We start from the raw sequence: 283,534 nt of genomic DNA, 5'->3' as shown, positions 1-283,534 counted from the left end.
ATTATTATTATTATTATTATTTAATTTTATATATATATTTTATTATTATTGTATTATTATTATTATTTATTATTATTATTATTATTATTTTTATTTTTTTGTAAAAATTACATTGTTGAGGGTAAAAATTACATTGTTGACAGTAATCATTTCAAGAGATGGAAGGGTAAAGTACTTTTCTACTTAAGTCTTCTCAATGTTTCATATGTGTTAACTCAAAAAAATCCTAATAAAGTTGACATCCTCTCCATGGATAACGATGAACTAATTTCTCATCAAGAGAAAGTGGAAAAGTACAATAATGATTCCTACAAGTGTCGGTATTATATTCTTAATTGTCTATCTGATAATTTTTATGATTATTATGATAGAACTTACTCTAGTGCAAACAAAATATGGAAAGCATTGTAGAGTAAATATGATACCGAAGAAGCTGGAGCGAAAAAATATGCTGCTAGTCGATTTTTCCGTTTCCAAATGGTGAATGACAAATCAGTGATAGACCAAGCTCAAGATTTTATAATGATCGTTGGAGAGCTCAGGTCTGAGGAAGTCAAAATTGGAGACAACCTTATTGTTTGTGGCATAATAGACAAACTTCCACCTTCATGGAAGGAGTTTCAAAAAACTATGCGCCACAAACAAAAGGAGACCTCTCTTGAGACTTTGATCATGAAAATCCGCATGGAAGAGGAGGCAAGGGGCCAAGATGCACTTTTACAAAATAAAGAGAGCAACATCACAACGAAGGTAAATTTAGTTACTTCAAAATATGCTACTCCTGAATCTAACAAAAATACCTCTTTGAAGCCTAAGAAGAAAAAGTTCAAGAAAAATAATGGTAGACTTCCCAAGAAAAATAATGGTGAAAATAGCCAAGCACAAAATCAACAAGTTTATGATAAAGGACCGTGCTTTGTCTGTGGCAAGAGTGGGCATATTGCTCGATTTTGCAGATACCGAAAACGTGGTCCTATACCTCAGGCAAACGTTACCGAAGAGCCTTTTGTGGCAATGATTACAGACATAAACATGGTTGAGAATGTTGATGGATGGTGGGCTGATTCTGGTGCAAACCGTCATGTTTGTTATGACAAAGATTGGTTTAAAAAATATACTCCTTTTGGAGAGCCCAAAACCATCATGCTCGGTGATTCTCATACTACTCAAGTGCTTGGAACGGGAGATGTCGAATTGTGTTTTACCTCTGGAAGGATATTAACTTTGAAAGATGTACTTTATACTCCTTCCATGAGAAAAAAAACTTGATGTCTAGTTTTCTTCTTAATAAAGCAGGCTTTAAACAGATTATTGAATCTGATCAATATATAATTGTGAAAAAAGGTATTTTTGTGGGAAAGGGGTATGCTTGTGATGGGATGTTTAAACTGAATGTTGAAATGAATAAAATCTCTACTTCTGTTTACATGCTTTCTTCTACTAATTTTTGGCATGCTCGTTTGTGTCATATTAATGATCGTTATATTGGAATCATGAGTAATTTAGGATTAATCCCAGTGATTAAAAAGAATTTTGAAAAGTGTGAAGCTTGTAGTAAAGCAAAAATCACTAAAAGGCCTCATTTTAAAGTTGAAAGAAAAACTGATTTATTAGAATTAGTTCACACTGATATTTGTGAACTTAGAGGAATTTTAACTCGTGGAGGAAATAGATATTTTATCACTTTCATTGATGATTTTTCTAAGTTTACATATGTTTACTTAAAGAAAAATAAAAGTGATGCTTTTGAAAATTTTAAATTTTTTCTCCATGAGGTTGAAAATCAGTTTGGAAAGAAAATAAAAAGAATTAGAAGTGATAGAGGCCGTGAATATGAGTCAAATGAGTTTAATTCTTTTGTTAGATCATTGGGAATAATTCATGAAACTACTCCTCCTTATTCTCCTTAAAATTGTTGGTGAAATTATAAGATTACAAATTACAATTGAAAAATAAAATGAAGAAATTAACTTCACTTCTTGGCTGAGGCGCGGATATCTCGCTCTCTTTAAGGAGATTCAAGCCCACTGCAGTAAATTGTTTCACTGGTCCAGCAGTAGTCCTCTTGACTTGTCCCCTCCAGGATACAACAACCTTATCACAAAAATGTAACTCAACAAACTCTGGACAAGAGTTGAGTTTAAAGCTCTACACAAAGAACACCTCCCTTCAACTAATAAGAACTCTCTTTTTTATATAAACTTAACTCTCTCAATTTTTTCTTCTCTTATCTTACTTTTCAAAACAAAGAAGACCTCTCTATTTATAGGAGAGAAAATCATACAAAGATGAAAAAATAATAGAATGCCATCATTATCATCATTTAGTGTACCATTATGATTTAGTGCACCATTATGATTTAGTGCACCACTTATTAGTGATAATTAGATTAAAAATACATAATAATATGATTTAGTGCACCACTTATTAGTGATAATTAGATTTAAAATACATAATGGAATGATTTAGTCTTGCACTAAATAAAGATGATAATGAAAGACATTTTTATACACTAAAGAAAGAATAATAAAGATGACATTAAATGTCATCAATGGACAATTGCTAAAATTGCAATTTACTAAAATGTTAAAATGATCACACTAACAAACTGTATCTTTTTCACATAGATACACGGATACACGAATGTATCTGCTAACTCTTGTATTAAAGTTAGTAAATAAAAAACAATTAAGATAAAAGAAAAAAAACAGTATCTGAGTCCACAAAATTTAGTGTGTGTCCTTAAGGAATTTAATCTTCTCACACTACCTAATGTTATGGATTATTTTCTCCCAGAATAAAATAGATAGAACATTAAAGAAGTAGCGGTACATTAAACTTCTTCAATTTCAGCGAACTTAGAAAGTAGCAACGTAATCACACAAAGAAGCAAATTTATTTGTAAGAAAATATATGCAGAAGAGGGAGAGACTTCGATGTAGAAAACTGAGAGAAGACCTCTCTATTTATAGCCAACAATGGTGCGGAGTTTCTTTTCATAAGGAAAGTATCTGTTCGGAAGGAACATGTCCTTTCCGAATCTGCAAAGGGAAACATCTGTTCGGAAGGAACAGGTCCCTTCCAAATCCGTGAATTTAAAATTTTGTTTATTAGTTAATTCGGTAATAAAAATTAATTAGTGAGATTAATAAATACATTTTATCTAAAAAATTATCAATCAAATCATTTACCGAAGCCGAACCGAGAGAGGGACTACAATGGGTTGAATGGGTACCCTCTACTTAACCCTTTATGAGTTAAATAAAGTGTTTTTTTATATAAGGACAAAACATTTCCTTTCTTCTACCAATGAGAGAGACATGACTTTTCATTTTTCCTTCATTTGGTCTACCCCCACATTTTCTTATTTTCCAATTCTTCTTTCACATTCTTTCCCATTCTTTTCCATCCACACTTCACTAAAACCCAACAATATCAATCATCAATCAAAACACAGACGTACATATGTTTCAATAATCAATTCTGATATATGTATACATGTATGCTAAGACAAAGATACACTTTAGTTTGAACAGAATATAAAATACAGACACACAAATATACCTATGTATCAAATACATATATAGTACTTAAAATTAAAATTGTGAAACGTAGATACATAGGAGGGGAGAGACGAGAGATGAGAGAAGAGAGAGAGAAAGAGACGAGTGAGTAGGGAAGATTTAAGCATTTTGAGTGAGGTTGTATCTCATATACATCCTCTATGCGAGTCAAATACATTGTATCTTGCTTTTAGCTCTGTAAAAATATGTAATAATTGAAAGTGTCGATGCATAAGGTAGTTAAGTGGTATACTACTGTGTTTGTGAAAATTTCTCTAAAATAATTAATTTCATCTCAATTTTATAAAACGACATGTAACTATAATTGTTTGGGAGCTATGAAAAAGGAGAATGAAAAGAAGGTATGATGTGATATCTACTTGAAAATGCTAATTTATCAGGTATTTGCGATTCTGCATAATTTAACGGTGAACAACTTTCCACACCCGCTCCGTAGAGGAAAATTCACTAGTGAATGCAGTGCGGATTAAGGTTATAGAAAGAAAGTCTACTAGAGTCAAAAAGTTGACTTCTAGTGAGGGTTGACGTCCTAATCTAAACCTATTATTCTTGCTAGCTTAGGTCTTGGGAGTGAAGTCCTTTCCCGGCGGGGAGAACGTACGATATTGATTGACATAAGATTCCCAATCTAATTCTGAAGCATGTCTATTCGAACAAAGATAAAAATAAGTGATGTGATTCTCAGATTGATAATCACAAATGAAGAAAAGAATAACTGATATGTTGATTATCTTCGATAGAAGAAAAAACCCCAAACAATCTAACCTAACTCCCCGGTCGGACCCCATTCAAAAGGTGCTAGAGGAGCCTTTGAGTCAGTGCCTTCCAACCCGCCTTTCCATTCTTCACTCTATTTCAATCATTTCTTCTTGTAAATAGAGTACCCATGCATTCTCATATAGATACATGATTTAAATTTACATATGATGTTGTTTTTGTGAGTTTAGTGATCATGGTTGGTTCACTGAGTAGTAAACCTCCTTGAAACAACATTGAAATAGTAACCAAAACTTGTCCCTGACCAGCTCGTAAGTAGCATCCCGTTGCTGACCGACACAACAAAGCATTAAAAATAAGTCTTTTTATCGCCACACTGAACTTTTGAGATAAATAATTTTAATAACCTTGACGATTAATATGGTACGAAGGAAATAATAAGTTCTCATGCTAAACATACAAATACAAATGTTCTTAGAGTATAAGTGTAAAGAGGAGATGAATCTTAGTAACTAGGTTGATTGACTAGCTGAACTTTCCCGACTTTGTAATCCCCTCACCCATTCCTCCCTTTATTTTATAAAAAAAGGGATAAAAGTGGGGGAAAAGAATAGAAATTAAATTTGTGCTCTTTTTGTAAGTAGTAAAATGACCAAACACCCCAAGCTTGTTTGTATAGCCAAAATGATGATCACACCATATCCATCTTGTACTTGTACATTACTCTTCTTGAAGCTATAAAATTCAGCATGGCTTCACTGCCCATAAACCCAACCTTCAACCCTCACATCCCTGGCCCTGGGACCTGTAAACCCAAATCATTTCAGAAATTCCCACAGACCCATTTCATAACATACCAAGAAGATGGCACAAACGAAAAAATTCTCCATAAATCTTACTACTTCAAACTCCTTGGGTCTCTATGCAAAGAAGGTAAACTTCAAGAAGCTGTGGACTTTCTCAAAGAAATGGAGTACGGGAAGTTGTATGTTGGACCTGAGTTCTATGGTGAACTCCTCCAAGTCTGTGTCTATGAGAGAAACCTGAAGTTGGGCCAGCAAATTCATGCCAAGATTCTAAAAAGGGGTGATTTCTTTGCCAAGAATGAGTACATTGAGACAAAGCTTGTGATTTTTTATGCAAAATGTGATGTTTTTGATGTTTCCAATCATTTGTTTTGTAGACTGAGAAAACAGAATGTGTTTTCTTGGGCTGCAATTATTGGACTACATTGCAGGATGAATTTGTCTAAAGAAGCTTTGTTGAAATACATTGAAATGCTAGAAAATGGGATTCTTGGTGACAATTTTGTTCTCCCAAATGTATTGAAAGCTTGTGGTGCTTTAAATTTAGTTGAATTGGGGAAATGTGTACATGGGCATGTCTTGAAACTAAGTTATGAAGATTGTGTATTTGTAGCTAGTAGTCTTATTGACATGTATGGGAAATGTGGGGTTTTGGATGATGCACGAAAGATGTTTGATTATATGTCTGAAAGAAATGTAGTTGCGTGGAACTCGCTAATCGTGAGTTATATGCAAAATGGATTCAATGAGGAAGCTATTGGAGTCTTCTATGATATGAGAACTGAAGAAATTGAGCCAACTCGTGTAACTCTGTCAAGTTTTCTTTCAGCTTCAGCCAATTTATGTGCTCTACAAGAAGGTAAACAAGGTCATGCTATATCTATTTTGAGTGGATTAGATTTGGATAACATATTGGGGAGCTCACTTATAAACTTTTATGCTAAAGTTGGTTTGGTTAATGATGCTGACCTAATATTTGATAGGCTGATTGAGAAAGATGTAGTAACATGGAACTTGTTAATTTCTTGTTATGTACAATCTGGTAAGATTGACAAGGCTCTCGGCTTGTCTCGTTTGATGAGATTAAAAGGTTTTAGGTTTGATTCCGTGACACTATCAACAATATTATCTGCCTCAGCAGAATTAAGGGATTTGAAACTTGGCAGAGAAGGGCATTGTTTTTGTATCAGAAACAATTTTGAGAATGACATAGTTGTAGCAAGTGGTATTATAAATATGTACTCCAAATGTGAGAAAATCCCAGATGCAAGACGGGTTTTTGACTACACAATGGAGAAAGATCTAGTCTTGTGGAATACATTATTGGCTGCTTATGCAGAAGTGGGTTTGAGTGGTGAGTCATTAAGATTATTTTACCAGATGCAGCTTTATGGTTTACAGCAAAATACCATATCTTGGAATTCTGTAATTCTTGGATTCTTAAGAAACGGACAGATAAATGAGGCCATTGACATGTTTACACAAATGAAAACTCTTGGTTTAGACCCTAACACGGTTTCTTATACTACTCTTATCAGTGGTCTATCTCAAAATGGTCACAACAGTGAGGCACTTACATATTTTAAACAACTGCTTCAAGCAGGATATCGACCAAATAGTGCAAGTATTGTTGCCGCCCTCTCAGCTTCTACAAATATGGCATCACTGCACGACGGAAGAGCCATTCATGGGTACATTTTAAGACAAAAGATTCCATTATCTCTTCCAGTGGCAACTTCATTAGTTGATATGTATACTAAATGTGGAAGTCTAAATTGTGCAAAATGCATTTTTGATTTGATTCCAGAAAAGGAGTTGGCCTTGTATAATGCTATGATATCTGGTTATGCTTTACATGGCTGTGCTATAAAAGCACTTGCATTGTTCAAACGTCTTTGCAAGGAAGGTGTGGAACCAGACAGCATAACCTTCACCAGTGTGCTATCCTCTTGTTGTCATGCTGGACTGGTAAAAGAAGGCTTAGACGTTTTTTATGACATGCTCTCTGTGTATCATATGAAGCCAAGGGTGGAACATTATGGTTGTATGATCACTCTTCTCTCTAGGTGTGGTGATCTCGATGAAGCTATGCAGCTCATTCAGAGTATGCCTTTCAAACCTGATGCAAATGTTTTTGAATCACTGCTTGTGGCTTGTAGAGAACTCAGAGAGACAGAACTCGAGGAACATATAGGTAATTGTTTAATTAAGATGGAACCGGATAATTCAGGACACTATGTGTCACTTTCAAATGCATATGCAACAACTGGAAGATGGGATGAAGTCTCAAGACTGAGGGATTTGATGAAGAAAAGGGGTCTTAGGAAGAGACCTGGATGCAGTTGGATTCAGGTTGGAACAGAATTTCATATGTTTGTTTCAGGAGACAAATGGCATCCACACACAGAGGAAATAAGTACAATATTGGCTTTGCTGGATAGGGAAATGCAGCTAACTAGATTCAGTTTCAACAACTGAGAATATCAAGTTATGATTCCTTGGGAACATTTGTCATTTTTCCAAACTGTGCTATGTTAATCAGATACTATCAAGATGGCAATTTTGAGAGGTTAAAAATGACTTGAAGACCAGAAAATCCCCAACACAAGTGAATGCCAATCATGTCATCACTTGTGAAAATATATATCTGTATTCGTCTTTGATGCTGCACCAGTTCATATAAATTTCCTGATGGATCAGAGCCTTAGATGAGACAACATTATGCTTTGTGAGAAAAATGATTTCTTGTGTGTTAACCACACCTTGGATATGGCCAAGTGAAGTCTATCCTCTTGATACAAGCAGTGGGCATTTCCAACAAGCCAATGTAATACTTGCATCATTTTATTCACAACAAAGACTGATGTATGGATTGGATAGATTACAGAGATGGTTCTTACATGAGTTGTCTAACGGAAGTATTTCTGTTCTTCTAGGTTGTGGTACTAAAAACCAAATTGAAAATTTTAAAACTATTGGAGCTTCCGTAAATGAACAAATTTTGGCATCCTTTTCTAGTAATTTATCTAAACTGATTAGAATTCATCACATTTTCTTATGACTAGCAATTCACCTTTAATAGTGCTCAATGTGTTGATCCACGAATGCCTTCTGTGTACAGATCAATATCTTGAGTTTTCATTTTTCTATTGATGCAGAGACTTCCTTGGAGGGAAAGGCATTAGCATCTATCCATTGTTTGCAAGAAAATGGAGAAACACGCTGAGATAAACTTTTCTAGGATGCAAGAAGAAGTAGGTGTTATCATAGATAAAGTTGGTGACAGCTCCTTTATGCATCAATCCATAAGGTAATTGATCCTTTCCATGTGTTAAATTTGCAAGTTTTGCTATTTTGTCATTTCGAGGGAAACTAAATGCAATAATAGCTGTTCAATCTTTATTCTTACTGATCTGGAGCAAGTTGTTTATCCATCTTGGAAGTAAAAGGGTTTATATAAAACTGGTTGTTGAATGTGTGAACAAATTCCTATATTGGTAGTTGAAAAGATTGGGAAGCTACATATAAGGTGTAGATATACTCTTACTAGTGTGAAACTTTCCGAGAAAACCCTGTGGGCTTGGCCTGAAGCAGACAATACCACACCACGTTAAGAATATCTTTGAGCTAGTTTAGTCCAATAACTAGTATCAGAACCAATGATTTGACGATATGATTATGGAGATGGAGTGACGCCGTGGGGCTCGATTTATTAACTTTACGACGCCAACGGTAGCTTTGAGACACACACACACACAAGTAGAAGCTAGTTCTGGGCTTTGGTGACCATAAATGGTTAGTCATGTGGGTAGCAGATAGTTAATCTTAAAAATTGACCCATCAATCATGGTAATGGCCCATGTGAACTTAGTTCAAGGAGAACTGTGGATTGTTGTAATGGGCCACATGGAACTTGGTTCAATGGGAGATTGTTGGGTGTGCTAATGAAGTCCTACACTGGTAGTTGAAAAGATCGGGAAGGTCTTGTAAAGTATAGGTATACTCTTAATAGTATGAGGCATTTTGGATAAAACCATGATAACACAGAAAATAGGATAAATGATCTGTAAATACAACCAGTTACATTACATTTATGGAGTAATGGTCATAACTCATAAATTTTATTGCTGATCATTTGTTGTTACAAATTGCCACCAGCTCTTCCACCACACCATCTATCTCTTCATCCCCTTTTGCATTCATATTCTCACTCAGTTCCTTAGCTTTCTTCCTCACCGCTTCCCCACCTTTCTCCAGTACCACCTTCCTTATCACCATTGCAATCTCTTCACTTTGTAGTTTCCCGTTCTCGTCTCTCACTGCCTCTATTCCCATCCCAATATATTCCACAAGCTTAGCATTCATTGGTTGGTCAGCCTGCATAGGCATGGCAATTATGGGCATGCCATATTTCATACTTTCCATGAAAGAACTCCATCCACAGTGGCTTACGAACCCTCCAATGCTTGTGTGTTGAAGAATAGTTGCTTGAGGAGCCCATCCTTCCATAATTATTCCTCTTTCTCCTATCCGTTCAAGAAACCCTTCTGGTAATGCATCTCGAATGTTAATTCTTTCACCTTGTGGAAACCTGATGACCCAAATGAAGTTCACTTTGCTAAGCTCTAGTCCTTGAGCTACTTCATGGATTTCTTCCTTTGATAGAAAATACTCACTCCCAAATGACACAAACACAGTTGAACCTTTATGTTTCTTGTCAAGCCATTGCATAATCTCCTCATGGTCATCTTTGTTGGTGGATTCTTGAACTAGTGTACCAACTGGGACTATTTTCTTGGAGACTAAACTTGAAAGATAATCCATATATTTCCCTTCAAAATCTCTGCAAGTTTTCATCAGAAGAATGTCCTGTGATCGCCTAAGACCCTCATCGAATGGGAACTTCCCATCAGGCAGAGTATTCTTCAGTGAAAGTATTTCGTATTCGCGCAGGTAAATTTCAGGAAATGGGAACATTTCTCCTGGCTTATCATACATGTGGATGCCCAAAGCAATCACGGCTGCGCTAAAAGTGAGGAACTGCACAGCAGGAATGTTCACAGAGGAGGCGCAGTCCGCAGCCCATGGCAGATTGAAGTCATAAAGAACCAAGTCTGGATGTAGAGTTTGTAATATCTTAGAAAAGTTTGGAGTGCTCATTTCAAAAGTTTTTTGGAGAGTTTTCATGAGATGGGGTGGAAGGCCATTGGTAGTGTGGTAATGAGGAAGAAGATTTGGCAATGACGGAAGATGAAACTCAACTAAATCTATTGACTGAGAATACTCCTCTGTAACTCTTTTCTTGATTGAGCTTAGACTTGCAGGAGTGGAACACATGTAAATGTGGAAGTTTGTATTTGCAAGCTTTTTGGCTAGCTCTAGAAATGGATTTATGTGACCATGGGCTAGCCATGGTAACATGAGTACACTAATGGTGTTTTTCTTGGCCTCCATTAACAACTCTTGTCTCTTATGGCTGTAGCAGATATATATATATATATGATGATAAAACTGTTGTTAGTATTCATTGATCTTGGTTGTGGGTTGCTAAATGTCATGGTGAATATATATAGTAGTAGTACCAAACAAGATACTAATAATACATAAAGCTAATGACGCCTATTACGCAATTGATTACGTAGGGAATATGCAGAACTCACCAAGCGTTGTCAAGGCAAGTCAAGGGAGCACAAGTCTGTTACAAGTCCTAGTTTGTGGTTGCCAAGTGAAATACTCTTTCTTCAAATTATGATAGATTTCAATGCTCCAATCTCATCTAAAAGCTTCTTTTCTTTTTTATTTTATTTTATAGAGAGCACATTTTTATTTACGTATTATGGTTTCAACACTCCTCATAGATAACGTGCAACTTGATTCCTCATCAAACATATGAAAATTCTTTATAATAATCGTTGGCCGTGAGACTCTAACCCAAGACTTTTATCTGCTCTTAGATAACTTCTATTAAAGAATGCACTTGTCCTTCACTGTGATTGTATTAAGATTTTGGATTGAAATTAGTGTTACCATTTGCAAAATCGTTTTCTTTATTCATGTTTTATCGCTTTAGCCTAGGAGCTTTGCCTCAGAATTCAACTCATATATCGAGCTGGTTTGGACTTTTTTTTCTAGCGCGATGAGCTTTGCCTCTCAACTCAACTCATATATGAAGCTGGTTTGAACTTTTTTCTAGCGAGATGAGCTTTGATTCTCAACTCAACTCATATATGGAGCTACTTTGGACTTTTTTCTGTCTCGCTAGAATAAGCCCATCGAACCACTAACATTGCTCTAGATCCACTTATGTTGAATCTTGTTTCTCTACTTATAACATAAATATGGTATCAGAGCAACATTCATCTTAGGTTTGAGTTTCATTTTCTTCCTATATTGAAAATAGATTTTTCAACCATTAGCTTGTAAAAAGGCTCAACCATGCACATGAGAGGCATGCTATAGACATAATTATGATACTAAATTAAACATTGCGTATTAGATCCACACATATGCAAATGTAGCATCACTATTTATATCCATTGAATGACAGATGACATGCTTACAATTAATGGGACAAACACTAATTTGTGGTTATTTATGGTTTGAGCAATCAACCTAAATAATTAGAGACGAATTTAAAATTTTTAGAATAGAGTAAATACATCAAAATCTTGTTGAACTTGACATGAAAACTTACTTTAACATTTTAATTACACGGACATTTAAATACCCCTCTTAATAATTTTGAAGTGATTTAAATATCCCCTAAGGAGTGACGTGGCAAAATGAGTGTACTCACTTTTCTAAAAACACGTGAAAATAAAAAAAATAAAAAAAAATGAATTTAAAATGATTCACATGGCTTTTTAATTGGCTAATATATAACTATCACTTTAAATATTTTTTTCTTGATATATTAATTCTTTAAACAATATTTCAATTTTCTTAATTAGAGGTAACTGAAATTTGTGGGTCTTTTTTTTTAAAAAAAAAAAACTTTTTATTTTGTTGTCTTCCCCAATACACCTCCTTCTTCATTGAAACACTTTTTTCTTCATTTTTATCCCACCTCTATCAACTATTTTGCATTCCACTAGCCCTTTAATAATATATAAAATTCAATACCAACATCATGTTATTGGCGTTGGTTTTGCTCTATATTATGTAAAAAGTAAAAGTGATTTTCTAGGATTTTGAATTTGGGAATACTTGCAAAGTTTAAAGGTTTTAAAGAATGGAGGGAAAGGGAAACGGAAAGGGAAAGAAGAGGGAAAAGTTTTAGTTATTTTTTTAAAAAAAAATTATTGAATGGTGGATGAAGAAGAAAAAAATCTATTAAAAATTAAAATGGTGAAGAACAAGGAAGAAGAAAGAGAAGGGTGGGAGGGGGGGGGGGTAAGAAAAAAATTAAGAAGATAGGGCCACTAATTAAATTTTTATTCTTGAAATGTATTTTTAATTAATTAATTGAGTAGTGTAATTAATTTTAAAAAGTGTGTAAGAAAAAATAGTAAATAAATAAAAATTCATGACATGGTGCTTATGTGGCAATGATATGGTGCTTACATGGCAGTGATGTGGCGTTTAGTGGGTGAGAGTGGTGTTATACTCTTATGGTGGTATTTAATTAACTTCAAACTTGTTAAGAGGGTATTTAAATGTCCGTGTAGTTAAAGTTCTAAAGTAAATTTTGCTGTCAAGTTCAGAAGGGTTTTGACGTATTTACTCTTTAGAATATGGGTTCACCACTAAAAAAAGGAAGCAAAATATATTAAGTGAGAGTTGATCCAAATCTAGATAAATAACTCAACAATTAATTAAGTGCACCATCCAGCCTTCATAGAGCATGGGTATCAGTAAATAATATTATATTAATTCTAAAAAATAAATATATAAAATATCTAGTTTTGCAAAGAGATCATAAATTCACGTGCATCATAATTAACCCAACAAATCCATCCCTGTAAATAACAATCAAGTTACTAAGCTAGTTAGTTCACCTCTTTCTCTTACCATCTTTATTACTTCCTTCATTTCAAAATATTTGCTATGTTTTATTTTTTGGGACTCAAACTATATAAATTTTGATTATTATTTTAATATGTATGTTTTCACTATATTTATATGAGAAGAATTACAACTTATAATAGTATTTTTCATCTAGTTTTTGAATATTTAAATGATAATTTTAAAATATTGCTTTATCGTAATTCAATTTAGCTCCAAAAATAGTCAAGTTGGTTCTCGTGAAATGAAATATGACAATTAATAAGAAACCAAGAGAGTACTTTGGCTGAGAACTTTTCCTTCTCTTCTTTCTTTGACTTTTTTCCAAATAAAAAGTCTTAATAGATTTGTGTTTTCTTGTAATAGCGGGACAAACACTAATTTGATGTTTTTTGTTTTTGACTTATTTTGAGTAATTGAGCTAAATATTATTTATTTATTTTCAATTTATATATGATAGGTTTTTTAGTAATTGAGCTAAATATAATTTATTTGTTTCAATTTATAGATGATATTTTTTTCTTTTTAATTAGTTAAAAAAAGAATGATTTTTTAAAAAAATAATCAATCTTTAAATGTTTTATTTAGCTACTCAGCATACATACAGAAATCCTGTGATTTGATCTGTACTAGAGACGGGAAGACCCAGAGGAAGACTCCATAGCTGATAAAACCAAGAATTATCCTTAATAATATGATTTTTATAACCATAAATTTATGATTTATTTTATACCATAAATTTTAAAAGTTTTTCCCTTATTCATAAATTTCATAGCCAATCAAATACAATCACATAAAAGTAATGTTATGTTTAGTTAATATATAATTACATCAAAGAGGGATTTGCTAATCAGGTTGTCCATTGACTAAAAGTGGACATTAAGCTAACATTTGGTCATAGATTTTCAAATATTTTTTGTGAGTTGGATTGAAGTTTTAACATGTGTTTGACCATAGTTTTCAGAAACATATTTCCTTTAAAAAAAAAACATGAACGTGATTTATATCTATAAATTCTAAAAACTATAAAAAATATTCATAAGTTTGACACAAAATTGTCATTTTAATTATAAACTAGATAATACATTATCCAAATATCATAATATGATATTTTAATAAATACTACTAGTAACATAATTACTAGCTACTACAATTCCTCAAATTGCAATTAGTTACAAAGATTCATCAACTGTAAAAAATAATTAATAACAAAAGTAGTAACTAACTATTATTTAATAGAATCTTTCCACATTCTACGAACAATCTCTCCACATCAAAAATACATTTCTAGATAGGGAGGGTGACAATATCCAGAGTTATGATGGAAAATGAATAAAAAAAATTTACTTTTAATTAAACTTTCCAGGCCAGAAAAAAGATTTTAAAAAAAGAAGATTATATATTATTCAAAATAAATGCTTATTTGATTTCTTTAGTCTTGTTTACATGTGTTTCATTGTTTATGCATTCATACAAATTTCAAAGTTTTTCTTCATGAATAGACATTCAAATTTGACTTGAATTGACAAGTTAAACACTTCAAGTCTTCAACTTTGATAATGCTCATTTGGACATCTCAATTTAGTCTCAATTGACACCTGAATACTCTAACTTGTTCCCACTGTGTCTCGTGAATACCCGACCCGATCCATAAAATTTGAAGGTGTTAAAATGATCATTTTGTAGGTTGGAATGTTCAATTACACAATTGAGACGAATTAAGGTGTCTAAATGTGTATAGTCAAAGTTGGATTGTTTACTTATCAGTTGAGGCCATGTTTGAGTATATATTTATGTATTATGCCCAATAATTTTGCTATAAAGATGCTCAGCTAGAATAAGAAAAAAGCTCCATTCTTTTCATTTTCTTCAACGACATTTCATTGTGCATAGAGTTTAAGAAAGAAAGACTTTTGACACATACAAAAAGTATCATTAAAGAGTTTCCCAAGTATAGAAATGTGCCGATCTGTTTGGAACAAATTAAAAAAAGAAAGAGTATCACATAAAAATGGATGGATCATAGTGGACATCCAACAAACCACTTTGAATTTTGTTTAGATGTTCAATCAAATAAGTTAAAAGGAAAAGAATAACCTTTATGTTGATATAACAAAACCACTTCAGCTGTCAAGATTGGGCTGGTGTTCCGATAGGCGAGAGGTGTGAAGCCAGATCATACAAAAGATAATAATAGATTTCTACATCACCAGCTTCTGGCTCATGTTTTGATTTTTCCTGTTTCCAACTCTTCTAGAGCTGTCCATAACTTCGAGTCCTTGAAATCCTTAATAACAAATGTTGCCCCGGCCTCTGATAGTAATTTTTCGGGGTTCCTTAGACCTAAACCTATAACCGGCATTCCAGCTGCAACTCCAGCTTTTATTCCAGAAATAGAATCCTGGAATAAAAGAAACAACAAAAATTTAAAACATATTGTTGTTTTCCAACAGTTATCATTAATGCAGTGTATCGTTAGATTTTATGTGTATTTCAAACCTCAAAAACAAATGCGTGCTTAGGAGATACTCCAAGTTCATGAAGAGCCTTCAAGTAAGGATCTGGAAAAGGTTTGGCTCGTTCACATTCACTTCCGATGACAAGTAGTTCAAAGAAATCTGATAGACCTAGCATTGAGATTATCAGCTCAGCGTTTGGTCTTGGAGCATTAGTAACAGCTGCTCGTTTCAGACCGTGGTCCTCAATCCATTTGCATACCTCCTCAAGGCCATTCAATGGTTTTAGCTGTTCTGATGCAATTCTGTGGATTTTCACGGAAATGTTGTTATGATTGGTTTCAACACATTATAGCAAGCGAGTCTAGTAATTTAGATGGTTCTGTAATAGAACTCATAGATATTGGCCTAGCATGCCAAGTTATGCAATTGAAACAGATTCTGATCTGAATCATGCTATTTATCGGTCATATACTGGGAAATCTGATGCTAATTGTTATGACATATATATACTTCTGTTTGAAGGGGAGAGCTGGAACAATGGTAAGGGTGTCTATCTCCGTGTGATCTATCGATCACGGGTTTGAGACCTGGAAGCAGCCACTAATGCTAGCATTAGGTTAGGCTATCTACATCGCACCCTTCCGCAGACCCTGCTAACGATGCTTTGTGCACCGGACTACCCTTTATATATATGATTACCTTCGAAACATGTCTTCCTTATCATCCATAAATTTGATAGCTCTCTTGAAATCCCAATCTGGGAAGAGGACACCACAGAGCTCGTCATTATGCATACCGCTAATATTCTTTATGAAGAATTCCTCACTTATAGGTGCTCCACTATTGAAACCTATCTGTTTGAAATGAAACCTTTTAGTCAAATGAAAAGGCATAATATATAAACAAACACTCAAACTTAGCCTCAACTAGCAAGTAAGCTCTACAACTTTAGAGTGCACATCTAGACATCTTAACTAACAACTAAACACTCCAACTTGCCCTCACTGTGTCTTGTGGACACCCATAAATTTTGGAGGTATTTAGATGATCATTTTATAAGTTGGAGTGTTCAACTGTCACAGTGAAGACGAGTTGAGCTGTTTTAGATGTGCATACTCAAAGTTGGAGTGTTTATTTGTCAGTTGAGGTCAAGTTTTGAATGTCTATTTATGTATTAAGCCAATGAAAAACTATCGACTGGATTTCATTGTACAGAGTTGGAGAAGGCAATACAACCTCTTGAAGCATTTCTCGAAAGGCATAATAGTGGATAGGATCCGAATCACATAACGTTCCATCAATATCGAATAATATTGCTTTCAATGGAGCATCAACTGGCAATGGACATTTACTGCTTCAAGGAAAATGGACATTTAGCAAGTGAAGCTATGCCATACAGAAAATCCACTTCTTCATATAGATGCTACATACTATACTACACACTCAATTTAGTAAGACACAACATATTGCAACAAATAGAACTAGACACAAGTTGCAGAAATCTTCGAAAAATATGTAGTATGATACTGCATATTGGTTTCAAAATTCTTAGATTTCTTGTTTCAAAATACATGTACTCTCTCTAACAGTCTAGCCTTTTGGATAAAGTGGCAACATAATTCAATATAATAGCAGAACAATTAGAGCTAGTAGGCTTAAGTTTCATCAGTACCCCATACTGTGTTCACTAATTACGATGATTTACCAGAGCCTCTTTCCTCCTTCCTTTTCCGCTCACTCGTAAGGGTCGGGAAATCCACAAAGGGGGAGGGAGTCGACTGAACATCTCAGACATTGGTTGGAATATAATTTAGCCCAAATCCAATCTCCAAACTTATTCACCCCGAATGATCGTGTTGTGTGACTTGTGACCTCACTCAGGGGCGTAGGGAGAGTGTCTTCAGCCAAACCAATAGTTCGGCTCAAATCCTTTATTTGTCTAAAAAATTTATTTAATATGTACAAACTATTAGTCTCTCGGTCTCAATTTATGTGACACTTTTTCATTTTTAGTCTATTCAAACAGGATGTCACCTTTCTATAAATAGAAATAATTTAACTTTAAAATTTCCTTTTTACTCTTTTATAGTATAGCCCACACAAATTCCTAAAAATTATTTTAGACCATAAGTTTCAAAATTCTTTTTTTTCTTAAATTGTGTCAAGTCAAATAATGTCACATAAATTAATACAGAAAGAATAATTAAGAACCCACTAACTTAAAAAGATTAAAATTCAGAACTATAAGCTACGAATCATGACTCCGCCTCTGACCTCAAATACCCATTATAGAAAAGAATTTTAACAAGCTTGATCCCATAATTAAGCATATAAAAATGTGCATTTCTAACAAATTAAGCTTTTAGATAGAGTGATAATGCAATTCAATAAAGCCCCAAAAAAAACAAAAAAAAAAACTCAAATATGTCATCAAACTTTGAAAAAAAACCTCATATATATCATTCTTTAAAAGTTTGACACATTTATGCTTATCAAATAATGACATCAATGAGTCTTTTCTCAAATGAAAATGACATAAATGAGCCAAACTTTTAACAAATAACATAAACGAACCTTTTCTCAGAGCTCGATACCATATTTGGGCATTTTCCCAAAAAGAAATACAAGTGTTACCTTTTATGTTGATTACAAGTGGATGAAGAAAAGGACATCTGGGGAACTACTGTAGCAATCTTGGAAATATTTTTTCTTGAGTAGAACTGTTTGTTCTTGGTTGGTAATACATAGGAAGGAACACTGCAAACAGAAAACAGAGCGGTCATATAGCTTCTTCTTCTTCTTTTTTCAGATATGATGAAATTCAAATTGGAAATGGCTCAAAAATCTGAACTTTTTTTTTGCCACTTTCTAACAAAAGATTTTCTTGATTTACAGGATTTTGTTTATTAAGGTGAGATTTGTGTGGTTCTGTTGTTTGTGTCCTGGGATCCAACTCACTTTTGGCTGAGAAACGAATATTCTCTTTTGCCCTATTTGTTTTTAGTGGGCATTTGATCATGTTTTACTGTGAATTTTTTTTTAAAAAAAGAGAGAATAAGATTAGGGTGGTTCATGATTATAGTTAAAAAATCAAATCGAAACGCAATTCAAATCAAACCGATTTTTGGTTTGATTTGGTTAAGTTTGGTTTTAAATTTTGAAAAACTTATATTATTTGGTTTGGTTTTGATTTTACTAAAAGTGAACCGCAAAAATAACCAAACCAAATCGAAAAATTATATATATAAATTTCATAATTATTTATATATTGTTCATAAATAAAATATAAATATTTTGTTAAATTTGAATTAACTTAAGTCTTTAACTTTACCATTTTCTCAAGCCCAACACTTAAATTTTGGTATATAATTTTCTTGTACACCTCCCCCGGTTAGTTCCTCAATTGTTGAGCTTGGGGTTAATTTCTTGCTATAATGACTTTAGTATTGCTTAACTAAATTATTTTTTTGTGTAATAATAACTCTAGTATTGCTTAATTGAATCCATAGTAGCTTTCATGTAGATTGTTCATATACTAGGTGTTTGTATCTATCGAGATGCATATGCCTTCAACAAACTTATTATTTTCAAACCGAAAAAATCAAAAAAATCGAACCAAGCCAAACCAAACCGACAATAACTAAACAGGTAGTTATTTTTTTGGTTTAGTTTTAGAAATTTGAAAATCGATTAAATTGATAAGACTAAGCTGAGCGAAAAGAGTTTTTTATGAGATGGGAAATGAAAATTATGCCCCCCCCCCCCCACACACACTCACGAAGTTTGTGAATAAGTAATTGTTTGATAATGAGCAAGGAATATCCGTTTTTATGCTAAATAAGATGGATTGAACTTTTCATTTTTCCCTCATAATTCACTAGATACTTTTTATGAATGTCAACTAAGTATAAATAAATTGCTCTCGGAAGTAATTTCTATTTTCAAAGTGAAAAATGATATTTGAAAATTTCAAGTTGTGTTTATCCATGAAAACAAATTAGAGTTGTTTTTGACTTTTTGTGAGTGATTTGGAGTGAAAAAGGCAAAAAATACATTTTTTCGTTGTTTTCCAATTTCTTGAAGTTGAATTCCAAAATTTTATAGTCAAATGTGTTTTCCAGAGTCCAACTTTGAAAAGAAAAAGTGAAAAAATTTCATGACCAAACACCCCCACATGTTGATTAATCATTTGGGATTTGCTGGCTGAATTAAATTCAGAACCGTGTTGATAAGATTAATTTAAGGGAAAGCCTCCTTATTAAAAATAAATAAATCTATTTTTAGGACTAGGGGAATTCCTTCCCGAAACTTTTAGTTATAAGTAGAGGGCATAATACATAAACATATCCTTCAACTTGACTATGTCTTCCAACTTTGGATGTGCACAACTAGACACTTAACTTGTATAAAATTGAACAAATAGACACATTCATCTTGCGTGGCGTCCTACATGACAATTTTGTGTCTTATGTGTTCTATACCACGTAGGACGCGTGTGTATACTTATTCAATTTTATACAAGTTTAATTACCTACTTGTGTACACCTAAAGTTAGAGGAGATAGATACCAACTGAAGTTAAATTAAATGACATATATATGTATTATTCCTAAATAGAGAGATCTCATTCATTCACACTCAACTTAGGGTTCTTTTGCCCCTAATGAATGAAGAAATTTCAAAAAGGGTCAAATCATGTTGGAAATAGTTATTGAGTCGGGTTCATTCATAAGGGGCGTTAATTAGCCTATTAACCTATTAGTTTATACTCTTTTTAAACTCTAGCCTATAATGTATAAATATGCTATTACTGGTGCTCGAAGGACAATAATTTTTCAACCATAATATGATGGTTAGAGTAATTAGCTATATAAAAGAGAATACACTATGCATCACCTAGAACATCTAGGCTATGGAACGAAATTTATCCGCTTCATGAGGTTTTCCGATGACTAATGGCATGAATTATGGTTGTTGTAGATCCGATTCCGTTAAGAAGAAACTCATTAGTCTCCTAACAGTGTTTCTGGTGTAAGAATGGTTATGAGTAACAAGATTATCAATTGCATCCATACAACACCAATTATCCCACCAAAAATTGCAGTTACGAGACTAGATACTTCATATGATATTAGGTTCCACAATAGTCTTGATGTTCATCATTTGCCTCCAAGAATGAGAATTAGAAAGGGCAATCTTTCTGGCTTGAGAAAGGATGCCCAAAGGGATGGTATAGTTCTAAACCTTCCCCATCTTTTAATGCCTAAGGTGGTACTGATTTCCTCCATTCCTCTAATGTCATTTCCCCCCTCTTCTTCAGGATAGCAAATCTTAGAAATTTGAATGTAAAACATCAGCCCCGGATTTTTGCAACTTCAGTCGTGTATGCCTGAAGTTGGTTCCGAAGTGGCTAAGCTTACAATTTTTTTTAGTTTTCTCAAGAAGTTTTGATGATAACATCCACCCTTTCTACTAGAAACAAGAACAGTTAACACAATAAAACAAACACAAGGGTGATACATTATAAACCAAAACCTGCATCAGAATCTGTTTCTGTAACTGTAAAGTGAAAAATGTGAGAGATTAGAAGAGTTGGGAACTCACTATTAACACATATTCACTATCTAACTTCAACCATACGACCGTTATACAACTTGCTTATTCAACAGTACTGTATGCAAAGTTACAACTGAGAAAAAACATTGAAAATTTATAATTGTGTCAACACTAGTCATTGTTTTGCAAAATTTGTACTTACATTCGATCTAATGATATGTGAGTTGCTTCCCTTCGTTTGGTTAATGTATGGAATCTTATTGCATTCAACAATATAGTAGTTATGCACAAAAATTGTATCACAATCAACAGGTGAATTCTAAAGTATTTAACTTACCTTTAATTGTATCAAAGGCGTAAACTTTCCCTGCTCTTTCTGGATTTGCTCAACACAATTCACAAGGGATGGAGAACAATTGTGTACCTCGATTAGCTGCAGTGTCATACTATCAACAAATACTGTGCAAAAAGATGGATACAACGCGGAAACACTTCGCAAGTTTTCCAAACTCCGGATACCTTCATTAGTTGATACCTTCCGAGGAGAATTAAGAAACATCCAACTAAAATGGAGATGCCTTAAGTGAGACATGTCCCAAACTTCATTAGGTAAATATACACCTCTCGTAGAAAATAGACGAATAACGAGAGTTTGTAAATTCCGCAAAAATCTTCAGAAATTACATAGACCTTCATAACCAAATACCTTAGACAAACTAGACGTGATAGATCACTAGGGAAAGAAATGAATTTCATGACCTCCAAGTCCAATACTCTAAGAAGTTTGAAAAAATCTTCAGAAATCACCTCACAAGACCTAGAAAGCATTTTTTCTGCAAGTCATCTCGAGGCTTTCAAATGCAACAGATACGGGGCATGCCCCTGAGCCTATTGGAGCGGATGGTTCATGTAGCATTGGAAGAGTCAGTTGCCTTTTATGAAGTCTGGTCTATCGAGATCGAATCGTAGCCAAAGTCTTTTTCCAGGTTTAGAAAGACTGGTCCGAAAGGACCAGGAAAGATCAGTTGTTCGTTGTTCTTCAAGAAGTGAGGGAGCACAAGAGAGTAGTGACATTGTACTGTACCCCTCGATTGTACACTTTTCCTACCTAAAATATCATCATCATTTAGGTAGGAAAAATGACCAATTTATATATTGACGTGTGTATTGATAAATAGTTGATGATAATTCAGAAAGGAAAAACTCACACCTGATAGTTCACATATGATACCCATGACGAAAACGAGATACTTTTAATTGTTATTTTATCCTTTTAACTATAAATAATTTATATGTGCAAATTGACTTGAGAGAAGGATAAAAAGAGATGTTCTTTATTGTAATTTTATGAAAACTACATGTTGAATATTGGATATAAAAGCAACAATAGTTGGAAATGAAGCCAAAGTTGTTGGCCCAAATAAATAGAATTAATGTAAGAAACAGAAAATGTCAGTGAATCTATGTGAAGCATCCTCTGGCAAACAAATACAGACAAGCATAGTTCCATCAGAATCATCATCTCCACCTCCTTGTGGCAAAAAAAGACAAACTTGTGGTGTTGGTGTGAGATCAATTGGACCTGCATATATAGGCTTTCCCCAACCAAAATCAGCAGATTTATGCATTGAAAATCTAGTCCATTGGCTGATAGTAAGCTTGCCACCAAATTCTAGCTTTCTAGGCCTATTAACTTGGATATAATTAATTGTAGATCTCAAATATGCCTCGGAAACCGAAAGCCTTGCATTTCGTACCAAACATATGGTATTAGAGATAGGTTCATTAACGATGCCCGAGACATTGCTAGTAGCACATGCCACACCTACTGCATTACCATAGAAGCCTGATTTGAGTGGTGGATTTGTAAGTCTAGATCTACAATTTACTGAAAATGTTAGCCTTAGCTCGTAATCGAGAGGGCTAACATCTAGTGCCTTGACCCATGATCTCCATACATGAGCTGCCATTGCATCAAAGGTAGTACATGAGAAATTAGGACCAACTAAGGTCTTCAAATGAGCTTGGAACTCTCGGGTAACACGATAACATTTTTGAACAGGCTTGACTAAATTAAGTCTCCTCGTGACGCTAGATGCATCGTCTATTCTTTTGAATTCAATGTGTGGGTATTGGATCAATGGTGGATCATGAGGGATAAGTGTCTCTCGATCCCAACATGGTTTTGGATTGATTGTCAATTTGTTCAATCTCGCGGTGGAAGCCCAAGCACTTAGGAATTGCATTGCTCCAACCCCGTCACAAAGACAATGACAAATCCTTAAGCCAAGGCTAAATCCACCACAGCTAAAACGTGTTACTTGTGCTATTAGCAATGGCATATCGATCACTTTATATTGTTCTTCATTTGGAAATGTGTAAACCAAGTTTTTCCATGCAGGATTCGGGACAGTTAAATCACCAAGATTGACTATCGTCATCTCTGAACATGCCTCAACTAGAAGCACACCTTGGTTAGGCCCAAAAAATACTTCTAACTTCCCATCTTTTGTTTCTCGTAGCCTACCCGAAAAAGGATAATATGGAACCAATACATTTGCAAGAGCTTCTTTTAACACATTGATGATCATCACATTTGATTTCCCATTGGATCGATAGAAATACATGGTTGGAGTAAAAACGCGAGATCCAATCATATCATCTAGATTTGAGAGGTAAAGGGTATCACCATAGGATGGAGGGATGGGACTTGATGGTAATATTGGAGAAATTGAATTGATGATTAGAGGTATTTCAAGTTGAGGAAATTGGAGTTCTTCTACTATGGGAGCCATGATGAGATTACCTTTTGCCACTTTAATTTCATCTCATCTTTGGTTGGATTGGAGACACTAAAATATCCCAAAATTATTGCCAAGAAAACTTACAAAGTTAAAAGATTATGAAGAGTTAGTAGGTAAGGAGAAAGTAGAAAGTAAAACTATTCAAACTTAAATTTGGACTCTCAATTTTAAGACACCATCTTTGGTTTCTTTTTACCTTTTATTTGTGTTCAATCTTCATGATTTGGTATAATGATTCTTTACTTTATTCATGATTCAATATAGAAACTTCATATTAGTTATTGTTACCTCATTTCATCCACATGACCAGAGAGCCATCTTGTTGGATGGTTGTTACCTATTATATTGTATTTTATCACTAAATTCATTGTTATGTAATTATAAAAAAAAGTTCTCATTATGTAATGATTGATTTGGTGCGGTCGCATCGTTATTTTTTAAAAAAATCATTTTAAAAGTATTTAATAATCATTTAACACAAAGCAAAAAAGATAAGGCTTGAAAAATTCTTAAAGTCCGTTGATTTTCTATTAAACTTTTTTTTATAAAAAAGGACGGATTGAGTCAGTATTCCCTCAATTTTTTGCACCAACTCTATCCGTCGATTTTTGTATTATTTTTATAGTGTCATATCTGCCGTTCAATCAACTAAAAGAAGTATTTTTAGATTTTATCATATAAAAAATATATTGTATTCGACTATTTATATAATTGTAATATTGTCAAATGTTAAGTAACCATAAAATATTAACAAGAGTAATTAAGTAGTAAAATGGGTAATAATATTATTTATGCATTAAATTAATTAAAGATGTACAAAATTATAAATTTATTTTAATAAATAATAAATTATTGAATTGACACATTGATAACTTAATTAAGATTAATAAATGAGTTCGAGTTTTGAAATAGTCATTACATGAATAAAGTGAGTCAACCAAACTTAACCGAGATCAAGCTTTGACCAAATGTATTGTTTTCAAATCCAAAGTAGCTCGGATGTTGGAGAAGATATGCCGAATTACAGAGGATCGTAGCCAAGGCCAGTTATTCAAAATTAGCATCGAGAATTTTGGTAATAAAGGCATGCTCAACTACATTGCTTCGAGGTACTGATCACTCTTTGAATGTAATTGTCTTCTTAGATTTAGGCTATTAATGTACTCAATTGCTTGTCCTTTAACATAAAGTTGAAACCTTTTGTTGAAAGGAATGGTGGGATTTGCATTCCGAATGTCATTTTTCGATTCTCTGGAAAAGGAAATAGGATTTCATATTAAGCTCCAAATATATGCTATTGGGATGCATTTGAGCTGATGAACTAATCCAGATAGTATTATATGAGTGAAAGAAAATGGATTCTAAATTTGTAGTAAAAAGAATTTACATATTTAAAGCTAGGCTAAGCTAGTATAGGGAGAACCAATGGCGGGATTAGGAGCACCAAGGTTAAGGAATTTGATTTATGTTGGGGATTGCGACGTGACATAGTTTAGAGAGTTGGATGAGAAATGGTAGAGAACCTCTGGCATCAAAGAACCCTAGGTTATTGAATACTGGAATGAAATGGTTCAATTGGAGCAAAATGAAATATTTAGAAGTAGATAAAGTACTATGATGCATAAACTTTCATAGTAAAATATAATTACAATGTTTAAATTCACAAATAGTGTAAGTGCCAAACAAATTGTAATAGAGTGAGTGGTTTATGTTTCTCTACGACGTAAAATGGTTAGCATTTGGTAGAAATCCGATTATCCTTTTAATATTATTGGGGATTAGTTATCTGCTCGATTGTGCACACTGGAAGTACACTTCCAGAATGACCATTTAGGCATATAAAGACACCGGACATATGATGCATTATTGTATTTTCTGTTTATGCTCCTATGATAATATCTTTATACTGCTAATACTTATTGATCAAAAGGGCATGGTCTTCTTTGCACATTAATGCGCTAACTAATCAGAATTTTTCATAATATGTATCGTGTGTATTCTTCAGGGTGATACTGGTATGTGCTATGCCATGAATCCCGTTTATGTCCATGGGGATAGTAATGGTGTGTCTGCTCTTTTGTTTTGCTACTGTGAAAGAGAAACTAGAAATAATAATTTAGCAATTTTCTTTTTAGGAAGTCAAGTAGGAATGGCATAATGCTGGGATGAAGTGGCAACCTATAACTATGTTAAGAGTTCAGATGAAGTCATAGCATTTGCTTTTAAAATACCAAGAACTAGGGGAGGATCTACCTTATAGGTTAGGGGGACGCTTTGGCTAAAGTTTTGTATAGGTACCTTATAATTCACAAACCTGAAATGCACAATACCTAAATGATATGCGGGTGGATTGGTTAAGCGTTTAAGATATTTTAGTTGCTATCGTATCTGAGTTCAACTCCCCATGGGAACATTTTTTTCGGGAGTGTTGCCAGTTTCTGTTTTTCTTTTCTTTTTCTTGTGTTTTTTTTTTCTGTATTGAGTGCTCAAGGCCCTCAACTCTCGTTTTCTCGTTTTCTTCCTTTCTTTTCTTTTATTTGCTAAATATCTCTCCCTCTCCCCCCTCCTTTTAAAATTCTTTTACGTCAACCTTCATTTTGTTCTCAAATCTGGGCCCATGTTTTACTTCATTTGAGGTGTTATTGCTGTCCTTTTCCTTATGGTCTTCTTGGTATTGCTCATTTCTTTTTGTTTCCACCCCTGAAGTAGGAGTTCTCTTAAATTAATCAATTTGGTTTACTTTCTAACAGCTCAAGTCAGCTCAGGCATCTTCGATTTTTTAAGTGTTATAATCGGTTATCTGGGGGTTTGGCTGAAGCTGCCAAGAACTTCACATTTTTGGAGACATTTACTTCACCTCCATTACTAAAGATGATATAGAAATTGTTGGCTTCTCTTGCCCTTTGCTCAAGTTATTTATTTTGCATGCCGGTCCATTTGATAAAGTTAGATCTCCACCATCACAAGACAATGATAAAGCTCTAGCCATTGCCAGATGTATGCCTGAATTGCGCCACCTTGCCCTTATTGAAAATTACTTGACAAATGAAGGACTGCAAGCCCTTCTTGATGGCTGTCCACACCTTGAACCGATTGACCTGCGCTACTGCTGTTGTATTGATCTTGAAGGGGATTTAGGAAGAAGGTGTAGGCAACAGATTGTAGATGTAAAGCACCCTCGTGACTCCACTTGCGATTATGAATTTAATTGTAAAATTAGGCATTACTGGTCTTTTGAGGATTACTGCAGATCTAGGTTCTCCAACTACAATCCCTTCATCGTCGGGGACATTGATGAGTATGATTATTATTTTTGACTATGATGACTTCACTTATCCATGTAGCAGCGAGTATATATGTCGATGAAGCTGAGATCTTTTATTATTGTCATGTTCAAAATGACAAGAACCCAAATTATCAGTGGCATTACTTGGACCATGAAACTGTAAGATCCTCTCCAGCAGTGAGAGGAGCTAGGGTTGAAGAACGTGTATTTATTGAGAGTTGCTCGAATGGTAAACACCCCTCACTTCCAACTCGAAAGTTGTGAGTTCGAGTCACCAAGGAAGAAAAAGGACGAGAGCTCTTAGGGATGGGTAAAGGTACACAAATATTTTTCGTACCTAAAGTTGACCAAATCGATGCTATACTCCTTCACCCAAATACAATTGATTTTATCCTTGAGTATCCACTGATCTAGAATTAAACTCTTGCGAAAATGATCCTCATCTGCGAGGCAAAACATCCGTTTCAGATCCAACATTTCCAGGCCAGAGAGTCTCAAAATATGATGACTGAGATATAGTAAGAACCTTGTCATTTTCAAAGTCAAATGAAATTTTTTTATCAGGTTTGCCATCAAGACGTAGTCCAGCCAACCAATAAATACATTCAATTACAAACAACATTGTCAGGTAAGGATGATATGGAGGAATCTCAGCAATTTCATTCCATCTACTATTAGAAATCTCACCAACCTCATTTATTGTAAAGGAAAAAGGCTCAAATATACTATCAAACTTTAAGAAAAGACTCATTTATGACATCTATTAAAAGTTTGGCTCATTTATGCCATTGCCGTTAGAGAAAAGACTCATTTGTGCCATTATTTTATAACTCCGATTTCACAAAATCATTTAAACAACTTTTAAACACTTTTCAATTGGAGTTTTGAATCAAATGTGCTTTTTTTGCTCCTTCTTCAAAATATCAAGAATACATGAAGAACACCAACAATTCAACTCTTCAATTTTTCACAAAATCACCTCAAATTTTAATAGTAGCATCCCTCCAAGCTAGATATCAAAATTCAATATTTTTTGAGCTCGAATTCAACTTAACCCAATAAGACACACTTAAAAAAAATTCAAAATTTTAACATCCTTTAATGATAGAATTTTCTCCACAATCCTAAATCATTTGAGGAATGTTGTTCTGGATAATGAATGTTGTTACACCGGGATTATTGAGTAGTATTGTCTATGCTGGTGATGCGCATAAGGTGTGGAGTGATCTGAAAGAGAGATTCGACAAAATTAATGGTGCATATGTGTTCCAACTGCACAAGGAAATTCATAGTCTCACTCAAGGAACTATGACAGTTACTGAGTCTTATACTCAACTTAGAGGGCTGTGGAATGAGTTCGATTCTATCATGTCATGCCAAGAGTGCTCTTGTGCTGAATCAAAAAGGTTCCAAGAGCACTTTGAATACCAGAGATTGCTTGAGTTTCTTATGGGACTCAATGAATAATATTCAGCTGCTAGAGGTCAGATACTGATGCAGACTCCAATTCCCAGCCTAAACAAAGCTTACTCTCTGATAGTAGATCATGAAAGCCAAAGAAATCTGGCAAGTACAGGCCATGAGAATGTTACCTCTAGAATTGTTGAAAGCACTGCTTTATTCACTAAGAAAGGTGGAGGTGGTCCTAATCAGGGTGGCAACTTTGGCCATCAACCAGGGGGTGATGGTAACTCAGGAAGAGGACACTATGAAAACCAATACAAGTCACCAAAATTCCAGAAGCCACTACTTGTGTGTGAGGTGTGTGGTTACAGGGGACACTCTAAGGAACAATGCTTTAAAGTGAAAGGCTATCTAGTCGGATGGAAGTCAAAGAAGAAGAGGGAACACTCCAATTCCAATTCATATGCTAATCAGGCTGAGGTCACTCAGTTTACAAGCTCACAGCCTACTGTTGACCACCTACACCTAAGCATTCTTCACACATGATCAGTACCATCAGATCCTACAAATGTTGGCCAAAGGAGGTGAAACTGGTGGAGAACACTCAGCTAAGGCAGCTACTGCAGGTAGTGCTCTATCTGCTTTAGTATCTAAATATGTAGATAAAAGCTGGATAGTTGACACTGGAGCCACAAATCATATGACTTCTAAGCCTGAACTGCTAAATAATTATCACACAGTACCCCCATCTGAGAGAAGACAAGTACTTTTAGCCACTGAAAATGTTGTATCAGTCTCACATGTTGGTAGTACACATATCCTTGATAATCAACTTATTGGCAATGTCCTGTTTGTCCCTGACTTCAAATGCAATCTCCTTTCTGTATGGCAGCATTCTTTCTTGACTTCTGTGTTTTCCAGGATCTCTTCAGTGGTCAGGTCAAGGGGATTGGTAAAGAGGATCAAGGGCTCTACATTCTAAATGAATGTGGTCTAAAGGCAGCAATCAATGGTGCTACAACTCAGTCTCCAAATGTAAATCCTGCTCTCTCTACAAGGAGCAGTGTCACTTCAGTTTGTAGCTCTGCTTCAGCTTCTCTATGGCATTTAAGACTAGGTCATTTACCTGTAGATATAATAAATAAATCTTCCAGCATTGAGATTTTAGACAATGAGCACTCTACTTGTACAGTTTGCCCACTTGCTAAGAAAACTAAACTTCCTTTTCCTATAAGCTCTCATGTTTCAAATGCTATATTTGAGCTGGTTCATTGTGATATTTGGGGTCCCTACAGGGTACCTACTCATGATGGAAAGAAGTATTTTATGACTGTGGTAGATGATTACTCCAGGTTTACTTGGGTTTTTCTTATAGCTTCTAAGTCATATACCATTGTGGTGTTAAGAAACTTTTTTACACAGGTTCACAACTTCCACTCCACAACTATTAGGACTCTGAAAACTGATAATGAAAGTGAGTTTTTCAGTGTTGTATTTCAGACCATGCTGTCTACCCTTGGAATCCTGTATCAGAGTAACTGTGTATACACTCCTCAACAAAATGGTGTTGCTGAGAGGAAGCATAAAACTATCTTGGATATGGCCAGGGAACTCAGGTTTCAATCCTCTGTTCCCTTAAAATTTTGGGGTGAATGTGTCACCACTGCAGTTTATCTCCTCAATAGAATTCCCTCCAAATTGCTTCAGTTTAGGACTCCATTTGAACTGCTCCATTTACATCCTCCCTCCTTAGCACACATTAAAGTCTTTGGCTGTCTTTGCTATGCTACATGCCTACTTATTCTTGACAAATTTTCTCCTAGAGCTATACCAGTTGTTCTTATGGGCTACTCCTCTTCAAAAAAGGGATACCTGTTGTATGATCTGCACTCTAAGTCCTTTTTTGTTAATAGGCATGTTGTGTTCCAAGAAGATATTTTTCCCTTCAAGGATGTGCAAGTCTCTTCTAATCTCATATTTCCAGTACTCACACTCCTAGACTCCTCCACTTCACCTCCTACACATCTCAACTCAGATCCCATACAATCACCTCCTTCTTCTGCAGGATCTCCTGAGCACCCCCAGCCTCAACTACCTTTGATTTCCACTCCCCCCTACTTCTGTCCCCTCTAGGAAATCCTCCAAAGCTAGTAAGCCTCCCTCTTGGCTTCAAGACTTTATTACCACCTTTGCAGGCTACTCCTGTTCTTTTCCCATTGCTGATCACATCTCCTATGCTCATCTCTCTCCATCTTACAGCGTTTGTCTAGCTGCATACTCAGCTATCACTGAACCCACATCATACAGAGCTGCCTCTCTTAATCCTCAATCACATCTCTTGATCCTCTCACTAAACCCACATCATGCAGTTAGAGATTGATGCTTTAGAGGCTAATCATACCTGGTCCTTGGTTGACTTGCCACCTGGAAAGAAACCTATTAGCTGGAAGTGGGTGTATAAGGTCAAATACAAATTCGCAAGTGAGGTTGAAAGACTGAAAGCTAGACTAGTAGCCAAAGGATTTCATCAACAGGAAGGCCTAGACTACAGTGAAACCTTCATTCCAGTTGCTAAAATGGTTACTGTGAGAGCAATTGTAGCTTTTGCTGCCTCTAGGGGTGGTTTATCCATCAGATGAATGTCCATAATGCCTTTCTCAATGGGGATTTATTGGAGGAAGTGTACATGACTATACCTGATGGGTTTGCTAAATAGGGGGAGTCCACTACTAAGGTCTGCAAACTCCATTAATCTCTGTATGGGCTCAAACAAGCCCCCAGGCAGTGGAACTTGAAGCTGACTGAGTCCTTGTTGAAGTTGGAATTTCACCAAAGTCATCATGACTACTCCTTGTTCACCAGACAAGTTGACAAGGATATACTTGTTGTGCTAGTCTATGTGGATGACCTGTTGGTCACTAGAAGCAACACAAGTCTAGTAGAGGACACAAAAAGGGATCTACAAAATCAATTCAAAATAAAAGACTTAGGTGAGCTAAAGTTCTTTCTAGGCATTGAGTGTGCTAGATCTAGTCAAGGAATCCATATGTCTCAGAGGAAATATGCCCTGGAACTGATTGCTAAATGTGGCCTAGGAGGAGCTAAGCCTACAGGAACACCATTAGAGCAGAATAAGAAGCTTACATCAATGAAGTATGATGAACACATTTCACCTGAGAGTAGTGCTGATGATCAGATACTGCAGCAGCCTGAAAGATACCAAAGACTTGTGGGAAGACTCTTGTACCTCACCATGATTAGACCTGATATAGCCTTCCCAGTCCAGGTACTGAGCCAGTACATGCACAATCCTAAAGAATCACACGTGGAATCAGCACTTAGAGTTGTCAAATACCTCAAGGAAGCTCCAGGTCTTGGACTGTTAATGCCATCTGAAAATACAAATGCACTCACTGCCTACTGTAACTCAGAATGGGGAGCTTGTCTAGAAACAAGAAGATCGGTCACTGGATATCTGGTGAAGTTTGGTGGAGCACTAATCTCTTGGAAATCAAAGAAACAAGAGACTGTGTCTAGGAACTCAGCAGAAGCTGAGTTTAGATACATGGCCAACTGTTTAGCTGAGATCACCTGGCTGGTAAGCTTGTTCAAAGAGCTGGGAGTTCACATTAAGTTACCTGTCAACATGATATGTGACAACAAAGCTGCAATCCAAATTGTTGCAAATTTCATCTTTCATGAAAGGACCAAACATATTGACATAGACTGTCATTTTGTAAGAGAAACGATATGCCAAGGTATGCTGAAAACTAGCTTCATACATACAAAGGACCAGTTGGCTGACATCCTCACAAAAAGCTTAGATAAAACTCAGCATCAACAACTGCTGAACAATCTTGGACTGCTGAATCTCTTCAAACCATGAGCTTGAGGAGGAGTGTTAACCATAGCTTAGAATTGGCAAGCTATCATGGTTAAGAAGTTGTTAGAATTAGTTAGAAGTTAGTTATATATTGTTAGATATGGTTAGAAGGTTGTTAATGAATTGTTAGAAGTAGTTACTGTGTGTGTGTACAAATACACAAATACATCACACTATACAAGTGTGAGTATATAAAGGTGTAATACATTTTTTGGACTAAGATACACATTACATTCCTGATATTTTCTTCTCTCTCTAACTTTACTCTTTCTCTCTACATTCTTCTCCTCTCCTCTTCTTCTGCTTCGTCTGCAACTCCTCTCTTCTCTGCTTCTTCTTTCTTTTTTTCTTTCTCTTCTCTTCATGTCAAAGCTCCACTGATGGAGTCATCATACGGAAACAAATCGTATAGCCTACAACTTGTCCTCAATAATCTACGATTCATAATAAGAAGTTGGGGAGCATTTTCCATTGATTTTTTGAGTTGGTGAGAATAGAAAGAAGAACTAATAATAAGGTCATTCCATGACTTGGATACACATGGGGGTGTACAAAAATCGAATCGATCGATAAATCGAACCGAAAAAAGTGTTATTGGTTTATTACTATTGGGTTAATGGATATTTAATGGTTTTATAATAAATAATTATTGGGTTATCGGTTCAGTATTGATTTTATAATATTGGGTTATTGGATAAACCGCTAGCCTATTAAGACTATAATAGTTTACTAATTTAAGTTTTAGTTTTTTACTCATACACAAATATCAAACAACAACTATTAATATAAATTTATAATCAGTTAATCACTATATAATACTATTTAGTACTTTATTATTTACCCTTTAGGCTTTGCCACTTTAGGTTCAGGGGAGAGGGTTTGCAAGTTGCTACGACGGCGGCTTCAAGATTCGTATATGTGTTTTAAAAGTTTTTCTTATTGGGTAAATCGAAAATCAAACTGTCAAAGACCAAAAATCAATAACAAATATCTTATTGGTTTGATTATCAATTTAGTGTATTTAAAAACCAAAAACCGATAAATCAATACTTAAAACCGAACCAAACCGACCGATACATACCCAAATACACACCTTGACATGGATAATGTCTTCACAGAACATCTAACAAAAATAGAGGTTTTCACATCATGAGTCAATTTATCAAACTCACTATTTGCAATATTTCCTTTCTCATCTCTACTTTTTCTCCTCTTTATTGATGTCTTCATCTTTTTTTTTTTAGGCTGCAATGTCGAAACATAAAGTTAGTTCCAAGAGAAAATAATTGCATCATAACTTAGGTTGAATATAAAGTGAGTTTTGTAATATTTTTGTATAAACACATTATTCTTTTCAACAATATTCAAGGCATACGGGATCATTTCTTTGTGTGAGTACATATGTGGTTACCCAATGCTAAGTACGTATGAATCGGAAAACAACAACATATCCAATGTAATTTTACAAGTGGGATCTGGAAAGGGAAGAATATCACTGCAACAAAAAAGACATTTTAATGGAAATATATTTTTCTTTTATTGCATCTATAGTTGCTAAAGCCTTTAGTGTCATTTATATTAGAGTGTTGATTAAAAATAATATATTTATTATTGTTGTTAAATATAATATAGCAGCAATTATATTATTGCCGAAAAATCTTTCATTTATTGTAGTGTATATGGATACCTTACCCCTACCTTTTTTTGGGTAGAAAAATTATTTCTGATAGATCCTTGACTCAAAGAACAGGGTTGTAAGAAAAATATGACAATAAGATAACACAAAACAAAACAAATTTGAGAGAGTAAAGATCATTCATAGCTTTTGAGACATATGTTTGAATATCATTCCTTTTATGATAAGGTGTAATGATATTCCTTGTCATCAAGAGGGAATTCAGTAGACAATATTAGAGCGTAGGATTAAATTAACTAATGGACCGACTCACTTATTTAGCACCCTCATTGGTGCATTAGGCTCATAAGATATTGTACATATAGATCCAAATGAATGTTGTGATTCGGATTATGGATAAACAATGTTTTAGGCATTTCACTTTCTCCATGACTGGTAACTAACATAAATCGATATTCTTTAAAAGAAAATTCTCAAAACTATAACCCAAATTATCCTCAAAACATAACTTTACAATAATTATATCAAAAGTAATAATATGATTCAACAATTTAATCAGCAAATATCTGAAGAATTGTTCATTACCAAAAAGAGACTACAACTTCATAAATAAGGCTAATACTGGAAGATCAATTCAAAAACCAAAAGTAATTACCAGACATGTTATTCATCAAGTGCATTGCCCAAGCCTTTGTTATTTTATTTTTCTTTGGGGGCAGAGTGGAACAAACAATCAAAATAGAGGATTTTAGAAGTTTAAAAGAAAAATTAGATAATTCTATAAGAAAATATAATTTGTACATAACTTGAAATACATGCACACAGTAATAGACCGAATCACCCTCTGAATATAATAAATTGAATGCTTTAAAAAATGTTTATAGTTAATAATAACGGTAACTTAAGAACTAAGTCATAAATCATTTCTTGATTTTTCAAAGTTGAACAAGTAAAAATAAATATTTATTTTTAATATAATTAACAAGAGTGGACGGAGGGAGTATTAATTTGCCGTTGGTATATCTGCATTCACCTTCTATCTTTATTGATCAAATTACTACTCCATTCGTCTCATATTATTTGTCACATTACTAAAAATATTTTTCTCGAATTACTTGTTAATTTACAAAATCAAGGTTTTCTCATTTTTCTTTTAAAATTAATCTTTTGAAATTATAAATATTGTATAGTTCGTCTATTATTATTATTGGTATTAATTAACAAGGCACATAAATAAAGTATATTAAAAAAAAAAAAAATATTTGTTATTTATAATTTCTTAAAGAACATGTAAAAAGAAAGTGAACAAATAATATAGAACGAAAGAAGTATTATGAACTTCAAATATATTTGGGTTGAAGTCTAACTCCCCTAATACCGAGAAGAGAACTAAATTTTGAACAAGTGTTTCATCTGCAGTTAATAACGTAAACATCTCCTCTAGGCAAAGCGAATCATCTCGACCTGAAATCTCAAGTCTTGATGACACCTATTAATATCTCATCAGTAGGTAAGTCTAATCCATAGCCCGAAATCAAAAGTAATAGGCTGTCGCGGGAAAGAGAACTATCAAAAAAGTAAGAGACAAATGCCAACATAAATGAAAATGGAGAATTAATACAAAAGGCAAAAAGAGAAGAGATAGAAGAAAATATACATAGATACCCCAAGACTTGATATCAACTGATAGTCGAGCTACTAATTTCAACAGAATTACATGATAAATACAAATATATACAAAACTGAGTTGATGGCAGATTGAAGCGCAATAAATGCTACAGCTGATACAACCCAAGGAGAACCACACCCTAAAAGCTAGCTATAATGGTGTGAGAGCCCAATGTTATATAAGCCCCGCATCAGCTCCCCATTTAATCGATGTGGAACTTTTGGCATTAGGATCATAAAAAACCACCACGCTCCGAATCCGTCGTCCTTGGCGGCTCCACTCTGGTAGCTTTTACTCTACCACAAGTAGGATGTTCTTTCCCAGGTAGCTCTTTCTGTGGCACGGTGAACACGAAGGGTGATGATTGGCTCTGATACCAATGATATAATCCAGAGAGAACCACACCCTAAAAGCAAGTTGTTAAGGTAGGAGAGTCCAAGATTATATAATCCCCACATCAGTTCTCATTTAACCAATGTAGAATTTTTGGCATTAGGATCATAACAAAAACCTCTATAAAGTGGCAGAAGCAATCAAAAATTGGAATTTTAGAGGCAACACAAAAAGGAAAAAGGCAGAAGCTATATTCCTGTTTTCATCAACTACAAAAAAAAAGTTTCAAAGTTTTAATTAATACTCCCGTAAACGACTAAGTTATGCTCCTGAAAAACAACAATCAAGAAAGAAAAATAGCAACAACAATGATATTTATATTTCAATAATTTATTCGAAGGTTACAATCTTTATAAAATCTAATGAAAAAGATGTAATCCTCTAATGAATTGTGGATCACCACTAAAGCATTTTCATTCCCTCTAAAGTTGTCAAAAAGGGTTAGACCAAGCCCAAACCAGCCCCACCCAGCCTAAGTGTAACACCCCAATTTTTTTTTCCACTAAGATTCGAACCATTCTTCATGTACGTATAAGATCGAACTCGAAGGCTTCAATTTGTATATATGATCTATGATTGATTCATAAGTATTTAAAATATTATATGTGATTTAGGGTCATAAGGAATCCCAAAAAAAATCAAGCCAAGTCCAAAGAATTCCTTTCGGCTAAGTTTTCGAATGAGTTAGTATAAGGGTCAACTTCAAACGACCATATCTCCTAAAATATAACGAACTGAGTGTCCCATAACCTATCAAATTAAATTTCTTTGAGTCTTCTTTCCAACTCCACCAAGATTGTATTTTTCTGAGTTCGAAGTCAAAAGTTATGCTTGATCGAACAGAGAAGACCTGCAGCGAATTTTGGTCGATTTTCCAGATTTTGTAGGGATATTTTGGTAAAATTATCTAATATCTATATACATAACTGGACACGTTTTGGATCATAATTTCAGTCTTTTTCCTCTCCAAATAACCCAAATCTTTATCCCCTTCTCTCTCAAATTATCTCCAATAAAATCCTCTCAAACTCAAGGATTCAAGTTTCCCTTTGAAGACCTAACATCAAGGTTTCTTCAAAATCTACACTAAGGTATGTAAGGCTACTAAAAACATGGATTAAATTCACCATGTGCCCTACATCTTATTTGAGATTGAATTTTCATAAGAATTGGGTTTTCTTGATAGATTTATGTCCTAATGAGTTCATACATCTATTAACTTGATTTTTTTTATGTTGATATTGATAAATTGAGAAATTTGATAAATGTTTCATGTTTGATATGAGTTGATTGATATGAGTTGTTATACATATTTTGTTATGTCTAAGAGTTGATTGATATGAGTTGGTATACATATTTTGTTATGTCTAAGAGTTGATTGATATGAGTTGTTATACATATTTTTTTATGTCTAAGAGTTGATTGATATGAGTTGTTAAATATATTTTTATTATATTAACAATAGATAATTATCTTGCAGTAACTTGAAATCCGTTGGTACGTTACAGTTTAATTCAACTACCAAATGATGGAACATAGAAAGAATACTAAAATGTTGGTTAGGATGTTTTCATTAGTTTAACACCTTCACAGATCCAAATTGCTAGAAATAAGATGGGGACAATATTTGATTAACCTTTTAGTTAGCATGAATCCAATTTCTGTGAGTTGATGCTTCAATGGAATTCCATTAGCATCATGAAATTAAATTATATTTAAGAAAAAGTTATATTCCTATTAGTATATTCATATAATACTTCCACTTTGATATTGTTATAACCCGTATTTTTCACATTAGGACAATTTGGAGATAATGGTAATAAGTCAAGGGCAAGGCTATGTTTGACCTTGTTGGATACATAATTCTTATGACTAAATTGGGATATGGAAATATTGGAAAAGTTTAGGAATAAAATTGGAATTTCACATGTGGAAATACTATAAAAGGTTGAGGACAAAATTGGAATTTTACATGTGGAAATACTATAAAAGGTTAAGGGCATAATTAGAATTTCAACTTGGAAATATTAGAAAAGGTGAGGGGCAAATTGGTAATTTCACTTAGGAGTCTTTATGTCTTCCAACTCCTAGAACTTTCAAGAGAATTGGAAGAAGTTGAAGAGCAAAACTTCTAAGAAAAAAAGAGGGCAAATCGGCCAAGGAGGGAGTAAAATTTCTCCTTCAAATTTCATCCCAAAAATTATAATTTCTTGGTATTTCCACTAAATCAAGGGTCCTCTATAACATGGTAAATTTATTTTGGAAGATAGAAGGCTTGTTTGGTTGATTTGGGGCTTTGATTAAGTGAAGAAGTTAGAAGGAAAAAGTAAGAATTAATCCAATTTCTTTGTGTTATGAAGTTTGTTGATGTTGTAGTATGTAAAAATGTGTAGAATTTATGGAAATATGAAAGTTTGCATGGTGGGTTTTACATATGTATAAATCCATGTATATGAAGATTTTGGAGGCAAGATGAATTAAATTTTTGTGTAGTATTTTAGTAGTAGTTATGGAGTAGTAGTTATGGTAAAAATTTTATGTTGGAATTGAAAGTTGAATGAATTTATTGAAGTTGGAAATATGGGTTAGGTGATGAAATGGAAAAAATTAAGTTTGTATAATTTGTTAGTTGTTGTTATGATTTTTGGGATATAAATGAAGTTTATTTGGTGTAAGTTGGTATTAAAATGGGTTGTAGGAATTATGTAATTTTAGTATGATATTATAAGAATATGGAGGTAAGTTATTAAAAGTATGGATTGTTGTTGTTGATTATGAAGTTGAAAGAAGAAAATGAATTGTAATAGTTTTGTTGCATTTATGGAATTTTTGGGTGAAATATGGAATTGATAAAAATTGGATAGCTTACTTGGAATATTTTTCACTTATGTTGGAATGAGTTGAAATTAATTATGGATATGAGATATTCATATTTATTTGGAAATGCAAAGTTTGGTTGAAAGTTGTTGCATTAATTGGAAAATTACACCAATTTATGTTATGGTGTGTTAAATTGATTATCGATGGAATTGGTGTTGTTGTTGGCTTGGTTGTTAATATTGTGGCCGAGTTTGTAATCTCGGGGTGTCATATATATAGGGGAGATGATGCCGAAATTTTTGTAGACAAGTATTGGAAAAATTGAATTCTTAAAGTCTTATGAATAGTAATTGGTAAATGTGACCAATTGTAGATTTTGGAGGAAACGGGAATTGAACTTGGACAACCGTAAAAGGCCAAAAAGGTATGTAAAGCTTTACATTTTCTTCTCTTGGCATGTCCTATATGTAATAAGAATGAATACGAACCTCGGGGATCACTCTACTCTTCGAAATTGACGCTCGAAAATTTCCCTTTTCTATTCAATAGAATTGAATTAGGTAATTATGAATAGTTTTGGAAAAATTGTCTAAACTTCTAGATTTTGCACAAATGAATTCAGAATACCTTAAAACTCTTCTAAATAATGTTATGAAGTCTAACGCACGTGATTTGTATACACCACTAAATTTGATTGAGGTGGGGCCCACTATTCCGAATTTTTCTTTGTTATTCCGTTTGAATTACGGTAGGTAGAATTTGAAAGAAACTCTTTGCTATGCTTCCTAATATTATATGAATAATTATTCCGTTAATTCTCATAATATATTTGGAAGTACGGAGATGATTCGGAAAATACTATTTTTACATAGACTATTGTGATATTGGAAGTACTTGTACTATTATTATTATTCAAGTTTCCTTTTATGATTTGTTATCGAAATTATGCCATCGAGTCTGTATAAATGTTTTGTAATTTAAATTGCATTTAGTTTCTCACTACTCCACTCGTGGATGCCTCAATGCTTCTTTCACTGAGCCTGGGCCAGGATATATTTTCGTGCGTATTTCTCTGCATTGTTCGCCGTGTCCCGATGTGAGGGGGCAGGTATGACATGTACATGGGGTGGTAAATGTTATGCCACGGAGTTATGTTGTGCCATGTACATATATGTTTGTGATATGATATGATTTGATATGGCCATTTGATATGATATGATTTGTTACAGAGATATTCCCTACTCTGGTGTTATGCTGTGTCGTGGTGCCGATGATGGGAGGGCAACCACACTTTGTTCACCGAGTCCATAATGGGGTCGGATATGGCATATGTCTGTGCATATATGGTTTGAGATTTTGATAAGCATTTTGAAATTCTGAACGTTGATTTCATGTTTTGCATATATTATTCAGATTATGATTTTATATATTACAGTGCATGCTTTACATATTTGGTACATTTTTCGTACTGACCCCCTTTCTTCGGGGGGCTGCGTTACATGCCCGCACGTACCGAAGTTCGATTTGCTGATCCATCTGTTTAGGATATTTATTGCGTCGTTGACAGTGCTCCCTTGTTCGGAGCTTGTATTTTGGTACTGTCTTTATCTCTGTATATTTGGATATTTTGGTCAGGGGTACGACGGGACCCTATCCCGTCATATGACTATGCTATCATCTGTAGAGGTCTGTAGACAGAGTTATGTTGTGGGTTTTGTATATATGGTTTGGGTTTTGTGTGTTTTGTGACGGCCTATCAGCCCTCGTGCCTACATCTATTTTTTTTTGATCTATTTAGCAATTTTTTTCTAATCACTACCTTTGTTTATTCGGTTAAAAGGCTAATTTGGGATAAGGGTACGTTTGGGTGCTCAATTTGGGCACCAGTCACGGCCTACGGGGTTGGGTCGTGGCAAATATATTCTAATAATATAGAAAAAGCTAACTTTATCATTTATTTCCTAATTTTACGTGAAGTGTTTGGTTTGGTTTGGGACAACTTGGATAGTTATTAAATAATAATGTTTGGCAAAAGAACACTATGGAAAGACATTCTTTCTAGTCAAAGGTGATGACAGAAAGTAAAGTAAGCAATATTCTTGAGATTTCCTAAAAATAAAAAAATAAAAAAGAGATATAGACTAGGCCCTTGTCTTTTACATGCCTTTAAAAAAATATATATAAGATTGGGGTTGATTGGATAATATGATTGGTCAAGAGGCTTGATTTGGGATAGAATTGATGAATTGACAAAGGTCCAAATGAGACTGGTCGATATGATTAGATTGAATTGATTGAATAGAGTTTTATGAGCATTGAGTCTTGAAAGGAGTATCGAGCACCGAATTGGATAAGAGTAAGTAATAACTCGAATCCAATAACTACGTCGTCAAACATAGAAAGAAATTGGACCGTTAAAGTCGGATGTTTTCCAAATTACTGTCCTGATATAATAGGACTTGATTGGTTATGAATTTATGATTTGTTGATTCGTTCGTACCCTGACAAGGTATGAACGGACGTGGAAATAACGTCGGCTTGTTGTACTATCACTCGCTCATAAGTGATGGTTGTCGGATAAGAGAAACTCCCATATAGGTCTTGATAGTACTCTGAGTCGGATTGGGATGGATTGGGCTGGATTGTATGTGATTGGTCTTGTCTAAATTATATTTTGTTTAGACTCAGAACATCTTGATTGAGTTGTACCTTCTTCTGAGTTGAGATTCTGAGTTGATTTGATCCCACCTTGATGTATGTTTCATTCGGCCATTTTACATACTCGTACATTCCACGTACTGACGCCATTTGGCCTGCATCATTTCATGATGCAGAGACAGGTACTAGAGATCATCAACAGGCGCATCGTTGAAGATCTATTCACTTCCAGCTAGTTGGTGAGTCCTCCTTGTTTTCGGAGGATACCGCAATTATCTTTTCAACTTTGAGTTAGTTTTCCTTTATTTTGATTTGTGGTAGCCATGAATTTGTCATTGGCACCTCTTATATTGTTGATAGAGGCTTCATAGACTAGAGTGTGGACGATGTTGAATTGTTTCGTTGTGACTGGTTTTATTTTTTCTAGTTGTTGAATGGAGATGTGGTTGGCCTTTGGCTTTATTATGAATAGTATTCTTATGATTTGAGTCTTCCGCTAATAGAGTGTAACTGAATGAAAGTGTGATTGGACCAAGTGGTTCGCTTGAAGGCCAGAAATGGTTTTCAAGTGCCGGCCACGTCTAGGGTACCCTCCCGGGGCGTGACACTAAGCCTCACTGTGCAAGGAATTTAATAGGTTAGGACGAGTTGACCCTTCACTTGAAATGGAATGGCCAACATCATTTAACCCTAGAAGGGCTGCGAGCTGGAGCAGGCTAGTCCTTCTTCATTTCAATCTAAATTCAAACGTTAAATTTCTGTCAATATATAAAGTTTTTAACATGTCTAACAAAATTATTTGAAAATACATAATAATTACAATCATATCATACATTATACATATGATTAGCGTTGTTTCAAATTATAATCTCATATCTGAAATATATAACGTCAAAAAAATGAGTATGTGGAAAATAGTGATGTTCTTTCAATAATTTTAGATAAGAATCTATCAAAAAAATATTAAAATAATAATCTTTTTTGACAAATAAATAAGTAAAGAAAATTTGAGGAAACAAATTTGGAAATTATAAAACAATTACAACCTAAAACTTTACTTATTTTAATTCAAATTGAAAGTAATTTTGAGCCATTGACTCACCCCGATCCAACCTCAATCAAATCTTGAAGGACAATGACTTACTTGGTCCAGGCTTATAAGCCCCCCAGTTAATGAACTTTAAAAAAGAAAGGATCACACATATCTTGTAGTGTTAAGAGCTAATCACATTTTATTTTTATTTTTTTTTGAATTAAAAAATCTTTTAAATTTGGTGTAATCTGGATACATCTCAAAACGTTCTAATACATCATGTTTTAATTTTGGATACATCTCTTAATGTCGTAATACATCGCGTATCTGTCTCGAATACATCCCTCAATGTCCCGATACATTACGTACCTCCCGATACATCATGTAAAGTGATGTATCCGACGGATATATCGCGTAAAGTGATGTACCCGACGTCCCGATACATCACGTAAAGTGATGTATTCGAGAATATGAGAGAGTAAGTATTTTTGTAATTTTTTCAAATGATATAAAATTTTAAATAATATGATAAAATAAATTGTGTATTTAAGTAATTATTGCTACCCTAACATAGGGTTGGGTCGGCCCATGGGTTAAATCCATTTTGAGGGCTCTTTACTCCCTCCATTTGCCACAAGGGTTATTGAATTTAAAGGTTTTTTTGTGACGCTTCCACTTCTTCTGTTCCCTCTTTTGCTCTCTGTCCATAAAAATCAAAATCCTAAGAGAATTTTTTAGTAGTAAAGCAAAATGCTGAATGTTCACGAGAAGTTGAACGCACAATCACCGCCATCGCCGCTGTTGGTTGAGCTTCCGGCAGAAATCACGATGGACATTCTGCAGCGTCTGGGAAGGATATAGATATTGGAGAGTTCGCAAAGGGTTTGTAGTACCTGGTGGAAGTTGTGTCATGACCCCGCTATGTGGCCTGTTGTTCACTTGATATATGGGCCTGATTTTAACAGAATGCCTCCGGGGTTGGATAAGATATGTCAGATTGCATTGGATCGTAGCCAGGGCCAGTTACTCAAAATTAACGTCGAGAATTTTGGTAGCAAAGACTTGCTTAATTACATTGCTGAGAGGTACGCTTTTGTAATTGCTCATTTCTTTTTGTTGTGACCCTGAAATAGGATTTCACATAAAGTAATCAATTTGCTACATTTTCTGACAGATCAACTCAACTCAGTCATCTCCGAGCTGTCATGGGTTTTTATGACTTTGCTGGAGGTTTGGCTGCCGATGCCAAGAACTAGCCATATTTGGAGGATGGCAAGTTTACTTTGACAGTGAAGATGAAAACTGGTAACTTATAGTTACCTGATCAAAGAATTTTACTTATGGTAAAAGCAAGTTCAAAAACTAGAAAATGAAATCTTGCCCTGTCCCATTATAAATTTTAAAAATGTTAGCTTTGACCCGCTCTGCCTTGCCTTTCCCTGCCCCGTTAAACCTTTGCCCTTTCCTGCCCCAATTTTTCCATCCCTAAAGATTGGACTGTTCTGTGGCTAAAGTTCCTACTTATTGTAGCATAAAGCAAAGGAGGTAGGATTATAATAATGTAGTGTATTCTAAGGCTAGATTCATGCCATGATTCGCCAGGGTATCTACCACATCATTTGCTTCACGGTACATGTGTTTAAATACTTCCACATTGTACAACGTTCTCATCAATGACCTGCGATCAGAAATAATTTATGAATAGAAATCATTTCCTGTTTTAAGTATAAGAGACGTTACCTGAGAACCTGTTTCTATATGTAGTGGAGACAAGTTCGATTCTTTTGCGATTTGTGAATTGAGCAAGAGTGCAGCAAGTTCAGATTCAAGTGGGTGCCACTTAATGTATTGGATATGAGAGGGCAAGGTGATATGTTGGCTTGGTAAGAAATAATGAAATAAATTTTATGATTTTTGGGTGCTCCAGCTATGTTAAAGGATGGAAGGGGCATGAGTAATGAGATAGGAACTTCAATATCTTGATAGGTGAAAGAGTCCTGAAAATGACTGCAGTTTCACTTATGGTTATGAATTTGATCTTCAAATTTGTAATTATTTGTCTTTTGATGATGATTTACTGACTATGATAACAGTCCATTTAGCAGCAATTGTCTTGATGAAAATATTGTTTTATATGAAGGTCTTATTCAAACTGAAAATTACATATGGTGATTGTGTTGTGGCAATCATCGCATTTCGTAGTTTACTGGTTTTTGGTTTCCCTAGCATCCTTTTGGAGCAGTAACAGGTAGGGGTTTTCAAAGTTTGGGTAAAAACTGATCCAAATCGAAAAACCAAACCAAATTGATCAAATACGATAAGCAGAGGGAAGGATATCTCTACAATAAAAGAGACATTTACTGGCAATATTTTTTTTTATTGCATCTAGAGTCGCTAAAGTCTTTAGTGTCATATATATAGAGTGTTGGTTACAAGTAATATATTTACTATTGTTGCTAAATATAATATAGCGGCAAATATATTATTGCCCTTTATTTATTTATTTATTGTAGTGTATATAGATACCTTACCCCTACCTTTCTTGGGTAGAAAGGTTGTTTCTGATACACCGTTGACTCAAAGAATAGGGTTATATGAAAAATATGACAACAAGATAGCAAGAAACAAAGCAAACTTGTAAGATTAAAGATCATTCATGGCTTTTGAGACATTTGTTTGAACATCATTCCTTTTATGATAAGGAGTAATGCTATTCCTTGTCATCAAAAGGGAATTCAGTAGAGAAGTCAAAATAAAATACTCTGATTCAATTGTGAATATAAAGCATACTGTAATAATTCGCTAGTTTGGAGACTTACAAATTTTCTCTTTTCGGAAGAGGATCGTCTGCGGCAACCATAACTCAAATTACTGATCCGGGAACTTCACGTGGTGGATGGATGCCATAGTTCCACAGCCTGATTATCCTCAACTATGTATGCAGAAAATCTCCATAACACTAGCCGTTTTCTAGACGATTTTGAGTGTCTTCAAACACCCATAATGGTGTTTATATAGACAATATTAGGGCGTAGGGTTAAATTAACTAATGGGACGACTCACTTATTTAGCACCCTCATGAGTGCATTAGGCCCATAAGATATTTTTACAAACACATACAATGCTCTAGGAGGGGAGCCTTGGAGTAACTGGTAAAATTGTTGTCATGTAACCAGGAGGTCACGGGTTCAAGCCTTGGAAACAGCCTCTGGCAGAAATGCAAGGTAAGGCTGCGTACAATAAGCCCTTGTGGTCAGGCCCTTCCCCGAATCTTGTGCATAGTGGGAGCTTTAGTGCACCGGGCTGCCCTTTTATACCATGCTCTGCTCTGTTAGGTGGTAATGTTAAATGAGCCACATAAAGAAGTTAATTTTCAGGAATACCTGATGAATGCTAGTTTCATATCTTTATAGCATTCCAAAAATGTCTTTCTGGAACCCAAATTTGGACATTCTATTGTTTATATAAATGCTTCGTAGTTCATGCTTTAGCATTGATCGATGTTCCATTACATATAAACCCAAATGAGTTTTGTGATTCGAATTATGGATAAATAATGGTCTAGGCATTTCACTCTCTCCATGACTAGTAACTAACACAAAGAAATATTCTTTAAAGCAAAATGCTCAAAACTATAACCCAAAATTATTCTCAAAACATAACTTTACAAAACTTAAATCAAAATTAATAATATGATTCAACAAACAGACTCTAACTAAAATAAAGGAAATATTTCTCTAGGGCGACAAGTCAAGGTACACATACATTTCCCGCACCTAAATCGATGCTATTTCGCCCAAATACAATTGATTTTATCCTTGAGTATCCACACTTCTAGAAATAAATTCTTGCGGAAGTGATCTTCGTCTGCAAGGCAAAACATCCCTTTCAAATCCAACATTATCAGGCTAGAAAGAGTCTTAAAAGATGATGGCTTAGATATAGTAAGAAACTAGTCATTTTCAATGCAAAACGAAAAATTCTATCAGGTATTACATCAAGACATCCAGGGTCTAACCAACCAATACATACGTTCATTTATGAACAACACTAGTTCATATGATAGGGAGGAATCTCAACAATTTCTCTCCATCTACTATTAGAAATCCCACCAACTTCATTTATCGTAAACACCTCACATCTTAGTTGTGCAAGACGAGGAAACCTACGACGAGATACAGGATCCCTATAGAAAAAATGAACCACTCTGTTTTCCTTCTTTAAATGTAGATATCCAAACCCAAAGTACTAACTTCTAATAGCTCTAATGAAAGTAGTATGTGAACATTTCATCAATTCACACACTGGTTGCATGGCAGGATTACACCAAAAAATACGACAATCTCTTGTTGAAACACAAACCAAACCATAGCAGACAAGCCAAGAGCACCAAAAGAAACCAAGGAATGTTTCATTGTGTATTATTTTCTCCCTCCTCTACTTCTGCGTCTACTGAAACAAATTATAGCCTACGCCTTTTTGCCCTCAAAAAACTGCGATCCACTATAAGAAGTTGAGGAGCATTTCTCATTGATTGTTTGAGGTGATGATAATAGAAAGGAGGACTAATAATAAGGTCATTCCATGACTTGGATACACACCTTAACATGAATAATGTCTTCATAGGAAATCTAACAAAAATAAAGATTATCATATCAACAGTCAACTTACGAAACTCACTATTTGCAATGTTTCCCTTTCTCATCAATAAAGAGGAGGAAAAGTATAGATGAGAAAGGGAACATCATAGATAGTGAGTTTGATAAGTTGACTATTGATGTGATAACCTCTATTTTTGTTAGATGTCTTGTGAAGACATTATCCATGTTAATGTGAGTATCTAAGTCATGGAATGACGTTATTATTAGTCCTTTTTTCTATTATCACCATATCAAACAATCAATAGAAAATACTCTCCAACTTCTTATTGTGGATCATTGTTTTTTGAGGGCAAAAAGGAGTAGACTACAATTTGTTTCAGTAGACGAGGGAGAAAGGAATGAATTATACAATGAAACATTCCCTGGTTTCTTTTGGTGCTCTTGGCTTATCTGTTATGGTTTTGTTTGAGTTTCAACAGGAGATCACCGTATTTTTTTGTGTAATCCGGCCATGCAACAAGTGTGTGAATTAGCAAAATGTTCACATACTATTATCATTTGAGCTATTAGAAGTGAGTGCTTTGGGTTTGGATATCTACATTTAAAGAAGGAATACAAAGTGGTTCATGTTTTCTATAGGGATCATGCATCTTGCCGCAGGCTCCTCGGCTTGCACAACTAAGATATGAGGTGTTTACGATAATTGAAGTTGGTGGGATTTCTAATAGTAGATGGAAAGAAATTGTTGAGATTCCTCCATATCATATGAACTTTACAGTGTTGTTCGTAAGTGAATGTATGTATTGGTTGGCTGGACCACGCCTTGATAGAATTTTTTCGTTTTGACTTTGGAAATGACTAGTTTCTTACTATATCTCAGCCATCATCTTTTAAGACTCTTTCTAGCCTGAAAATGTTGGATCTGAAAGGGATGTTTTGCCTCACAGACGAAGATCACTTTTGCAAGAATTTAATTCTAGAACTGTGGATAGTTAAAGATTAAATCAATTATATTTGGGGTGAAGGAGTATATCATTGATTTGGTCAACTTTAGGTGTGGAAAATGTATGTGTACCTTAGGGACATGGAATGAAGAAAAAATTATACTTGGGGATGAGGTCTTCTTCTAAAATTTCAAAAGAAACTACTTTAGAAGAGTGAAAAATACTCCAATACGTGATCTTGGAATTGTTAGATTTTTAAACAGATAAGAAAAAATAAGGTTTAGCAACAGATTTTACATTCATATGACATCTTACATAAGGCTTGAATACATATAGCTATATAAGCTTTTTCAAAAAGTAAGTAGAGTCTATACCTATCCAACCACTTACAAAACAAATTCCATAAAACAAGGATTACCCTTCCTTTACAAACCAAACATAATATTTAAAAGAGAACACTATTAGACTAAAAAACTATCTAGAAAATCTCATTTTCTAACACTCCTCCTTGAGATTTTTCTTGGATACTCCCAGCTTAGCCCTTAGAACTTCAAATTTCCCCTTAGGAAGAGCCTTGGTCATGATGTCTGCAATCTGCTGATCTGAGCTGCAATGAACAAGTTTAACTTCGCCATCCTTCTCTGCTTGTCTGATAGCGTGAAACTTCACATTTATATGCTTGCTACGACCATGTTGCACTGGATTTTTGGCCATAGATATTGCTGACTTGTTGTCAACCTTAATGACAGTAGCTTCAATGTCATTTTGCTCCAGATCACATAGAATCTTTCTTAACCATAGAGCTTGATTAGTTGCACCAGCAGCGGCGATGTATTCAGCTTCTGCAGAAGATTGAGCTACCACCTCTTGCTTCTTTGAATTCCATGAGAACATGCCTGAACCAAGTGTAAAAGCATATCCAGAAGTACTTTTCATATCATCAATGCTTCCTGCCCAATCACTCACTATCTGAATAACCCATCAATTTCCCTTGCTCTTCCTTTTTAAACAAAATACCAAAATCAGCAGTTCCCTTGATATACCTCAACGTTCGCTTAGCGACGCCAAGATGAACTTGACTCGGAGCATGCATAAATCTCGACAGAAGACTTGCTGCGAACATGAGATCAGGTCTTGTTGCTGTCAAATACAGCAAACTACCTATTAAACTTCTATAAACTGCAGGATCAGCCCTATCACCTCCTTCAAACTTCGAAATCTTTTCATTGTGAACTAGTGGGGTCGATACAGGCTTGCATCTCTCCATCTTGAATCTTTTAAGAATATCCCATGCATATTTTCTCTGTGAAATGAAGATTCCATTAGTAGCTTGACGAATCTCCATTCCCAGAAAGTAATTCATTTCACCCAAATCAGACATTTCAAACTTGGTCTCCATTTCTTGCTTGAATTGATTTATCATAGCTTCATTGCTTCCTGTTAACAGAAGATCATCAACATAGAGTGACACCAAAAGCACATCTCCTCTTTTAGCCTTCTTCACATATAAAGTGGCTTCATTTTCACTTCTCTTGAAGCCACAATAAATAAGATGAGAATCAATCTTACTGTACCAGGCTCCTCGAGCCTGCTTTAATCCATACAATGCCTTATGTAGCTTGTAGATTTTATCCTTCATTCCTGCAACTTGAAATCCTTCTGGTTGGTTGATATAAATCTCCTCCTGCAGCTGTCCATTTAAGAATGCTGATTTCACATCCAAATGATACAATTTCCAATTTGATTGAGCTGCCAAAGCAAATAGAAGCCTTATTGTATCATGTCGTGCAACTGGTGCAAATGTGTCTCCATAATCCAGACCTGCAACTTGCGCATAACCTTTCACAACAAGCCTTGCCTTGTATTTATAAACTGAACCATCTGGATTAAGTTTGGTTCGATAAACCCATTTCACCCCTATTACATTTCTGTCTTTTGGTTTATCAACCAGCTTCCAAGTATCATTCTTCTCTATCATACCAATCTCCTCCTTCATAGCTTCAATCCAAACTTCATGTCTTGATGCTTCTTGATAGCTATTTGGCTCTGAGATTGCAACATTACATCTTTCATATATCTCAGAAAGGGACTTTGTTTTCAAAATGGGCGAATCAAGTGAGGATTCCCCATCTGATTCTTCATCTTTTTCCAAATTTTCAGAGCCAAATGATTGGATTTCAGGCAACGGACGCAAGTTCTGAAAATCTGCATTATCTTTCTCAATTTGCTCCTTATCCCAGTTCCAAAAAGCATGCTCATCTACTACAACATCTCTTCTGATGGAAATACTTTTTGTTTGCAAGCTGAAAACTCTATAACCTTTGGCTTGCGATGAATAACCAATAAAGATCCCCAATTCACCTTTCGGTTCAAGTTTGCTTCTTTTGACTGAAGGAACATGAGAATAGCAAATCGAACCAAAGATTTTTAAGTGCTTGGCAGATGGTTTTATTCCACTCCAAGCCTCAATAGGAGTTTTCTTATCCACAGCTTTAGTTGCCAACCTATTTAAAAGATATACTGAAGTATAAACAGCTTCTGCCCAAAAGCTTTGCGGTAGTTTCTTTTCAAGCAACAAACATCTAGCCATTTCAACAACAGTCCTGTTTTTCCTCTCCGAGACTCCATTTTGTTCGGGTGAATAACTTACTGTCAACTCGTGATCAATCACCATATCTTCACAATACTTATTGAACTCATTTGAAGTGTATTCACCACCATTGTCCGATCTCAAAGTCTTCAGCTTACAACCACTTTGTCTTTCAACAAAAGCTTTAAATTTCTTAAAAACTGAAAATACTTGGGACTTGTTACTCAAAAAATACACGCAAGTCATCCTTGTTAAGTCATCAATAAAGAGAACAAAATATTTATTTTGTCCTAAAGATGATGTCTGCATAAGTCCACACACATCAGTATGAACTAATTCAAGTTTTTCAGTTGCCCTCCAGGTAGCACTTTTAGGAAATGATTTTCTGTGTACCTTACCCATCTAACATGCCTCACAGACTTCTTTAGACAGTGAGATCTCAGGTAACTCTTTAGTCAAGTCTTTCTCATACATAGACTTTAAAGTATCATAGTTAAAATGCCCATATCTTTTGTGCCACAACCATGACTCATCCATACTTGCAAAATTTGCATTATCAAACTTCCCATCTAAAGGAAAGGATTTATCCACCATTTCTACTTTAACAATCAAACTATCTTTTGAGTCAAAAACCAAACAATGTTTGCCCTTAAAAATTAAGGAACAACCTTTCGACATCATTTGAGCCACACTTAACAAGTTACATGCTAAACAAGGAACATACAACACATCATGTATAAACTTTGTACCTTGTGTAGTTTGAAAGGCAACTGAACCCTTTCCATGTGCATCGACTGTTTCACCATTTCCCATCCTAACTTTAGCTTTGAACGACTTGTCAAGTGTGTGAAACAAGAGCTCATTGTGTGACATATGACTCGTACATCCACTGTCTATGAACCATGAGGATTTGTTGCTTGTGTTTTCTTCGTGAGAATCCATAAACAATCTTTCTTCTTCCTTTTCCGACTCTTCAACAAAATTTGCCTACTGCGCATGATGTTGTTGTGGCTGATTCTGCTTGACCCTGCAATTTTTCTCAATATGAGCCATTTTTTTACAGAATCTACACTGAATGGGTGGCTTTCCTTTGAACCAACAATATTTTTCTTGATGATTGGTTCTTTTACAATGGCTGCAAGGTGGAAACTTCCCTTTTTTTGAAGATTCCTTCCATGATTTTCCCTTTGCTACTTTATCTCCTTCCATTCTTCTATTGTCCTTAACAGGCTGCTTGCCTTTATGTTGTGCCTGAAATGCCACTTCTGCTACTTCTCCATCTCTTATACTTGATCTTTGTTCTAAGGCTTGCAACTTGCTGATTAGTTTTGCAACCGATAAAGTCTTCAAATCACAAGATTCCTCTACTGTTGAAATCTTGGACTCGAACATTGCTGGTAAGCTTATCATCATCTTCTCCACCACCTTTGAATTTGGAAAGGTTTCACCAAACAACCTTATTTTGTTTACGATCTCCACAAGTTTGGCAGAATACTCTTCACAGTATCTCCTTCTTTCATCCTTAACATCTCAAATTCTCTTTTGAGAGTTAAGAGTTTGACAGCCTTCACTCTATCACTTCCATCGAACTCCTCTTTTAGCTTATCCCATGCTTCTTTGGGTGATTCACAAGTCATTATTCTTGTGAAAATCACATCTGAAAGTGCTGAATGAAGACATGTGAGAGCCTTTGGTTTCCTTGACTTCGCATCTTCATAAATCTTCATTTGTGCAACTGTTGGATTTGGTCCAAGTGGAGGAGGATCATCTTCTCTTTCAATTGTTTCCCATAGACTAAGAGCTTTGAAATAAGCTTTCATCTTTATCACCCATATGTGATAATTTTCTCCTGTAAACATAGGAGGGCCTGCACCCAAGAAGCTGTTGGATGCCATGTTACTGCTGCTCACTGCTCAGCTCACCTTAGAAGAACTGGAGAAAACCTTGGCTTTCTTGCCTTCACAGATCCCTCAAGAAGAAGGGCTCTTGATACCACTGTTAGATTTTTAAACAGATAAGAAAAAAATAAGGTTTAGCAACAGATTTTACATTCATATGACATCTTACATAAGGCTTGAATACATATAGCTATATAAGCTTTTTCAAAAAGTAAGTAGAGTCTATACCTATCCAACCACTTACAAAACAAATTCCATAAAACAAGGATTACCCTTTCTTTACAAACCAAACATAATATTTAAAAGAGAACACTATTTTCTAACAGGAATTAACCGTGAAAGCTTGTTTTCTTTAGGAAGCAATAGGTCCTTTCCCTCTTTAAGTATTTATCCCTTTTATATAAATGACTCTTGTTCCTAGCTTGTGTTGGAAGATATTAAACCTTATCTTATTTCATATGGAGCATTCTAATGATATTTTTGATGATCGAAAAATGGTTTATAACACTTCAGCCGTAATGATTTGCAATTAATTTGGATTGAACTTACTGGTTGAATATTCAGTTCCGTAGTTAAAACTCCCTTCCCCCTTTTTTTTGCATAAAGTAGAAAGCAAGAATACTTCTTGTTACCCTAATAATGATAATCTTCGCACGAAGGCTGTTGGTTCAGGGTATATATTATATAACTGAAGGTTGTTAGATTTACAAGCGGTTGTTTACCGTTGGAAAGAGAGTTGTCATTTTCCGGTTACTTATCAAAGAATAAAGTTCTTTTTTGGTTGTCCCAATTTTAGTAAGTTAAATTCTTAAGGAATCCTGTTCCAGCTTGTCCCTATCCTTAAGTTCATCCTGATGTGTATGATCTTTATGCAGGTAACATGAAGCTCAAGTTTCTCATTTATACTGTAGTAATGTATGATCCTTTTTGTTGAACTAGGACTTGCAATTGTATCGATCCCTCAACAAGTGCAATTGACATTTGATTGGAAATATTGGATTGATATCAGGGTATGCCTACTTCATTCGCTTACCATTAGCATATTTGTTACTTTTATGAACTTCTTAACAAGTATATCATTGTGTCTCAATATTCGTATAATTTCGTCAAATTTGAAAAATGTGTTTGGAATAATAATATATTTTGATATGAACAAGGCGTGTAAATGCTTGCTAGATTACCTATATAAGTGTTACCCTATATCATTGTGTCTCACTATTCGCTTACTCAGTAAGGCACAATTTCGTGTATTTTTAATCTCTCACTGCAAAATCCTACCGCTGCCAATGCTTTTATGTATATTTCTCGTAGGCTCTCCAACAATGGCATGGTGCTAAGCGAGGAGGAAAGAGCAACTGAAATCATCTACATCAAGATGATATTGACAACCTAATTAAAGCCAAGTTTACTTTTTTGGTCTATCACATAATTGGCAGATTCAATGATGTGTTAATGCCTGATCTTTCTCATTCTCATCTTGATTTGGCACTATCTTGCCTATCATTTTAATTCATCCATTCTTTCTTTTGAACGAATCATCAAATACCAATGAGGGTATTTATCAATTACCGTCTTTGTCCTATTTTATGTGATACATTTTCTTTTTTAGTTTGTAGAATTACACCTTTCTCTATTTTGAAACAATCTAAATTAATATCCCAATCTCATCCTTAATGACACGATTTATCTGGACCCACTTGATGCAAAAGTTATTTTTCCACTAGGGTATAGAAAATGAAAATATACGTGACACTTTCACATATCTTTGTATGTATTTAGCTTATGTGTTTCATGTTTTCATTTATTTCTTAATTTCCGTATTCAGTTAAACATATTCATAGAAATGAGTCAATGGGTGTACTAGATTAGGTGGAGACAGGTTTTACCCGATTAAATATAGCACTATTGCGATCTTAAACATTTGCTAATTGTATCAACTAGTACTCCCTTCTTCAGTTCTTGCTTCAGTCGAAGGAAAAAAAGATATCTTAGTCTGTGTTTTGTAGTTTTAGCAAACAAGCATATTGCTAACTGTTGTCAATAAAACAACTGTATATTGTACCTTTTTTAGGATAATTCTGTTCTATTAATACTGGATGTTTTTTTATGTCATTTCCATATCGATACTGTTAGGTTGGAGTTGTGTATGTTTCTTGCTTTTCATATTTCTTTTTTTGCTTTGCCGTTTTAATTGTTGATATGAGAAACTCCAGAACAATATTAGCATTCACCTTGTGGTGGTTCATTTTACTCTTTTTGGAATTTCTTGTTAGTTTTCTTCTAATAATACGTCCAACATAGAGAAAAGGTATTTTAATGTCATTTTATGAAGTTAATGATTTATTTGATTTTTCTCTCTTTTCTTTCTTGATTTAAAAGATGAATAAATGGTGGATCCAAGAACATTGTATGTCCATCAATTGGGACCATGATGATAATGTTTGGAGAAGACACTAATGTTGTCTTGATCTTGCAAATAACATTTATGTCTCTCAATTATTACAAAAAATTTATCTGAAAAGAGAAAAAATAAAAACGATTAATTTTTTCTATGATTGCCAACTACACAAACTTAGTAATGAATGATCAAACATAGTCTATATTTATTAATTAGTACTATTATTATCTCCAAAAAATACATACTAGAACAGTTAGTATGCTTCTTCTTTCTCAAACCCTGGAGGAATATTTGAAAAAAATGATGTTAAGGAAATTCAAGATTTTGATGTCATCAGGCAAAATGAGATAGTACAAATTAGTGTCATGATTGAAATCTCATAGGTGGTGACTGATACTAGCAAACGAGCGATTAAACAGTATCAAAGCTAATACATGTATTATTTTCTCTTAATATACACGTACCAAACAACTTGTGCTGTCTTGGCCTTCCTTAGCCCCAGGCTGTAGTCCTTTTCCATTATTTCCAATAATCAAATGGTCAGTATAGAGAATTGAGCACATGGTTGCACAACTGATGTACGCCCTCCGTCCCACTCTCATCTTCTATACCCCTAAGTAACCTTCCTCTCTTGCCTCAGTTATTGAATTGAGAAAGTAATGAATAGTTAAGAAACCAGACTGCATTATTAAATTTTTTTTGAAAATTATTCGTAGCATACAACAGGTAAAATAAAGCTCTTAGCAGAGACAATTTGAAGATGCATCTTCTCAAAATTCTTAAAATCATTTTGTGGTTCCTTGTTTGCTTTGCAGATTTCAGAAATGGAGATTGGCTTAGAAGTTGGTGGTGCATTTCTCTCTTCAGCTTTGAATGTTCTCTTTGATAGGCTTGCTCCTCAGGTTGATCTGCTCAAAATGTTTCAGAAACATAAGCATCATGTTCGGCTCTTAAAGAGGCTGAAGAACATTTTGCTTGGCCTTCAGATTGTGCTAAGTGATGCAGATAATAAGCAAGAATCAAATCCATACGTGAACCAGTGGTTTAATAAGCTTTAGTGTGCTGTGGACGGTGCTGAAAACTTAATAGAACAAGTTAATTATGAGGCTTAGAGAAACTAGAAGACCTTCAACTTCTTTGGTTTATAAATCTGATATCTTTGGTAGACAGAAGGAAATAGAGGAATTGATTGACCGTTTATCATCTAAGGATGCAAATGGAAAATATCTGACTGTAGTTCCTATTGTTGGAATGGCCGGTGTGGGCAAGACAACACTTGCTAGAGCGGTTTACAATGATGAGAGGGTGAAAGACCATTTTGGTATGAAAGATTGGATCTGTGTGTCTGAACCGTATGATGCTGTCAGAATAACAAAAGAGCTACTTCAAGAAATCAGCTCAGCTGATTGTAAGGTTAATAACAATCTTAATCAGCTTCAGATCAAACTGAAGGAAAGCTTAAAAGGCAAAAAGTTTCTTATTGTTTTAGATGATGTCTGGAATCACAACTATGATGAGTGGGATGACTTCAGAAATACTTTTCTACAAGGAGATACAGAATGTAAGATCATTGTGATGACATGTAAGGAGAATGTTGCCTTGATAATGGGCAGTGGGCAATCAACGTGGGGACACTGTCTAGTGAAGTCTCTTGGGCTTTATTCAAACGACATTCATTAGAAAGTAGGGATCCTGAGGAACATCCAGAAATTGAAGTGGTTGGAAAACATATTGCACACAAGTGTAAAGGATTGCCTTTAGCTCTGAAGGTACTTGCTGGTATTTTACGTTCCAAATCAGTGGTAGAAGAGTGGGGAAACATTTTAAGAAGTGAAATGTGGGAGCTTTCAAGTCATTCGAATGGCATCTTACAAGCGTTGATGTGAGCTATAATGATCTTCCTGTACATTTGAAGCAATGTTTTGCTTATCGTGCAATATATCCTAAAGATTAGCAATTTTGCGAAGAACAAGTTATTGACCTGTGGTTTGCTAATGGTTTTGTACAACAGTTGCATTCAGGTAACCAATACTTTCTTGAGTTGAGATCATGATCAGTGTTTGTAAAGGGTCCCAGAGACGTCTAAAAGAGATGTAGAGGAATTCTTAATGCATTATCTTGTCAATGATTTGGCCGAATTTGCATCTTCAAATCTTTGTATTAGGTTGGAAGAGAACCAAGGATCTCATATGTTGGAACAAAGTCGGCACATGTCCTATTCAATGGGCCGTGTTGACTTTGAAAGGTTGAAACCCCTCTACAAATTGGAGCAGCTGAGGACATTGCTTCCAATCTATGTCCAGCGTAGTTTCTTATTTTGTCTGGCAAGAGGGTGATACATAACATATTGCCAAGACTAACATCCTTAAGGGCACTATTATTGTCTCGTGTTGCTGAATGTCTTAATTGTCAAATTAAAACACCTTAGACTTTTGGACAATGATTAAAAAGTTAAGAGACACAAAAGGAAAAGTTGGTCAACTTACATCACCTCGACATTAGCAGCCTATCATTTGAAGATGCCACTACATCCAAGGAAGTTGAAAAACCTCGATGTGCTAGCGGGTGCTAAATTTCTTTTAGGTGGTTACAATGGTTCGGGAATGGAAGATTTGGGTGAACTATGTAACTTGTATGGATCTCTATCAGTTTTAGAGTTGCAAAATGTGGTTGATTGAAGGGATGCTCTAAAGGCAAAGATGAGAAAAATGGAACATGTTGAAAAGTTATCGTTGGAGTGCAGTGAAAGTATTGCCGACAATTCACAAACTGAATGAGACATACTTGATGAACTACAACCCAATACAAACATCAAAGAGCTCGAAATCACTGGATATAGGGGGACATCCAATCTGTCTAGCTGATCATTTGTTTCTTAAGCTAGTGAAATTGTCCATTGGAAACTGCAGGGACAGTGATTCCTTGCCAGCACTAGGACAACTTCCTTTCCATTAGAGGGATGCATCGAATAACAGAGGTGACGGAAGAATTCTATGGTAGTTCGTTCTCCAAAAAGCCTGTTAACTCTCTTGAGAAGCTTGAATTTGCAGAGATGCCAGAGTGGAAGCGATGACACTTACTAGGAAATGGAGAGTTCCCTACGTTGAATTTAGTCTAATAGTTCTCTTTTTGAATATTATGTTTAGTTTGTAAAGGAAAGGTAGTCCTTGTTTTATGGAATATGTTTTGTAAGAAAGTCAATAGTGGTTGGATAGGTATGATCTCTACTTACTTTTGAAAAGCTTATATAGCTATATGTATCTAAGCCTTTTGTAATATTCCATATGAATGAAAAGAAGTTCTGTTGAAACTTATAGGTTTTCTCAAGTTCTTCTAAGGTGAGAGCTGTAACATGGCATCCAACAACTTCTTGGGTGCAGGCCCCTCCTATGTTTACAGGAGAAAATTATCACATATGGGTGATAAAGATGAAAGTTTATCTCAAAGCTCTTAGTCTATGGGAAACAATAGAAAGTGAAGATGATCCTCCTCCAATTGGACCAAATCCAACAGTTGCACAAATGAAGATTTATGAAGATTCAAAGTCAAGGAAACCAAAGGCTCTCACATGTCTTCATTCAGCACTTTCAGATGTGATTTTCACAAGAATAATGGCTTGTGAATCACCCAAAGAAGCAGGGAAGAAGCTAAAAGAGGAGTTCGATGGAAGTGACAGAGTGAAGGTCGTCAAACTCTTAACTCTCAAAAGAGAATTTGAGATGTTAAGGATGAAAGAAGGAGATACTGTGAAGAGTATTCTGCCAAACTTGTGGAGATCGTAAACAAAATAAGGTTGTTTGGTGAAACCTTTCCAGATTCAAAGGTGGTGGAGAAGATGATGATAAGCTTACCAGCAATGTTCGAGTCCAAGATTTCAACAGTAGAGGAATCTTGTGATTTGAAGACTTTATCGGTTGCAGAACTAATCAGCAAGTTGCAAGCCTTAGAACAAAGATCAAGTATAAGAGATGGAGAAGTAGCAGAAGTGGCATTTCAGGCACAACATAAAGACAAGCAGCCTGTGAAGGACAATAGAAGAATGGAAGGAGATAAAGTAGCAAAGGGAAAATCATGGAAGGAATCTTCAAAGAAAGGGAAGTTTCCTCCTTGCAGCCATTGTAAAAGAACCAATCATCAAGAAAAATATTGTTGGTTTAAAGGAAAGTCATCCATTCAGTGTAGATTCTGTAAAAAGATGGCTCAAATTGAGAAAAATTGCAGGGTCAAGCAGAATCAGCCACAACAACATCATGCGCAGCAGGCAAATTTTGTTGAAGAGTCGGAAAAGGAAGAAGAAAGCTTGTTTATGGATTCTCACGAAGAAAACACAAGCAACAAATCCTCATGGTTCATAGACAGTGGATGTACGAGTCATATGTCACACAATGAACTCTTGTTTCACACACTTGACAAGTCGTTCAAAGCTAAAGTTAGGATGGAAATTGGTGAAACTGTCGATGCACATGGAAAGGGTTCAGTTGCCTTTCAAACTACACAAGGTACAAAGTTTATACATGATGTGTTGTATGTTCCTTGTTTAGCATGTAACTTGTTAAGTGTGGCTCAAATGATGTCTAAAGGTTGTTCCTTATTTTTTAAGGGCAAACATTGTTTGGTTTTTGACTCTGAAGATAGTTTGGTTGTTCAAGTAGAAATGGTGGATAAAACTTTTCCTTTAGACAGGAAGTTTGATAGTGCAAATTTTGCAAGTATGGATGAGTCATTGTTGTGGCACAAAAGATATGGTCATTTTAACTATGCTACCTTAAAGTCTATGTATGAAAAGGGTTTGACTAAGGATTTTCCTGAGATTTCACTATCTAAAGAAGTTTGTGAATCATGTCAGATGGGTAAGGTACACAGGAAAGCATTTCCTAAAAGTGCTACCTGGAGGGCAACTGAAAAACTTGAACTAGTTCACACTAATGTGTGTGGACCTATGCAGACATCATCTTTAGGACAAAATAAATACTTTGTTCTCTTTATTGATGACTTAACAAGGATAACTGGGGTGTATTTTTTGAGTAACAAGTCTCAAGTATTTTCAATTTTTAAGAAATTTAAAGCTTTTGTTGAAAGACAAAGTGGCTATAAGCTGAAGTCTTTGAGGACGGACAATGGTTATGAATACACTTCAAATGAGTTCAATAAGTATTGTGAAGATATGGAGATTGATCATAAGTTGACAGTAAGTTATTCACCTGAACAAAATGAAGTCTCGAAGAGGAAGAACAGGACTGTTGTTGAAATGGCTAGATGTTTGTTACTTGAAAAGAAACTACCGCAAAGCTTTTGGGCAGAAGTTATTTATACTTCAGTGTATTTGTTAAATAGGCTGCCAACTAAAGTTGTGGATAAAAAAACACCTATTGAGGCATGGAGTGGAATAAAACTATCTGCCAAGCACTTAAAAATCTTTGGTTCGATTTGCTATTCTCATGTTCCTTCAGTCAAAAGAAGCAAACTTGAACCGAAAGGTGAATTGGGGATATTTATTGGTTATTCATCGCAAGCCAAGAGTTACAGAGTTTTCAACTTGCAAACAAAAAGTATTTCCATCAGAAGAGATGTAATAACAGATAAGAATGCTTTTTGGAATTAAGATAAGGAGCAAATTGAGAAAGATAATACAGGTTTTTAGAATTTGCATCCGCTTTCTGAAATCCAATCATTTGGCTCTGAAAATGTGGGAAAAAATGAAGAATCAGATGGGGAATCCTCACTTGATTCGCCCATTTTGAAGACAAAGTCCCTTTCTGAGATATATGAAAGATGTAATGTTGCAATCTCGAAACCAAATAGCTATCAAGAAGCATCACGACATGAAGTTTGGATTGAAGCTATGAAGGAGGAGATTGGTATGATAGAGAAGAATGACAATTGGTAGCTGGTTGATAAACCCAAAGACAGAAATGTAATAGGGGTAAAATGGGTTTATCGAACCAAACTTAATCCAGATGGTTCAGTTTATAAATACAAGGCAAGGCTTGTTGTGAAGGGTTGTGCGCAAGTTGCAGGTCTGGATTATGGAGACACATTTGCACCTGTTGCAAGACATGATACAATAAGGCTTCTATTTGCTTTGGCAGCTCAATCAAATTGGAAGTTGTATCATCTGGATGTGAAATCTGCATTCTTAAATGGACAGTTGCAGGAGGAGATTTATGTCGACCAAACAGAAGGCTTTCAAGTTGCAGGAATGGAGGATAAAGTCTACAAGCTACATAAGGCATTGTATGGATTAAAGCAGGCTCCTCGAGCCTGGTACACTAAGATTGATTCTCATCTTATTTATTGTGGCTAATGGTTACAGGTTACCTAGTGAGAGGTGGTGCAGGAGCTTCTAGATTGTTTTGAAAGGTTTCATTGGGAGATATCTCGCTCTGAAGGTTCATACCCATTGCTTGATACCTCAACAGCCTACAAGCAGAAAACAAAAAGAAAGCCATAAGTTCAGTATCCATTTTCCATCTTTTGCAGTTGTTAGCCATTAGCATAAATCAAATTGAGAATCAATCCATTAGTAGGTGTACTAAAGATTCTATAATTACTTTGGTAAAATTACTTAAAAGACAATAAGTTATAAGTAGAAATATTGAGGAGAAAGTCATATCAATCTTTGTAACAGTATATAACTGATGCATGAGAACACTGTCCAGAAGGCAAACAGCATATCAACGAAATATGGTCTAACTCAGATAAAACTAGTTAGTTAAAACAACATTTGATATATTCGATGCAAAATGTTCTTATGTAACTACATGCTCTAAAGAGTTCTATTTGACAACTTGATTCAACTAAGACTGGGGAGAATATTAATTTGTTGCTGCAGTTATAAATGCATCTAAATATCTCGTGGCAATGGCATCTAGTAGTCAACCAGAGAAATGCTTCAACCTATAAAATAGTTCAAGGAATAGATGCACTGGTTAGGATGTTCATACTGCATATGTTCAAAATCATGAAGCTAATTGATTGTACTTGGAACCTTAGAAATGAAATAAAATCCTAAAATATATACAAGACACGTGCCAATGTAATTCAATTTCTCTTCTTGTGAATCTAATTGAAGAAAAACCCAAAAAAAATTGTTTAGAACCTTTGACTAGTTTGAGTTATCACAAAGGACACTAGTTATCTCTCGGACATTAACATAGACGTGTGTGGTTCCATTGCTAGCATGAGGACTAAGTTCCCCAGTAAACTACAACTATCTCTTGGACATTAACATTCTAACTTGACAATAGGGATTACAAGGAATAATTAGTTAAACTTCAATAAGCAAAGTTACCTTTCGTCCTTGGCATGGCAACAACTTCCAGGCTTCAACTTCTGAGCGGGTAAAGGGCACCCAAAAAGTTTTGCAGCCTCATCAGGCTCTGTAACAGGTTGACATGAGATACGTGCAACGGGATCGGACGCCTTGGCCTAGAAATCTTCTTGATTCGGAAAGAGATTATACTATAGATGCTGTGAGAATTGCACCAGATTTCATATCAAGGGGCTCTATACTCCACGAAGCTCATATAATATATTGGGCGACCAGTATACTCTAATACTATTCAGAAACTCTCAATGCTATTTGAGTAATACAAGTTAGCGCGTTTCTTGGTGAGGAGAACTCCAGGAGAAACCAATCTCCTCACCAAGAATTTGTCAACCCAAAAAGACAAATATCTCAAAAATCCAAAGCAAATTATGGAAAGAGCCCAAAATCCCACAAAAGAAAATGATTGCAAAATTAAAGAAGACTAGTCAAGTATTCAAGTAAACCGAAAACAACCTAAGAGTCAATTTTGCATAAGAACAAAAGCAAACGTACAGCAGACACTCTCTCCTTCCATATTCATATTCCATCATGTTAATAATATACTGTATATAAGTTTCTCAGTTAGTAGTCCTACAAATTATGCATTTCCTTTTGATAGTTCATTTGCTGTCCTAATGCAATTTTTCTGCTTTTGCCAACTTTTAAATATACTATCTGCAATCAATTCACAGAGGCTAACTACAGGGCCAGTCAAGAAATATCAAGGAAAAGAACATGGCAACTAATTTGTTAAGATTTAGTCATCTTTAGTTCACATACATGACCAAATAAGGTATTTAAAGTGGCAAAAGGCTCAGTCAGGCATTCAACTGGCTTCTACTCAACTGCTGACAGAGGCAGCTCTATCTACAATATTTTATAGGCATAATACATAAATGTGCCCAAAGTTGGAGGGTACAAATGACAGCTGGGGCCAAATAAAAAGGTATGTTTATGTATTATGCCATATAAAAAAGGTGTTATCTTTTTGAATCAGCCCAAAAGAAAAGTCATACATCATGAGAAGAAATGTCAATTTCACCACAGATATTCCAATAAGTCAAGAATTTTACACATTTTATCTTGGCAAAAAGGAAATTTTTTATAAAACACTACATTTTTTAAATATTTTTTTCCAAAATTGGGCGTAGGGGAAGGGGAAATGATTGGGTTGGGGGGCGAGGCTTACAAGGTGGGGAATCGAACCCTCACGACAAAGGTGAGAGTTCAGGTAGTCAACCAACTGAGCTACTATGATTCTCCGATAATAACACTACATAGTCATTACATCTTGATTTCTTTAGGATCTTAGTCCCAAGGAAATCTTTAACAAAAATATCAATACAAGAAGAGGAGGGATCATAACAGAAAATATTCCTAATATTACTTATCACCGCGGACATCTGAAGAACTGCTCATAATCCAATGACCCAAAGTGTTTGCGACTTCAGAAATGAGGCTAATGCTAGAAACGCGGCCACTAGTAGTCAGTAATCATCAGCCATCTGAACTTCATCATCCTCCCCACGAGCCTCAAACGAAAATTCAAGATCTGCGAGCAAGTCATGAGGATGCTTCAGATCTTTAATCTGCCCAGAAATTCTATTACTCAAGACTTTGTTGAGGATAACATATTTGCACAGCCGTAAGTCAAGTGATACAAGATGAGGACAATTATTAAGAATAGCCTCGACGCCTTTAATTGTCATCCTGTTTCCAATGAGTTGAAGGTGGTGCAAGGTAGGAAGGTTTTTAGCAATAGCTAGAGCCTCTTCATTTCTTACATCTTCGTTATCAAAGTAATCACCTGATCCCATATACAATGAGTTATTTAGTTCAAACGACTTCAACCGTGGGCAAGAGCGTCCAAGAGCTTCAATGCCTTCTATCGTGATGTCTGTGTGTGTCAAACTCAGCTCCTCTAACAATGGGAGCTTTTGAACTACTTCAACCAAGCTCTCACATACCATACCATAGCAACATGCAATGCTAAGTCTTTTCAGTTTTCCTGATCTGGTGGACAAAAGCATACATGAATTAAATGGCAGATTACCAACCACAATCCCTAAAACAAAAAATCAGTGGAATTATACCACAGAATGAAACAATATGGTACCCTTGCAACGCAAAAAAAAAAAATTATTGGGGAAAACAAACAAACACAATGGATGCCTAAAATTTGGGTAAAGAAATTACCTTTCAGCTATGTACTCAAGCAACTCACCAGTGGCAAAGTACTGCAAATTGATATCAACGACTTCACCTTGGCTGCGATCAACAGCATGTCGGCACATTACCTCTAAGTCGTAATCCATTTCAGAGAGGTCTCCAAGGTTCCACATGTCAATGACTCGCCACATTGAAGGATCCTTACACACTCGCCTCCACTTACTGCACACTTTCTCAGCTGTCTCCAGTATCTCTACAGCACCAAGCCTGTGTAGTATATTCGTCCATATACCTTCGGGAAGTTCCACCCATGGCGGCTTTTTCACCACAGGCCGGCTGTTGCTTTTACCTTTTACTTTTCCCTTTCTGTTCATTGTATTGTTCTAGGGTTTGAGTTGGAAACTGGGGGCTGTGAAGAAGAAATTGGATATGAGTGGATGCTTTTGAAGTAGCAGAAAACAAAGGAGCCGTTGCCCCTTTACACCTTGTTTGGATGGTTTGGTTTAAAATAAGGGTGGAGCAAATTAAAAATGGACTGAATTCTAATTCATCTACCTAAGTATCATATAAATATGGATAAAAATGATTTTAGTCAAATATGAATCGGGTAAAATGATTCTAACCCATTTTTATCCGTCTTCATTTTTTTTATTCCGTTGTCCCTTCGGAGACATCTGATTAAAAAAAGTTATTCAGTTCTTTTCTACTTTATTTCTTTTCTTACTTGCTTTTTTTTTGTTCATAAAATATATTTTAAATATCTTTTTGAATTACGATATGATAAATGCATAATTAGACTTACACCCAAATTGGTCAAATACACCTACTAAAATAAAATATTAAGAAAATAACATTATTTTCAGGAAACTCAACAATAACATACCTAGTGGAATTTCATAAGTGAAGTCTAAGTAGGGTAGAATGTTCGCCGCAAGTTTTCTGCCTAGATTTATGCATGCTCCAAGTCAAGTTCATCTTGGTGTCGCTAAGTGAACATTGAGGTATATCAAGGGAACTGCTGATTATGGTACTTGGTTTAGAAAGGAAGAGCAAGGGAAATTGATGGGTTATTCAGATAGTGATTGAGCAGTAAGCGTTGATGATATGAAAATCACTTCTGAATATGCTTTTACACTTGGTTCAGGCATGTTCTCATAGAATTCAAAGAAGCAAGAGGTGGTAGCTCAATCTTCTATAGAAGCTGAATATATCGTCGCTGCTGGTGTAACAAATCGGGCTCTATGGTTAAGAAAGATTCTACGTGATCTGGAGCAAAATGACATTAAAGCTACTATCATTAAGGTTGACAACAAGTCAACAATCTCTATGGCCAAAAATCATGTGCAACATGATCGTAGCAAGCATATAAATGTGAAGTTTCACGGTATCAGGCAAGCAGAGAAGGATGACGAAGTTAAACTCGTTCATTGCAGCTCAGATCAACAGATTGCAGACATCATGACCAAGTAGGAAGAGGAAATTTGAAGTTCTAAGGGCTAAGCTAGGAGTATCCAAGAAAAATCTCAAGGAGTGTTAGAAAATGAGATTTTTCTAGATAGTCTTTAGTCTAATAGTTCTCTTTTTGAATATTATGTTTAGTTTGTAAATGAAAGGCAATCCTTGTTTTATGGAATATGTTTTGTAAGAAAGTCAATAGTGGTTAGATAGGTATGGACTCTACTTACTTTTGAAAAGCGTATATAGTTATATGTGTCTAAGCCTTTTGTAATATGCCATATGAATGAAAAGAAGTTCTGTTGAACCTTATTTTTCTTACAGTTTAAAAGTTTAACGTCCTACACTTCAGAACATTTCAATTGGAGATCTAAAAAGGTTTGAAGTTATTGGTTCTCCTAAGGTTGGAGTTCTTTTTTATGACGCTGAACTGTTTACATCCCACCTTCAGGGAATGAAGCAGATTGTTCGATTATTTATTACTAATTGTAATTCTCTTACCTCCTTGACTATTATGACTCTGCCGAGTACCATGAAGAGAATAAGCATATCTCGTTGCTGGAAATTGAAATTGGAGAAGCCAGTTGGTGAGATGATTTCTAGTGCATATTGTAACATGCTTCTGGAGGGTTTGAATCTAAGTGGATGTGATTCTTTTGATGATATTCCACGTGAAAATAGAGATAATTTATGAAAAAAAAAAAAAAAAACACTTATTTTTACAAGGCCCAAATACAAATTTTAAAGGATTTTGAACAAAAAAATTTAATTAACAGCATGTATGTGAGCTTATTCACTTTATCATTTTCAAATGAGAAAAAAAGAGAAGGATTTTAGGAGGATTGATACTACTGAGAAACTCATACAGTAATATATATTATTGATACTACTGAGAAACTCTAATGTTATTGAGTAATCAGGTTAGCACCTTCCTTTGTAAGGAGAACTCCAGGAGAAAGCAATCTCCTAAACACCTATTCTACTTGTGCAAAAAGTGGTGGGAGAGTATATATTTTGGCAAATTGGTTTTCAACCTTAAATTTTCATAGTATAAAAAATAGGATTAGGATTTAGCAAAATGTATAAAAATTACGAAATAGTAGAGCAAGCTTTCTTACATGATCATTAGATAATGAACACATTGTTACTTAAACATGAAGAACTATTAATAACTCCTTGGATATTGACAAGTGCAATCCAAGCCTTTTCTAACAGCTCAAACTGGCCAGTTTCAAACATAAAGTTATAGATGTTTAAGTATGTGGTGATTAAATACAAACGATAAGGGCCCAAAAAGTTATCATAAGAAAAGACAACTGAAGTGAGCGGAGAGGATCTTAGACGCGAATGTCAAACTTTTCTAGCACAGTTGCATGCTTGAGCAAATATTTTACCAATGGCATAATCGATCCATTAAAGTTACGGATCTCAATGGTCTTCAGATGTCGAAATGAGCCGCTAAAATGATGTGTCTCAAACTTCCTGATCTGTTCGTCCTCATTTGTGTACCTTGACAACAACTCCTGTAGGAATGAATGCAACTATATTAACCAATTATTCTCCTTGGATGGAAGCAGGAAATCAAGGAGTTTTCTTACCTCACACATTAAGCAAGTACCATCACCTGTTAAACATCTTTTAGCAACAACTACAAAAAAATTACTCATATGGTCTATTTGATAGTGACAAATCAAAGCAACACACACACTGAACTATTTTATGAAGAAAATTAAATTGAGAGAACAAAAAAGTTCATCTGAACTTCTTACAAGAAAAAAGAACTAATAAGCACGCAACTGCAACAGATTTAACAAAGAGAAGTCCTAAACTTTTGAGACTAGAAAAGCAGAATTTGAACAAAAAACATGACTGAAGCCTTTGCACTTCCCTATGGGCTTAAATGGTATCCTGAACATCGTATTAGAAGCATTTGGGTGGAAGCCGACTCTTTACTTATGGTGAATTTCAAGCGAATTGCAAAACCTTCTTGGAAATATGAACCTATTATTGAAAAGATTAAAGAGTTGACTCATAATTCGAGGTGACGGAGAAGCCAATTGTGTGGCTAATTCTTTAATTGGATACAATCACCTAGTGGATGCAGATACAACATTTTAAACTGAAACGAACTATGAAGAGAAGCTAGAGGGAACTTAAAGGGATAATTGGAAAGAAAGCCCAAGCTTATCTCCAATAATGCAACAAGATGAACTTCCCAGCTTGATCCTTCAGTCAGCACACATGAAGAGAAGCTAGAGGGAACTTAAAGGGTTGACACATGGAAGCTCTTTTCCTTCATAATTGGAAAGAAAGCCCAAGCTTATCTCCAATAATGCAACAAGATGAACTTCCCAGCTTGATCCTTCAGTCAGCACACATGTTACTAGTCTCACTTTTTTCTCCGTTTTAGTTCTTATGGAAACAATGTACACGGGAACCATCTCCACAAGTTAGAAGCTATTGTTGAAAAGAAGATTAAGTACGTAAGCTAGTTATATTTCAAATTGCAAATGGACGTCCTTGTTTTGTTTATACATTAGAGGCTTATCTCCTACACTTTTGTCAAAGATTGGGACCTCCTTAATCTTCTCTATACTTGAGAATTGAACTGATACAAGTCCTACTTTTTTTGAACTGCCAGGAGGGTCTAAATTTAAAAGTACTTAAGATCAGAAATGTTAAATATATCATCTTCTTCCTCCACTAATAGTTGTTTGACATGAATAACATGGAAGTAACAAATACAAAGGTCAAAAAGAAACTTACTCTAGGCTCAACATCGTACCAGTCAATAACCAATGTCTCAAGATCTAGTGAGCTCTGTAGAAAGCAGCAAATTCCAGGGAAGTCCAACTGTTCAAATTCCACACCAAGTTCTAAGAATTTCCGGCTTGATGGTGGAAACTGCCACCCTTTAAACTCCAAGATGGACAAGCACTTACAAACAAAATAGAAAAATCAAAATATGTCAAAACAAGGAAATATGGCATACTTAATGAATGAAATGCAAATTGCTGAATAATTCATAAAAACAACTTTGACTATACGACTTTGTTTTGCCACATATGGTGGTTTGAGAATCCAAAGATGGAGCTTTGAACACTTGGGAAAGCCCATCAACATGACTTAATAGTTTTACATGTTTTTCTATAAATTGCAAACTCTTTATTCTCACAGTTAATCATCCAAAACTTTTTTCAAAAGATCTTGTTTCAACTTAAATTATCCTAAGTAGTGACACTATCAATGTTACTAGAGTGATGATTCAATAGCAAATAAAAAGTCCATAAAAAAGGATTCTGAATTTTGGATAGTGAAGAGGATGAATAAACCATAAAACCTCGATGCACCAGGATCCCAAGGTAAGATTCTCGGCATGGGCAACATTGTGAAGAAGTTCCTTGAAACACCGAAATTCCTTCTCCAAGTTGTGTTCTCCATCCTCAAAATTAAAATTTAAAAAAAGCCTTGAAGTAACAAGTGATGCCACATTTATGATTCGTATCTCACTGCACAACCCCAAAATTTGCAATTCTTGAATATGGGGGGCTAATAATTCGAGCCAAAGGTCATGATTCTTATTGTAATAGTCACATATAATCAATTCTCTCAGCTTCACAGAGCTGATTTCCAAACGATGTACGCCCCAAAAATTTTCCAATTCCAAGCTCTCCAAGTTAGGGCAACCAGATAATACCTTTTCCATGACACCATCTGTGAATTCTATGTAAACAATTGAAAGAGAAACAAGACTACTCCAGTTAACACTGCCAGAAGGATTCAATTGGCAGTTCCATAAAACCAAATTCCTCAACGACGCATTTTTATATGCAAACTGGGGAAACTCATATCTTCGGTGATTTGTAAAAAGTCCAAGTACAAAATCTTCAACTTTAGCAAGTTTGGTAGCAAAATGTACCCATATATCAACATCTTTAGCATAACGCTCGTCATACTTAAGACGCCACACCCTGAATTTCCGAATTTTCTCGCAAGACCTCCAATAATAAAGTTCTCTGGGGATAGAAACTAGGTAATCAAGAGTGTCCTTTTCGCTGTCACTGACTGGGAAGTTGAAATCAAGTGATGTTGGAACATATTTCCAAAGAAACTGCCATCGTTCAGCCAATACACTAGTTCTCACAATTTCTTTATTGTTCGGCAACATAGAGAGGATGTGAAGTAGGATTGAGTCGGGCAAATTGCTAAGTCGGTCTTCTCCCTCCATGATTTTCCTGTGCATTTTCATGGAGTACAACTGCTACTATGCCTTCGAAGTGGAAGGTTTGTGGAGATGTTGATTGTCAGAGGAATTTTGGGTAAGTGATCTGTAATTTGGGCTGATTTCCCTTGAGCAAATATATAGTTGGGGAAAAAAACATAAATAGGCAAGTTTTATAGAATTATTACATATACATGGAAACATTAATTGATTATCAATTATAACATATAAAATATAAACTCCTATTGCATAAATTAATATAGAGAAACAATATACGTAAATTACGTAAGCAAGGATAATTATTAAAGATCAATTCCATTAAAATAGAAATAACAATTAAGCATCCATAAATCCTCATGTTGTTTCCTATAAATTTCATCACTTAAGTTTGTAGATACTACATTTGCTTAAAAATGGCACTATAAAGAAACATGAATATAATAGATTTATTTCAAACTGACCGAGCTTGCATCACTTGGTTAGTAGAGGAAAATTGCGGTAGAAAATGCAATTTAGTCGTAAATTCATCATCATCATCATCGTGAAGAATAGGAAATGTTTAGATTTAGAGAGAACTTATTCATACATACAGATATGTAATGAACCATTAAAATTATTCTAAAAATCTTGAGAACAAATTCACATGCTTATTTAAACCACAACAAACTAGAGATCTTTAAGATCTGATAAACTATAAGCACTACCTCTTTGAACTATTATCTCCAAATTGTCAATAAAATTCACATATAATATTTGAATAGACACTTGTGGAATTAATAATTTTCATTTATCATGTCAAATAACTATTTAATTACATACTTTGAACATCAAATTTCACATACAATACATTCTAGAGTTATAATTATTTAAAATCAGATAAAGTACTTTTTTAGCTATTCAACTCCATTTTCCTATATGTTGTGCATATCTCTTCGGTTTTCATTTGCAAAAAGAATGAGAATGTGATATGATGACTGATTGCTCACTAAAATCATTGTTCGAAATCCCGATCGTTAGTTTCTCGGAGTTACACTAGTGGAAAATTGAGAAATAGAATCATACCAGCTAGTTGTCGAAGTCGTCTTCATCGGAATCGACAGCACGGCACCGTGAAACAGTTCATGCCCACAGTCAATTCACAACGTGAGTCCAGAAACCCTAGAAAACAATTGACGGAGGATTTGAAGGCCGTAAGTTAATTGACGGATGTAGATTGCGTTGCAAATCACGTCAGGGGAACAATTTGATACTTTTAAGATTTCAGCTGTATGGACCATTATAAATAGACATATTAGGTTTCTTTTGAAAAGAGTCAGCAATTTAGTTTATTTTAGCTTCGGTCGCCCAATTTTGGACAAGTTCCAAGGTTCTCCTCTTTCTAGTTTCTTGAACAATGAATATAATTATTCTTTCAAGATTTAATACTCAAAGTAATTTATGAATTTTCTTAACTTATATTCTTGTTGTTTTACTTTCAGCTAAATCTTCTATTGTGGTTGTGAAATCCAAAGAGCTTGTAAAGTTCATAAGGTTTTTGTGTGTTGCATGATATTAGGGTTATAAGAAATCAAACTTCTTCTCATTATTAGTTAACTGGTCGCAAACATTAACCTACACCATAGTATCTTGATTTTTGACTTGAACCGTGTTAGAATTTGATAGAACAAGCATTGCATGAACTCGTCGCCCGCTAACCCTCGTTTGATAAATTTGTATTTGGAATAATAGAATTTACTTGGCATAATCACTCGCGCTTATTTAAATAACTCATATAGTTGTGGAAGCATCAAATGAAGATAATCGTTCAGCTCTTGAAAAAGATTGAGCGATAGTGTAGGGACTGAGTGCATATCTAGAACCCAATTATTTGTAATTGCATGAAAACCGACAAAGTAATCCATGGTAGGGACACAACCTATAGTGTTTTAATATCATAATTAACACTCTTATTTACTTACTACAATCTCAGCTTTAGCTATACAAATTGTCTTCAATCTTTACGGAATAGAAATTGACTATAAATCTGAAAATCGTCCAAATAGTAAATCTGTTCTTCCCCTATTCCCTATGGGATTCAACCCCAACCTTGTTTGGGTTACTATATTTGCATACAATCGCGTTACATCATCTGATATTGTATCTTGAGCATATCACCAATCTAGCGGGACATAAAATCATGTACCTAAAATCCTAAATGTTGGAAAGTGATGTTGAAATGTGAATCTTGTCTTGGACGGAGAAAAACTTTTTAATATTTTTGTGATACATAAATTGTATTAATTCATGAATCAGTAAGGTTGATGTATTAGTCTTAGTTACAGGCATTGTTTTATTCATGAATTAAGAAAGATGAAAAGAAATTCTTGGGCTAAATTAGATGCATGAATTAGACTAGGTTCATGCTAGAAGAATTCCTATAAAAAAAAACCTATTTTTTAAGTTGGTAGAAGTCCATTTGTTTTCACAAAGAATGATTGACTATGTACATAAGTAGAGTGAAGTTAAAAAGAACCATTTCCTCCACTTGTCTTCAGAAAGAATTTGAGTAAGAGTGTTTTCCTCCATGAATTTCCAACAAAAAATACACCTTTTAAGCACATATGATTTTCAGGAGGCTGGCTCCATCAATGTAGTTAGAATTGTCAGCCCTAAACCATTAAAATGAGATTAGTCCGTCTCACCTTTGATGAGTACATAGGTAACATGTGTTTTGTACACAGATAATGTAGTTGCACTTACTGGTCCTAAGCATTAAAATGAAATTAGTCTATGTCATCTAGTCCAGAAACTTTTCCACCTCTTATCTTTCTATTATCATATTTCTAAATAATAGATGTCATACCGAACTTTAAATATATTTATCTTTATAGTGTTGGACTGTAACACCTCGCAAAATATTTATCATATTCAGCTTATTAGAATTGTGGTGCTTATCTCACATACTCAGTACAATCAAAGTACTGACCGCACACCTTCATGCGCTACATTATTTTTATAATAAAAGTTCACACGTGCAGAATCCAGCTCGCGATTAGTATGATTTCCAATCAGCTCAGCAGCAGTGTTGATGAGTCCTCATCTTTCAAGGACAACCCCCATATTTATTTCTAAGTTGTGCAACTCTTCACTTTCGATGCCGCACCCGTGTCGGATTCTCCAAAAATACACTACTTTTAGAGAATCACACACGCACCCGTTGACCTTTTTGAAGAGTCCGAGCAACATAAGTTTATTTTAGTTAGGGAAAAGGACCGGATATACCCCTCAACTTTGTCATTCAGAGCTGATATGCCCCTCGTTATGAAAGTGGCTCATATGTATCCCTACCGTTACACAAATGGCTCACACATACCCTTCCCTCTAACGAAAGTGAAATAATTAAATTTAAATTTATTTTTTAACGTTTTTTATTAAAAAAATAATACATATAATGGTATATTTGATCCTTCTTACACATAATTTATTTTTAAATTTTTTTCTTACTTTTTTCTCGTTTTTCCATTCACTTCAATATTTTTATTTCTCTTGTTTTTACACTAAAGAATGAAAGAAAAAATAAAATAAGAATTAGAAACTCAAATAATGATAATCAAAAAAGTCAAAAAATTATTCATGTGTGAAAAAAATTAAATATACCCCAAACTTTTCTATAAAAAAATTCATGTATGGATATTTTTTTTACTTTCTCAAAAAAAAAACATACATGAATTTTTCTAAAAAAATCAAAAAAAAAAGTAATTTTTTCACTTTCTTTAGATGAAAAGGGTATATGTGAGCCATTTTTGTAACGGTAGGGGGATATATATGAGCCACTTTTGTAAGGCAGGGGGATATATATGAGCCACTTGTGTAACTGTAGGGGATATATATGAGCCACTTTCATAACGGTGGGTATAGTAGCTCTAAATGACAAAGTTAAGGGGTAAATCAAGAACTTTTCCCTTTCAGTTATTTAGTCTTTCAGTTTTAGACAGTTAGAGTTAGTTAGGGGCTTGTCTAGCAACTTGTCTTAGTAGGGGCCTTTCAGACTGTCAGATAGTAGTCTCAGCTTTATGATTTGTTCAAATATTTTCTGCTTATCCATTTAGTGTTTTAGAGTTAATACACCTTTCAGATTTAGCATTCCCATCAGTTATTTTCAATTGTTATTTATATTCATCTTAGTGTCATGCAAGTCCATGGATTAGTTTAGTGTCATGGCTTGTCTAGCAACTTGTCTTAGTAGGGGCCTTTCAGACTGTTAGATAGTAGTCTCAGCTTTATGATTTGTTCAAATATTTTCTGCTTATCCATTTAGTGTTTTAGAGCTAATACACCTTTCAGATTTAGCATTCCCATCAGTTATTTTCAATTGTTATTTATATTCATCTTAGTGTCATGCAAGTCCATGGATTAGTTTAGAGTCACCTCTGGCTCTAAGAACCATGTTACGACTAGGAGGTAGTCTCGAATCGTGACATGGACTAGGGAAGGATTCCATTCCTGGATTAATGGTCCCTTTCTGGACCTTGTAATTACCTAACTACTAGCATAATGATTTCTTCTTTTCAATATGTAAAGTCATAGGGGTGTTCATGGTCCGGTTTGACTCGGTTTTTGGCTAAAACTAAACCAAACCAATTAAGGCGATTTTTTTAATATTCAAACCAAACCAAACTATTATAGTATAAATGATATCGGTTTCGATTTTATCGATTTTGTCGGTTTTATCGGTTAGGTTCGTTTTTTACGAGTTGAAATAATATATTTTATAAAGCAAAAAAATTGACAAACTTATTTACTACCTTTTCGGTTTTATCGATTTTGTCGGTTTTATCGGTTAGGTTCGTTTTTACTGGTTGAAATAATATATTTTATAATGCAAAAAAATTGACAAACTTATTTACTACCTTCATACTGCAAGAAAAAAGACTAGAGAAGCAATTCATTCAAGTAAAACTTCAAAGACACAAAAATAATTACACAAACAAAGAGTAGGGAACATACAAAAAGTAACCAAAAAGGTAAAAGGAAGAAAAAGTTACACACTTACAGGGATTAAAGCTTCTTGCACTAAATTGTTATCGTGAGAGACTGAGAGCAGAATAGAGGTCTACAGGGTTTGGGGGGAAATAAGAGGAAATTGAAAATCTAACGAGGGAAAAAATTAATTATGTTAACTATTCAGTAAGGGTTTTTTATTTTACTTTAAACATAAATGGGCTTGGAGAACATGGGCTAGACTTTTTTCTTGGATTGGTCCTAAATTATGAAGAAGTTAAAAAATAGATAAAGTTTAATAAACATATATAAATATATATAATATTTTAAATATGTACATATTTATCCGTTTAGTTCGGTTTTCTTTATGGTTAACACCAAACCAAACCAAATGTTATCGGTTTTAAAAATCTAAAACCAAACCAAACCGAGCCGATTTTCGATTTATTAAATCGGTTTGACTGGGTTTATCGGTTCGGATCGGTTTTTTTAAGTCTCGTTCGACCACCCCTATGTAAAGAAGATTCTACTAATATAACTGGCTGAGCACCAAACCCATGCACTGTGAGTACAAAATCTATATACAACTCAGGCTAGTCCTGAAGGTAACATCTATCACAACAATATCTTCATTAACAGATTTCAGTTAGTTTGCACCAAAAAGTAATTTCAGTCACGAATGGCTTCTGATTTTCCTTCAATAGTACACCTGTCGTTTCTTCCCTCCAGGAAAACCCACAGCACACAACAACACACCATCTCAACTGCCATCTTTGACCCCTTAGTTCTCTTCTTAGAGAAAATATGCTTGTTAATTGTGCCATTTAGACTAACTACTTACAACAGTGAATTGAGGATAACATCATTTAACATTGTTGAGAATATAATTAAATAATAAAAGTGTGCTCTCTCTAAAAGCTTATATGGTCACACACTTCAACAAACCCCGAGAACTGTAACTGACCTACTAAAAGAGGTTACCAGTTTCAAAAAAAAAAAACAGTTTCAACAAGAATGGTTACAGGTTACCTAGTGAGAGGTGGTGCAGGAGCTTCTAGATTGTTTTGAAAGGTTTCATTGGGAGATATCTCGCTCTGAAGGTTCATACCCATTGCTTGATACCTCAACAGCCTACAACAAGAAGAAAACAAAAAGAAAGCCATAAGTTCAGTATCCATTTTCCATCTTTTGCAGTTGTTAGCCATTAGCATAAATCAAATTGAGAATCAATCCATTAGTAGGTGTACTAAAGATTCTATAATTACTTTGGTAAAATTACTTAAAAGACAATAAGTTATAAGTAGAAATATTGAGGAGAAAGTCATATCAATCTTTGTAACAGTATATAACTGATGCATGAGAACACTGTCTAGAAGGCAAACAGCATATCAACGAAATATGGTCTAACTCAGATAAAACTAGTTAGTTAAAACAACATTTGATATATTCGATGCAAAATGTTCTTATGTAACTACATGCTCTAAAGAGTTCTATTTGACAACTTGATTCAACTAAGACTGGGGAGAATATTAATTTGTTGCTGCAGTTATAAATGCATCTAAATATCTCGTGGCAATGGCATCTAGTAGTCAATCAGAGAAATGCTTCAACCTATAAAATGGTTCAAGGAATAGATGCAATGGTTAATTTCGGCAGATTCCATATCTCCACCTATAAAGTGGAACTCAGTTACTAAAATGCATAAAGAGACACTTCATTTTTAGGACGTTCATACTGCATATGTTCAAAATCATGAAGCTAATTGATTGTACTTGGAACCTTAGAAATGAAATAAAATCCTAATATATACAAGACACGTGCCAATGTAATTCAATTTCTCTTCTTGTGAATCTAATTGAAGAAAAACCCAAACAAAATTGTTTAGAACCTTTGACTAGTTTGAGTTATCACAAAGGACACTAGTTATCTCTCGGACATTAACATAGACGTGTGTGGTTCCATTGCTAGCATGAGGACTAAGTTCCCCAGTAAAATACAACTATCTCTTGGACGTTAACATTCTAACTTGACAATAGGGATTACAAGGAATAATTAGTTAAACTTCAATAAGCAAAGTTACCTTTCGTCCTTGGCATGGCAACAACTTCCAGGCTTCGACTTCTGAGCGGGTAAAGGGCACCCAAAAAGTTTTGCAGCCTCATCAGGCTCTGTAACAGGTTGACATGAGATACGTGCAACGGGATCGGACACCTTGGCCTAGAGATCTTCTTGATTCGGAAAGAGATTATACTATAAATGCTGTGAGAATTGCACCAGATTTCATATCAAGGGGCTCTATACTCCACGAAGCTCATATAATATATTGGGCGACCAGTATACTCTAATACTATTCAGAAACTCTCAATGCTATTGAGTAATACAGGTTAGCGCATTTCTTGGTGAGGAGAACTCCAGGAGAAACCAATCTCCTCACCAAGAATTTGTCAACCCAAAAAGACAAATATCTCAAAAATCCAAAGCAAATTATGGAAAGAGCCCAAAATCCCACAAAAGAAAATGATTGCAAAATTAAAGAAGACTAGTCAAGTATTCAAGTGAACCGAAAACAACCTAAGAGTCAATTTTGCATAAGAACAAAAGCAAACGTACAGCAGACACTCTCTCCTTCCATATTCATATTCCATCATGTTAATAATATACTGTATATAAGTTTCTCAGTTAGTAGTCCTACAAATTATGCATTTCCTTTTGATAGTTCATTTGCTGTCCTAATGCATTTTTTCTGCTTTTGCCAACTTTTAAATATACTATCTGCAATCAATTCACAAAGGCTAACTACAGGGACAGTCAAGAAATATCAAGGAAAAGAACATGACAACTAATTTGTTAAGATTTAGTCATCTTTAGTTCACATACATGACCAAATAAGGTATTTAAAGTGGCAAAAGGCTCAGTCAGGCATTCAACTGGCTTCTACTCAACTGCTGACAGAGGCAGCTCTATCTATAATATTTTATAGGCATAATACATAAATGTGCCCAAAGTTGGAGGGTATAAATGCCAGCTGGGCCAAATAAAAAGGTATGTTTATGTATTATGCCATATAAAAAAGGTGTTATCTTTTTGACTCAGCCCAAAAGAAAAGTCATACATCATGAGAAGAAATGTCAATTTCACCACAGATATTCCAATAAGTCAAGAATTTTACACATTTTATCTTGGCAAAAAGGAAAATTTTTATAAAACACTACATTTTTTAAATATATTTTTCCAAAATTGAGCATAGGGGAAGGGGAAATGATTGGGTTGGGGGGCGAGGCTTACAAGGTGGGGAATCGAACCCTCACGACAAAGGTGAGAGTTCAGGTAGTCAACCAACTTGAGTGGAATCAGTTGACAAAAAGCTCGAACGTAATTGACTTCTTTCTTAACAACAATAAAGGAAGAGATGATTTGGAGAAGAATTCATTCCTCTCCGAGCAGTCAACCAACTGAGCTACTATGATTCTCCGATAATAACACTACATAGTCATTACATCTTGATTTCTTTAGGATCTTAGTCCCAAGGAAATCTTTAACAAAAACATCAATTCAAGAAGAGGAGGGATCATAACAGAAAATATTCCTAATATTACTTATCACCGCGGACATCTGAAGAACTGCTCATAATCCAATGACCCAAAGTGTTTGCGACTTCAGAAATGAGGCTAATGCTAGAAACGCGGCCACTAGTAGTCAGTAATCATCAGCCATCTGAACTTCATCATCCTCCCCACGAGCCTCAAACGAAAATTCAAGATCTGCGAGCAAGTCATGAGGATGCTTCAGATCTTTAATCTGCCCAGAAATTCTATTACTCAAGACTTTGTTGAGGATAACATATTTGCACAGCCGTAAGTCAAGTGATACAAGATGAGGACAATTATTAAGAATAGCCTCGACGCCTTTAATTGTCATCCTGTTTCCAATGAGTTGAAGGTGGTGCAAGGTAGGAAGGTTTTTAGCAATAGCTAGAGCCTCTTCATTTCTTACATCTTCGTTATCAAAGTAATCACCTGATCCCATATACAATGAGTTATTTAGTTCAAACGACTTCAACCGTGGGCAAGAGCGTCCAAGAGCTTCAATGCCTTCTATCGTGATGTCTGTGTGTGTCAAACTCAGCTCCTCTAACAATGGGAGCTTTTGAACTACTTCAACCAAGCTCTCACATACCATACCATAGCAACATGCAATGCTAAGTCTTTTCAGTTTTCCTGATCTGGTGGACAAAAGCATACATGAATTAAATGGCAGATTACCAACCACAATCCCTAAAACAAAAAATCAGTGGAATTATACCACAGAATGAAACAATATGGTACCCTTGCAACGCAAAAAAAAAAAATTATTGGGGAAAACAAACAAACACAATGGATGCCTAAAATTTGGGTAAAGAAATTACCTTTCAGCTATGTACTCAAGCAACTCACCAGTGGCAAAGTACTGCAAATTGATATCAACGACTTCACCTTGGCTGCGATCAACAGCATGTCGGCACATTACCTCTAAGTCGTAATCCATTTCAGAGAGGTCTCCAAGGTTCCACATGTCAATGACTCGCCACATTGAAGGATCCTTACACACTCGCCTCCACTTACTGCACACTTTCTCAGCTGTCTCCAGTATCTCTACAGCACCAAGCCTGTGTAGTATATTCGTCCATATACCTTCGGGAAGTTCCACCCATGGCGGCTTTTTCACCACAGGCCGGCTGTTGCTTTTACCTTTTACTTTTCCCTTTCTGTTCATTGTATTGTTCTAGGGTTTGAGTTGGAAACTGGGGGCTGTGAAGAAGAAATTGGATATGAGTGGATGCTTTTGAAGTAGCAGAAAACAAAGGAGCCGTTGCCCCTTTACACCTTGTTTGGATGGTTTGGTTTAAAATAAGGGTGGAGCAAATTAAAAATGGACTGAATTCTAATTCATCTACCTAAGTATCATATAAATATGGATAAAAATGATTTTAGTCAAATATGAATCGGGTAAAATGATTCTAACCCATTTTTATCCGTCTTCATTTTTTTTATTCCGTTGTCCCTTCGGAGACATCTGATTAAAAAAAGTTATTCAGTTCTTTTCTACTTTATTTCTTTTCTTACTTGCTTTTTTTTTGTTCATAAAATATATTTTAAATATCTTTTTGAATTACGATATGATAAATGCATAATTAGACTTACACCCAAATTGGTCAAATACACCTACTAAAATAAAATATTAAGAAAATAACATTATTTTCAGGAAACTCAACAATAACATACCTAGTGGAATTTCATAAGTGAAGTCTAAGTAGGGTAGAATGTTCGCCGCAAGTTTTCTGCCTAGATTTATGCATGCTCCAAGTCAAGTTCATCTTGGTGTCGCTAAGTGAACATTGAGGTATATCAAGGGAACTGCTGATTATGGTACTTGGTTTAGAAAGGAAGAGCAAGGGAAATTGATGGGTTATTCAGATAGTGATTGAGCAGTAAGCGTTGATGATATGAAAATCACTTCTGAATATGCTTTTACACTTGGTTCAGGCATGTTCTCATAGAATTCAAAGAAGCAAGAGGTGGTAGCTCAATCTTCTATAGAAGCTGAATATATCGTCGCTGCTGGTGTAACAAATCGGGCTCTATGGTTAAGAAAGATTCTACGTGATCTGGAGCAAAATGACATTAAAGCTACTATCATTAAGGTTGACAACAAGTCAACAATCTCTATGGCCAAAAATCATGTGCAACATGATCGTAGCAAGCATATAAATGTGAAGTTTCACGGTATCAGGCAAGCAGAGAAGGATGACGAAGTTAAACTCGTTCATTGCAGCTCAGATCAACAGATTGCAGACATCATGACCAAGTAGGAAGAGGAAATTTGAAGTTCTAAGGGCTAAGCTAGGAGTATCCAAGAAAAATCTCAAGGAGTGTTAGAAAATGAGATTTTTCTAGATAGTCTTTAGTCTAATAGTTCTCTTTTTGAATATTATGTTTAGTTTGTAAATGAAAGGCAATCCTTGTTTTATGGAATATGTTTTGTAAGAAAGTCAATAGTGGTTAGATAGGTATGGACTCTACTTACTTTTGAAAAGCGTATATAGTTATATGTGTCTAAGCCTTTTGTAATATGCCATATGAATGAAAAGAAGTTCTGTTGAACCTTATTTTTCTTACAGTTTAAAAGTTTAACGTCCTACACTTCAGAACCTTTCAATTGGAGATCTAAAAAGGTTTGAAGTTATTGGTTCTCCTAAGGTTGGAGTTCTTTTTTATGACGCTGAACTGTTTACATCCCACCTTCAGGGAATGAAGCAGATTGTTCGATTATTTATTACTAATTGTAATTCTCTTACCTCCTTGACTATTATGACTCTGCCGAGTACCATGAAGAGAATAAGCATATCTCGTTGCTGGAAATTGAAATTGGAGAAGCCAGTTGGTGAGATGATTTCTAGTGCATATTGTAACATGCTTCTGGAGGGTTTGAATCTAAGTGGATGTGATTCTTTTGATGATATTCCACGTGAAAATAGAGATAATTGATGAAGAAAAAAAAAAAGAACTTATTTTTACAAGGCCCAAATACAAATTTTAAAGGATTTTGAACAAAAAAATTTGATTAACAGCATGTATGTGAGCTTATTCACTTTATCATTTTCAAATGTGAAAAAAAAGAGAAGGATTTTAGGAGGATTGTGAACATATATAACACTACGAAGCTCATACAGTAATATATATTGATACTTCTGAGAAACTCTAATGTTATCGAGTAATCAGGTTAGCACCTTCCTTTGTAAGGAGAACTCCAGGAGAAAGCAATCTCCTAAACACCTATTCTACTTGTGCAAAAAGTGGTGGGAGAGTATATATTTTGGCAAATTGGTTTTCAACCTTAAATTTTCCTAGTATAAAAAACAGGGTTAGGATTTAGCAAAATGTATAAAAATTACGAAATAGTAGAGCAAGCTTTCTTACATGATCATTAGATAATGAACACATTGTTACTTAAACATGAAGAACTATTAATAACTCCTTGGATATTGACAAGTGCAATCCAAGCCTTTTCTAACAGCTCAAACTGGCCAGTTTCAAACATAAAGTTATAGATGTTTAAGTATGTGGTGATTAAAGACAAACGATAAGGGCCCAAAAAGTTATCATAAGAAAAGACAACTGAAGTGAGCGGAGAGGATCTTAGACGCGAATGTCAAACTTTTCTAGCACAGTTGCATGCTTGAGCAAATATTTTACCAATGGCATAATCGATCCATTAAAGTTACGGATCTCAATGGTCTTCAGATGTCGAAATGAGCCGTTAAAATGATGTGTCTCAAACTTCCTGATCTGTTCGTCCTCATTTGTGTACCTTGACAACAACTCCTGTAGGAAAGAATGCAACTATATTAACCAATTATTCTCCTTGGATGGAAGCAGGAAATCAAGGAGTTGCTTGTGGATAAAATAAAAAGATGATGACTTTTCAATTCAAGGAACAATAAAAAGATGTTTCAAAGCATCTGATCTTCTTACCTCACACATTAAGGCAAGTACCATCACCTGTTAAACATCTTTTAGCAACAACTACAAAAAAATTACTCATATGGTCTATTTGATAGTGACAAATCAAAGCAACACACACACTGAACTATTTTATGAAGAAAATTAAATTGAGAGAACAAAAAAGTTCATCTGAACTTCTTACAAGAAAAAAGAACTAATAAGCACGCAACTGCAACAGATTTAACAAAGAGAAGTCCTAAACTTTTGAGACTAGAAAAGCAGAATTTGAACAAAAAACATGACTGAAGCCTTTGCACTTCCCTATGGTCTTAAATGGTATCCTGAACATCGTATTAGAAGCATTTGGGTGGAAGCCGACTCTTTACTTATGGTGAATTTCAAGCGAGTTGCAAAACCTTCTTGGAAATATGAACCTATTATTGAAAAGATTAAAGAGTTGACTCATAATTCGAGGTGACGGAGAAGCCAATTGTGTGGCTAATTCTTTAGTTGGATACAATCACCTAGTGGATGCAGATACAACATTTTAAACTGAAACGAACTATGAAGAGAAGCTAGAGGGAACTTAAAGGGTTGACACATGGAAGCTCTTTTCCTTCATAATTGGAAAGAAAGCCCAAGCTTATCTCCAATAATGCAACAAGATGAACTTCCCAGCTTGATCCTTCAGTCAGCTCACATGTTACTAGTCTCACTTTTTTCTCCGTTTTAGTTCTTGTGGAAACAATGTACACGGGAACCATCTCCACAAGTTAGAAGGTATTGTTGAAAAGAAGATTAAGTACGTAAGCTAGTTATATTTCAAATTGCAAATGGAAGTCCTTGTTTTGTTTATACATTAGAGGCTTATCTCCTACACTTTTGTCAAAGATTGGGACCTCCTTAATCTACTCTATACTTGAGAATTGAACTGATACAAGTCCTACTTTTTTTGAACTGCCAGGAGGGTCTAAATTTAAAAGAAGTACTTAAGATCAGAAATGTTAAATATATCATCTTCTTACCCCACTAATAGTTGTTTGACATGAATAACATGGAAGTAACAAATACAAAGGTCAAAAAGAAACTTACTCTAGGTTCAACATCGTACCAGTCAATAACCAATGTCTCAAGATCTAGTGAGCTCTGTAGAAAGCAGCAAATTCCAGGGAAGTCCAACTGTTCAAATTCCACACCAAGTTCTAAGAATTTCCGGCTTGATGGTGGAAACTGCCACCCTTTAAACTCCAAGATGGACAAGCACTTACAAACAAAATAGATAAATCAAAATATGTCAAAACAAGGAAATATGGCTTAATGAATGAAATGCAAATTGCTGAATAATTCATAAAAACAACTTTGACTATACGACTTTGTTTTGCCACATATGGTGGTTTGAGAATCCAAAGATGGAGCTTTGAACACTTGGGAAAGCCCATCAACATGACTTAATAGTTTTACATGTTTTTCTATAAATTGCAAACTCTTTATTCTCACAGTTAATCATCCAAAACTTTGTTCAAAAGATCTTGTTTCAACTTAGATTATCCTAAGTAGTGACACTATCAATGTTACTAGAGTGATGATTCAATAGCAAATAAAAAGTCCCTAAAAAAGGATTCTGAATTTTGGATAGTGAAGAGGTTGAATAAACCATAAACCTCGATGCACCAGGATCCCAAGGTAAGATTCTCGACATGGGCAACGTTGTGAAGAAGTTCCTTGAAACACCGAAATTCCTTCTCCAAGTTGTGTTCTCCATCCTCAAAATTAAAATTTAAAAAAAGCCTTGAAGTAACAAGTGATGCCACATTTATGATTCGTATCTCACTGCACAACCCCAAAATTTGCAATTCTTGAATATGGGGGGCTAATAATTCGAGCCAAAGGTCATGATTCTTATTGTAATAGTCACATATAATCAATTCTCTCAGCTTCACAGAGCTGATTTCCAAACGATGTACGCCCCAAAAATTTTCCAATTCCAAGCACTCCAAGTTAGGGCAACCAGATAATACCTTTTCCATGACACCATCTGTGAATTCTATGTAAACAATTGAAAGAGAAACAAGACTACTCCAGTTAACACTGCCAGAAGGATTCAATTGGCAGTTCCATAAAACCAAATTCCTCAACGACGCATTTTTATATGCAAACTGGGGAAACTCATATCTTCGGTGATTTGTAAAAAGTCCAAGTTCAAAATCTTCAACTTTAGCAAGTTTGGTAGCAAAATGTACCCATATATCAACATCTTTAGCAAAACGCTCCTCATACTTAAGACGCCACACCCTGAATTTCCGAATTTTCTCGCAAGACCTCCAATAATAAAGTTCTCTGGGGATAGAAACTAGGTAATCAAGAGTGTCCTTTTCGCTGTCACTGACTGGGAAGTTGAAATCAAGTGATGTTGGAACATATTTCCAAAGAAACTGCCATCGTTCAGCCAATACACTAGTTCTCACAATTTCTTTATTGTTCGGCAACATAGAGAGGATGTGAAGTAGGATTGAGTCGGGCAAATTGCTAAGTCGGTCTTCTCCCTCCATGATTTTCCTGTGCATTTTCATGGAGTACAACTGCTACTATGCCTTCGAGGTGGAAGGTTTGTGGAGATGTTGATTGTCAGAGGAATTTGGGTAAGTGATCTGTAATTTGGGCTGATTTCCCTTGAGCAAATATATAGTTGGGGAAAAAAACATAAATAGGCAAGTTTTATAGAATTATTACATATACATGGAAACATTAATTGATTATCAATTATAACATATAAAATATAAACTCCTATTGCATAAATTAATATAGAGAAACAATATACGTAAATTACGTAAGCAAGGATAATTATTAAAGATCAATTCCATTAAAATAGAAATAATAATTAAGCATCCATAAATCCTCATGTTGTTTCCTATAAATTTCATCACTTAAGTTTGTAGATACTACATTTGCTTAAAAATGGAACTATAAAGAAACATAAATATAATAGATTTATTTCAAACTGACCGAGCTTGCATCACTTGGTTAGTAGAGGAAAATTGCGGTAGAAAATGCAATTTAGTCGTAAATTCATCATCATCATCATGTGAATAATAGGAAATGTTTAGATTTAGAAAGAACTTATTCATACATACAGATATGTAATGAACCATTAAAATTATTCTAAAAATCTTGAGAACAAATTCACATGCTTATTTAAACCACAACAAACTAGAGATCTTTAAGATCTGATAAACTATAAGCACTACCTCTTTGAACTATTATCTCCAAATTGTCAATAAAATTCACATATAATATTTGAATAGACACTTATGGAATTAATAATTTTCATTTATCATGTCAAATAACTATTTAATTACATACTTTTAACATCAAATTTCACATACAATACATTCTAGAGTTATAATTATTTAAAATTAGATAAAGTACTTTTTTAGCTATTCAACTCCATTTTCCTATATGTCGTGCATATCTCTTCGGTTTGCATTTGCAAAAAGAATGAGAATATGATATGATAAATGATTTTACTTTCCATTTTATTTTCAATATGAAAGTTTTGGTTAATTTTTATTTAATTAAAATTGATACATCAAATATTTAATTATATTTTAAAACTTTTATCTACTGCTTGAAATTCATTCATTATTCAATTCAAATAAGTCTTACAATTCTATATTTTTACTTTGATTTTTTTTTACTTATTTTTCCTCTTTTACTACTTATTTTTATGGCGTTATTCATTATTTAATACTGTTACATTAACAAGAAGATTTGACAAAGGGGAAATTTTTAAAACTCAATCTGCAAAATGCCGACTCAATTTCTTTTTCCATTATTTATTTTTCATTTTAAGGCCTAGAAAAATGAGAAAAAGTGGGATCGGGTTCTTGTATAATTTTAAAGAGTTTGGGGGATATTAAATCTATTAAAATATACTTGAATCCCTTTCTATTCTCCTAAAAAAGAAATAGTGAAAAAAAATTCTCTCTTAAAAGATTCAACTTTTATTCATGCTCTTTTCTCTTTCAAGCTCTCAATCTCTCCGGTCGATTTCTCTTCTCCCCCAAGCTTGAAGCTCTTCAATCGTCTTCCTCAGGTATATTATCTCCTGGTTCCAAGCATTTTGAGCTCCATATTGATCTTATTCTTTTCAAACGAAAGTTCTTATTTTTTGGTCGTAAAATTCAGGATTTTATGAAGAAAGTATTGGATGGAAAGTGGGAAGTACCTTGGAGCATTTCATTAGAAATCCCGAGCATAAAAGGGATGATGGAAAAGGGAAACATAACAGTGAAGCATGTTTGCAGGGAAGCAAATCAGTGGACAGACTATTTAACCAACTTAGTTGTTCATTTTGCAGGTACCTTTCCTTATCATAGTGTACAGGACATACCAGCAGAAGGTAGGAAAATATTCGACATGGACAAATCACAAGTAGCAAGCATAAGAATTAAGAAGTGTCAGAACAACAATTTTTGGAGTTCACGACACGGCAGAGAGCAATTAGGACTCAAATCGTCAACAAAGAATCATTCGTTTCAGTTTCAAGTTCATTAATCAGCAAACAGTTTATCAAAAATAGAGATAAATCCCAATTTTGGGAAGTTTGGTTGGTACACATACCTGGTATTTTGGGGACTGATTTACTACTTTGTAATTTTCTAACAGTGATATTAGCTTCCTTTGAAGCTCAATCTGTTGAAAATGGTAAATAGTTAATTGCTCACTAAAATCATTGTTCGAAATCCCGATCGTTAGTTTCTCGGAGTTACACTAGTGGAAAATTGAGAAATAGAATCATACCAGCTAGTTGTCGAAGAAGTCTTCATCGGAATCGACAGCACGGCACCGTGAAACAGTTCATGCCCACAGTCAATTCACAACGTGAGTCCAGAAACCCTAGAAAACAATTGACGGAGGATTTGAAGGCCGTAAGTTAATTGAAGGATGTAGATTGCGTTGCAAATCACGTCAGGGGAACAATTTGATACTTTTAAGATTTCATCTGTATGGACCATTATAAATAGACAAATTAGGTTTCTTTTGAAAAGAGTCAGCAATTTAGTTTATTTTAGTTTCGGTCGCCCAATTTTGGACAAGTTCCAAGGTTCTCCTCTTTCTAGTTTCTTGAACAACGAATATAATTATTCTTTCAAGATTTAATACTCAAAGTAATTTATGAATTTTCTTAACTTATATTCTTGTTGTTTTACTTTCAGCTAAATCCTCTATTGTGGTTGTGAAATCCAAAGAGCTTGTAAAGTTCATAAGGTTTTTGTGTGTTGCATGATATTAGGGTTATAAGAAATCAAACTTCTTCTCATTATGTTGGCTTCGTTGGGAGGTTGCTGCGGGGTGGGCTTGGCGAATAGAAGTAGGCGTCTTGAAAACCCGGATGATGCCATAAAAAAAGCTGGCCGGGACAAAGGGTCGCGATCCCGCGAGGGTGAGCTAACCCCAAAAACCCGTCCTCAGTTCGGATTGCAGGCTGCAACTCGCCTGCATGAAGCCGGAATCGTGCTATTAAAGGAGAATGAGCTTTCTCTATCTCCGCAACTCTAATTGTAACATGATCTGGGGAAGCTGTTCAGTAAGGAAAGATCGTATCCGCGTAGAGCAGCTAGCACAAACCCTTCGATGACTTATCGGCTGCCTTGCTTGAGGAATAGTTTCACAAAAATGGAGACGAACCGGGATAACGTCCAATCTTGTTTCTGGATTGAGTAGTGGATCGATCGCAGTGGTCAAGTGCGCTGGACACGGCATTCCCGACGTCAAGTGCAGGAATTGCTGTCAAAGGGGCGGGTATTTATCTGGTCGCAAACATTAACCTACACCATAGTATCTTGATTTTTGACTTGAATCGTGTTAGAATTTGATAGAACAAGCTTTGCATGAATTCGTCGCCCGCTAACCCTCGTTTGATAAATTTGTATTTGGAATAATAGAATTTACTTGGCATAATCACTCTCGCTTATTTAAATAACTCATATAGTTGTGGAAGCATCAAATGAAGATAATCGTTCAGCTCTTGAAAAAGATTGAGCGATAGTATAGGGACAGAACCCGATTATTTGTAATTGCATGAAAACCGACAAAGTAATTCATGGTAGGGACACAACCTATAGTGTTTTAATATCATAATTAACACTCTTATTTACTTGCTACAATCTCAGCTTTAGCTATACAAATTGTCTTCAATCTTTACGGAATAGAAATTGACTATAAATCTGAAAATCGTCCAAATAGTAAATCTGTTTTTGCCCTATTCCCTATGGGATTCAACCCCAACCTTGTTTGGGTTACTATATTTGCATACAATCGCGTTACATCATCGGATATTGTATCTTGAGCATATCACCAATCTAGCGGGACCTAAAATCATGTACCTAAAATCCTAAATGTTGGAAAGTGATGTTGAAATGTGAATCTTGTCTTGGACGGAGAAAAACTTTTTAATATTTTTGTGATACATAAATTGTATTAATTCATGAATCAGTAAGGTTGATGTATTAGTCTTAGTTACAGGCATTGTTTTATTCATGAATTAAGAAAGATGAAAAGAATTTCTTGGGTTAAATTAGATGCATGAATTAGTCTAGGTTCATTATAGAAGAATTCCTATAAAAAAACCTATTTTTTGAAGTATTTTATGCAACTTAAGTTGGTAGAAGTCCACTTGTTTTCATAGAGAATGATTGATTATGTACGTAAGTAGAGTGAAGTTAAAAAGAATCATTTCCTCCACTTGTCTTCAGAAAGAATTTGAGTAAGAGTGTTTTCCTCCATGAATTTCCAACAAAAAATACACCTTTTAAGCACATATGATTTTCAGGAGGCTGGCTCCATCAATGTAGTTAGAATTGTCAGCCCTAAACCATTAAAATGAGATTAGTCCGTCTCACCTTTGATGAGTACATAGGTAACATGTGTTTTGTACACAGATAATGTAGTTGCACTTACTGGTCCTAAGCATTAAAATGAAATTAGTCTATGTCATCTAGTCCAGAAACTTTTCCACCTTTTATCTTTCTATTATCATATTTCTAAATAATAGATGTCATACCGAACTTTAAATATATTTATCTTTATAGTGTTGGACTGTAACACCTCGCAAAATATTTATCATATTCAGCTTATTAGAATTGTGGTGCATATCTCACATACTCAGTACAATCAAAGTACTGACCGCACACATTCATGCGCTACATTATTTTTATAATAAAAGTTCACACGTGCAGAATCCAGCTCGCGATTAGTATGATTTCCAATCAGCTCAGCAGCAGTGTTGATGAGTCCTCATCTTTCAAGGACAACCCCCATATTTATTTCTAAGTTGTGCAACTCTTCACTTTCGATGCCGCACCCGTGTCGGATTCTCCAAAAATACACTACTTTTAGAGAATCACACACGCAACCGTTGACCTTTTTGAAGAGTCCGAACAACATAGGTTTATTTTAGTTAGGGAAAAGGGCCGGATATACCCCTCAACTTTGTCATTCAGAGCTGATATGCCCCTCGTTATGAAGGTGGCTCATATGTATCCCTACCGTTACACAAATGGCTCACACATACCCTTTCCCTCTAACGAAAGTGAAATAATTAAATTTAAATTTATTTTTTAACGTTTTTTATTAAAAAAATAATACATATAATGGTATATTGATCCTTCTCACACATAATTTATTTTTAAATTTTTTTCTTACTTTTTTCTCTTTTTTCCAATCACTTCAATATTTTTATTTCTCTTGTTTTTACACTAAAGAATGAAAGAAAAAATAAAATAAGAATTAGAAACTCAAATAATGATAATCAAAAAAGTCAAAAAATTATTCATGTGTGAAAAAGATTAAATATACCCCAAACTTTTCTATAAAAAAATTCATGTATGGATATTTTTTTTACTTTCTCAAAAAAAATACCCCATACATGAATTTTTCTAAAAAATCAAAAAAAAAGTTATTTTTTCACTTTCTTTAGATGAAAAGGGTATATGTGAGCCATTTTTGTAACGGTAGGGGATATATATATGCCACTTTTGTAACGGTAGGGGATATATATGAGCCATTTTCATAACGGAGGGTATAGTAGCTCTAAATGACAAGGTTGAGGGGTAAATCAAGAACTTTTCCCTTTCAGTTATTTAGTCTTTCAGTTTTAGACAGTTAGAGTTAGTTAGGGGCTTGTCTAGCAACTTGTCTTAGTAGAGGCCTTTCAGACTGTCAGATAGTATTCTCAGCTTTATGATTTGTTCAAATATTTTTCCGCTTATCCATTTAGTGTTTTAGAGTTAATACACCTTTCAGATTTAGCACTCGCATCAGTTATTTTCAATTGTTATTTATATTCATCTTAGTGTCATGCAAGTCCATGGGTTAGTTTAGAGTCACCTGTGGATCTAAGCACCATGTTACGACTAGGAGGTAGTCTCGGATCGTGACAAGGACTAGGGAAGGATTCCTTTCCTGGATTAATGGTCCCTTTCTGGACCTCTTAATTACCTAACTACTAGCATAATGTTTTCTTCTTTTCAATATGTAAAGAAGATTCTACTAATATAACTGGCTGAGCACCAAACCCATGCACTGTGAGTACAAAATCTATATACAACTCAGGCTAGTCCTGAAGGTAACATCTATCACAGCAATATCTTCATTAACAGATTTCAGTTAGTTCGCACCAAAAAGTAATTTCAGTCACGAATGGCTTCTGCTTTTCCTTCAATAGTACAGCAATATCTTCATTAACAGATTTCAGTTAGTTCGCACCAAAAAGTAATTTCAGTCACGAATGGCTTCTGCTTTTCCTTCAATAGTACACCTGTCGTTTCTTCCCTCCAGGAAAACCCACAGCACACAACAACACACCATCTCAACTGCCATTTATGACCCCTTAGTTCTCTTCTAAGAGAAAATATGCTTGTTAATTGTGCCATTTAGACTAACTACTTACAACAGTGAATTGACGATAATATCATTTAACATTTGAGAATATAATTAAATAATAAAAGTGTGCTCCCTCTAAAAGATTATATGGTCACACACTTCAACAAACCCCAAGAACTGTAACTGACCTACTAAAAGAGGTTACCAGTTTCAAAAAAAAAAAAAAAACAGTTTCAACAAGAATGGTTACAGGTTACCTAGTGAGAGGTGGTGCAGGAGCTTCTAGATTGTTTTGAAAGGTTTCATTGGGAGATATCTCGCTCTGAAGGTTCATACCCATTGCTTGATACCTCAACAGCCTACAAGCAGAAAACAAAAAGAAAGCCATAAGTTCAGTATCCATTTTCCATCTTTTGCAGTTGTTAGCCATTAGCATAAATCAAATTGAGAATCAATCCATTAGTAGGTGTACTAAAGATTCTATAATTACTTTGGTAAAATTACTTAAAAGAGAATAAGTTATAAGTAGAAATATTGAGGAGAAAGTCATATCAATCTTTGTAACAGTATATAACTGATGCATGAGAACACTGTCTAGAAGGCAAACAGCATATCAACGAAATATGGTCTAACTCAGATAAAACTAGTTAGTTAAAACAACATTTGATATATTCGATGCAAAATGTTCTTATGTAACTACATGCTCTAAAGAGTTCTATTTGACAACTTAATTCAACTAAGACTGGGGGGAATATTAATTTGTTGCTGCAGTTATAAATGCATCTAAATATCTCGTCGCAATGGCATCTAGTAGTCAACCAGAGAAATGCTTCAACCTATAAAATAGTTCAAGGAATAGATGCACTGGTTAGGATGTTCATACTGCATATGTTCAAAATCATGAAGCTAATTGATTGTACTTGGAACCTTAGAAATGAAATAAAATCCTAATATATACAAGACACGTGCCAATGTAATTCAATTTCTCTTCTTGTGAATCTAATTGAAGAAAAACCCAAAAAAAATTGTTTAGAACCTTTGACTAGTTTGAGTCATCACAAAGGACACTAGTTATCTCTCGGACATTAAGATAGACGTGTGTGGTTCCATTGCTAGCATGAGGACTAAGTTCCCCAGTAAAATACAACTATCTCTTGGACATTAACATTCTAACTTGACAATAGGGATTACAAGGAATAATTAGTTAAACTTCAATAAGCAAAGTTACCTTTCGTCCTTGGCATGGCAACAACTTCCAGGCTTCGACTTCTGAGCGGGTAAAGGGCACCCAAAAAGTTTTGCAGCCTCATCAGGCTCTGTAACAGGTTGACATGAGATACGTGCAACGGGATCGGACGCCTTGGCCTAGAGATCTTCTTGATTCGGAAAGAGATTATACTATAGATGCTGTGAGAATTGCACCAGATTTCATATCAAGGGGATCTATACTCCACGAAGCTCATATAATATATTGGACGACCAGTATACTCTAATACTATTCAGAAACTCTCAATGCTATTTGAGTAATACAGGTTAGCGCGTTTCTTGGTGAGGAGAACTCCAGGAGAAACCAATCTCCTCACCAAGAATTTGTCAACCCAAAAAGACAAATATCTCAAAAATCCAAAGCAAATTATGGAAAGAGCCCAAAATCCCACAAAAGAAAATGATTGCAAAATTAAAGAAGACTAGTCAAGTTTTCAAGTAAACCGAAAACAACCTAAGAGTCAATTTTGCATAAGAACAAAAGCAAACATACAGCAGACACTCTCTCCTTCCATATTCATATTCCATCATGTTAATAATACTGTATATAAGTTTCTCAGTTAGTAGTCCTACAAATTATGCATTTCCTTTTGATAGTTCATTTGCTGTCCTAATGCATTTTTTCTGCTTTTGCCAACTTTTAAATATACTATCTGCAATCAATTCACAGAGGCTAACTACAGGGCCAGTCGAGAAATATCAAGGAAAAGAACATGACAACTAATTTGTTAAGATTTAGTCATCTTTAGTTCACATACATGACCAAATAAGGTATTTAAAGTGGCAAAAGGCTCAGTCAGGCATTCAACTGGCTTCTACTCAACTGCTGACAGAGGCAGCTCTATCTACAATATTTTATAGGCATAATACATAAATGTGCCCAAAGTTGGTGGCTATAAATGCCAGCTGGGGCCAAATAAAAAGGTATGTTTATGTATTATGCCATATAAAAAAGGTGTTATCTTTTTGAATCAGCCCAAAAGAAAAGTCATACATCATGAGAAGAAATGTCAATTTCACCACAGATATTCCAATAAGTCAAGAATTTTACACATTTTTTATCTTGGCAAAAAGGAAAATTTTTATAAAACACTACATTTTTTAAATATTTTTTTCCAAAATTGGGCGTAGGGGAAGGGGAAATGATTGGGTTGGGGGGGAGGCTTACAAGGTGGGGAATCGAACCCTCACGACAAAGGTGAGAGTTCAGCTAGTCAACCAACTGAGCTACTATGATTCTCCGATAATAACACTACATAGTCATTACATCTTGATTTCTTTAGGATCTTAGTCCCAAGGAAATCTTTAACGAAAACATCAATACAAGAAGAGGAGGGATCATAACAGAAAATATTCCTAATATTACTTATCACCGCGGACATCTGAAGAACTGCTCATAATCCAATGACCCAAAGTGTTTGCGACTTCAGAAATGAGGCTAATGCTAGAAACGCGGCCACTAGTAGTCAGTAATCATCAGCCATCTGAACTTCATCATCCTCCCCACGAGCCTCAAACGAAAATTCAAGATCTGCGAGCAAGTCGTGAGGATGCTTCAGATCTTTAATCTGCCCAGAAATTCTATTACTCAAGACTTTGTTGAGGATAACATATCTGCACAGCCGTAAGTCAAGTGATACAAGATGAGGACAATTATTAAGAATAGCCTCGACGCCGTTAATTGTCATCCTGTTTCCAATGAGTTGAAGGTGGTGCAAGGTAGGAAGGTTTTTAGCAATAGCTAGAGCCTCTTCATTTCTTACATCTTCGTTATCAAAGTAATCACCTGATCCCATATACAATGAGTTATTTAGTTCAAACGACTTCAACCGTGGGCAAGAGCGTCCAAGAGCTTCAATGCCTTCTATCGTGATGTCTGTGTGTGTCAAACTCAGCTCCTCTAACAATGGGAGCTTTTGAACTACTTCAACCAAGCTCTCACATACCATACCATAGCAACATGCAATGCTAAGTCTTTTCAGTTTTCCTGATCTGGTGGACAAAAGCATACATGAATTAAATGGCAGATTACCAACCACAATCCCTAAAACAAAAAATCAGTGGAATTATACCACAGAATGAAACAATATGGTACCCTTGCAACGCAAAAAAAAAAAATTATTGGGGAAAACAAACAAACACAATGGATGCCTAAAATTTGGGTAAAGAAATTACCTTTCAGCTATGTACTCAAGCAACTCACCAGTGGCAAAGTACTGCAAATTGATATCAACGACTTCACCTTGGCTGCGATCAACAGCATGTCGGCACATTACCTCTAAGTCGTAATCCATTTCAGAGAGGTCTCCAAGGTTCCACATGTCAATGACTCGCCACATTGAAGGATCCTTACACACTCGCCTCCACTTACTGCACACTTTCTCAGCTGTCTCCAGTATCTCTACAGCACCAAGCCTGTGTAGTATATTCGTCCATATACCTTCGGGAAGTTCCACCCATGGCGGCTTTTTCACCACAGGCCGGCTGTTGCTTTTACCTTTTACTTTTCCCTTTCTGTTCATTGTATTGTTCTAGGGTTTGAGTTGGAAACTGGGGGCTGTGAAGAAGAAATTGGATATGAGTGGATGCTTTTGAAGTAGCAGAAAACAAAGGAGCCGTTGCCCCTTTACACCTTGTTTGGATGGTTTGGTTTAAAATAAGGGTGGAGCAAATTAAAAATGGACTGAATTCTAATTCATCTACCTAAGTATCATATAAATATGGATAAAAATGATTTTAGTCAAATATGAATCGGGTAAAATGATTCTAACCCATTTTTATCCGTCTTCATTTTTTTATTCTGTTGTCCCTTCGAAGACATCTGATTAAAAAAAGTTATTCAGTTCTTTTCTACTTCATTTCTTTTCTTGCTTGCTTTTTTTTTGTTCATAAAATATATTTTAAATATCTTTTTGAATTACGATATGATAAATGCATAATTAGACTTACACCCAAATTGGTCAAATACACCTACTAAAATAAAATATTAAGAAAATAACATTATTTTCAGGAAACTCAACAATAACATACCTAGTGGAATTTCATAAGTGGAGTATGAGTTTGCATCTCCACTGCTCCCCCAATCCCCCCTCGCCATTAACTTCTCTCCCATATCCTCGGCTCGATCTAGAGTCAAGCTCTCCCATTTGATCCTCAAGTGATTATTCAAAGTCTTTTTCTTCTTCTTCTCCCTCTTAATCTCCAAGTACATCATCAAAAGTTTATGCTGGGTGATAAAATTCCACTCGGGATAACTCTCACTCGAGATAATCTTGCAATCCTTATAAAAACCTATATCAACCTTTTTAAGGAGAAAGTAATCTATCTGGATTCTGGCCCTCGCACTACGGAAAGTAACCGAGTGATCCTCTTTTTTTGAGAAGCATGAATTAGCTATACTAACTCAAAGGCTTTAACAAAATTCAGAAGCTACACTCCTCATTCATTTCTCACCCCAAAACCAAAACCTCTGTGCACACCATCAAAACAGTTACAGGCTGGCCCAACGTGACCTTTAAAGTCATCCAAATTCTCCTAGAAACACCTCTGGACCTCCTCATCTAAGCCTTATGGCGCGTAAGGGCATCTTCAACTCAAACACCAATCTTACACCAAATTTGGTGACAACACTATTTTAGTGTAAATCAACTATAACGCACTGCACCAAATTTAAACCAAAAAGAAATATTTTTCTCCATCTTTATTATTATATTATTATTTCTTATTTCATTTATATTTTCTTATTTCACAAAACAAATTCTTTCTAAAACATTCACCATATATAATTCATATTATTTTCTTTTATAGTCGTTTAATATAACATTATTTTATACCATAATTTTTTAAATAATATAAATTGCTAGAAAATATTATATATTATAACTAATAATGGATGATACAAATAAAAATGAAATCATTAATGAAATACAATTAAATAAACATTACATAATTGAAAAAATTATTATTACTCTGTTGAATGTTTATTATTTTCGGTTATTTTTAAGTACATTGTATTTTTAAAAAAAGTAATATATAGAGAAATTAATTTATAAAAAAAGCTAATTCTTATATCTAAAATTAATATTATAAAATATTACATAAAAAATAATTAAATATACAAGATATTTACTTAAAACATATAATTTATATAATGTTTAATTAAAAGTTTTGTATAATAAAATAATATTAATATATTCAATAAAGTGAATTGTTGTGATGAATTACTTTATACCAAATTTGGTGTACCACTATTCACACACCAAAATGGTGTAAAATTTGGTGTTGGCTTGGAGCTCCAAATCACCAAATTTTACACCAAATCAAGATTTGGCGTAAATTTTAGGGTTGGGTTGGAGATGGTCTAAGCACTACTAATGTTCAAAGTAAGCCCTTCAATGACTAGCTTAACCGTCATAACCCTTTCATTGATCCTCATAACCTCCACCACATGCTCCCTACGCTCCCCATCTACTAAAATGCTTACACCATTTCAATCTCTCGAACGTCTTGAGTACCACAACTTAAATCCGTCTACATCTCGAATCTTGCTACCAATTGTAACACCTCGAGTCTACACCTTAGGCGTGGCTGGCACTCAAAAATCACTGTTGATTCTCAAACGAACCCTTGGCATGGCTAACTCACTAAGCGAAAGACTTACTCATGAAAGCATACTCAAGTAAGCACAATAAGTGTAAATAAACTTATCAATCTCAGTTTAAAACTCAAAGCTTCTCTCTCTCTCCCTATATATATATATATAAGAGACATAACTAAATATTTTCAAATATATTCAATTGAATAAACTGAACACTGTCTAACTAGTCTATGAAGCCTCTAAATACTGACTTTGAACATGTACCGGAATAGGAACACGCCTACCTTAAACTAGTAAATAAAGACTGAAAATGTAAAGACTCAGGGGCTCCTCTAAATGCAAAGAAGTCTCACTAAAGTTGGGCAAGTGTCTGAACCATAAAAAGATGTAGCCAAATGGCGTTAGTACATGAAATGTACGGTATGTAAAATAGCTGAAAGGAAACTTACTCAAGATACTCAACTCAAGTAGCTCAATTCAATAAAGTATGCATATATGTAAAATAATGCTTACAAAGATATGAATAAGTAAATGTAACTCAGTGTATAAAAATATAATTTTTTTCTCTTGGGGAGTTTCTCTTAACCGACAATCACTATGAGCTACGTGAAAATACAACGAACTGTTGTTGTTTCCACGACGTCCAATACCTTGCCAAGGTAAGGGACACAACTCATCTCTGGGTCCAATAAAAGTCCTCTTTTGGGACTATGGGGAGTCGCCCGAATGAACAGTATGATCATATTCTATGCTGGCTACGTAGTTTATAGGGTTCGAGTTGTTATATACTCTTACCTAAATCGGTGCGCAATACTACTCCCAAAAATATAATTTACTATGCTCGTAACTCAAGTGAGTGTATCTCAAAACTCAACTCTTCTCAACTCATCTGATCTTTTTAAAAGTAGATATAATCTCAACTTCAAGGAATGCATTAAAAAGCATAAATTAACTTCTCAACTCAATCTCAAAAATAGATGTTTAAAAATATTTATATTCATGCTCAAAATAATAATTTAAAAACTTCTCAACTCAACTCATGTTCAAAATAATAATTAAGAGATTTTTCAAACTCAACTTATGCTCAAACTCTTTCTCAAGTAAATGATGAAAATAATCATTCTTTAACTCAAAACAGTGCATAAAATAATTAATGCAAAACTCAACTAGGATCCATTTGAATGCAAACATGAAGCCATAATCTCAAAAACTCAACTCATCAAAGTATACTCAAATATACATACTGAACTTAATAAGGAATTATATAGATACTCAAGAATTCACTTTATTGAAATTGTAACTTAAACTCAAAACTCAACTTGACTGTATGAAGAAGTAGGGCATGCGGAAGAACTTAGTCCAACATTATGATAGCCTTACATACCTGAAACGAAGACTATCTAAGTGAAATTTGAAGACTTTGATTGAAACTCTTGAATCCTAGCTCTTTTTCATTCTACGTGTTAATGAGAGAAAAATCATGTTGGGTACTGATAAGAGACTAATTTTAGTCCCAAAATGGCTTGGATTAAGTTTGGGAAAGGTGGAAAAAGTCCAAATTAAGTGGAAAAAGACCAAACTAACCCTCGTTAAAACTGGGTCAGGGCCGTCTACGCGCCCTTCAACGACCGTAGAAAATCGATCGTCGAAACTATGGTCCAAATTATAGAATTACTAGAATTTGTACGCGACTATCCTTTTACGGGTCGTAGGAAGGTCCCTCGTCAAACTCAACCAGAAGAGCTTGGGGTCTACGAACCCCTTTTCTACGGATCATAACAAGTCCTATAGGTCGTAAGACCCACTCGTGGAAACTTATGCACATTTTAATAGCTATTGGAATGTGACACGTAAGTCTACGAACGATCCCACGGGTCGTAAAATGTTTGACGACTCGTAACTCCCACTCGTAGAGACTGGTTTGAACTTCTGAAAATTGGCTAATGTTGGAGGACTCTACGACACATACCACTCGAAGGAACTCCTACGGGTAGTAGGTCCCAATCATAGGCCACTCGACAGTCTACCCTTCTTAGTTTTTCTCAACTTTACTCTGGTTTTTGGGATTTATCTAAGTCAGAATAATATGGGTGTTACACCCACCCACTTAGTCTCCTGGATGCATGTTATGCTAATCTTTCTCGTCTTAAGGATTTTCATCGCCTCTATGAACTTACCCGTCAAAGTCCCAATGTTCCAAGACCTTATTCTCAGCTTGGAGGACCCCTTAACCCATTGCCCGCTCCTACCTCTCGCGCCCTGCCTCGACCGAAGGCATGATCCCACATCATACACCAGAGCCACTCAAGAAAATGCAAAACTAAACATGGAGCAACTAAATATGGACCAACTCAAACGTGTAAAAAATCAAATACTCCAAATGGAACATATTATGCCCTGTATCGCACCCTAAACATAACTAGCAAGCAAAAAATAACTAATGTAATACACCTATAGACAATAATCAGAAGACTTTTCATGAAACTCCAACGTAATATACCTATAGACACCAATCAGAAGACTTTTCACGAAACTCCATAAACAAAAAATCCATAGAAGCTCACGAAAAGTATATTCATCATCAGTGGCGTACACAATTTTTCATCGACAGCATCACCTTTTAAAATGAGAAACAATAAATAAACAATTTAACACCATAATATATAATACTATAGGTTTTTTAAAAAATATTATAACTTTTTCTCACTGAGTTTTCTTTTTTTGAAATGTATTCAAAATAACCTCTTTAAAATAATAATACTAAATAATTTTTTATACAAAGCATCAAATGGTCAATAAGCAACTTTTATTCATGATTTCATAAATTATATAAATTATTTTTTATCAATTTTTTAAAAAATGTATCAAAATAGTTAGGAAAAGGTCAATGAAAAAAAAACAAAAAAAAATGCATCAAAACAAGATTGAGAAGATTTGAACACACAATCAAAACTATGAGATTCCAAAATCAAACCAATTGAACTACATACAACTTGTATTAAGAAGTGATCACCTTAATTATATATCCGTTATATCTGCCTTTCCCTTTTCAATATATATGCATATTTAGTAATTTTTTCCGGACTAAGCAATGTCACGTGACACCCTTTGAACCTTCTTAAATCTGCCCCTGTAATCAACACCATTTATGAGATTCATTTTCAGACATGGCTAGGGATTACAGATTCGAGATGTAAAAATAGTTTCTTACATAATTGTAGGGTAAGGCATACAATACACTCTTGTGGTCCGATTCTACGCATATCACGCTACTAAAAATGTCAAAATTGATCTCAACTCATAATTCAAAAAAGTTTGATCGAAAAATAAAAATGACCTCAAGAGGATGATTTTTAAGTTTTTTTTTTTGAAATTCTTACCTTCTTTTGAAAAAATAATAATATAATCTTCTTTTTGAAAAAAATCTACCTCGGGAGGTTGGTTTTGTATTTTTATTTTACTTTTAAAAAACGACTTTACGTGGCTGGTTTGCATCTTTCTAGTTTTTTGCATTCAAAAAATCGACGTTCGGAGGTTGCGTTTTATTAATTTCTGTGCTAAAAAATTCAATATTTGGGGGGACCATTGTTTTAAAAAATATTTATGAAATTCTGAGCTTGCGAGGTCAGTTATTTCCGATCTCAACTGAGGTTGATTTTTTAAAATCGATTTTAGGCCTTTTTTTTATAGTGGTAGGAACTTAGTGCATCAAATTGTCTTTTTTGATTTTAGATTCTCCATGTCAAAATTTTTTATCACCAAAATAATATAATAAATTACTACTATAGTAATCTGACGAAAAAATTTAATATCTAGGAGAAAATAAAACAAACAAACTTCAATTTAGTGAAGTAGCGGGAACATGAAAAAATGGCAAAAGAAAGGAAAGGGAGAAAACAGTAAATAAAAATTAATGCGGAAGCGAAAGAATAGCAAAACTAACTATTTTTAAAATAGTGATATGAGAATTTCAATTTCGAGTAAATGACTCAATATATTTAGCCTTAAATCAATTCCTTCTTATAGAAATATATTATATTTGAGTTGGCTTACCATGACAAAATATGAATACCCATATTTTATTAATATTTGTTTATATTTTTTATAGGCTAACAATAGTTTGAAATTTATATTTACCCAATTGAAATACAAGTGATTCAACTCACTGAAATATAAATAAAATAAATTGATTTTATAAATACGGACTGAAATTGGCGGCTTTATTTTAAATCTATAAAAATTTAATATTTGAAAAGGGATAAAAAAATTTTTTAAAAATTATATTACAAATACACCGTATTATAAGTGTTCATTATATTTTTCTTAATAAATGTGAAATCAAGCAGACAACTTGTAAGTAGCTCAAACAGACAACTTGCAAATAACTTTTGAAAAATCTTGTGGCTGGCAACAACTTCCTTTTTTCTTTTGAATAGAAAGTTAATTTAATTAATTTGTACATCAGTTTGAAGAAAAATCAAAAATATATTTCTCCATCACCCAACTTCTTTAATTATATCTCTTGTTTTTTTGAATATTTTATTATTATTTCATAACACATTTTCAATATGAAATTCTCTGCCTTAAATACTAATAATGACTTATTCACAAGAAGTGTATACACCCATATCCTATGCAGAGTTAGGCTAGTTTAGTACTCCTAAAGCACACTTACATGCATTCGAGGTAGGTTTTAAATTTCTTTGGTAAAGGTAGGACTCTAAACCTTAGTTTATTAGTTATGAACTATGATAAACTTTTACTCCTTAATACCATTAATATATTTTATATATATATATATATATATATATATATATATATATTAATGGTATCAAGATGATGAAATAGTGGTTCAGTGAATAGAACAAGAGGTCACACATGTAAATAATTTGGATCGGATCAAACTCAGGTAAATAGTTTGGATTAGGTCCAATTTGGATAAATACTTTATGTAATGAATTTAATTTGTATAGTTTTTTTCAATTAAAAAAAGAGAAAGTAGGCAAACAGATAAATAATTTGGACCGCAGTTCGTTAAGCCCGGAATAAATTGAGTTTGGTCCATTATTAATAAATAATTTCACAACTAGGTTTATTTTGCTAGATTTTGCTTATTAATATGTCCATTAACTCTTAAGTAGCAGCCAAACAAAGCACGAACTGCTCATTTCAAAATGGAAGTAGAAGATGTGGAAAATCCAATTGCTCCGCCGTGGCTGGAATTGCCGCCGGAGATTACATCAGCGATACTACAGAAGGTGGGGGCGATTGAGATACTGAAGAATGCAGATAAAGTGTGTACAACTTGGCGGCGATTGTGCCTAGAACCAGCCATGTGGCGAGTTGTTAAAATGCAAAATGCCGGCGCCGATTTCTGGGACAGGGAAGATGACTTGGAGAGGATATGCCGTCAAGCTATCGATCGTAGCCACGGTGAATTAATTGATATCAGTCTTGAGTACTTCGGCAGCGACAATTTGCTCAATTATATCGCTGAAAGGTTCCATTATCAACCCTAATTTCCTGGTTTTCTTCTGTATAGCCCTTGCCTGTGTTTAATTTTGTGTCATTTTAGAGGTAGCTGTCAAATACGGATGTGTATGAGTATCTGGTTAGGGTTTTTTGGTGTAGCGTGTAGCAACTATAATCTCAGCGTGAAATCCCGCATGAGTTGTACAATGTTTGGTTAGCCAAACAAGAGAAAAAGTAATTGCCACATAACTGTTAGAAAAATTAATAAACTGAAATGAAATTGAAAAAAAAAAGAAGGAAAAGGCTGTATATTGATTTGGGGCAAAACATAGATTATCTTCTTCATGGTACAACATGCCTTTAGTTTGATACTAGTCATCTTATTTCATGAACCGACATATCCATTTAAATTCAAATTTTAAGAAAACCCTGAAAATACCAAAGGTTTTTAATGATATAAAACCTTCAAACTTATTTTGCCTTGGTAATGTGTCATTCTTTTTGGAATGGACTAAAAAGAAAAGTGTATCATATAAAGGGAATGAGGGAGTATATAAAACCTTCAAACTTATTTTGCCTTCCATTGTGAACACTTCATATATATTGCAAACTACCTAAACACTAACTGCCTGACCTCAATAAACTCTGGGGCCTTAGACAAAGGGACCTACTGTTCATGGAAGTGTTTTGTAAGATGTTGCAAAAAGCCTTTAGTAATGGTTGATGGAAAGATTGAAGGTGTTGAAGGAAATGTTATGGAAGTTAAACCATAGACTTTATGTTGATGATAATTTGGTGCCATGTGAAGCTGATAAAATGCCACTATTACACCTAAGGGTTTTACTGTTAGCTCTTGAAGCAGTCTCTAGACTGAAAATAAACTTGAATAAGAACTCCGCCTTGTCTATTAATGTGGGTAATCTCATTTAGGAGTTTGCTGAGATATCGGGCTGTAACACTGAGAAGTTCCCTGCTATTTGCATGGGATTGCCTTTTGGGTCCAAAAAGAAATGGCACTGGTGTATGGCTAGGTGTTATAGACAAGTTTGAGAAAAAATCATCTTTATGGAAGCAATATCTTTCTTTTGGCGGAAGATTCATATTGGTTAATAGTGTTTTGGACGGGATCCTGGTTTACTTATGTCCATGACACCAATTTTAACAAAAGTGGAGAAGCATATCATTAAGTTGAGATGGGATTTTATTTGGGAAGGCAATGCTGATAACAGGAAATTTCATATGGTTAAATGGCATAAAATTATAAGGAGTATAAAAGCTTGGGGGTGGGGGCTTTCGGTTCTTGGAGTGAGGGATCTTAAAATGCACAATAAGAGTCCTTTTTGAAGTAGTAATGAAGGTGGAATGACCAGAGGGATGCTGTTTGGAAGACTGCTATCCATTTTAAGTATGGTAGAGAGGGTTTTTGGGATCCTAAGCCTGTAAACTCTTCTTATGAGATGGCCACATGGAAACAATTAGTAAACTTATGGGGAGAATTTAGTAATAATATTAAATTAGTGGTGGGGAATGGTAAAAAGATTAAATATGGTCTGACGGATGTCTGATCAGGGGCTGCTAAAGGATCAATTTCTACTATTTGTAGCTTGGTACTAAATCAAGAGTGCCTGGTGGTTGAGATTATCAGCTTAGGAGAGAATTTAATTACTTGGAGCTGGAAGAAGTTGCTTTGTTTTTGTAGAAAATGAAGACAGTAAGAAGATACTCAGTTCCAGCTTGCAAATGAATCCAGAAGTTTTTACTGTGAAGTCTAGCTATGACTTACAAAAAAAAGACTCAAAAGTCAGTTCATTTTGGCCTGGAAAATGTTGTGGTAAACTAAAGCTCAAACTATGGTAGCATGTTTTGGGTGGATTGCTGCATATGGTGCTTGCTTGACTCAAGATTATCTATAGAAAAGGGGTTTTAACCTACACAACAGGTTTTAAGAGTGTGAATGCTCTGCTGAAATTGTCAACCATTTGTTGCTGCATTGTGATCAGACATGACATGGTTGATCTGGTACTTATTCGTGATCTTTTTTTATAACTGTTGTTAAGATAGTTGTAATATGAGGGAATGTTCCCACATCGGTTGGACAAGCCATTTTTAGGACCTTTTAAGGCGCCTAGCCCATTAAGTCTATTTTAATTGAGTAAGTTTACTTATATATATTAATTATATATATCTAAACGGCTTGGAATTGGACTTGGAGCTTGGGCGCGGGCGGGATCAGATCTTTAATTAAATTAAAGATTTTAGTTTTCGTAATTTATTTAATCAATTTGTTTATTTAAAATTTGAATTAATATTTAAATTTTAATTAAACAAAAAAGTTGCATCTGTTCAGAAAAGGAGCGACTGTTCTGAAAGGTCTCCTTAATATACTCTATAAATACGATGAATTTCCTGATGTAGGCATTAAATTGCATATATATTTTTAGGCTTTGTCGTGTCTGGATAGGGAATTTCTTGTAATCCCTATATATACCGGCAATAACTCTTGAAAGAAAGTGATCTTTCATGTGTTAAAGCCATAATTTCTTTATTGTCTTTTTTCTAACAATTTTAAGAGTTATTCAGTTATGGATAAATTACTGTCTGCTATTGAGAATCCGAAGGACATTATCAAACTAGATCGTTTTGAGGGATCAAAACCTGCTGGAAGGACAAGATGATTTTCTTGCTCATTGCGTTGAAGATATTTTATGTACTTGACCCACTGCTGGCTGCAAAGAAGCTTCAAATACCTTGGGTCTATTATACAGGAAGATGGGGATATCGACGACGATGTTTCACACCGCATCAGTGCAGGGTGGATGAAATGGAGGCTCGCCTCCGGAGTGCTGTGTGACAAGAAAGTGCCACCAAAACTCAAAGGCAAGTTCTACAAAGTGGTGGTTAGACCGACCCTATTGTACGGGGTGGAGTGTTGGCCAATCAAGAAACTTCATGTCCAGAAGATGAGAGTCGCGGAAATGCGAATGCTGCGGTGGATGTGTGGGCACACTAGGATGGATAGAATTAGGAATGAAGATATCCGAGACAAGGTGGGAGTGGCATCGGTGGAGGACAAGATGCGGGAAGCGAGACTGAGATGGTTTGGGCATGTGAAGAGGAGAGACACAGATGCTCCAGTGCGGAGGTGCGAGAGGTTGGCTATGGACGGTTTCAGGAGGGGCAAAGGGAGGCCGAAGAAATATTGGGAAGAGGTCATTAGACATGATATGGCACAGTTGCAGCTCTCCGAGGACATGACCTTAGATAGGAGACTATGGAGGACTCGGATTAAGATAGTGGGCTAGGTGGCCGATCGGTTCTCCATAGTTGTCGTAGTCGCGCTCATCTGTCTTAACATATGATTTTGCATGGGATTACTGCTTATATTAGTTGGCCCAGTCTACTTTGGGTATCCTATTTTATCTATAGTAGTTAATGCTCCTCTATCCCCGAAATTTCCTACCCTGACTTTATCGCTTTATCGCTCTCATTATTCATATCTTTATATTGTCTGTTATATGCCTGGCTTTACTGACCTATGTCTTGTTTTTCCTTGTTTCTCCTCCCTTGTTTCTTCTCTCTTAAGCCGATGGTCTTTCGGAAACAGCCGCCCTACCTTTTAAGGTGGGGGTTAGGTCTGCGTACACTCTACCCTCCCCAGACCCCACATGGTGGGATCACACTGGGTTCGTTTTTGTTGTTTGTTGTTGTTGTTGACCCACTGCTGGCTGCACTCCCAGAACCTACCTCAGATGATATTGATGAAATTAAAGCAAAGAGGAAGAAATGTGAAGAAGATGAATTGCTCTGTTGAGTTTGTATGATTTGTATTCAAATTTTAAATATCCGAGGGAAATCTGGACAACATTGTAGACTACATATGAAAACGAGAAACTAGGTATTGATAAATGCTTATCTTTGCAATATTTCGAATTTAAGATGATTGATACAAAGCCTATCATGGATCAGATTCATGAATGACAAATCTTAATTTCGAAACTAAGAGATCTTGAAGTAAAAATTTCCGATGCACTTCAAATAGGTGCAATTCTCTCGAAAGTGCCTTCTTCATGGAATAATTATAGAAAGAAATTTCTACATTCTACTGACAAATTGACTTTGGTACAGTTTTGAACTCACTATCAAATTGAAAGTGAGACTCGTGTTAGAGATGCTTTAGTTCAAGCCTCTAGTTCCATGGTTAATAATGTTAGTCAGAATAATTTAGGAACCGAAAACAAAAATCTGAAAGTTTCCAAGAAGTATCTTAACAAAAAGAGAAAGAATATGGATTGTTATCATTGTGGAAAGAAAGGCCATAAGATTTGAGACTGCAGGTTTAAGAAAGCAGGAATAGATTTTCATCATCTAAAGGACACAGGAAAAATTTGAAAAATCAAAGAAGGTAAACACCGTGGAAAGTTCTTCACAAGGGCTGGTTGCTATAATTTTTGTTAAAGAGTTGAATATGACTATTACAACCACAAAGAATCACGATTGATTGTTGGATTTTGGTGCAACAATTCATGTATGTCATGACAAGAATATTTTCAAGACTTATTTAGAAGCGAAAGATTCTGAAAAAGGTGTTGGGCAACCATGTCGCAACCGAAGTTTCAGGAAAAGGAACAATTGAAATCAATTTAACATCTGGACAGAAGCTGACTCTTCTGAATGTGTTCCATGTTCCAGAAATAATGAAGAACTTGGTTTTTGCTAGTATACTTTATAAGAGAGGTTTTAAGATTGTGATTGAGTCTAGTCATGTAATTGTGTCAAAGAGTGGTCTGTATATAACAAAAAACATATCATTATGATGGCATGTTTACGTTATGTATTAATGCAATAAATGATGCTTCTGCTTATATTGTTGTGTCTGATTCTTATTTATGCCATGCTAGATTAGGAAATCTAAATTTTGGTTATTTATATTATGTCCAAAAATGGTTATATTAATTGTAAATCTAACCATGGAGGAAAGTGTGAAATATGTATGCAAGCAAAAATGACTAAGAAACCTTTTCATATAGTTAAAACATTTATAGAAATGTTATATTTAGTACATTCTGACTTATGTGAATTAAATGGAGAATTAACTAGAGGAGGCAAAAGATACTTCATTACCTTTATAGATGATTCCTCTAGACTTACACATGTTTATCTCCTTAGAACAAAAGATGAAGCGTTTCAAAAGTTTAAAGAATACAAATCAGTTGTGGAAAATGAAAATAATAGAAAATAAAAATCCTTTGAAATGATAGAGGAGGAGAATACTTTACTAGTGAATTTAATAAGTTTTGTGAAGATCAAGGTATTATACATCAAACTAGTGCTCCCTATACACAACAAAATGGGTTGGCGGAAAGGAAAAATGGATCTTTAGTAGATATGGTTAATTCTATGTTGGTGAATTCTCATTTACCACACAATTTGTCAGGGCACCCTACTTACTGCTTGTCATATATTAAATAGAGTACCTTCAAAAGTATGCAATTTTCACCTTATGAACTGGTAGAAAATCAAATATCTCTTATTTTAAAGTGTGGGGGTGTATTTCCGTCTATAGTGTTTCTGACCATCAAAGAACAAAGTTGGGTCTTAGAGGAATAAAAAATATATTTTGTAGGATATGCACAACATTCAAAAGCATATGGATTACTTGATTTAGCATCTAATGTTGTAGAATCTATTCATGTTGAATTTTTAGAAAATAAATTTCTGAATGGCATTGTTGATGAGAAGTTAACTGAAGCAAATCAAAGTAGCCTTGATGAACAAAAGATGTCACATTCCGAAACTATTTTCTAATAAAAGAAAAAGTGGCTATTAAGAGTCTAGAGCCAAGAAGTCAAAGAGTTAGGAAAGAAAAAACTCTTGATCCTGTTTTTTTCTCCCCAGAATCTATAACTTTTCTAGTGGTGGGAGATAGAACTAAAGTCTTTAATCAAATGCCTATTTTGTTTAATATAGAAGATCCTATAACATTTCAAGAAGCCATGTCTTCAAGAGATGTTGCCTTTTGGAAAGAGGCGATTAATGATGAAATGGACTCATTAATGTCCAATAATACTTGGATTTTAGTTGATTTGCCTCGTGGATCTAAACCTATAGGCTGCAAGTAGGTATTTAAGAGAAAATATAATGCAGACAATACTATACAAACCTTCAAAGCAAGATTAGTTGCAAAATACTTTACTCAAAAGGAAGGTATTAAGTGAAGAAATCTATATTAAACAAAATGAAGGATTTGGTCTTTTTGGTAATGAACATAAAGTCTGTAAGCTTATAAAGTCTCTCTATGGCATACAACAAACACCAAAACAATGGTATGAAAAATTTGATGGTGTGATATTATCAAATGAGTTCGTACATAATAATGCTGATAAATGTATCTACACCAAATATACAAAAGATTTATGGAGTTGTCATTTGTCTTAATTTAATGACATGTTGATTTTTGTATGCTTGGAATTTCCGAGACTAAGAAATATCTAACTAAAGATTTGAATGAAGTGGATACTATCTTAGATATCAAAGTCAAAAGAAATAATAAGAGAATGACTCTATCACAAGCCCATTACATTGATGATATACTTAACAAGTTCAATCATCTGGCATAGAGTAGTCTAAAATTCCATATGATTCAAGTATAAAGCTTAATACTGGAAGAACAGTGGCTCAATTAGAGCATGTAAGTGCAATTGACTGTTTAATGTATGCAATGCACTAGACTAGGCCTGCTATAACATTTGCTGTCAGTAAACTTTCAAGGTTTACAAGCAGTCCAAATAACTTTCATTGGAAAGCTATAATTAGAGCACTTGTATATCTAAAGAAAACAAATACTTGGGTATTTGTTATAGTGGTTTTCCTACCGCATTAGAAGGATATTCTGATGTGAGTTGGATCACAAGTATAAATGATAACAAGGCTACTTTAGGTTAGATATTCACTCTGGGGGTGGCGCCATTAGTTACGCATCCAAGAAACAAACTTGTATTTTCCATTCCACAATGGAATCTGAGTTCATTGCATTGCAATTGCTGGAAAGGAAGCGGAATGACTAAGAAACATGTTACTGGATATAAAGTTATGGCCACAACCTATGCCCACTATTTCCATATTCAACGATAGTGAGACTTCTATGTTCGTGGCTCATAATAAAATATATAATGGGAAATCAAGACATATAAGCTTAAGGTATGCTTATATAAGAGAGTTAGTTACCAGCGAAACTATAACTATAGTGTATGTGAGATCAAATAAGAATTTGGCTGATCCACTTACAAAAGCATTAAATAGAGATGCAGTACAACAAACTACTGAAGGAATGGTGCTGAAACTCTTAAATTAAACACAATTAATGGAAACCCAACTTTGAGTTAGTATACACTCTAACAACATAAGTTAATTGGATAATAACAAGTTGTTTGTGTTGTTTAAGCACGAATCTTCTCGCTTAAACCCTTGATTCCAGTGTACTATTTACTGTTATGGGAAGAGTTTAGAAGTTGTTAAATGTCTGTAATAACAGAGTCATAATAACAAACTTCAAAGTGCATACTGTTGCAAGAAAGAGGGTGATTTATTTCTTAATGAAATTAGCGAAATGTCTATTTTCACCTATATGAATATTGAGGTGGTGCCACTTCGAACAAGATTTAAATAGTTGGTCTTGTTAATGTTCATGAATTTGGATAAGCACATGGCCATAAATGTGCTAAAGCATAATATTGAATTGTTTCGCTACTTAATGACAAAAGGAGTGTTGGTTCAAATCTGAGGGTATCTATATCTGCTTCAAACTTTAAGGTATTTACATTAATGAAAAGTTCAAATCTAGATAAGATACTTCTTGATATGCGTGATATTATGAAACATACTACAAATTAGTGGGGGATTGTTAAGATAGTTGTAATATGAGGGAATGTTCCCACATCGGTGGGACAAGCCATTTTTATGACCTTTAAGGCCTAGCCCATTAAGTCTATTTAATTAAGTTTACTTATATATATTAATTATATATATCTAAATGACTTGGACTCGACCGGATCAGATCTTTAATTAAATTAAAGATTTTAATTTTTTGTAATTTATTTAATCAATTTGTTTATTTAAAATTTGAATTAATATTTAAATTTTAATTAAACAAAAAAGTTGCATCTGTTCAGAAAAAGAGCGACTGTTCTGAAAGGTCTCCTTGATAGACTTTATAAATACAATGAATTTTCTGATGTAGCGCATTCAATTGCATATATATTTTTAGGCTTTGTTGTATCCTGATAGGGAATTGCTTGTAATCCCTATAAGAATATACATGCAATAACTCTTGAAAGAAAGTAATCTTTCACACCTCAAAGCCATAATTTCTCAGTTGTCTTTTTTCTAACAACTGTCATGCCCTGGTCTGTTTGAGCGCACGACAACTAATTCTAACTGGTCCTGCTACCTCCCACCAACACAGGTACTGTGTGACTCCGTCCGTCAAGGCTTGAACAGATAGAAAGAAATCTTAGTGTTTTTGCCTTCGTTGAGATATGAACTTGTGATCTCATGGTTGAGATTTGAACTTAAAATCTCATGGTTCTTAACCCACTTCATTGACAACTAGACTACACCTGGGTATAGGTCCATATTCCTAATCTTTTTTGGTGTTCATTGGCTGATGCCACAAAGCTTTAAGGATTTATTAAGGCTCCAACTGTGATCATACGTGGTTGTTCTAGTCCTTATTTCTACTCTTCTTTGGTGTTCATTGGGTGATGCCACAAAGCTTTAAGGATTTCTTAACTGCTGCAAGGACAAAAGAATTGGAAAGAAAATCTGGAGAGTAGTCCCTCTATGCATTATATGAATACTACGGCATGAGAGAAATGAAGGAAGAAGGAGATGATTACCTTTGCACAAGTTAGATGTTTTTGGTGTTTGTTTTGCTAGCATAGAGAAATACTATGATTAGTACATCTGTCCGTATGGGCTTACTAGATTCTGTTTCTGTGAGCAGCTAATGTATTACTAAATGTTTTGCTACTATTGTAGTACTCTCTTGATACTGCTTTAGCAATAAAGTACTTTACCTTATAGAAAATTAAATAATGATCCTTAAATTATTATTCGCCGCGTAATCAATCACGGCATTACAATCCCTCATAACTAGTACGTGAACCAAATGACCACATAGTGTATTCTGCAGAACAGCTATGAAGAAACTAGACCCATACGGCATCCATCTGAGGCAGGCCTATTTGACGTGGTTTCACTAAGATAAAATGAGGTATCCATGTAACATAGCCCATGAATTATATATCGATACCATTTTCATGTATGTTGAAGGGAAATGTTGCTGATGTTATATACGTGGAAAGGGAAATGTATATATTCTCTGTTTTCCGTCCGTAGCCAATGGTCATGGATTTGAATGACAATACTGAAAGTTTTCTTTTGTTTGCTTAAAGATTAGAGAGGAGTGGAAGGTACAAAGAGAACGAACTCTAGTATTTCTTTCAGGTTCCGGCTCTCAGGAGGCAAGGATATGTATTAGGAAAGATTGTGCCTCTGAAATCCTTTGCTAATGAGGATATAGGTTATCCTCAAGTTGAAGGGAAAAAGATCTAACTGGACAGTGTAGTAGTTTTAGACAAGTCCAAAGTGACCTTGGTTAATTAGTGACTGACTGTTAGCAGTGGATAAATTTCCTAAACTTTATGAGTGTTATAGAGTTAATGGTTTCAGGAAGGGGAGCCTTGGAGTAACTGGTAAAGTTGCTGCCATGTGAGCAGGAGGTCACGGGTTCAAGCCTTGGAAACAGCCTCTGGCAGAAATGCAAGGCAAGGCTGCGTACAATAGACCCTTGTGGTCAGGCCCTTCCCCGGACCCCGCGCATAGCGGGAGCTTTAGTGCACCGGGCTGCCCCTTTATAGAGTTAATGGTTTCAGCTAAAAAGTAGCTCTGCTATCTTCTTGTTTTACCTAACTGTGAAAAGAATCAAAATAATGTACAGTAGGCTGAAGATGAATCTTGACATCTCTCTTAGTAACGTGGACAAGAGAAGCAATACATGGTTAAGTATAGGTCTTCCTAATATCTGATAGACTGGATTATCTTTCAATGAAGGCCTTAAGCGTGTATTCTTTACCAGAGTTCTTTTGTGCTTGTGGTTCTGTTATGAGTTTTTATGCATTAGCATAATATTTTGTTTAAACTAGTTTGTAACGTAGTAACACATCTTAGTAAAATGAGGTGTTCTCTAGACTAATATCTTGTTTCTTAGGTCTAGATAGTCTATCTCATGTTATGTATGTTTATCTTGTTTTTTCTGACGTGTTTAAGTTCCAATTTACATGCTGCAAGTCGACTAAGAAGTGAGAACTAAAAGTTTTGGTCAAGTTTCTCAGGTCGGTTGCCCAAGATCACTTTATCCAGTAACCCTTTTCCTACCCTCTTACTATTTTTCTTCCTTCTCTTTTTTTTTTCCTTTTCTTTCCTCCTACCTGATACTTCTCACTGGAAAATATGAAGTCACCAGCGACTTTTTCCTGCAACTGTTTCCTTCAACTTTTCCTTCTAATCTTTTTCTGCTCTATCTCTCTCTCTCTCTTTCAAAAAAAAAATGCCTAACTCAGAAATTTCACCAAACACTAACAGCCTGTAGAAACCCAAACCTAGTATGGCTTTCTTTTTGAGAAATCCGACAGGGATGGCAGCAAGAACCACCACCGCCACCACTGGATCAAAATCCTACCCTCAGCCACAAGAAGCCCCACCACTGCCGGAGTTACAGTAGCAAATCATCACCTAGGCTGCACGAACCACCACCACCATCGGATCATATCCCCACTCTCAACAAAACCCCCACCACCCCAGGTTAGAGAAGAAGGAAGTAGAATGGTGAATAAAGAAAGGATGGGGAAAAAAGAAGAAGATATAAACAGAGGTGAAGAAGAAGAAAGAGGAAGAAGCCATAGCTTCTAGGTTGGTATTCAGCGGAAAGAATAAGTAAGCCGGGACTGGAAGGAGAAATAAAAACAAAAATTGGAATAGGATAAGAATAAAAGAGAACTGTTTTCTTTGTTGAAAAGTATTAGGGAATAACATGGTGAATTGGTGATGACAGATGTTTTATGCTGAACATGGGTTTCTTCGCTGGTGAAAGCTTAGAACAAAGGCAGAGAAAAAGAAAGAAAATGAAATAGAACAAAAAATTAAGAAATATAATTTTAAAATTATCAAATTACACGTAAAAGCACGTGCATTTCATTGCATGCCAAAAATTTGGTTTTCCTATTTCAGGATGGTGTTTATTACTCAAAGAAGTCTAGGGAGGTAATAGGATCCCTGCAAAGAATAAGTGTGTAACTGGGAATTTGACACAAGTCTAGGGGGTTATTTATGCCTTTTCCCTTTTTTGTAAAGATTGAATGGTCGATGTGGGCCATTATAAAATAAGTGTAGAAACACTCTCAGGAAGCCAGTCTGTACTTCTCCATAGAAATACAATTTAATAGTTGAACAAATAGAAAGCAACCTAATTTATGTTCACAATATTTTGGTTTTGGCCCAGCTAAACTTTCATGGAAATGTTGGAACAGGCACAAACATGTACTCATAGATGACTACTACTAAGACTACATTATATGATGCATCTGAATTATGTACAACAAACGGTTATATAAATTTGCTTGACTGATGTAACTGTGTGTTGCTTTCCAATAGAGACTGCTTCTTTCCCTGCATAATTGATGCTTGTGTATGTTCACATTCCCGCGGATATTTTAAATGCTGCATCTCTATTTCTAGTGATTAACTCCGTAACTTTTCAACAGATCACCCCAGCTCAAACATCTTCGACTCGTATGTTCCTATAATGTCTCAGCCGAGGGGTTGAGTGCAGCAGTGAAGAAGTTCCCATTATTGGAGGAACTGCACCTTTACTACATCACAATCACCAAAGAAGCTATTGAAACTATAGGCCGTTCTTGTCGTGCTTTAAAGTCTTTTAAGTTGAACAACCAGGTCTGTAGACACCCCTACATTGAATATGATGAAGAAGCCATAGCAATTGCAGAGAACATGCCTGAACTGCACCACCTTCAACTCTTTGGAAATAAGATGACAAATGAAGGATTGGAAGCTATTCTTAATGGTTGTCCTCACCTTGAATCACTTGATCTGCGACGATGTCTTAATGTCCATCTAGGAGGGGATTTAGGGAAGCGATGTTCTCAACAGATCAAATATCTAAGACACCCTCAAGATCCCATCGAAGGTTATGGGCTTGATACTGAAATGCACGATTCTGAATCATATGATGAGGATTACCCATCTGGATTTTCTGACATCGACCTCATCTCGGATGACGATGATCATTATGAATTTTCTGATGCCAGCAACTATTCTGATGATGATGAGATGTTCTTCGAGTATTGACGGTCCCTCTATTCTGTTGATGGTAAATTGCATTAATCTCTTAGTTTTAATGTCATTTGTACACCTATCTTGTTGTTTTGGATCCTTTAATAATCTAAATGTCCTTTTACTCTTTATCATATTGCGAGAATATAGAGAATTGTGGAAGAGTTTTAGTTGACTCTTTTGGCACTTGCTAAATAACTGTTGCCGGGTTAGGCACCTAACACATGCGTAGATTTGTGATTGTTAAATTAAACATCCTTTGCGTAACTGTGCAACTGCTCATTAGTATGATGGACACATTCTAATCCTTTGGTCCTTGAATCTGTTTCTTCTGATACTCCAGCTTAATTTGCTCTTCTGCTTTTCTTGTTGATACCATTGATCTGTTAGGATTTTGCCTCGTCTTTGTCGAAGTTATCAACATTTTTCTTCGGAGTTGTTTATATTTTTTGAATTTGGGATGAGAAAAAATGGGATCTTTCTGCCTGTTGGAATCTTCATTATATTTTGAAGCGAGTGTGTACGAAAACATGATAGACGATGAATCATTCTATAAGGATAATCAAAAATCCTTATTGTGATATACACACCCAACTCTTCAACCAAAAACTCAACCATTCTATAAGGAATAACACTGGCTTGTTGGGTGAAAAATTTGTAGCGGCTTGATCCTATAGAGCGAGAGTTACCTAGAGATATCTGGGTTGCAGTATGTTTTTTTTTTGTCGTTTTAAGTTGTGTTGTTGCCTGGTTTCTAGGATTTATAGATGTGTCACCTATATGAACACTTGAGTGATTAGAGTATGAACATTGTATCACCATGCCCTCGCTTAAACCACACTCTTTCATATAGGATGGTTTTGGGACTGACTAAACTTGAGGATCTGATTATAGAAAGTTGCCAAAGTTTCTGTGTCTTTCTGGAATCTTTTGTAATAGGCATGATACAGGCACCTTAATTTGGCCTCAATTGGCAATTAAGCACTAACTTTGAGAATGCATATCTAGAAACCTCAACTCGTTCCCACTGTCTCGTGCAGAAGGTGTTTGGATTATCATATTGTAAGTTGGAGTGTTAAACTGATACAGTGGAGACGAGTTGCGGTGTCTGGATGTACACCCTCAAAGTTGAGGTGTTCAGTTGTCAGTTGAGTCCAAGTTAAGGTGTCTATCTATGTATTATGCTTTTGTAAATAATAACATGACAAGCTGACCCAATTCAAGATATTTTGTTCTATTTCTGCTGAGATTGTTGTTTTATAGAAGGAAAAGGGCTGGCATATACCGCCTGATGCTATAGAGCTTGCCTCGTGATATCTAGGTTGCAGCATGTTTAGTCGCTAACCTCTGTATTGTTGCCTCGTTTCTAGGATGGATAGCTGCAGACCTACACAAGCACTCGAGCAAGAACATAAATGTATCACCATGACCTTGCTTAACCGCGATCTCTTGTGTAGGATGGACTAAAATTGAAGATATTTGAAGGGGGAGAAATTGTCAAAATGACTTCTTTCTTTGCTCCTGCTGGAATATTTTGAGCCAACTGAAGATGTTATGTTTTACTTAATCTGCTAAGATTGTTGTACATTAATTAAAAAATAAATTGCTTGAGATGGGAAGTGTTGAATTCTAATACAAATACATAAAACAGGTAAGAGATATTTTCTGTTGTGTTTTTTTTTTGCCAATTTTAACTGCTGTTTGAAACAATGGAGAAGGGCCTAAAAAGCCCCTCAATTATTTGAACTGATACAAAACTACCCTTCATTTATCTTTCGGCCCCCAAATACCTTCGACGTCAACCTTTTGGCTCAATAATAATTTTTTTTACATAAAAGAATAATTTTAGGTGGTTGTTTGTTGTTTTGTTCGCCGGAGAAACTATCTCCTAAAATAATCTTTTTATGTAAAAAATACTATTTTTGAGCCAAAAGGTTGATGTAGAAGGAGATACGGGTTGTAGAAGGTATCGTACAAGAGATTCATAGAATTGGTTCTAGAGTTATGCAAGACGAGTGAGGTCTATGGACCGTAGACTTACCTACAACCTGTATGGTGGAGTTGTGGTATGAACTTCAGAAGCTTGGATTTTTATTCTGATTCCATGAGCCCCTAAGACGATCTGTAGAGTGGCCTACGAACCGGTGGAAAGGCCTATAGGTCACCTCTGACAGATTTATTCCAAGAGTATTTTAGACATTTTCTATTTTTGTAATGCCTAAATTATGTCGTTTTGGACTATTTCTAAGACTTATATCTACACAAACCCTTCAAATTTCCCCCTTTCCCTCTCATTCACTCAAAATTCTCTAACTCTTACAAGAATTTCTCTCCCAAGGTCTTCTTCTCCACCAAGCTCGTTAGAGATATTTGAGGCTGAAAGGTGGATGGAGAGTAATGTTGTACCAATTCAAATAATTGAGGGGCATGTTAGGCTCTTCTCCGTTGAAATAATTATCATATATCTTGTGATTTAAAGATTAAAGTATATTTATCCTTAAAACAAATATCTTGAGAATAATTGGAAATGGAGACAATATCATGTACTCCCTTTGTTCCTTTTTCCTAATTCCTCGTACTAACAATATATTTTTAGTTTTATTTATTCATTTGTCCTGTGATGGTTTATGATTGGTCTTAGATTTTGGCGGACCTGATTAGTTGTGTTGTTAATGCCCTCTGATTGTCATTTTTTTGATATTGGTTTTGTTCTTGTCTTGTAGAATTTGCAGCGCTTCTTGTTTTAGTCAATATGATATATATATATATATATATATTGTTGTTCTCTCTTTCTCGGGACAGGTACTTTTGAGCCGAACGTCTTAGAAAACAACTTCTCTATCTCCATGAGATAGTGATAAGGTCTGCGTACATCTATCCTCTCCAGACCCCACTCGTGAAATTTCACTGAGTGTGTTGTTGTTTGTTCATTTTAACAAATCAAGAGTCATTTATTATTTTCTTTGATATTGCCATTAACATAAAGTGCCCTCACTCCAAATTTATTGGAGTTACAACTTTAATAACCATTAACAAAGGTAATTTAGTAAAATAGATTCTTGATAAAAATAATCTTTAAGCGGGGAGCCTAGTCAACAGAGGACGAGTAAAAAGACATGGAAAGAGTATTTGCTAAATATGGAGAATGCTGAGAAAATTAAAATTAAAACTTTTGGAAAAAGTGTCGTTAAAATAGTCAAGCTCTTTTAAATATCATTTTTTTCAATTTTGAAAATAAAAACTATTTTTAAATTTTTTTTACAATAAAATATGATTCCGCCATCACAATTATAACATCGAATCCCCAACAAAGTTTTGTAGACAAATCATAAAATCTTATCCATTTTGAGTAAGCCAATATATGAATGACACATCAGCAAACAAGTAATCTAAGTGTATCCATAATAGCCTCTTTCTGTGGCCATAAACTCTTCATGTGGCCAATGCCACATAAACTTCTTTACACCCCAAATAAATTTATAACAATTTAAACATACAAAACGCAAAGAAGTATTCCAAAACCAAGTGAAAAAAATAAATAAAACACTTCCATTCTTTGATAATCTTGAGTTTCTTGCAACAATGGCTGCCACTATGATGACTACTCTCCCACAATTCAATGGGCTCAAACCCCAAGCTTTTTCAATTTCTCCAGTTCAAGGCTTGGTTAGTTCTAATATTTATGTTTTTACGCTAAATTGCTCGTAGCTAATATTTTTTTATAATATGTTGCTTTTTGTTGCTTAATTAGTGTCGGAGCCTGAATTTTTATCAAGGAGTATCAAAATTCTACACGCAACTTTAAATTTTTTTTGCAACACCTTAAACAATGCATTGAACCTTCAGCCAGTGTCAAGATGTGTCTAACATACTTATAAAATTAAAATTTTAACTTATTTATATAATATCATTTTCCGTCAGTGGTGTTACTTGACACACCTCAAGCAAGGGTAGCTCCACCCCGGGCTAAGATTAGCGATAGATTTTGTTGTTTTGCTGCTTAATTTGTGCATCACTAAACCATATATTTTTTTTAATAGAGAAATTCAAAAAACACAACACTTTATATATATATATACTAAAGGAGATTCAACTAGTTATGTACAAAACATTAAAAAAAATGTTTTTACCTATATATACTTAATATAATTTTCTAATAAAAGGAATTCAATTGAACCTTTACATTATATATAGCTCCACCACAACATACATAACAAGTTACATTTTATTTTCTAGGTGAACATATTAGGATTGTTATTAAAAAATTACTCATAATTTATGTAAAGAATTAACATAATAATATAAAAACATGTTCTCAAAATTTAAACTTTAATTGTTTATAATATTGTTTGTATATCAGGTGGCAGTTCAACCAAGGCGCAACAAAGGACAAGGTGGTTTGGGAGCTCGTTGTGATTTCATTGGCTCATCCACTAATTTGGTAAATATTAACCAATTAATTACCTAGTGCTAAAACTTAGTATAAAATCAAATAAAAAAATAAATTTGAAAAATATTAAAAACAGTAAACTTCATGTTTGGATTTATAGTTTCTATTTCAAAAAATAAAAATAAAAATAGAGGTAAATGCTCCACAAAAAATATTTTGAACTTCTTTTTTCCATTTTACTAGAATTATCTATTCCCCTAATTTTCACTATTATCTGTTATTTCATTTGTTCTATTAATTTTGCTATTTTGTCACCTTTTCCCCCTTTTTATTGTACTTTGATTACGTTTGTTTTGAATCGAGTGTCTATCATATAAACAACATTTCCATCTCTAACAAAGGTAAGAGTAAAGTCTATGTATATCTTATCCTCTTCAGATCCACTTATATAATTACATTGATATATTGTTATTTTAGGAATTGAATAGCTTTTCATGTAATCAAAAAAAAGAAAGAAGTTGTTTTTACCCTACTTATACAAAAGGAGATTCAATGTTCGAACGTAGTTCTGCAATTGATTGATGGTATAAAAGATTCTTTTTACACTATCAAGTCAACTAATAGATAATTTCAATTTAGATAACCATCTTAGAGCACACTATATAGTTATAAAAAAAAGGAAAAAAAATTACGCTCTATGTCTATTTTTGATTAATAATTGAAGTCGTAATTCATGTTTTATGATGGTGGCAGATAATGGTGACATCAACAAGCCTAATGTTGTTTGCTGGTAGATTTGGGCTTGCACCATCAGCAAACAGGAAGGCAACTGCAGGGCTAAAACTTGAAGTGAGGGACTCTGGCTTACAGACAGGGGACCCTGCTGGATTTACACTTGCTGATACTTTGGCTTGTGGTACTGTTGGTCACATTATTGGTGTTGGAGTTGTTCTTGGACTCAAAAACATTGGTGCTATCTAAAATTTGTACTTTCTATGTTTATAAACCAAATCATCTTTTGTGAAATTATTCATATTTCTAGCACATCTCTAGCTTGAATATACACTTGCTTTTTGAATTTTGAATTTTGTTGTGAAGGGAAGGAAAGTAAGTGAAATAATGATATATGGAGGAAATATCGATGAGAACATCATAACAGAACAAGCAAGTGTATGCTGACTTTACCTCTACCATAGAGGTGACAAAAATAGTTTAAAAAAAGACATAATGAAAGTACAAAAGACGACAGAAAATAACAAATTAAAAACAACAGAAAAGTACTACAACAATGATCCTATAATCGTACAGAAACAATAGATGGTAACTTCAATTGAAGAGCAAGAAACTACAAGAGTATTACTACACCTACTAATAAGGGCAACAAGTCAATACACTCCTAGTTACTAGTAAAGATGCACTACAATATTGTACTTTAATTCGTGTCCTCCATATTTTCTAAAGTAATAGTGCGAGAGATTCATCATTTATTTCATGATCTTCTTCATACTAGAGCCATCTGATTCTATACAAAAAAAGTTGTTCAATTCAAAAGAATTTAAACATGGTCAAGATCATCCAAGAACTTCAATGCTTTATGTTGTGAATTGTGATAGTAGAGTAGTGTATCAAACTCAACTCGTCTAACCATGGGAATCTACTCAGATTACGTATACTAATAACTTCCAAATACATTACTCCTTAAATTAAGAAATTGTATAGGGATTAGGGTCGCATGCAATATAATTTTTCCAACTATGAATTGGGATCGAATCCCATAGAGAGCGATATATAGTGTCATGACCCGCCACTTGATCATGAAGACGGGGGAAAGATCTAGAGTCTTGGAGAGGTTAATAGAAGGCTCTAGAATGTCCAAGAGAATTCTAGAAGAAGGTAGAGAAATCTAGAGTCTTGGAGAGGTTAATAGAAGACTGTAGAATGTTCAAGAGAAATCTTGAAGAAGGTAGAAGAACCTAGAGTATTGGAGAGGTTAGTGAAAGACTCTAGATTCTTGTAGAAGCTTGTAGAGAAGTCTTGAAAGACTTGGAATTCTCTAGAGTGTAAAGAGAGTTCTAGAGTAGGGACTTCTTTGTAAATATGAGAGGACTTGTATAGTAATTTTTATTTACACTTAAGCCCCTTAGGAGTAGTATAAATAGAAGGGGCCATTCATTTGTAAACCATCCAGAAATCAAGCAATCAAGCATTCTTCCAAAGCAATACTAAAGCCTTCTTCATAAAAGCTCTCTTGTCTTTCTTACTATTTAGCATTCCCTTAGCGATCTAGTCTTAAAGGCTTACTTGAGCTTACAAGATCGTGAAAGATTCGTGAGTAAGTTGTCAAGTGCCGCACGGAAGTCTTAGTGGAAGTCTAAGTCCGTGACAATAGGCTATCAAGCAAGTAAAGAATTATCACAAACTACACTAAGCCAAACACTTGATAATATCTTGATTTTTAAAAGAAAATTATGACTAATGTGGATTGTGGAAACATAAACTAATCTAGAAAAAGCAAGTACAATGACAGCCCAATGTGGCTACACGTTGTTCTCCTATCTCTAACTCGAATTATTAGATGAGGGTTAACACCTCCAATTCTTGTTAATTGATTTTTTCCCAACCTCGATTTTCCTCTCTCAAGCTCAAATTAAAGTAAATGGGCGAGTCCTAAATTTAGCTACTTCCTTTGAAAATATGAAAGAACGAGAATAATTAGAGAAGAAATTAACTCATTTCATTAGAATAAAATCATTCAATACATGATAAGCAAAACAGGAGATTTAATCCAAACTTTAATCATAGAATATTTCCATAAACAAGATTCACGTACGAAATAAAATACTACACACTTAAGTATTCAATACATAACAAGGGAATGAAGAAATGAGTAAAGGTTAAGAAATAACATAATACATAACAATAAACCTTTAATTTGGCCTCAATTGACATCTATGTCCTTCAAATTTGAATGTATACAAGTATGCACTTAAATTTGTATATAATTGAACAAGTATACGCACATGTACTGTCCTCACCGTGAATCACTTGACCTGCAGCACTGCTATTGTTTGTCATATTCCTTATTTTCTAAAGAAAATATTTTTCAAAACTTTTGACCAATCGATGGATAAATAAATATTTTTCTCCATATTGAAAACACCCAAAGTCTTAATGGACAAAGTCCCTTGAAAAAAAACAAACTTGAATAGTTACAAAACTAAGAATTCTGCAGCATCGACACTTAGATACCAAGTTTTTGCACTACATGACTAAGAGTATCTTTGGGCCGTGGTGGAGCCTGGTTGGCGAAAGGGATTTATGTGAATTCTGATATTAATTATGTGTATACATTGAATATTGGATCCCCTTGAAAAAACTTGAAAAAAATATTTTGATCCTTCCGCTACTGTGTTTGAGTTGTTATAATCTAACAACATTCTCATCATGCAAAATGACACTTTGAAAGGTTGAAGGAGAGAAAGAGAAAACAAATTTGAAAGCATAGAGATAATCTGGAGAAAGGGAGCAGATCTTTTTTTTTTCTATACAACAAAAGTTTACACCATATATAGTTACATAAAGTGGTCTGTCAGTCCCTTAAATCCTGGAACACGCTTCCTTATATTAAGCTTGAATAAAGCTCTATCACACATTACACCTATCTTCTGAATTCTAGAACTTTATAGCAAAAAATTCAAAAGTTACAGTAAATTATTAACGCGTAGAAATGTTTTACGCGTTTTCTTTCTCCTATAAATAGAGGCCTCCTGCCCTCATTTAAATCATCCCAGAAAGAGAGAGTAAGAATACAAAGAGAGTTATACACCAAAATAAATATTATAGTCTTGAGTTTCCTCTTTAGTAGTTGTTCCTTTTATAAGAGAGATGTGTTAATTGTTGTTTTCTCCTTGTATTTGAGAGCTGTGTATTCCATATTAAAATAGTGAGATCCTTCTACCCCGTGGTTTTTTCCCTCTATCTATTTGAGGGATTTTCACGTAAAATCCTCTTGTCCAATTTATTTTCATATTAATTGTCATATCAAACTTTAGTTGTGGTGTGTCCTCCCCCAACAGTGGTATCAGAGCCCTCGGTTATTCTGTCTGTTTTATTCGAAGATACTATTCGTGAATAGTAAATTTTTGTGAATAGTAAAATTCGGTGAATAGTAAATTTTGATGACGGTACAGTTTGTTACGATTGTTCGCAAAAATATTCAGAAACGATCTAGAAGAGTGTGAAGCAAATAACAATGTCGAGTACAACAAAGTTTGATGTTGAAAAATTCAATGGAACAAATTTCTCATTGTGGAAAATAAAAATAAAAGCGATATTGAGAAAAGATAATTGCTTAGCTGCAATTGAAGGCAGACCCACATACTTTGTTGATGACAGCAAGTGGAACGACATAGACAGCAACGCAGTTGTTGATTTACACTTGGCACTAGCTGATCAAGTGTTGTCTAGTGTGGCGGAAAAACGGACAGCGAAGGAAATATGGGATACTCTTACAGGATTGTATGAGGCCAAGTATTTGCATAATAAAATCTTCTTAAAAAGAAGATTGTATACTCTCCGAATGGCAAAATCCATGTCGGTTACAGAACACATCAATACTTTGAATACTCTATTTTCGCAGCTTACAATAACAACAATAACAACAACAAACCCAGTATAATCCCATAATGTGGGGTCTGGGGAGGGTAGAATGTACGCAGACCTAACTCCCACCTTGAAAGGTAGGGCGACTGTTTTTGGAAGACCCTCGGCTTTAAGAAAAGGAAAATAAGATAAAAAGTCAGATAAGGACAAACATATCGAAAATAAGATGAAAACAAGGAATAACAAAAAATGAGAAAGCCATGGTATAGTGGTACAGGAAGAAAAAGACATTAACTACTATAAATAAATAAGATAAGATAAGATAAATAAGATAGTTAAAGTGTAACGGCGCCACAACTATAAACAACAATACGATGCAGAAATCAAATGGTAATAAACAATGAGTAGAACTACAACTACTATGGTACAAATGATCAATCACTTAGTCTTTTATCCTAATATGAGTCCTCCACAAAGAAAATTATAGTGCGCTAATGCGCCTACTAATAAGGTAGAATAACGAGACTATGTACTAGCCTTCTACCCTAATGTGGGTCCTCCACACGCTCCTATCTAAGGTCATGTCCTCGGTAAGCTGTAACTGCGCCATATCTTGTCTAATCACCTCTCCCCAATATTTCTTTGGCCTACCCCTACCTTTTCTGAAACCATCCATGGCCAACCTTTCCCCAATAAAAGGGACTGAACGTGCGGAGCTTCTACTTCAAAGTCTGCCTGACTAGTATGATCAACTCATCATCAACCTGACGAATAATACAGACAGTCTAGTTTTCGATAAAATTGCAGCTGCTGTCTTGGAAGAAGAAAATTGGCGCAAAAATAAGGAAGATAGACAAGCAAGTTCGCAGCAAGCTGAAGCTTTGATGATGGTGAGAGGAAGACCAACAAAATGTAGCCCCAGTGGGAGTCACAATCAAGGAAGATCTCAATCAAGAAGTAAGAAGAATATCAAGTGCTACAACTGTGGCAAGAAAGGGCACTTTAAGAAAGATTGTTGGTTCAAAAAGAAGAGTGAACACCCTGAGCCATCAAATGCTCAAGGGAATGTTGCATGTACCTCAGATGATGGCGATATTTTATGTAGTGAAGCAATATCAAATAATGAAGGCAAAAAACATTTCATTGATGTCTGGATCATGGACACAGGAGCAACATGGCATATGACTTCCAGGAGAGAATGGTTCCATCAATATAATCCTATCTCAGGAGGGTCTGTGTTCATGGGAAATGATTATGCTTTGAATGTTATTGGTATTGGTTCCATCAAAATAAGGATGTATGATGGCACGGTACGCACCATCCAGGAGGTACGACATGTAAAAGACTTGAAGAAGAATCTATTATCTTTAGGACAACTAGATGATAATGGATGTTCATATAAGACTCATGGTGGAGTCATGAGAATATCCAAAGGAGTGCTTGTAGTGATGAAAGCGGAAAAACTTGCTGCAAACTTATATGTGCTGAAAGGTGAAACACACCAAGAAGGAGATGCATCAACCGCGTCAGCAAGTTCATTTGAAGAATCAATGATGATATGGCATCGTAAACTTGGCCATATGTCAGAACGAGGTTTGAAGATTCTTACTGAGCAAAAAATTCTTCCAGGGCTCAAAAAGGTTTCACTATCCTTTTGTGAGGATTGTGTTACCAGTAAGTAGAATAGACTCAAGTTTAGTAGTTCCTCTACTAAAAGCAAGAAAATATTAGATCTAGTCCACTCTGATGTTTGGCACGCACCGGTGGAGTCCCTAAGAGGAGCGAAATATTTCGTGTCATTCATCGACAATTACTCTAGGAGAAGTTGGGTGTATCCAATCAAGAGAAAGACATATGTTTTTCTAGTTTTCAAAGAATTCAAAGTGCGGGTGAAACTTGAATCTGAGAAAAAGATCAAGTGTTTGAGGACAGATAATGGAGGAGAATACACTGGTGATGAATTTAATAACTTCTGTAAACAAGAAGATATTAAATGGCAGTTCACGGTGACATATACTCCACAACAAAATAGAGTAGCAGAGCGGATGAACAAAACCTTATTGGAATGGACAAGAGCTATATTGGCAACTACAGGGTTGGAAAAAGGCAGAAGCAGTCAAAACTACCTGTTATGTGATCAATCGATCACCATCAACCGCAATTGATCTGAAAACGCCAATGGAGATGTGGACAGGAAAACTAGCTGATTATTCTCGCTTACATATATTCGGAAGTCCTTCTTATGTTATGTACAACACCCAAAAAAATTTGAAGTTGGATCCAAAGTTTAGGGAATGCATTTTCTTAGAGTATGCTGATGGAGTCAAGGTGTATCGCTTGTGGGATCCCACAGCCCGCAAGGTGGTAATCAGCAAGGATGTTGTATTTGTTAAAAATAAGATACAAGCAAAAGAAGGTAGCACTTCAAAAGAAAAATCAGAGAATACTACAGTTGAAGTTGAAGAAACAAAAGAAGTTCTAGTTTCTTTTGAAGCAGAACCAGAGCACGAAGAACAAGAGCAAGCTAAGATCGAAACTCCAGAAGTTCGACGATCAACTAGGGAGAGAAGAGAACCAGCTTGGCACTCAGATTATTCTATGGAGAGTAATATTGCATACTGTCTATTAACAGAAGATGGAGAGACTTCAACTTTTCACGAGGCTATGAAAAGCCAAAAATCATCTCTGTGGGTGGCAACAATGCAAGAAGAAATTGAAGCTCTTCATAAAAATAAAATATGAGATCTTATTCAATTACCAAAAGAAAGGAAGACCATTGGAAACAAATGGGTCTACAAGATCAAACGCAATGGTAATGATCAAGTGGAGAAGTATCGTGCAAGATTGGTGGTGAAAGGATTCGCTCAGAAAGAAAGTATAGACTTCAACGAGATATTTTCTCCGGTGGTTCGACTCACAATAATTCGAGTGGTCATAGAAATGTGTGCTACATTTGAATTGTACTTGGAGCAGTTAGATGTCAAAACTGCATTTCTTTATGGAGAGCTTGAAGAAGAAATTTATATGCTCCAACTAGAAGGTTTTGAAAAACAGGGAAAAGAGAACTTGGTTGGCAGGTTGAACATATCTCTATACGGTCTCAAACAGACGTCGAGGTGTTGGTATAAGAGATTTGACTCCTTCATTATAAGCCTTGGATACTACAGACATAGTTCAGATCCTTGTGTTTATTACAAGAGATTTGGTGATGACGATTTTGTTATTTTACTATTGTATGTTGACGACATGTTGGTAGCAGGCCCCAACAAAGATCGTCTCACAAATTTAAAGGCACAGTTGGCTAGGGAGTTTGAAATGAAGGACTTGGGACCAGCAAACAAGATTCTAGGAATGCAAATTCACCGATACATAAATAATAAGAAGATTTGGCTTTCTCAAAAGAACTACTTGAAGAAAATCTTGAGACGCTTCAAGATGCAAGACTGTAAGTCAATTTCTACCCCACTTTCTATTAATTTCAAGTTATCCTCAAGTATGAGTTCTAGCAATGAAGAAGAGAGGATGAAGATGTCTCGATTATCGTATGCATCAGCAGTGGGAAGTTTAATGTTCGCTATGGTATGTACAAGACCTGACATTGCACAAGCAGTGGGAGTGGTTAGTCTATACATGGCTAATCTTGGTAGAGAGCATTGGAATATTGTTAAGAGGATCCTAAGATATATCAAGGGTACCTCAGATGTTGCAATGTGCTATAGAGGATCACACTTTATTGTTAAAGGTTATGTTGATTCAGATTATGCAGGTGATCTTGATAAAAGTAAGTCCACCAAAGGTTATGTGTTTACTCTTGCTGGAGGAGCTGCAAGCTGGGTTTCAAAACTGCAATCTATCGTGGCAACATCTACGACGGAAGCAGAATATGTAGCAGCTACACAAGCTAGCAAAGAAGCAATATGGATGCAGATGTTACTGGAGGAGCTCGGGCACAAACAAGAGAAGGTTGCTCTATTTTGTGACAGTCAGAGCGCTTTGCATCTTGCAAAGAATCCGACATTTCATTCAAGGACAAAGCAAATACGAGTTCAGTATCATTTCATTCGTGAGGAGGTGGAAGAAGGTAGTGTGGATATTCAAAAAATTCACACTAATGACAAACTAGCAGATACGTTTACGAAGTCGATCAACAGTAACAAGTTTAAATGGTGTTGATCTTCTATTGGCCTAGCAGAAATGTAACATTGCAGTAATTAGGTAGAAAGGATGGTGTGAATACTTAATTAATTCTCAATTAAATCTTCAAGTGGGAGAGTGATGAAAAGAAAAGTAAGAAAAGTCAAAAAGGCACAACTACTTTTCTTTAATGTCAAAAAGCCAAAGCTATAGGCAGAGCTGTTTTTTGTTGAAAAAAACGGTAACATGTAGAAAAAATATTAACGCGTTTTCTTTCTCCTATAAATAGAGGGCCTCCTTCCCTCATTTAAATCATCCCAGAAAGAGAGAGTAAGAATACAAAGAGAGTTATACAGCAAGATAAATATTGTAGTCTTGAGTGTGTCCTCTTTAATAGTTGTTCCTTTTATAAGAGAGAAGTGTTAATTGTTGTTTTCTTCTTGTATTTGAGAGTTGTGTACTCCATATTAAAATAGTGAGATCCTTCTACCCCGTGGTTTTTCCCCTCTATCTATTTGAGGGATTTTCACGTAAAATTCTCTTGTCCAATTTATTTTCATATTAATTGTCATATCAAACATTAGTTGTGGTGCGTCCTTCCCCCAACAGACAACACTTAGCAACACATGCAAAAATCAGCACCCTTCATCACTCCTCCTTGATGGAAGTTGTTCAATACTCCAAACTTAGCTCTAAGAAGCTCAAATCTCTGTTTGTGTAGCGCCTTTGTAAAAATATCAGCTAGGTGATCAAGTTTATCCCTTTTAACTTCAGGAATATAAGAGTAACATACACAACCAAATACTTTAAGATGAGCAAATGATGGCTTGATTCCAATCCATACTTCGTATGGAGTCTTTCCTTCCAATGCTCCTATCGACAATCTACTCTAAATATAGACAACATCATTGACAACTTCAGCCCATAGCACCTTAGGCAGGCCTTTCTCAAATAGAAGACACCTAGCCATATTCATAATGGACCTATTTTTTCTTTTACTTACACCATTTTATTGTGGTGTGTAAGTAACTGTAAGTTAATGATGAATTCCTGCTTTCTGAAGAAAATCCTTGAATTGATTGGAAGTGAACTCAGTCCCATTATCAAACCTTAAGATTTTTATCAAAGAGACAAATTGGTTTTCAACAGTTGCTTTAAGCTTTTGAAATGCAACAAATACTTCAGATTTATGTTTAAGAAAATAAACCCAACAAAACCTTGTAAGGTCATCAATGAATAAAAGAAAATATTTGTTACCGTTATAAGGGGGAGTGCTCATAGGTCCACACACCTCAGTGTGTATTAGTTGGAGCTTTTCAGTAGCTCCCCAGGCTTGCTTAATAGGAAATGGTGATTGACTTAGCTTCCCAATTTGACAAATCCCACATATATTAGAGGTTTCATTTATGGAAGGCATATCTGTCACAAGTTCCTTATTCTGCATCATTTTTAAAGATTTAAAATTGATGTGACCAAGCCTTTTATGCTAGACATAAGTTTATCTTGTATGCCGACATAAGCTCCAATCTCAGTATGTTTCCAATCAAGAGGGAAGCTTCTGTTGTTCATTTTGACCGAGAGCAATTTTATATCAGTTGGATCCATGATTTCGCATGCTTTATCTTTAAATAACAGGGCATAATTTTTATCAAGCATTTGGTCAACACTGAGAAGACTTTGGCTTACATCAGATATAAGCTTCATACCTTAGGGAGTTTGAACAACAACTGCTCCTTTGCCCTTTGCATCTACAAGTCTGACTTTGGAGAAATAATTATTGTCCAGCCGTTCAAAATTATTCAAGTTCGCTGTCATGTGATGTGTTCATCTGCTATCAACAAGCCATACATCATGATCTTGAGATGCTACATTGCATTCTCCAGCAATAGAAGCATCAAACAACTTTTCTTCATGATCTTCAACATTTTCAGTAACTTGAGCTGGCTGGTTTTGATTTGTTTTACACACCTTATCCACATGACCAAATTGTTTGCAGACCTTACATTGAACTCCAAGTCTGTACCAGCAAAACTTTTCTGTATGATTAGTCTTTTTACAATATGGACAAGGTGGATACTTGGGTTTTCTATATCTCCCTCGGTTATTATATTGCTCCTTTTTCTCCTTACCATGTCTTTCATTTGGTTGTCTTTTTGATTCACCATCAAATTGAGCTTTTGATATTTGAACAACCACAAGTGCGATTTCACTTGAGTTCTCTTCTCTCTAAAAGCTTTCCTTTTCTCCACAGAAAGAAGAGCGTTGGATAGTTCATTCAATCTGACACGAGACATATCCCAAGTATCTTCAATTGAGGAAATTTTTGCTTCAAATTTTTCTGGAAGTGTCATCATCACCTTCTCAACTATCCTCTTCTCTTCTACTTTTTCTCTCAACAACCTGATCTGATTGATAATTTTCGTGATTTTATCAACATAATCATTCACCTTTTCGGTATCTTTCATTCTTAACATCTCAAATTCTTTTCTTAGATTCAATATTTGCATCCGCTTAGTCCTATCACTCCCCTGGAATTCTTGCTTTAGCATATCCCAAACTTCTTTGGCAGATTCACATGTCATGATCCTTGTAAAAATTGACTCTGAGATAGCTGCGTGAATAAAAGACATGGCTTTTGGATCTTTTGCGATCTTTTCTTTGGGTTTGCTCTAAAAGGTTCTGGACCATTGTCTTCCTAAACATACTTACATAATCCAAGACCCTTTAAGTATGTTTTCATCTTCACTACTCCAACTTGATAGTTCTCGCCATTAAAAATAGGGGGTGAAAGCGGAGAGCTGGTAGAAGCCATGTGAAAGGAAACTGAACAGAAGGAGACCTGGACAAGTTAAACTTGGTGGGTGGACTTGCTTTGTTTTTCTCTCAAAGATCAATTATGCTCTGATTCCAATTGAAGGAGAGAAAGAGAAAACAAATATAAAAATAGAGAGATAATTTGGAGAAAGGGAGCAGATTTTTTTTTCATACAACAAAAATTTATACTATATATAGATACATAAAGTGGTCTGTCATGTCCCTTAAATCCTAGAACATGTCTCCTTATATTAAGCTTGGATAAAACTCCATCACACATTACACCTACCTTCTGAATTTTAGAACTTTACAGCAAAAAATTCAAAAGTTACAACAAAATATCAAGACAAAAATACTAAGTTGACAACACTTAGCAACACATACAAATATCAGCAACCTTCATCAAAGGTCGTGTCCTATGCCATATTTTAGTTGCAGATATGGTTGAGTTTTTCACTTGTCCAAACTGGCATGTCATACTTTTTTTGTTTTTGGTAAAAAGAATTCCCACCAATGACTTTTGACTATGCTTGGCTCATCTCATATTACAACAACAATATATTCAATGTAACCTCATAATTAAGAAGAGAGCCAGATAGTTCCCAAAATAAATTGTGAAGGCCATCACTATGTGCAACATGGTTCCTAATGATCCCACCACCTCCTGAACTAGAACTACCTACATTTCCTTTCATGCAACCATCAACATTAAGCTTAGTCAATCTTAACAACTTAGTATCAATTTGTATCCACCAACGTGCAAACGATAATTGACCAACTTTATGATGATGACAGTTTTTAGACACTTGGTCCAACATACTCAATTCTCTATTTTGCTTGTTCATCAAAATGTTGCGGTCTTTTTCTTTTTTTTCCTTTAAATTAGAAGTGGGCAGAAGCTATCCTATTAAGTTGAGATTCATCTAGCGTAAAAATTTCGTTACGAGTATAATATAGATTCATCAATCACATTTCATTACAGAGTTGTGGAATTTTTTAACATGAATTTAAATTTAATAGAATTTCAATATAAATATCGAACACCTGATCATTAAATATTTCAAAAAATAAAAAAGAGTTGTAAGTGATTAAACTTAAGTGTGAAATCCAATGATCAAAAGAAGTACATAACTTAGGAATCACGAGGGTGCTTCAAGTCTTTAATCTGTTGAGAAATTCTACTACTTATAACTTTGTCAAGACTAACATTAAAGCATCCTCGCAGATCAAGTGATTCGAGGTTTGAACAACCGTCAAGAATAGCTCGAAGACCTACATTTGTCATACTATTGTTAATGAGTTGAAGGTGGCGTAACACAGGCAAACTTTTTGAAATAGCTAGAGCTTCAACATTTGTTTGGTTGCCTGATTTCATAGTACAACAAATAGTGTTCAACTCAAACGACTTTAATCGTGGACAAGAACGTCCAAGAGCTTCAATGTCTTCACTTGTGATATCAACGTATGTCAAACTTAATTCTTCCAACATTGGTAACTTTTCTACTACTACAACCAAGTCTTTAGGAGCAAACTTTGAGTTGCACCATCCAATACTAAGTATTTTAAGTTTTGGTGATCTGGTGAACAAATAAAAAAATAAATGAATTAATGTCCAGCAACAACATGAACTCCATTGAAATCCCACAAAGTCCCACAAAATAGGATATGGAGAGGGTAGAATGTACACAGATCTTACCACTATCTCGTGGAGGTAGAAACGTTGCTTGGCTCAAGTGTATCAATCCCAAATAAAAGAAGAAACAAATCAGTGGAGAAAGCGAAAAACAATATAAAGTCTACAGGAGTAAAATAACAACAAAAAAATAGTCTGATAATCGAAATAAAATAAACAATCTGTTGTTGATATTACAAGATTACAAATTACAATTAAAAAAAAAAAATGAAGAAAATAAATTCATTTCTTAGCTGAGGCGCGAATATCTCGCTCTCTTTAAGGAGATTTAAGCCCACTGCAGCAAATCTTTTCACTGGTCCAGCAATAGTCCTCTTGCCTTGTCCCCTCCAATATACAACAGCCTTATCACAAAAAGTAACTCAACAAACTCTGGACAAGAGTTGAGTTTAAAGCTCTACAAATAAGAACACCTCCCTTCAACTTATAAGAACTCTCTTTTTTCCCTCTTTTTATAACAATTTTAATGCACTTAATCTTCTTTTCTTATTTTGAAAATAAAGAAGACTTCTCTATTTATAGGAGAGGAAATCATTCAAAGATGAAAAAATAATGGAATGCCATCATCATCATCATTATCATTTAGTGCACCATTATGATTTAGTGCACCACTTATTAGTGATAATTAAGTTAAAAATACATAGTGGAATGAATAATCTTTCACTAACTAAAGATGATAATGAAAGACATTTTTTATGAACTAAAGAGATAATTATAACATATGTCACTTATGCAAATTAATATCACTCAATATTGATATTAAAATGCTAAAACTAATAATCCCCACTCATTTTAATATTATATAAGAGAGTTTATCAGCTGAAGGAAGACTACTATACATAATAAATGTGTGCTCTGCATTGAACCTCCACTTAGTGAAACAATAACATTTTGTAACACCCCAATTTTTTTTCTGCCAAGACTCGAACCATTCTTCATGTGCGTGTAGGATTGAACTCGGTGACTTCTAGTTGTATATATGAGTTAGAATCAATTTCAAAGTATTTGAAGTGTAGTAGATGTGTTTTAGGGTCATAAGGGATCTCTAACACCAAGCTGAGTCCAAAGAATTTCTATCGGCTAAGTTTTCGTATGATTCGTATAAGGGTCAACTTCAAATGACCATATCTCCTATAATATAATGAGTTAGGTGTCTTATGACCTATCAAATTAAAGGTGTTCTAGTCTTCTTTCCAATGCCATCAATATTGCATTTTTTGGAGTTCGTAGTAAAAAATTATGCTCAATCGACTAAAGAGGTGCGCGATAAGTCCGTGTCGCGGACCTATCGTGGACTTGGCCAGTTTTCCAGATTTTTGTAGGGGCATCTTGGGAAAATTACCTAATAATATATATATGATCTTGGCCGCATTTTTAGGGCAAAATTCCGCCCCCTTATCAGTTTCTAAGGATTTTTCTCTCCAAAAACATCCAAGAGCATTGAGAGCAAGAATTGGAGAAGAAGAAGAAGAGTAGGTTTCAAGCCATTCCTTCAAGTCTTGATTCTCGGTGAGATGATCTTCATTCCAAGTATGTAAGGCTACTAACAACGTTGGATTGATTTCATCCACATGCCCTACATCTGCATTGATTCGAGTTGGGTTGAGTTTTGAGGTTTCATGATTGAGATCTTGGGTTATCTATAATTTCTATTGAATTTTTGTATATAAATTCATATGTATTAATGATGTTCTTGAGTTGAGTTTTGTTGAGAGTATGGATTCATGTATTCATTCACATGAACCCAAGTGAGATTTTATTTTTGTCATAATTTATCTTGAGGTTGAGATTGATGGTTTTTATGTATAATAAAAAAAACTATATTACTTTCAAAGTGAAATGATGTATATGAATATAGAGTTAAATGAGGATTTTGGAGCAAGATATTTGATAATGATGTTTATCTTTGACAAAGGTAAAATGACTGATGAAGAGGTTATGTTGATGATGATATTTTGAGATGAAATGGATTGGAGTCTAATGTGACTACATGATATGATTTACATAATTAGATTTGATTGGAGTCTTATGAACATTTTGAATATAAATGATTGTTTGAGAAGGAGATTTAAATAAATGATTTGTGAACGTTTTTGCAAAACTATTTATACATTATTTTGAGTTAAAGAATGATTATTTTTATCTTCGATTTAGAAAGAGTTTAAGCATGAGTTGAGTTTGAGAAGTACCTTAATTATGATTTTAAACATGAATATTTTGAGTATAAAGAAGTTGAATATTTTTACATTAAAACGTCTATTTTGAGATTGAGTTGAAGAGTTAAAATTATGTTTTAAATGCATCTAATATTTACTGCATTCATTGAGTTGAGATTGTATCAAATTTAAAAAGAAGTGTTTGATGATTGAGAAGAGTTGATTTTGAAAGAAGGTCCCATGAGACCAGATTGATTGGGTTTTGAATAAAGTCTAATGAGACTAAATGAGTTAATTTGAAACTAAGTCCAAAGAGACTAAATGAGTATTTTGAGTATTTTACTCACTTGATAGATATGAGCAGATTGAGTCTTGGGAGGAGTATTGAGCACCGAATTGGGTAAGAGTATAGTCCATACTCGAACCCAATAATTACGTCGCCAAACATACGAGAAGATTGAACCGTTAAAGTCGGATGTTTCCCAAAATATTATCCTGAAATAATATGACTTGATTGGTTACAAATCCATGATTGTTGATTCGTTCTTACCTTGGCAAGGTATGAACGAACGTGACAACAACGTCGGCTTGTTGTACTATCACTGGCTCATATGTGATAGTTGTCGGTTAGAGAAACTCCTAAATTGAGTGGATCGTGCATGATATGATTGGTTTGATTGAAATTGTAGATGATTGAGTCGGATTGTATAATATTACTAAATTCTAATTTGCATATCTATTGAGTTGAGTCGTTTGACTTTATTGTGATTGGATTGTATATGATTGGATTGGATGGTATGTGATTGGATTGGATTGGATAGTATGTGATTGGATTGTATATGATTGGATTGAATTGGATAGTATGTGATTAAATTAAATTGGATGGTATATGATTGGATTGAATGGTATGCGATTGGATTGTATACGATTGGATCGGATTGTATATGATTGGATTGGATCAGATTGTATATTATTGGATTGGATCGAATTGTATATGATTGGATTGAATTGGATTGTATATGATTAGTCTCTATCTAACCTGTGTTCTTACTTTAGACTTATGACACCTTGATTTAGTCTCTCTTATCTTTCTGATTTGAGATATCTGAACTGATATTATTCTACCTTAATGTATGTTTTATTTTGCCATATTACATACTCGTACATTCCACATACTAACGTCCATTTGGACCTGCATTATTTCATGATGTAGAGACAGGTTTAAGAGATCATCAATAGGCGCACCGTTGAGGATCTGTTCACACTCAGCTTATTGGTAAGTCCTCCCCTACATTCAGAGGATGTCACTTTTGTTATTCTTGCGTCGAGTTTAGTCTTTCCATTTTGATTTTAGGTAGCCATGAACCTGTCATTGGCACCGATTAGATAGTAGTGATAGAGGCTTCATAGACTAGATACTGATGGATCGATTGAGTATTTTATTTTCTTGAATTGTTCTTGTCAGACTATTTTAATGACATAGATTGGAATTTGATTTGTTGGCCCATGGCTTTTCTTTCTTGAGTTAGATTGTTGATTGAGATTGTCCACCTAATTATTTCTTTATTTTAAGCCTTTTCCTGATTGATTGAATGAACGGATGTGTGATTGGACTAAGTGGTTCGCTTGGGGACCAACAATGGTCTTCGAGTGCTAGCCACGTATGGGTACCCTCCCAGGGCGTGACACATTTACTCCAGAGTCGTAGTGGTCTCAGACTTGAACTACGACTGCTTAAGGGACATAAAATATTACTGCTCATACATAGTAATAAAGGTGTTGTCACTAGCTTTATAAGACACCACATTACGGCCTTGTGCTGTCCTAGTTTTATGAGTGCTTTTGAGAATAAGCCCAATTCTCATAGAAAATGACTTACTTCCACACTCACATAGGTGAAATCTGTGGAGATTGCTCCTGTAAGTTTAACACTCCACCCATACGGGCTACAGATTTTCATTAAGAGTTTTTTAAACTCAACCTCCATAATTCACTACAGAAAACAATGCACTCACATCATAGGGAGAGAATAAAAAATAGCGTATTTTTTCACAACAAGTCATCATATGATTCGTTTTTCCCATTAAACCTGGTTATAGGATCTCTAGTCTCCAGGTGAGTTTTCTCATATATGACTCATGAATTTATAGGCTTCAATCCATCTCCCTCGATGTGCTCCAGACATTTTCTCTTGTTAAGGCTTTAGTAAGAGAATTTGCAAGATTTTCATAAGATTTGACATAATCAACATTAATGATACCACTTGTCAAATACGATCTTACATTACTGTGTTTTCTCCTTATAGGTCTGGATTTACCATTGTAATAACGATTTTGAACTCTACCAATTATTGCAGTGCTATCACAATGAATTAAAATTGGAGGAATTGGTTTTTCAAAATAAGGTATTTGAAATAATAAATCTCTTAACCAATTCGCTTCCTCACTAGCTGAAGCTAAAACAATTAGTTTAGCCTCCATGGTAGAGTTAACATTTATAGTTTGCCTTTTTGATTTCTAACAAATAGCACCACCACCCAATGTAAAAATATAACTAGTGGTAGAATAGGAATCACCTGCTAGAGTGTTCCAATCTGCATCAGAAAAGCCTTCAAGTACAGTAGAATATTTTTTATTGAACAAACCACAAGTTTTTGTTCTAATTAAATATCTCATAACTCTTGTTATAGCATGCCAATGTTCATTACCTGGCTTGCTTGTAAACCTGCTAAGTACTCCTACTGCATATGCAATATCAAACCTAGTGCAATCAGTCACATATCTCAAACTTCCAATTAAGCTAGCATACTCCTTTTGATTTATCAAATCATTTTCACTTTGAACAGGAAACAAGTGTACACTTGAATCAAAAGGAGTTAAAACATGCTTGCAACTAATTATATTGTTTCAAATTTTCTCAACATAATTGACTGTTCAAGGAAAATTCCATCACATGTTGTAGTAATTTTTATTCCAAAAATAAAATTTGCCTCACCAAGATCTTTCATATCAAAATGACTTCTAAGAATGTTCTTAGTATCATCAATAACATTCATATTCGAGCCAAAGATCAATAAATCATCAACATATAGACAAATAATAACATGTGTATTATTTCAAGACTTATGATATATGCACTTATCACACTCATTTGTTTTAAAATCATTTTCAATCATGCAGGAATCAAACTTTTCATGTCGTTGCTTTGGTTCCTGTTTCAAGTCATATAAGGATTTAGTAAGTTTACATACTTTGGTTTTTTAGCCTGCTTCAACAAAACCCTTAAGTTGTTCCATATAAATTTCTTTATTAAGGTATCCATTTAAAAAAACAGTTTTTACATCCATTTGATTAATATGCAAATCAAAAATTGCAGCCATAGCAATTAAAAGTCTAATGTATGCAATTGTAGTAACCGGAGAAAAAATATTAAAAAACTCTAGGCCTTCTAGTTGCTTAAATCCTTTAGCAACTAGTCTAGCCTTATTGTAACAACCCCTAAAATGTTGTATGTCGGTATTTCAATTCTCGATGAAAATAATACAGCCTCTGTATTTTGGGCATAACTTTTCATAGGTTGGTCCAAATAAGGTGATTCAAATTTCTGGGTAATCACAACATCCTTACCTACAACTTTCATGAGAACATAACTTCAAATTCGGAGTATAAGTAGGTCAAATAAATTAATCTTTGCAAGATATAGTGCTGTGACGGAATTGAGTGTTGATAGAAGAAAATTCATATCTCACTGTAGGTTGCTCCAAATTGGTTGATTCTTGAACTATATGAAACTAGACTTCCATATCTACAATTCTTATGAAGAAACCAAATCCTAATAAAGAATTTATCTTATTCAAACATAGCTTCTAAAAAGAGTATTCTGTTAAAAAGAACTCATCTTACCTACCATGGAAACATCTAGATACATTTGACATCATGCATGACATAAATTGTCCTCCATTTAACATCATCCATGACATCAATATATTCCATTAAATTTTCAGATTTTTCTTTATAATTATTTTATTTATTGTTAGGTCCCTCTTTCCCACCTAAAAATACCCACCTTATTTCTTCATTTTATTCATCAAGCTTTCTTAAGCATTTCTTCTCTCTATATACTTCTTCTCAAATATAGTTTTAGTTTTAGTAGTATAAAAATACTACTCCGGTTATTCTTATACTCCGGGTAGTACACAAAACGCTCCGGCGAGAAGAAAAGGCTAGGGGTCCAAGAGTGTTCAAATTCGGAGTAAACCTTCGGATTTAAGGTATGTAAGGCTTTCATAGCATTGGATTGAGTTCGTCCATGCGCCTAATATTTAAATTTATTATAATTGAGTTATAGTTGAGTTTTATCCAAATCTTGAATTCTAGATGAATTAATTCTTCTTCTATTGAGTTTGATATATTTATGCATTAATATTATTATTATTGTTATCTCTCATATTATTGGAATTATTGTTCATGGCTATTTTCCCATGAATCCTAATTGATTTGATGTTCATGAATATTTTTACATATGTTTTGAGTAAAGATGTTGGCTTTTTATTATTTTCATTGATAAAAAGAAAGTTATATGAATTAATATTATATATGTATTTTATTGAGTTTTAAAAGAGCATAAGAGTTGAGTTTGAATGAATTTGAGCAAATGATATTTTGAGCAAGATGTTTTGATGAGATGTAAATGATGTTTTTTGGAAGTATAATGATTGATGAACATGAAATGAGATGAGTTTGATGATTTAAATTAAAGTCCAATGAGACTAGATGATGAGTTTAATATGAGCACATATTTTGGGAGTAGTATTGAGCACCGAGTTGGGTAAGAGTTTAATTGACTCAAACCCCAGAACTACGTAGCCAGCGTAGGATGGAGGCTATGCCTCTTAAGTCCCAAAAAGAGGACTTTGATGAGTGGATCCAAGATGGTGATGTCCTTTACCCTGGCAAGGTATTGGATGGATGTGGCAACGACATCGCTTCGTTGTATCATCGCTAGCTCATAAGTGATGGTTGTCGGTTAGAGAAACTCCCAACTGAGTAAGCATTGCTTATTACTATTATTTTTATTATTATATTTTAAACTTGCATTACATATTCATGTTGAGATGATGTTGAGATCTGAGCTGAGTTTTATTGAGAGGAGTATCTTGATATTTGTCCTTACCTTCCTGCCATTTTACATACTCGTACATTCCACGTACTGACGTCATTCGACCTGCATCGTTTTATGATGCAGATACAGGTGTTAGAGATCCTCAACAGGCGCATCGTTGAAGATCATTTCTTTTCAGCTATTTGGTGAGTCCTTCTTGTATTCGAAGGAACTCCTTATCCTTTTATTATTGTTGAGTGTGATGTTTCTTTTGAGGTAGCCATGGACATGTCATTGGCACCATCTAAGAGTATTAGAGGCTTCATAGACAGAGTTTGATGATGTAATCGGAGTAGTTCTCCTTAGAAACCACTTCTTCTAAGAATTATCTATTTTTCCTTTGATGATGACAAGCCCACATTAGTATTCATAAGTCTTCCGCTGATGAATAAATAAGAAATGAGACCAAGTGGTTCTCTCGGAAGCCAGAAATGGTTTCTAATTGCCTGCCACGCCTAGGGTACCCTCTCGGGGCGTGACACTTATATTTATCGATAGATCAATTTGGTTTTAACTTTTTTGTAAGACCCATTTTCAACAATTATTTTACAACCTGGTGGTAAATCAACTATTTTCCAAGTTTTATTAGAAATTAGTGATTTCATTTTATCATTTACAGTCTCTTTCCAGAAAATAGAATCATGTGAAGATAAAGCTTCTTGTAAAGAAAAAGGGTCATCTTCAACATTAAAAAATAAAAATCAGGACCAAAATCTTTTTCTACTCTAGCTCTTTTACTTCTTCTTAACTCAAAATCATCAATTTCTTTATTTTTTTAAAATGGAAGAAGAAGAACTAGGTAGTGATAAAATATTTTGTTCAATCCTTTGACCCCCACTATTTTTAGAATCAAAAGAAAATTTATTTTCATGAAAAATAGCATCACCTAATTTTATTACAATATTATTTTCAAGATTAAAAAATCTATAGGCTGTACTATTTGAAGCATAACCAAGAAAAACACAAGTAGTAACTTTCTTACCCAATTTTGTAACCTTAGAATCCATTAGCCTCACAAAGGCTAGACAACCCCAAACTCTTAGATATCCCAAACTTGGCTTGTGGTCTTTCCACAACTCAAAAGGTGTTAGTTTAGTTTTTTTATGAGGTATTCGATTTAACACATAACACGCAGTCAAAATAGCTTCACCCCAAAAATTTAAAGGTGCATTTGACTCAATAAACATGGCATTAGTCAATTCAACCAAAGTTCTATTTTTTCTTTCCGCTACACCATTGGATGAAGGAGAATAAGGAAGAGCAGTTTTATGAATTATTTCCAATGATCTAACAAAAGAATTAAGCTCATATTCACGGCCTCTAACACTTCTAATTCTTTTTATTTTCTTACCAAATTGATTTTCAACCTCATGGAGAAAAAAATTTAAAATTTTCAAAAACATCACTTTTATTTTTCATCAAGTAAACATATGTAAACTTAAAAAAATCATCAATGAAAGTGATTAAATATCTATTTCCTCAATGAGTTAAAATTTCTCCAAGTTCACAAATATCAGTGCGAACTAATTCTAATAAATCAGTTTTTCTTTCAACTTGAAAATGAGGCCTTTTAGTGATTTTGGATTTACTACAAGCTTCACACTTTTCAAAATTCTTTTTAATCAACGGGATTAATCCTAAACTACTCATGATTCCAACATAACGATCATTAATATGACACAAATAAGAATGCCAAAAATTAGTAGAAGAAAGTATGTAAACAGAAGTAGAAACTTTATTTATTTCAACATTCAGTTTAAACATCCCATCACAAGTATATTCCTTTCTCACAAAAATACTCTTTTTCACAATTAGATATTAATCAGATTCAATAATCTGTTTCAAACCTGCTTTGTTAAGAAGAAAACTAGACATCAAGTTTTTTCTAATGGAAGGAGTATAAAGTACAACTTTCAAAGTTAATATTCTTTCAGAGGTAAAACACAATTCGACATCTCCCGTTCCAAGCACTTGAGTAGTATGAAAATTATCGAGCATGTTGGTTTTGGACTCTTCAAAAGGAGTATTTTTTTTAAACCAATCTTTGTCACAACAGACATGACAGTTTGTTATTACAAGATTACAAATTACAATTAAAAAATAATAAAATGAAGAAAATAAATTCATTTCTTGGCTAAGGCGCGGATATCTCGTTCTCTTTAAGGAGATTTAAGCCCACTGCAGCAAATCTTTTCACCGGTCTAGCAATAGTCCTCTTGACTTGTCCCCTCCAGTATACAACAACCTTATCACAAAAAGTCACTCAACAAATTCTGGACAAGAGTTGAGTTTAAAGCTCTACAAATAAGAATACCTCCCTTCAACTTATATGAACTCTTTTTTTTAACAGTTTTAATGCACTCTTGCCACAGACAAAGCACGATCCTTTATCATAAACTTGTTGATTTTGTGCTTGGCTATTTTCACCATTATTTTTCTTGGGAAGTCTACCATTATTTTTCTTGAACTTTTTTCTTCTTAGGCTTCAAAGAGGTATTTTTTTTAGATTCAGGAGTAACATTTTTTGAAGTAACTAAATTTACCTTCGTTGTGATGTTTCTCTCTTCATTTTGTAAAAGTGCATCTTGGCCCCTTGCCTCCTCTTCCATGCGGATTTTCATTATCAAAGTCTCAAGAGAAGTTTCCTTTTGTTTGTAGCGCATAGTTTTTTGAAACTCCTTCTATGAAGGTGGAAATTTGTCTATTATGCACAAACAATAAGGTTGTCTCCATTTTTGACTTCTTCGGACCTGAGCTCTCTAACGATCATTATAAAATCTTGAGTTTAGTCTATCACTGATTTCTCATCCACTATTTGGGAACGAAAAAATCGGTTAGCAGCACATTTTTTCGCTCCAGCTTCTTCGTATCATATTTACTCTGCAATGCTTTCCATATTTTATTTGCACTAGAGTAAGTTCTATCATAATGATCATAAAAATTATCAGATAGACAATTAAGAATATAATACCAACACTTGTAGGAATCATTATCGTACTTCTCCACTTTCTCTTGATCAGAAATAAGTTCATCATTATCCATGGAGAGGATGTCAACTTTATTAGGATTTTTCTGATTTAACACATATGAAACATTGAGAAGACATAAGTAGAAAAATACTTTACCCTTCCATCTCTTGAAATGATTACCATTGAACTGAATTGGCTTGTTTAGATCTCCCATCTCGATATCCGTGGATTTTTCAATTGTAGCCATATTGAATCTCCTTAAAATTGTTGTTGGTATTACAAGATTACAAATTAAAATTAAAAAAATAAAATGAAGAAAATAAATTCACTTCTTGGCTGATGCACGGACATCTCACTCTCTTTAAAGAGATTCAAGCCCACTGCAACAAATCTTTTCACCGGTCCAGCAATAGTCCTCTTGACTTGTCCCCTCTAGTATACAACAACCTTATCACAAAATGTAACTCAACAAACTCTGGACAAGAGTTGAGTTTAAAGCTCTTCAAATAATAACACTTCCCTTGAACTTATAAGAACTCTCTTTTTTTTCTCTTTTTTTTAACAAACTTAATGCACTAAATCTTATCTTTTCTTATTTTCAAAACAAAGAAGACCTCTCTATTTATAGGAGAGGAAATCATTCAAAGATGAAAAAATAATGGAATGTCATCATTATCATCATTATCATTTAGTGCACCATTATGATTTAGTGCACCACTTATTAGTGATAATTAGGTTAAAAATACATAATGGAATGAATAATCTTGCACTAACTAAAGATGATAATGAAAGACATTTTTATGCACTAAAGAGAGAATTATAACATGTGCCACTTATGCAAATTAATATCACTCAATATTGATATTAAAATGCTAAAACCAACACAATCTATGTCAAATATTACAAGGACACGACTAGTTCTACACTAGATACTAAACCCCGCAAGGCAAGACAACACTTTACCCCCTACTACCCTGATACGCGAACATTTACTCTTTCCTATCTAAAGTCATGTCTTCGATTATATGAACTTACGTCATGTCTTGTCTAATAAACTCTTTCCAATTATCAAAATTATCCAAAAAAAAAAACATATTTTCCAATAACTGAACCCTCACTTCATCGATAAAAAGAAAAAAAGAAAAGGCAAATAAAATTTGACATAATTGAAGAATCTTACCCAAAAAGTACTACAAAATCAACGTCAAAATATAGAGAAATTACCTTTCCGCAACATAAAGAAGCAAACTCTTTGGTGGCATAGACGGTGAATCTGATATCAACTACTGCCCCTTGGCTGCGATTAACCGCGTCATGACACACGTTTCGAAACTCGATGAAGTGTTTGAGGCCACGACAATTGGACATGTCAATAACATGCCACATGGAAGGTTCGTGGAGCACTCGCTTCCACGTAGCACACACCTTTGTTGCAATCAACAATCTCTCTATAGTAGCCAACCTCATCAGTATGCTCTTCCTTTAATTACCTTCATAGTCATTGTTTTTGCTAGGGTTTCACTTGTTTGATTGATTGGGATGGTTGGAAAAAAAAGGGATATATATATAAATAAGTTAGGTTTGGGGTTATTTTTTTTTAGAAAAAAATTATTGATAATAAATAGGTAAATAAAATTTTTGATTTTGTTTAAAAATATTTATTAATCGAGTCTGTACGATCAATAAACTTTTTTTTTATAAAAAAATTTATTGACAATCCACGTGCCTTTTGATAACAGTCTCTCTACTTTCACGATATAATGATAATATTTATGTACATTCTATCATTTTCAAACTCCATTTGTAAAATTTCACTGGACAACCCACCCCTAGTGGAAAGTGACGCTAGTCCTCACGACGAAGTTGTAGCCCCCAAAAAGCTTGAGTTTTAAAATTTTTCAAAAGTAATATTATTATAAATTATAATAATTGAAAATTATTATTAAATATATATTTTTAAAAATTATACACCTTAGTCTTTACTCAACCATTTATTTTGGGAACTATCTGAATCTCTTATGAGATAATATTGAATATATATGTTGTTGTAATCTAAGATGATGATTCAACATCGTCAAAAGTCATCGGTGGGAACCTTTTTTTTTTTTTTTTAAAATAAAGTATGACATGCCAATTTGGAAAAGTGAAAAACTCAACCTTATCTGCAACTAAAATATGACATAGGACATAACCTTTCAAAGTTGTCATTTTGCATGATGAGAATGTTGTTAGGCTATAACAACTCAGAGACAAATTTTTTATAAATGAGGTTCAAAATGGATTTTTAAATTGTGTCGAGGAGGCTCAATATGTAATATATATATATAAATATCAACTTTGACCTTATATATAATATACTTTCCCGATAAAGGAGTTCAGATGAATCCCTTCCGCCACCTGAGCTCCGCCCTGCCAAGCGATACTCTTAGTCATGTAGTGCAAAAATTTGGTAACAAGTGTTGATGCTGCAGAATTCTTAGTTTTGAAGATAGAAACTTGGAGAGAATAATAGTTCTTTGTTACTAAATGCCCCATGAGTTTTATAATTCAATATTTATATTATTATTTAAATATTAACACTGCATGTGAAAAATATTATATACGCCAATATATAGCAAAAGGATAAAGCAATCTCTATGAATTCTGACTCATAATTTGTTTTTGTTACTCGGATTTAAATAGATTGTTTATACGTATTGAATGATTTTTTTATATATAAATATAAAATTTGAATCAAAAATATTGAATTCTACTTCATCTGTAACTAACGCTGTGACTCCGCACTTGCACAAGTGGGAGTGTGTTATCCATTCAGTTCAATCAATTTTGATGTCATTCGAATTAGTTTACCGAATATTGGATTCACAAAGAGGAAAATCACATGGGCTGTCGTGTTACAGTTGAGATCCCTCTATTTTTAATTAAAAGTTTTGAATTCGAAATTCTAAAAATAAAAATAAATCACGTTAGAAATAATATTTTCCAAAAATGAGTTTTACAATGCGTAAACTTAAATATAATCCGGGTCCAACATAAACAGCAAATATCATATGAATAAAAACACATTTTAGCAAGAAATTAATGAAGTATAAGCGGACACAATGATAAGAGGCTACCAATAGAACAATGTTGTCAGATCATTAAATGTTATCTATGCAAACACTGATGATTCTAGAACAAAATATGGTCATCTAAATCAAACAAATTATGGGTACAATATGGTCATCATTTAAACACCAAAGAAAACTTGTATTGAACAAAAAAGGAAATCCAAAACATTGAATCTAATAAACTAAAGAAATAGATCACCAATTTGATCTAAATTTTCATCAATTTTCTTAGCAAAAATGTTATCTCTTAGTTCAAGTTGAATAATTGATCAAAATTGTTGGAAAACTATATGCACAGTGGAAGCATATCAGAATCATACTGCTTACATGAATAATAGATAACACATATGTTTATGCTAGAACACATATAAGTATGCTAGAACAGATAAAGTTTCTGAAATTTAATTCGATAAATACCTCTTGAAGCGTGAGCAAATACCTTCAAGCAAATTTCCGAGTTAGACTGCAGTTTTGCGATTTTCTATAGTGATCTCAAGTTCAGAGCCGAACTCTCTCAATATTTGGGTGAGCAAGTTTTGTATAGAAAATTTATACCTTTTCTAGGTTAGGAGAAACCCCTACTTATAGGGACCTTTTCCCGGTCCAAAAAGGAGAAGAAAATAAGATTATGAATTCTAGTTAAATATGGACACTGTAGGAACCACAAAATTAACTGAGGCTCTCTATTATGGAAATAATTTAAATAATTAATTTTATATTATTCTTACCATAATAAATTATAAATCATTCCACTAGAAATTCGTAATTGCACTCCTTCATTTATATTTTGAAATTCCCTATTAAGCACTTATGTAATTCCCCATGTTAAGATTACAGATACTAATTAATAAATTAAATTACTGACGAATTTAACTTAAAGATTAATTTTTTTTAGAGCACTGCTTAACTTATTTCATGTGTTGGATTCATAAATCCACTTGCAAAGTTTGACACAATGAAAACTTATAAGCTTCTAAAAAAGACATATCATCAATCTCTATATCGAGACATGTACTCTATCAACTAACTTATTATTTCACCAATATATATTATTATCATCCAATCTACCAAGCATATTGACTCATCTCAATATCTCACATTTTAATAAATCAAAACGATAATTAATATATACAGATCATAATAGTTATATTAAGATTGAGAATATAAGTACATTTAACAGTTTAGAGAATATGTTTTTGTCAGTCAGTCTAAAATAACTATCTCTACTCGGTCTCGTTCAATACATACAAAATGCATTAGCACAAGAAGTTGGAACTATACCATTTCCATAATCAAGATAAATTACATATAATCTTGTGCTACAATTATACCGATATCTTGTCCAATTTCCATCTTAGATTGTGAACAAAAATCTTTATACTTATAAGAATCGATGATTTAATCCTCTGTGTATAAGCTAAAACTCTATGCACTAAATTATCTACTATACAAGTAAATGGACACATAAACGAATATATGATCTATTAAAACTTTTATTAAAATTGAATAAATAATTGTTCTATAAAATTGTTCTATACTAAATACTATATCTAAACTCATGATTAATAGTATATATCCCAACACAAAATAGCCTTTCCACATCTTTCATTGATCTCATTATCTTCTATGTACACTTGTTGAATCGTCTTTACGAAGATTCATCATAAATTGACAAACTTTAAGCGGGTTGTTAGCCTATCACATCCTTCCTCATTTATTCAGGCCTGAGGATCAACAATATGAACTACAAGCTCACTTAGACAAAGCTATATAATTGGACATACAATTAGTTATAATTTGTTTGTATTTAATAGATAAGCTAAGGTAGGTCTTGTATTAAATTAGCCAAACAAACTTAACTAGTATCTATTGAGTTGATGCAACTCCTCAAAATCTTTATATTTCAATGAAGGAACAATTTATTTATTTTTGAAGGGCATTATACTTATTATAGTCACTCAATTTATTTTTTTATTTGTCTTGTAATATTTTAGTTTCAATTTCCACCAACCTATAACCTATGTATTTAAACTTCACATAGTAGGATTTTCATAGTACGAAGAGAGTAAGAGGCGGTTTGATAATTGGTTAGAATTATGCATGTATTTAATACTAAAAATATTAATTATGAAAATATTAGTTATTTCATTTTCTACACCGCAGAAGATAATATATCAATTCTCTCATAACCTATTCATATATTAGTCATACAAAATTTTAAATTACAAACCAAACTTCATATTAATTTTATATATAAATAACTTATCTGTTAACTTACTATCAAACGCGTGATATAACCGTAAGGATTACACAAATCTCATAGTGATAAGAGTTAATTACATTCTATCCCTATTCTTTTTCAAATTACAAAAATCTCTTAAATTTGGTGGAATCTAAATACATTCCAAAAACGTCCGGATACATCGCGTTTCGGTGCTGGATACATCCCTTAATGTTTCGATAGATTACGTCTTGGTTTCGGATACTTCGCTCAACATTTCGATATATCTCGTAAAGTGATGTATTCGATGTTTCGATATATCACATAAACTGATGTATACGACCAATACATTACGTAAGAGTGATATATCCGAGAATAAGAGAGAGTAAAAATTTTTGTAATTTTTTTAAATGATAAAAAAAAATTAAAATATGATAAAATAAGTTGTGTATTTTTTTCCCTTATTCAAATTGAAACGAAATATCCTCCAAGCGGGAAAGGGGCCCTTTTTCTTTAAAAGCTCTTAAACCGTAGAAAACAATGAGTATGGCGATGGTGAAAGAGCCGCGAAGGTATATGGGAAAACATATTACGAGCCCGTTTGGATGAGCTTAAAAAAAGTAACTTTTAGGTATGAAGTGCTTTTAGAACTTTTGAAGTGCTGAAAGTTATTTTTATAAATAAGCAGTTGAGTGTTTGGATAAAAGTGTTTATGTTGAAAATAAGTGTTTGAATTTTAGGGTTAAAAGAATAAAAAAGGTAGTTTGGGAATTTAGTTAAAATATAAGGGATATAAAAATAATTTTCATGGTCAAACAAAATGGCTTTAAGCACTAGGAAAAAAAAAAAGTTAGAAATCCTAACTTTTCAGTTTTGACTGTTAAGAACTTTATGGCTTAAAGTTAGCTAAACACGTCCAAAAGCTAAAAATGGGCTTTAAGTTGGTTAGCCAATCCAAACGGGCTGTACAAAGGCTGGGTGTTGTAGAGATACTGGAGACAGCACGGAAAGTGTGCAGTAAATGGAGGTGAATATGCAAGGAACCTTCAATGTGGCGAGTCATTAACATGCGGAATGAAGGAACCTCTCTCACTTAGAGAAAATTTGCCGCCGTGCCGTTGATCGAAGCCGAGGTGAAGTTGTTGATATCAATTTGCACCACTTTGCCACTGATAAGTTACTTCACTACATAGCAGCAAGGTAATTTATTGCCCCCCAAATTTTAGGCTTCCACTGTGAAGGTTTATTTGTAGGTCTGTTTTGTTTCCTTTTATTGTGGAATTTGGAAATGTTTAGCGTGGTTGCACTGGTTGGTTTAGATTGGAGGTGTATTTACATTGAGGGGAATTTAACTTAGAACAAATTTACATAAAGCATGCTATGCTAGTGTAGGTGCTAATTACTCAACACAAGATAGTTTCAATAATTACATATGTTGTTCGAGCTTCGGTCCACATACAATGTATATGATTGTATCCTGCATCTCTGACTCACCTTTCTCCTTCTCTGTATTTGTGTTTCACAATTTAATGTATTTGTATATCCAGTATCAATTTTACAATTACTAGTCTATTTGTATCCAATATCAATTTTGAACGGTATCAATTTGATAATATCCAATATCAATTTCATTTGATGTATCAAATATAAAATTTCACCTCACACATTTTGATGTCTTCATCAAGGCTCTAAATCATAAACAATTGATATTTCACTTTATCATAATTTTTTTTTTACAATTTCGTTGTCTATATATTTGTTATTCATGCTTATTATTACTAGTCTTGGATTGAACACACACACTTTTTTTTTCCTTAAAACCCACACTTTATTTGTGCTTTGCGCTTAAAGCCCCAATGAACCTTAGAGTTTTTTTGCGCTTTTCACTTTTGTGCGTTGGTACCATTTAAAAGACCTAGTCATGATTCACTTTTCATAACCATGTTGAGATTAGAGGGTTATTTTTTTATTGAATACAAGAGAAAGGGTTCATCATAAATTCTCGAATGTTGATCTTATTTACAGAGAAGTTTAACTGAACTCATATCCACATTTTAGGACCATTCACCTCCTGATACATATATAGTTGACATAATCCAATGTATGTCCCATGAACTTCTAAATGTATGATGTTCGCCACAACTAAGCTTAACTGAACATGGATTATGCATTTATTGTAGCTTTTTGTGTCAAGTTGTTTTGTCTTATCTTCCTTCTACCATATCCTTGAATATGTGAAGTGTATTTCCTGCCATCCATGGTCTTGTACATCTCTTAAACAGGTCTTTTGAGAATAATGTTCGTCATACAAAAGTCTTTAGTAGTAAAAAGTACTTTGAATTCCTAAGTTTCTTAATGCAAGAGTCCAAGTATTGGCACAAGAGCGGAACTCATGGGAAGTACTTGAGAAAAAATTGGAAAGAAGATAGTATGTGATAGGATACAGCCTCTAACTCATCTCAAAGAACAAAGAATTATTTTCATAAAGTTCCTATCTTCCATATTGCAATAAGAAGAGAGGAATCTGTATATTGGGTGTTTATGCTCTTTTTATGAATTTGTTGTTGTAGTACTTCATTACTCTTTTTGTTTGTGTTGCCTCTAAAACACCATTCCTTCTCTTACTTCCCCAACAAAAACTCTTCTTTCACTAAATTTGTCTGTGGAGAGAGCATGCTATGTTTTAGCTGGGTTTTTTTTGGTTGTTTTCTTTTTCTCAAGTTGCAAATTGTATTATCCTACTACTCCCTCCGTCCCAAATGAAGTGTCTTAGTTTGAATAACCATGGATTTTAAGAAATAAAGGAAGACTTTTAAATCTTGTGGTTAAATATGTGTGTAATCCTTTAAATTCTGTAGTCATCAGCTTGCCATGTAGGATGTTGGAATTGGAAAACTTAATTAATATAGTAAGAGACACTCTTTTTCGGACAGACTAAAGAGGAACGTAAGACACTTAAATTGGGACCGAGGGAGTATTATATACCTTGTGCTAGTCTTCTGTACTAGGCCTGATTGTGTTAGGTGGTGATATTGTTTCATTGATTCATTTCTATGTTTGTTCACCAGATCAGGAAAACTGAAGAGGCTTAGTATTGCATGTTGCTATTTAAGGTATGTGAAAGCTTGGTTGAAGCAGCTCAAAAGCTCCCATTGTTGGAGGAATTGAGTCTGACACACACTGCCATCACGATAGAAGGAATTGAAGCTCTTGGATGCTCTTGCCCACGGTTGAAGTCATTTGAATTTAATAAGTCATTGTATATGGGATCAGGTGATGACTCTGATAACGAAGATGAAAGAAATGAAGAGGCTCTAGCTATTGCTAAACACCTGCCTACCTTGCACCACCTCCATCTCATTGGGAACAGTATGACAAATAAAGGCCTCCAAGCTATTCTTGATGGTTGTCCTCATCTTGTATCTCTTGACTAGCGTCTGTGCAAATATGTTAGCCTCAACAAAGTCTTGAATAGTAGAATTTCCAGGAAGATTAAAGATGTGAAGCACCCTCATGACTCTTTGGCGGATCTTGAATTTTCATTTGTGGCTTTTCGGGTTGATGATTTGTTTGATAGCACGTCCGATGATTACTGAAGCTGCGGACCTTTTGGGTCATTGGTTTATGAACAGTTCCTTCAGGTGTTCGCAGCGATAATATTTTGTTTTATGCATTTCCCATCCTCTTGTTTCAATATTTTTGTTAAAGATCTCCTCGCAACATGTTCTTTTATGTAATGACTATGTAGTGTTGTGTTTCCAAGAAAAGATTTGTGATCATTGTTCACTTATTGGAATGTTTGGATTTTATTACCAGAGGTTCTCTACAATTTCTATGGACATACAAATCTGTGAATTTATGATATGTATAAATGCTCAACTTTCTATAGATATACATATTTCTATAATTTTCACATGGCTGAATACATCAAAATAACTTCTTAAATTTGTCAGAGTATTTTTTGCAATTTCATTCATTTTTTTAACCTAATACCTTCGCAGAGGGGGAGGTAATTTTGATTAGTTAAATAGTTGTTGTAATTTGAGTCCTCTTGAGGACGACCTGAAAATAGAACTGATTTCACTCCAAGTCCTGACAGATTGTTTTGAGAAAAGAAATTCTTCCTTTTTTGATCCCATACTTTCTGTTGGTCAACAACCAATTAAATCTAGGATCATTTCTAATTGACAACCTTAATACATGATAACGTGTTCAGATTAAATACATTATCCTGTGTTATAGGAACACTTCAGTTTTAAATTTGTTTCTACCATGAGAGAATATTTCAGCATTTCCATTGAGATATACATCCATGTTCCAATTGAAGCTATTTATTTATCCATCTTTTTTGGCATTTATCAAGCTGGAAAAAGCATCTTATGAAATTATACCTTCAATGAGCTAAAAATGGTTTTCACGAGGTTAGATACTTACGGTTGCGCCCTTTGAGTTTGGGGCGTGATAAATTTGGGGCTTATTTTTAAGCCGAGATATACTTGTTTGTTTTCTTGATTGCGTGTGACTGTTATGAGCTAGTAGAAAATGATTCAACATGATCGGCTCAGGCCTGAGTTTTGGAATTAGGTGCCAGTTGCGTCCTTTGAGTTTGGGGCGTGACACTTACATCTATTCTACAACCAGAAATTGAGCTAAAAATGATCTTCGTGAGGTTAGATTGACAAAACTAGGGATGTGTTCGGTACGAAGGAAGATGTTTTCTAGGAAAATATATTCATTGAAAAATAACTCGTTTCTTATTTATTTTTTTATATTCGGTGTATAAATAAAAAATATTATGTTAAAAGCATTTATATATAATCTAAACAAATATTATTAAAAATAAGGATGAAGGTACTGGGAGAATACTATCAATGTGAAAGTACTCGTACAACTTTCATACTTACGTCGAGTTTGGAGGGTTCATTTATCTGCTCCGTCCAAAAATAGGACTCAAACTCAACATGGACTTTGCTTGCTTTTTTTTTTTTACAAGACTTTGCTTATTTTGTTGGGACTGAGTTGTATCATTTTGACTCTTTTAAAACTGTTTGATTATCCTGATATGCAATAATAACAACATATTCATCATAATTTTACAAGTGAAAGATAAAATATACGTAGATCATAACCCTACCTTGGGAGAGTGATGGTTTACAACTAGAGCTTCACTATTGCATTGTTTTCCTAAAAATCCACGGTCATTCAATGTAAATGACCAATTAATTCTATATGATTAAGGTACGGAGAGGGGTGTCCATTTTCGAGAAATAATTTGGATTCATGCCGGGGCGATCGACTACCGAAGCAATTCATGTTGTGCGGAGACTGGTGGAGAAATATAAAAAAATGAAGAGGAACTTACATATGGTGTTTATTAATCTTGAAAAGGTCTAAGACAAAGTTTTGAGGATGTCCTCTGAAGGTGTTTGGAGGCAAAAGGTGATCCGATGGTTTATATTAGAGTGATAAAGGACATGTATGATGGAACCAAAACGCGGATTAGAATGGTGAGAGGAGACTCTGATCATTTTCCAGTTGAGATGGGGCTTCATTAGGGATATGTGCTTAGCCTTTTTTGATTTGCCTTGGTGATGGATGAGCTGGCGCGGTCTATTCAAGAGGAGATTCCATGGTGTATGTTATTTGTGGACGACATAGTACTGATTGATGAAACACATGACATAATTAATGATAGGTTGGAGGTTTGGAGACAAACTCTAGAATCCAAAGGGTTCAGGTTAAGTAGGACCAAGATAGAATATTTGAAGTGTAAATTCAGTGTTGCAATGGATGAAGCGGATGTGGAAATGAGGCTTTCCACACAGACATTCCTAAGAGAGAAAGTTTTAAATATATTGGGTCTGTCATCCATGGTAGTGAGGATATCGACGATGATGTCACACATTGCATTGGGGCATCATAAATGAAATATAGGCTTGCCTCTAGAATTCTTTATGATAAGAAGGTATACTTAAATTTAAAGGTAAGTTCTACAAAGAAGTGGTGCGACTGTCCTTGTTACATTGGGCAGAGTGTTGACCAATCAAGAAATCTCATGTTCAGAATATGCATATTACGGAAATGAGGATGTTGAGATGGATGTGTGGACATACTAGTAGTGACAAGAGTAAAAATGAGGTTATTCGGGAGAAGGTGGGAGTGACCTCTATGGCGGACAAGATGTGGGAATCAAGATTAAGATGGTTTGGACCTGTGCAGAGAGGAGCATCGATGCCCCAGTGAGGATGTGTGAGAGGCTGGTTGTAGGGGATACGCGGAGAGGTAGGGGTAAGCCTAAAATGTATTGGGGAGAGGTGATTAGACGGGATATGACACAACTTCATATTACCGAAGACATGACTTTAGATTGGAATGAGTGGAGGTCGTGTATTAAGATAAAAGGGTAGTAAGGGTAGAGTGTTGTCTTGCCTTGCGAGGTTTAGTGCCTGGTGTAGGACTAGTCGTGCCCTTTACAATTCTTGCCTTATGTTGTTTATTGTGTTTGGATTATCACACTACTTTGTTGTGATTATTATTTCACTCATGTAGACTTTATACTGATTTTCTTAATAGCCATTATGTTTTCTCCACTGTTTTTCTCTTCTTTTATTTGGAATTGATGCACTTGAGCCGAGGGTTTTTCGAAAACAACCTCTCTACTTCCACGAGATAGTGATAAAGTCTGCGTACACTCTACTCCCAAACCCTACTTTGTGGGAATTTACTGTCGTTGTTATTGATTAGTATATGTGCAACTCCTTCAACAGAAGGAATAAATAAGGAAAAGGGTCATTATTTTCGTATTTTATTCTTTTTAAAAAAAAGGGTCTCACCGGAAAATATTGCTTAAGGGGATTATCGTTTCAAAGGAGAGTTCTTTTTTGGTTTTCCCAATTTTAGGAAGTTAAATTTCTAGGGAATCATGTTCCTACTTATCCCTATTCTATAAGTTCCTCCATATGTGTGAGATGTGAAGACAACTCATACAATATATTTACCAAAGTTAGTAACAAGGAAATAAATATAATTAAGTGGTATAATACAATTGTTAATTTAGTTAGTTGCCTTCTTGCATACAAAGAAACAATATGTTCTAATCCTAGAGGATATAAATTACACGACTTTATATTGACCAAAGTTAGTAACAAAGAAATAATATGTTCTAATCCTAGAGGATATATATTACATGACTTTTGGAATTTAAATTTATTTCGGAATATTTAGAAGAGTGGGTAAAAGGTAAATCTCTAAGAAAGTAGAACAAACTATAGGTTTATGAAATGTGCCAAGTTACTGTTTCTATGCCTAGCTTTACATAGACATAGATACATATACAAAACATCATTTAACCAAAATTATTGTTTTTACAAACTTCCCAATTTAAGAAATTAAATTCATTTAATTATTCATGTATATCATTTAATACACAAGACTGATTAACATTGTAAATATCAACTTCCAAAAGATAAAATAGATCAGAGGAGTTTGAAACAATGGTAAATGTTTGTGACTTACACAACCTTTCGAATAACTCATTCCACTGGTGATGTGCCAAGAATACTATCACCTTCCTTGATCCAAAATGCATCCGCCCTAAGTTATTAGCGGAAGGGTGTATGCAGTTGTAATTTCATTCAAATATTTGATGTAATTTGGATAAAGAAAGAAGAAAGAATGATTGTTGTATCTTGATCAACAAAGAAGTGTCATCTCCATATCTTGATCCACTGGTCATGACTAACTGAAGCTACGATTCTTTTCGTAGGTGAATCTGCTAATGAAGAAATTATACCAGAATGTGCACAATATGGACTAGTTATGGTGCTCTGGTAGAATGGATTCCACAGCTCCAACAACTGCAACAACATTCGACAGGTATCAGATGAAGAGGTAAAAGGAGGGGAAAAAAATCAAGAACTATACATGTGAATAAACTTCAAACATGAACAATTTCATCTGACACAACAACTACTCGGTTTGGAGTTCTAATAGTCCTGAATTTCCCTCAACAGAGAAGTCATTAAGCACCACAAAAGATCAAACATGAGTAGGGAAAAAAAATGTTAAATGAAATCAATATACAATCAACATTTTCTTTATTGAAATAAAAAAATAGCAAGAATAATAATACTCTCGGAAACAAACCCTAAATCAAAATGTGCATTCCAAGACATTAGTACGACACCATAACCCAAACTTGCAGACGTTGCATATTCTTACCCTCCTATTATTCCTTTTTCATTTCTTAGCTTTGGCTCACCAAGAGAAAAGTTTTGTATTTCTTTTCTTAGTTTTTCAGAATGGTTCAATATCTTAGCATCCTAAGTTATAATTGTTGTTTTTGCAAATATATAGAGCCATTAATCGAGTCAAGTCTACAAAGAACTTATCTATGAACTCAAAGCTTTAGCAGAAAATGTCCAAATTATGGTAAGCATACCTTATCGGAACCAATCACCAACATTAGAGCGTGCCCGGGGTGGAAAGTGCATGACTGGAACTTATTTCCACTGGAGTACAGTTCATATACACACTTTCCATCACTAACAGACCATATCCGTGCACTGTCTTCACTCACGGATGCCAGGTAGTTCCCACTCATCTCCCAGCAGATTGAACGGATGTCTTTGACGTGTCCCTAAAAATCAAAGAAAATGAATCCACATTGATATAGTTAGGCAATATAAAACAAAAGTTTGATCATTGATCAAGAATAAGCATCTTACTTGTAACTCTTTTTGGATGTTGTTAGTCTCGACATCAAAAATGGTAATAACATTTCCAGTAGAACTTGCCAAAAAGTACCCAAGTTGAGGTTGAAATCTGACTTGACTAATACCTCTCTGCATCTGTACCAAGAGCTAATCAATACATTTTTTCGTGAATGAATTATACTTGATACTCAATAAACCACTCTATATAGAACACCGTACAATGTGTTGTTGAATGTGATACAGATGTTTGTTTAAATAACATTACTAAACCCTTTTATTTCCTAATATATCATTTTGTATGTGTGGTCAAATGATGACCCACTACTGATATTTTGAAAACCTTGAAATTTTTTGGAATTACGAAGAAAAAAACAATTCCTACAATCAAATGCAAGATTTCAAGAAAAAACACACTCAACAATGATTTTAAATTGGATAATTAAGTAATCTCCAAATAGAAATGGAAACAGAAAAAACAGTTAACCATCAAAGTATGGAGCCTTCGCATGTTAAATAGAGATGCCTCTTTATCAACATCTAAAGAAAAAGAAGAAAATAGAGACACCAACCTTAAAATTGAGTTTGCAATCACCCGTATTGACATCCCACAGTCTAATCTCACCATCGCTATCACAAGAACTGAGGAGACCCACCTTTGTTGGATGAAAATCTATTGACATCACATCCCCACTATGGCCGACAAGGTCTTGGAAAGAATAGCTTCGCTGTATTAAGACAAAATGGTGAAACGTGTATCGTATCATGGTTATAATAGACACAGATCAAAGTAAGCAATTCAAGTGATTATACAGTAATCCTCATGAGAAATCCCGATAATCAGTAGAAAATAAAAAAGATTCTAAAGATCTAAAGATGTTTTGGTAACATGCAAGTTCCTCAAATATGGACTCAAATGAAATGTATGATAGACAACATAATATGATGTTGATATTTGATATAATTGAGATAAATGTTTTGACTATTCTCACTACTGAAATAAAGAATGTGACAATAAATGTCACATGGACAATTGTCTGAACAGCTAAAAATATATATACATGTTCTCATTTAAGTACAAGCAAAAGAATCAAGATCATATTAGCACAGAAATCAGAAGAAATAATGTGTACCAAGAACAAGAAAATCATAGAACTAATGAATATATATATCCTGGTGATTTGAATCTGTGCTGACTGCTACTTGTGAGCCGTTACAACTTAAAAGAAAAGTAACTGAAAGACTCATTCGAGCAACGATCTACAATGGAAACTAGAGGTAGTACCTTGGTTGCATCCCATATCTTCACAGTTCTGTCAAATGAAGATGTTGCAAACACTGTTGAGTTTGGTCTAAAACGGACATCTGCAACGTGATCAGTATGACCTTGTACACTATAAGCTTTGTTATTTCCCAACTCCCAAATCAAAACCTAACATAGATCACAGTACAAGCTCGTTAACGGGAGAAGTTGAGACAAGCGTTCTTCTATCTGACCAACTAGAATCCTATTGAAGATTATTAAGACAAACCTTCCCATTGTCTCCACCGGTAGCCAACAACTCTCCGCTTGAATTAAAGTGGCAACATATGAACTTGCTCATTTTTGTGTCAAGGCTACTAATTCCTTTTAAAGAGTTGTCTGCAAAGCAATATGAAATCAATTATCCTTTGTGGCCGATTGTGTTCTCACTATGACATTAGATGCACAACCTAACAAGGTGAATATAGAGCCTAACAACAGGTGACACCAGTTATGTACAGTCCTTATAGAAGATTAACTATTTCTGTCAACTGTCAATTATCTAAATTACAACATTTTTAATATTAATTTTCTTAGGAACCATTAAACTTGTTGTCGCATACCTTTCCGGGGCGTAGCAAATTTTTCAGTCCATGCATAGATTGAACTACTTGCACTAACCAGATCAACATCTCCTTGGGAGTAGCAGCTTACAGTATTATCCTTTGCAACACCAGTGACAGAAGCTTTTTTGCAAGCCTACAACTCAGGAAAATATTAAATGAGCAAGAATGAAGTAGATGAAGACTATATTGACATTCCATACGCATTCGTCCAAGTGACTATTAAGGTGACAGAGACAAGAACAAACTAGGAAAAGTGTTAGGAAATTAAGATTCATCTAAGAAACTCCTACTTAGTAGATATTTTTATGTAGTAACCAAGTCTTTTATTTAAAACTAAGTGGTGGTTAGTTGGCCACAATAAGTGTTGGTTAGTTGGCCACAAAGAGTGGTGGTTAGTTAGCCACATATGTATTGTGTGAGTTTTTTTTTATGCTTGTTTTGTGGTTTGTAGTCCTCATACACACACTATATATATGTGTGTGTAGCCTATGTAGTTAACAATCTAGAAATAAGAAGAATACTTAAATTATTCCAGCTTTCTCTTCTTCTTCCCTGCAGTTTTGTAGCAATTTACAGCTACATTTTATTCAATGCTTCAACTTTCTGTTTTCTAATCCTTCTTCCCCTTCTTGTAACAAAAGGGAAGTCCAATCCCAAAAACTGATGATGTCTATCAATGACAGTGAAACAGAATCACCAGGACATGAATGGCTTAAGAATTAGATGCAGAAAAATGATCTTACGGATGCCAAAGAACTCGATCGTGTTTTCCTCTTTATGCCACTCTGATACAAAACACAGGTAAGAAATTAGAAGCCAAACAGGGGCACATGTTTCCTCAATTCTGGTACTGCTAAAATATTGCTGAAATTTGACAACGTTCTTATAAAATCAGTTACTTGCGACTGCCTTTGTGATCTAAGACGTACCTTTTTTGAAAACTGCAGTCCCAGCTGGTTTATTTTCTCCTGCACTGCAGGTTGCTTTCCAGATCTTCTCATAAGTCCTCCTACGGGAGCTATTTTTTGTTGGTCAGTTGGTAAAAATTCTGGGGTTCTTTGATCTGTATCACCTAGCATCTGTTCAATGCCAGAAGAAAAAGTAAGGCAGGAAAAAGATCTAAATCACATCAGTATAGTAGGGTAACCTATAGTTTGTACCTCAATTTGTTGATTACTGGACTATGCAAATACTTTGAAATTTCTCTTTTTTCTTTCTTCTACATAGGTTTCCCCTTTTAAAGTTGAGTTTTAAGTTACGGTTCTTATTTTACTATTAATAACCTCTTGTACAAGGTTTTAAAAAGAGATTTCAACAACCAGAACATTCTAAAAACCAACTCATGGTCTGCATGGCTAAAACAATTGCTGTATGCTACAATCCTTAGGAGTGAAATGGTTACTTGAGTATTCAACTTACTCCTGCATCTTTTCCACTTGAGACAGCTTGAATGAACATACGAAAGAAATCAACAGTAGTTGCATGGGCAGGATGTTTGAGCATATCCAATGTATGTACTATGTACTACTACATTTGGTAAAACATCCTATTGTGGAAAGGAAGTAGTTCTCAAAAACAGTTCCTTCTCAGTTGGCACTATTACATTGGGATGTACAACTTGATGGCTACTGACAGGGAATTGAACAAACTACCGGGGTCAGTGTTCAGGGAAGCGTGAAGCGGAAAAAGCGACAAGGCCCCGTTTCACACTTAAAGTGAAGCGTCAAGCAAAGAGCTCGCTTCATTGAAGTGAAGCGTAAGTTAAAAGAAAAAAAGGGCAGCCTGGTGCACTAAAGCTCCCGCTATGCGCGGGGTCCGGGGAAGGGCCTGACCACAAGGGTCGATTGTATGCAGCCTTACCTTGCATTTCTGCCAGAGGCTGTTTCCAAGGCTTGAACCCGTAAGTTAAAAGAAAAAAGACCAAATTAAATAAAGACAATAAATATAAACAAAATTTCAAATTAAAAACTCTAGATGCGTGAAAATCCTAGAGAAGCAGACCAATAGTCAAACTAAACTTGGACTATTGAAATAAAAGGTTGTGGTTCTTTTTTTTTCCCCTTTTATTGACCTTTTAAGACTTAAAAAAAATTAAGCATCACTTTCTTTGCTTCGGCATTGTCACGCTTCAGCCTTCAAAGTGACCGCTTCTCTTCACCTCCATCGCTTCTAGTCTGCGAAGCGTGACTGGCTCACATCGCTTCGCGATGAACACTGACCAGGGTTGAATATGAAAGGAATGAACTAACTAAAAGCTGACCTGAACCTAAACACCATAATGGGCTTTACATTTCTATTAACGCAAAAGTTCAAGGTACTCACAACAGATGACCATCCTTGATGAGATGCTTGTTGAAGAGATCTGTTGTTCCCTGCAGGTACAACAATGCAAAGATGATCAAAAGGAAATTTCAAATTTTAAAATGAAAGATAAGGAGATCAAAAGTGCATAAAAATGCCAACTGAACCTGATGGAACATTGTACAATATATAAAAACAGCTAGGCCTCAATTCCGAGCTACTTGGGCACCCATTGTAAAATTTAATGTCAAAAAAGGATTTGAAATTCATCTATATGATCACAACACGAACTTCTCATGGTGCTTTTTCTAAAGAGAACATGTAATGAAGAGCACTCATCAAACTGATTATTTTGCTGAATCTAAGTCTTAAAGATTGTCTATTTATTTCATACTTCCTTCCATGTTAGTTTTCCTTAGTGTATTTTACAGTGAAAATTGTCAATTGCTAATGAATCGAACTTAAAATGAAACTGGAACTAGAACTAAGAAATTACAGTGATTAAATCTTGGTCATCAATTCAATGGAAATTAATTGCACATACAGAGTATCATCTTCAAAAACTTACAGATAAGAAGATGCGAAGGGAAAGGCATTGTATCAAAGTTCTATTTTAGAAAAGCCTCCACCGCATACTTTCTTTGGTGGATCTTATTCCTAAGTTGTCATATTTTTTTTTCTTCAACCTACAACATGCATCTTTACCCAAATGGGGAAGTGTGTCCTATACAATCTCACTAGCCATTGGCATAATCACCAAGAGAATGGGAGTCAATGATAGATATCACAGGTGTAGTTTCATCAAGTTGCGCTCAAATATCAAACTAGCTTCAAATTGGAGTAGAGTTCAATTCGAAGATATGTACACAAGATCAAGCACAAATCAATATAGTAACAAGCGTATTAACAACCTTGAAATCGAGTATAACACACATATAGTATAATAAATTTGTATCTTAGAATCAAATCGAAAATTATTTTTATATTACAAACAACAACAACATACCCAGTGAAATCCCACAGGTGAGTTCTGAAAAGGGTAGAGTGTACACAAACCTTACCACTACTTCGTGGAGGTAGAAAGGTTGTTTCCGGAGGAAACTAATTTTTATATTAATAAATATATATTGTTTTTGTTTTCTATAAGTGTATTACTAAATAAAACTCTTAGTACACTTTATACTTATCTCAAAATAATTTTTTTCAACAACATGAGTTGGCCTTAAGGTTACACATATTCAGTTAGTTGAGTTGTATGTTCAAACAAATGTGGCTCGCTTAATATCTCTAATTAGTTGAATAACTAAGTATTATCTAATAACTAAGTAACAAGAGTAACCTTAGACCCATGCAAGCCACATTTGTACATCTATACCACATGTCCATTCCATCCAAAATGGTGCTCGTGTGGCTTGGCTAGGTTAGGAAGAGAATCACAAAGAAACAACTGCAATTCGAGAATCTTTTTCTATGTTAGCTAGTTGGGCAAGCTTTCATATGGTAGTCTCCCTTAAGCCATCTTGAATTGGCGATACTTGTATGTAGCCAATCACATAGCTCTACATGAGACCCTTTCAAAGGCTAAAACGGCAGTCAACAATGCGTCATCCTCATTCCTTTCCTTTGATGTGAACTTGAGCAATGGTTTAATCAAAGATGTACCAAGGTCATCACTTTTTTTTGAGGAGATTGAACATCCTTACATGTCTCGTATGGGGCAAGCAGGTGGCACACATGTGCTATAAAAGCACCTGTTTAAAGAACAACAATGAACATAATACTAGTGATTCTGTATTAGGCTAGTGTGCTATAAGCCCAATTGTGTGATCAAGGTTAAGAAATTCAATTTGAAAACTTAGGTTGGTTAGAAAATATATGGAAAACAATTAAGCTATTACCACATCTAGTCCAGGTAATACTCTTATCAAGGTAGCCCATGTCTCATCAATATATCACTCAAAGCGACACCTTACCAATTTATCATTCTGAGTAACACCATGCTCCTTACTTTCTCAAAAAACAAAGTAACACCATGTTCCATAAACTTGTATACAATAATAGATACACCACAACACATTGATTGAATCAACCTAAAGTTGGCTATTTAATATACTTCATCTTATAATAGTATAGTAACTTTAAAGTTCATCGCTTAGCCTTATGTATTGAAAGTTTTAGTTCTAGAATACGTATGAATATTGTGGGAAGGAGAATTAACCAAAGATGTAAGTGTGAAGAGTGAAGACCTTCTATTCTATATTTTAAGATCACTACATGTTCTCAAAAAATTCAAACCTACAAACTTGCTCTCCTCCAAAAACCTTGATCTCCAAGCCCTCATAACATTTATCGTTTCCTTGAGCTTGCATTCCAAATTAGGATTCCTTGGAGAAGGAGAAAGCTATTTAGGCAGATTCAAGTTTGTTGAAGTGTGACCATCTCATCTAAAAGTTTAAACTATTAACGAGAGCACACTTTTATATACTTAATTATAGTCTCTGCACGACCTCTCACCTATGGACCTGGTTCTTTTTCATGAGCCAAGCATGTGAAAATTCTTTTTTATAATGGATTGCAGCGAAACTCGATCTCAGGACGTCTGTGTGCTCCAATACTATGTTCAAGTATGTAACTATCTCATCTAAAAGCTGAAGTTGTTAGAGCGAACACACTTTTGTTTACTTGATTATATTCTCAACAAAGCTGATGCAACTAGGTAGTTCAGTTCAAAAGTGACTAGAGTACTCTTTAGGAGGCAAGCTAATTCAAGTCAACTTTGTGCTAGATTCATTACCAGCCTATGTGATGTCCCTCTTTCCTATGCCTGGTAAAGTACTCAAAGATCTAGACAAATTGAGAAGAGACTTCCTATGGCATGGCAACAAGGAGGATAAGGGTCCAATCTGGTGAAACGGTACATAGTGCAACAGAGCAAGGAGCATAGAGGTATGGCGTTTAGAAACCTGAAGCTACAAAATAGCAGCCTGCTCAAGAAATGGTTGTGGAGATATGCTGAGGACAGACCAGTCCTGTGAAAGAATGTAATACAACAGAAACATGGACAAAATGGACGATGGTGCACTGATGAATCCACTCACCGACACCTGCGGAGTTGGACTATGGAGGACCATCAGGTCCCTTTGGACCAACCTTGGGATGGACATTACCTTCCAAGTGGGCGATGGCAGAAAATCCTTTTCTGGAAGGAACTGGGATGGTCAGGGCAATCTGCAAGAGGCTTTACCCAGCCTCTTCAACATCAGCACCAACCAGAATAGGACAATAGAGGAAATCTGGACTGCTCAGGGATGACACCTAATTTTCAGAAGGTTTTTGAATGATTGGGAGGTTGAAAGAGTGGCTCCTCTACTTGGTAGAATAGATACCTTCGCAGGGACTACCAATGAGCTTGATATCATCAGATGGAGTCACACCACAAATGGCAAATTCTCAATCAACAGGGTCTACAAGAGGGGCTGGGATCAAGAGGTTCAAACTACAAAGCAAAGCACTTAAAATGAAGTGGTTGGAAGTACTCCAATGATCATCAAGCCTTACGGAGCAAAGTAATCACTAATCAGAGCCAAATATGACGAGAGTGACAACTGAATGACTAAAGAGGTCACCACACCTTATGGTGTGGGTCTGTGGAGATTCATTAGTGTTATGGAATGAATTCAAACCAAACACTAAGATCAAAGTGGTAGATGGGAGAAGAACTGATTTTTGGAAGGATGAATGGCACGAGGCAGGCATCATGGAGGCACGAGGCAGGCATCATGGAACTTTTATTGCCAAATATCAATATCCTGGTGCTTCAATCACATAACAATTGCAGAGTTATGATCCCCTCAAGGTTGGAATTTCACTTTTAAAAGAAATCTAAAATGACTGGAAAATTAAGGTTGCCTGTTTTGTGTGGTTGTTGTCTACAGAAGCAGTTCTTACACAAGAAATTTAGTGAAGAGGGGAATTCAGCTGTTCCGGGTGTTTCTTTTGAAGTGAAACTGCTAAGATCTCTTCCTGCACTGCATGGTTACAAATCAGCTATGGAGATTGTTCCTGAATCTTAAAAATCTCATGGTACATGCCTGGGAGAGTCACAGAAGCTCTTCTGAGCTGGAAGGAAGCAGGTACACAGGCAAAGGATAGGAAAAGATGGAGAATTGTCCCAGGCCCAGCTAGTATCTGGTGGACAATTTGGAAGGAGAGGAACCTTAGATGCTATGAGAGTATAGACAATAGTATGGAGAAAGTCAAGCTGAATTGTATTCTGACCTAATGTTTTTGGTGTAACCAGTTGCATTCCAATGATATTGTCTCTATCATGGATGTCTTAGATTCTCTTTAGTCACAGGACAGTAGATCATAGAATACTCTTTTATATATGGTTCCAGTGCAACCTATGCACTGTTTTGGCTTTAATTTAGATACAGACGCAGTTACCATGGTAAAAAAAACAAACTAAAACTTCACAACTTTTAAGATGGTTAAAAGGGAAAGAGAGAGAATTCCTAACTGGACGTCCAAACTGACAACTAGTAGAGTCGTAGACATAATTTAAGCTTTTAAGTGGACCTTGGTGAAATTAGGAGGACCTAGATTAAATGATTATTGACCACTCACATATGAGTAAATTTTGAAATAAGTTACCTTGACTGGAAAATACTTGATAAAAATGTAGTACTTGATCAAGGCTAAGAACAACGGCATTTAAACAGAGTATGATGGCTTCAATATGAGTTTCATTATCTGAGCTTGTTTGGAAGAGAGATCAGCTACACGGCAAGATATGAAGAACGGATATTATGACACGAATTCCTGTTTGGATGAGGTCCTAAGTTGAGAAGTCTTGGGAGGTAGTATGTACAAAGTGTAATTAGTCGAGGTGTGCACAAACTAACTTGGACACCATGTTTATAAAAAAAGAGTTGAGAAGTCTTCGGCAGTTCTTAAACCATTTTTGCTGTTTTATGAGATATCATGAGACTGCGCGAAGGACCTTAAAAGGTCAAGCTTCCCATTTAGGAGGATTCTTCCCCTTTCTCTTCGCTGATAAGGCCTTGCTGGTTCTTTACAACTGACAAGCAGGCAGTGAAGTGACAATAGAGAATAGAAGGTATCAGTGTAAAAGCTTCCTTGTGGAGTTTGACCTTTGGTTTAGAGCTTAAATTAGAAAAGACTGGTAACCTTTATGAAATTCAAGGGAAACTGAATTGAGATCTTTTTCCCTTTTACCAGCTTATAAGTCTCCCTCCTATGCACCTTAAGATGTCCAATAGGCAACAATGTATTCCCCGTTCCTTAAAATACCATTACCCTTAGTTTCCTTTCAACTGAATCTTGAATTTAAGAAACTTAGTCAATAAGATACATTCTTCTCCAGGACACAACTCATCCAAAATGATCTCAGACAAATCCCTAACCAAAATAAGCATATTCCGTCTGTTAACAGTTATTCCAAGTCACGAATGGTCAATTTTCCTAATATGACCGTGAGGAATCTTAACTTTTAGAAGTTTAACTAAGAGACTGACCATGCACTACATTAGCTTCATCTTTTCTATCAAGCAATATTACAAACCTCCTAATAGAATCATCATTACCTTATATGGACCATATCACAACTTTTGACTTTTCTATGTTCCAATGTGGATTTACCATCATAATAATCTATAAAGAATACTTTCAAGAGTTCAATTTAATTGGGCAACCCAGCAAGGACCAACTGTATTGTTGCAATGTTATCACCATCAGTGTTATAGCTTCAATCATACTCATTCATTCGTTATAGATATAAGTCTATTGCTTCAAATCTAAGCTTCATGATCCTGATGCCTAAATCCACCAAAGTACCATTACTTTATGCGTAAAAGCTAAATACTCAAGACCAAGTTGAAGGTGAATGATGGGGCTAAAACCAAGTTCTGGACAGATAAATGGCACAAAGAAGGCAGCTTAGAAAGGCTATTCCCAGATATCTGCTCCTTAGTATTACACCAACAGAGTACCATAGCAGATCTATGGACAACAGAGGGATGGAGATTCAACTTTAGAAGGCAACTCAATGATTGGGAAATACCAAGAATGGCAGATTTCATCAACAAGATTGAGCAATTCAGTGGATTGGGAGCAGATGAAGATGAACTAGGGTGGCGTGGCGATGAGAAAGGCATATACAAAGTGAGCAAAGCTTACAGGAAAATGAACAACTACAACCAGCAGCCAAACAGTTGGCCCTGGAAGAACGTTTGGAAAACCAAAATACCATATAAAGTGGCATGCTTTGTGTGGCTTCTGGCAAAGGAGGACGTGCTTACCCAAGAGAACCTAATGAAAAGGGGGATAATTTTAAGCCACAGTTGCTTCTTGTGTGGGGAGCAGGCAGAGACTGTGAATCATCTATTCTTACATTGTAGAATCACAGGACAACTATGGAGATTGTTTTTGAACCTCAGAGGAATAGCATGGAACATGCCTAGGAAGATTACAGAGGCCTTAACAAGCTAGGAACAGGCTGGGGTGTTGGCCAAGAATAGAGGCAGGTGGAGGATAGTCCCAGCAAGCATTTGGTGGACAATATGAAAGGAGAGGAATTCTAGGTGTTTTGACAGCATAGAGAACAGTATGAAACAGATTAAGCTTAATTGCATCTTGCTACTGTGTTTTTGGTGTAACCAGTTACTTTCTAATGATCCTATCTCTATTGTTGATGTTTTAGACTCATTATAGACATAAGATCATAGATGTAGGTAGTACTTTGTAAATATGGGGGGTACTACAACTCTTGTAAGATTCTGATTCTAACATAAATATACAAAGTTACCAGTTTCAAAAAAAAAAAAGAAGCTAAATACTCAAGACCACATCCAAATGGTCGTGGTACGCTTTGACCTGTGCACTGCAATAGTATTGCATCCTTTTTCCACCAAAAGCAAAGGCAAAAACAACTTCCTGAAGAGATTTTTCTCCCAGATCTCTTTTTGATTTCAGAAAATAGCAACAAACATTAATAAATTGGGAGAAAGCAATCACTCTCATTGTATACTCCTTTAATACCTTTTGAAATATTTGCATCATAAGTTATTCAACACAATACACTCAGGGGGTACTCACGGATAAAACTGGTATTACAAGAGCATCAAAGACTCGCTCAATATAATCAAAAGTAACAAACTAGTCATGTCTCTTCATCATTTCAAGGATACTATGTGATCCCTCTCTCTTCGCACTACTTTCTTACTTAAATATAGAAACTAAGTATAGAAGCTTTCTCAAAATATCAACATCTATATTTGGAAGGAGAATTTGATGCATTCAGGAGCAGTTGGTTGAAAATCCTGATATCAAGAGCTGCTGAGCATCTCTTAATAGTTTCCTAAAACAGAGGAATGTTTAATTTGTTCTGGAGGGACTGATAGCTAACAAATAGATCAGCAAATCCTAGTTACTGGTTTTAGACATCAGCAAAAAACTAAACATTCTTAATCTGATTCCATGTGCATCTTTCAGCAATGCAATTATTCTTTTCAATTTGAAAATGACCAAGTTATTCAGCATCTCATCAGACCCTATCTTAGTATATAAAGTTATTCCCTTTAAGTTGGAGAATCAAATGGAACCCAGAAATACTATTTCGATGTTTATGGTAAGACATATACAATAATCTAAAATAATTGAAATTTATAATATGCTACACATAAAAAGCGAGCCCTCTTCAATATATATACACTCAAAAAGTATCTGCAGACAACATTAATGTTCAAACATCCAACATTACCAATGCAAAAGACAACAAAATTTACAAACCAATTGCAAAACATTTAAAGTTAAATTACAAACAAACCTGAATCATAAAGTTCCGGTAAAGCAGGCAAAGCGTTTGCAGGGGCATGAATACTTGGTTCCATTAGCGTAGGTCCTCCCAAGTTTATGCCAGGTCTGTCATCCTGAAAGAATAAAAATTTGTCAAATATTTTCAACTAATAATTTATTAAAAAAGTTTGCAAATGTATGAGGAAACGTAAACATACTCTTGCATTCCACTTCGGAGGTGCCGTTGGCATTTTCTGCATTTGATAGCTGATGGACATGAACATACAACAAACAAATTAGAAGATTCTGATATGCAAACTCCATAATGAAAGTAATGGTTTCAAAACATTCTTGGACCATCTAGATAATGTGAAAAAATTATCTCATATTATAGGCCAAGCAGTTGGTTCTGATTACTAGACTAACGAGCATTCCTTAATAGGCAAGTTTTGCAAGAAACTTTTGAAATATCATATATCAGAAAGTCATAATTAAGAGCAACACACAGAGAGAATAAGAATGTGATTTTCGTCAATCTTCATTTGTTGCCTTGGCAGCTTAAGGCAATTATATTATACTTATTTTGGAGAACAAAATACAAATCGCATCAAACACCCAACCTTTATCCTTGTTGAAGTAAACACAAAGACATTGTATTAAAATAAAGTGATCAGTGTAACAATAAACATAACATGCTATTACCCAGAATTGCTTGCAAACGGAAGCATGCCACCCATTTCACCCATCTCAGGAAACTGTAAGCCGGTAATGTCTCTTTGAGGAGACAAATCTAGCAACGGACAATCGGTATTAAAAGATGACAACAAATTTGAAATTTCATCATCCATAAGGTCAGGATCAATGGGTTCCATCACAGGAGAGGATGTCATCAAAGCAGGTGACGACATCACAGGCATCACATTAGATATGTTTGCATCCGTATGATCAGCAGCATAAGATTGATGCAAACCGTTATCAGCCACAATGTTGTCCAGAGTCTGTGCGACCTGAGAATTTAGAAATAACACATTTAGTTAGCAACTATTTCATATCAGTTAAACATGACAAGGCATAGAAAGGGTCCTTAGGTAACACCTTATCAAAGGAATCAGCGGCCAATACAGCATCGTCGGGGAATCTAGATCTGTATGCTTCATAAAATTTACCCCACCACACTTGCAGAAATGCTTCATGGGGAGAATTAATGGCTGAAACGAACCACAAAATCAAAAATCACTACTCCAAAACTTAATATCACATTACTTTGACTCAATCAAACATATCTCTTTAAGATAGTAAAGGACAGTTAATACAGTCAAAACATCCAACACTAGGTAACTACGATGTATCACATCAATCAAAGAGAATGACCTCAACTTATCAACAAAATTTCAACATTATCAACCATCTACCATATGGTCATATGTAAGAATTACCAAACTAAATAAGCATAAGAATTTTACGACCCTTTAAGGTAAACAACAACCATAACTAAAACACCTCTTAATTCAATAAAGGATAAATTTTTAGCATATGATTAAAAGAGAAATTCATTAAAAAGAGTTACTTACCAACACGATTTTGATTAGCCCGAATTTCGTTGGAGAATGCCTCGCCAGTCTGATGGAAACCTCTATTAGACATGTAATCAAGAATGACCCATTCAAGTCTGAAAAACCACAAACAAATAAATCGAGAAGCATTATTAAAATAATCAAACAAAGGGAAAAAAATCACATACAACAAAAATCAAACAAATGCAGACAAGCAGAGGCTATCAAGTATATCAATCATTAAAAATGTAAGTTAAAATAACACTGAGGCGTAGTAGCTTTTGCTATAAAATAAATGAAGATCTATCACGTAAAAGAACTTACAAGAGTTGAGCCTCCAAACTGGTCATGATTACCAAAAGCAAACCCTTAATTAACCACGGAAAAGAGGAGGGAAGGAGATTTGGGCAAGAACAATTGGGAAAGATGAAGACTCTCAAGAACCAAAATCCAACTTAATTTACACAAAGAAGAATGCAGAGAGTTATATATATAGTGTTCACACTAGACAAAATAGTTATTTAATTATTTTCCTGATATATAGGAATAGTCAATTAATAACCAACCTACTATTTAGGTATAGTCATTTAATAAACTCAAATTAATTTTCTAATATTTAAAACTTTGAAATCAATTAAACTCATACCAATGTCTTTCCTATTTTCTATGAGAAAGGTAACATTTACTTCTATATATCCACAGGTATACTACATCAAAGTGTAGTGTAGTCCCCCTCCAAAAAGTTTTACTTACAACAGTCATAAGATCTTCTAGTTACGGCCAATCAATAGCATTAAAAACATCTTCCGTATTTCCTATCAATACTTGCTTACACCAAATATAGTAAAGACCTTGGCAGGTTATCTTCATTTTTTAATGTAGGACAATCCTCCATCTCTCCTCCTTTTTCCTGCATTTCCACCACTGTTCCAGCATTTCAGAACTTCAGTAACTCTCCCAGGTTTGTCCACTTGATCTTCCTCTTGTGGATGAACATCTGCCACAATTAGTCGATCCATTTGCAGTGTAAAAAGAGATGGTTGATTGTCTCCACCTATTTTTCACATAGATAGCATCTAGAGCATAGGTTGAATTTCCTCTTGTTCTAGTTTTCATGTGTCAAGACTTCCTCCTTTGCCAAAAGCCATGTGAAATAATTCACACTGTATGGATTTTTTGGTTCTCCAGATCATCCTCCAGAGACATCCTGCTTCTGCACTTCAGCAGACCTCAGTTCTCTATATGCAGATCTTACAGTGAATTCCCCCCTTCTCGTCCCCTTACATACCAGTCTATCTTCCTCTTCTGTTAGATTGGTAGCCATAGCCATTGTGTCATGAAATCTTTATATGGTTGTCATTTCCCAATCATTTAAGTTTCTTCTCAGATGCAGGTTCTACCCTTGTCCTGTCCATACGTCTGCCAAAGTGAATTCTCCCCTTCTCTCCCCCTTACATATCAGTCTATCTTCCTCTTCTGTTAGATTGGTAGCCTTCGCCATTGTGTCATGAAATCTTTATATGGTTGTCATTTCCCAATCATTTAAGTTTCTTCTCAGATGCAGGTTCTACCCTTGTCCTGTCCATACGTCTGTCACTGTTGCTTCTTGTGCTTGACTTAAGACTATGCAGCTCAGGGAATGCTTGTTTGAGTGTCCCCTGTCCACAGCAAATGTCATTCCAGAAAACTACCTTTTCTCCATTACCAACCATATAGTTTGTTATGTCCCTGACCTGTTGCCATAAGTTCCTGATTGATCTCCATACACTGCAATTATAAGGGTTGGTCACCACCTCTGTCATCCACTTATCCTCCATGCCATATTTTACTGTTATGACTTCCTTCCATAGAGATAGATCTGGTGAGGCAAATTTCCACAACCATTTCATTATAAAGCTCTTGTTCTGGGTACTCAAATCTTTAATGTTGAGTCCACCCCCACTCTTGCTTACTATCAACTCCTCCCATTAACCAAATGATACGTTTTCTTATCTTCACTGCCTTGACATAAAAAGTTCCTCCTAATTGCATCCAACCTCTTAGTTACATTGGCTGGTATAGGGAATATTGACATCATGTACGAAGGAAGGGCATCCAGAACAGTGTTGACTAGAGTTAGTCTGCCACCTGAGGATAGATATTGACACTTCCAGTTTACAAGCTTCCTTTCACAATTTTCAATTACTCCAGGAAAAATTTTCTATGGCGGGGAAGTGAAGACAAAAGAGGAGCTACTAGTAAGCAAAAGAGGAGGGGGTTTGAATATTAGAGATCTGAACATCCATAATAAGAGTTTAATGATGAAGTGGTTATGGTAGTTTGCATCCCCAGAAGAAGCTCAATGGAAAGAGGTGATTAAAGCAAAATATGACTTGCATGATAGATGGATGACAGAGGAGGTGACCACTCCTTATGATTGCAGTGTATGGAGGTCCATTAGGAACCTACAGAAACTAGTTTCTAACAGAACAAGTTGCAAGATTAGAAATGGTAAGAAGGTGGACTTTTGGAAGGACATATGGTGAGGTCAAGGGTCCTTAAAGAAGACCTTTACTAAGCTATACGGTATGTGCCAATTTTAGGATGCTACTATGGCAGAACTGTGGACAGGACAAGGATGGAACCTTCATCTTAGAAGGTATCTCAATGAAAGTGAAGACAGAACTATTTTTGTTTTTTTATAACTAGGCTAGCTTGCAGATGCCTCGAATAATTCCACCATCAAATGATACAAGTCTTGGATAAGAATCTAAAACGCACTAGAACGCCCTTGTTGATGATCCTTTACTCCGACAACATCTAGGGTTCCTCGAACAATGTGATATCTCACACCAGGTAAATCCTTAACCCTTCCCCCTACCTCCCACCTGCACAGGTAACGATTAACTCTGTCCACCAAGGCTTGGACACATGGAAAGAAATTACCTAGAGGCCGTTTGGATTGGCTTATAAGCTGTTTTCAGCTTTTTTGAGTGTTTGGCTGGCCAACTTAAAGTCATTTTGTGCTTAAAATAAGCCCCAATAAATAGTTGAGTTTATTTGGATGAACTTATTTTAAGCAGTTTATAAGTTGAAAACAGCTTATAAGTCAAAAAAAAAAAAAAGTTGGCCTGCACCTAATTTTTTTTTTTTAACTTATAAGCAGTTTTCAACTTATAAGCTACTTAAAAATAAGTCAATCCAAACAGGCTACTAATGTGTTTTGCCTCTTCTGGGAACTAAACCTGAAACCTCATGATTCTCGACTCACTTCATGACCATTAACCACACACTTGGGTGCACAAAGAAGACAAAACTATTCCTGCATGTAATTTTGGTACTTTGGCTTGAAAGAAAACAGAGATCTTTTGAGGGCAAAGCTAAGCCTATTCGTGGACTTAGAAACAAGTGTTTGTGCTTTATGGCCTATTGGTGTAACATGCTAAATGTATATGACTAGCTACCCTGCTAGAATTCCTCAGATCCCTGCATTTTCAAGGGAATCAGAGTTTCTGTATACTGTACATATCCACCAAAACCTTCTTGATGCCACTTTTGCTGAAAGGATGTATGGTAAAAAAGAGAAGAAAAAAGAAACAGGAAACATCTTGTGATCAATAACCAAATTAGAGTAAATTCCCACATGAATAAAGATAGATGACTCCAGATAATAACCACAAGCTTGAAGGAAATATTCAAAATCATAAACTGCCAGTAAATTGACGTTACGAGGTAATGAATTCAATAAATACTCACTTGAAAATATTTCATCCAAACCGTCCCTTTTTATTCTATTTTTTCCCTCTTTTTCCTTAACCTATGTCAAAAGGTCACAAGACCACTCCAAAAAGATCTCAACAAGGGGCAAAACAACCAATGAGCTAGAGTATCAGTACAACATGGTGTAATACATTTTTTCATTTAGATGTCCTATTAATTCACTTGATTTTATAATATTCAACACAATGCAAAACAAATCATTGAAATGTTTTATAACAATATTTACAAGTTTCTATAACAAATATTACTCTTTATAATATTATTCTTCACCTATACCTGATATATCAAAAACTGGGGCATAAATTTACTAGGGATATATTTTAGTATATTTTCAGAGACACATAATTGTGGAATTACTTTGACAGTACATTTTCGCAGACACATAATTGTGGAATTACTTTGACTTGAGGATCTATGAAGTATCATTATAATAAAGCCTCTTGCTCTTCAAACTTTTGTAATGTAGAATAGGTAAAACACATTTTGCTCTTTCTGCGTGGGTACTAATACCAATAGGGCAATATGATACACTTGATAATACTCATTCAGTAAACACATGAAGAACAGTTCATAATCTGATAACCAAAAATGCCCACAACATCAAAAATTAGGCTAATGCTAGAAACATGACCACTAGTAGATATGTTTCAGAAACCAAAGTAATAACCAGCATACATTTTATCACGAGAAGACATGCTATATTCGTTAACTGCATTCCCTAAAGACACAAACAAAAATTTACAACCTGCCAAACTCAATGTCACGCCCCGAGAGGGTACTCTAGGCGTGGCCGGCACTCAAAAACCATCTCTGGCCTCCGAAAGAACCACTTGGTCTCATCACTTATTCGTTCATCAGCGGAAACCTTAAGTGAAAATAAGAATACTTAGGTGGGCTCGCCATCATCAACATCAAATAAAAGAAATAATCCTTAAAAGAAATAGTTTCAAAGGAGAACTTCTACAATTACATCATCAAACTGTGTCTATGAAGCCTCTAACACTATCAGATGGTGCCAATGACATGTCCATGGCTACCTCAAAAGAAACATAATACTCAACAATAATAAAAGGACAAAGAGTTCCTCCGAATACAAGGACTCACCAAATAGCTGAAAAGTAATGATCTTCAACGATGTGCCTGTTGAGGATCTCTAACACCTGTATCTACATCAAAAAACGATGCAGGTCGAATGACGTCAATACATGAAATGTACGAATATGTAAAATGGCAGAAAAGTAAGGACAAATATCAAGAAACTCCTCTCATGAAGACTCGGCTCAGAACTCAACATCATCTCAACATCAATATGTAATGCAAGTTTAAAAATAATAATAATAATAATAATAATAATAATAATAATAATAATAATAAGCAATGCTTACTCAGTTGGGAGTTTCTCTAACCAACAACTATCACTTATGAGCTAGTGATGATACAACGAAGCAATGTCATTGTCTCATCCATCCAATACCTTGCCAGGGTAAAGGACATCACTATCTTGGATCCAATCATCAAAGTCCTCTTTTTGGGACTTAAGAGGTATAGCCTTCATCCTACGCTGGCTACGTAGTTCTGGGGTTTGAGTCAATTAAACTCTTACCCAACTCGGTGTTCAATACTACTCCCAAAATATGTGCTCATATTAACATCATCATCTAGTCTTATTGGAAAAACATCAAACTCATCTTATTACCTCTTCATCAATCATTACACTTCAAAACATTATTTAATCTCATCAAAACATCTTGCTCAAAACATCATTTACTCAAATTCATTTAAACTCAATTCTTTTGCTCTTTCAAAACTCAATAAAATACATATATAGTATTAATTCAAATTACTCTTTTTGTCAATAAATATTAAAAGCTAACATCTTTACTCAAAACACGTGTAAAAATATTCATGAACATCAAATCAATTAGGGTTCATCGAAAAGTAGCCATGAACAATAATTCCAATAATATGAGAGATAAAAATAATAATAATCTCAATGCATAAATATATCTAACTCAATAGAAGAAGAATTAATTCATTTAGAATTCATTCCAGACCCCACGTTGTGGGATTTTACTGGGTCGTTGTTGTTATAGAATTCAAGATTTGGGTAAAACTCAACTATAACTCAATTATGATGAATTTAAATATTGGGCACATGGACGAACTCAATCCAATGTTATGAATAGCCTTACATACCTGGAATTCGAAGTTTTACTCTGAATTGAAAAACTCAATGACCACTCTTGAACTCCTAACCTTTTCTCCTCGCCGGAGTATTTTGTGTACTACCCGGAGTATAAGAATCACTAGAATAGTATTTCTACACTACTAAAAACTAAAACTATATTTGAGAATGAGTAAAGAAGTATATAGAGAGAAGAGTTGCTTGAGAAAACTTGATGAATAAAATGAGGAAATAAGGTGGGTATTTATAGGTGTGGAGGGGGGACCTAACAATAAATAAAAATAATTACAAGGGATGATCTTGAAAATTCAATGGAGGATTGTGATCTCATGGATGATGTCAAATGGAGGACTATTGATGTCATGGTGATGTCAAATGGATCTAGATCTTTCCATAGTTGGTGAGATAAACCTTCTTTTAACGGAATACCCTTTTTCGGAGCTGTGTTTGAACAAGATAACTTCCTAATTAGGATTTGGTGTCTCATATAAATTGTAGATCTAGAAGTATACTTTCATTTCGTTCAATAATCAACTAATTTGGAGCATCCTACCGTGAGATATGATTTTTCTTCTACAAACACTCTATTTCGTCACAGCACCGTGTCTTGCAAAAATTAATTTATTTGACCTACGTATCCTCCGAATCTTAAGATATGGTCTTCATGAAAGTTGTAGGTAATGTCGTTGGGGTTATTCAGAAATTTGAATCACCTAAACTAATCTATCATTATAAGCAACACCTTACCAATTTATCATTCTGGAGTAACACCATGCTCCTTACTTTCTCAAAAAACAAAGTAACACCATATTCCATAAACTTGTATACAATAATAGATACACCACAACACATTGATTGAATCAATCTAAAGTTAGCTATTTAATATACTTCATCTTATAATAGTATAGTAACTTTAAAGTTCATCGCTTAGCCTTAGGTATTGAAAGTTTGAGTTCTAGAATACATATGAATATTGAAAGAAGGAGAATTAACCAAAGATGTAAGTGTGAAGATTGAAGACCTTATATTCTATATTTTAAGATCACTACATGTTCTCAAAAAATTCAAACCTACAAACTTGCTCTCCTCCAAAAACCTTGATCCCCACGTCCTCATAACATTTATCGTTTCATTGAGCTTGCATTCCAAGTTAGGATTTCTTGGAGAAGAGAAAGCTATTTAGGCAGATTCAAGTTTGTTGAAGTGTGACCATCTCATATAAAAGTTTAAACCATTAACGAGAGCACACTTTCATATACTTAATTATATTCTCAGCACGACCCCTCACCTGTGGGCCTGATTTTTTTTCATGAGCCAAGCACGTGAAAATTCTTTTTGATAATGGATTGCAGTGAAACTCGATCTCAGGACGTCTGTGTGCTCCGATACTATGTTCAAGTATGTAACTATCTCATTTAAAAGCTTAAGTTGTGAGTGAGAGCACACTTTTGTTTACTTTAATTATATTCTCAACAAAGCTGATGCAACTAGGTAGTTAAGTTCAAAAGTGACTAGGGTACTCTTTAGGAGGAAGGCTAATTCTAGTAAACTTTATGCTAGATTCATTACTAACCTATGTGATGTCCCTCTTTCCTATGCCTGGTAAAGTACTCAAAGATCTAGACAAATTGAGAAGAAACTTCTCATGGCATGGCAACAAGGAGCATAAGGGTTTCAACCTGGTGAAACAATACATAGTGCAATAGAGCAAGGAGCATAGAGGTATGGCGTTTAGAAACCTGAAGCTACAAAATAGCAGCCTGCTCAAGAAATGGTTGTGGAGATATGCTGAGGACAGACCAGTTCTGCAAGAATGTAATATGACAGAAATATGGACAAAATGGACAATTGTGCACTGATGAATCCACTGACACCTGCGGAGTTGGACTATGGAGGACCATCAGGTCCCTTTGGACCCACCTTGGGAAGGACATTACCTTCCAAGTGAGCGATGGCAGAAAATCCTTTTCTGGAAGGATAACTGGGATGGTCAGGGCACTCTGCAAGAGGCTTTACCCAGTCTCTTCAACATCAGCACCAACCAGAGTAGGACAATAGAGGAAATCTGGACTGGTCAGGGATGACACCTAATTTTCAGAAGATTTTTGAATGATTGGGAGGTTGAAAGAGTGGCTCTTCTACTTGGTAGAATAGAAACCTTCACAGGGACTACCAATGAGCTTGATATCATCATATGGAGTCACAACATAGATGGCAAATTCTCAATCAACAGAGTCTACAAGAGGAGCTGGAGATCAAGAGGTTCAAACTACAAAGCAAAGCTCTTAAAATGAAGTGGTTGTGGAAGTACTCCAATGATCATCAAGCCTTACGGAGCAAAGTAATCACTAATCAGAGCCAAATAGGACGAGAGTGACAACTGAATGACTACAGAGGTCACCAGACCTTATGGTGCGGGTCTGTGGAGATCCATTAGTGTTATGGAATGAATTCAAACCATGCCTGCCTCGTGCCATTCATCCTTGATCCATTAGTGTTATGGAATGAATTCAAACCAAACACTGAGATCAAGGATGAATGGCACGAGGCAGGCATCATAGAACTTTTATTGCCAGATATTCGTAACCTGGTACTTCCATCACATATCAATTGCAGAGTTATGATCCCCTCAAGGTTGGAATTTCACTTTTCAAAGACATCTAAAATGACTGGAAAATTCAGAGTGTGTGACTTTTTCAGCACAATTGAGCACTTTGGAGGTTTGGAGATTGGACAAGACATCCTAATCTGGTAAGATACTAAAGAAGGTGCTTACAAAGTAGGTACTGAATATAAAAAGCTAGATCATCCCATTCAGATGCCAACAAACTAGCCTTGAAAGAACATCTGGAAAATTCAGATACCTCTTAAGGTTGCCTGTTTTGTGTGGTTGTTGGCTACAGAAGAAGTTGCCTGTTTTGTGTGGTTGTTGGCTACAGAAGCAGTTCTTACACAAGAAATTTAATGAAGAGGGGAATTCAGCTGTTCCGGGTGTTTCTTTTGGGGTGAAACTGCTGAGGCAGTTAACCATCTCTTCCTGCACTGCATGGTTACAAATCAGCTATGGAGATTGTTCCTGAATCTTAAAAATCTCATGGTCCATGCCTGGGGGAGTCACAGAAGCTCTTCTGAGCAGGAAGGAAGCAGGTTCACAGGCAAAGGATAGGAAAAGATGGAGAATTGTCCCAGGCCCAGCTAGTATCTGGTGGACAATTTGGAAGGAGAGGAACCTTAGATGCTATAAGAGTATAGAGAATAGTATGGAGAAAGTCAAGCTGAATTGTATTCTGACCTTATGTATTTGGTGTAACCAGTTGTATTCCAATGATATTGTCTCTATCATGGATGTTTTAGATTCTCTCTAGTCACAGCACTGTAGATCATAGAATACTCTTTTATATATGGTTCCAGTGCAACCTATGCACTGTTTTGGTTTTATTAAGATACAGACGCAGTTACCATTGCCAAAAAAAAAAAAACTTCACACTTTTTAAGATGGTTAAAAGGGAAAGACAGAGAATTCCTAACTGGACGTCCAAACTGACAACTAGTAGAGTCGTAGACATAATTTGAGCTTTTAAGTGGACCTTGGTGAAATTAGGAGGACCTAGATTAAATGATTATTGACCAATCACATATGAGTAAACTTTGAAGTAAGTTACCTTGACTGGAAAATACTTGATAAAAATGTAGTACTTGATCAAGGCTAAGAACAAAGGCATTTAAACAGAGTATGATGGCTTCAATATGAGTTTCATTATCTGAACTTGTTTGGAAGAGAGATCAGCTACACGACAAGATATGAAGGACGGATATTATGACACGAATTTCTGTTTGGATGAGGTCCCAAGTTGAGAAGTCTTGGGAGGTAGTAGGTACAAAGTTTTATTAGTCAAGGTGTGCACAAACTAACTTGGACACCATGTTTATAAAAAAAGAGTTGAGAAGTCTTCGGCAGTTCTTAAACCATTTTTGCTGTTTTATGAGATATCATGAGACTGCGCGAAGGACCTTAAAAGGTCAAGCTTCCCATTTAGGAGGATTCTTCCCCTTTCTCTTCGCTGATAAGGCCTTGCTGGTTCTTTACAACTGACAAGCAGGCAGTGAAGTGACAATAGAGAATAGAAGGTATCAGTGTAAAAGCTTCCTTGTGGAGTTTGACCTTTGGTTTAGAGCTTAAATTAGAAAAGACTGGTAACCTTTATGAAATTCAAGGGAAACTGAATTGTGATCTTTTTCCCTTTTACCAGCTTATAAGTCTCCCTCCTATGCACCTTAAGATGTCCAATAGGCAACAATGTATTCCCCGTTCCTTAAAATACCATCCAAAATGATCTCAGACAAATCCCTAACCAAAATAAGCATATTCCGTCTGTTAACAGTTATTCCAAGTCACGAATGGTCAATTTTCCTAATATGACCGTGAGGAATCTTAACTTTTAGAAGTTTAACTAAGAGAATGACCATGCACTACATTAGCTTCATCTTTTCTATCAAGCAATATTACAAACCTCCTAATAGAATCACCCATTACATGATATGGACCATATCACAACTTTTGACTTTTCTATGTTCCAATGTGGATTTACCATCATAATAATCTATAAAGAATACTTTTAAGAGTTCAATTTAATTGGACAACCCAACAAGGACCAATTGTATTGTTGCAATGTTATCACCATCAGTGTTATAGCTTCAATCATACTCATTCATTCGTTCTAGATATAAGTCTATTGTTTCAAACCTAAGCTTCATGCTCCTGATGCCCAAATCCACCAATGTACTTTATGGGTAAAAGCTAAACACTCAAGACCACATCCAAATGGTCGTGGTATGCTTTGACCTGTGCACTGCAATAGTATTGCAGTCCTTTTTCAACCAAAAGCAAAGGCAAAAACAACTTCCTGAAGAGATTTTTCTCCCAAATCTCTTTTTGCTTTCAGAAAATAACAACAAACATTAATAAATTGGGAGAAAGCAATCACTCTCATTGTATACTCCTTTAATACCTTTTGAAATGTTTGCATCTGAAGTTATTCAACACAATACATTCAAGGGGGTACTCACGGGTAAAACTGGTATTACAAGAGCATCAAAGACTCGCTCAATATAATCAAAAGTAACAACTATTCATGTCTCTTCATCATTTCAAGGATAATAGGTGATCCCTCTCTCTTCGCACGGCTTTCTTTCCTAAATATAGTAACTAAGTGCTTTCTCAAAATATCAACATCTATATTTGGAAGGAGAATTTGATGCATTCAGGAGCAGTTGGTTGAAAATCCTGATATCAAGAGCTGCTGAGCATCTCTTAATAGTTTCCTACTAAAACAGAGGAATGTTAAATTTGTTATGGAGGGTGATAGCTAACAAATAGATCAGTAAATCCTAGTTACCGGTTTTAGACATCAGCAAAAAACTAAACATTCTTCATCTGATTACATGTGCATCTTTCAACAATGCAATTCTTTTTTTCAATTTGAAATTAACCAAGATATTCAGTATCTGATCAGACCCTACTTACTATTTTGAAGTTTATGGTAAGATATATACAATAATCTAAAATAATTGAAATTTATAATGTGCTACACATAAAAAGTGAGCCCTCTTCAATTTATATATATATTCTAAACGTATCTGCAGACAATATTAATGTTCAAATATCCAACATTACCAACACAAAAGACAACAAAATTTACAAACTAAATCCAAAATATTTAAAGTTAAATTACAAACAAACCTGAATCATAAAGTTCTGGTGAAGCAGGCAAAGCATTTGCAAGGGCATGAATACTTGGTTCCATTAGCGTAGGTCCTCCCAAGTTTATGCCAGGTCTGTCATCCTGAAAGAATAAAAACTTGTCAAATATTTTCAACAAGTTATTTATTTGAAAAGTTTGCAAATGTGTGAGAAAACATACTCTTGCATTCCACTTCGGAGGTGCCGTTGGCATTTGATAGCTGATGGACATGACCATACAACAAACATTAGAAGATTCTGACATGCAAACTCCACAATCAAAGTAATGGTTTCATATACAAAACATGCTTGGAACATCTAGATAATGAGAAAAATTTATCTCATATTATTGGCCAAGCAGTTGGTTGGTTCTGATTACTAGACTAACGAGCAGTCCTTAATAGGCAAGTTTTGTAAGAAACTCTTGAAATTTCATATATCAAAAAGTCATGATTAAGAGCAACACACAGACAGAATAAGAATGTGATTTTGGTCAATCTTCATTTGTTGCCTTAGCAGCCTAAGACAATTATATATACCAATTTTGGAGAACAAAATACAAATCACATCAAGCGCTCAACCTTTATCCTTGTTGAAGTAACTACGTAGACATTGTATTAAAATGAGGCAAAAATGATCAGCGTAACAATAAACATAACATGCTATTACCCAGAATTGCTTGCAAATGGAGGCATACCACCCATTTCTTTCCTGTAAGCCGGTCATATCTCTTTGAGAAGACAAATCTAGTAACGCATAATCGGTATCATAAGATGACAACAAATTTAGAAGTTCAGCATCCATAAGGTCAGGACCAATGGGTTCCATCACAGGAGAGGATGTCATCAAAGAAGGTGACGACGTCACATTAGAGATGTTTGCTTCCGTATGATCAGCGGCATAAGATTGATGCAAACCATTATCAGCCACAATGCTTTCCACAATCTGTGGGACCTGAGAATTTAGAAATCAAGCATTTAGTTAGCAACTATTTCATATCAGTTAAACATGACAAGGCATAGAAAAGGTCCTTAGGTAACACCTTATCAAAGGAATCAGCGGCCAATACAGCATCGTCGGGGAATCTAGATCTGTATGCTTCATAAAATTTACCCCACCACACTTGCAGAAATGCTTCATGGGGAGAATTAATGGCTGAAACGAACCACAAAATCAAAAATCACTACTCCAAAACTTAATATCACATTACTTTGACTCAATCAAACATATCTCTTTAAGATAGTAAAGGACAGTTAATACAGTCAAAACATCCAACACTAGGTAACTACGATGTATCACATCAATCAAAGAGAATGACCTCAACTTATCAACAAAATTTCAACATTATCAACCATCTACCATATGGTCATATGTAAGAATTACCAAACTAAATAAGCATAAGAATTTTACGACCCTTTAAGGTAAACAACAACCATAACTAAAACACCTCTTAATTCAATAAAGGATAAATTTTTAGCATATGATTAAAAGAGAAATTCATTAAAAAGAGTTACTTACCAACACGATTTTGATAGAGGTTTCCATCAGATTGGAGAGGCATTCTCCAACGAAATTCGGGCTAATCAAAATCGTGCTGGTAAGTTACTCTTTTTAATGAATTTCTCTTTTAATCAGATGTTAAAAATTGATCCTTTAATGAATTAAGTGGTGCTTTAGTAATGGTTTTGTTTACCTTAAAGGGGCGTAAAATTCTTATGCTTATTTAGTTTGGTAATTCTTACATCTGACCATATGGTAGATTGTTGATTATGTTTGAAATTTTGTTGATAAGTTGAGGTCATTCTCTTTGATTGATGTGATACATCGTAGTTACCTAGTGTTGAATGTTTTGATTGTAATAACTGTCCTTTACTATCTTAAAGAGATATGTTTGATTGAGTCAAAGTGATATGATAATGTGATGATTTTGTGGTTCTTTTCAGCCATTAATTCTCCCCATGAAGCATTTCTACAAGTTTGGTGGGGTAAATTTTATGAAGCATACAGATCTAGATTCCCTGACGATGCTGTATTGGCCGCTGATTCCTTTGATAAGGTGTTACCTATGGACCTTTTCTATGCCTTGTCATGTTTAACTGATATGAAATAATTGCTAACTAAATGCTTGATTTCTAAATTCTCAGGTCCCACAGATTGTGGAAACCATTGTGGCTGATAATGGTGTGCATCGATCTTATGCCGCTGATCATACGGAAGCAAACATCTCTATTGTGATGCCGTCACCTGCTTTGATGACATCCTCTCCTGTGATGGAACCCATTGGTCCTGACCTTATGGATGCTGAACTTCTAAATTTGTTGTCATCTTATGATACCGATTATGCGTTACTAGATTTGTCTCCTCAAAGAGACATGACCGGCTTACAGGAAAGAAATGGGTGGTATGCCTCCATTTGCAAGCAATTCTGGGTAATAGCATGTTATGTTTATTGTTACGCTGATCATTTTTGCCTCATTTTAATACAATGTCTGCGTAGTTACTTCAACAAGGATAAAGGTTGAGCGCTTGATGCGATTTGTATTTTGTTCTCCAAAATTGGTATATATAATTGTCTTAAGCTGCTAAGGCAACAAATGAAGATTGACCAAAATCACATTCTTATTCTGTCTGTGTGTTGCTCTTAATTATGACTTTTTGATATATGAAATTTCAAGAGTTTCTTACAAAACTTGCCTATTAAGGACTGCTCGTTAGTCTAGTAATCAGAACCAACTGCTTGGCCAATAATATGAGATAAATTTTTCACATTATCTAGATGGTCCAAGCATGTTTTGTATATGAAACCATTACTTTGATTGTTGAGTTTGCATATCAGAGTCTTCTAATGTTTGTTGTATGTAGGGCTGTTCACAGTTTTGGTTAAAACCAAAACCAAACCGAAAATTTAACCAAACCGAATAAAAAAACCGACATTTGGTTTGGTTTGGTTTGGTTTGGTTTGGTTTTAAATTTGAATAACCGATAATATTTGGTTTGGTTATGGTTATAGAAAAAAATAACCAAATAAATAACCGAACCAAACCGATAATTATATACATAAAATTTATAATTATTTATATGTATAATATTAGTTTTTCATAAATAATTAAAGATATTTTATACCTTTTAATTATTAATTTAATATTAATCTACTTATTTTTAAGGCCCAACAATCCAAGCCCAACTCTCAAGCTCAATTCTAAATCCTAAATTCCTAATAAGCACTAAGCACTTAAGCAGCAGGCAGCAACATAAGGTAAAAGTTAAAACTTTAAAACCCTAGTATCTATTTTTCTTTTACATTTCTGTTCCTCTCACGTTAGTTTCTCATAAAATCACAGACCCACAGTCATAGACTAACAGTGAAGGCTCAAAAGCAACCTCAACTTCTCAACCCCAAGTACAAGATTGTCAAATTTTGAGAAGGTTTATAAGAAGTTTTTCAAATTTTAAATTGATTTTAAGTTGTTTTCTTTTTTGTTTAGAATGTTTAAGTTGTTTCCTTTTTTGTTTCGAATCTCTGTGGGCCGTGAGGAAAAAAGAGCTTCATAAGAATTTGAAGAATGTAGAGAGAGAATATTTGAATTGTCTCGGCTAGTCATAAACCGAATAACCGAACCAAACCGAACCAAACCGACAATAACCAAACCCGTGGTTATTATTTTACTTGGTTTGATTATGGTTTTAGACATTTAATAACCGATTAAATTGGTTTGGTTATGGTTTTAATCAATAACCGACCCAAACCGAACCATGAACACCCCTAGTTGTATGTTCATGTCCATCAGCTATCAAATGCAGCAAATGCCAACGGCACCTCTGAAGTATAATGCAAGAGTATTTTTATTAAACTCAATTTTGTTTTATACAAATAATTTTCAAGCATTTAGAATCACCAACCCTTCAATTTATTTATTTGATATATTTTGAAATAATCATTCCGTTAAATATTTAACTTTCGTTAACTTCAAAGACCAAAACCGCACAATTCAACTAATTAAAGGTTAAATGTGAATAGTCAAATAAAACAGGAACTCAAACTGAAATTATGCAATAATACAGGGAATAAAATAGCTATTTCCCCTACTTTGTAAAAAAAACTATCATTTTATATCTACCAACCATTTATTTCATATGTAAACAAAATTTATAGTTGATATTGTCCGTACTATGTGGGAATATTATATTAAAGAGTAGTACGCTACAACTCATGTTCAATTTTACTCTTTTATTGAGCTAAAGTTCGATCAATAAATGTTGAATTTTTTTAGAATAGCTTTGTGATAGTGTATTATACTTTTGTTATGAACTTTTGCTTATTTGGTAAGCTTGTATAAAGAATTGAGTCAATTTTGATAGATTTCACAAATTATGAGTTTTTACAAAAAATACAACTTCAAAATCCAAATTGCACGTCCAAACAAAACTTCTATCTCATATGATTTCATACCATGATTTCATCTCACATGGCCAAACAGGCCCTATGTATCCAACCCCCTTCTTGCTCTCTTATGTTCTCTGAATGCATTCATGGCTAATTGAAATAGATACATATTTCCTTTTTTACTTAGAATTTGTGAAATATCACACAAATTTGTTCATGTTATCTGCAGCAGCCACTTATCTTCTCTCTTTCTATGTTGTCCCGCTTTGTAGATTCTACATACGCTGGGCCTGATCATTGTGTGAATAATCAATCGCCACTAGCAACGTTTATTGTGCTTCCATAATTGCACTAGCAGCAAATTTTTAATCTTTCTAGCAAGCTTTGTTATCCTATCTCACTCTTCTCACTTCGCTTTATCAAACAGGTCATGCTTTCATAAGAAAAGAAAAAAAAATCAAAACAAGGAAAACAAACAAGAGCCAGAAATTACCTCTTTGCTATGTAGTAAAGCAACTCATTAGTAGCAAAGAACTCCAAATTGATATCATATAGCTGCGATTAATGGCATGAATACACATTTTCTCGTTGCATCGTTGCATATTCGCCTCCACGTAGTGCAAACTTTCTGTGCAATCTCCAGTAATATAGCTTCTGGCAGTTCCATCCATGGCGGAATTTCTCACCATTGACAACTTTTCTATTCATTGTGTTCTTCTAGGGTTGCAATTTTCTTTTTTATGCTTCAATTTTCGTCAATTTCGTTTTTGCACTCTTGAATTTATTTATTTATTTAAGTTAATTTTTGTTCTATATTCCAAAAACAAAAAAAAATGTTCTAATTGTATTATTGTACAATGACTATTTGAGATTTCTTTATTAGGTTTCTAAGCAATGACTTTATATTATTAAGTATCATTTTGAACTCATTTCTTTTGCTCTTAATGAATATCATTTTTTGATTATTCAGACCTCATTCATTTGTCCGTATATTTCTTTCGGTATGAATCTTAATCATCTGTTAATAATTCAAAATCTTATAAGTCGGAGGCAATTTATATAGATGATGAAAATCTCTACTTAAATTATTATTTAATTTTAAGTTAATAATATTAAATAATTATATTTTTTAGAGAGATGATTACACATGACATGATTCACTTGCGACTTATCAATAATAATCTTAAGTAGAACAACGTAGAGGTCGAGAAGTAGAATAAAAGCTTCGTAGGCCGGGTGTAGTCTAGTTTCATTTTTAGTATTGTTATTACGGAAAAGGGTTAGATTAGTCTAAGTACTCGTACAAATAACTTATATTTTTTCTTTGTTATACTTTTTCAAAACATATTTGTCTTTGTCATCAAACTTTAGGATCATATTTAACTTTGCACTCAATAAAAATCACATTTATCCCTATTTCATTAAATTCTCATGTTCCAACTTAATTTTCTTAAGTGGTTTATACATGATTTTTTCCAAAATGTACTCACCCATTTGAATTCTTTTAACTTATACGTCTGAGCCAGCCCATTAAAAAAAAAATTAAAAATACAAATTTCACTAGTTTAGGGCTTAATTACAAGCCTTTTCATAAGTTTTCAAAATTACCATTTGTACTAGATTTAGATTTCCATATACATGTATTTGGCGCGATCAGATAAATATATCTCGAACACATTGGATCAAAATTAGGTGTCATTTATTAGAGATACATTATATTCAAGTGGATTTGTATGTATATGGATACACTGACTCACTCAATCGCCTCTTTCTTCGTTTATTTGCCTCTCTCCCTATGTATATGTATTTCAGAGTGTTATGGTAGCAAAAATACATGTATCTAGATGTATCTGACTTGAAATTTGGTATAAAATTATTAATTAGTGAGACAATATGTATGTAATTATTTCAAACTATATGAAAAATTAATTAATATGACACAAATATTTGTGTAATTAGATAATTTGCCCTAAAATTAATTCTTTTTTTCTCTTTTCATGAATACCCATCCAAAACTTCTTTCGAAAATTTCAAGACAATAGCCAGTACTTCTTTTCTAACATATTTTCATCAATTGTATTATATAGACATAAAACAAAAGGCATAATACATAAATAGAATTATTAACTTGACTTTAAATTATAACTTTGACTTTTAACTTGGATAGTGAAAAAGTAGGTATTTTAACTATCCAATACTTAAACAAAAAAAACACTCAAATATTGCAGCCCAAAACGAGTGATATGCAGATGCTCCGACATAGATTACTAAGCCACTCAGTGATTGCAATCTAATTAAAATGAATACACGTGGATTTTCAAAATACCTTTAACTTTGACAATGAACAAGTGACACTTTAACTATCTAACACTTACAAAAAAAAAACACTCGAATATTGCAACCCAAATGCGTGATAGCAAACGCTCTGACGTGCTTATTAAGCCACTCAGTGGCTGTCACCTAATTAAAATAACTACATGTGAAATTTAAAATACATTTAACTTTGACAATGATAGAGAAAATAAATTACATTACGACCTAGATTATTTACAAATCAGGAAATCTTCATTACTTCACAACGACAAAAAAAAATAGTTAAATGTCCCTTGCATTAGCAACGAGCAGCAAATAGTTCCAAAAAGAGGAAAAAAATTGTTGGAGAAATTAAAAAGAGAATAAATTGACTATTTAATTTTAAAAATAATGATATATCATATCATATATTACTAAAAGTGAAAGATTCAAAGTGCAAAATTGAATTACCATTTTATCCCTACACTAAATCAAAATGTTATAAAATAATTAATTTAATTTATCTAATCTAATTAATTACACATTTTTATCCTTCAATAAAAAACCTACTCCTTTAATATTTTGTACAAAGAACTGTAAATATACGTTTAAATAAATGCTAAGTATCATATTGAATACAATACAATGAATCAACCATAATTATATGCCTCTCCACATATGAATTACTAATTTAAAGAAGTTATTACAATTAGTCATTTATGTAGTTCTTTATAATTTTAGAATTGATTCTTCATATTCTATATACAATTCAATATGTTATCTTTTATATATGTGTATTAGTACGTTATCTTTTATAATTCAGTTGGTATATATATCATATATAATCATATGCTTCAAGTTTGAACAATAACTGCAAATTTGGATTTAATAGTTTTGGAAATTTAACTGTTTCTAAAGAATAAAATGTGTGTCTTTTTATCTCTTTTTAACCGTTATAAAGAAATTTAATGATATTTTAATGATCTTTTTCTAACGTGACTTTTGAATTTCTATAGATCATGTTTAGACATATTTCTTGGATTATAAATATCATTGTGTGCTTCAGTGTTTTTTCTCTATGGACTGTATCATGATATATATATTGCCTTAGTTTTGACGATAGCTACTTTTCTTCACTCTTTGAATATTAATATTTGATAGTTCCGTTACAGATTTATCAAGATTTGCTTAGATTTCTTTTCTATTTGATCAAGTTGGATTTTTTTTGTGTGTGTTATCAATATTTATATTAGTAATAATGAAGATGTCTACTACATTTGTTCAAGACAACCCTTTTTGTCCCTTAATTTTTTTCTGAATTTATACCACTAGACGGAGTGTCCAACAGCTTTTATTAAAATAAAAATCCTCAATAGGGATAAGTACAAGGAAGAGGGGGCAAGGCTTTACCTTATCAATCCTAATGAGGTAACGAACATTGGACACAAGTCACAACATTGTACACACTTGAAGAGATTTTGAATACTTGAAAGAGAATAAGAAAGCTCTCATCTCTTGTCTCTCTACATTTTTTGTCTACATTCTCCTTTCACATTAATACTTTTAGCTTCAGTTTGTAATATTTTGTTGATTTCTTTAAAGGTATTTTACATTTGTAATAATAAAAAGAAGCACTATCTGTTTTTTCGAGTTAATTCCTATTCGACAAATAAATAACTACAACTAAAAATATATTGTACACGATAAGACATCAATTTTATGATTTGTGTTTTGTATGGTTGATAGTTATTCTTGCTTTGGCGACCACACATATAAGTTGTTTGGCTTTTAAAGTACTTTTTCTGATTTACTGTTTTATTTTACAAACATTATAATAAAATTAAAAATAAATGTGCAATGCATGTTCACATGAAAGGAAGCCCAAAATTACCGAGAATGAGCAATATAAAGGTTGGAAATAATTTTCATTTCCCAAGAATGCTTTACTATAACAATTTCATCAATTTTTCATTTTCGTAGTCTTTTTCCATGTTTTTGTTTTCTTCCTTTCCTTTCTTTTTCAGCATTTTTTTCTCAGATACCATTTGAAATTTATAGGAACGGCATTATATTGAACATGTACTTGTGCATTAAAATATAAACAGATACAAATTCTATAAAGTAGTAAGGGACAAACGTGCAACACACGTTCCCGGAGACTAGTATATGTTGGTGAAATTACAAGATTACAAATTACAATTGAAAAATAAAATGAAGAAATTAACTTCACTTCTTGGCTGAGGCGCGGATATCTCGCTTTCTTTAAGGAGATTCAAGCCCACTGCAGTAAATTATTTCACTGGTCCAGCAGTAGTCCTCTTGACTTGTCCCCTCCAGGATACAACAACCTTATCACAAAAATGTAACTCAACAAACTCTGGACAAGAGTTGAGTTTAAAGCTCTTCACAAAGAATACCTCCCTTCAACTAATAAGAACTCTTTTTTTATATAAACTTAACTCTCTTAATTTTTTCTTCTCTTATTTCTTTTCAAAACAAAGAAGACCTCTCTATTTATAGGAGAGAAAAATCATACAAAGATGAAAAAATAATAGAATGCCATCATTATCATCATTTAGCGTACCATTATGATTTAGTGCACCATTATGATTTAGTGCACCACTTATTAGTGATAATTAGATTAAAAATACATAATGGAATGATTTAGTCTTGCACTAAATAAAGATGATAATGAAAGATATTTTTTATGCACTAAAGAAAGAATAATAAAGATGACATTAAATGTCATCAATGGACAATTGCTAAAATTGCAATTTAATAAAATGTTAAAATGCTCACACTAACAATCCCCCACTCATTTTAATATTGTATAAGAGAGTTTATCAGTTGAAGGAAGATTACTATACATAATGAAGGTGTGCTCTGCATTGAACCTCCACTTAGTGAAACAATAACTTTTACTCCAGAGTCGTAGTGGTCTCAGACTTGAACTATGACTGCTTAAGGGACATAAAATATTACTGCTCACACATAGTAATCAAGATATTGTCACGAGCTTTATAAGTCAGCACTTTACGGCCTTGTGCTATCCCGGTTTTATGAGTGCTTTTGAGAATAAGCCTAATTCTCATAGGAAGCGGCCTACTTCCATACTCACAAGGTGAAATCTGTCGAGAGTGCTTCTGTAAATTTAACACTCCACCCATAAGGGCTACAGATTTTCATTAAGAGTTTTTTAAACTCAACCTCCACAATTCATTACAGGAAACAATGCACTCACATCATAGGGAGGGAATAAAAAATAGTGTATTTTTTTCATAACAAGTCATCATATGATTCGTTTTTCCCATTGAACCTGGTTATAGGATCTCTAGTCTCCAGGTTGGGTTTCCTCATATATGACTCATGGATTTATAGGCTTCAATCCCATCCCCCTCGATGTGCTCCAGATCTTTTCTCTTGTTAAGGCCTTAGTAAGAGGATCTGCAAGATTTTCACAAGATTTGACATAATCAACATTAATGGTACCACTTGTCAAATATGATCTAACATTACTGTGTTTCCTCCTTATAGGTCTGGATTTACCGTTGTAATAACGATTTTGAACTCTACCAATTGTTGCAGTGCTATCACAATGAATTAAAATTGGAGGAATTGGTTTTTCAAAATAAGGTATTTGAAATAATAAATCTCTTAACCAATTCGCTTCCTCACTAGCTGAAGCTAAAGCAATTAGTTCAGCCTCCATGATAGAGTTAGCAATTATAGTTTGTTTTTTTGATTTCCAACAAACAGCACCACTACCCAATGTAAAAATGTAACCAGTGGCAGAACAGGAATCACCTGCTAGAGTGTTCCAATCTGCATCAAAAAAGCCTTCAAGTACAACAGGATATTTTTTATAGAACAAACCACAAGTTTTTGTTCCAATTAAATATCTCATAACTCTTGTTATAGCATGCCAATGTTCATTACCTGGCTTGCTAGTAAACCTTCTAAGTACTCCTACTGCATATGCAATATCAGGCCTAGTGCAATCTGTAACACCCCAAAAATTTCTATGCCAAGACCCGAACCATTTCTCATAGGCATATAGGATCAGACTCGATGAATTCTAGTTGTATATATAAGTTAACATCAATTACTAAGTAATTGAAGGGTATTAGATGTGATTTAGGGTCATAAGGGATCCCTAAAACCAAGCCAAGTCCAAAGAATTCGTCTTGGCTAATTTTTCCGAATGAGTTTGTATAAGGGTCAACTTCAAACGACCATATCTATTGGAATATAGCGAATTGGGTGGACCATGACCTATCAAATTAAAGGTCTTTGAGTCTTCTTTCCAACTCCACCAAGATTGCAATTTTTGAAGTTTGGAGTCAAAAGTTATGACCATTTTACCACAGACTATCTCTGCAGAAATCGCAGGCAAACTAGCCTCAGTAGTTTGGGTGCTGGCGCGTCGCGCCAGCTATAGCGCCAGAAGTTTTTTTGCCTATTTTCTAGATTTTTTGATGAAGGGCAACTTGGGCATTTTCCCTAAATGTATATACACGAACTTGGGCATGTTTGGGAGTCATTTTTCAGCCTTTCACCTCTCTAAAGAACCCTAAACTTCATCCTCTTCTCTCTCAAATAATCCCTTCCAATTTTTCTATCAAACTCAAGGATTCAAGGCTCCTCATTGAAGACCAAGACTTCTCCAAATCTTCTTCAAGTTCCTCCCTAAGGTATGTGGGTTTTCATCCATGGGTTCTTCCACCTATGGAGCCCAAATATTTTTCTCAACTTTGTATATAAATTCTAAATGATGAAATCTTATGGTATTTTACATGATGATTCAAAATGCATATATTATGGTTTACTTGAAGCTTATTATGTTTAAATGGATATGTTGACTCTTAATTTCAAGTGATGAGTTTTTAGGAATTTTCATACTACGATTCCAAATGTATAGATTCTTGAATATTTGAAGTTTATTACCTATATTGACTTATGTTGATTCATATTTACATGATATGGATAGTTTATCAAGGTACTTATATGAAGGTTTGAAAGTAGTTTTAAAGTGCATATGGTGGGTTATTTTAAGATGTTTGATTTGATGCATTCATATCACTCTCATGCATACAAGTATTCTTTAAATGTATTTGAAAGTTATATGAAATGAACCCACCTAGTTTTCTTATGTTGAAATGAAGTTGAAATGAAAGTTTATGAAGCAAATGCCTATGTTTAAGGGAGTCTTATGAAATGAAATGTCTTTATGAAATGCTTGATTGATGAAATGGCTTCTTAGTCAAAATAAGGTTTCAATGTGAAAGGACAATTCTCACATTGAATCAAATGAAATGTTTAAGGTTATGATATGACATGTTTGACTTCCCTATAGGCCGTCAATGCTTTTGAACATTTTTCCAAAATAGAAGGTCCGATTAGCATGGTACCTGGAATGCCATCACTGATTGTAGACCTAACTCTCTTATAAACCAAGGTTCATTAGTAGAACGGTAAATAGAGCATGGTAGTCATGATGATATTATAAACCAAAGATTTTAATGAGCTATTCCACCGATGATGATTTGATGTCTAAAGTTATATAAATGCTTATGTTATTATGATACTTAAATGTTATTCTACTGAGAGCTTACCTAGCACCGAGCTGGATAAGAGGCGAATACCCACGTCCCAGAACTACGTGCCACCATAGGTATAAAGAAGATAGAGGCGAATACCCAATCTCTAAGAGGCGAGTACCCGAAATATCAAGGCTTAGTGGTGAGTACCCAAGTCTAAGAACTAGAGGTGAGTACCCGGTTCACACAATAGCTTAGTGGATCCACTTAGACATGACAGAGTCTACCTTGGCAAGTAGTCTTCCCCTTTCTTCCGGTGTAGGGTTAACATCGGGACTCCATGTTATGGCTCACATGGTTTATGTCGGTTGATGGTCGCTCTCACAAAGGTACAAGGTCCCTCTTCCAATGTTTAAGATATATCATATGATATCTACTATGTCTATCACAAGGTAAAGTATGTGCTCTCACAAAATTAATGATTTCTTTCAAAAGGTTTATGGATTACTTATTTACTATTCATGGTATTTTGCAAGTATATGGTTTCTTATAATGACTCATGACTACCTCTAAAATATTTAAGTTTCTTTTATGAATCATGATGGTTTCTATATTTTATTGACTAAGCTTCATAACTCCAAATGGTATTTCGAATGAATACAAGGTTCTAATATGGTCCATTATTTCACCTTATTGTATAATGATATATTGCATTGCATACTCACATACTTAGTACATTCAAAGTACTAACACATACTTTTGCCTACATGATATCACAATGTAGGAACTGACGTCACTCCCCGACCTCCTCCTCGTGGCTAGCTCAAGTTAGTTGAAGATTTCTTGTGGGTAGTTCCCATGTTTCGGGAACGACATCCTTTTTATTCTAAGCTTGTGTTATGTAGAATAGTAAGACTTTTATTAAGGCATTTCTTGACACTTATATTGAGGGTGAGGTAGGGACATGTCTTAGCCCCCGCCAAGTCTATTAGTAGAGGTATGTTTGGACATAAATGGATGAAATATTTTTATTTCCGCTTATTATTGTTTACCATTACTAATGAAATGCTTAATGAATGCTAAGAGGCTTGGGTGAGGTACCTTCGGGTATCTCATTCGCCGTGTAACGTCTAGGCCCTAGGCTTGGGTCGTGACACAATTAGTCACATATATCAAACTTCCAATTATGCTAGCATATTCCTTTTGATTTATCACATCATTTTCACTTTGAATAGGAAACAAGTGTACACTTGAATCAAAAGGAGTTAAAACATGCTTGCAATCAAGAAAGTTATATTTTTTTAAAATTTTCTCAACATAATGTGACTGGTCAAGGAAAATTCCATCACATGTTCTAGTAATTTTTATTTCTAGAATAAAATTTGCCTCACCAAGATCTTTCATATCAAAATGGCTTCTAAGAATGTTCTTAGTATCATAAATAACATTCATATTCGAGCCAAAGATCAATAAATCATCAACATATAGGCAAATAATAACATGTGTATTATTCCAAGACTTATGATATATGCACTTATCACACTCATTTATTTTAAAATTATTTTCAATCATGCAGGAATCAAACTTTTCATGCCATTGCTTTGGTGCCTGTTTCAAGCCATATATGGATTTAGTAAGTTTACATACTTTGCTTTCTTGGCCTGCTTCAACAAAACCTTCAGGTTGTTCCATATAAATTTCTTCATTAAGTTCTCCATTTAAAAAAGCAATTTTTACATCCATTTGATGAATATGCAAATCAAAAATTGCAGCCATAGCAATTAAAAGTCTAATGGATGTAATTCTTGTAACCGGAGAAAAAGTATCAAAAATCTCTAGGCCTTCTAGTTGCTTAAACCCTTTAGCAACTAGTCTAGCCTTATATTTATCGATTGATCCATCTGGTTTTAACTTTTTTCGTAAGACCCATTTGCAACCAATTGTTTTACAACCTGGTGGTAAATCAACTAACTTCCAAGTTTCATTAGAAGTTAGTGATTCCATTTCATCATTTACAGCCTCTTTCCAAAAAATAGAATCATGCGAAGATAAAGCTTCTTGTAAAGTGAAAGGGTCATCTCCAACATTAAAAACATAAAAATCAGGCCCAATTTTTTTTTCTACTCTATCTCTTTTACTTCTTCTAAACTCAAAATCATCAATTTCTTTATTTTTAAAAATGGAAGAAGAAGAACTAGGTAGTGATAAAATATTTTGTTCAATTCTTTGACCCCCACTATTTTTAGAATCAAAAGGAAATTTATTTTCATGAAAAATAGCATCACCTGATTCTATTACAATATTATCTTCAAGATTAAAAAATCTATAGGCTGTACTATTTAAAGCATAACCAAGAAAAGCACAAGTAGTAACTTTCTTACCCAATTTTGTAACTTTGAGATCCATTAGCTTCACAAAGGCTAGACAACCCCAAACTATTAGATATCCCAAATTTGGCTTGTGACCTTTTCACAACTCAAAAGGTGTTAGTTTAGTCTTTTTATGAGGCACTCGATTTAACACATAACACGCAGTCAAAATAGCTTCACCCCAAAAATTCAAAGGTGCATTTGACTCAATAAGCATGGCATTAGTCAATTCAATCAAAGTTCTATTTTTTCTTTCCGCTACACCATTAGATGAAGGAGAATAAGGAGGAGTAGTTTCATGAATTATTCCCAATGATCTAACAAAAGAATTAAACTCATTTGACTCATATTCACGGCCTCTATCACTTCTAATTCTTTTTATTTTCTTCCAAACTGATTTTCAACCTCATGGAGAAAAAATTTAAAATTTTCAAAAGCATCACTTTTATTTTTCATTAAGTAAACATATGTAAACTTAGAAAAATCATCAATGAAAGTGATAAAATATCTATTTTCTCCACGAGTTAAAATTCCTCCAAGTTCACAAATATCAGTGTGAACTAATTCTAATAAATCAGTTTTTCTTTCAACTTTAAAATGAGGCCTTTTAGTAATTTTTGCTTTACTACAAGCTTCACACTTTTCAAAATTCTTTTTAATCACTGGGATTAATCCTAAATTACTCATGATTCCAACATAACGATCATTAATATGACACAAACGAGCATGCCAAAAATTAGTAGAAGAAAGCATGTAAACAGAAGTAGAAATTTTATTCATTTCAACATTCAGTTTAAACATCCCATCACAAGCATACCCCTTTCCCACAAAAATACTTTTTTTCACAATTACATATTGATCAGATTCAATAATTTGTTTAAAGCCTACTTTATTAAGAAGAAAACTAGACATCAAGTTTTTTCTCATTGAAGGAGTATAAAGTACATCTTTCAAAGTTAATATCCTTCCAGAGGTAAAACACAATTCGACATCTCCCATTCCAAGCACTTGAGTAGTATGAGAATCACCGAGCATGATGGTTTTGGGCTCTCCAAAAGGAGTATATTTTTTAAACCAATCATTGTCATAACAGACATGACGGTTTGCACCAGAATCAGCCCACCATCCATCAACATTCTCAACCATGTTTATGTCTGTAATCATTGCCACAAAAGGCTCTTCGGTAACGTTTGCCTGAGGTATAGAACCACGTTTTCGGTATCTGCAAAATCGAGCAATATGCCCACTCTTGCCACAGACAAAGCACGGTCCTTTATTATAAACTTGTTGATTTTGTGCTTGGCTATTTTCACCATTATTTTTCTTAGGAAGTCTACCATTATTTTTCTTGAACTTTTTCTTCTTAGGCTTCAAAGAGGTATTTTTGTTAGATTCAGGAGTAATATATTTTGAAGTAACTAAATTTACCTTCGTTGTGATGTTGCTCTCTTCATTTTGTAAAAGTGTATCTTGGCCCCTTGCCTCCTTTTCCATGCGGATTTTCATGATCAAAGTCTCAAGAGAGGTTTCCTTTTATTTGTGGCGCATAGTTTTTTGAAACTCCTTCCATAAAGGTGGAAGTTTGTCTATTATGCCACAAACAATAAGATTGTCTCCAATTTTGACTTCCTCAGACCTGAGTTCTCCAACGATCATTATAAAATCTTGAGCTTTGTCTATCACTGATTTATCATCCACCATTTGAAAACGAAAAAATCGACTAGCAGCATATTTTTTCGCTCCAGCTTCTTCGGTATCATATTTACTCTGCAATGCTTTCCATATTTTCTTTGCACTAGAGTAAGTTCTATCATAATAATCATAAAAATTATCAGATAGACAATTAAGAATATAATACCGACACTTGTAGGAATCATTATTGTACTTTTCCACTTTCTCTTGATGAGAAATTAGTTCATCGTTATACATGGAGAGGATGTTAACTTTATTAGGATTTTTTGAGTTAACACATATGAAACATTGAGAAGACTTAAGTAGAAAAGTACTTTACCCTTCCATCTCTTGAAATGATTACCATTAAATCGAAATGGTTTGTTTAGATCTCCCATCTTGATATCCGCGGATTTTTCAATTGTAGCCATAATGAATCTCCTTAAAATTGTTGGTGAAATTACAAGATTACAAATTACAATTGAAAAATAAAATGAAGAAATTAACTTCACTTCTTGGCTGAGGCGCGGATATCTCGCTTTCTTTAAGGAGATTCAAGCCCACTGCAGTAAATTATTTCACTGGTCCAGCAGTAGTCCTCTTGACTTGTCCCCTCCAGGATACAACAGCCTTATCACAAAAATGTAACTCAACAAACTCTGGACAAGAGTTGAGTTTAAAGCTCTTCACAAAGAATACCTCCCTTCAACTAATAAGAACTCTCTTTTTTATATAAACTTAACTCTCTTAATTTTTTCTTCTCTTATTTCTTTTCAAAACAAAGAAGACATCTCTATTTATAGGAGAGAAAAATCATACAAAGATGAAAAAATAATAGAATGCCATCATTATCATCATTTAGCGTACCATTATGATTTAGTGCACCATTATGATTTAGTGCACCACTTATTAGTGATAATTAGATTAAAAATACATAATGGAATGATTTAGTCTTGCACTAAATAAAGATGATAATGAAAGATATTTTTTATGCACTAAAGAAAGAATAATAAAGATGACATTAAATGTCATCAATGGACAATTGCTAAAATTGCAATTTAATAAAATGTTAAAATGCTCACACTAACAGTATATATAGTAATTGTCTTTTCAGCATATTTTTTTTTACTGTTAGGGCCTTCGAATTTACCTCTGACACACGTAACTTAGATGTTTTTTCACGCATTTTGCCAGGTAGGATTCAAGTGTTTTGTTTAAGTGTTGGATATTTAAAGTGTCTACTTGTGTACTGTCAAAGTTAAAGATCAAACTTATAATTTGAAGTCAAGTTAAAGATTCAATTTATGTATTATGCCAAAATAAAACAATAACAACAAATTGGCCATAATTGAATTATTGGGGGTGACTTTTTGTTGCTTTTCCTATTTAGTATTGCAGATTTGTTTGGAGACTTGTTTCGAACCGAGTACCACTCCTTGTGGTCACATGTACGATCTTAATGGCTTTAATAGAAAATTGGGACCTTAAAATGGAACAATCCGTCATTGAAGAGCTGGAAGCTCAATTTTTAAAATTTGGCTTGTCGTAAAGATGAATCATTTCAATTGAATAATATATTAAAAGATTTGAAATATCAAGAGCAATGCATATCTTAAATTTGGGACTAAGAGTTTCTCTAACTGGATGTGTCCATTGAAATCCGCTATAAAAGAGCTTTGAAGTTCAAATTTTAAAATTCTAACTTGCCGCAAACATAATTCGTTTTGAGTGGATAATATATTAAAAAATCAAAACATCGAGAGGAGCTCATATATAAAATTTGCCGCAAACTTATTGATCTTTCTTAATTACAGATGGTAAAATCTACAAAATAAAATTAGTTTGAAAGCAAGAAAATATCAACGGGGTTCTAACTTCAAAAAAATGTGCAGTTAGAAGTTAGAACAATATCCTATGGGCATAATATATAAATATGACCCTTAGCTTGATTTTAGCTGATAACTATGACCTCTGACTTTACTAGTGCACAAGTAGACAATTTAACTATCAAAAACTTGAACAATTAGACACACTCGTCCTACACAACATCATATACGACAATTTTGTGTCATACGTGACATCCTACGTGTATTGTGCCACGTAGGACACGTGTGTCTATTTATTCAATTTTATGCAAATTTAAGTGTCTACTTGTGTACATCAAAAGTTGGAGGATATAAATGTGAAATGAGGCTAAGTTAAAGGGCATATTTATGTATTATGTCTATCCTATGTTGTAATGGTTATTATAAAGGTTTTTTTTTTGTTAATTCTCCAAATTCATTTCAGAGTAATTTGATGATTTCACAAACTAATATTTTATTCTTCATGTTTGGTTGCTATACTGGTTGATTATTTTTTTTGAGATTTTTTCCTTTTAAAATGTAGTTCGTTGATTGACCACTTGAACTTTTTGTTTTCTTTTCTGGCGTAATACATAAATATAATTCATAACTTGGCTTCAACTGACAACTAGGACCTTTAACTTTATTAGTATACAAGTAAATACTTTAACTATCCAAAATTTGAATAAATACACATACGTCCTAAATGACAATTTTGTGTCCTAAATGACAATTTTGTGTCCTATATGCTGTCCTACTTGTATTATGCCACATAAGACACGTGTATCCACTTGTTAAATTTTATATAAGTTTTAGTATTTACTTATAAACATCCAAAGTTAGAAGAAATATATATCAACTGAAACCAAGTTAAATGACATATTTATGTATTATGTCTTCTTTTTTTAATGAGCTTTAGGTTTTTGAACAATTTAAGTAGCCTGAAATCTACATTAAGTTTAAGGTGTATTTGACCAACAAAAAAAAAATTAGAAATACACCTTGCTATCAAGGATCTCTCTAGTGGTACATCACACCTCAAAATTAATAACATTTTATTTTTCATATTTTAGTATTTAACTTGATCAGTTAAATGAAATAGAAAATCCCATAAAAATTCAAGGTATAATTGTAAAGAAGATTTTTGTGTAGTTTCACGCTCAAATAATTCAAGTGATAAAATAGCAAACACAGCGATAAAATTTTTCTTCTCCTAGCTAGTTAGAAGACCACAAAAAAATAATATTATCCAACAATTATCTGCCTTGACCCAATTACATGAATAGAAAATACCATAATAATTTAAGGATACAATTGGAAAGAGGCTTTTATAGAGTTCTAAACCAAACACAAAATTAGATGAAAAACAATAAACCAAACACTTGATAGAAAATATCTTGGTGTTTCTAATCCATTCGTTATTACTTTTTTATCAAACGACCCCTAATGAAAGAGAGACCCACCTTTGTTGGATGAAAATCTATTGACATCACATGCCCACCATGACCGACAAGGCTTTGGAAAGGGCTGTTTCGCTGGATTAAGACAAAATGGAGAAACATGTACCGTATCATGGTTATAATAGACACAGTTCAAAAGTTAGCAATTCAAGTGATTATACAGTTATCATTATGAGAAATCCTGATAATCAGTAGAAAATAAAAAAGATTCTGAAGGTCTAAAGATGTTTTGGTAATAAGCAAGTACCCCAAATCTTGACTCAAATGAAATGTATTATAGACAACATAATATGATGATCTTGATATTTGATGTAATTGAATAACCCTTTTGAGTATTCTCAGTACTGAAATAAAGAATGTGACAATAAAAGTCACATGGACAATTGTCTAAGCAACTAAATATATATATACGTGTGTGTGTGTGTGTTCTCGTTTGAGTACAAGCAAAAGAATCAGGATAATATTAACACAGAAATCAGAAGAAATAATGTGGACCAAGAACAACAAAATCATAAAACTAATGAATATATATCCAGGAGATTTAACTCTGTGCTGACTGCTACTTGTGAGCCATTACAACTTAAAAGAAAAGTAACTGCAAGACTCAATCGACCAAGGATCTACAACGGAAAATAGAGGTAGTACCTCGGCTGCATTCCATATCTTCACAGTTCTGTCAAAGGAAGATGTTGCAAACACACTTGAGTTTGGTCTAAAACGGATATCCGTAACTTGATCAGCATGACCTTGTCCACTATAAACATTGTTATTTCCCAACTCCCAAATCAAAACCTAAACATGGATCACATCACAAGTTCGTTAAGGGGAGAGGTTGAAGCAAGCTCTCTTCCATCTGACCAGCTAGAATCCTGTTGAAGATTAATAAGACAAACCTTCCCGTCATATCCACCAGTAGCCAAAAACTCTCCATTTGAATGAAAGTGGCAACATAGGAGCTTGCTCATTTTTGTGTCAAGGTAACTTATCTCTTTAAAAGAGTTGTCTGCAAAGCAATATGAAATCAATTATCCTTTGTGGCTAAATGGGTTCTCAATATGACATTAGATGCACAACCTAACAAGGTGAGTATAGAGCCTAACAACAGGTGACACCAGTTATGTACAGTCCTTATGGAGGATAAACTATTTCTGTCAACTGTCAATTATCTAAATTGCAACATTTTAAGTATTAATTTTCAGAGGAACCATTAAACTTGTTGTCGCGTACCTTTCCAGAGCGTAGAAAAATTTCCTGCCCATGAATAGATTGAACTACTTGCATTAACCAGATCAACATCTCCTTGTGAGTAGCAGCTTATAGTATTATCCTTTGCAACACCCGTGACAGTAGTTTTCTCTTTCCAAACCTACAACTTAGGATAATATTAAATGAGCAAGAATGAAGTAGATGAAGACTATATTGACATTCCACATGCATTCGTCCAAGTGACTATAAAGGTGACAGACAAGAATAAACTAAGAAAGGGAAGTCCAATCCCCCAAAATGATGATGTCTATCAGTGACGGAGTGAAATGGAATCACCAGCACATGAAGGGCTTAAGAATTAGATTCAGAAAAATGATCTTACGGATTCCAAAGAACTCAATCGAGTTTTCCTCTTCATGCCACTCTGATACAAAACACAGGTAAGAAATTAGAAGCCAAAAAGGGGCTCATGTTTCCTCAATTCTGGTACTGCTAAAATATTGCTGAAATTTGACAACGTTCAAATAAAATCCGTTACTTGCGACAGCCTTTTTGATCTTAGACGTACCTTATTTGAAGACTGCAGTCCCAGCTGGTTTATTTTCTCCTGCACTGCAGGTTGCTTTCCAGATCTTCTCATAAGTTCTCCTATAGGAGCTATTTTTTGTTGGTCAGTTGGTAAAAACTCTGGGGTTCTTTGATCTGTATCATCTAGAATCTGTTCAATGCCAGAAGAAGAAAACAAGAAAAAGTAAGGCAGGAAAAAGATCTTGATCACATCAGTATAGTAGGGTAACTGATATTTGGTCCATCAATCTGTTGATTACTGGACTATGCAAATACTTTGAATTTTTTCTCCTCTTTTCTTTCTTCTACAAAGGTTTCTCCTTTTAAAGTTTAGTCTTAAGTTACGGTTCTTATTTTACTATTAATAAATTGTTGTAAAAGGTTTTATAAAGAGATTTCAACAACCAGAAAATTCGAAAAACCAACTCATGGTCTGCATGGCTAAAATAATTGCAGTATGCTCCAATATCTAGGAGCGAAATGGTTACTTGAGTATTCAACTTACTCCTGCATCTTTTCCACTTGAGTCAGCTTGAATGAACATACGAAAGAAATCAACAGTATTTGCACAGTGTTAGAATCCTAGGAATATTCTATAGCATATGTGTAAATATAGTAGGTAGCTTGATTTACTCCTATTTTAATTAGGTATTGATTTCCTTTCCTTTTTAGGACATGCATACTTAGCTATTTAAACTCCAATAGCTTGTGGGAATAATCAAGCTGAATTCTCTCTCGAACTCTTATCTTCTCACATGGCATCACAACTTTGTTTATTGAAAAAACAAAAAATAATAAGAGAACAAAATTGTTGAGAATTTATTTTTTAAGTAAAACCTCCACTGTTCCGTGATTCCGACACTCTCCAGGGGTATTGTGCATATACCTAAACCACCATTACGATCGGAATCCTCGCGGCGCGCGTGATGTTTTCCAGCAGATTATTTTTTCCCGGTAACTTTTTCCGGCGAGACAGCAAGCACTTTTCCAGATCTATTCTTCAAGTTTTTTCCTATAATTCATTTTATTTTTGGACACTAATAGATCTACCTTTTCATGTCTCTCAGATCAGATATGTTTAGTACTAAATCAATGGGTTCAAGCAGCCCAAACCATGGCATCACCACAAAACTTTTGACAAGTAAAAAACTATTTTATCTTGATCCTCCTTTGTTCAATTATGGTGCAAGGGACAAGATGTTTAAGATCACTTGGTTACACAGGCTAAGTAATAAGGACTTTGTGTCCAGAATTGAGCATATAGCTAAAGGTTTTAGGCTGGCCCCAGTGCTTAACGCCAGGTTCCCTCCACATACATATGAAAAGTAAGCCAGCCGTATTAGCACATCAACTCGCGTTAAAGACATTCGGAATTTCATCTCTGATGACACTTTTTTAGTTAGTGATAGGAATGGAGACAGTTATTCCATCTATTTTGATATTGAAAATCATTTTAGTGCTCCCCTAACATAAAGGGGGGCTTTTTCGTTGTGGGTCGCTTCGCGCGGGCCTAGTGGTGCTTTTCCTATTTCGGCTTGAATGGAAAATACTGGACAGGAAAGGAAAACAAACTGTCCAGCCTTTCAAGCCCTACTAAGGATATTACTGGAAAAGATAGGGGCGAATGGGAGAAGATTGATGCTCAATAGTGTAGTCTATTATGGAAATCTATTGACTCAAAGTTGATGCCATTGTTCCGGCCATTCCAAACTTGCTTCATAGTTTGGGAAAAGGCTCGTGGGCTATACACAAACGACATATCCCGCTTTTATAATGTGATTTCTCGGTTGACTAACCTTAAAAAGTAGGACTCGAATATGTCAACTTATCTTGGACAGGTTCAGGCAGTTACGGAAGAATTTAATGAGTTAATGCCCGCCACTCCAAGTGTTGAAAAGCAATTGGAGCAGCGTCAGAAGATGTTTCTAGTTGTTACACTTGTTGGACTTCCAACTGATCTTGACTCAGTGCGAGATCAAATTTTTGCTAGCTCTGTTGTTCCTATTGTGGATGATCTGTTCGCACGATTGTTACGACTAGTTGCACTACCTATGTCGTCTAGTCATTCGGTACCACTTGCAGATTCTTCTATCCTATCATCTCAGACTGCATTTCAGAATGGAAATCAACATGGAGGCCGGTATGGGAAACAACGACCAAATTGAGTCATGCTCGTGATGTGTGCTACTCTCTACATGGTAAACCAAAGAATGCTCACGTTGCTCAAACTAAATCCACTCGTAATCCAACCAATCAATTGTTCTCTTTGTCTGAGGTAGAATACAATGACTTTCTTCAGCATCAGTCGAGTAAGCAGACATCTTGATCAATAGTTTCCGTTGCCCAAGTTGTTAATCTTGTTACTTGTATCTCACAATCCACCACACTTGGTCCTTGGGTCATGGACCCACATTTCTAGTAACAAATATTTATTGTCTAATATTACTTACTCTCACTCCTTTCCCACTTTTACATTAGCTAATGGTTCTCTAACCATGCCAGTGGGGTCAAGTCAATTCCTTATCTTCCTTGATTCTAAATAATGTTCTTTATGTCCCTAGTTGTCCCTTTAGCCTCCTGTCAATAAGTCGTTTGGCTAAGACTTTAAATTGTTTCCTCTCATTTTTTTGTGACTTCTTTGTTATAAAGGACCTCAGTACGGGAAGGATGAGTGTCAGGGCATGATGAACTTATTATCTCAATTCTCACAGATCCACCACAGTCGATTGGGACATCCTAGTTTATCCAAACTTCAAAAGATGGTACCTAGCTTGTCCAAATTGTCTAAGTTAGATTGTGAGTCGTGTCAATTGGGGAAGAACACCCGAGCTACTTTTCCACGTAGTCCTAATAATCGTGTAGAGTCTCTTTTTTCATTTAGTTTTTTTTTTAATGGAAACAGACCCTACACGAGGCTCCCACCTCTCGTGCACAGTCAGGGGTTAAGCAACACCCCCAAGCCTTAACATAAATAATCAAAATAAAATACAAGGAGGGGGACATAAACCTTACCTCCGATCCTATGGTGGTTCATAAGTCGGCTAACCTATTAAGGTCGGCTAACTCATCCCCGATACAAAAAGGGACTAACTATAACTAGAAAACAGTAAACCTGTGAGAGGACTCCTCCCGGTACAATTCAACTATGAAAGCATAAATGAGGGAGACTCTCCCCTTCCATGAGAAAAAAGGAAAGTAACCTACACTAGTCCTATTCCAACTATGCTACGTACCAGACATAGCTACATTGAAGAAGAACAAGTATACGAAACTTCTATCTCGCATGGGATGGGAAATTCTTTTCATCTTTGCTCTTTTTAGTCTTGTCGTACCAAGTAAATCCAGGTGAAGTGTGCCTTTGTATCAGTATCATGATTACCAGCTAAAGAGGCTGAAAGGAGAGGAAGTATATGGAGCTATAGTAGCCAACAGCCTTGGAGTTATTGTGGAGTACAAGTAGCCAAGGAAGCAAACAAACATGGTTGTTGTAGTTCTGTAACCAGCTCCTTGCTGTCTCTCTAGCTGCAGTGATTAGGTTCAGTAGTAGATCCCTCCTTTGGATGATGGTCAAGTCCTTGGGATACCTGCACAGGCAGACAAAACCAGAAACATACACAAGCAACCAAATCTGGAGGCTGCTGTACCAGGTACTAGTGACTTGTAGTTTCTCATTGTGGGCTGCATATGGGATGGCTGCAGATTTGTTTCTTGTCTGCTGCAGGTTGATGGAGTTGTTGCTGGGGTGTGTTGATAATGGAGAATGTGGATGGCAAGCTGAGTGTGCTGCTCCATAGCAGCCCCAGGTTACTGCAGCCCTTTTAGCATTTCCAAGGAGAGTCTGCCAGCTACATTGGTGAAGCTGAGGGTGACTGATCTTGGGGATCAATGCAGTCAAGGAGCTGCAGCTGGGGTACCTTGCATGTGTGGATGTTGTCTCCCTTTTTCTGAGACTTTGTGTACCTGCACAAACAATTAACCAAAGAGCCAAACAAGTATGGGAGCTGTGAGGGCTGTTGCAATCCTGTAGGCAGCTTCTTGTTGCCTCCAAAGGAGAGTTGATCAGCTCCTTTGAAGGTACCTTATGTGCCAACCAGGATGGGCTTTGAGTACAAGGTTGTCTCCCTCTGTTTGACTCTTTGTGGAACTGTACACAGCTTCTTGTTGCCCTCCAAAGAGAGAGTGATCAGCTCCTTTGAAGTGTTCAGCTCATTAAAGTACCTGCACATGTCCACAAAAACAAGACAACATGCTAACAAGAATTGTAGATGGTCCTTCTGAGTTGCAGGGTGAAGTTGTTGAATACTGCTGCTGTTGTTGTGGAAGAAGAAGGACTGAATCACAATGCTGGTGATGCATCCCTGGCTTAAAAGTTTGACTGAAGGTGGCTTGCACTTTGGAAGGGTCCATTGTTGCTGTTTGATGTGCCTGTATACAGCTTCTTCTTTCCTTCTTAGCTGATGTGTTCGACTACTTGTTGTTGCATGTTTCTGTTCCTGCACATAACAAGTGGACATAGCAAGGAAGCTTGAGGTGTAAGAGAGCTGTTGCAGGTGCTGCATCAAGGAATTTGGCATGAGAGTAATGTTGGTGTGTTGGTGAATTCCTAAGCTGCCAGGTTGTTGTCTCCTCAGTTCAGAATGTGAAATGGGGAATAAGTGGGTGGGATTATATGTTGATGAATCAATCCAGCAACCTGCAACAATACAACAAACAACCAAAAGCAAAAAAGAATTTGCACCAGCTAGCAAAAAGGAAAGTTCTTCCAGGAGTGCTTTGGAGTCTGTCAGAATTTTCAACGACGCTCGACTAACGTCTCCAATTATCCGATTGAGTTGAAACTTCTTGAGATATATCCAAACAGCCCTTTCTTTAGTTCTGCAAGGTTTGGAGACTTTTTGCCCAAGTTGGAAAAAAGGCCCTCTCTTTAGGCTTAAGGCAGCTGAAATTTTCAATGTCGCTCGCCTAACGCCTCCAATTGTCCGTTTGGGCTGAAACTTCTTGGGCCTTGTCAATATATTATTTTTTGAAACCCTGCAAAGATTGGAGCCATTTGGACAGGTCCACATGCTGCATCTCACCCTGCACATGCTGCCCTGCTGAAGCTTAGATGTTGCAGGGTGGTTGGAAGTTGTATTTGTGCTTTTCTCTATGTATTGGTTGTTAAAGAATGTTGATACATCACTCCAGTCACCTGAAATAATACAACAACCAAAAACAAACAAAACAGAGCTTGCACAAACTAGCAAAAAGGAAAGGACCTCAGTAAGAGCTTTGGAGGCTACTATCTTTTTCCAAGTCGCTCGACTAACGTTTCCAATTATCCGTTTGACCTGAAACTTCATGAGGTTTGCATATATGTCCTTTTCTTTATCCCTGCAAATTTTGAAGGCCTGACTCCCAAGCTGGAGATTCCAACTAGCAAGTTTCTCTCTCTTTAGGCTTAAGACAGCTGATTGTTTCAAGGTCGCTCGCCTAATGTCTCCAATTATCCTTTTGAGCTGAAACTTCTTGGGCCTTGTCAAAATAGTAGTTTCTGCAATCCTGCAAAGATTGGGGGTCTTTGGACATGTCCACTTGGTACAAATCACCCTGCACCAACAAGCAGAAAAACACACAGACAAGTAATTCTGCAGGTTATATCTACTACTAATGTCTTGTATGTATTCCCTGAGAGTTGCAGGTTGGTGACTTTGTTGCTGGAGGATGTTGTTGTTGAGAAAGGTAAGAGGCAAGCTGAAATTGCAGTACAAAGGGCTCCCAATGCATGATCCTGTGTTATTGCATCCTTTAGCAGCCATCCAAAGATGAGTTGCAACAGTTGGATTAGGCAAACTTCCACTTGTAGTTGGACAGGTCCACATGCTGCTGCTCACCCTGAAATTTTCCAGACCTGCAACTACCTGCATATGCAAAAGGAAAAGAAAGGAGGAGATGGCTACTCTAACCCCTAAATCTAATGGTATGGAGTTTATTCTATAAAAGCAGTAAATTAGGGAGACTCTCCCTTTTACAATGGTCCTGATTATCATTATTTATATCAGCTAATATTACAAGGTATGAAGAATTTCCTTCAAGGTGGTTGATTGATCTTCTTCATCTTAGTTCTCCTGAAGCTAGCCATGCCAGCTTTGTCCATTTTGTAGTGTCCCTTGGTCTCTCTTGGAAGCTGCTGAAAGCTGTAGTAGTGTTGTGTATAGCTTTTCATGTGGCTTTCCTTTGAGAGTGAATCTGCAGTGTAATTAGCTTCCCTAAAGATATGCCTGCACTGGAAAGTTTCCAGTTTGCTAACCAATACCTGCAGTTCAGTAATATAAGTAATAATGTTCCATGGAGGTTTAACTTCTTGTTTAAGCCACTTGATTAGAAGTTCAGAGTCAACTTCAAGGGCTACCCTGCTGTATCCATGTTGTAAGCACCACAGAATACCAATAATTGCTGCCTGCACTTCAGCTTGGTTATTAGAACCACAGCCTAGTGGAGATGCAAAAGCATATATTAACACCCCATTATGGTCCCTTAGAATGCCCCCTGCCCCTATCTTCCCTGGATTGTTAAGGGCACTCCCATCTGTGTTGAGCTTGATCATTGTAGGCTGTGGTTTAGTCCAGCATACTTTGGTTATTCTCAACTCATGTTGGCTTTTTTCAATCATGGTAACCAAATCTGCCCAATTACTTGGCAAATCAATATATGGATACACAGTAGAGATAAGCATATATAGATCTTTGGATATTGAGAATATTACTCTAATAGCATTAGACTTCTTGCCTCCATACTTGCATGCACATCTATTCTTCCATAGATTCCAACACACAAAAATGGGGGTGGCTTGCATTACTAACTTATGTAGCTCATTGTTAGTTTTGATTAGCCACCACCTCATCAATAGGTTTTTTAGAGGAGTGTTGCTGTGTTGTAGACCCCAGTACCCTGAGAAGTGCTTCCATATGTGTTGTGCAAAGTATCCCAGAACAAGCAGGCATACATGTGACCCCTCTACAAATTCAAGATACATCTAATGAGAGGTATGCACTTAGAAAAGGAGACATCTCAGAGGATTTGAATGATGAGTACAGGGTCACTCATTCTGAAGATGAGGATGATCCTGACCAAAGGGAGGAAACAAACCAGGAAGATCAAATAAAAACCTTTAGAACCACTATGGAAGCTTTTTTGCAGAAGGAAAAGCAGCAGGTCAATGAGGAAAATGATCCATCTACAACAAGTAAGCAAACAAAGAAGAAGAATAAGAAAAGTACCATCACCAGTTCTGATAATGTTGTTGTCAAATGAGTACTTTTCTTATTCTTCTTCTTTGTTTGCTTACTTGTTGTAGATGGATCATTTTCCTCATTGACCTGCTGCTTTTCCTTCTGCAAAAAAGCTTCCATAGTGGTTCTAAAGGTTTTTATTTGATCTTCCTGGTTTGTTTCCTCCCTTTGGTCAGGATCATCCTCATCTTCAGAATGAGTGACCCTGTACTCATCATTCAAATCCTCTGAGATGTCTCCTTTTCTAAGTGCATACCTCTCATTAGATGTATCTTGAATTTGTAGAGGGGTCACATGTATGCCTGCTTGTTCTGGGATACTTTGCACAACACATATGGAAGCACTTCTCAGGGTACTGGGGTCTACAACACAGCAACACTCCTCTAAAAAACCTATTGATGAGGTGGTGGCTAATCAAAACTAACAATGAGCTACATAAGTTAGTAATGCAAGCCACCCCCATTTTTGTGTGTTGGAATCTATGGAAGAATAGATGTGCATGCAAGTATGGAGGCAAGAAGCCTAATGCTATTAGAGTAATATTCTCAATATCCAAAGATCTATATATGCTTATCTCTACTGTGTATCCATATATTGATTTGCCAAGTAATTGGGCAGATTTGGTTACCATGATTGAAAAAAGCCAACATGAGTTGAGAATAACCAAAGTATGCTGGACTAAACCACAGCCTACAATGATCAAGCTCAACACAGATGGGAGTGCCCTTAACAATCCAGGGAAGATAGGGGCAGGGGGCATTCTAAGGGACCATAATGGGGTGTTAATATATGCTTTTGCATCTCCACTAGGCTGTGGTTCTAATAACCAAGCTGAAGTGCAGGCAGCAATTATTGGTATTCTGTGGTGCTTACAACATGGATACAGCAGGGTAGCCCTTGAAGTTGACTCTGAACTTCTAATCAAGTGGCTTAAACAAGAAGTTAAACCTCCATGGAACATTATTACTTATATTACTGAACTGCAGGTATTGGTTAGCAAACTGGAAACTTTCCAGTGCAGGCATATCTTTAGGGAAGCTAATTACACTGCAGATTCACTCTCAAAGGAAAGCCACATGAAAAGCTATACACAACACTACTACAGCTTTCAGCAGCTTCCAAGAGAGACCAAGGGACACTACAAAATGGACAAAGCTGGCATGGCTAGCTTCAGGAGAACTAAGATGAAGAAGATCAATCAACCACCTTGAAGGAAATTCTTCATACCTTGTAATATTAGCTGATATAAATAATGATAATCAGGACCATTGTAAAAGGGAGAGTCTCCCTAATTTACTGCTTTTATAGAATAAACTCCATACCATTAGATTTAGGGGTTAGAGTAGCCATCTCCTCCTTTCTTTTCCTTTTGCATATGCAGGTAGTTGCAGGTCTGGAAAATTTCAGGGTGAGCAGCAGCATGTGGACCTGTCCAACTACAAGTGGAAGTTTGCCTAATCCAACTGTTGCAACTCATCTTTGGATGGCTGCTAAAGGATGCAATAACACAGGATCATGCATTGGGAGCCCTTTGTACTGCAATTTCAGCTTGCCTCTTACCTTTCTCAACAACAACATCCTCCAGCAACAAAGTCACCAACCTGCAACTCTCAGGGAATACATACAAGACATTAGTAGTAGATATAACCTGCAGAATTACTTGTCTGTGTGTTTTTCTGCTTGTTGGTGCAGGGTGATTTGTACCAAGTGGACATGTCCAAAGACCCCCAATCTTTGCAGGATTGCAGAAACTACTATTTTGACAAGGCCCAAGAAGTTTCAGCTCAAAAGGATAATTGGAGACATTAGGCGAGCGACCTTGAAACAATCAGCTGTCTTAAGCCTAAAGAGAGAGAAACTTGCTAGTTGGAATCTCCAGCTTGGGAGTCAGGCCTTCAAAATTTGCAGGGATAAAGAAAAGGACATATATGCAAACCTCATGAAGTTTCAGGTCAAACGGATAATTGGAAACGTTAGTCGAGCGACTTGGAAAAAGATAGTAGCCTCCAAAGCTCTTACTGAGGTCCTTTCCTTTTTGCTAGTTTGTGCAAGCTCTGTTTTGTTTGTTTTTGGTTGTTGTATTATTTCAGGTGACTGGAGTGATGTATCAACATTCTTTAACAACCAATACATAGAGAAAAGCACAAATACAACTTCCAACCACCCTGCAACATCTAAGCTTCAGCAGGGCAGCATGTGCAGGGTGAGATGCAGCATGTGGACCTGTCCAAATGGCTCCAATCTTTGCAGGGTTTCAAAAAATAATATATTGACAAGGCCCAAGAAGTTTCAGCCCAAACGGACAATTGGAGGCGTTAGGCGAGCGACATTGAAAATTTCAGCTGCCTTAAGCCTAAAGAGAGGGCCTTTTTTCCAACTTGGGCAAAAAGTCTCCAAACCTTGCAGAACTAAAGAAAGGGCTGTTTGGATATATCTCAAGAAGTTTCAACTCAATCGGATAATTGGAGACGTTAGTCGAGCGTCGTTGAAAATTCTGACAGACTCCAAAGCACTCCTGGAAGAACTTTCCTTTTTGCTAGCTGGTGCAAATTCTTTTTTGCTTTTGGTTGTTTGTTGTATTGTTGCAGGTTGCTGGATTGATTCATCAACATATAATCCCACCCACTTATTCCCCATTTCACATTCTGAACTGAGGAGACAACAACCTGGCAGCTTAGGAATTCACCAACACACCAACATTACTCTCATGCCAAATTCCTTGATGCAGCACCTGCAACAGCTCTCTTACACCTCAAGCTTCCTTGCTATGTCCACTTGTTATGTGCAGGAACAGAAACATGCAACAACAAGTAGTCGAACACATCAGCTAAGAAGGAAAGAAGAAGCTGTATACAGGCACATCAAACAGCAACAATGGACCCTTCCAAAGTGCAAGCCACCTTCAGTCAAACTTTTAAGCCAGGGATGCATCACCAGCATTGTGATTCAGTCCTTCTTCTTCCACAACAACAGCAGCAGTATTCAACAACTTCACCCTGCAACTCAGAAGGACCATCTACAATTCTTGTTAGCATGTTGTCTTGTTTTTGTGGACATGTGCAGGTACTTTAATGAGCTGAACACTTCAAAGGAGCTGATCACTCTCTCTTTGGAGGCAACAAGAAGCTGTGTACAGTTCCACAAAGAGTCAAACAGAGGGAGACAACCTTGTACTCAAAGCCCATCCTGGTTGGCACATAAGGTACCTTCAAAGGAGCTGATCAACTCTCCTTTGGAGGCAACAAGAAGCTGCCTACAGGATTGCAACAGCCCTCACAGCTCCCATACTTGTTTGGCTCTTTGGTTAATTGTTTGTGCAGGTACACAAAGTCTCAGAAAAAGGGAGACAACATCCACACATGCAAGGTACCCCAGCTGCAGCTCCTTGACTGCATTGATCCCCAAGATCAGTCACCCTCAGCTTCACCAATGTAGCTGGCAGACTCTCCTTGGAAATGCTAAAAGGGCTGCAGTAACCTGGGGCTGCTATGGAGCAGCACACTCAGCTTGCCATCCACATTCTCCATTATCAACACACCCCAGCAACAACTCCATCAACCTGCAGCAGACAAGAAACAAATCTGCAGCCATCCCATATGCAGCCCACAATGAGAAACTACAAGTCACTAGTACCTGGTACAGCAGCCTCCAGATTTGGTTGCTTGTGTATGTTTCTGGTTTTGTCTGCCTGTGCAGGTATCCCAAGGACTTGACCATCATCCAAAGGAGGGATCTACTACTGAACCTAATCACTGCAGCTAGAGAGACAGCAAGGAGCTGGTTACAGAACTACAACAACCATGTTTGTTTGCTTCCTTGGCTACTTGTACTCCACAATAACTCCAAGGCTGTTGGCTACTATAGCTCCATATACTTCCTCTCCTTTCAGCCTCTTTAGCTGGTAATCATGATACTGATACAAAGGCACACTTCACCTGGATTTACTTGGTACGACAAGACTAAAAAGAGCAAAGATGAAAAGAATTTCCCATCCCATGCGAGATAGAAGTTTCGTATACTTGTTCTTCTTCAATGTAGCTATGTCTGGTACGTAGCATAGTTGGAATAGGACTAGTGTAGGTTACTTTCCTTTTTTCTCATGGAAGGGGAGAGTCTCCCTCATTTATGCTTTCATAGTTGAATTGTACCGGGAGGAGTCCTCTCACAGGTTTACTGTTTTCTAGTTATAGTTAGTCCCTTTTTGTATCGGGGATGAGTTAGCCGACCTTAATAGGTTAGCCGACTTATGAACCACCATAGGATCGGAGGTAAGGTTTATGTCCCCCTCCTTGTATTTTATTTTGATTATTTATGTTAAGGCTTGGGGGTGTTGCTTAACCCCTGACTGTGCACGAGAGGTGGGAGCCTCGTGTAGGGTCTGTTTCCATTAAAAAAAAAACTAAATGAAAAAAGAGACTCTACACGATTATTAGGACTACGTGGAAAAGTAGCTCGGGTGTTCTTCCCCAATTGACACGACTCACAATCTAACTTAGACAATTTGGACAAGCTAGGTACCATCTTTTGAAGTTTGGATAAACTAGGATGTCCCAATCGACTGTGGTGGATCTGTGAGAATTGAGATAATAAGTTCATCATGCCCTGACACTCATCCTTCCCGTACTGAGGTCCTTTATAACAAAGAAGTCACAAAAAAATGAGAGGAAACAATTTAAAGTCTTAGCCAAACGACTTATTGACAGGAGGCTAAAGGGACAACTAGGGACATAAAGAACATTATTTAGAATCAAGGAAGATAAGGAATTGACTTGACCCCACTGGCATGGTTAGAGAACCATTAGCTAATGTAAAAGTGGGAAAGGAGTGAGAGTAAGTAATATTAGACAATAAATATTTGTTACTAGAAATGTGGGTCCATGACCCAAGGACCAAGTGTGGTGGATTGTGAGATACAAGTAACAAGATTAACAACTTGGGCAACGGAAACTATTGATCAAGATGTCTGCTTACTCGACTGATGCTGAAGAAAGTCATTGTATTCTACCTCAGACAAAGAGAACAATTGATTGGTTGGATTACGAGTGGATTTAGTTTGAGCAACGTGAGCATTCTTTGGTTTACCATGTAGAGAGTAGCACACATCACGAGCATGACTCAATTTGGTCGTTGTTTCCCATACCGGCCTCCATGTTGATTTCCATTCTGAAATGCAGTCTGAGATGATAGGATAGAAGAATCTGCAAGTGGTACCGAATGACTAGACGACATAGGTAGTGCAACTAGTCGTAACAATCGTGCGAACAGATCATCCACAATAGGAACAACAGAGCTAGCAAAAATTTGATCTCGCACTGAGTCAAGATCAGTTGGAAGTCCAACAAGTGTAACAACTAGAAACATCTTCTGACGCTGCTCCAATTGCTTTTCAACACTTGGAGTGGCGGGCATTAACTCATTAAATTCTTCCGTAACTGCCTGAACCTGTCCAAGATAAGTTGACATATTCGAGTCCTACTTTTTAAGGTTAGTCAACCGAGAAATCACATTATAAAAGCGGGATATGTCGTTTGTGTATAGCCCACGAGCCTTTTCCCAAACTATGAAGCAAGTTTGGAATGGCCGGAACAATGGCATCAACTTTGAGTCAATAGATTTCCATAATAGACTACACTATTGAGCATCAATCTTCTCCCATTCGCCCCTATCTTTTCCAGTAATATCCTTAGTAGGGCTTGAAAGGCTGGACAGTTTGTTTTCCTTTCCTGTCCAGTATTTTCCATTCAAGCCGAAATAGGAAAAGCACCACTAGGCCCGCGCGAAGCGACCCACAACGAAAAAGCCCCCCTTTATGTTAGGGGAGCACTAAAATGATTTTCAATATCAAAATAGATGGAATAACTGTCTCCATTCCTATCACTAACTAAAAAAGTGTCATCAGAGATGAAATTCCGAATGTCTTTAACGCGAGTTGATGTGCTAATACGGCTGGCTTACTTTTCATATGTATGTGGAGGGAACCTGGCGTTAAGCACTGGGGCCAGCCTAAAACCTTTAGCTATATGCTCAATTCTGGACACAAAGTCCTTATTACTTAGCCTGTGTAACCAAGTGATCTTAAACATCTTGTCCCTTGCACCATAATTGAACAAAGGAGGATCAAGATAAAATAGTTTTTTACTTGTCAAAAGTTTTGTGGTGATGCCATGGTTTGGGCTGCTTGAACCCATTGATTTAGTACTAAACATATCTGATCTGAGAGACATGAAAAGGTAGATCTATTAGTGTCCAAAAATAAAATGAATTATAGGAAAAAACTTGAAGAATAGATCTGGAAAAGTGCTTGCTGTCTCGCCGGAAAAAGTTACCGGGAAAAAATAATCTGCTGGAAAACATCACGCGCGCCGCGAGGATTCCGATCGTAATGGTGGTTTAGGTATATGCACAATACCCCTGGAGAGTGTCGGAATCACGGAACAGTGGAGGTTTTACTTAAAAAATAAATTCTCAACAATTTTGTTCTCTTATTATTTTTTGTTTTTTCAATAAACAAAGCTGTGATGCCATGTGAGAAGATAAGAGTTCGAGAGAGAATTCAGCTTGATTATTCCCACAAGCTATTGGAGTTTAAATAGCTAAGTATGCATGTCCTAAAAAGGAAAGGAAATCAATACCTAATTAAAATAGGAGTAAATCAAGCTACCTACTATATTTACACATATGCTATAGAATATTCCTAGGATTCTAACACTGTGCAAATACTGTTGATTTCTTTCGTATGTTCATTCAAGCTGACTCAAGTGGAAAAGATGCAGGAGTAAGTTGAATACTCAAGTAACCATTTCGCTCCTAGATATTGGAGCATACTGCAATTATTTTAGCCATGCAGACCATGAGTTGGTTTTTCGAATTTTCTGGTTGTTGAAATCTCTTTATAAAACCTTGTACAACAATTTATTAATAGTAAAATAAGAACCGTAACTTAAAACTAAACTTTAAAAGGAGAAACCTTTGTAGAAGAAAGAAAAAAGGAGAAAAAATTCAAAGTATTTGCATAGTCCAGTAATCAACAGATTGATGGACCAAATATCAGTTACCCTACTATACTGATGTGATCAAGATCTTTTTCCTGCCTTACTTTTTCTTGTTTTCTTCTTCTGGCATTGAACAGATTCTAGATGATACAGATCAAAGAACCCCAGAGTTTTTACCAACTGACCAACAAAAAATAGCTCCTATAGGAGAACTTATGAGAAGATCTGGAAAGCAACCTGCAGTGCAGGAGAAAATAAACCAGCTGGGACTGCAGTCTTCAAATAAGGTACGTCTAAGATCACAAAGGCTGTCGCAAGTAACTGATTTTATTTGAACGTTGTCAAATTTCAGCAATATTTTAGCAGTACCAGAATTGAGGAAACATGTGCCCCTTTTTGGCTTCTAATTTCTTACCTGTGTTTTGTATCAGAGTGGCATGAAGAGGAAAACTCGATTGAGTTCTTTGGATCCATCTTTTGGGATCCTGCCACATTATCTCCTATAACTCCATTTTCATCCTCTACACCTCCACCACTATTAACCTATCATCATTGTCTGCGCCCAGCTGATTCACTCCCTCTATCGAAATCCTTGCCTGCTGAGGACTTGTCTACATAGAGTGCTTCCATTGCCACCCGAAAAGGTAATTGCTCTACTCGTAATCTGCATCCTATCTATACTTGTTTGAGCTATCATCGTTTGTCACCGACCCGTTCTGCCTTTGTATCATCACTGTCATCTGTGTCTATTCCTAAGACCACAAGTGAAGCTCTTTCTCATCCAGGCTAGCAACAAGCTATAATTGAAGAGATGTCTGTCTTACACTCAAGTGCTACTTGGGAGCTTGTTCCTCTACCTCTAGATAAATCTAGAGTTGGTTTTTGTTGGGTGTATACAATAAAGGTTGGGCCCGCTGGGCAGATTGATCACCTACAAGCCCGACTGGTGGCCAAGGGTTATACACAGATATTTGGTCTCGACTATGGTGATACTTTCTCTCTTGTGGCCAAGATTGCTTCAATCTGTCTCTTTTTATCCATGGTTGTGGTTTGTCGTTGACCTCTCTATCAGTTGGATATTAAAAATGCCTTTCTTCATGAAGATCTCGTAGATGAGGTATATATGGAGCAACCACCTGATTTTGTTGCTAGGGGGGAGTCTAGTAACATGGTGTGCAGACTACGACAAGCACTTTATGGCCTGAAGCAATCTCCTTGAGCATGGTTTGGGAAGTTTAATATGGTTATTCAGGAGTTTGGCATGGTGCGAAGTGAAGCTGATCATTCTATATACTATTGTCACTCTGCTCCAGGTTTGTGCATGTATTTGGTAGCGTATGTGGATGACATAGTTATCACCGGCAATGACAATGAGGGAATACCAAATTGAAACATCACCTTTGCCAGCACTTTCAGACCAAGGATCTTGGTGGATTGAGGTACTTCCTGGGCATTGAGGTTGCTCAATCCAAATCAGGAATTGCCATTTCACAAAGGGAGTATGCACTTGATATTCTTGAAGAGACGGGGGTGACAGATTGTAGGCCTATTGATTCTCCAATGGATTCAAATGTTAAGCTCCTACCAGGACAATGGAAGCCTCTTAGCGATCCAGGAAGATATAGAAGGCTAGTAGGAAAGTTGAATTATCTCACAGTGATTCGACCTGTTATTATCTTCCTGGTTAGTGTCGTAAGTCAGTTCTTGAATTCTCCTTGTGATCGTCATTGGAATGCAGTTATTCGCATTCGTTGATACGTAAAATCTTCTCTAGGGAAAGGAATACTTTACAAAGACCAAGGACATGAGAAAATTATTGGATATTCAGATGCAGATTGGGCAGGTTCACCCTCTGACAGACGATCCACATCTGGATATTCTGTTCTAGTTGGGGGGGGGGGGGGGGCATTTGGTGTCTTGGAAAAGTAAGAAACAAAACGTGGTTGCTAGATCTAGTGCAAAAGCAGAATATCCGGCTATGGCATTGGCAACATGTGAACTCTTACGGATCAAGCAACTATTGAAGAAGTTGGAATTAAGAGATACTAAAGGAATGGAACTTGTGTGCGATAATCAAGTTGCACTTCACATTGCATCGAATCTAGGATTTCACGAGAGGACTAAAGACATAGAGATTGATTGTCATTTTGTCACAGAAAGGCACACTCAGGAGACATCGTCGGAAGGTTCGTGCGGATCAGTTTGCAGACATATTCACCAAGTCCCTCGCCGGTCCCAAAACAAGTTATATATGTAACAAGCTTGCTACATATAATTTGTATGTACCAGCTTAAGGGGGGGTGTTAGAATCTTAACAATATTAGCTTATGTGTAAATATAGTAGGTAGCTGGATTTACTCCTATTTTAATTAGGTATTGATTTCCTTTCCTTTATAGGACATGTATACTTAGCTATTTAAACCCAAATAGCTTGTGGAAATAATCCAGTTGAGTTCTCTCTCAAACTCTTGTCTTCTCACACAGGGGTAGGAAATTTGAGTTTATATAATATATGTACCATGTACTACTACATTTGGTAAAACATCCTATTGTGGCAAGGATGTAGTTCTCAAAAACTATTCTTTTTTAGTTGGCACTATTACATTGGGATGTACAATTTAATGGCTAATGATGGGGAATTGAACCAACTCTCGGGTTGAATATGAAAGGAATGAACTAACTAAAAGTTGACCCAAACCTAAACACCATAATGAACATTACATTTCTATTAACCCAAAAGTTCAAGTTACTCACAATAGATGGCCATCCTTGATAAGATGCTTGTTGGAGAGATATGTTGTTCCCTGCAAGTACAATAATGCAAAAAGATGATCAAAAGGAAATCTAAATTTAAAAAAGAGATAAGGTGATCTATGGGTACAAAGCAAAAGAAGATCAAAAGGAAATTTAAAATTTTAAAAAGAAAGATAAGGAGATCAAAAGTGCATAAAAATGCCAACAAAACCTGGTGGAACATTGTACAATATATAAAAAACAGCTAGGCCTCAATTCCGAGCTACTTGGGCACATTCTAAAATTTAACATCAAAAAGTATTTGAAATTCATCTATATGATCACACTACGAACTTCTCATGGTGCTTTTTCTAAAAAGAACATGTGCCCAAGTAGCTCGGAATTTGCCCAAGTTTGTGATCATATAGATGAATTTGCCCAATAAAAGAGCACGTGCCCAACTTTCTAATGAGAACATGAGTGTTGTGCATCTACATGAGTGCTGAATCTAAAGTCTTAAAGATTGTTTATTTCATACTTCCTTCCATGTAAGTTTTCCTAGCGTATTTTGCAGTGAAAATTGCCAATTGATAATGAATCAAACTTCAAAATGAAACTGGAACTAGAACTAAGAAATCACAGTGATTAAATCTTGGTCAGCAATTCAATGGAAATTAATTGCACATACCGAGTATCATCTTCAAAAACTTAAAGATAAAAAGATGCGAAGGGAAAGGGCATTGTATAAAAGTTCTATTTTAGAAAAGCCTTCGCTGCAAACTTGCTTTGGTAGATCTTATTCCGAAGTTGTAATATGTTCATCCTTTGGGTACTCAACCTACAACATGCATCTTTGACCAAATGGGGAAAATGTGTAATATACAATCTTAGTTGTAAGAATTTTACTAAAGGTAATCTCTCACTAGCCATTGGCATAAACACCAAGAGAATGGGAGTCAACGATAGATATTATAGGTGTAGTTTCATCAAGTTGCGCACAAATATCAAACTAGCTACAAATTGGAGTAGAGCTCAATTCGAATATATGTAGACAAGATCAAGCACAAATCAATATAGTAACAAGCGAATTTACAACCTTGAAATCGAGTATAATACACATATAGTAAAATAAATTTGTACCTTTGAATCAAATCGAGAAGTATTTTTATATTTCAAACAACAACAACATATCCAGTGAACTCCCACAGGTGAGTTCTGGAAAGGGTAGAGTGTACACAGACCTTACCACTACCTCGTGGTGGTAGAAAGGTTGTTTCTGGAGGAAAAATCTATTTATATAATAAATATATAATTTTTTTGTTTTATATAAGTGTAATACTAAATAAAACTCTTAGAACACTTTATTCTTATCTCACAATAATTATTTCCAACAAGATGAGTTGGCCTTAAGGTTACACATGCCAGAATTGATAAACATGCTAAAGTTGAGCCTGTCGAGTTGTGATATCTCTAATTAGTTGAACAACTAAGTACTATCCAATAACTAAGTAACAAGAGCAACCTTAGACCTATGCAAGACACATTTATAAATCTATACATGTCATTTCCATCTGAAATGGTGCTCGTGGGGCCTGGCTAGGTTAGGAAGAGAATCACAAAGAAACAACTGCTATTCGAGAATCTTTTTCTATGTTAGCTAGTTGGACAGGCTTTGATAGGGTAGTCCCCATTTAGCCATCTTAAATTGGAGATACTTGTATGTAGCCAATCACATAGCTCTACATGAGACCCTTTCAAAGGCTAAAACGGCATTAATCAATCTGTCATCCCCATTCCTTTCCTTTGATGTGAACTTGAACAATGGTTAATTCAAAGATGTACGAAGGTCATCACTTTTTTTTGAGGAGGATGAACATCCTTACATGTCTCGTATGGGGCAAGCAGGTGGTGCACATGTGCTATAGAAGCACTTGTTTAAAGAACCACAATGACTATCATCCTAGTGATTCATTGCATTGGGCTAGTGTGCTATAAGCCCAATTGTGTGATCAAGGTTAAGAAACTCAATTGGAAAACTTAGGTTGGTCAAAAAATATATGGAAAACAATTAAATTATTACCGCATATAGTCTAGGTAATACTCCTATCAAAGTAGCCCATGACGCATCAATATATCATTCTAAGCGACACCTTACCAATTTATCATTCTGGAGTAACACCATGCTTCTTACTTTCTCAAAAAACAAAGTAACACCATGTTCCATAAACTTGTATATAATAATAGTTACACCACGACACATTGATTGAATCAACCTAAAGTTGGTTGTTTAATATACTTCATCTAAAATTAATATAGTAACTTTAAAGTTCAAAGCTTAGACTTAGGTGTTGAAAGTTTAGTTCTAGAATACATATGAGTATAGAGGGTAGGAGAATTAATCAAAGATGTAAGTGTGAAGAGTGAAGACCTTCTATTCTATAATTTAAGATCACTAAATGTTCTCAAAAATTCAAACCTACAAGCTTGCTCTCCTCCAAAAACCCTATTTCCCAAGCCCTCATAACATTAATCACTTCCTTGAGTTTGCATTCCAAGTTAGGATTCCTTGGAGAAGAGAAAGCTATTTAGGTAGATTCAAATTTGTTAGAAGTGTGACCATCTCATCTAAAAGTTTAAACGGTTAACGAGAGCACACTTTTATATACTTAATTATATTCTTAGCACAAACCCTCACTTGTGGGCCTGGTTCTTTTTTCATGAGCCAAGTACATGAAAATTCTTTTTGATAATGAGTTGCAGCAAAACTTAATCTCAGGACCTCTGCGTGCTCCGATACTATGTTCAAGTATGTAACTAGCTCATCTTTAAGCTTAAGCTCTTACAGAGAGCACACATTTATTTACTTAATTATATTCCAACAAAGCTGACGCAATGAGGTAGTTCATTACAAAAGTGACTAGAGTACTTCTTAGGAGGCAGGCTAATTCAAATTAACTCTGTGCCAGATTCATTACCAACCTATGTGATATTCCTCTTTCATATGCCTGCTAAAGTACTCAAAGTTATAGACAAATTGAGAAGAAACTTCCTATGGCCTGTTAACAAGGACCATAAGGGTTTCAACATAGTGAAACGGAACATATTGCAACAGAGAAAGGAGCATAGAGGTATGGGGTTAAGAAACCTGAAGCTACAATGCAGCCTGCTCAAGAAATGGTTGTGGAGATATGTGGAGGACAGACCAGCGTTGTGAAAGAATGTAATACAGCAGAAATATGGACAATTGGACTATGGTGCACAGATGAATCTGCAGACACCTGCGGAGTTGGACTATGGAGGACGATCAGGTCCCTTTGGACCAACCTTGGGAAGGACCTTACGGAGCAAAGTAATTAGAGTCAAATATGACGAGAGTGACAACTGAATGACTAAAGAGGTCACCACACCTTATGGTGTGCGTCTCTGGAGATCCATTAGTGTTATGGAATGAAATCAAACCAAACACTAACATCAAAGTGGTAGATGGTGGAAGAATTGATTTTTGGAAGGATGAATGGCACAATGCAGGCATCACGGACCCTTTATTGCTAGATATCCATAACCTGGTGTTTCAATCACATAACAATTGCAGAGTTATGATCCCCTTAAGGTTGGCATTTTACTTTTAAAAGACATCTAAATGACTGGAAAATTCAGTGTATGTGTTACTTTTTAAGCACAATTGAGCACTTTCGAGGTTTGGAGATTGGACGAGACATCCTAATCTGGCAAGGTACTAAAGAAGGTGCTTACAAAGTAGGTACTGAATAAAGAAAGCTAAATCATCCCATTCAGATGCAAGAAACTAGCCTTGATCTGGAAAGTTCAGATACCACTTAAGGTTGCCTGTTTTGTGTGGTTGGCTACAGAAGCAGTTCTTACACAAGATAGTTTAATGAAGAGAGGAATTCAGCTATCCCGGGTGCTTCTTTTAAGGTGAAACTGCTGAAACAGTCAACCATCTCTTCCTGCAGTGCAGGGTTACAAATCAGCTATGGAGACTGTTCCGAAATCTTAAGAAAATCTCATGGTCCATGCCTTGGAGAGTCACAGAAGCTCTTCTGAGCTAGAAGGAAGCAGGTACATAGGCAAAGGATAGGAAAAGATGAAGAATTGTTCCAGCAGTATCTGGTGGACAATTTGGAAGGGAGGAGCCTTAGATGCTATGATAGTATAGAGGATAGTATGGAGAAAGTCAAGCTGAATTGTATTCTGACGTTATGTTTTGGTGTAATCAGTTGTATTCCAATGATATTGTCTCTATCATGTTTTAGATTCTTCTTTTTCTTTTCTTTTTTGAGAATGGTAAGTTAATCTATATATCCACAGGCATACTACATCAAAATATGTAGTCCCCCTTCAAAAGTATTATAACTTACAGCTTGAACATCTATCTGTTGTTCCTATGAAAAGTCTAAAACATCAAAAATATCTTCTGTTTGAGCTATTAATTTCTGTTATACACCAAAAATAAAACAGAGCTAAACAATTCATTTTTAACTCCAGCAAGTAGCTCTGCTTGTCTTCAAAACATATTCTATTCCTTTCTTTCCACACTGTCCATGAAATGCATGCAGGGACAATCTTCCATCTTCCTTTCTTTTTGGCTGCATTGCCATCCTTGTTCCAACAGTTTAGCAATACTTTTATGTTCGCCGGCCTCACCCATTTAGTCCTCCTCAGATAAATGAATATCTTCAGCAACTGGCCTGTCCACATACAAGGTAAAAAAAGATGGTTGATTGTCTCCACCTTTTCCCCACATAAAACCCATCTAGAACATGGATGAACGCCTCTCTGATTCAAATTCTCATGTGTCAATACCACTTCTTTAAGCAGATGCCAAGTAATGTAGTTCACTTTATAACGAATCTCTCATTCTCTTATGTCCCACATTATAACAATGTCACCCCTAGTCCCACTAGCTTCCAATTGGACATGGTTAACCCAATTGTTCCCCCCAAGCTTCCTTCAGTATCTTTGTATAATATCCCCGTTAGATTTGTTCCCCGGAGACATACTACATCAGCTTTCCATGTATGTAGAATGTTTCTGATTAGCCACCTCTTTCTGCCACAATTTAACCCCCTAATATTCCAAGGCACTCTTTCCAACTTCATTGATCTTTTATTGCCAAGTATCCCCCCCCCCTACATCTTAAGCCATAACTCCAGAATTTGGCATCAAGCTCTAACCCTTTCGGTTCATTCACCCCCTTCTTTTTTACAATGGCCTTGATCCCCCTTGTTCATCCGATTGTTATTGTCTATCTTCATAAATAATTCTTTGGCCTTCTCATCACACCCTTTAAGATTTACACCCAATTCTGCACTTAGTTTGATGATGTGTTGTTGAATCCATTCTGAAGTGTTGGTGTCTTGAACAGCCTCCTCAACTGGTAATTGGATTTTCAAAGGAATTACATCTTCTTCGATGCACTTTTATATATAGAATACTCTTTTGTATATAATTCCAGTGCAACCTATGCACTGTTTTGGTTTAATTTAGATACAGATGCAGTTACCATTGTCAAAAAAAAAAATCCACACTTTTTAAGATGGTTAAAAGGGAAAGAGAAAGAATTCCTAACTGGACGTCCAAACTGACAACTAGTAGAGTCGTAGACATATCTTGAGCTTTTAAGTGGACTTTGGTGAAATTAGGAGGACCTGGATTAAATGATTATTAACCACTCTGAGTAAACTTTGAAATAAGTTACCTTTGAAATGCTTGATAAAAATGTAGTACTCGATCAAGGCTAAGAACAAAGGCATTTAAACAGAGTATGATGGCTTCAAGATGAGTTTCATTATCTGAGCTTGTTTGGAAGAGAGATCAGCTACACGACAAGATATGAAGGACGGATATTATGACACGAATTTCTGTTTGGATGAGGTCCCATGTTGAGAAGTCTTGGGAGGTAGTAGGTACAAAGTGTAATTAGTCGAGGTGCACACAAACTAACTCAGACACCACGTTTATAAAAAAAGAGTTGAGAAGTCTTCGGCAGTTCTTAATCCATTTTTGCTGTTTTTGAGATATCATGAGACTGCGTGGAGAACCTTAAAAGGTCAGGCTTCCCATTTAGGTGGGTCCTTCCCTTTTCTCTTCACTGATAAGGCCTTGCTGGTTCTTTACAACTGACAAACAGGCAGTGAAGTGACAATAGAGAATAGAAGGTTTCACAATTTTTATTCAAATGACTGAAAAAAGATTCAATGCAACATACATTGCCCTGATTCCCAAGAAGACAGGGGCAAAGGAGCTCAAAGACTTTCGACCTATTAGTTTGATTGGATGCTTTTACAAGCTGATCTCTAAGGTCCTGACGGAGAGATTGAAGAGGACGGTGGATAAATTGGTGGACAAACAACAAATGGCTTTCATTAAAGGAAGCCAGATAACGGATGTGGTGTTGATAGAAAATGAAGCAATTGACTCCAGAATCTCACAAGGAAAACCTGCCATTGTATGCAAACTTGATATTGAGAAAGCCTATGATCATGTCAACTAGGAGTTCATTCTTAATATGTTGAGACAAATGGGTTTTGGGGAGAAGTGGATCAACTGGATTAAATTTTGCATCTCCACTGTGAAATTCTCCATCCTTATTAATGGGACTGCAGAAGGTTTTCTCAGTGCACACAGAGGGATTAGACAAGGGGATCCTTTATCCCCTTTTCTGTTTATCATAGCAATGGAGGGTCTAAAAAATATGTTAAATATTGCTAAGACAGGAGGAAGGATCCATGGATTTGAAGTTGCCAAAGACTGGGAGCAGTTTAGAGATCACTCATCTTCAATATGCTGATGACACTCTAATCTTTTGTGGTGCTGAGGAGGAAAACTTGCTAATACTGAGGTTGATATTGGTCTATTTTGAAGCCATTTCTGGTCTACACATAAACTGGAATAAGAGTCACCTTTTTCCAATTAATTTGGTCCCTAATATGGAACACCTATGACAGATTCTGGGAGGAGTGGTGGGCTATTGCCATCAAAATATCTTGGCATGCCTTAGGGAGCAAAGTCAAGATCCATAGATATCTGGAACCCAATTTTGGAGAAATGTGAGAAGAAATTGTCCAGATGGAGATCACAGTATTTGTCACTAGGAGGTAGACTAACTTTGATAAACTCTGTCCTAGATGCTCTACCAACTTACATGTTGTCCCTATTTCATATACCCCAAACAGTGGTTCAAAGGTTGGATGAAATCAGGAGAAATTTTTTTGTGGCAAGGCAATAAGGAGAAGAAAGGATACCACCTGGTCAAATTGAAGAATATCATCAGAAGCAAAAGGCAAGGTGGATTAGGCATCAAGAACCTTAAGAACTAGAGCAAAGCTCTTAAGGTGAAATGGCTATGGAGATACACACATGAGGCTCAAGCTTTATGGTGTAATGTCATTAAAAACATGTATGGGGAGCTGGACAATTGGGTAACCAAAGAAGTCATTTCCCCTTACGGTGTTAGTCTTTGGAGATCCATCAGGCTCTTCTGGCCATTCCTTATAAGTCGATCTACTATCAAGGTACACAATGGCAACAAGTCTCTTTTTTGGTTAGACAAATGGATGGATTCTGATAGTTTACAAGGCTTATTTCCTGACATTTTTGCCTTGGCTCAACTTCAACACAAGACAGTTGCTGAAATGTGGACACAACAAGGCTGCGATTTGATCCTCAAAAGACATTTAATGATTGTGAAATTCCAAGAGTGAATTATACACGTTTTTGGAGAACTTTTCAAGGACTACAGAGAGGAGAGGATTTCTTATGGTGGAATGGGCATAGCAAAGGCATATATGAGGTGAAAAAAAGGAAAACAAGCTGACAAACCAAACTAGAGCTCAAATTATCAAGTGGCCTTGGAAGCACATTTGGAAAGCCAAAGTTCCACACAAAGTGGCATGTTTCACTTGGCTTTTAGCTAATGAGGCAGTTTTGACTCTTAACAATGTGGCAAAGAGGGGAATTTCATTGTGCAACATATGTCCTTTATGTGGAAAGGATGCTGAGACAGTTAGACATCTCTTCCTACATTGTAAAGTCACTATCCAACTGTGGCAGATTTTTCTCAATCTCAGAGGCATCTCATGGATAATGCCGAGTAAGATTGATGATACTCTCTTCAGTTGGGAAGAAACTGGATTTGGAGCTAGAAACAGAAACAGATGCAGGATTATTTCTTCTTGCATCGGGTGGACTATACGGAGGGAGAGGAACGACAGATGTTTTGAAAACAGGAGCAACAATGTGCAGGAAATTAAACTTAAATGTATTTTGTTGTTCTGCTTTTGGTTTACAAATGTTTACTCGAATGAGACAAAGTCAATTCTAGATGTTTTAGGGTCCATCTAGAGTTAGGATCAGTTCTCTGGAAGTTCGTTTTGTTTTGTATTTTACAGCTTCATTGACCCTGTTTTTCTCTCAACGGCTAGTTCTCTCTGCGCTTACAAACTCTCTCTCTTCAATTTTTCTGCGCTTGCTGCCAAAACCAACAACACCACGAGGTGCGGAACACTCAGGCGAGCAAACCCCAGTTAGCTCCTCTGAGATCTGATCAGCCATGCGCCGTCACGCGCCGCCAGAAGCCGCAGATCTGCGACGCCACGCGCTGCACGCGCCGGCGCGTGTGGCAGTTTCCGGCCATTTTTCGACTCTGTTTTTTCTCCCAGGGTGGTCGCCTATGCATTCCGAGGCTGACCATATATTTGTATCCAGTTTTCCGGCGAGTGAACAGTGCTTTTCCGGCAGTGAACGGTGTTTCGACAGTGAACAGGTTTTACTAACTTGGAGTTGGTACATCCAATAGCCCATTTCCGATATTTTAGCCTATAAATATTTATTGCAGTGCCAAATTAAGTACCTGTCTCACTGTTATTAAACAATTGCTAACTTGTGCTATACTATTGATCGTCCGTTTATCTGAGAGTACCCTTTCAGTAGCGTATTTCAGCTTTTCTGGCTTTAGTGAGCGATGGTAGACTAGGATCATGTTCTCGGTTGGGATCGAGGGCCAGGGTTGGGAGGGCTAAAGGGGCTGAGGGAGCTTCTAGATTGAGAGTAGGGTCTTGGAATATTGGGACCTTATCGGGAAAGTCCATAGAGTTAGTTAAGATTCTTAAGAAGAGGAAGATTAATATAGCTTGCGTCCAAGAGACTAAATGGGTAGGACCTAAAGCTAAGGAGGTGGATGGGTACAAACTTTGGTTTTCGGGCAAGTCGAGGTTTAAGAATGGAGTAGGGATCTTAGTAGATAGCGAGCTTAGAGATCAGGTGGTAGAGGTTAGGAGGACCAATGATAGGATGATGACGATTAAGTTAGTCGTTGGAGGGCTTACCTTGAACATTATTAGTGCCTATGCGCCGCAAGTGGGGTTGGACGAGGAGACAAAAAGGCGCTTTTGAGAGGACTTGGACGAAGTGGTGGTCAGTATACCGCCTACTGAGAAGCTATTCATAGGAGGAGATTTCAATGGGCACATTGAGTCTGTTTCGACGGGCTATGACGAAGTGCATGGAGGATTTGGCTTTGGGTGCAGGAATAGTGGAGGAGCCTCACTCCTGGATTTCGCAAAAGCTTTAGGTTTAAGGGTGGCCAACTCGAGTTTCCCAAAGAAGGAGGAGCACTTGGTAACCTTTCGTAGCTCGAGGGCGGCGACGCAAATAGAATTCTGGCTCCTTAGAAAAGATGATAAAAGCCTCTGTAAGGACTACAAGGTCATACCAAGTGAGAATCTTACGACCCAACATAAACTATTGGTCATGGACTTGGAGATAAGAAGGAAGAAGAAGAAGAGGGTCGTGGATGACCGACCGAGGATTAGGTGGGGTCGTTTGACTCCGTCTAGTGCCCTAGAGATAGGGAAGAAGCTGATGGCTATAGGGGCGTGGGATAGTAGGGGGAGGCGAGCAGTATTTGGGATAGGACGGCCAGCTGCATTAGGGAAACAGCTAGAGAGGTGCTGGGGGTCTCACGAGGCCGCCATGGTGGGCACCGAGAGGATTGGTGGTGGAATGGAGAAGTCCAGGGAAAGGTAGAAGCAAAGAAGAAGGCATATGTAAAGTTGGTAGATAGCAAGGATGATGAAGAGAAGCGAACGAACAGGAAAAAGTATAAGATGGCGAATAAGAAGGCGAAGATGGCAGTTTCGGCGGCTAAAACGGCAGCCTTTGAACGCCTTTATGTAGAACTAGAGGAAAAAGGCTGGGATAAGAAGCTATTTAAGCTTGCCAAGGCGAGAGAGAGGAAGGCACACGACTTGGATCAAGTGAAGTACATCAAGGACGAGGATGGTCAAGTACTGGTACAGGAATCCCGCATTAGACAGAGATGGCAGTCATACTTTCACGAACTCTTGAACGAAGGAGGGGACAGAGACTTTGTGTTGGGAGACTTGGAGCACTTGGATAGGCGTCGCAACTTTGGATATTGTAGGAGAATAAAGGTTGAGGAGGTTAAGGGAGTTGTTCGTAGGATGAGCAGGGGAAAAGAGACCGGACCTGACGAAATCCCTAGGGAATTTTGGAAGAATGCAGGTAGGGTAGGATTGGAGTGGCTGACTGCGTTGTTTAATGTCATTTTCAGGACATCGAAGATGCCGGAAGAATAGAGGTGGAGTACAATCATTCCCGTGTACAAGAACAAGGGAGACATTCAAAGCTGCACCAACTATAGAGGTATTAAGCTGCTAAGTCACACTATGAAAGTGTGGGAAAGGGTGATAAAAATGAGGGTGAGGAGTAGTGTGTCTATTTCAGAGAATCAGTTTGGATTCATGCCGGGGCGCTCGAATACAGAAGTCATTCATATTGTAAGGAGATTGGTGGAGCAGTATAGGGAGCGAAAAAGGGACCTACACATGATATTCATTGACCTAGAAAAGGCCTATGACAAAGTTCCAAGAGAGGTCCTATGGAGACGCTTGGAGGCGAAATGTATACCTGTGGCGTACATTAGAGCGATTAAAGACATGTATGATGGAGCTAAGACCAGGGTAAGGACAATAGGAGGAGACTCGGAGCACTTTCCTGTTACGATGGGGTTGCACCAGGGATCGACTCTTAGCCCATTTCTATTCGCCCTGGTGATGGATCAATTGACAAGACAAATACAAGGTGAGGTGCCTTGGTGTATGTTGTTCGCGGATGACATAGTCCTGATTGACGAGACTCACAACGGAGTTAACGACAAGCTGGAAGGCTGGAGACAGACGTTGGAGTCTAAAGGATTTAAATTGAGTAGGACCAAGACAAAATACTTGGAGTGCAGTTTCAGTGGCCTGCCGCGTGAGGCTGACGGGGAAGTGAAGCTTGGTACCCAGGCCATTCAAAAGAAAAGAAGCTTCAAGTACCTTGGGTCTATTATACAGGAAGATGGGGATATCGACGACGATGTTTTAAACCGTATCGGTGCAGGGTGGATGAAATGGAGGCTCGCCTCCAGAGTGCTGTGTGACAAGAAAATGCCACCAAAACTCAAAGGCAAGTTCTACAAAGTGGTGGTTAGACCGACTCTATTGTACGAGGTGAAGTGTTGGCCAATCAAGAAACTTCATGTTCAAAAGATGAAAGTCACGGAAATGCGAATGCTGCGGTGGATGTGTGGGCACACTAGGATGGATAGAATTAGGAATGAAGATATCCGAGACAAGGTGGGAGTGGCATCGGTGGAGGACAAGATGCGGGAAGCGAGACTGAGATGGTTTGGGCATGTGAAGAGGAGAGATATAGATGCTCCAGTGCGGAGGTGCGAGAGGTTGGCTATGGACGGTTTCAGGAGGGGCAAAGGGAGGCCGAAGAAGTATTGGGAAGAGGTGATTAGACATGATATGGCACAGTTGCAGCTCACCGAGGACATGACCTTAGATAGGAGGCTGTGGAGGACTCAGACTAAGATAGTGGGCTAGGTGGCCTATCTTTTCTCCATAGTAGTCGTAGTCACGCTCATTTGTTTATTAACATATGATTTTTGCATGGGATTACTGCTTATATTAGTTGGCCCAGTTTACTTTGGGTATCCTATTTTATCTATAGTAGTTAATGCTCCTTTATCCCCGATCTTTCCTACCCTGACTTTATCGCTCTCATTATTCATATTTTTATATTGTTTGCTATATGCCTGGCTATACTGACCTATGTCTTGTTTTTCTTGTTTTCCTTGTTTCTCCTCCCTTGTTCTTCTCTCTTAAGCCGAGGGTCTTTCGAAAACAGCCGTCCTACCTTTTAAGGTGGGGGTTAGGTCTGCGTACACTCTACCCTCCCCAGACCCCACATGGTGGGACTATACTGGGTTTGTTGTTGTTGTTGTTGTTGTTTTGTATTTTACCTTCCTCTGTTGTAAATAAGGTTTCCTCCAGTACTACCTAAGTACTTATATCAATACAAATGTTACCAGTTCTCAATAAAATGGTATCAGTATAAAAACTTCCTTATGGAGTTTGACCTTTGGTTTAGAGCTTAAAATAGAAAAGACTGCTAACCTTTATGGAATTCAAGGGGAACTGAATTGTGATCTTTTCCCTTTTACCAACTTATAAGTTTCCCTCTCGTCCACCTTAAGATGTCCAATAAGCAACAAGGTATTCCTCATTCCTTAAAATATCACTACACTTATTTTCGTTTCAACCGAATTTTGAATCTAAGAAACTTCCTCAATCATATATATTCTGCTCCAGGACACAATTAATCCAAAAAGATCTAAGACAAATCACTAACCCGAATAAACAAATCCCGTTTGTTAGCGGTTACTCCAAGCCACAAAGGGTCAATTTTCCTAAAATGACCGTGACAAACCTTAACCTTTAGAAGTTTAACTAAGAGACTGACCATGCACTACATTCGCTTCATCTTTTCTATCAAGCAATATTACAAACCTCCTAATAGAATCATTATTACCTGATGTGTACCATAGCACAATTTTTTACTTTTCTATGTCCCAATGTGGATTTACCGTCATAATAATCTATAAAGAATAATTTCAAGAGTTTAACTTAATTTATTGGATAACCCAACAATGACAAATTGTATTGTTGCAATGTTATCACCATCAGTGTTATGGCTTCAATCATACTCATTCATTCGTTCTAGATGTAAGTCTATTGCTTCAAACCTAAGCTTCATGCTCCTGATGCCTAAATCCACCAATGTACCATTACTTTATGGATAAAAAGCTAAATACTCAAGAACACATCCAAATGGTTGTGGTACGCTTTAACCTGTGCACTGCAATAGTATTGCGTCCTTTTTTCACCAATAGCAAAGGCAAAAACAATTTCCTGAAGAGATTTTTCTCCAACTCTTTTTTTGATTCAGAAAATAGCAACAAGCATTTAATAAACTGGGAGAAAGCAATCACTATCACTGAATACTCCTTTAATACCTTTTGAAATGTTTGTATCAGAAGTTATCCAACACAATATACTCAGGGGGTACTCAGGATAAAATTGGTATTACAAAAGCATCAAAGGCTCACTCAATATAATCATGAAGTAACAAATTATTCACGTCTCTTCATCATTTCAAGGAGAATAGGTGATCCCTCACCCTTCGCACGATTTTCTTTCCTAAATATAGAAACTAAGTATAGAAGCTTTCTCAAAATATCAACATCTATATTTGGAAGGAGAATTTGATACATTCAGGAGCATTGGTTGAAAATCCTGATATCAAGAGCTGCTGAGCATCTGTTATTAGTTTCCTACTAAAACAGAGGAATGTTAAATTTGTTCTGGAGGGACTGACAGCTAATAAATAAATCAGCAAATCCTAGTTAACGGGGTTCAGGTATCAGCAAAACTAAACAATCTTAATCTGATTACATGTGCATCTTTCAACAATGCAACTCTTCTTTTCAACTTAAAAATGACCAAGATATTTAGCATCCGATCAGACCTTATCTTAGTATATAAAGATATTCCCTTTAAGTTGGAGAATCAAATGCAACCCAAAAATACTATTTCGATGTTGTTGTTTTTTTAATGACAAGGAAAACCCACAGCCGCTACCCTTTGGGTGCACACACGGTAAACCCCCCGCTCCTATGCAATAGCTCGCAAACCACATAGGAAAGGTAACCCGCACTAGGCAAGCCCGGTGCGACGAGCTCAACCCAGAAGGCAAGCCCCTTGCTTTCACTGGCAAGGGGTTTAGAACTTGAGACCTCCAACATGGAAGTCCCAAGCCCAAATCACTGTGCCACCCCGAAGGGTACTATTTTGATGTTTATGGTAGACATATACAATAATCTAAAAAAAAATTATGATGTGTGCTACACACTAAAAGTGAGTCCTCTTCAATATATATATATTCTAAAAGTATTTGCAGACTATATTAATGTTCAAACAGCCAACATTACCAAAGCAAAAGACAAAAAAAAAAAATAGATGCAAAATATTTAAAATTAAATTACAAACAGACCTGAATCATAAAGTTCCGGTGAAGCAGGCAAAGCGTTTGCAGGGGCATGAATACTTGGTTCCATTAACGTAGGTCCGCCCAAGTTTATGCCAGGTCTGTCATCCTGAAAGAACAAAAACTTGTCAAATATTTTCAAATAATTATTTATTTAAAAAGTTAGCAAATGTGTGAGGAAATATAAACATACTCTTGCATTCCACTTCAGAGGTGCAGTTGGCATTTGCTGCATTTGATAGCTGATGGACATGAACATACAACAAACTAAATTAGAAGATTCTGAAAACTCCACAATCAAAGTAATGGTGGTTTCATATACAAAACAGGTTTGGACCATCTAGATAATGTGAAAAATTTATCTCATAGTATAGGCCAAGCAGTTGGTTCTAATTACTAGACTAATGAGCATTTCTTAATAGCCAAGTTTTGCAAGAAACTCTTGAAATTTCATATATCATAAGGTCATAATTAAGAGCAACAGACAGAAAGAATAAGAACGTGCTTTTGGTCAATCTTCTTTTGTTGCCTTAGCAGCTTAAGACACTTATATTATACCAATTAAGGAAAACAAAATACACATCACATCAAATGCTCAACCTTTATCCTTGTTGAAGTAACTATGCAGACATTGTATTAAAATGTGGGAAAAATGATCAGTTTAACAATAAACATGACATGCTATTACCCAGAATTGCTTGCAAATGGAAGCAAGCCACCCATTTCACCCATCTCAGAAAACTGTAAGCCTGATGTCATGTCTCTTTGAGAAGACAAATCTAGTAACACATAATCGGTATCATAAGATGACAACAAATTTAGAAGTTCAGCATCCATGACGTCAGGACCAATGGATTCCATCATAGGAGAGAATGTCATCAAATGAGGTGACGACATCACAGGCATCCCATTAGAGATGTCTGCTTCTGTATGATCAGAGGCATAAGATTGATGCAAACCGTTATTAGCCACAATGTTTTCCACAGTCTGTGCGACCTGAGAATTTACAAATCAAGCATTTAGTTAGAAATTATTTCATATCAGTTACACTTGAACAAGGTATAAAAAAGGTCCTTAGGTAACACCTTATCAAAGGAATCAGCGGCCAATACAGCATCGTCAGGGAACCTAGATCTGTATGCTTCATAAAACTTACCCCACCAGACTTGCAGAAAAGCTTCATGGAAAGAATTAATGGCTGAAACGAACCACAAAATCAAAAATCATTACTCCAAAGCTCGATATCACATTATCACATCACTTTAACTCAATCAAACATATCTCTCAAAAATAGTGACGGACAGTTAATACAGTAAAAACATCCAACACTAGGTAACTACGATGTATCACATCAATCAAAGAGAATGACCTCAACTTATCAACCAAATTTCAACATGATCAACAATCTACCATATGGTCATATGTAAAAATTATCAAACTAATTAAGCATAAGAATTTTACGACCCTTTAAGGTAAACAACAACCATTACTAAAACACCTCTTAATTCATTAAATGATCAATTTTTAGCATCTGATTAAAAGAGTAATTCATTAAAAAGAGTTACTTACCAACACGATTTTGATTAGCCTGAATTTCGTTGGAGAATGCCTCACCAGTCTGATGGAAACCTCTATTAGACATGTAATCCAGAATTACATGTTCAAGTCTGAAAAAACACAAGCAAATAAATTGAGAAGCATAATTAAAAATAATCAAACAAAGGGAAAAAATCACATACAAGAAAAATCAAAAGAAAAGTAGACAAGCAGAGATTATCAAGTATATCAATCATTAAAAATGTAAGTTAAAATAACACTGAGGCGTAGTAGCTTTTGCTAGAAAATAAATGAAGATCTATCATGTAAGAAACTTACAAGCGTTGTGCCTCCGAACTGATCATGATTAGCAAAAGCAAACCCTTAAGTTAATGACGGAAACGAGGAAAGGAGATTTGGGCAAGAACAATTGGGAAAGATGAAGACTCTCAAGAACCAAAATCCCACTTAGATTACACAAAGAAGAATGCATATATGTGTGTGTGTATATATATATATATATTAAAAGCATGGAGGCCCTTATCAAAATGTCGTTTTTCTTTTTTACCCTTTTAAAATAGTGTTCACACTAGACAAAATAGTTATTTAATTATTTTCCTGATATTTAGGTAGTCGCTTAATGACTTCCCTACTATTTAGGAATAGTCATTTAATAAACTCAAATTAATTTCCTAATATTTAAGACTTTAAAATCAATTAAACCCATACCAAAAAACTTTCCTTGTTTGAACTCTTTTAAGAAAATCCCTACTATTTAGGACGTTATAATTACTCCCTCTGTTTTAATTTGTTTGTCTTACTTTTCTTTTCGATCCATTTCAAAAAATGTCTTTCATTTGCAACTCTTTAGTTCTAACTTTCCACGTGGCATATTTAGACCACAAAATTAAAGGGCATTTTAGTACATTCTACATATCTTTAATTTAAGACCATAAAATTCAAAAGTATACTTTACTTTCTTAATCTCTGTATCAAGTCAAAATCAAATGAACAAATTGAAACAATGGGAGTAATAGATAAACACTATAGAAATCTTTTACTTATTTGAACCATGTAACATAAGCTGCTCCCTATCTACAGGCAACACTAAGGGCCCGTTTGGACATGCGATATTGAATCATTATTTGAAATCGAGATTTCAAATCAGATTGATTTGAAGTTGAAGTTTTTCTTAGACATGCAATTTGGATATTTAAAATTATTTTTTTTTCATAAACATAAAAAACCCAAACTATGAAAATTTCCTCAATTCTTATACAATCTTACCAAATAATCAAACCATAGTTCATAAACGAAATATCAGTATATCCTAAGGCACCGCATTAACAAACTGCATATCTCCATGTTCCTTGTATAAATAAATGTTTGTGATTACAAACTTCCAAATACACATAATTTTATAAAGATTCACTAGTATCTCCATGTTCCTTGTATAAATAAATGTTTGTGATTACAAACTTCCAAATACACATAATTTTATAAAGATTCACTAGTCAACAATAGTAGTAACTAGTTATTCTTTAATATAATCCTTTTACATGGTACAGACAATCTATTCATGCCGAACATGCCTTTTTTTGCAAAATTTAAAAAGATGGGTCTTTTTTTTTACAAAAAATTAATATATGGGTCAAGTTTTCACAATCAAAAGAATTTGAAATCATGATGTGGAATTCCAAATCATATTTTTTGGAGAATTTAGGATTTCACATCATGAGGTGTTAGTGACTGAACCAGAAGAGGTGAAGAAGGAGATAATAGAGTACTATGAGAAATTGTACTCAAAAACCAAAGACCGGAGGCCTGACCTTGAAATGACAGACTGACCCGTGATCAATGAAGAAGACAATAATATGTTGATGGCCCCATTTGAAGAGCAGGAAATCATAGATAGCATCAGGTATTGTGCTGGGGACAAGGCATGGCCTGATGGATTCACAATGGCATTTTTTGGCCATTGTTGGAGCATCATTAATAATGGGGTAGTGGCAGTTGTTAAACCTTTCCATGAGAAGGAGGAATTTGAACGAAGCATAAATGCAACTTTAGTGGCCTTAATCCCTAAAAAGGTAGGAGCAATGGAGTTAAATGATTTTACAACTATAAGTCTAGTGAGTGGAGGGGAGTTTACAAAATCATTGCTAAACTTTTAGCCGAAAGGCTAAGAAGAGTGATGCATAAGCTGGTAGACAGACAACAGATGGCCTTCATCAAGAACACACAAATCATGGATGCAGTGTTAGTGGCAAATGAGTGTGTGGACTCAAGACAAAAACGCAGGGATTCTATGTAAGTTGGATATCCAGAAAGCATATGATCACCTGAACTGAGATTTCTCAATGAATATGCTACAGAGGGTGGGTTTTAGCACAAAGTGGCTCGGGTGGATCAGACAATGCATCAACACAGTAAAGTTTTCAATGTTGCTACATAGGATTCCATGTGGTTTTTTCTCTTCCTATAGGGGACCGAGGCAAGGGGATCCACTGTCCCCTTTCCTCTTCATCCTAGCCATGGAGGGACTGAGCAGTCTTATACAAACAGCAAGAGATTGAGGTTGTCAGAGGATTCCAAGCGGTAGACAGTGTAGGTAACAATTTAGAGATAACATATCTGCAATATGCAGATGACACCTTGGGGTCATTTGGTAGAGTGTATTAGAAGAAATAATGCATGCATTACCTTTGTGTATTAGTAGTACCTTATTTGGTACACTTCTTCAACTTATGTACCACTCTATTGTGTATTGAGCAGTGTTTTAAAAAATGTTTTTGGGGCGAGTCCCAGGCGTACCAGAAACACTCTGAGGTGCAAATTGAAGGAGTATATCCATAGGGCGTAAGTCCTAGAATTTGAGGCGTAAGCCCCGAGCATAAAAAGGTAAGTCCTTGGCGCAAAAACGTGTGCCTCGGGCGTTAATTAGTGTAATGATATTTATATTTTATGCTATCATGTTTAATTATTTTTTTTTGGTTCTTAAACCATTTTTGCTTTAAATCATATTTTTTATTATTGGTGTAATAATATTTATATTTTATGCTATCATGTTTAATTTATTTTTTGGTTCTTATAGCATTTTTGCCGTAAATCATATTTTTTATTATTAGTGTAATGATATTTATATTTTCAGCTATCATGTTTTTTCAGGTTGTAGTGTTTTTTTCTAAAATGTATAAATAATCTCATAGAAAATGACACTGCTATAAATAATATTTTAGATAATCGTGTCTAAAATTGATAGGATAGAGTTTTCATAGCAATATGTTCCTGAGAAAACTTTCTTCTTTTTTAAAATATAGGGATAATGGTCCCGAAAATACCCGAACTTTGACAAAAATTGTTGTATCAATCCCAAACTTTGGACGGACCCTATTACCCCCCTTCACTACTTTATAGTGCATTTTAAAAGTATATTCGTGGTTGAGTTAAATTTGAAAGTGTTGTTGGTTTGGATCAAAATAGCTAGTTGAAGCATTTTCTTGGGTTGATGTAAGTTTGAAAGTGTTTATATTTGCTAGTTTGTATAGTTGAAGTCAATGAACTTGATTTTGTGTTGAATGTAATATCCTTGAAGTCAATGAAGAATCTTAAAATTTTAACTTCAAAATCAACAATAACGTCAATATGTATCAAACCCACAAAAATTTAGATTAATTCAATCACGAATATACTTTTAAAATGCACTATTAAATAGTGCAGAAAGGTAATAGGGCCCGTCCAAAGTTTGGGATTGTTACAGCAATTTTCGTCAAAGTTCAGATATTTTTCGGACCATTATCCCTAAAATATATAAACAATAAACAGTGCAAATATTAATTGAGGGTGGGAAAGACTAGTAAATGTGAATATGGTTGATGATTTCATTTTAAAGATTATTTTGGCAATTATCATTTTTTGTGTTGATTATTGTTACCTTACTAAGTAATTATAATACTTTTTTCTATATTATTGGTTATTAATACCTTTCTCAAATAATAATTATAACATTATTTTTCTATTATTGGTTATTTATTAAAACTTATTTGTAAAATCATTGAAAGATTTACTTTTGCTTATTTTCTTAGTAATAAAATTGAATATACATGAGATGTACTCCCCGTAGATACATGGGACTTACACCCCGTGTCTCAGGGCTTACGTCTTGCCAAGTACTGCATAAAACGTCTCACTACATGCCCCTGCCTTTTAAAACACTGGTATTGAGTGTATGTATTAACTGGTAAAGTTGCTGCCATGTGACCAGGAGGTCACGGGTTCAAGCCTTGGAAACAGCCTCTGGCAGAAATGCAAGGCAAGGCTGCGTACAATAGACCCTTGTGGTCAGGCCCTTCCCCGGACCCCGCGCATAGCGGGAGCTTTAGTGCACCGGGCTGCCCTTTTTTTATTAGCATGATTAAAGATCCAACTGCCCCTCAAAACCTTTTTTACATCTTTTCCACTAATTTGTTGAGGGTATCTTTGTAAATAAATATTTTTAAAAAAAATTATGCAACGCATGCTATTTTTAATACACCAAACCAAAAATGAATAAGAAATAATGCAAGCATAACTAATGCAAGCTTTACTAATACACTCTATTTAGCATTATTCTTATACACCCTACCAAATGAACCCCTAGCGTTTTGTGGAGCCACAGAACATCTTTGAAGCAGTATCTGGTTTGCATATTACCTAGGGTAAAAGCTTCATTTACCCAGTTAATACAGTTCCCAACATTGAGGATTTGGCAGAAATGTTGGATGGTGATGGGATGGGGGGGAGGGGGAGAGGTGAACTCCCCACAATTTACATGGAAATGACATCTGGAGTGGTGTGATAGAGAAAAGTGAGAAACAAATGCCAAACCGGAAAAGTCAATACCTATCCTCAGAGTGTATTTGATTCTCTTCCTTCACATATGATGTCAGTCTTTCCTACCCCAGACAGTGTGACTAAAAGATTAGATGCTACCAGAAGAAATTTCTTATGGCAGAAAAGTGAAGACAAGAAGAAATATCGCTTAGTGAAATGCGAGGAGCTATTAGTAAGCAAGAGAGGAGGGGGTAGAATATCAGAGATATGAACATCAATAATAAGAGCTTGATGATGAAGTGGTTCTGGAAGTTTGCATCCCCAGAAGAAGCTCTACGGAAAGAGGTGATTAGAGCAAATATTGCATGCAGTATAGATGGATGACAGAGGAGGTGACCACTCCTTATAATTGCAATGTATGGAGGTCCATTAGGAAAACCTACAGCAACTAGTTCTCACAAAACAAGTTGCAAGGTTGGAAATGGTGAAAAGGTGGCCTTTTGGAAGGACATATGGTGTGGTCAAGGGTCCTTAAAGCAAACCTTTTCTAAGCTATACAGTAAGTGCCAATTTAAGGGTGCAACTATGGCAGAACTATGGACAGAACAAGGATGGAACCCTCATCTTAGAAGTATCTCAATGACTAGGATATGACCATTATAGCTGCTTTCCAGGATACAGTTCCTCGAAGTCTCAGTCATACAGAAGAGAAGGACAGTTTGGTGTGGAAGGTGGATAACCAAGGTATTTTTACCGTCAGGTCAGTTTACAAAGATTTGAAAGGAACAAATACACAGGAGATAAGGTGGACATGGAGAATGATTTGGCAGACCAAAGTGTCTTATAAGGTAAACTATTTAACCTGGTTATTGGCCAAGGAAGCAGTCCTCACCCACGAGAACCTGAACCAGAGGAAATTCAATCTGCTCAGATGCTACCTATGTGAAGAACAGATTGAGACAGTCAACCATCTCTTTTTGCACTGCAAATGGACAGACCAGCTGTGGCAGATGTTCATCCATAAGAGGAGGATCACATGGGTGAAACCTGGGAGAATTAAAGAGGTGCTAAGAAGCTAGAATAGAGATGGCAATGCAGTGAAGGAGGAGAGATGGAAGATGGTCCCAGCATGTATATGATGGACTACATGGAAAGAGAAGAACCAGAGGTACTTCGAAGGCAAACAAAGCAATATACACAAGATCAAGACAGACTACTTAGGCCTTTATTATTTTTGGTGTAAACAAGTAGCTATAGATAGCACAGAAGATGTTTTTAATGCCATCGACCAATTGTAACTAGTAATACTAGGTTTTTTTAAAGTGACAACTTTTGTGAAGGGGGGCTACACTTTGATGTAGTATACCTGTGGATATATAGAAATAAAGTTTACCATTCTCAAAAAAAGAACATAACTAATAGTATCCTGGTTGTGAGAAATATTGGAGAAGAATATTATTGAATTGTGTATCTACATTATTACATTGAAACCTTATTTATAGACACTATATTAGACTCATTTTCCAACTAGGACACTGCATTACAATCCTTATCCAAGTAAGATTCTATATACTATTCATATTCCTATTCTACGTAGGATTGTATACACTATTCTTGTTCCTATTCCTATTCTAACACTGGTTAAGACACTCAAGAAAGAGAAAGTGTCATGTGCGCACCCAAAAAAGAGAAGACAACTATTTTTTTTATAACCAGGTTAGCTTGCAAACACCTCGAGTAATTCCACGGGGCTACTTCCCACCTACACAGGTATCGATTAACTCTGTCCACCAAGACTTGGACATATGAAAAAAAATTACCTAATGTGTTTTGCCTCTGCTCGAAACTGAACATGAGACCTCATAGTTCCTAACTCACTTAATGACCATTAAGCCACACCCTTGGGTGCAAAAAGAAGACAGAACAATTCAAGCATGTAATTTGGTACTTTGGCTTGAAAGAAAACAAAGATCTTTTGAGGGCAATGCTAAGCCTATTCATGGACTTAGAAAAAAGTGTTTGTGCTTTTTGGCCTTGTGAAAAATATAGGAGAAAAATATTATTAAATTGTGTAAGAACAATATTACACAAAGACCCTATTTATAGACACTATAAAACAATTCTTTTCCAAGTAGAATACTATAAATATTCTTATTTCTATCTATTCTAAGTAGGATTATGTACACCTACTCCTATTCTAACACTCCCCCTCACGCTGGTGCATACAAATCATATGTACCTAGCTTGTTACAAATAAAATTAATATGAGGAAAGGTGAGGGACATGGTGAAGATATCTGCAAGTTGATCACTTGACTTCACAAACTTTGTAACAATATCTCCTGAGAGTATCTTTCTCTGACAAAGTGACAATCAATCTCAATGTTCTTGGTCCTCTCATGAAACACTGGATTTGATGCGATATGAAGGGTCGCTTGATTATCACACACAAGTTCCATATGACCGGTTTCTCCAAATTTTAGTCTTCTCAGCAACTGTTTGATCCAAACTAGCTCACAAGTTGCTACAGCCATTGCTCGATATTCTACTTTAGCACTAGATCGAGCAACCACACTCTGTTTCTTACTCTTCCACGACACCAAACTACCTCCTACTAAAACACAATAACCGGATGTAGAATGTCTATCAAAGGGTGATCCTGCCCAATCAGCATCAATATATGTGGTGATATGCTCATGGTTGTGATCCTCGAAGAGTAGTCCTTTACCGGGAGCTAACTTTATATATCGCAGAATACGAATAACTGCATCCCAATGACTATTACAAGGAGAAGTCATAAACTGACTTACAACACTCACAGAAAAAGAGATGTCAGGTCTAGTCATTGTGACATAATTCAACTTTCCAACTAGCCGTCTGTACCTTTCAGGATTACTGAGTGGCTACCCCTCTCCTGGAAGGAGTTTAACATTCGGATCCATAGGAGTGTCAATGGGTCTACATCCCATCATTCCTGTCTCCTCAAGAATGTCTAAGGCATACTTGCGTTGAGAAATAACAATACCTAATCTAGATTGAGCAACCTCAATACTTAGAAAATACTTCAGTCTACCGAAGTCTTTAGTCTGGAAATGCTGAAAGAGATATTGCTTCAAATTAGTGATATCATCTTAATCATTGCCGATGATAAGGATATCATCAACGTAACTAAATAAAAACACAGATTTGGTGCAGAATGCCGATAAAAGACAAAATGATCAGCTCCACTGCGAGTCATGCCAAACTGCTGAATTACTGTGCTGAACTTCCCAAACCAGGCTCGAGGAGACTGTTTCAGACCATATAGTGACCTACGCAATCGACATACAAGGATACTAGCCCCTGAGCAACAAAACCAGGTGGTTGCTCCATATAGACTTCTTCCTCAAGATCACCATGCAAAAAAGCATTCTTAATGTCCAACTGATGAAGAGGCCAATGACAAACAGCAACCATAGATAGAAAAAGACGGACAGATGTTTTAGCCACGGGAGCGAAAGTATCACTATAATCTAGCCCAATTATCTGAGTATACCCTTTAGCAACAAGGCGAGCCTTCAGTCTATCCATCTGACCGTCTGAGCCAATTTGACTGCATAAACCCAACGGCAACCAACAGTTGATTTACCTGCAGGAAGGAAAACAAGCTCCCAAGTACCACTCGTATGTAAAGCAAACATTTCATTAATCATAGCCTGCCTCCATCCAGAATGAGAAAGTGCTTTACCTGTAGTCTTAGGAATGGAAATAGAAGACAAAAATGATACGAAGGCATAATGTGGTGAAGATAGACGATGATAACTCAAGAAAGTATAATGTGGGTTAGTATTTCGAGTGGATCGTATACCTTTTTGAAGTGCAATCGGTTGGCTAGGAGGAGGCAAGTCCGCAATAGGAGCAGGGTCCGGCACATGACATAAATCATCAGGCACTACAACTGGACGCTAACGATGATAAGCCAGGAGTGATGGCACTACAACTAGAGATGTAGGAGAGACCGTAGATTCCTCAAAAGTTGGTACAGGTAAGACCTCAGTATGATCGGAAGATGTATAGTAAGGTTGAGATTCAAAGAATGTGACATCGGCGGACATAAGGTATCGATGAAGTTCAGGTGAATAACAATGATAGCCTTTTTGAACTCGAGAGTAACCAAGGAAGACACATTTGAGGACAAGAGGGGCTAATTTATCTTTCCCTAGGGCTAAGTTATAAACAAAGCATGTGCTCCCAAAGATACGAGGGAGGATAGAGTAAAGACGTGACTGAGGAAACAGTATGGAATGTGGAACTTGATTCTGAATAAAGATGAGGGCATTCTATTAATTAAATAACAAGACGCAAGGACTGCATCTCTCCAAAAACGCAACAGGACATGAGATTCAATGAGAAGAGTGCGAGCGGTCTCAATGAGATGCCTATTCTTCCTTTCTGCGACACCATTTTGTTGGGGGATGTACGGACAAGATGTTTGGTGAATAATTCTATGGTGAGTCATAAACTCCTGAAACTGGGAGGATAAGTATTTTAAGGCATTATCACTACGAAAAGTACGAATAGAGACACAATTGATTTTGTATTTCAGCAAAGAAACTTTTGAATATAGAAAATAACTCAGAATGATCTTTGATTAAGAAAACCCAAGTACATCTTGAATAATCATCAATGAAACTAACAAAATAACGAAATCCTAAGGGTGAACTAACTCTACTGGGACCCCAAATATCAGAATGAACCAATGAAAAAATAGACTCTGAATGACCCTCAGTACTACGTGAAAAAGTAGCACGAGTGTGTTTCCCAAGTTGACACGACTCATAGTTTAAACTAGACAAACTAGGCACCATCTTTTGCAGCTTGGATAGACTCGGATGTCCCAAACGTTTGTGAATTAGGTCTGGAGGATCTATAATGGAGCATGCTATGAAGGAATTTGAAGAGGTAAGATAGTAAAGGCCTTGTGATTCATACCTTGTGCCAATAGTCTGTCCCGTACTGCGATCCTGCATGAGAAAGAAATCATCAAAAAAGAATATGCCACAATGTAAGGCACGCGTCGAACGACTAACGGATGCCAAATTAAAAGGAGAGCCAGGACATACAAAACAAGGTCTAGAGTGACAGAAGATAAGGGTTTGGCATTGCCAACCCCTTTTGGTTTTGTTTGGATCCCATTAGCTAAAGTAATAGCTAGAAGAGACTGTGAATAAGCAATATCAGACAAAAGTGATTTATTACCAGAGATATGATCAGAAGCGCCTGAGTTCATGACCCATGATTTAAGAGCACTAGATTGTGAAACACAAGCGAAAGAATTACCTGCAACAGAAACATCAGGTTGTGCAACCGAAGCTACTTGTGGTGACGTTTGCTTACTTGCTCGATACTGGAGATACTCATCATATTCTATATGAGCATTATTAGATGATTGATTTGGTTGAGCTACAGATGCTACTTGTGGAGATGTCTGCTTACTTGCACAATTTCGAAGGAACTCATTATATTCCTTTAGAGCAATAGGATCATAACTAGGTAGTGGACCATGCAAAATATAACATGTCACGAGTATGCCGAAGTTTATGACAATGACTACACTTGGATCGAGGTTTTCCAAAACACCCTCTTCCTCGCTAATTCTCCATAGATTAATATGTTCATTTTTCTATGGTTTAAGATGCAAGAGCAGAGGAGTCAATGGTTGGTGAGGAGGCTACTTTGTGATTGGGAGGCGCGGTAAGACGAAGTAGACGAGAGAATAATTCATCAATTGTAGGAACTACATGATTAGCTAAAATCTGATCACGCACTGAATCATGGTAAGTAGGAAGTCCAGCAAGTGTAAAAACTAGAAACAACATTTGTCCCTGGCCTTGTTGTTTTTCCACATTCGTAGTAACTAGCATCAACATTTCAAATTCCTCCATGACTGCTTGTACCTGTCCCAAGTAAGTAGACATATCGAAATCTTATTTCTTTAAGTTGGTCATTCGAGATATCACATCATAGAATCGAGAAATGTCATTAGTGTATAAAGCACAAGCCTTTTCCCAAACTGAATAACATGTCTGGGATGGGCGAAACAAGGGCATCAACTTGGAATCGATAGATCGCCATAAGAGACTACATAATTGAGCATCAACTTTCACCCATTGTGTTTTGACTTTTGCATCTTCCTCACTAGCCTTGGCCTTTTCATCTACCATACAAACATTATGGTTAAGTGATTTTGAACACCTTCACCCTTACACCACAGCTCAACCGAGGAAGCCTAAGCTAAGTAATTTGAGCTTCCCATCAATGGTTCCGACGTAATCATAGGACGTGAACTTCCTATATTTTTGGAGCCAAAAATATCAATCCCGAAAGATATATTATGAAAAACAAAAATATATAGGAATCTGGGGGGAAAAAATCTGGACTCTGAAAATATTTTTGGAGAAGATCTGACTGCCATAATCTAGAAAAGACAGATTTAACTATCGTAATCTGGTCGGAATCAAAATACAAATATATGGTCAGCCTTGGGATGCAGAGGCGACCACACTCGAAAAAACAGGAATTCGAAAACTGGCCGAAAACTGCCACACGCGCCGGCGCGTGAAGCGCGTGGCGACGCAGATCTCAGAGGAGCTCACTGGGTTTGCTCACCTGAGTGTTCCGCACCTCGTGGTATTGTTCGTTTTCGCAAAACACTTACAAAACAAAAAAACGACGACAACCAGCCTTTTAATGGTCACCGGAAACTGATTGGGTTTTCTTTCTTGTAAGTTTCTCACCAATGCTCTGATACCATGTGAGAAATATAGGAGAAAAATATTATTAAATTGTGTAAGAACAATATTACACAGAACCAATTTATAAACACTATAAAACAATCCTTTTCCAAATAGGATACTATAAACTATTGCTATTTCTATTCCTATTCTAAGTAGGATTATGTACACCTATTCCTATTCTAACAGGCCTATTAGTGTAACATGCTAAATGTATATGACTAGCTACCATGTAGAGTTCCTCAGATCCCTACATTTTCAAGGGAATCGGAGTTTTTGTATACTATACATACCCACCAAACTTCTTGATGCCACTCTTGCTGGAATGATGGTAAAAAAAAAAGAAACAGGAAGCATCTTGTGATCAAGAACCAAATCAGAAGTAAATTCCCACATGAATAAAGATAGATGAGTCCAGATAATAACCACATGCTTGAAGGAAATGTTCAAAATCATAAAGTGCCAGTAAAATTGAAGGTTACTAGGTAATGGATTGAATAAATACTCACTTGAAAAGATTTCATCCAAATTGTCCCCTTTTGTTTTATTTTTTCCCTCTTTGTCCTTTACCTATGTCCAAAAAAAGTCAAGGTTACAAGACTTCACTCCAAAAAGAGCTCAACAAGGGGCAAAACAACAAATGAGCTAGAGTTTCAGTACAATATGCTGTAATACATTTTTGTCAGTTAGATGTCCTATTAATTCACTCGTTTTTATAATATTCAACACAATTGATGCAAAACAGATCATTGAATGTTCTACAACAATATTTACAAGTTTCTATAACAAATATAGCTCTTTATAATATTATTATTCTTAACCTATACCTGCTATATCAAAAAACTGGGGCGTAAATTTACTAGGAGTATCTTTTAGTACATTTTCACAGACACATAATCGTGGAATTACTTTGACTTGAGGATCTATGAAGTATTATTATAATAGAGCATCTTGCTCTTCGAACTTTTGTAATGTAGAATAGGTAAAACACATTTTGCTCTTTCTGCATGGGAAATACTAATACCGATAAGGCAATATGATACACTTGATAATACTCATTCAGTGAACACATGAAGACCAGTTCATAATCTGCTAACCAAAGAAAGCCCACAACTTCAAAATTAGGCGAAAGCTAGAAACATGAGCACAAGTAGATCTCTTCAAAAACCAAAGTAATAACCAGCATACATGTTATCATGAGAAGACATGTTATATTTGTCAACTGCATTCCCTAAAAGACACAAACAAAAATTTGCAACCTGCCAGACTCAACTCTTCTAACAATGGGAGCTTTTGAACTGCTTCAGCCAAGCCGTCACATACCATACCCCAGCAACATGCAATACTAAGTCGTTTCAGATTTCCTGATCTGGTGAATAAAAGCAGAAATTGAATTAATGGCAGCAACTAGAGCAAGATTTCCAAACACAATTTCTATTACACAAGATTAGTGCAAATATATAATATCTTAATTTATCAACCAAACGAAAAGATAATACATGCAATATGCCATCTCCGCAGATAGTTGTATCAAAAAAGCAGTTTTGGGGATATCCTTTTATTCTTTTAGGGAGGATGGACGAAGGAAAGCGAGGGAACAAATTTTTAAGGTAACACAGAGAGTATAAAAAGTTGCCATAATAACTAATTCAAAATGAGAATATAGAGGCCTAAAAAATATCTTCCCTCTCTTTTTATCGTAATCTGCAAGATCGGAGCTTAAGGAGGATAAGGATTCTTTTTTCTAGATGAGATAGAAGTTGGTTGCTAGCTTTCTTGTAGACTAATCATTTATGTTTTCCCATTATTCCCACAAAAGGTCCCACGAGTTTTGCTCTTAATAATTAAAATTGATAACAGCTTTCCAAGTGGATGCCTTTCCTGATTTGTACAGCGTAATCAACAGAAGTTGTGCAATTGTTGATGTTTGGGATGGTAATTGCTGTAATTTTCAGTTTAGAAGGAATTTTCTATACGGAAAGAGTTTAGAAGGAATTTTCTATATGGAACGAGTTTAGAAGGAATTTTCCTGACTAGGAAACTGACAAGAGTTAAAATGTTACTGGAGATTACTAACGGAATTGCATTGGATAGCGTACCCAAAAACTCTGTTTGATGGGAAGGCAGTAAGGAAAAAGAATTCCCAGTGAAATCATGTTAGCACCAGCTGTTGAGGAAAGTTGATCAGTAATAACTTGTAATTGGCCTTGGAAAATGATTTGGAAGACAGAGGCTCCAAGCAAGGTTGCATGTTTTGGTTGGATAGCAGCCCACGAAGCGGGACCGACGCAGGACAAAATTGTAAAGAAGGACTTAGCCTATGTAGTTGGTGCCATCTTTGTAAGGAAAATGGGAAGACAGTAAATCTTCTAGTACATTCTAAGTATTCTTGGCAATATGGTGCATGTTTTTCAATTTTTATGGTATACATTGGGGCATGCTTGCTAATGTGAAGCAAGCCTTATGGAGTTTGAAGGGTCAGCCAGTGAGAAATAGGCAAAAGAAGACTTGGATGATCATTCCTCTTTGCATTATGTGGACAATGGCTTGAAAGAAGTCCTGGGTGCGTTGAGGATAGAGAGGATTAAGTTAGACGGTCAGTGGCTAGTCGAGCATTTCCCACCTTGCTGGTGATAGAGCGGGGTTCTAGTCTGGAGCATCTATATGTTTCCTTATCAGTTATTATTCTTATGATGGTATTATCTTATCCTTTGATTTTAGTACCACAGTTGTTTAATTTACGTTAGCTATCCACATTACATTATTTTACTGTCAGTACCTTTTTTTCATAATTTTCATCATTGCTTTGTACTCTTGCTCTGCATTCAAACATGTTCTCGAGCAGAGAGTCTAAAACAGCCAATCTACCCTCCAAGGGTAGAGGTAAAGTTTGTGTGACCCCACTTGTGGGACTATAATGGGTATGTTGTTGTTGTAGATGTATTCAGAATCTTATGACTTGGTGTAATGCTTTTTTGGGATTTGGACACTGATGTTATGCTAGAGTTCTTAGATTCCCTCCATTTGCAAGGGGTTTAGTTCCAGTTTGTTTGTAGTGATGCAGTACCAACTTGGTACTGTTTGTTTATGAAAGTCTTAATACATAGTTTACCCTCAAGCTTATAGCCTTATCCCTATTACACACCCTTCCTTCAAGGGGAACCCTTTTTTTTTAATGAAGTAATTAGTTCTATTGCAGGCATCAAGTAGATGCATAATAGTTACAAAAGCAAAGTAGCAAAAGGTCAGCTCTCCTTTACTTTGTTAGTTAAGAGTCAGGGAGCTAACAAACTTCAGAAATGAATCAGGGGAATCTAGAGGGGATAAATAAACCCAACTATACAAAAACATGAGGCAAATAGCTTTTAAAGATTGGTAGGTAGTTGATATTTCATCAAAGTATCTTCTATTCCTTTTGTTCCAGATACTCCAAAAAATGGCTGCAGGTATCATATTCCAGATTCTCTTGATGGTGCTATCAACTTTCCAGCAACTACAGCTTATCAATACATCCCTGATATTCTGAGGCATGACCCATTTGAGACCAAAAAGAGCTTAAAACATATTCCATAGGTCTGCTGCTATTTGACATTGTAGAAATAGGTGGTTGTGTGTTTCTGCTTCCTTCATGCATATATAACATCTGGTAGCCATCTGAAACTTCCTTCTGGCCAGGTTGTCTTGGGTCAGGCAAGCTCCATCAAGTGCAATCCAGCTGAAGCAACTAATCTTAGGGGGCAGTTTGTTCTTCCATATAAGCTTTCAAGGCCAGTGGTCACTGGTCTGTAATTGCATTTTGTGGGCCTAGAAGCTTGAATGCTGCTTTAACTGAGAACTTCCCATCCCTTTTTTCTCCCCAATTGAATTGGTCTAGTGTTTCACTGTTAATTGCAACATTATGAAGTGCTGCTAGTACGCTGACCAACTCCTCCATTTCCTGATCCTGTAAGTTCCTTCTGAGGATGATGTTCCAAGAATTCCCTTCTCTATTTTGCTGATTAGTAAAATTTCGTTCCCTAGCTATCTGAAACATGTTAGGATAAGCAACCATTAAAGGGGAGTTGCCTATCCATTTGTCTCTCTAGAAACTGACATATTATCCATTAGGGGAACCGTTTACGCACCAAACATTTCTCCGAGTGTGTCTAAGACGCCACTTTTGTGCTTGACTATTTTTCTAGAACATGTGTATGTCACGCTCAAGTAGGCTGTGAAATGTGTCATTTACTTTGAAAATACTTCATCTTTTTTTAATAAAAATCCCAGATCAACCGATGGCCACCACTCCATCATCTTCATTTCTCCATCCCTCCCTCTTATTCCCACATAAACAAAATCCCAATCTCCATTGGCCATCTCTCATCCCTAAAACTCTTTTCTTCACCCTACCAGTAAATATTTTCCAAAGGGTATTTAAAGATAAAGGAGAAAAAACAATCTACAATTGGAAGACTGTGCAGACACAAACTTTATTACTTCTTCTCCCCCGCCTTTTCTAATGATGATTAAATTATAAATTCCAAAACAGTTATGAGTATTAAATCTTTCCTTATTAGTCCCACACATAGAAGTTGGTGGAACAGCTATTATGAATATTAATCCCACACTAAGAATATTAACTTTTCCATGCCGTCATTGTTGTTTATTTCTTGTCGATGTGATCGAGTCAGTTTTCATAGTTGTTGTTGCGTTATGTTCTTGACGATGAAGATGATGATGTTAAAAAACTAAAAAGATGTAATAAAACAGTAGACACAAGGCGTTCATATGAAGCTTTAGACACTTTTGTGGCTCTTCACTCCCCTATTTTGTGTGTAAAAATAGGCGTGTGCAACGTGGCAGGAATGGTTTGTCTAAACATTTGACTGTAAAAGGTTTTCCCTGAAAGAGAAGCATGTAATAGGATTTGGATACACTCGAGGGGTAAACTATGTATTAAACCTTTATGAAATACAATTTACTTGTACTTGTCAAAAAAAAATATGTTAGTCAAATGTCTTGTACAAAACTGGAGAACAACAACAACATACCTAGTGAAATCTCACTAAGTAGAGTCTGGGGATGGTAGAGCGTGCGTAGACCTTACCACTACCTCGTGGAGGTAGAGAGGTTGTTTCCGAAAGACCTTGACTCAAGTGCATCAAACCCAAGTATAGAAAGCATAGCCGTTAATAAGATCAGTAAAAAGTCTACAAGAAAAAAACAATAACAGCAGCAAAATAGTGTGATAATCGAAACACAATAAACAACATATGGCAAGAACTACAATAAACAACTAGGACTACGACAGGCACTAACAAGCCTAAACCTTCGCAAGGCAAGACAACACTCTATCCCTACTAACCTTCTAAGACATGTATGATGGAGCTAAGACCAGGGTAAGGACAATAGGAGGAGACTCGGAGCACTTTCCTGTTACGATGGGGTTGCACCAGGGATCGACTCTTAGCCCATTTCTATTCGCCCTGGTGATGGATCAATTGACAAGACAAATACAAGGTGAGGTGCCTTGGTGTATGTTGTTCGCGGATGACATAGTCCTGATTGACGAGACTCACAACGGAGTTAACGACAAGCTGGAAGGCTGGAGACAGACGTTGGAGTCTAAAGGATTTAAATTGAGTAGGACCAAGACAAAATACTTGGAGTGCAGTTTCAGTGGCCTGCCGCGTGAGGCTGACGGGGAAGTGAAGCTTGGTACCCAGGCCATTCAAAAGAAAAGAAGCTTCAAGTACCTTGGGTCTATTATACAGGAAGATGGGGATATCGACGACGATGTTTTAAACCGTATCGGTGCAGGGTGGATGAAATGGAGGCTCGCCTCCAGAGTGCTGTGTGACAAGAAAATGCCACCAAAACTCAAAGGCAAGTTCTACAAAGTGGTGGTTAGACCGACTCTATTGTACGAGGTGAAGTGTTGGCCAATCAAGAAACTTCATGTTCAAAAGATGAAAGTCACGGAAATGCGAATGCTGCGGTGGATGTGTGGGCACACTAGGATGGATAGAATTAGGAATGAAGATATCCGAGACAAGGTGGGAGTGGCATCGGTGGAGGACAAGATGCGGGAAGCGAGACTGAGATGGTTTGGGCATGTGAAGAGGAGAGATATAGATGCTCCAGTGCGGAGGTGCGAGAGGTTGGCTATGGACGGTTTCAGGAGGGGCAAAGGGAGGCCGAAGAAGTATTGGGAAGAGGTGATTAGACATGATATGGCACAGTTGCAGCTCACCGAGGACATGACCTTAGATAGGAGGCTGTGGAGGACTCAGACTAAGATAGTGGGCTAGGTGGCCTATCTTTTCTCCATAGTAGTCGTAGTCACGCTCATTTGTTTATTAACATATGATTTTTGCATGGGATTACTGCTTATATTAGTTGGCCCAGTTTACTTTGGGTATCCTATTTTATCTATAGTAGTTAATGCTCCTTTATCCCCGATCTTTCCTACCCTGACTTTATCGCTCTCATTATTCATATTTTTATATTGTTTGCTATATGCCTGGCTATACTGACCTATGTCTTGTTTTTCTTGTTTTCCTTGTTTCTCCTCCCTTGTTCTTCTCTCTTAAGCCGAGGGTCTTTCGAAAACAGCCGTCCTACCTTTTAAGGTGGGGGTTAGGTCTGCGTACACTCTACCCTCCCCAGACCCCACATGGTGGGACTATACTGGGTTTGTTGTTGTTGTTGTTGTTGTTTTGTATTTTACCTTCCTCTGTTGTAAATAAGGTTTCCTCCAGTACTACCTAAGTACTTATATCAATACAAATGTTACCAGTTCTCAATAAAATGGTATCAGTATAAAAACTTCCTTATGGAGTTTGACCTTTGGTTTAGAGCTTAAAATAGAAAAGACTGCTAACCTTTATGGAATTCAAGGGGAACTGAATTGTGATCTTTTCCCTTTTACCAACTTATAAGTTTCCCTCTCGTCCACCTTAAGATGTCCAATAAGCAACAAGGTATTCCTCATTCCTTAAAATATCACTACACTTATTTTCGTTTCAACCGAATTTTGAATCTAAGAAACTTCCTCAATCATATATATTCTGCTCCAGGACACAATTAATCCAAAAAGATCTAAGACAAATCACTAACCCGAATAAACAAATCCCGTTTGTTAGCGGTTACTCCAAGCCACAAAGGGTCAATTTTCCTAAAATGACCGTGACAAACCTTAACCTTTAGAAGTTTAACTAAGAGACTGACCATGCACTACATTCGCTTCATCTTTTCTATCAAGCAATATTACAAACCTCCTAATAGAATCATTATTACCTGATGTGTACCATAGCACAATTTTTTACTTTTCTATGTCCCAATGTGGATTTACCGTCATAATAATCTATAAAGAATAATTTCAAGAGTTTAACTTAATTTATTGGATAACCCAACAATGACAAATTGTATTGTTGCAATGTTATCACCATCAGTGTTATGGCTTCAATCATACTCATTCATTCGTTCTAGATGTAAGTCTATTGCTTCAAACCTAAGCTTCATGCTCCTGATGCCTAAATCCACCAATGTACCATTACTTTATGGATAAAAAGCTAAATACTCAAGAACACATCCAAATGGTTGTGGTACGCTTTAACCTGTGCACTGCAATAGTATTGCGTCCTTTTTTCACCAATAGCAAAGGCAAAAACAATTTCCTGAAGAGATTTTTCTCCAACTCTTTTTTTGATTCAGAAAATAGCAACAAGCATTTAATAAACTGGGAGAAAGCAATCACTATCACTGAATACTCCTTTAATACCTTTTGAAATGTTTGTATCAGAAGTTATCCAACACAATATACTCAGGGGGTACTCAGGATAAAATTGGTATTACAAAAGCATCAAAGGCTCACTCAATATAATCATGAAGTAACAAATTATTCACGTCTCTTCATCATTTCAAGGAGAATAGGTGATCCCTCACCCTTCGCACGATTTTCTTTCCTAAATATAGAAACTAAGTATAGAAGCTTTCTCAAAATATCAACATCTATATTTGGAAGGAGAATTTGATACATTCAGGAGCATTGGTTGAAAATCCTGATATCAAGAGCTGCTGAGCATCTGTTATTAGTTTCCTACTAAAACAGAGGAATGTTAAATTTGTTCTGGAGGGACTGACAGCTAATAAATAAATCAGCAAATCCTAGTTAACGGGGTTCAGGTATCAGCAAAACTAAACAATCTTAATCTGATTACATGTGCATCTTTCAACAATGCAACTCTTCTTTTCAACTTAAAAATGACCAAGATATTTAGCATCCGATCAGACCTTATCTTAGTATATAAAGATATTCCCTTTAAGTTGGAGAATCAAATGCAACCCAAAAATACTATTTCGATGTTGTTGTTTTTTTAATGACAAGGAAAACCCACAGCCGCTACCCTTTGGGTGCACACACGGTAAACCCCCCGCTCCTATGCAATAGCTCGCAAACCACATAGGAAAGGTAACCCGCACTAGGCAAGCCCGGTGCGACGAGCTCAACCCAGAAGGCAAGCCCCTTGCTTTCACTGGCAAGGGGTTTAGAACTTGAGACCTCCAACATGGAAGTCCCAAGCCCAAATCACTGTGCCACCCCGAAGGGTACTATTTTGATGTTTATGGTAGACATATACAATAATCTAAAAAAAAATTATGATGTGTGCTACACACTAAAAGTGAGTCCTCTTCAATATATATATATTCTAAAAGTATTTGCAGACTATATTAATGTTCAAACAGCCAACATTACCAAAGCAAAAGACAAAAAAAAAAAATAGATGCAAAATATTTAAAATTAAATTACAAACAGACCTGAATCATAAAGTTCCGGTGAAGCAGGCAAAGCGTTTGCAGGGGCATGAATACTTGGTTCCATTAACGTAGGTCCGCCCAAGTTTATGCCAGGTCTGTCATCCTGAAAGAACAAAAACTTGTCAAATATTTTCAAATAATTATTTATTTAAAAAGTTAGCAAATGTGTGAGGAAATATAAACATACTCTTGCATTCCACTTCAGAGGTGCAGTTGGCATTTGCTGCATTTGATAGCTGATGGACATGAACATACAACAAACTAAATTAGAAGATTCTGAAAACTCCACAATCAAAGTAATGGTGGTTTCATATACAAAACAGGTTTGGACCATCTAGATAATGTGAAAAATTTATCTCATAGTATAGGCCAAGCAGTTGGTTCTAATTACTAGACTAATGAGCATTTCTTAATAGCCAAGTTTTGCAAGAAACTCTTGAAATTTCATATATCATAAGGTCATAATTAAGAGCAACAGACAGAAAGAATAAGAACGTGCTTTTGGTCAATCTTCTTTTGTTGCCTTAGCAGCTTAAGACACTTATATTATACCAATTAAGGAAAACAAAATACACATCACATCAAATGCTCAACCTTTATCCTTGTTGAAGTAACTACGCAGACATTGTATTAAAATGTGGGAAAAATGATCAGTTTAACAATAAACATGACATGCTATTACCCAGAATTGCTTGCAAATGGAAGCAAGCCACCCATTTCACCCATCTCAGAAAACTGTAAGCCTGATGTCATGTCTCTTTGAGAAGACAAATCTAGTAACACATAATCGGTATCATAAGATGACAACAAATTTAGAAGTTCAGCATCCATGACGTCAGGACCAATGGATTCCATCATAGGAGAGAATGTCATCAAATGAGGTGACGACATCACAGGCATCCCATTAGAGATGTCTGCTTCTGTATGATCAGAGGCATAAGATTGATGCAAACCGTTATTAGCCACAATGTTTTCCACAGTCTGTGCGACCTGAGAATTTACAAATCAAGCATTTAGTTAGAAATTATTTCATATCAGTTACACTTGAACAAGGTATAAAAAAGGTCCTTAGGTAACACCTTATCAAAGGAATCAGCGGCCAATACAGCATCGTCAGGGAACCTAGATCTGTATGCTTCATAAAACTTACCCCACCAGACTTGCAGAAAAGCTTCATGGAAAGAATTAATGGCTGAAACGAACCACAAAATCAAAAATCATTACTCCAAAGCTCGATATCACATTATCACATCACTTTAACTCAATCAAACATATCTCTCAAAAATAGTGACGGACAGTTAATACAGTAAAAACATCCAACACTAGGTAACTACGATGTATCACATCAATCAAAGAGAATGACCTCAACTTATCAACCAAATTTCAACATGATCAACAATCTACCATATGGTCATATGTAAAAATTATCAAACTAATTAAGCATAAGAATTTTACGACCCTTTAAGGTAAACAACAACCATTACTAAAACACCTCTTAATTCATTAAATGATCAATTTTTAGCATCTGATTAAAAGAGTAATTCATTAAAAAGAGTTACTTACCAACACGATTTTGATTAGCCTGAATTTCGTTGGAGAATGCCTCACCAGTCTGATGGAAACCTCTATTAGACATGTAATCCAGAATTACATGTTCAAGTCTGAAAAAACACAAGCAAATAAATTGAGAAGCATAATTAAAAATAATCAAACAAAGGGAAAAAATCACATACAAGAAAAATCAAAAGAAAAGTAGACAAGCAGAGATTATCAAGTATATCAATCATTAAAAATGTAAGTTAAAATAACACTGAGGCGTAGTAGCTTTTGCTAGAAAATAAATGAAGATCTATCATGTAAGAAACTTACAAGCGTTGTGCCTCCGAACTGATCATGATTAGCAAAAGCAAACCCTTAAGTTAATGACGGAAACGAGGAAAGGAGATTTGGGCAAGAACAATTGGGAAAGATGAAGACTCTCAAGAACCAAAATCCCACTTAGATTACACAAAGAAGAATGCATATATGTGTGTGTGTATATATATATATATATTAAAAGCATGGAGGCCCTTATCAAAATGTCGTTTTTCTTTTTTACCCTTTTAAAATAGTGTTCACACTAGACAAAATAGTTATTTAATTATTTTCCTGATATTTAGGTAGTCGCTTAATGACTTCCCTACTATTTAGGAATAGTCATTTAATAAACTCAAATTAATTTCCTAATATTTAAGACTTTAAAATCAATTAAACCCATACCAAAAAACTTTCCTTGTTTGAACTCTTTTAAGAAAATCCCTACTATTTAGGACGTTATAATTACTCCCTCTGTTTTAATTTGTTTGTCTTACTTTTCTTTTCGATCCATTTCAAAAAATGTCTTTCATTTGCAACTCTTTAGTTCTAACTTTCCACGTGGCATATTTAGACCACAAAATTAAAGGGCATTTTAGTACATTCTACATATCTTTAATTTAAGACCATAAAATTCAAAAGTATACTTTACTTTCTTAATCTCTGTATCAAGTCAAAATCAAATGAACAAATTGAAACAATGGGAGTAATAGATAAACACTATAGAAATCTTTTACTTATTTGAACCATGTAACATAAGCTGCTCCCTATCTACAGGCAACACTAAGGGCCCGTTTGGACATGCGATATTGAATCATTATTTGAAATCGAGATTTCAAATCAGATTGATTTGAAGTTGAAGTTTTTCTTAGACATGCAATTTGGATATTTAAAATTATTTTTTTTTCATAAACATAAAAAACCCAAACTATGAAAATTTCCTCAATTCTTATACAATCTTACCAAATAATCAAACCATAGTTCATAAACGAAATATCAGTATATCCTAAGGCACCGCATTAACAAACTGCATATCTCCATGTTCCTTGTATAAATAAATGTTTGTGATTACAAACTTCCAAATACACATAATTTTATAAAGATTCACTAGTATCTCCATGTTCCTTGTATAAATAAATGTTTGTGATTACAAACTTCCAAATACACATAATTTTATAAAGATTCACTAGTCAACAATAGTAGTAACTAGTTATTCTTTAATATAATCCTTTTACATGGTACAGACAATCTATTCATGCCGAACATGCCTTTTTTTGCAAAATTTAAAAAGATGGGTCTTTTTTTTTACAAAAAATTAATATATGGGTCAAGTTTTCACAATCAAAAGAATTTGAAATCATGATGTGGAATTCCAAATCATATTTTTTGGAGAATTTAGGATTTCACATCATGAGGTGTTAGTGACTGAACCAGAAGAGGTGAAGAAGGAGATAATAGAGTACTATGAGAAATTGTACTCAAAAACCAAAGACCGGAGGCCTGACCTTGAAATGACAGACTGACCCGTGATCAATGAAGAAGACAATAATATGTTGATGGCCCCATTTGAAGAGCAGGAAATCATAGATAGCATCAGGTATTGTGCTGGGGACAAGGCATGGCCTGATGGATTCACAATGGCATTTTTTGGCCATTGTTGGAGCATCATTAATAATGGGGTAGTGGCAGTTGTTAAACCTTTCCATGAGAAGGAGGAATTTGAACGAAGCATAAATGCAACTTTAGTGGCCTTAATCCCTAAAAAGGTAGGAGCAATGGAGTTAAATGATTTTACAACTATAAGTCTAGTGAGTGGAGGGGAGTTTACAAAATCATTGCTAAACTTTTAGCCGAAAGGCTAAGAAGAGTGATGCATAAGCTGGTAGACAGACAACAGATGGCCTTCATCAAGAACACACAAATCATGGATGCAGTGTTAGTGGCAAATGAGTGTGTGGACTCAAGACAAAAACGCAGGGATTCTATGTAAGTTGGATATCCAGAAAGCATATGATCACCTGAACTGAGATTTCTCAATGAATATGCTACAGAGGGTGGGTTTTAGCACAAAGTGGCTCGGGTGGATCAGACAATGCATCAACACAGTAAAGTTTTCAATGTTGCTACATAGGATTCCATGTGGTTTTTTCTCTTCCTATAGGGGACCGAGGCAAGGGGATCCACTGTCCCCTTTCCTCTTCATCCTAGCCATGGAGGGACTGAGCAGTCTTATACAAACAGCAAGAGATTGAGGTTGTCAGAGGATTCCAAGCGGTAGACAGTGTAGGTAACAATTTAGAGATAACATATCTGCAATATGCAGATGACACCTTGGGGTCATTTGGTAGAGTGTATTAGAAGAAATAATGCATGCATTACCTTTGTGTATTAGTAGTACCTTATTTGGTACACTTCTTCAACTTATGTACCACTCTATTGTGTATTGAGCAGTGTTTTAAAAAATGTTTTTGGGGCGAGTCCCAGGCGTACCAGAAACACTCTGAGGTGCAAATTGAAGGAGTATATCCATAGGGCGTAAGTCCTAGAATTTGAGGCGTAAGCCCCGAGCATAAAAAGGTAAGTCCTTGGCGCAAAAACGTGTGCCTCGGGCGTTAATTAGTGTAATGATATTTATATTTTATGCTATCATGTTTAATTATTTTTTTTTGGTTCTTAAACCATTTTTGCTTTAAATCATATTTTTTATTATTGGTGTAATAATATTTATATTTTATGCTATCATGTTTAATTTATTTTTTGGTTCTTATAGCATTTTTGCCGTAAATCATATTTTTTATTATTAGTGTAATGATATTTATATTTTCAGCTATCATGTTTTTTCAGGTTGTAGTGTTTTTTTCTAAAATGTATAAATAATCTCATAGAAAATGACACTGCTATAAATAATATTTTAGATAATCGTGTCTAAAATTGATAGGATAGAGTTTTCATAGCAATATGTTCCTGAGAAAACTTTCTTCTTTTTTAAAATATAGGGATAATGGTCCCGAAAATACCCGAACTTTGACAAAAATTGTTGTATCAATCCCAAACTTTGGACGGACCCTATTACCCCCCTTCACTACTTTATAGTGCATTTTAAAAGTATATTCGTGGTTGAGTTAAATTTGAAAGTGTTGTTGGTTTGGATCAAAATAGCTAGTTGAAGCATTTTCTTGGGTTGATGTAAGTTTGAAAGTGTTTATATTTGCTAGTTTGTATAGTTGAAGTCAATGAACTTGATTTTGTGTTGAATGTAATATCCTTGAAGTCAATGAAGAATCTTAAAATTTTAACTTCAAAATCAACAATAACGTCAATATGTATCAAACCCACAAAAATTTAGATTAATTCAATCACGAATATACTTTTAAAATGCACTATTAAATAGTGCAGAAAGGTAATAGGGCCCGTCCAAAGTTTGGGATTGTTACAGCAATTTTCGTCAAAGTTCAGATATTTTTCGGACCATTATCCCTAAAATATATAAACAATAAACAGTGCAAATATTAATTGAGGGTGGGAAAGACTAGTAAATGTGAATATGGTTGATGATTTCATTTTAAAGATTATTTTGGCAATTATCATTTTTTGTGTTGATTATTGTTACCTTACTAAGTAATTATAATACTTTTTTCTATATTATTGGTTATTAATACCTTTCTCAAATAATAATTATAACATTATTTTTCTATTATTGGTTATTTATTAAAACTTATTTGTAAAATCATTGAAAGATTTACTTTTGCTTATTTTCTTAGTAATAAAATTGAATATACATGAGATGTACTCCCCGTAGATACATGGGACTTACACCCCGTGTCTCAGGGCTTACGTCTTGCCAAGTACTGCATAAAACGTCTCACTACATGCCCCTGCCTTTTAAAACACTGGTATTGAGTGTATGTATTAACTGGTAAAGTTGCTGCCATGTGACCAGGAGGTCACGGGTTCAAGCCTTGGAAACAGCCTCTGGCAGAAATGCAAGGCAAGGCTGCGTACAATAGACCCTTGTGGTCAGGCCCTTCCCCGGACCCCGCGCATAGCGGGAGCTTTAGTGCACCGGGCTGCCCTTTTTTTATTAGCATGATTAAAGATCCAACTGCCCCTCAAAACCTTTTTTACATCTTTTCCACTAATTTGTTGAGGGTATCTTTGTAAATAAATATTTTTAAAAAAAATTATGCAACGCATGCTATTTTTAATACACCAAACCAAAAATGAATAAGAAATAATGCAAGCATAACTAATGCAAGCTTTACTAATACACTCTATTTAGCATTATTCTTATACACCCTACCAAATGAACCCCTAGCGTTTTGTGGAGCCACAGAACATCTTTGAAGCAGTATCTGGTTTGCATATTACCTAGGGTAAAAGCTTCATTTACCCAGTTAATACAGTTCCCAACATTGAGGATTTGGCAGAAATGTTGGATGGTGATGGGATGGGGGGGAGGGGGAGAGGTGAACTCCCCACAATTTACATGGAAATGACATCTGGAGTGGTGTGATAGAGAAAAGTGAGAAACAAATGCCAAACCGGAAAAGTCAATACCTATCCTCAGAGTGTATTTGATTCTCTTCCTTCACATATGATGTCAGTCTTTCCTACCCCAGACAGTGTGACTAAAAGATTAGATGCTACCAGAAGAAATTTCTTATGGCAGAAAAGTGAAGACAAGAAGAAATATCGCTTAGTGAAATGCGAGGAGCTATTAGTAAGCAAGAGAGGAGGGGGTAGAATATCAGAGATATGAACATCAATAATAAGAGCTTGATGATGAAGTGGTTCTGGAAGTTTGCATCCCCAGAAGAAGCTCTACGGAAAGAGGTGATTAGAGCAAATATTGCATGCAGTATAGATGGATGACAGAGGAGGTGACCACTCCTTATAATTGCAATGTATGGAGGTCCATTAGGAAAACCTACAGCAACTAGTTCTCACAAAACAAGTTGCAAGGTTGGAAATGGTGAAAAGGTGGCCTTTTGGAAGGACATATGGTGTGGTCAAGGGTCCTTAAAGCAAACCTTTTCTAAGCTATACAGTAAGTGCCAATTTAAGGGTGCAACTATGGCAGAACTATGGACAGAACAAGGATGGAACCCTCATCTTAGAAGTATCTCAATGACTAGGATATGACCATTATAGCTGCTTTCCAGGATACAGTTCCTCGAAGTCTCAGTCATACAGAAGAGAAGGACAGTTTGGTGTGGAAGGTGGATAACCAAGGTATTTTTACCGTCAGGTCAGTTTACAAAGATTTGAAAGGAACAAATACACAGGAGATAAGGTGGACATGGAGAATGATTTGGCAGACCAAAGTGTCTTATAAGGTAAACTATTTAACCTGGTTATTGGCCAAGGAAGCAGTCCTCACCCACGAGAACCTGAACCAGAGGAAATTCAATCTGCTCAGATGCTACCTATGTGAAGAACAGATTGAGACAGTCAACCATCTCTTTTTGCACTGCAAATGGACAGACCAGCTGTGGCAGATGTTCATCCATAAGAGGAGGATCACATGGGTGAAACCTGGGAGAATTAAAGAGGTGCTAAGAAGCTAGAATAGAGATGGCAATGCAGTGAAGGAGGAGAGATGGAAGATGGTCCCAGCATGTATATGATGGACTACATGGAAAGAGAAGAACCAGAGGTACTTCGAAGGCAAACAAAGCAATATACACAAGATCAAGACAGACTACTTAGGCCTTTATTATTTTTGGTGTAAACAAGTAGCTATAGATAGCACAGAAGATGTTTTTAATGCCATCGACCAATTGTAACTAGTAATACTAGGTTTTTTTAAAGTGACAACTTTTGTGAAGGGGGGCTACACTTTGATGTAGTATACCTGTGGATATATAGAAATAAAGTTTACCATTCTCAAAAAAAGAACATAACTAATAGTATCCTGGTTGTGAGAAATATTGGAGAAGAATATTATTGAATTGTGTATCTACATTATTACATTGAAACCTTATTTATAGACACTATATTAGACTCATTTTCCAACTAGGACACTGCATTACAATCCTTATCCAAGTAAGATTCTATATACTATTCATATTCCTATTCTACGTAGGATTGTATACACTATTCTTGTTCCTATTCCTATTCTAACACTGGTTAAGACACTCAAGAAAGAGAAAGTGTCATGTGCGCACCCAAAAAAGAGAAGACAACTATTTTTTTTATAACCAGGTTAGCTTGCAAACACCTCGAGTAATTCCACGGGGCTACTTCCCACCTACACAGGTATCGATTAACTCTGTCCACCAAGACTTGGACATATGAAAAAAAATTACCTAATGTGTTTTGCCTCTGCTCGAAACTGAACATGAGACCTCATAGTTCCTAACTCACTTAATGACCATTAAGCCACACCCTTGGGTGCAAAAAGAAGACAGAACAATTCAAGCATGTAATTTGGTACTTTGGCTTGAAAGAAAACAAAGATCTTTTGAGGGCAATGCTAAGCCTATTCATGGACTTAGAAAAAAGTGTTTGTGCTTTTTGGCCTTGTGAAAAATATAGGAGAAAAATATTATTAAATTGTGTAAGAACAATATTACACAAAGACCCTATTTATAGACACTATAAAACAATTCTTTTCCAAGTAGAATACTATAAATATTCTTATTTCTATCTATTCTAAGTAGGATTATGTACACCTACTCCTATTCTAACACTCCCCCTCACGCTGGTGCATACAAATCATATGTACCTAGCTTGTTACAAATAAAATTAATATGAGGAAAGGTGAGGGACATGGTGAAGATATCTGCAAGTTGATCACTTGACTTCACAAACTTTGTAACAATATCTCCTGAGAGTATCTTTCTCTGACAAAGTGACAATCAATCTCAATGTTCTTGGTCCTCTCATGAAACACTGGATTTGATGCGATATGAAGGGTCGCTTGATTATCACACACAAGTTCCATATGACCGGTTTCTCCAAATTTTAGTCTTCTCAGCAACTGTTTGATCCAAACTAGCTCACAAGTTGCTACAGCCATTGCTCGATATTCTACTTTAGCACTAGATCGAGCAACCACACTCTGTTTCTTACTCTTCCACGACACCAAACTACCTCCTACTAAAACACAATAACCGGATGTAGAATGTCTATCAAAGGGTGATCCTGCCCAATCAGCATCAATATATGTGGTGATATGCTCATGGTTGTGATCCTCGAAGAGTAGTCCTTTACCGGGAGCTAACTTTATATATCGCAGAATACGAATAACTGCATCCCAATGACTATTACAAGGAGAAGTCATAAACTGACTTACAACACTCACAGAAAAAGAGATGTCAGGTCTAGTCATTGTGACATAATTCAACTTTCCAACTAGCCGTCTGTACCTTTCAGGATTACTGAGTGGCTACCCCTCTCCTGGAAGGAGTTTAACATTCGGATCCATAGGAGTGTCAATGGGTCTACATCCCATCATTCCTGTCTCCTCAAGAATGTCTAAGGCATACTTGCGTTGAGAAATAACAATACCTAATCTAGATTGAGCAACCTCAATACTTAGAAAATACTTCAGTCTACCGAAGTCTTTAGTCTGGAAATGCTGAAAGAGATATTGCTTCAAATTAGTGATATCATCTTAATCATTGCCGATGATAAGGATATCATCAACGTAACTAAATAAAAACACAGATTTGGTGCAGAATGCCGATAAAAGACAAAATGATCAGCTCCACTGCGAGTCATGCCAAACTGCTGAATTACTGTGCTGAACTTCCCAAACCAGGCTCGAGGAGACTGTTTCAGACCATATAGTGACCTACGCAATCGACATACAAGGATACTAGCCCCTGAGCAACAAAACCAGGTGGTTGCTCCATATAGACTTCTTCCTCAAGATCACCATGCAAAAAAGCATTCTTAATGTCCAACTGATGAAGAGGCCAATGACAAACAGCAACCATAGATAGAAAAAGACGGACAGATGTTTTAGCCACGGGAGCGAAAGTATCACTATAATCTAGCCCAATTATCTGAGTATACCCTTTAGCAACAAGGCGAGCCTTCAGTCTATCCATCTGACCGTCTGAGCCAATTTGACTGCATAAACCCAACGGCAACCAACAGTTGATTTACCTGCAGGAAGGAAAACAAGCTCCCAAGTACCACTCGTATGTAAAGCAAACATTTCATTAATCATAGCCTGCCTCCATCCAGAATGAGAAAGTGCTTTACCTGTAGTCTTAGGAATGGAAATAGAAGACAAAAATGATACGAAGGCATAATGTGGTGAAGATAGACGATGATAACTCAAGAAAGTATAATGTGGGTTAGTATTTCGAGTGGATCGTATACCTTTTTGAAGTGCAATCGGTTGGCTAGGAGGAGGCAAGTCCGCAATAGGAGCAGGGTCCGGCACATGACATAAATCATCAGGCACTACAACTGGACGCTAACGATGATAAGCCAGGAGTGATGGCACTACAACTAGAGATGTAGGAGAGACCGTAGATTCCTCAAAAGTTGGTACAGGTAAGACCTCAGTATGATCGGAAGATGTATAGTAAGGTTGAGATTCAAAGAATGTGACATCGGCGGACATAAGGTATCGATGAAGTTCAGGTGAATAACAATGATAGCCTTTTTGAACTCGAGAGTAACCAAGGAAGACACATTTGAGGACAAGAGGGGCTAATTTATCTTTCCCTAGGGCTAAGTTATAAACAAAGCATGTGCTCCCAAAGATACGAGGGAGGATAGAGTAAAGACGTGACTGAGGAAACAGTATGGAATGTGGAACTTGATTCTGAATAAAGATGAGGGCATTCTATTAATTAAATAACAAGACGCAAGGACTGCATCTCTCCAAAAACGCAACAGGACATGAGATTCAATGAGAAGAGTGCGAGCGGTCTCAATGAGATGCCTATTCTTCCTTTCTGCGACACCATTTTGTTGGGGGATGTACGGACAAGATGTTTGGTGAATAATTCTATGGTGAGTCATAAACTCCTGAAACTGGGAGGATAAGTATTTTAAGGCATTATCACTACGAAAAGTACGAATAGAGACACAATTGATTTTGTATTTCAGCAAAGAAACTTTTGAATATAGAAAATAACTCAGAATGATCTTTGATTAAGAAAACCCAAGTACATCTTGAATAATCATCAATGAAACTAACAAAATAACGAAATCCTAAGGGTGAACTAACTCTACTGGGACCCCAAATATCAGAATGAACCAATGAAAAAATAGACTCTGAATGACCCTCAGTACTACGTGAAAAAGTAGCACGAGTGTGTTTCCCAAGTTGACACGACTCATAGTTTAAACTAGACAAACTAGGCACCATCTTTTGCAGCTTGGATAGACTCGGATGTCCCAAACGTTTGTGAATTAGGTCTGGAGGATCTATAATGGAGCATGCTATGAAGGAATTTGAAGAGGTAAGATAGTAAAGGCCTTGTGATTCATACCTTGTGCCAATAGTCTGTCCCGTACTGCGATCCTGCATGAGAAAGAAATCATCAAAAAAGAATATGCCACAATGTAAGGCACGCGTCGAACGACTAACGGATGCCAAATTAAAAGGAGAGCCAGGACATACAAAACAAGGTCTAGAGTGACAGAAGATAAGGGTTTGGCATTGCCAACCCCTTTTGGTTTTGTTTGGATCCCATTAGCTAAAGTAATAGCTAGAAGAGACTGTGAATAAGCAATATCAGACAAAAGTGATTTATTACCAGAGATATGATCAGAAGCGCCTGAGTTCATGACCCATGATTTAAGAGCACTAGATTGTGAAACACAAGCGAAAGAATTACCTGCAACAGAAACATCAGGTTGTGCAACCGAAGCTACTTGTGGTGACGTTTGCTTACTTGCTCGATACTGGAGATACTCATCATATTCTATATGAGCATTATTAGATGATTGATTTGGTTGAGCTACAGATGCTACTTGTGGAGATGTCTGCTTACTTGCACAATTTCGAAGGAACTCATTATATTCCTTTAGAGCAATAGGATCATAACTAGGTAGTGGACCATGCAAAATATAACATGTCACGAGTATGCCGAAGTTTATGACAATGACTACACTTGGATCGAGGTTTTCCAAAACACCCTCTTCCTCGCTAATTCTCCATAGATTAATATGTTCATTTTTCTATGGTTTAAGATGCAAGAGCAGAGGAGTCAATGGTTGGTGAGGAGGCTACTTTGTGATTGGGAGGCGCGGTAAGACGAAGTAGACGAGAGAATAATTCATCAATTGTAGGAACTACATGATTAGCTAAAATCTGATCACGCACTGAATCATGGTAAGTAGGAAGTCCAGCAAGTGTAAAAACTAGAAACAACATTTGTCCCTGGCCTTGTTGTTTTTCCACATTCGTAGTAACTAGCATCAACATTTCAAATTCCTCCATGACTGCTTGTACCTGTCCCAAGTAAGTAGACATATCGAAATCTTATTTCTTTAAGTTGGTCATTCGAGATATCACATCATAGAATCGAGAAATGTCATTAGTGTATAAAGCACAAGCCTTTTCCCAAACTGAATAACATGTCTGGGATGGGCGAAACAAGGGCATCAACTTGGAATCGATAGATCGCCATAAGAGACTACATAATTGAGCATCAACTTTCACCCATTGTGTTTTGACTTTTGCATCTTCCTCACTAGCCTTGGCCTTTTCATCTACCATACAAACATTATGGTTAAGTGATTTTGAACACCTTCACCCTTACACCACAGCTCAACCGAGGAAGCCTAAGCTAAGTAATTTGAGCTTCCCATCAATGGTTCCGACGTAATCATAGGACGTGAACTTCCTATATTTTTGGAGCCAAAAATATCAATCCCGAAAGATATATTATGAAAAACAAAAATATATAGGAATCTGGGGGAAAAAATCTGGACTCTGAAAATATTTTTGGAGAAGATCTGACTGCCGTAATCTAGAAAAGACAGATTTAACTATCGTAATCTGGTCGGAATCAAAATACAAATATATGGTCAGCCTTGGGATGCAGAGGCGACCACACTCGAAAAAACAGGAATTCGAAAACTGGCCGAAAACTGCCACACGCGCCGGCGCGTGAAGCGCGTGGCGACGCAGATCTCAGAGGAGCTCACTGGGTTTGCTCACCTGAGTGTTCCGCACCTCGTGGTATTGTTCGTTTTCGCAAAACACTTACAAAACAAAAAAACGACGACAACCAGCCTTTTAATGGTCACCGGAAACTGATTGGGTTTTCTTTCTTGTAAGTTTCTCACCAATGCTCTGATACCATGTGAGAAATATAGGAGAAAAATATTATTAAATTGTGTAAGAACAATATTACACAAAGAACCAATTTATAAACACTATAAAACAATCCTTTTCCAAATAGGATACTATAAACTATTGCTATTTCTATTCCTATTCTAAGTAGGATTATGTACACCTATTCCTATTCTAACAGGCCTATTAGTGTAACATGCTAAATGTATATGACTAGCTACCATGTAGAGTTCCTCAGATCCCTACATTTTCAAGGGAATCGGAGTTTTTGTATACTATACATACCCACCAAACTTCTTGATGCCACTCTTGCTGGAATGATGGTAAAAAAAAAAAGAAACAGGAAGCATCTTGTGATCAAGAACCAAATCAGAAGTAAATTCCCACATGAATAAAGATAGATGAGTCCAGATAATAACCACATGCTTGAAGGAAATGTTCAAAATCATAAAGTGCCAGTAAAATTGAAGGTTACTAGGTAATGGATTGAATAAATACTCACTTGAAAAGATTTCATCCAAATTGTCCCCTTTTGTTTTATTTTTTCCCTCTTTGTCCTTTACCTATGTCCAAAAAAAGTCAAGGTTACAAGACTTCACTCCAAAAAGAGCTCAACAAGGGGCAAAACAACAAATGAGCTAGAGTTTCAGTACAATATGCTGTAATACATTTTTGTCAGTTAGATGTCCTATTAATTCACTCGTTTTTATAATATTCAACACAATTGATGCAAAACAGATCATTGAATGTTCTACAACAATATTTACAAGTTTCTATAACAAATATAGCTCTTTATAATATTATTATTCTTAACCTATACCTGCTATATCAAAAAACTGGGGCGTAAATTTACTAGGAGTATCTTTTAGTACATTTTCACAGACACATAATCGTGGAATTACTTTGACTTGAGGATCTATGAAGTATTATTATAATAGAGCATCTTGCTCTTCGAACTTTTGTAATGTAGAATAGGTAAAACACATTTTGCTCTTTCTGCATGGGAAATACTAATACCGATAAGGCAATATGATACACTTGATAATACTCATTCAGTGAACACATGAAGACCAGTTCATAATCTGCTAACCAAAGAAAGCCCACAACTTCAAAATTAGGCGAAAGCTAGAAACATGAGCACAAGTAGATCTCTTCAAAAACCAAAGTAATAACCAGCATACATGTTATCATGAGAAGACATGTTATATTTGTCAACTGCATTCCCTAAAAGACACAAACAAAAATTTGCAACCTGCCAGACTCAACTCTTCTAACAATGGGAGCTTTTGAACTGCTTCAGCCAAGCCGTCACATACCATACCACAGCAACATGCAATACTAAGTCGTTTCAGATTTCCTGATCTGGTGAATAAAAGCAGAAATTGAATTAATGGCAGCAACTAGAGCAAGATTTCCAAACACAATTTCTATTACACAAGATTAGTGCAAATATATAATATCTTAATTTATCAACCAAACGAAAAGATAATACATGCAATATGCCATCTCCGCAGATAGTTGTATCAAAAAAGCAGTTTTGGGGATATCCTTTTATTCTTTTAGGGAGGATGGACGAAGGAAAGCGAGGGAACAAATTTTTAAGGTAACACAGAGAGTATAAAAAGTTGCCATAATAACTAATTCAAAATGAGAATATAGAGGCCTAAAAAATATCTTCCCTCTCTTTTTATCGTAATCTGCAAGATCGGAGCTTAAGGAGGATAAGGATTCTTTTTTCTAGATGAGATAGAAGTTGGTTGCTAGCTTTCTTGTAGACTAATCATTTATGTTTTCCCATTATTCCCACAAAAGGTCCCACGAGTTTTGCTCTTAATAATTAAAATTGATAACAGCTTTCCAAGTGGATGCCTTTCCTGATTTGTACAGCGTAATCAACAGAAGTTGTGCAATTGTTGATGTTTGGGATGGTAATTGCTGTAATTTTCAGTTTAGAAGGAATTTTCTATACGGAAAGAGTTTAGAAGGAATTTTCTATATGGAACGAGTTTAGAAGGAATTTTCCTGACTAGGAAACTGACAAGAGTTAAAATGTTACTGGAGATTACTAACGGAATTGCATTGGATAGCGTACCCAAAAACTCTGTTTGATGGGAAGGCAGTAAGGAAAAAGAATTCCCAGTGAAATCATGTTAGCACCAGCTGTTGAGGAAAGTTGATCAGTAATAACTTGTAATTGGCCTTGGAAAATGATTTGGAAGACAGAGGCTCCAAGCAAGGTTGCATGTTTTGGTTGGATAGCAGCCCACGAAGCGGGACCGACGCAGGACAAAATTGTAAAGAAGGACTTAGCCTATGTAGTTGGTGCCATCTTTGTAAGGAAAATGGGAAGACAGTAAATCTTCTAGTACATTCTAAGTATTCTTGGCAATATGGTGCATGTTTTTCAATTTTTATGGTATACATTGGGGCATGCTTGCTAATGTGAAGCAAGCCTTATGGAGTTTGAAGGGTCAGCCAGTGAGAAATAGGCAAAAGAAGACTTGGATGATCATTCCTCTTTGCATTATGTGGACAATGGCTTGAAAGAAGTCCTGGGTGCGTTGAGGATAGAGAGGATTAAGTTAGACGGTCAGTGGCTAGTCGAGCATTTCCCACCTTGCTGGTGATAGAGCGGGGTTCTAGTCTGGAGCATCTATATGTTTCCTTATCAGTTATTATTCTTATGATGGTATTATCTTATCCTTTGATTTTAGTACCACAGTTGTTTAATTTACGTTAGCTATCCACATTACATTATTTTACTGTCAGTACCTTTTTTTCATAATTTTCATCATTGCTTTGTACTCTTGCTCTGCATTCAAACATGTTCTCGAGCAGAGAGTCTAAAACAGCCAATCTACCCTCCAAGGGTAGAGGTAAAGTTTGTGTGACCCCACTTGTGGGACTATAATGGGTATGTTGTGGTTGTAGATGTATTCAGAATCTTATGACTTGGTGTAATGCTTTTTTGGGATTTGGACACTGATGTTATGCTAGAGTTCTTAGATTCCCTCCATTTGCAAGGGGTTTAGTTCCAGTTTGTTTGTAGTGATGCAGTACCAACTTGGTACTGTTTGTTTATGAAAGTCTTAATACATAGTTTACCCTCAAGCTTATAGCCTTATCCCTATTACACACCCTTCCTTCAAGGGGAACCCTTTTTTTTTAATGAAGTAATTAGTTCTATTGCAGGCATCAAGTAGATGCATAATAGTTACAAAAGCAAAGTAGCAAAAGGTCAGCTCTCCTTTACTTTGTTAGTTAAGAGTCAGGGAGCTAACAAACTTCAGAAATGAATCAGGGGAATCTAGAGGGGATAAATAAACCCAACTATACAAAAACATGAGGCAAATAGCTTTTAAAGATTGGTAGGTAGTTGATATTTCATCAAAGTATCTTCTATTCCTTTTGTTCCAGATACTCCAAAAAATGGCTGCAGGTATCATATTCCAGATTCTCTTGATGGTGCTATCAACTTTCCAGCAACTACAGCTTATCAATACATCCCTGATATTCTGAGGCATGACCCATTTGAGACCAAAAAGAGCTTAAAACATATTCCATAGGTCTGCTGCTATTTGACATTGTAGAAATAGGTGGTTGTGTGTTTCTGCTTCCTTCATGCATATATAACATCTGGTAGCCATCTGAAACTTCCTTCTGGCCAGGTTGTCTTGGGTCAGGCAAGCTCCATCAAGTGCAATCCAGCTGAAGCAACTAATCTTAGGGGGCAGTTTGTTCTTCCATATAAGCTTTCAAGGCCAGTGGTCACTGGTCTGTAATTGCATTTTGTGGGCCTAGAAGCTTGAATGCTGCTTTAACTGAGAACTTCCCATCCCTTTTTTCTCCCCAATTGAATTGGTCTAGTGTTTCACTGTTAATTGCAACATTATGAAGTGCTGCTAGTACGCTGACCAACTCCTCCATTTCCTGATCCTGTAAGTTCCTTCTGAGGATGATGTTCCAAGAATTCCCTTCTCTATTTTGCTGATTAGTAAAATTTCGTTCCCTAGCTATCTGAAACATGTTAGGATAAGCAACCATTAAAGGGGAGTTGCCTATCCATTTGTCTCTCTAGAAACTGACATATTATCCATTAGGGGAACCGTTTACGCACCAAACATTTCTCCGAGTGTGTCTAAGACGCCACTTTTGTGCTTGACTATTTTTCTAGAACATGTGTATGTCACGCTCAAGTAGGCTGTGAAATGTGTCATTTACTTTGAAAATACTTCATCTTTTTTTAATAAAAATCCCAGATCAACCGATGGCCACCACTCCATCATCTTCATTTCTCCATCCCTCCCTCTTATTCCCACATAAACAAAATCCCAATCTCCATTGGCCATCTCTCATCCCTAAAACTCTTTTCTTCACCCTACCAGTAAATATTTTCCAAAGGGTATTTAAAGATAAAGGAGAAAAAACAATCTACAATTGGAAGACTGTGCAGACACAAACTTTATTACTTCTTCTCCCCCGCCTTTTCTAATGATGATTAAATTATAAATTCCAAAACAGTTATGAGTATTAAATCTTTCCTTATTAGTCCCACACATAGAAGTTGGTGGAACAGCTATTATGAATATTAATCCCACACTAAGAATATTAACTTTTCCATGCCGTCATTGTTGTTTATTTCTTGTCGATGTGATCGAGTCAGTTTTCATAGTTGTTGTTGCGTTATGTTCTTGACGATGAAGATGATGATGTTAAAAAACTAAAAAGATGTAATAAAACAGTAGACACAAGGCGTTCATATGAAGCTTTAGACACTTTTGTGGCTCTTCACTCCCCTATTTTGTGTGTAAAAATAGGCGTGTGCAACGTGGCAGGAATGGTTTGTCTAAACATTTGACTGTAAAAGGTTTTCCCTGAAAGAGAAGCATGTAATAGGATTTGGATACACTCGAGGGGTAAACTATGTATTAAACCTTTATGAAATACAATTTACTTGTACTTGTCAAAAAAAAATATGTTAGTCAAATGTCTTGTACAAAACTGGAGAACAACAACAACATACCTAGTGAAATCTCACTAAGTAGAGTCTGGGGATGGTAGAGCGTGCGTAGACCTTACCACTACCTCGTGGAGGTAGAGAGGTTGTTTCCGAAAGACCTTGACTCAAGTGCATCAAACCCAAGTATAGAAAGCATAGCCGTTAATAAGATCAGTAAAAAGTCTACAAGAAAAAAACAATAACAGCAGCAAAATAGTGTGATAATCGAAACACAATAAACAACATATGGCAAGAACTACAATAAACAACTAGGACTACGACAGGCACTAACAAGCCTAAACCTTCGCAAGGCAAGACAACACTCTATCCCTACTAACCTTCTACCCTAATGCACGACCTCCACTCCTTCCTATGTCCTCGGTAATATGAAGCTACCACATGTCTTGTACAAAACAGGACGAACAGAATAATTAGGAAGTCCATAGTCCTTCCAAATATTCTTCCTTTGTTTTTAACCAGTGTTATTAAATGTCCTAGCTTCGTTGCTTAAAGGGATGGAAAGTGAGGGGTCATGGCTTCATGGACGAAGCATGCACTTCAAATAAATTTGTGCTTCAAACAGTGACGAAGCATGCACTTCAAATAAATTTGTGCTTCAAACAGTGAAACGCAAAATGATCCCAACGATAAACAGGTTGATTCTTTAAATCTTAACATTGAGGATTTGGAGTAATACTGATATGATTGCATATGGGATGTTGAAATTAGTTAATGTTAATTGAAATTTGATTATATAGTACTAAACTAATATATGTATCATAAATTTTTAATTTTCACAAATTGTAGCGACTCACTTCACTTTAACCGATGAAATTTTCTATCATTTAACTTAAAAAACATATTTTATATAGCATGAATGGTAAGTAATTAACAAAAGATGGTTACTTATCTTTTGCAACTGCTCATATACAGATAGTAAAATTAAACAGTTATCAGTATATATTAATCACTCTCCCTATAAATACACATTCTTCAACCCTGGATCCTCCACTGCTTTGGAGCTTAAGGTTTCATTTTCTATTTCACTCGTGATGGGGTTCTTTTCACACCTACCACTGTTTTATTTAAAAAAAAAATGTGAGGGGCATTAACAGTAGCTAGATACAGTTAAATGAATAATTCCAATTCCTCTATTAGCCGAAAAACAGCCCCCGAAATAGCCGAGCATTCAAAAATAGAGTGAAGTTGCAAGAGGCCAGAAACCACACAACAGAAAAAGAAAACAAAAAACCTTATATAGCACTGTTTTAGAATTGCAAGTTTGCAAATACTTGAGCTAATCATCAAGGGTATCACAATCATCTGCATCTTAAGATTGAGAAGAGCATCCGCTTGCTTCATGTATCTTGTTTTCCCCTGTATCGTTAACTGAAGTATCAAAAACAAGTAGCAAGAATTTGGAAGCAAATTGATGATCTTGGTTGTCCAGCAGATTATTTAGCGGTTACCTATCCAAAATTTGGGCAGCTTTGGCCTTGGCTGACAGAGCTTCCTTGACCCTAACGTCGGCGTTAATATGCCCATAACGGCGACATTGTGGATAGACTCAAAATCAATGATAGCAGCAACAAACAACTGTTTAGCCAAATGGAGGTTGATTTCAATTGTGTTATTAGCATCATTGGGAGTAACATAAAAGAAAGTGAAATTAGGGTAAGAACAAAGAGGGCACAAGTAACCAGGGGAGGAGGAAGCAGCATCAGGGACGCAAGAGAGGTGTGATATAGAGGGGCATTTTAAGCAAAGGAGATGTTGGCGAGGGGGAGGAGGGTTGTGGAGGAAGACATAAAATCAGACAGAAGAAACCGGGTAGGAGTCCAAGTTATCAATTTCTTAAATCATACTTAATGATTCTAAAAATTTTCTTCATTTAACTTGTCACTTATTATTCATAGAATTATGTTAAGAATTTATTTAATAATTGCCTCAATAAAGGAATTTTTTCAACTTAAATTGATAAAATTAGAAAAATAATTTTAAATAAATAAATAGAAAGTTGAATTATTTAGATTTTAGGCCTCATATTAAAATTTGGCTTTAGTCCCCGTGTCTCTGTCTATCTTGTCTCACTTTCTAGATTCTACTTACGCTAAACCTGATCATTGTGTGGATAATCAATCGCCATTAACAATATTTCTTGTGCTTACATGATTGAATAGCAGAAAAAATTTATTCTTTCTAGCAAGTTTTGTTATCCTATCTCACTACTCTCTCTTTGCTTTGCCAAAAAAGGTATACTTTCATATGGAAAAGGAAAAAATTCAAAACAGAGAAAACAAACAAAAGTCAATTCGCTTAAGATGCATATGGATGGAAATGAAAACGCGTATACTCCATCCTTTTACGCGTTTTCATCTTTCTATAAATAGAGGGTCTCGTGCCCTCATTTAATTCATTCAGAAAAGTGAGAGTAAAAATACAAAGAGAGTTATACACCAAGATAAATATTTTAGTCTTGAATGTCCTCTTTAGTAGTTGTTCCTTTTATAAGAGAGAAGTGTTTATTGTTGTTTTCTCCTTATACTTGAAAGCAGTGTACTCTTATATTATCATAGTGAATTCTTCTACCCCGTGATTTTTCCTCTCTATCTGTTTGAGGGATTTTCACGTAAAATTCTCGTGTCCAATTTATTTTCTTTATTTATTATCATATCAAACTTTAGTTGTGGTGCCTCCTCCACCCAACAGTAGTATCAGAGCCCTCGATTATTCTGTCTATTTTATGCGAAGGTACTATCTATAAATAGTAATTTTTTGTGAATAGTAAAATTTGGTGAAAAGTACTATTCACGTGAATAGTAAATTTTGATAGCGGTATATTTAGTCACTATTGTTCGCAAAAATACTCAGAAATGATCTAGAAGGGTGTGAAGCAAATAACAATGTCGAATACAACAAAGTTTGACGTTGAGAAATTCAATGGGACTAATTTTTCATTATGGAAAATGAAAATAAAAGCGATATTGAAAAAGGACAATTGTTTAGCTGCAATTGAAGGCAGACCCACAGACTTCACTGATGATAGCAAGTGGAACGACATAAACAGCAATGCAGTTGTTGATCTACACTTGGCACTAGCTGATCAAGTGTTGTCTTGTGTGGCTGAAAAATATACGGCGAAGGAAATATGGGATACTCTTACACGACTGTATGAGGCCATGTCTTTGTATAATAAAATCTTCTTAAAAAAAGATTGTATACTCTTCGAATGGCAGAGTCCATGTCAGTTACTGAACAGATCAATACTTTGAATACTCTATTTTCGCAACTTACAATAATGGGTTGTAAAATAGAGGGGACTGAACGTGTGGAGCTTCAACTTCAAAGTCTGTCTGACTCATATGATCAATTCGTCATCAACATGACGAACAATACAGACAGTCTAGTTTTCGATGAAATTGCAGCCGTTATCTTAGAAAAAGAAAATCGGCGTAAAAATAAGGAAGACAGACAAGCAAGTTCGCAGCAAGCTGAAGCTTTGATGATGGTGAGAGGAAGACCAACGAAACGTGGATCCAATGGGAGTCACAATCATGGAAGATCTTAATCAAGAAGTAAAAAGAATATCAAGTGTTACAACTATGGCAAGAAAGGGCACTTCAAGAAAGATTGTCGGTTCAAGAAGAAGAGTGAACACCCTGAGCCATCAAATGCACAAGGAAATATTGCATGTACCTCAGATAATGGAGATATTTTATGTAGTAAAGCAATATCAAATAATAAAGGCAGAAAATGTTTCACTGATGTCTGGATTATGGACACAGGAGCAACATGGCACATGACTTCCAAGAGAGAATAGTTCCATCAATATAATCCTATCTCAGGAGGGTCAGTGTTCATGGGAGACGATCATGCTTTGAATTTTATTGGTATTGAGTCCATCAAAATAAAGATATATAATGGCACGGTACGCACCATCCAAGAGATACGACATGTAAAAGACTTGAAGAAGAATCTATTGTCTTTGGGACAATTAGTTGATAATGGATGTTCATATAAGACTCATGGTGGAGTCATGAAAATATCTAAAGGAGCGCTTGTAGTGATGAAAGCAGAAAAATTTATTGCAAATCTATATGTGCTTAAAGGTGAAACAGACCAAGAAGGAGAAGCATCAACCGCATCAGCAAGTTCATTTGAAGAATCAACAATGATATGGCATCGTAAACTTGGCCATATGTCGGAACGAGGTTTGAAAATTCTTGCACAAAATTTCTTCCAAGGCTAAAAAAGGTTTCACTACCCTTTTGTGAGCATTGTGTTACCAGTAAGCAACATAGACTGAAGTTTAGCAGTTCCTCTTCTAAAAACAAGGAAATATTAGATCTAATCCACTCTGATGTCTGGCAAGCACCGGTAGAGTCCCTTGGAGGAGCAAAATATTTTGTGTCATTTATCGATAATTACTCCAAGAGAAGTTGGGTGTATCCAATCAAGAGAAAGACATATGTTTTTCCAATTTTCAAAGAGTTCAAAGAGCGGGTGGAACTTGAATCTGAGAAAAAGATCAAGTGTTTGAGGACAGATAATGGAGGAGAATACACTGGTGATGAATTTGATAATTTCTGTAAATAAGAAGGTATTAAAAGGCAGTTCACGGTGGCATATACCCCACAACAAAATTGAGTAGAAGAGCAGATGAACAAAACCTTGTTGGAACGGACAAGAGCTATGTTTGCAATTGTAGGGTTGGAAAAACAATTCTAGGTGAAGCAGTCAAAACCGTTTGTTATATGATCATTCAGTCACCATCAACCGCAATTGATCTGAAAACGCCAATGGAGATGTGGACAGGAAAATCAGTTGATTATTCTCGCTTACATATATTCGAAAGTCCTGCTTGTGTTATGTATAATACCCAAGAAAAATCAAAGTTGGATCCGAAATCTAGGAAATGCATTTTCTTAGGATATGCTGATGGAGTCAAGAGATTTCGCTTGTGGGATCCCATAGCCTGTAAGGTAGTAATCAGCAGAGATGTTGTATTTGTTGAAAATAAGATATAAGCAAAATAAGAAAGCACTTCAAAAGTAATATCAGAGACTACTACAGTTGAAGTTGAAGAAAGAAAAGAAGTTACAGTTTCTTCTGAAGCAGCACCAGAGCACGAAGAACAAGAACAAGCTGAGATTGAATCTCCACAAGTTCAACGGTAAACGAGGAAGAGAAGAGAACCAGCTTGGCACTCAGATTATTCTATGGAGGGCAATGTTGCATACTGTTTATTAACAGAAGATGGAGAGCCTTCAACTTTTCACGAGGCTATGAAAGACCAAGAATCATCTCTATAGACGGAAGCAATGCAAGAAGAAATTAAAGCTCTTCATAAAAATAAAACACGGGATCTTGTTCAATTACCATAAGGAAGGAAGGCCATTAGAAATAAATGGGCCTACAAGATCAAACGAAACGGTAATGATCAAGTGGAGAAGTATCATTTAAGATTGGTGGTGAAAGGATTCACTTAGAAAGAAGGTATAGGCTTTAATGAGATATTTTCTCCAGTGATTCGACTCACAACAATTCGAGTGGTCCTGGCAATGTGTGCTATATTTTATTTGTACTTAGAGCAGTTAGATGTCAAAACTGCATTTCTTCATGGAGAACTTGAAGAAGAAATTTACATGCTCCAACCAAAAGGTTTTGAAGAACAAGAAAAAGAGAACTTGGTTTGCAGGTTGAACAAATCTCTATATGGTCTTAAACAAGCGTAGAGGTGTTGGTATAAGAGATTTGGTTCCTTCATTATAGGCCTTGGATACAACAGACATATTTCAGATCTTTGTGTTTATTACAAGAGATTTAGTGATGACGATTTTGTTATTTTGCTATTGTATGTTGATGACATATTGGTAGTAGGCCCCAACAAAGATCGTCTCACAAATTTAAAGGCACAGTTGGCTAGGGAGTTTGAAATGGAGGACTTGGGACCAGCAAATAAGATTCTAGGGATGCAAATTCACCGAGGCAGAATTAATAGGAAGATTTGGCTTTCTTAAAAGAACTACTTAAAGAAAATCTTGAGACGATTCAAGATGCAAGACTGTAAGTCAATTTCTACCCCACTTTCTATTAATTTTAAGTTTTCCTCAAGTATGTGTCCTAGCAATGAAGCAGAGAGGATGGAGATATTTCGAGTACCGTATGAATCAGCAGTGGGAAGACCTGACATTGCACAAATAGTGGGAGTGGTTAGTCGATAAATGGCTAATCCTGGTAGAGAGCATTGGAATACTGTTAAGAGGATCCTGAGATATATCAAGGGTACTTCAGATGTTGCAATGTGTTATGGAGGATCAGACTTTACTGTTAAAGATTATGTTGATTCAGATTATGCAGATGATCTTGATAAAAGCAAGTCCACCACAGGTTATGTGTTTACTCTTGCTGGAGGAGCTGTAAGCTGGGTTTCAAAATTGTAATCTATCGTGGCTACATCTACGACGGAAGAAGAATATATAGCAGCTACACAAACTAGCAAAGAGGCAATATAGATGCAGATGTTACTGGAGGAGCTCGGGCACAAATAAGAGAAGGTTGCTATGTTTTGTGACAATTAGAGCATTTTGTATCTTGCAAAGAATCCGACATTTCATTCAAGAACAAAGCACATACGAGTTCAGTATCACTTTGTTCGTGAGAAGGTGGAAGAAGGCAGTGTGGATATTCAGAAAATTATATTTATGAAACTGCTCAAAAGTAACAAGTTTAAATGGTATCGATCTTCTATTGGCCTAGCAGAAACGTAATATTACAGTAATTTGGTATAAAGAATGTTGTGAAGACTTAATTGATTCTCAATTAAATCTTCAAGTGGGAGAATGAAAGAAAGTCAAAAACAGGGGCTGTAAAAAGTAAAGGTTGGTAAATGACAAAAAAGTCAAAAAGGGGCCTGCAGAAAGTAAAGGTTGGCAACCAACATTTACTCATTCTCAACACGAAAATACGTAAACTCTTTTCGTTTACGCGTTTTCATCCTCTTATAAATAGAGGGCCTTGTGCCCTCATTTGATCCATTCAGAAAAAGAGAGAGTAAAAATATAAAGATAGTTATATATCAAGATAAATATTGTAGTGTTGAATGTCCTCTTTAATAGTTGTTTTTTTTACTAGAGAGAAGTATTAATTATTATTTTATCCTTGTATTTGAGAGCAATGTACTCTCATATTATCATAGTAAAATCCTTCTACCCCGTGGTTTTTCCCCTTTATCTGTTTGAGGGGTTTCCACGTAAAATTCTAATGTTTCATTTATTTTCATTATTTATTATCATATCAAACTTTAGTTGTGGTGCTTCTTTCCCCAACAAAAGAAAAACCTGAAAATTCACCATAAAAAACACCAAAGAAGAACACAAATAAAATTTATATATATAAGCTGTATGTTTTTTTGAGTTTTTTGATAACAGTAGCAAGATTTGAAGATGATTACCTATAACAAATAGAAGTTAGCACAATGTTGCCGGTGCCAAGAATCTAGTGCAAGTGATGATACATATAGATAACCATAAATTAGAACATATAGATAGCCCTTGTCCTATATTGACAGAATAATATTTTGACATTGTTCTAGATAAAACTGAATTTTTCATTGTATTATGAGCTAAAAAAATTAAAATTTCATGATCACAAATACTTGTACCTCTTCATACTACAATTTTTTGTGGAACTAACAATACATCCAACTCTAAGGTTCAAGAGAAGAGAAAGATGTCATGTTCACCTGATCAGAAATTGTTAACCTAACAAGCTATCATGGTTAAAGAAGAGGGAGTTAGAGTTGGTTATAATATTTTTATGGGTTGTTAGAATTAGTTAGTTAGTATAATCGGTTAGAATTAGTTACATGTTAGTTGGTATGAATATATAAATACTACACATATACAAGTGTAGAAGTATATGTCTATGCTACACAAAAAGAATAATGAACATACATTTCATTTTCAAAGATATTTTTCTCTCTCTATAAGACTCTCTCCTCCTTCTCTCTACAATTATCTTCTCTGCTTCTTCATCTCTGTACATTTTTCATTATTCTGGTTCTTTCTTCTTCTTCTGAACTCTTCTCTCTTCTCAAGTCAAACTCCACTAATGGAGTTATCATGATATCAGGCCTATAAGGATCGCAAGGTAGAAGTAGTTAACAACCGACAACCTAGATT

The 283,534-nt window shown here is 35.5% G+C and overlaps 12 protein-coding genes, 3 long non-coding RNA genes and 3 pseudogenes across 23 annotated transcripts; 7 read left to right on the top strand and 11 right to left on the bottom strand.

The window, feature by feature from the left end:
- The first annotated feature begins 4,838 nt into the window (after window positions 1-4,838).
- LOC129888950 (pentatricopeptide repeat-containing protein At5g55740, chloroplastic) lies at window positions 4,839-11,016 on the top strand. 2 transcript variants are annotated; one of them, XM_055964022.1, is made up of 3 exons: window positions 4,839-7,934; window positions 8,266-8,417; window positions 10,750-11,016. In XM_055964022.1, the coding sequence occupies exon 1, from the start codon at window positions 5,051-5,053 to the stop codon at window positions 7,583-7,585; it is 2,535 nt and encodes an 844-aa protein (XP_055819997.1). In that variant the 5' UTR covers window positions 4,839-5,050; the 3' UTR covers window positions 7,586-7,934; window positions 8,266-8,417; window positions 10,750-11,016. The 2 variants fall into 2 exon arrangements, with proteins under 2 accessions (XP_055819997.1, XP_055819996.1); XM_055964021.1 differs by lacking the exon at window positions 10,750-11,016 and adding an exon at window positions 10,061-10,185.
- Window positions 8,480-10,627, bottom strand: LOC129888951 (UDP-glucosyltransferase 29-like). Its single transcript, XM_055964024.1, has one exon. It carries the CDS (start codon window positions 10,559-10,561, stop codon window positions 9,239-9,241), a length of 1,323 nt encoding a protein of 440 aa, XP_055819999.1. The 5' UTR covers window positions 10,562-10,627; the 3' UTR covers window positions 8,480-9,238.
- A 4,025-nt stretch (window positions 11,017-15,041) lies between the features above and the next one.
- LOC129888949 (haloacid dehalogenase-like hydrolase domain-containing protein Sgpp) lies at window positions 15,042-18,526 on the bottom strand. The gene is made up of 5 exons (XM_055964020.1): window positions 18,205-18,526; window positions 16,807-16,921; window positions 16,270-16,424; window positions 15,611-15,872; window positions 15,042-15,512 (listed from the first exon to the last, which is right to left on the bottom strand). Exons 1-5 carry the CDS (start codon window positions 18,351-18,353, stop codon window positions 15,333-15,335), a joined length of 861 nt encoding a protein of 286 aa, XP_055819995.1. The 5' UTR covers window positions 18,354-18,526; the 3' UTR covers window positions 15,042-15,332.
- Window positions 18,527-22,431: 3,905 nt separating this feature from the next.
- On the bottom strand, window positions 22,432-24,142 carry LOC129890389 (fatty alcohol:caffeoyl-CoA acyltransferase). Its single transcript, XM_055965945.1, has one exon. It carries the CDS (start codon window positions 23,918-23,920, stop codon window positions 22,556-22,558), a length of 1,365 nt encoding a protein of 454 aa, XP_055821920.1. The 5' UTR covers window positions 23,921-24,142; the 3' UTR covers window positions 22,432-22,555.
- A 191-nt stretch (window positions 24,143-24,333) lies between these two features.
- LOC129890282 (putative F-box/LRR-repeat protein 23) lies at window positions 24,334-27,270 on the top strand (annotated as a pseudogene).
- An 11,049-nt stretch (window positions 27,271-38,319) lies between these two features.
- LOC129890388 (uncharacterized) lies at window positions 38,320-40,788 on the top strand. 2 transcript variants are annotated; one of them, XR_008767019.1, is made up of 3 exons: window positions 38,320-38,526; window positions 39,394-39,444; window positions 40,250-40,788. It is a non-coding gene; the product is annotated as an uncharacterized LOC129890388 (long non-coding RNA). The 2 variants fall into 2 exon arrangements; XR_008767020.1 differs by lacking the exon at window positions 40,250-40,788 and adding an exon at window positions 40,013-40,226.
- A 2,576-nt stretch (window positions 40,789-43,364) lies between these two features.
- Window positions 43,365-58,456, top strand: LOC129888940 (putative disease resistance RPP13-like protein 1; annotated as a pseudogene).
- Window positions 58,457-63,685: 5,229 nt separating this feature from the next.
- LOC129888943 (F-box protein SKIP19-like) lies at window positions 63,686-65,148 on the bottom strand. The gene is made up of 2 exons (XM_055964017.1): window positions 64,648-65,148; window positions 63,686-64,464 (listed from the first exon to the last, which is right to left on the bottom strand). The coding sequence occupies exons 1-2, from the start codon at window positions 64,992-64,994 to the stop codon at window positions 63,939-63,941; spliced, it is 873 nt and encodes a 290-aa protein (XP_055819992.1). The 5' UTR covers window positions 64,995-65,148; the 3' UTR covers window positions 63,686-63,938.
- A 2,037-nt stretch (window positions 65,149-67,185) lies between these two features.
- On the bottom strand, window positions 67,186-70,556 carry LOC129888941 (F-box/LRR-repeat protein At3g03360-like). The gene is given in 4 exon segments (XM_055964015.1): window positions 67,186-67,598; window positions 68,842-69,012; window positions 69,416-70,163; window positions 70,165-70,556. Coding segments are annotated over 4 exon segments (1,134 nt in total). The 5' UTR covers window positions 70,194-70,556; the 3' UTR covers window positions 67,186-67,412.
- An 812-nt stretch (window positions 70,557-71,368) lies between these two features.
- On the bottom strand, window positions 71,369-77,818 carry LOC129888948 (uncharacterized). Its single transcript, XR_008766758.1, has 3 exons — window positions 77,358-77,818; window positions 76,307-76,408; window positions 71,369-71,455 (listed from the first exon to the last, which is right to left on the bottom strand). It is a non-coding gene; the product is annotated as an uncharacterized LOC129888948 (long non-coding RNA).
- A 902-nt stretch (window positions 77,819-78,720) lies between these two features.
- Window positions 78,721-80,183, bottom strand: LOC129888944 (F-box protein SKIP19-like). Its single transcript, XM_055964018.1, has 2 exons — window positions 79,683-80,183; window positions 78,721-79,499 (listed from the first exon to the last, which is right to left on the bottom strand). The coding sequence occupies exons 1-2, from the start codon at window positions 80,027-80,029 to the stop codon at window positions 78,974-78,976; spliced, it is 873 nt and encodes a 290-aa protein (XP_055819993.1). The 5' UTR covers window positions 80,030-80,183; the 3' UTR covers window positions 78,721-78,973.
- Window positions 80,184-82,381: 2,198 nt separating this feature from the next.
- On the bottom strand, window positions 82,382-93,332 carry LOC129888946 (F-box/LRR-repeat protein At3g03360-like; annotated as a pseudogene).
- A 788-nt stretch (window positions 93,333-94,120) lies between these two features.
- On the bottom strand, window positions 94,121-95,580 carry LOC129888945 (F-box protein SKIP19-like). The gene is made up of 2 exons (XM_055964019.1): window positions 95,083-95,580; window positions 94,121-94,899 (listed from the first exon to the last, which is right to left on the bottom strand). Exons 1-2 carry the CDS (start codon window positions 95,427-95,429, stop codon window positions 94,374-94,376), a joined length of 873 nt encoding a protein of 290 aa, XP_055819994.1. The 5' UTR covers window positions 95,430-95,580; the 3' UTR covers window positions 94,121-94,373.
- Window positions 95,581-102,612: 7,032 nt separating this feature from the next.
- On the top strand, window positions 102,613-117,062 carry LOC129888942 (F-box protein SKIP19-like). The gene is made up of 3 exons (XM_055964016.1): window positions 102,613-103,004; window positions 114,796-115,421; window positions 116,755-117,062. The coding sequence occupies exons 1-2, from the start codon at window positions 102,679-102,681 to the stop codon at window positions 115,397-115,399; spliced, it is 930 nt and encodes a 309-aa protein (XP_055819991.1). The 5' UTR covers window positions 102,613-102,678; the 3' UTR covers window positions 115,400-115,421; window positions 116,755-117,062.
- A 1,769-nt stretch (window positions 117,063-118,831) lies between these two features.
- LOC129888939 (photosystem I reaction center subunit psaK, chloroplastic) lies at window positions 118,832-120,818 on the top strand. The gene is made up of 3 exons (XM_055964013.1): window positions 118,832-119,050; window positions 119,745-119,825; window positions 120,528-120,818. Exons 1-3 carry the CDS (start codon window positions 118,967-118,969, stop codon window positions 120,753-120,755), a joined length of 393 nt encoding a protein of 130 aa, XP_055819988.1. The 5' UTR covers window positions 118,832-118,966; the 3' UTR covers window positions 120,756-120,818.
- A 28,791-nt stretch (window positions 120,819-149,609) lies between these two features.
- On the top strand, window positions 149,610-152,442 carry LOC129890387 (uncharacterized). Its single transcript, XR_008767018.1, has 2 exons — window positions 149,610-149,833; window positions 151,702-152,442. It is a non-coding gene; the product is annotated as an uncharacterized LOC129890387 (long non-coding RNA).
- Window positions 152,443-156,012: 3,570 nt separating this feature from the next.
- LOC129888936 (transcriptional corepressor LEUNIG-like) lies at window positions 156,013-187,720 on the bottom strand. 7 transcript variants are annotated; one of them, XM_055964008.1, is made up of 20 exons: window positions 183,236-183,402; window positions 182,748-182,787; window positions 182,567-182,669; window positions 175,746-175,807; window positions 175,387-175,506; window positions 170,901-170,998; window positions 170,425-170,537; window positions 170,032-170,336; window positions 169,548-169,596; window positions 169,361-169,463; window positions 161,536-161,585; window positions 160,143-160,292; window positions 159,957-159,998; window positions 159,211-159,346; window positions 158,877-158,986; window positions 158,630-158,776; window positions 157,917-158,072; window positions 157,360-157,482; window positions 157,074-157,271; window positions 156,013-156,489 (listed from the first exon to the last, which is right to left on the bottom strand). In XM_055964008.1, exons 6-20 carry the CDS (start codon window positions 170,971-170,973, stop codon window positions 156,340-156,342), a joined length of 1,905 nt encoding a protein of 634 aa, XP_055819983.1. In that variant the 5' UTR covers window positions 170,974-170,998; window positions 175,387-175,506; window positions 175,746-175,807; window positions 182,567-182,669; window positions 182,748-182,787; window positions 183,236-183,402; the 3' UTR covers window positions 156,013-156,339. The 7 variants fall into 7 exon arrangements, with proteins under 7 accessions (XP_055819983.1, XP_055819987.1, XP_055819981.1 ...); XM_055964012.1 differs by lacking the exons at window positions 182,748-182,787; window positions 183,236-183,402 and adding an exon at window positions 187,444-187,720 and having other exon boundaries at window positions 157,360-157,476; XM_055964006.1 differs by lacking the exons at window positions 182,748-182,787; window positions 183,236-183,402 and adding an exon at window positions 187,444-187,719.
- Window positions 187,721-192,606: 4,886 nt separating this feature from the next.
- On the bottom strand, window positions 192,607-277,193 carry LOC129890281 (uncharacterized). The gene is made up of 21 exons (XM_055965853.1): window positions 276,821-277,193; window positions 276,604-276,728; window positions 249,690-249,799; window positions 248,940-249,000; window positions 236,880-236,977; window positions 236,396-236,508; window positions 235,999-236,306; window positions 235,504-235,552; window positions 235,317-235,419; window positions 220,914-220,963; window positions 203,898-204,047; window positions 203,712-203,753; window positions 203,351-203,489; window positions 203,017-203,126; window positions 202,769-202,915; window positions 202,089-202,198; window positions 198,785-198,943; window positions 198,177-198,370; window positions 193,179-193,241; window positions 192,993-193,079; window positions 192,607-192,686 (listed from the first exon to the last, which is right to left on the bottom strand). Exons 5-21 carry the CDS (start codon window positions 236,950-236,952, stop codon window positions 192,607-192,609), a joined length of 1,977 nt encoding a protein of 658 aa, XP_055821828.1. The 5' UTR covers window positions 236,953-236,977; window positions 248,940-249,000; window positions 249,690-249,799; window positions 276,604-276,728; window positions 276,821-277,193.
- Between the last annotated feature and the right edge of the window lie 6,341 nt (window positions 277,194-283,534).

This window comes from Solanum dulcamara, chromosome 5 (assembly GCF_947179165.1).
Source record: "Solanum dulcamara chromosome 5, daSolDulc1.2, whole genome shotgun sequence".
Classification (NCBI taxonomy): domain Eukaryota; kingdom Viridiplantae; phylum Streptophyta; class Magnoliopsida; order Solanales; family Solanaceae; genus Solanum; species Solanum dulcamara.
Note: the sequence above shows the minus strand (reverse complement) of the source record. Positions and strands in the feature narration are given on the sequence as shown.

Coding starts and splice junctions, on each gene's coding strand:
- LOC129890281 (XM_055965853.1), bottom strand. CDS start 236,952: ATGTCTAATAGAGGTTTCCATCAGACTGGTGAGGCATTCTCCAACGAA. Junction 203,127..203,350: donor TTTTTCTACGCTCTGGAAAG/GTACGCGACAAC, acceptor ATTGCTTTGCAG/ACAACTCTTTTAAAGAGATA. Junction 198,944..202,088: donor AGGGGTCGTTTGATAAAAAA/GTAATAACGAAT, acceptor AACTTACTCTAG/TGCAAAGAAAATATGGAAAG.
- LOC129888950 (XM_055964022.1), top strand. CDS start 5,051: ATGGCTTCACTGCCCATAAACCCAACCTTCAACCCTCACATCCCTGGC.
- LOC129890389 (XM_055965945.1), bottom strand. CDS start 23,920: ATGGCTCCCATAGTAGAAGAACTCCAATTTCCTCAACTTGAAATACCT.
- LOC129888949 (XM_055964020.1), bottom strand. CDS start 18,353: ATGACCGCTCTGTTTTCTGTTTGCAGTGTTCCTTCCTATGTATTACCA. Junction 16,425..16,806: donor TTCGAGAAATGCTTCAAGAG/GTTGTATTGCCT, acceptor CATTTCAAACAG/ATAGGTTTCAATAGTGGAGC. Junction 15,513..15,610: donor AGCACGCATTTGTTTTTGAG/GTTTGAAATACA, acceptor CTTTTATTCCAG/GATTCTATTTCTGGAATAAA.
- LOC129888943 (XM_055964017.1), bottom strand. CDS start 64,994: ATGAACAGAAAGGGAAAAGTAAAAGGTAAAAGCAACAGCCGGCCTGTG. Junction 64,465..64,647: donor CTTGAGTACATAGCTGAAAG/GTAATTTCTTTA, acceptor TTTGTCCACCAG/ATCAGGAAAACTGAAAAGAC.
- LOC129888936 (XM_055964006.1), bottom strand. CDS start 170,973: ATGTCTAATAGAGGTTTCCATCAGACTGGCGAGGCATTCTCCAACGAA. Junction 169,597..170,031: donor CCGTTTGCAAGCAATTCTGG/GTAATAGCATGT, acceptor CATGTCCATCAG/CTATCAAATGCAGAAAATGC. Junction 157,272..157,359: donor ACATCCAAAAAGAGTTACAA/GTAAGATGCTTA, acceptor TTTGATTTTTAG/GGACACGTCAAAGACATCCG.
- LOC129888944 (XM_055964018.1), bottom strand. CDS start 80,029: ATGAACAGAAAGGGAAAAGTAAAAGGTAAAAGCAACAGCCGGCCTGTG. Junction 79,500..79,682: donor CTTGAGTACATAGCTGAAAG/GTAATTTCTTTA, acceptor TTTGTCCACCAG/ATCAGGAAAACTGAAAAGAC.
- LOC129888942 (XM_055964016.1), top strand. CDS start 102,679: ATGGAAGTAGAAGATGTGGAAAATCCAATTGCTCCGCCGTGGCTGGAA. Junction 103,005..114,795: donor CTCAATTATATCGCTGAAAG/GTTCCATTATCA, acceptor ACTTTTCAACAG/ATCACCCCAGCTCAAACATC.
- LOC129888951 (XM_055964024.1), bottom strand. CDS start 10,561: ATGGAGGCCAAGAAAAACACCATTAGTGTACTCATGTTACCATGGCTA.
- LOC129888939 (XM_055964013.1), top strand. CDS start 118,967: ATGGCTGCCACTATGATGACTACTCTCCCACAATTCAATGGGCTCAAA. Junction 119,051..119,744: donor TTTCTCCAGTTCAAGGCTTG/GTTAGTTCTAAT, acceptor TTTGTATATCAG/GTGGCAGTTCAACCAAGGCG. Junction 119,826..120,527: donor TTGGCTCATCCACTAATTTG/GTAAATATTAAC, acceptor TGATGGTGGCAG/ATAATGGTGACATCAACAAG.
- LOC129888945 (XM_055964019.1), bottom strand. CDS start 95,429: ATGAACAGAAAGGGAAAAGTAAAAGGTAAAAGCAACAGCCGGCCTGTG. Junction 94,900..95,082: donor CTTGAGTACATAGCTGAAAG/GTAATTTCTTTA, acceptor TTTGTCCACCAG/ATCAGGAAAACTGAAAAGAC.